Raw genomic sequence first — 285,849 nt, 5'->3', positions numbered from 1 at the left:
CCATAAATCAGAAAATACTACCAACAGCCAGAAAAGGTCAGTTTTTAGGTCCATTAACCATATTTTTTAGGAATAAGACACAGTCATGTGTAGAAGAAAGTTTTTCAGAGGACTCTTTGCATTCCTGTGAAAAACTAAGTGTACCCCTGCTGCTTCCATAGAATTAAGAGGAAATTCTATGGCGTTATATTCAGCAAGTGTGAGTAAAAGTGATGTCCCAGAAAATCCATCCCTACACCAGACTATGCTATATCTCAGACCTTATAGGCCTCATTTAGTATGCTCCATGTTTATGTCATTATAATTAGAGAATAAATTAGAAAAACATGAAACAAGTATGACTTGTTCAGAAGGTCTGCCAGGTGAACATCTCTTGTCTCTAAAAAGAATGTGGCAGTACAGCTTAGGTTTACAAAGTTGACTTCTGAACAATGCCCTTTGAAGAGATGAGACAAAAGTTGAGATTTTTGACCATAATGCACTGCTCCACATTTGATACAAACGCCTTATACCTACTGTCAAGCATGGCGGTGGTGGGGTGATGATTTGGGCTTTTTTTTACAGACACCTTGCAGATAGACCATGTTGGCCACAGTTAAAACTTTCCTGAAACCAAATCATGCAACAGGACAAGCACAGCAACAAATCTACAACAAAAATGACTGAAAAAGAAAAAAATAAAGGTGATGCAATGTGCAGGCCAAAATCTAGATATCTGCTTTACTGAAATGCAGAACTGTAGGAAAACTTTGCAAAAATTAATGCTTGCAAACATCACTGAATTGATGAAATGTTCTAAAGCTAAGTGGGCAAAAATACATCCACAGCGACGTAAGAGACTGATAAAGGCTTACAGAAAATGACTACTTCAAGTTTTTGTTTTTGAAATGTGGTCCTACAAGCTATTATGCCATTTTTAAACACTGGCCTGTGAAGATGTATAAATGTATAATTACACATTTTTAAATTAATTTTGTAACTTTTTTTTTTTTTACATTCATTTACATTTTATGTACGGTTTTTACTAAGCTAACTACCTTTAATTTAGTAAACTCCCACCGTAAGGGTGTGTTCTAACTGATGAAACTGTGTCGTACTCAGGCTCGGACATCTGGTTGCTGCCTTTTATAAGTTTTATTGCACAAGCATAAACTAACACCAGTACAGTAACCGTGCCTTTACAGAAGCCAGGTAATCAACAGCTCGGCTTCATCAGTCATAACAGCAATATCAATGAAAAGAAGATCCGGCAGGTAGGCTCTATGAGCGGCCGTTAACACGTACCATCCCAGACTTAGATAAATCACTCCATCTTAAATAAATTTGTCATTTAAAGCAAATATGGGTCTGGCTGATAATAAATCACAACAAACAAATTGGCATGTTAGTAATATGGGAAAAAACCACACATTTTATGTCCACATTGTATTTCCAACTGTCTGAAACAAGCCACGTACCATTTGTCAAGTTTGGTCTACAAACAATCATCTTATACAGTTTGCCTCTAATGGATGGCATAAAGCACCTACAAGTTATATATGAATAGCTGCTTTTTACACGGCCTCAAATCCTCACTGATGAATTTGTATTAAAAATTCCACACTGCTGACTACATATGATGTTCTCATATTTCCTCAGACTCACAGTGCCCTTAAAAATATGCCATTATGTCAACATAATTAGGGGTCACGAGTTAACATTTACATCACCCACTATGCAGAATTTTGCGAGGATTAAATGCAGTCGTGTTCTTTTGTCAGCTGTCACAGCCTGTTTAAGAAACTATTCACTGCTCCTTTTTGGAAATGGCTTGCTTTATAGTTGAAAAGGTCATTCAATGAAAATTAGATTTGTGCTTCACGTTGCGTGGGTAAAGGCATTGGTTACGTCGTCTCTGTGACAAAATGACTCGATGAAACAAACTTCATGTGGGATTGATGTGAAGTCGTTTTTCTTTAATGTGTACTCCTTTTGTCCTTGAGTTAGCACAGTAAATAATCAAATGTATCGCAACAAAAAGTGATGTAATCACCAGAGTGGTTAGCTTATGTCTTTTGTCATTAAAGTCACGTCCCTGCTCTTTAAAAATGTGTTCACATTACTTTGTCGGTTGGCTGTTTCTTAGAAGCTATTAGGAAATTCCACTGACACAGAAGTATTTTGTCAGTATGACTATCATACATTATGAACAATAGAGCTGAATCATTACTTACTTTTGATTTATATTATCAGGAGAGAATATTTATGATTTATTCGGTTAAATTGTATTTATAGAGTGCCAGTTATGTGAGTCTCATAAGACTTACAGGTCCCATACTCTGATTTACTTCTGAAAGTCTTATTTTTTCTCATCTAAGATACTTAAAAGAAATACATTTTAATCACAAAAATACTATTTTGCAATTAGAAAATGGAAAAGGGGTCTCTTTTATCATTACATCATGAGACATATGTCTCATGAGTATTATATATAAAATATTTACTATAAGAAGGAGTGGGACAGTCATTTCTTTTCCAAAATGTGTGACAAGAAATGTATCGTATCCAGGTGATGTGTATTTATCACACCTCTGTTCTAGGCTTTGTTCCAGGCTGTTGTCAGCTTGTTTAAAGGCAGCCAGTCGACCAACATTCTTTTTTTTTTTTTAATTGAGACTGATTGTTTTGAAGGATGCTTGCTTTTCCCAGAGATTTTTCTTTGCAGCTCACTGAGATGAGCTTTGAGTTACACCACAGGCAGCTGTCGTTTTACTGTATATTATGAGTAGTTAGTGTGTCTGTGTGCTCACTCGTTTTGTTTTGTTTTTTGTTTTTCAGAAATGTCTTGAAGCAATTTTATGCATTGTTGCTGTCTCACGACTGACAGTGTAGACTGCTAATAACAGTCTTTGTGCCCGTTATTTATGTGCAGTCCTAAATTTTTTAAGAATAAGTTTTGATATGCATGTTTTGAAGCTTGCGATGTTTGGTTGCTGTGGTTTGAGGAATATTTCTATTATCAGCAACTTTTTTATTCAAAAACTAGACTTGCACAAGGTCTAGGTCCTTTTTAGAAAACTACAAAAGAGGAGCATCAGATTTATTTCTTCCATATTTTCTTTTCCGTGGCTCCCTGTAAAAACAAGAACAACATTTGGGATTCTTTTGCTCAGACACAAAAGCCTGAATGATCACACTCCATACTATACCATCCCAATGCTCTCAGAATGCAAGCTGACCTGTGGTTCCTAAAATTCTTAAAGTACAATGGGAGGCAGAGCCTTCAGCTGTCGGCCTCTTCGTCTGTGAAACCAGCTCCGAGCATGGGCTTGAGACACACCGTGTGTCTCAAGACTTTTAAGAGGGGCTTAAAACCTTTCTTTTTGATCAAGCAGCATAACTAAAGAACAGTAAAGCGTAACAAGGGTAACTAAGGTCACTCCGCTTATGCTGCTATAGGCCCTAGCTGCTGTGGATACTTGATGCATCACATACTTCTCATCTTTTGTTCTCCTTGCATGTACAATGGCATGCAATAGTGGCATGCAATAATTTACTTTTCTTTTCCCTTCACCTCAACAATGAAGGCCATCTTCCTTAAGTCTGGTTGTGCTAAAGGTGTCTTAATTGTCCTCAAAGTAAAATAAAGTTCAGCTTCTCTTGAAAACATTAACATTATTATGTAATTGAACAGCATTTACTGGAGATGTGGAGGTAGTGTGAGAATCCTAAAGGACTCTTCTATGCATCTGAAGTAAATTATTTTTAATCATGCAGAAATATTACTTGGTTCCTTATTTGATTTAGTTTAATCACAAGTACTCTATATCATATGATGTTTCAGAAAAATAGTGGGCCGCATGTTAGCAGATGTTAGCACTTCACTGGCCCTGTTCATTTCCATCCATGGATGGTTGAATGATTGAGATAGAAAGAGGAAGAAATTCCAGGGAGGAAGGAGAGAAAAGGGCCGAGAGCAGGGGAAACAGAGCAAGGCAGAATAAAGGGGGTGATGTCGGCTGCAGAGAGAAATAAATAAACAAACAAACAAAACTTTGAAGAGACATCTGCTTAGCACTTGCTATAGTATTAGTAATTATGGAATTAATTGAACTTTGAAGTTATAAAACAAGATTCCTTTTCACAATAGGTATTTTTGTCACACGATGCATCCCTTCATGTTGAAACTATTGTGTTAGACCCCTATAGCTCTGTTCCTAAACAGGCCTCTGAGGATTTGATTACTTTGTGCATACTTCCACTTAAATGGAAAACCCAGATGTGTGCATGTTAGAAGACATTTACAGTTTTGATCAACTTTGTGAAGTTGAAATCCTTCTTTTATTCATTTTCTTAAACCAAGAAGAATAGATACAAACAACGAGGTCTGCTATGAGCTGACTTCCTTCCAGATTCTAACAAAGCTAAAAGTTTCCAATGTAGAATACATGAAACAAAATGATTCATTATTGAGATCTCTTTATTTTTTTCTGCCTAAAAGTGATTGGCCATTTTTGGATCATTGGTTTTCTGTGTATCTTTATAATGTTCTAGGGTCTTTACCTTACTATACAATGTGCCTTAAGATGACCATTGTTGCTGAGCAATTTTAAGAGTTAAAATTATATTTCAGACTGGCCAGAATCTTATGAACACAACCATGTCCTGCACAGAGCCCAGAGGACATTTTCAAGATTCAGCTACAGTGGAAAAATGTGTCAGCTCGAAGGAATGTGTTTCTGTGACAGCTTCCTTTACCAATCTTCATATCATAATTGCATCTGCACCGCTGAGCCCCTCTTCTTGAGTTGCTGCTTCGCTCAGCTACAGTCTTTGTCAACCTGACGCTTAAATCCATGTGCTGATGGTCATCTACTGCTTATCAATGCTCTATAACCTGTCGTGTGAAGTGGTATCTCTTCTAGGCCTCTAATTGTTGAGATTTTATATGCTTAAGTGAATAATTATCTATTCTTCTTTTCTCTGCTGCTACATATCAGGTGAATTTGAATTTCAGGCCCAAGATTTATTCATCCAACTTCATGAGATTGTGCCTTCCCAGTAATAGTTGGCCAAGAGTTGTCTATTATCACGGCACTGTGCTGAGTAGGTAGGAACGTCAGGCTAGATGCCAAATATTGTCTCCACTTTTTTTTTCTTTCTCAAAGCAGAAAGAAGTTGAGTTGGCTGACTGAACGAATGCTGAGCTATGGCTATGCAGAGATTTTAGAAAAAACTTAGTGAAGTTTGTAAATGTTGAATAACATTTCGAAGAATTTTTACTTGGGCTTTTAATCACTGTGATCAATATTCAAAATCGTTGTGTTTAGATGGATTATACAGAGTTTGTAAGCACACCATGTCCATAATATTTGGAAAGAGAAAGTTATTAATTAGTAAGACTGATTCAAACTGAAGGCTTCACAGATGGTACCATTAAGAGAATTTATTGCAGACTGCAGTAGTTGTTTCCTTTAAATCCGGAATTAAATAATTGTGACATGGGCATTTTATTTGGAATTAGGTATTTTATATCATGTCATGTTAAGGAAAATTAATTATTTTGAAGTCCATCTGAAAAAAACAATGAGTATTTTTTTAGCTGACTTGAGGGCAGGAGCAGGTAGGAAGGGGGTTGGGGTTAATGTCTGACTTCAGTGTCTGGCAATCATTTATTTAAGTGTATAGCATGAATTTTTGATGTCTTTTTTATGTGTCTAAGATATTTCCTGGAAACAAAATAGCTGATTGGCAATTAATCAAAATAGAGCAATCAAACTACATTTAAACAACCGTTAAACAAAATGCAAATGGCTGCATAATAGTTTCCCATTGTCAGTGCAGCATGTTCTATTGATTAATTGCAAGTACTTTGGGGGTGTAAACACATTATTTCCTCTTTTGTGTGGAACACTCCAAGATTTCATCAATATATTATTTAACCCACTAATGGTGTGCCTTGATCTTCCACATCTACTCTAGCTTCTCTCTTAGCCCTTGGTATTTCTCGAGCTTCCCGTGTTCTTGATGTTCCTTTCACTTAGTATAACTACATTTATCACTACACACTGCTTGTGCTTGTTCTCCACAACTATGTGTGGTTGGTTGGCCATCGTCAGTTTGTCTGTCTGGCTCTGGAGGTCCAACAGAATTTTAGCTTGGTCATTCTCAACAACCCTAGGGGGTGTATCCCATTTTGTGTCAGGGCTTCTTTGCACAGCCTGCACATGGGGTCTTGCCTGCAGATCTCAGCCTCTGTGGATCTGCCAGTGGTACATACCTTACAGGGGCCTGTCCTTCCACGTTCGTTTCTATTGTTGCTCTTCTTTTTTCTCTGGTTTCTGTTGCCCGAGGTATTCATTAAGCGCATGATCTGTTGGGGCCATCTTCCTGATTAACTCATGGATCTTTGTTGTTTCATCCTGGATAATGGTTCTGACACGCACTACTCCTTGGCCTCTTTCTTCCCACTTAGCATATAGTCCCAGGGTGCTGGGCTTGGTGTAAAACCTTTGTCTTGATTTCTATCCCCTTTTTTGGCCAGCTGTGGCTTCTATCTCTTTCCTTGACCAGCTGATTATCTCAGCAGGGTATCTGACGACTAGTAGGGCGTAGGTGTTGATTCCCATTTAGCTGATTCCTCAGGACTTGCCTCACTCTCCACAAGTATTTGATGATCATGGCTTTCCTAGCAGCCTCTTTCAGATTCTCAGGTACTTATCACTGTCCTAATGTCAGCAATGTTGCATTATGGTTAGGCAATCCCATAAGTTCTGACTACCTTCCTCTCTCATTGTTACCATGTGACAACACTTCTTTAGTCCGAATTACATTGCGATGTCTTTGCTGTAGCTCCTATATAGATCGAAACAGTGTCTCGTTCACTCCTGGCATCCAATTTGATTTCATCCACATAGAGGAGGTAGCTAACGATTGGTCCATTCTGCTGTACCTGTGGCCAGTCTAGTTAATGAGACCTCCTTAGCCAGCATAAGGAGGTTCAGGCTTATGCCGAACAGCAGTGAGGACAGATCTCCTTGGTAGATCTTACGCTTGATGGCGAGTAAAGTTATTGGCTTGAAGTTGGCCTTTAGTGTTGTTCATCACATGGTCATCAAATTTCTGATGAAGGCTCTTAGGGTCCTGTTTATCTTGTACAGTTGTAGGCATTAGAGAATCCATGTGTGACTCATAGGCTTCCCTGTAGTCAATTCAGACAGGGAACACTGGTCAGTCTGGGCTTACAGTCACAAGCAAATCTATCAATAGCTGGTGTTTTGCCTTGTGAATTTCCTGCCTGGGCTCCACTCTTGTATTGAGCCATATTCCTGTTCATAGCCGCTATGATCCCCGACAAGAGCTTCCACGTGGTGCTGAGGCAGGTTTTTGGCTGGTAGTTGGGTGAGACTGGTCCCTTCTGGGTATCTATAGGAAGCAGGATTGTTCATCCTTCACTTAACCATTCTGACTGCACTCATTAGCAGCTTGTTCAAATTGTACTGCCAAGCGATCGTGGAATGCAGTTAGCTTGTTTAGCCAGTAGGCGTGAATTATGTCAGGTACTGGTGCTGTGCAACACTTCATACTGGAGACTCTCATACAAATGTCCAGAGAGACGTAAAATAACCTTTAAAACGATTTGTCCTAGAAAATATCCTTTAAGCTTCTCTTTTTTTTTCTTTCATTCTTTTTCTTCTTTTTTTTTTTTACACACAAAAGTGAATAAAACAAAATGAAATTGTGCTTTTGGGATAAGAGCACCCTTGGCTCTAATTAAAATGAGAGTTATATTCTGTGCAGACACCATCTTCAGTGTCACTATTTTCAGCCTTGTGTGCTCTCCTATTGCTAAATGGGATGTGACAGTGTTATATGACTGTACCTACATATGAAAATTTCACAGCAGACTTAGGGATTGTGCTCCAGCTCTGTTGAGTCGAATTCATTTTTCGTGAGTACTGTGAAATCAGATATAGAAATGGTATACCTGGTTAACCTGATGGGGACAGAAACTGGACTAAAGCAACCAAAGCTGCCCATTGTAGAGGCATTAAAGAGGCACATTATGTTTGAAATATATCACAACACACTTTATTTTTATGGGGCTGACCTCACACTAGTCATATTTTAATTTAAAAATTACGGAACTAATTTTACAGTCATGTTGATTCCAAAATCAAACAATGTAGGTGGCATGTGCTTCACATACAGATTTTTCTCAGCAAAATTTGGTAGATGTGCATAAATGTATGATTGTAAAAATCCACAGTAAAGATGATAAACACATAAAGAATGTGTTGCTTCCCTGGTTCTTATGTCATAGTTAATATATAACTTTCAGATTTTGTAGGGGGATAAAACTTTGATCTGAGTAGATGGAAAGAACTTTTTTCCATAAATGCATAATCAGCCAACATGATCCCATAACCAGCAGATTAGTCATAATGAAAATATTTGTCAGTAAAGTAACCTGCTGTGTACACACAAGATAGGGATAGTGTAATGCATGCAGTATCCACAAATGTTAACCTTGGAAAGACCAGCAACACGATGAATGCAACAAAAGCACCTAAAAACAGATGAATATAGTCTGACTGAATGTAAATCAAACTTAAAGAGCGATGAAAACTCACAGACATGTATCATTGTATAATATTTGTATAAAAACATATAATAAACAGAAGAAGGTTCCACAGTTTAGAGAAATAATGTCACGTTAAGAGTTGAATATTGATTTGGAACTATCAATCTGCACTATGATCTCTCTCTCCCTGTCTTCTGCCTCCGTTCATATATGGCTCATCTGCACGTTGTGCAGTCAAGTGTAACATCTCACATCTCTGCAGTTCTGCTCCCTCTGTCTGATTATGATCTAGTGCTATGTTGTGATGAGCAGAGCAGTGCTTAGATTTCAAGTTGATGACATGCTGGAGGGCTTACACAGTAGCTGTTCAGCATTTTCCCTGTAGCAATGCCTCTTTTATCTGAGGAGAAGCAGCACAAATTCATTTGGGCTATTGTTGAACAGTGGTTTTGACATATCGTCACTGATGAATGGGAAAACTGAAGCACTACAAAGGGGTGTAAGGTCATAATTTGCAACCATGTGACCCTTTTCTTTTCCAATTTGAATTCTAAATATACTGAAAAAACCCCGTAACATTACCCATTTTTAGGAACACATTCTATATACAATAGGATATGTTTGACCAACCTGCAAGTTAGATAGATTTGATTAAAATGTGTTGTCAGTTTTATTCATAAACACCGAGGCTGTTTGACTTTTGTCATTTCTTTCATTCTCTAGTTGGTGTTTTAACTACCCCTCCTCATTTATTATTGATCTTGTCTCTTAAACTGTACTCGCTGTATTTTTTTTTTTTTTGCACCATTAATCAGGCTTATTTTATACCCAGTTGATTTCATGGCATTATGTTGCTCTTGATGTCAAAAGTCTGGCAGATATTTCCCCTGCAACAATATTTACTGTTATCTAAAGGTCGCCCTGTTGTGTAGAGCTGTCAACTATTCAAAATTTTAAAGAACTGAATTCTGCTGCCAGTTTAATAGTGACTACTTTACGATGACGACTGCTTAGCTGAAAAAAGGTGGCTTTGCATTTATTTATGCAGTATTTACAGTCACTTGCTCATAGCATCTTCTTGACTTTGGCTCCTCAGGATTGAATCTAATCCGAGTCACATTATTTGTAGCTGTGTCTCCATTCTCTGTAAAACTAGGCACTATCTCAACAAATAAAAATGACAACAAAATCACTTACATCATGTCTTTCACATTAGAAGAATACTGGTTCAGTTCACTGACAATCCATCCATTTTATCTCACTAATAAATGCTCTGTAAGTAGTTATATGGATGATTTTAGAACTTGAGGATGTATAATATCCTCCAAAGTCATGGAAATGTGGCCTGTGTGTGTTTGTGCGCATGCGTGTGTATGCGAGTGTGTGTGTATGTGTAGGTGTGTATCTACAGATCTCAAAGGAAGCAAACAGATGAAGGCAGTAAGGATTTCAGAGCTCTGGATAATTGGAGGCTTTGTCCCTAAAGGTGAACCTGACATGTATGTGACATTTTTGGATGGACCACAGCAGCACCCTAAGCGGAAAGGCATCACAGGGCCACTGCTGTCTCCAAAGGCACAGGAAAGGCCATTATGGCTAAGTAACTAGCTCTCGCAGTTTCAAATAAACAGACAAACTGCCCAAGGAGAGTTGAAATGAATGATTTTTATGCCCAAACAACATTTTCCTTCTAGGTTTTTTTTAAATAATTTGAAGGTCTGTGCTTCAGGGTATCTACCTGCATATCAGAGGTCTCTTTATTCCAAGGTATCAAAAATATCTTGAAATGAAGAGATGGGTGCAGTTAGATCCACATTCATTGTAGTATTAGTGTTTCTTAATTGTGGCCTTGAATGAAAGTTCACCTAATGCATTAAATATTAGACCTTAAGAGGGTGTGAAATCAGAGAACCACATTATTAGAGGTAAGTGCATTATCATGCACTCAGAACATTAACATTTCCCTGCTTGATGAAATATTTGATTTCCTAATGAGATTATTAGTAATAATCAGCAGTGAGGTGCTCATTATATTCAGAAGAGAGTGCCCTGCATTAGCTTTTTACTAAAGTCCCTCTTCTGGTATTGATTAAACTTCAAAAAACTCATCTTCTTTCCTCAAAATCACATATTTGAGTTTTTTTATTTTTATATAAGGTGTAAATGGAATCGCAGATTATTTGCAAATTTGGAATTTTGGCCCGCCCAGCTCTGTCTCTATCAGACCATCTGCTTTTTTTAAAAAACTCCCCATTTTTACACCCCTCTCCCCCGTTTAACTAATCACCAAATGCAAAAATAAATGACGGCAGTTTGTCTGAGCTACAGTCTTTCCATTCCATTAGATAGATATATATATATATATATATATATATATATATATATATATATATATATATATATATATATATATATATATATATATATATATATAAAAACACCCAGCACGCCCCTGCGGGCGGTTTATCCTTCAAGCTCGGGTCCTCTACCAGAGGCCTGGGAGCTTGAGGGTCCTGCGCAGTATCTTAGCTGTTCCCAGGACTGCGCTCTTCTGGACAGAGATCTCCGATGTTGTTCCCGGGATCTGCTGGAGCCACTCGCCTAGCTTGGGAGTCACCGCACCTAGTGCTCCGATTACCACGGGGACCACCGTTACCTTCACCCTCCACATCCTCTCGAGCTCTTCTCTGAGCCCTTGGTATTTCTCCAGCTTCTCGTGTTCCTTCTTCCTGATATTGCTGTCATTCGGAACCGCTACATCGATCACTACAGCCGTCTGCTTCTGTTTGTCTACCACCACTATGTCCGGTTGGTTAGCCACCACCATTTTGTCCGTCTGTATCTGGAAGTCCCACAGGATCTTAGCTCGGTCATTCTCCACCACCCTTGGGGGCATCTCCCATTTTGACCTCGGGACTTCCAGATTACTCCTCCTTGAATCGCTACCTTATCGTGGTGGAGGGGTTTGTGTGTCACAGGGATCCGAGGGGCTATGTTGTCTGGGGGCTTTTGCCCCCTGGTAGGGTCTCCCATGGCAAATTGGCCCTGGGTGAGGGACCAGACAAAGAGCGATTCATAAGACCCTTATGAAAAGGAAACCGAGGGAACAGTTTACCCTGCCCGGGATAGGGTTACCGGGGCCTCGCCCTGGAGCTAGGCCCGGGGAGGGTGCCCGAGGGCGAGCGTCTGGTGGCCGGGCCTTAGTCCATGGGGCCCGGCCGGGCACAGCCCGAAGAGGAGACATGGGCCCATCCTCCCGCAGGCCCACCACCCGCAGGAGGCGCCATAGGGGTCGGGTGCATTGTGTGCCGGGTGGCGGCCAGGAGCGGAGGCCCTGGCGGACTGACCCCCGGCTGCCAAGACTGGCAATAGGGACATGGAATGTCACCTCTCTGGTGGGGAAGGAGCCTGAGTTAGTGCGTGAGGTTGAGAGGTACCGGCTAGATATAGTCGGGCTCACCTCTACACATGGCTTGGGCTCTGGAACCAGTCTCCTGAAGAGGGGCTGGACTCTGTCTCAGTCTGGAGTTGCCCTTGGTGAGAGGCGGCGGGCTGGGGTGGGTATCCTAATATCCCCTCGGCTTGCTGCCGGTACGTTGGGGTTTTTCCCGGTGGACGAGAGGGTTTGTTCCCTGCGCCTTAGGGTCGGGGAACGGGTCCTGACTGTCATCTGCACCTATGCGCCGAGTGGCAGTTCAGAGTACCCAGCCTTCTTAGAGTCCCTGGGGGGGGGGTGCTGGAGGGTGCTCCACCTGGAGACTCTGTTGCCCTGCTGGGAGACTTCAATGCTCACGTGGGTAACGACAGCGAGACCTGGAGGGGCGTGATTGGGAGGAACGGCCTCCCTGATCTGAACCCGAGCGGTGCTCTGTTATTGGACTTCTGTGCTAATCACAGTTTGGCCATAACGAACACCCTGTTCGAACATAAGAGTGTCCATAAGTGCACGTGGCACCAGGACGCTCTAGGCCGTAGGTCGATGATCGATTTTGTAATCGTATCAGCAGACCTGCGACCATATGTTCTGGACACTCGGGTAAAGAGAGGGGCTGAGCTGTCAACTGATCACCACCTGGTGGTGAGTTGGATCAGGTGGCAGGGGAAGACGCTGGACAGACCTGGTGCACCTAAACGCGTAGTGAGGGTGTGCTGGGAACGTCTAGCAGAGGCCCCAGTCGCGAGATCTTCAACGCACACCTCCGGCAGAGCTTCAACAGCATTCAGAGGGAGACTGGGGACATTGAGTCCGAATGGACCATGTTCAGCGTCTCCATTGCCGAAGCTGCTGCATTGAGCTGCGGCCGCAAGGTGGTTGGTGCCTGCCGTGGTGGTAATCCCCGAACCAAATGGTGGACACCAGAGGTGAAGGGAGCCACTAGGCTGAAGAAGGAGTCCTATCGGGCTTGGTTAGCCTGTGGGACTCCGGAGGCAGCCGACAGGTATGGACAGGCCAAGCGGAATGCGGCTCGGGCAGTGGCTGAAGCAAAAACTCGGGTGTGGGAGGAGTTCGGAGAGGCGATGGAAAAAGACTTTTGGACTGCCTCGAAGAGATTCTGGCAAACCGTCAGACGTCTCAGGAGGGGAAAGCGGTGCTCTACCTGCACTGTGTATAGTGCTGGTGGAGCGCTGCTGACGTCGACTGAGAAAATTGTCAGGCGGTGGAAGGAATACTTCGAGGACCTCCTTAATCCCACTGACACGTCTTCCGAGGAGGAAGCAGAGTCTGGGGATGAGGGGAATGACCCGCCAATTTCCGGGGGCGAGGTCACTGAGGCAGTTAAACAACTCCTTGGTGGCAGAGCCCCTGGTGTTGATGAGATCCGCCCCGAGTTCCTGAAGGCTCTGGACGTTGTAGGGCTGTCCTGGTTGACACGCCTCTGCAATGTTGCGTGGAGATCAGGGGCAGTAGCTGTGGACTGGCAGACCGGGGTGGTGGTCCCCATCTTTAAGAAAGGGGACCGGAGGGTGTGTTCCAACTACAGGGGGATCACACTCCTCAGCCTCCCTGGGAAAGTCTATGCCAGGGTGCTGGAAAGGAGAGTTCGTCTGCTAGTCGAACCTCGGATACAGGAGGAACAATGCGGTTTTCGTCCTGGTCGCGGAACACTGGACCAGCTCTTTATCCTCTCCAGGATACTTGAAGGTGCATGGGAGTTTGCCCAACCAGTCTACATGTGTTTTGTGGACTTGGAGAAGGCATTCGACCGTGTCCCTCGGGGTGTCCTGTGGGAGGTGTTGCGGGAATATGGGGTGTCTGGCCCATTGCTACGGGCCATTCGATCCCTATACAACCATTGCAAGAGCTTGGTTCGCATTGCCGGCAATAAGTCGGACTCGTTCCCGGTGGGTGATGGGCTCCGCCAGGGCTGCCCTTTGTCTCCGGTTCTGTTCATAATTAATAATTTTTATGGACAGGATTTCTAGGCGCAGCCAAGTGGCGGAGGGCTTTCGCTTTGGTGGCCTCAGAATCTCTGATTTTTGCAGATGATGTGGTTCTGTTGGCTTCATCGGGTGAGGGCCTCCAGCTCGCACTGGAACGGTTCGCAGCCGAGTGTGAAGCAGCGGGAATGAGGATCAGCACCTCCAAATTTGAAGCCATCGTTCTCAGCCGGAAAAGGGTGGAGTGCCCACTCCGGGTCGGGGATGAGTTCCTGCCCCAAGTGGAGGAGTTCAAGTATCTCGGGGTCTTGTTCGCGAGTGATGGGAGAAGGGAGCCGGAGATCGACAGACGGATTGGGGCTGCAGCTGCAGTAATGCGGACGCTGCACCGGTCCGTCGTGGTGAAGAGGGAGCTGAGTGTAAAAGCGAAGCTCTCAATTTACTGGTCGATCTACGTCCCTACCCTCACCTATGGCCACGAGCTGTGGGTAGTGACCGAAAGAACGAGCGGCAGAAATGAGCTTCCTCCGAAGGGTGGCTGGCCTCTCCCTTAGAGATAGGGTGAGAAGTTCGGCCATCCGGGAGGGGCTCAGAGTAGAGCAGCTGCTGCTCCACATCGAAAGGAGCCAGCTGAGGTGGTTCGGGCATCTGACAAGGATGCCCCCTGGGCGCCTCCTGGGTGAGGTGTTCCAGGCATGTCCCACCGGGAGGAGGCCCCGGGGCAGACCCAGGACACGCTGGAGAGATTATATCTCTCGGCTGGCCTGGGAACGCCTTGGTATTCCCCCGGATAAGCTGGAGGAGGTGGCTGGGGAGAGGGAGGTCTGGGCCTCTTTGCTTAGGCTGCTGCCCCCGCGACCCGGCCCCGGACAAAGCGGATGAGGATGGATGGATGGACTTCCAGATTATACTCGGCACAGATGTTCCTGTACACTATGCCGGCCACTTGGTTATGGCGTTCCATGTATGCCTTGCCTGCTAGCATCTTGCACCCTGCTGTTATGTGCTGGATTGTCTCTGGGGCATCTTTACACAGCCTGCACCTGGGGTCTTGCCTGGTGTGATAGACCCCAGCCTCTATGGATCTTGTGCTCAGAGCTTGTTCTTGTGCTGCCATGATTAGTGCCTCTGTGCTGTCTTTCAGTCCAGCTTTGTCCAGCCACTGGTAGGATTTCTGGATATCAGCCACCTCCTCTATCTGCCGGTGGTACATACCGTGCAGGGGCCTGTCCTTCCATGATGGTTCCTCGTCTCCCTCCTCTTTCTTGGGTTTCTGCTGCCTGAGGTATTCACTGAGCACTCGGTCAGTTGGGGCCATCTTCCCAGTGTATTCTTGGATGTTCGTTGTCTCATCCTGGACTGTGGTGCTGACACTCACCAGTCCCCGGCCCCCTCCCTTCCGCTTAGCGTACAGCCTCGGGGTGCTGGACTTGGGGTGAAACCCTCCATGCATGGTAGGAGCTTTCTTGTCTTTATGTCAGTGGCTTCTATCTCTTCCTTTGGCCAGCCCATTACCCCAGCAGGGTACCTGATCACGGGCAGAGCGTACGTGTTGATGGCCCGGATCTTGTTCTTACCATTCAGCTGACTCCTCAGGACTTGCCTGACCCTCTGCAGGTACTTGGTGGTTGCAGCTTTTCTAGCGGCCTCTTCATGGTTCCCATTCGCCAGCGGGATCCCCAGGTACTTGTAACTGTCCTCTATGTCTGCAATGTTGCCTTCTGGTAGTTCAATCCCCTCAGTTCTGACTACCTTCCCTCTCTTTGTTACCATCCAACTACACTTCTCCAGTCCGAACGACATTCCAATGTCATTGCTGTATAGCCTGGTAGTGTGGATCAGTGAATCGATGTCTCGTTCACTCTTGGCATACAGCTTGATGTCATCCATGTACAGGAGGTGGCTGACAACTGCTCCGTTCCGTAGTCGGTATCCGTAGCCAGCCTTGTTAATGATCTCACTGAGGGGGTTCAGGCCTATGCAGAACAGCAGTGGGGACAGAGCATCTCCTTGGTAGATCCCGCACTTGATGGTGACTTGTGCTATGGGCTTGGAGTTGGCCTCTAGTGTTGTACGCCACATCCCCATTGAGTTCCTGATGAAGGCTCTCAGGGTCCCATTGATCTTGTACAATTCTAGGCATTCCAGTATCCAGCTGTGGGGCATTGAGTCATAGGCCTTCTTGTAATCAATCCAGGCAGTGCACAGGTTGGTCAGTCTGGTCTTGCAGTCTCGGCTGACTGTTCTGTCTACCAGTAGCTGGTGTTTTGCGCCTCTGGTATTCTTGCCAATTCCTTTCTGTGTCCCGCTCATGTATTGACCCATGTGCCTGTTCATCTTAGCCGATATGATGCCTGACAGGAGCTTCCATGTAGTACTGAGGCAGGTTATTGGTCGGTAGTTGGAGGGGGCGGTCCCTTCTTGGGGTCCTTGGGGATCAGGACCGTCCGACCTTCGGTTAGCCATTCCGGGTGTCTCTCATTAACTAGCAGCTGGTTCATTTGTTCTGCCAGACGCTCGTGGAGTGCAGTCAGCTTCTTTAGCCAGTAGGCGTGAACCATGTCGGGCCCTGGTGCTGTCCAACTCTTCATACTGGAGACCCTTTCTTGGATATCTGCCACTGTGATGGTTACTGGACCCTGTTCAGGGAGGTCGCTGTGGTCTGCCCTCAGATCCACTAGCCACTGAGCATTGCCGTTATGGGTTGCGTCCTTCTCCCATATGCTCTTCCAGTATTGCTCCGTCTCCAGCCTTGGTGGTGCTGTTCTCTTGCCACTGAGAGTACACCTTTGCTGGTTCTGTGGAGAACAGCTGGTTTATTCTCCTGCCTTCTATCTCTCTGGTGTACCTCCTCAAGCGGCTGGCCAAGGCTGTGAGACACACACACACACACACACACACACACACACACACACACACACACACACACACACACACACACACACACATATATATATATATATATATATGTATATATATATGTGTGTGTGTGTAGATACAGTGTCAGAAATCAGGGCATACAATACATACAATACAATACATTCACGATCAGTACCTTGAATAAATTTCAGGGAATTTTCTACATAACAAGAAATAATTGTATTTACAATTCAACATTTTTCTTCTTTTTGCTTTCTGAACTGATTTTATTCAAACATTGCCTGGCACATACAGGCTTCTTAAGGTATTTGTGTCTCTGAATTAATCATTTCAATGTGTTTTATAAAGCTTCCGGTCACCAGTGCAGCTTTTTGACACTGGTTTCATGCGGTTCGTGACTTTCCACACTTTGTGTTTGTGTGACTGGCCTTGGATTAAGGACCCCTCTGAGAGCACAACACTTATTTCTAAGAATGTCCCCAGACAGCAGGTTTAATCACACTGGCCTTCATCCAAGTTGCATGTGTTTCCAGAGGCTCAACTGACATCATATCCCCTTGGTTTAGTGTCCGTGTTCTTTACAGTATGGTTATATTACTTTGTCTGGTTGATTACCAGTCTTGCAGAAGTGCCTGTTAAATGTGGATCTTGAAGAATGTCAGTAGTGTTTGTGCAGGACTTTTCAGACTCCAGGTGAGATTAATAAGATGATGCAAAATCAGTAGGTAAAGATCTGGCCCAACGAATTTCCTGTCATCATTAGTTGTTTACATCTCATTGCACTTCGGCATGCTTTGCAGGTATCCCAGCGAGCGAGGATGTAATTTGTCATTTCTAGCTCCAATTTTTTTTATCTTATTGAAAGTCTTTGGGATCTTGAGCACAAATCACAATATCTGGAATCCTTGTCTCACAAAGCAGTACCTCATATTTGAGAGGTGATATTTCACAAAAATTGGAATAATAGTCCAAAGTTATCAGATCTGAGCAGTTATGTGCTATTTTAGCCCATGGCCTCTTTGCAATCTTGACAGCAAGCAGTGTCACATTTTTGAAATAAATGTCTGTGTGTGTTACATTCGTTCCTTGCCAATAGGTGCATTCACCATCGCTCAGATGTGAAGAATATATACGTTGAAGGATGTCTTCCAGGAATGTGTCGGGGATAACAGATCTTCCTCCCCTGAAAACAAATCTATCCCGAGAGCTCAGTTCAAGCTAGAAAGAACAATTACGCATTGATTCTGCAGGTATGTCTTTGTTGCTCTGGGCTTCTTTTGTTAAAGGTGTCCATAAGTGTCTGCAGCTCTAAAAGTACCTAGTACACATTAACTGTGTCTATTTCTTTCTAACCTTTGTGACTGTCTGGTAAATATGCTCTGCTTAATCTCTTAACCCATGGAACATAAGTGATATCTAATTTCTGCAATCTCAGAATCCCTTTGCAGCCTTTTTCAAATAGTTGACAATTTTAAGTGTCTTTTGCACATCAATAGTTTTGCAGTAGCTATACCAGTGGAATTTTCTTCCACCTCAGAGACTATGGCTGGCACTTTTTATTCTCTCATTTTGACGTAAATATGCACATATTTCTACAATAAATCAGAAGAAACCAGGTAATACATTTGTCATTTATTCACACTCTTTGTGATTTATGTCCCTCCTTTACCAGGAGCCTAATTTATTGTTGTTGTGCACACAGAAAAGATGCAAAGGCCACTTCCCACACAAAAGTTGGGATTTAATAAAGAAACTTGACAGGAGAAGGTGCAAAACTGTGACAAAGCTCTGCCAACACAGATGGTGAGGTGGATAATTTAAACCAGACTATACAGATCAAATTTATCTCTATATATATATTCACATTTAATTATATATAATAATATATTATTATAGGCTTAATGATAATTAAACATATAATAGAATATTTAGAAGCTTTTATTCACTAAAATCTGAAATCCAGTTCTGCTCAGCATTTCATCACTGCTGCCACCATCACATTCTCTGCTGCCTGAAGCACAGATGAAAGGGCTGGGCTGTATGTTACTGACTCACAGCTGAAATATTAAAATTGTATCAAGATTCAGCACAGTGTGACTTACTTTTCCCTGATTGTAAAAGTAAAGAAAGCACATTAGGAAGGATACAATAATCATCCCGAACAATATTTTGGGCATTATATTAAAGAGTAATACACAAATAGTTTTCATAAACCTCTAATATCTCCAAGAATCATGGTTTAAATGCAGCTGTATTGTCAGGCATGCAGAACAAGCAGACTTCTACTCACAATCTGCCTTCTCCAGTCTCTTTATTTTCTTTAAGTAGTCTTCAGGAATAGTTTTCCAGACATCTTGAAGAATTTTCAAAGCTCTTCTCTGGATGTTGGCTGCCTTTTATTCAATTTTCTGTCAAAATGATCCCACACCGCTTCAGTAATATTAATGCGTAATGCTAATGCATGAAGTCATGCAGGCCTCTGAAAACCCATGCATGACTGATGGTGTTCCACTGAGATTTTATCTGTCCAGACATACCTTCACTGCATTGTCATTGCATCCAAATCTCTAAGTACTTTTTTGCTATGATAATTCCCTCAATTTTGACAAGATGCCCAACATTACTGATCCTAAACCACAACCGAGCCTTCACTGTGTTTAATAGAAGGCCTCTCTCTCAATCTCCTCTATGCATACTGATAATCATTTGAAAGAAAAACATTCTAATTTGTCTTTATCACTCCATCAGATCTGTTGCCACTGATTTCCAGTGCATTGCTTTTCTCGCAAACATGTGGCTAAAGCAACGATTTGAAATGGGTTCTTTGCCAAGTTTTCTGTCACTGTGTTGTTATGACACAGCACTGGTTCATCCCTTGTTAGGTGCCTCTTTTATACTTCGAATGATTCATAGGTCAGTGTTAAATGGCTTAACAAAGAAAGAAAGACTGTTCTTAAAATAGTCACAAATGAGTGATGAAGAAAAAGATCGTCAGAATTCCTGCTGAGAAGAAAAAAGAAAGAAAAGGGAAAATCTAAAGAAACGAGAGGTGGCTCAAGACTTCTGCACATTACATTTTAAAGAACCACTGACCATCAGACTCACGTCTGTTCATCAACATTCATGAAGTGCTTTGTATTGAACGCTTACAGTTGAATGTGTGTGTTTAAAGGGCAAAGTCTGAGGCTGAGCCACACATACTCATTTGGATTTAAAAGGGAACATTGCCCGCAGGTGCGCATATGCACCCCTACTTTATAAGTATGGATCCTATGCACTGTTTTCTAAATGAGGCCTGTGCAGGTGATAAGGCCAACCAGGTGAGGCCAAGGAGGTGTAAGGTCAGTGATTGAGCGCTTTTCATGACTTTTGCTGCCTCGCATCCTCTTTCCTCGCATGACCCAGAAATCGTTCCCCCTCCGGCATCATGGACGCTCTTCCAATCCCATAAACGTGCTCGAGCAGACAAGTTGCAAGAGGAGAGGAGGCTTCTGGAGTAGCTTATGTGAGGAAGCACCCATGTATCTAATGTACAACACATAAACAACTCAATATATATGACACGGCTTAATGGTTTATAGTGTTTTGAATAGGAAGGCACAGAAAGTATAAGCGAATGCAGTTCAATGGTGGCATGCATTATAATCCCATTTTATTTATTATAGTAGATACATTGCGTGTTTAATATTTTGGAAAATGTATTAATCACAGCATCACAACAAGCAGCAGTTATATTTTTTATTTTGTGTTCTTTTTTATACAATTAACACACTCAGAATTAACAAGAATTAAATTAATGCTCTAAATAATCAGAACATTTAACAGTGATCTATACATAAAACTGAAGACAATCCAGGGATTTCTCCTTTTGTCTTTTTAATGGATCCCTCACATCCTCACAGGGAGCAGCTAAGACATGAGGAAGAGACATGAGTGTGGGAAGTGAGGAGACATGTCAGCATAATGAAAAGCACCCATTGTATAGAAGGAGAAGGGATGTGGCAGCTTGCTGTGAGGTTGCAGCATTTTTTTTCCTCTTTTCTCTTGAAGTTTAATTTAGTTTGGTTAACTTAACTTCTTCTTTTTTCTTTTCTTTTCTTTCTTTTTGTCATTTGATTATAATGGCATTGTTTTCGCACACCTACTCTTATGTAAATAAGGGTGATGGCACAGCACCTGTTAACAGGATAACCTTACAAAATTTGTTTGACCTTATTTCATGTTTTACTAGTAAGGCAGAAAATATTTTCAGGACTTTCCTCCAGTTCCTCCAAGACTTTTGTTTTCCAGTATCTGTCTAATACTCTGGATTGTGATATTACTAAATAATATAGCTTCATTTTTTTTATTTTGCTGTCAGTTGATGCTACGGTTATTAAAGTCTTTGACTGGCAAATCTCAAAGTAGGAAGAAGGGACTACAATGACATGGTGACAGCTTCTTTGTAGTAGTGATTATACTGTTTCTTACTGCTAGCAATGTTTTGCTGTTCTTGTTTCTTTGTTGCTGTTTTTTTGAGAAAACAGAAGCACATATCTCACGCGTCTTAATTTCACACTGTGCAAAACCCCACCGTAACAAACAATAACATCATCATATCAATAATCAGTAACTCAGCTAGTGTTCTAATTAAGAAATTGTTAACATAAAGACATGAAAATGGTAAGGCATTGCACATTTCCACTGCAGAACTGTCATCATAATCAGAGTACAACTGTATAATTTTAAACTGAATGTTTATTTTCATAACCATTTACAAAAAAAGAGAAATACTTAAAATTTTATGGTAAAACTAAAGCTAACAATGTGTCACCACGGCATAAATTAATAAAAGATGTCCTCCCTAGTCTTCACAGTAAGTTTTAGCTTACCACTGAGGTGTCCAGCCTGCTTCTCTATTTTTTGACTCTCCCTCCTTTAATTGTATTGTTTTCAAGCAGCTGTTTTTTTGGCAACAAAGCTTAAAAACCCCCCACTGCACAGCGCTTACTCAGCACCAAGAAGCAGACAGATGCAGGCGGTGATGAGCTGGTGAACATGGTGGAGCATTTAGCAGCTAAAGAGACCGAGATTTCCCTGGGGAAACAGTGGAGACCAAAAACATAGCGTAAGAGAGAGAGAGAGAAGATTATATTCACCTAGCTGTAGAACTGTAAATGAATAAGTGCTGCTCTGAAACTGGATGTGTAAATGAGAAGTTGTTAATAAGTCTACTCACTACCGTGAGTGGTTTAAACAAACAAAACACAAACAAACAAGCCGAGATTATTGTTGCATTGGTTTTAGATCGCTTAGTGCAACGCGGCTTTAAATGCATAGTACCTGTTAACAAGGCAATTTACAAAGCTGTCCAAGGGATGTAAAAAGGCATTAGGACAACATACAGACCATAAAAAGGTGTTGACCAAGACATCATGTAAAATATCAATTTACATGTATTGTTAGATGTCTGATAATCATTATCTTCATGTAGCACTTTGGCATTTTCTGTCAAGAAGTAGAGACAGTGTGAATATAGCTCCATTTTCCATCATCCAACATCCATTTTCTTCTGATATATTCAATACAGAATTATGAATTACTCTCATCCCCACCTACGGTCAGATTAGACTTGCCATTTAATCTAATTGGTGTTTCTAAATTGGACTGTAAAAGCAAGAGAGAGAACTGAAAAATGCAAACTCAGGCCCCAGGTGGGATTTTAACCCAGGACCTTCTTGCTGTGAAGCATTGTTTTGGAAATGAAACATGAACATGAACTGGAAGAAATTTGCTGCAGACATTTTTAGTGTGTTATCTTCTGTAACTTTCAAAGAAGTGACTTTGTGGTAAAAATTGATATTTCCCTCCAAGTGCACTAAAAGCTCAATGAAAGAAATCCTCCAAGTGGCAAAATATTGTGAGGGCATTAAAGCAATTTAGAGTTGGTGACATTTTTGACAAATAAGCAAGCTTTGCAAAGACATTCTGGCAACATAAACCAATGAATAATTAAATCTTATAGGCAGCTGTAATAAAGTGAGGGTTTTTTTTTTGTGTGTGCTAAAGCATCTCATTCCTGTTAGCTGAAGCCACTGAGAACTAGAAAATAATTAGAAAGCAATATATGGTTCTACCTGTCTATTTAGTCACGTCCCTTTTATTCTTCTCATTACCTTAATGATCTATGTGTGAAGATGTTGGTAAAGTTGGGGCTGTATGCTATAGAAGGTGGCGAGCGAAACATTTGTCACTTCAACTGTTTAAATCAATCTATCTATCTATCTATCTATCTATCTATCTATCTATCTATCTATCTATCTATCTATCTATCTATCTATCTATCTATCTATCTATCTATCTATCTATCTAGGCTACTTGACAGTTTGAACAACAACAGGATAATTTGAAGTACTATGGAAATGTTTACAGTAGCAAACTGCTGGAGTGATGCAGGGCAGACTTATGATGCACTTTAGTATCACCTGCTGTTATTGCTATACTACATTTATACTGAATGGATGTTGGAAATCAGCCATGATAGCTCATGAAACATCTGCCTATATATTGCAGAAGGCTGTTAGAGAAATCCACAAAGACCAGTAAACCTCAGAGCAAGCAGCACAGTTTTTTGTGACGTATGTCTAAATGAGTCATTTCCCTCTACTGCACTGCTACAGATCCCAGGTTTCCTATCCATCCATCAATCCATCCATCCATTTTCTTAATCGCTTTTCCGATTTAGTCTGTCTCAACTGTCATATGGCAAAAGGCATGGTAGGTCCTAAGCAGGTGTCCAGTCCGTCACAGATCATAAGGTTTCTCACCAGCCAAATCCCCCTTCAACACAGTCAAATAACAGATTTGAATAGTACTTGCATATGTGCACTGATAAAAATGTTGGTGACGAGAATCTTTTTTTTCCATTCCTTATCTACTGATAATATATAAACAGTGAATTTCCATTTTTAAGTATGAAAATTTGGCAGTCAATAATCTTGGTAGCAAAGAGTCTTGTGAAACTGTAATAGATATACTGCTGAGTATTTCCTTTGTCATGAGTGCAAATTTATCACACTGTCTTTCTGCTCTCAACGGCATATCTTGCCTGGCAGTTCCAGCTTTCTAAAAGAGCCAGGCACAATCTAGAATTTTTGGGGGTTAGGGATAAACCATTAATTCAATGAATTTGGTCCATTAGCTTCCTGCTTCCTGCCAAACCTTTAATAAAATACCCAGGGACTCGTAGTCAGAAGTTGCTGTTAACTTTCCAAGGCAGCCTTGCCCTATTTAAAAGCGAGATTTTTTATTTTAATTTCAAGCTTAGTAGGCTGTTCCTCAAGTTGTTTCGTTTAAGAGAGGATCACTGTTGGGCCGTTTGACAGATGTTTTCAGTCCAAAAAAAACCTGTCATGTCAAGGTGATTCCATATTCCCCACCATCTGTTGTTGAAGTCACTGGGAAAAAACAATTCAGGGCTTTTAATTCTTAATGCATCCTATCTAACTACAAACCTCGATTCAAGTACCTGGCTATGCAAGCTGTTGAACTCTATAGTAAACATTGCATTTCCTGTTTATTTTGCAATTTGTATTACTACTTGCTTTGAGTATGTCTAACGTCACACCTGGAAAGACTGTTTGGCAGCGGCCGTGTGAAGAGAGGAAAGGAGGACTCAAATGCAGCACTTACTCAGATGTGAAGGCGATTTATTGATAATACCAAACATAAAGTGGAGATGGCAAAACAGAACTAAGGATGAACTAAACTGGGCGAAACTACACAAAGGAGTGGCAAACCTGAACATGAAGGGAGAACAGCAGGGAGAGCACGCAGGGGATTTCACAGGGTATGAACACAGACGATGCGACGAGGAGCAGAGGAAAACACACACTATAAGTACACAGAGAGACACTGGGAAATCACACACAGGTGGGGGAAACAGCTGGACCTGATTAACCTGACGAGACAGGGGAACACTAACACCAGGGACCAATAGAGGGAGCACAAACCCAGAACCCAGTATCTAAAATCCCAAACACAAACCATCCCAAAACAGCCACGAATAATAATGAAAGTAATAACAATAAAGAACAGCCACAGAAACACACCACCAGATCCGGGCGGGCGGCAGGGGGCCCAGGACGGAGGGACCGGGCCATGACCAAAGATGGAGGCCCCAGAGTCCCAAAAAAAGGTACACAAAACTCACAGGGGAGCAGAGTCCGAAACACAGTTCAGGTGGCCGGCCTGGGGCCCGATAACACAGGAGGCCAGGATGGGACAGTTCAGGAGGCCGGCCACGAAGAAGGCCGTGGTGGCGCGCAAAAGGTCCAGGAGGCCGGCCGTGCAGAAGGCAACGGCGATCCGGGGGCCGGCCGTGCGGAAGGCAACGGCGGCCACGCAGGCGAAGAGGGTCCGGGGGCCGGCCGTGCGGAAGGCAACGGCGGCCACTCAGGCGATGGCGGTCCGGGGGTCGGCCGTGCGGAAGGCAACGGCGGCCAGTCAGGCGACGGCGCCCGGCCAGTAGCCTAGCCAGCGGTCTAGAAAACGGCCGTTTAGCTCCAGACCCAAACGAGGCCGGGCCAGGCGAGGCTGAAGGCACGGAAGCCAGGGCTGCAGCAGGCGAAGATGATGAAGACGCTGCTGCAGGCGATGATGCGGAAGACGCTGCTGCAGGCGATGATGCGGGCACGAAGGCTGGACCAGACGAGGATGCGGGCACGAAGGCTGGACCAGACGAGGGTGAAGCTGGGCCGGGCGAGGATAAAGCAGAAGCTGAAGCCGGGCCGGGCGAGGATGAAGCAGAAGCTGAAGCCGGACCGGGCGAGGCTGAAGCAGAAGCTGAAGCCAGACCAGGCGAGGCTGAAGCTGACGCTGAAACCGGACCAGGCAAGGCTGAAGCTGACGCTGAAACTGGACCAGGCGAGGCTGACGCTGGAGCTGAAGCGGGGCCAGGTGAGGATGAAGCTGGACCAGGCGAAGCTGACGCTGAAGCTGAAGCTGGGCCAGGTGAGGATGAAGCTGGACCAGGCGAGGCTGAAGCTGAGGATGAAGCTGGACCAGGCGAGGCTGAAGCTGAGGATGAAGCTGGACCAGGCGAAGCTGAAGCCGGGCCAGGCGAGGATGAAGCCGGACCAGGCGAGGCTGAAGCTGAAGCCGGGCCAGGCGAGGATGAAGCCGGGCCAGGCGAGGATGCGTCCTCAGGCTGAGGTGTGGCCGTAGCAGGCGGTAGCACTGCCGGTGGTGGTACTGCAGGAGGCGGCACTGCAGCCACAGGTGGAGAAGCAGCCACAGGTGGAGAAGCAGCCACAGGAGGCCGGACGGGCTCCTCGGGCCCCCCAGCCGACGTGGCAGTCGGTGTGGCATGAGGCTGGACGGGCTTCTCGGGCCCCCAGCAGGCGAAGCAGGAGGCTGGACGGGCTCCTCGGGCCCCCCAGCAGGCGAAGCAGGAGGCCGGACGGGCTCCTCGGGCCCCCCAGCGAGCGAAGCAGGAGGCTGGACGGGCTCCTCGGGCCCCCCAGCGAAAACAGCCGCAGAACCAGCGGGCACCGGGGACCCCGGCACACACAAAACAAAACCAGTAGGCACGTGGGCCTCTGGCACACATGAAACAAAACCAGTAGGCACGTGGGCCTCTGGCACACATGAAACAAAACCAGCAGGCACGTGGGCCTCTGGCACACATGAAACAAAACCAGTAGGCACGTGGGCCTCTGGCACACATGAAACAAAACCAGCAGGCACGTGGGCCTCTGGCACACATGAAACAAAACCAGTAGGCACGTGGGCCTCTGGCACACATGAAACAAAACCAGTAGGCACGTGGGCCTCTGACAGCCCGGTGCAGTTCACAGCTGGCATCTTGGCCTCCAGGGGTCCAGAGTAAGCTGAGGGCAGTAACCCAGCCTCTGGGGAAGCCCCGGAGTGAGCAACAGTCTCTAATGTTGCCAGCTTTGAGGAACAGGTCCGTTGTGAAACAGTTTGTCTCCCTGCTCAGAAACAGTGGTGGAAAAGCAGTGTGAAAATTGTGACTCAGCCATTAACTGAACTATGGGTTGCGGCGATGCTAGCGGTGGTGGTGACTGAGTGGCTAACTGGAGCGGTGGCGGAACAGGTAATTGTGTCCGTAGGGAGGCTAACGGTTGAGCTGCAGACCTGGAAGCTTGTGGCTGGACACAGAACTGAGCCGGAGAATGGCGATACAGTCCTGGCTCGGAGGGAGCGGCAGAGACAGAGTCTGTCGGTTTTCCAGAGGGTTTGTACACGCCCACTTGGGAAGGATCCGTTACCACGAAAGTAGGTAAGCGACCCGTACAGTCTCCCATCCCGCTCTGAATAGCCCCAGAAAACAAAGTCCAGGAATCTGGGGAAGCCAATGCCTCCCGCTCACTCACCGCATCGGGCTGCTCGAAAGTGAATGCAGACGGGGGGTGAAGTCCAAGGTCCAAAAGGAGAAACTCCCGCTCCCACGAACAAAGCGAGCCCAGAAGCCATGGGAGACCGGTCACCAGACGCTGTAGCCGCCTCTCTATAGCGCGCTGGAACGTGCCACCCGGGTTTTCCAGCCACAGGTCGATGAGCTCCTGTGTGGCATCGATGATATTCTCCCGTAGCTCCCTGGACGGATTAAGCGCTGCTGGGTCCATCTTGTGGTCGCGTCGTACTGTCACGGTCCGGGGCAGCGGCCGTGTGAAGAGTGGAAAGGAGGACTCAAATGCAGCACTTACTCAGATGTGAAGGCGATTTATTGATAATACCAAACATAAAGTGGAGATGGCAAAACAGAACTAAGGATGAACTAAACTGGGCGAAACTACACAAAGGAGTGGCAAACCTGAACATGAAGGGAGAACAGCAGGGAGAGCACGCAGGGAATTTCACAGGGTATGAACACAGACGACGCGACGAGGAGCAGAGGAAAACACACACTATAAGTACACAGAGAGACACTGGGAAATCACACACAGGTGGGGGAAACAGCTGGACCTGATTAACCTGACGAGACAGGGGAACACTAACACCAGGGACCAATAGAGGGAGCACAAACCCAGAACCCAGTATCTAAAATCCCAAACACAAACCATCCCAAAACAGCCACGAATAATAATGAAAGTAATAACAATAAAGAACATAAACACAAAGTCACTGAGTCATGGCCACAGGACCATGACACCAAAGGAATAAATAGTTGGGGACAGACTGAAACAATATTAGAGGTCAATAATTAACTCCCAGTTCTGTAGGGTAACCATATATGTATCATGATTTGCTGTGTGACAGGCAGGAGAAAGGACCAAAATGCAGGACTCGAACATGTAAACGTAACTTAAAACGGCAACTTTATTGCTGAAACTTGTGAAAAACTGGAAACTAAGAATTAACGCTAGGAAATTAGCAAAGTTGGAAACGAAAACTACTAGGATACAGGGAGCACAGAGACAACACACAGCATGGAGAGGGTACGACGTGGCAAAAAGTGTGGGGAAGACTGGGGACTAAAATACACAGGAAGGATCATGAGAGGATGGGGAACTGGAGGAACCCAGCTGGGACTAATCAGACATAATGAGACAAGGGAAAGCAAAACTAGATACACTGATGTTGGACAAAGACTAACAAAATAAAACAGGAAACACACAGACCGAAACTCAGACTCAGGACGCCTAAGCTTAACACAGTAACTGGGGAGACATTGGGAACATAGCGACACGGGTGACTAGACATGAAACATGGGATACAGGAAAAGCATAGAGTAAACATGAGAACAGAGACTAAACACAGGCTAAGATAACTACTAAGGGAGGAAGGACTACAATCACTAAAGAAAACCAAAACTATGAACAACAATAATCAAATAATATAATCAAGTCTGAAATAGACCCAGTACCGTGACAATATGTTGTTAAGGGTGTCACTATATAAAATTTTGTTACATGTTATGATTTTTGTGACCAAAAAAAACTAACACCTTTAGATCATTTAAAACAGAGGTAAAAATATTTGGTTTTTTATGTGTTTTGTCTGTTTTTTGGCAAATCAAATACAATCGAAACACAATACAATAAGTCGAGAGACCATGTTGATGTACAAAAACAGAAATCATACAAAGAGTAACGTGTAACATTGTATGACTGTGTAATGTTCAAGTACTATGGCCATTATCAGTAGTGACATATATCTACACCCCTAGGGCTGAGCTTTATCAGTGCTAAGAGTCAAGGTTACCTACACTACAAGTGCAAAAGTACAGGGCTTATTGACAAACCTGTCTAAACTGAACAGAACTTTTTTTTTTGCATTGAGTTGTTGATGACATACAAAAAAAAAAGATAGTAGATGGAAGCAAACCTTTGTTTGATGGCAAAAAATTATAAAGAAATAAAATCACGGACGGAGAGACAGCCAGAGGCAGACAGATGATTATGAACTATTCATAAAGTTGGTGGAATCTACAAGTTTATCTTACAGGTGGGTGTCACTGACTTCAGTCCTCCAACTGCACAAAAAAATATACATAACGACAATGAATATCATTATTAATTTGTAGCAACCGGACAATGATCAAAGTCATATTTTGAAAAAGCTTTCACTCCTTAAGAAGAATAACTTTCTTCTTATACATGTGTGAGAAAATCAGTTTGCCGGTTTGATTACTAATCTGTTATTGATCAGTTCTTTTGTATGGCACTTGTATTTTTCAGGTTTGCAAAGCCTGCCCACTATCCTTCTTGGCTTGAACAATTCCTATATGTTTATTTGTTTTTATCAAAATGGGCTTTTTCAGCAATGCCCTACAAAAATTTTAAAGTATGGAAGTAAGGTAATACCATGATCCCCAAGCATACTATATAAAAAAATGTGTTTTTGTCTCAGTGCTAAAAATCTGGTAGTGTCAGTTATGTAAACATATATAAGCAAGTAGCTCTCACTAAATCATTCCTTATCAGAAGCTCGTGGTCCTCGCAGTACTGAATGCTAAACTGTCAGTCTTTGTGTTGTTTTCTTTAATAGCTCTGATTTTCTCTCATAATCCAGATAAATGTAGGTTAGGTAGCATGCAGGCTTATGCTACAAAGATGCGCTCCAGCTTCCCTGTGATCTTGAACATTTACATATTTACATTATGAAACATCCTTTACATTTATTAACACCCTGCAATGCTGCTCACTATTCATGATGAGGAATGACTGTTGGGTTTAGGATTATATGTGATACCATTTTGTAGAGCGCTACAGACTTTTTTAGACACATATTTCACTAGCTGAGATTTTGAGTGAAGCCATTTTTGACTCACAGGGATTGATCAATAACCCTATCATATCCTGGCAGCGCCGTTAAAGCAATAAAACCAAAATTGCCCAGTACCAGAGTAGTGTTTTTGATCTTGTTTGGGAACCACAACTTGCAATCCTGTAACAGTTTTAAACTCATTGTTCATGCCACACACACACACACACACACACACACACACACACACACACACACACACACACACACACACACACACACACACGTTACTTAGTTAGTTTGAAAACTCCAGAGATGTTTTTGCAAGACAGTCTCCTCAGTGTCTACAGTTCAGTATCATAGCAACAAAAAGCAGGTATGCATCTACCTGCACTGTAATAACTCTTGATTTTGTTAAACCTTTTACACAGGGAACTGGAATGTCAAATGATATATGTGTGCACAAACAAACATCTCTTAAAAGATATACATAGTATTTACATGTAAAGAACTGTTTCTCCTTTTATTAAGTGTTATCATTTATATCATTCTCCAATTGTTCAATTATAAAGCCTGCTTGAGGGCATTTTAGTTCCATTAAAAATGGTTTGCTCCCTAACGGACCTTGCTCTGTTGCTCTGAGATGGGCCACTCATATTACGAATTGTGCCACACATCACCATGTGCCAAAGGGGAAGTGAGGGATTGGTCTGCAACCGTGAGTCTGAGAAAAAAAGATGTTCAACATGAGCAAACCTGAAAACCTAATAACACCATTTTATTCCTTTTGGCACATCTATATTTGTGTAACCCAGTAATCTCGGCACTGATGTGTGAAAGCACTAGCTGACTGGCTCAGTTTAACAGGCTTCGCAGTAGGCATATTGGGTGTGGGTCAGATGCCTGCAGGCTGCTAATGATTAATGAATTCTATCACTGTGATTTTGGGAATATGGTCACACAGACAGAGGCAGTCTGTCAACTCCAGCCTGGTCGACTTGCTGCAAAATTAACTTAAAATGTTCTTTGAGTGTCCCGTTTGGGAAGAACTTACATGACAAAAGAAAAAAGATCTGCACTGTTGTTGAACTGATCAACAGCCCTCATTGCTAATTGTTTAGATAAAAATACACATAAGTAGATAAATGTCAGGTTCCCAATATTAAATAATGAAAGCTTAAATCCACAATCATTACTGGCCTATATGTTGTCCAATGATAATTCAACAAATATGTTCCTCCCTAAACAAAAAGAAACCTCCACAGTACCCGGGCACTTTACAGTCATTGATTTGAACTCCTCTGTATACCAAAGTATTCCTCAGCAGCTATTGACTTGACTTAAGTCACACTAGTGAAGCCCATCAACCTTGGATACACTTTGGAAAAACATATTTGCACGTACAGGGCTGTGGATCTTGGACTGGAAGCTCATTATAAAAGAATTACTTGCTGAGCAGCAAGAATGTTAGGAGTAATTAGTGCCAGACAAAGTTATATATGTGATCAGGTTGAATTCAAAAGTTTAAGACCACCTGAAAAATGGCAGAAAATACAAAAATTTTGAGCAGGTGTAAAACAGCCTATTTCAGTTTAAGCGTTGTTTTAAGTAAACTGCATGCTCAAAATAATGTTTTGTCTCACTCCCATATATAGATAGATATATATGATTCATGTTATGCACAAGATATCTCATGGTTTAATTGCTTAACAGAAAGGCAGGTTTTGTCATAATGACATAATTTCCACAGTGTGAAGAAGAAATAAATTGAATTGTAAACACATTTGTTACATAGAGACCAAAACAGGATTATTTCAGTCTCATTGAGCAACCACTGATTTAACTAAAAATGTGTTTGGAAATCGAAAAAACTTTAAAATATCAGTGCCCTACAGAAATGTCAAACACAGTTATAAGGCCACCTTCTACCGCAGTTGAATTTTAATTAGATTTTGATCTGTACACACACACACACAAAGATTAACATGGCAACAATCCAATAATTTTTAACATTTTTTTCTGTTATGAATCCTGATACACATTGATTCCTGTTATTACTATAATACTATAATTTTACAGTGTTTATCTTCAAATAAGCATTAAAACACAACTGAATAGAGAACATGTCCCCTGTCACCCTGAACTGCTAGTTTCTTATCTGAGCATTGAAAAACATGTCACTGTTCACTTCTAGCTTTTTTGACATTGCATTGACTATATACCATGTTATTTTCTATAGCACATACCCCATGAATGATTAGATGAAACAACAATGACCAATATGTCTCATATTTCAACATTACTTATTAAAAATATCCTGCTCATATTAAATGCCGAGTTCAAAAGAAAACACTTAAACCATTCTTTAGCGATGAATGAAATATGGGCATCTTACCAACCTGACACTAAATGGCAAAAATGAATGCCACATTATGACTCTATGCATCAAGAGGACAGTCAGTTAATGAGTAGAAAGCATATTTAATAAAGTGAACGGAAGATAAACAAAGGCACATCAGTGGGCTCTGTAGTGCCATAAGTAGCATGCACTCATATATCAGTTTATTTATGTATTTATTTATCTTGTGTGGGAAAGTGCTTCAGCCGTGTTTATGTCAGTAAATACAGAAAACAAAACATACTGCTTAAAAAATGTTGCTCCTATGCCAAAATATTATGCTTTAAAACCAGAAAGAGGTGTGAAACGAAAGTAACCGGAGTCGGCCATTCCTATGTCATAACAGATTAGTCCACATGCAGCCCAACCTCCTCAAACTCCCACACACACTCTGCTTCTCTCAGATCAAATTTTTATTCCTTGGTGTCTTATATGCCACAGATTTTTGCTTGGGGACTTCTTGGCTTTTAAGCAAACGCAAAGCTGTGGAAAAACCTCAACCTTAAAAAATGTGCATTTTAAAATATTCAGTCTTCCTGAAAAAAAATATATAATAATTTGACCTGGTTAATGCTGCTTTGGCATGGGTTTTGTTTCTTTCACCAATAAAGAAGAGCGTTATATATTCACCTCTGTATTAAAACGAAATGCCTTTGGCTGAGATGGGATTCCATCCAAAGCTGTCACACTGCATTCACAGGCTGATGGCAAAGTCTCAAATTATATTATCTATATGGTAATGTAGATGCCATTTTAAGCACACTGGGTGCTTAGATGAAGTAAGAGCATATTTGAGTGGAGAATATAATAAAGTGCATTGACCACAAAAAGCAACCGCACTCTAAGTACATCTTAAACATTCAACAGCCTACCTTTGTTATTTTGTGTAAGGTAAAATGAACAATACATTCTAAATACACTCTTAGTAGACAGTTAAAGGACTGTGAACTAGCATAATTAAATACACATACAGTACTGTGTAACAGCCTTGAGGCACCCCTCATTTCCTTATATTTTGCTTGCAAGGAGCCAGACTTTCTTCTTTATCTTTAAAACTGATGTTGGGCAACATTCCTCTGGGCCTTTTCTTTCTTTGGACATTCTTTTGGCTGCTTTTTCCAGTTTTTCTTAGGACACTTGAAAAATTCTAACAGTTAACACAGTTTGACATGCAAAAATAGTATTTTTTGCACCAACAAGGTAATTTCCAAAGAGTATTAGCTGGAAATTGAATATATCATATCTCAGCATGGTGTGTGGTGGGTCATTAAAACATTTTAGCATACTAGTGAAGTATAGGATGAAATAAGTGTCAGGGCCAACAACAATCTACAGCAGACAAACCTTAGCTGAAGGTCATTTGCTTAAGAAATAGGAAAAGATCCAGAAATGACACAAGACCTGAATGATGCGTGTGGCTCTTCAGTTGATCCGTCTGGTGTTTGGGGATGCCTCATCAGAAATGATCCCAGTGGAAGGGTGGCTGCCAAAAGACCATTCTTAATGATTGAAAACAAGGAGAAAAGACTGGGGTATGCCAAATTATACAAAAAAACTCGACTGAAAATCAGTGCCAGCAGATTTTAGAAAATAAGAATCACATTTTTTTTTGCTTCAAATCATCATCAAGATAAAACAGCATAACAGTGTGTGACTACAGCCATCTGTAAAACATGGTGGAGGCTATGTCACAGTTTGGTTTGGGGCGTCATTTCAGACAGTGGTGTTAGGATCTTGTCAGAACTGATGGAGTTATCAATTCAGAAAGTACCATCAGTACATATCATCATTTTGATTTTGTCTGGAAAGCATTTGATTACCTGAGAAGAAAAACATACAGTTGAACACTTAGAGTCATGTATTGGCCTCCTCAGAGCCCGGACCTCAACATTATTGAGGGAGTGTGAGATCATTTTGACAGAAAATAAAACAAAAGGCAGTCAATATTCAAAGGATTGTTACGATTGTAAAAACGGTTTTTTCCTTGTGTAATTCCACGTGTCTTTGCACATTTCAACAAACTGATACATCTATGTTCAAATTTCCTGATAAAATACAAAGACATGAGGGTTAGCTCAAGACTTTTTCACAGTACAGAATTTGGCACATTTTTGGTAGGCTGCGCAGAAACCATACTATTACTTTATTTATAAACATCTCAGAAGTTGCAAAAGTTTCCAGACAAATAGTTGAATTCCTGATGTTGTTTATCAGGATGCATGCTCTGTGGTTCCAAAGCAGCTTGGGATTCCAGCTGTGCAGCCAACCCCTGTATACAATATTAACCAATGAGATATCTTTGTGCTATTAAGTCAGCCTGTGTGAGGGATGTAAATTCTCCTCAGATAACCTTTGCTTCAGATTTGTTGTAAAGAGACATCATTTTATCGTGTGCAGAGTAAATTGTCTCTGCTCAGTTTTAATTGATCAGTAATTTATTTGTCCAATTATGTTGGCTAGACCTGTGGTCGCTAAACATTTATCAAGCAAAAGGTACAATATGGTCAATAATGCAGTCAGCTCATTGTGCTCGCAATATTTTAACAATATCTTGCCATCAATATGTGGCTACACATTATTTTGGAAATAATCTCTATATCAAATTATTTGAAATAGATATTTTGTTACTAGCCAATGCTCTTCTCGTCAACACATACACACTTTTTCATGGTTTTGTGGGTTTTGTGTATTTGAGTGTAGGGTTGTTGTTAAATATATTAGGGTTTCTGATTGGATTTTTTCGCCTTGTGCTTGAAGTTTTGGATTCTGATTCAATTACTTTTTTCCTAATGGCTTTCCAAGTAATAAGTTGTTACTTTTTGAGACTGCATTTTGGTTTATGTTTCCATTGTTGTTCTAGTATACTGAGTTTTGCATTTATTATGATTGGACCACTGTGAGCAACATCAGATGTGAGCACTGCATCGCATCTATCCAAGTTACATGGTTTATCAAAAGAATCAAATTACAGCATTTAAATTTCTGTTAGAATACTTTTAGTTAAGTAAAAAGTAAAAATGACAAATCTGTGTAGGTCATTATTGGAAGTCTAAATATTTAATTTTAACTATGGCAAAACATGAATTACCAACCAAACCAAGCCAACTATAAACTCCAGTTTTGAAACTTGTATTATGAGTATGAGCCAGTGTGCGAAGCTCTGGCTTTGCACTACTGTGGTCTGGGAGAGAGTCCTGTAACACTTTTCTGCAAAATACAGTATATAATGACATGATTATTTGCATCTCTACTACTCAAACTAGTGACAGTATTTAATGATCAATGAAAATTGTAAATAAATGACACTCGATGAGCATAAATCGGATTAAGAACTTACATTTCACCTTATTTTTCACTCCTAATCGGCCACACTATTTTGCTAGCTAAAACACCGGTTGCGGCGAATAAGGATGCTGTCATAGCCTGTCAATGACGTCGATTAGCTGCATTAATACATATGCGAATCGCATCATTGGCTGGAGCAGCCAGTCGCCGGTCACTCACTGACTCACATTGCAAAATAGCACATAATGAATTGTTATGTGTTTATTTTATTTTCAATTCAGGTTGGATTTTTTTTTTTTTACGCAGCGCAGACTTTCTGTGTGTGGAGAACATGTCAGTTGTGTGCAATTGTGCACGCGTGCAGCTTACAGGGAACAGTGGTAATAGTTTTTAGCTATGGTCACTCCCCAGCTGTCTAGTTCCCTATCAGCCCTCAGCGTGTGCGTAGTTTTCTCTTTCCTTTATCCTTTGTCCAGCTTTTACTAAGTTCCAGTGAACGTTTTGCTTTGTTCTGTGTATCCATGTGTTCTTCCACCTGTCTCGTTCCCACGTGACTTGCTGTGATTTTCGGACGAGTTATCCAGAACATTTGGCAGGTAATGACTATGTCATGGCTCATTGTAACTGTATACATAAATTAGACACAAGGCTGAATGGACATTAGTATTACTATTAAATGATACAGGAATGACAAATTAAAGATCCCTTATAACCATGACTTGATTTTAGGTTTATTTTAAATGCAGTTTGTTTTTAGGAGGCTCATAACCACCCGTCAGGTTTAACTCCCTTCTTACCTGTCAAATTTAAAATGTTTTGTCAGTGACTGTGTACATTTTTCCTTTTTTATTCAGTGTGAAGTGGCTTTACTTTTCTCCCCTTAGGTTATTTTGTTGAATATGTTATTAATCTTAATCTCCTCTCCTACAAGCAATGGGGACATTTTTTTTTCTTTTACATAACTGCAGCCTTCATCGATGAGCACAACACTTCTCCAGAAACAGGGTTTCATAACGCTAAACTTTTACATCGGGTTGGTTGAGAATGATTAGATTTTAATCTAGAGTTTACTTCAGATATGGATGACTTATTAAGATTATAAAATAAATACACATAAGTTGCACATTACTGATGATAAACTGACATTCAGTCATGCAGTTTTTAGAGTCCAGAGCCCTGTTATAGAAAGTGAGTTCATCAAACTTGATGCTGATTTTAAACTCTGAATGGAATAACAGAGACACACTGGGTTTTTTGATTTAGAAAGGCTGATCAGAGTTGGTTCAGTCAGCTCTGAGTACATTCACCCAGAGTTATGTGTGAACGAATGGAGCTCCAATATCTTGATTGACCATTGCAAGAGGTAAATGAAAAGCAGAGATGGCATTTTAATCCAGTGGACCAAGGAACATGTGTGTGACAGTATGTATGCCGTGATGTTCAGATGCCAAAAGAAAAAAAGAATAAGAATAATTTAGGTGATTTAGATCCAAACTTTACATTTTCAGAGTTAGTCTGAGTCAGAGTTAGCTGAAGAAAACCTGAGAGACACCAGGTTAGGGTCACATTCTGTTAAGATAACTGACTCTGAGTTTCCCCTCATCCGAGGGATAACAAACTCTGAGATTTCACTAGACCTGTTTTCCAGAGTACAGCACATTCTTATACCACGACCACACAAAGTACCAATTCAATACCAGTATTAAATTAATTAGCTGTATTCATCACCGTGAGGAGGAAATGACTGTTGTTTAGTGTGTGAGGTCACATCAGGCTTGACTTAAACACTGGCTTCAAATAGTAAACTAATAACTTTTTATTAAAAAAGATTTTCTTGTTGTTTTGCTGTCATTGAGAGTTGCTAGGCTCCCTCTTCTCTTCCTCTGCTCTCTGTTTCACCCTGTTTTTTTTCCCTATTTATATCCCTCCCCACACACCAGGAGCACAGCAGATGATCGACAGCTGAAGTGTAGATTATGTTAGTTGAGATGATGGAGGAGCAACTTATTATGTTGCTGCAGGTGCAATGAAAGCTTCCCAGCATGTGATAAACCTAAAATTCAAAAGTGAGAGAGTAACAGAGAAGCAGCAATGAGCGAGAGAGATAGCAGACCGTTTTCCCATCATTCTCAGCTAGCTTGGTCCTCTATTTGCACTTGTGTTGCGATAATTTAACAAACAATTGCAAGCAAGCAAGCAGAACTTTTTGACATAATAAGCACGATATATATACCTCCACTTTGTTGACCCTTTTCTGTTTGCTCTCTTCTTGCTATATTAGCTTTGCTTCTATCAAGTGTACGAGTGCCCCGCTGACAGTTTATAGAATAAGCATAGAATAACATTGACTATATCCACCTGCTGCAGCTATTTCAGTCAGTACTGGAAAAACTTTGTGTAGTGAACTGGATTGGTGCATCCCTAATACTGTTTTCTTTAAATCATTCATTCACAGTTTACTCAGCCATATCATCCATTTTTCTCTGCTTCTCCACAATTTGTGAGTCGATTTTAAGTTTCAGTGATTACTTGGTCCAGCAATGTCTGCCTGTTTACTACTTGTCTCTTTATAAGCCACAGTGGAGTTGTAATTCTATAAAGTCGGGCCTGCAAGTTTCTCTTGCTTGAAATTGAGGTATAAATAAAATTCTGTCCTTTAAACGCTCTTTCAAACCAGCTACTGGACAGCTTCCAGTAGCTGTCATGTTCCTAGTGCAGCTGCAATAGACTGTGAAAGTGGAATAAAATCTTCATCAATCATAGTAGATGGCCAATTTTGGTGTCAGCCCATCAGAAATGAAGAAAATGGGCTCCATCACAGACACACTATTTTAAACTGGTGTTGAACAGTGAGGTTTTTTTTTTTTTTGGGGGGGGGGGGGGGGGGGGGGGGTTCTGCTGAGATCAAGAGGAATTCAACAAAGCTATTGTATCTTGGGATGCTTTGTGCGTCCTTGAAATTCCTTTCTGCTTTTATGAGTATTGCTGCCTTATAGCGAACAGGTATTGCTGAGTTTCGTGAAGCAAGTCAAATGCTTATTATCTGTTGCACAGATGCAGCATAAAAATATATGTTCATTTTTTATCTCATAACAAGCTTTTAAAGCACTGTAACGTTCCCATTAATGATATGCACTGCTGTGCGAATGGCAACGATTATCAACAAGAATTATCATCTTAAATATGCGCCTTCAGGAAATGCTGCACTTTTATTTCAAGCGTAATCCCTCCTTACAGAAGTGGTAATGGAAGGAGAAGTTATTGAGATGCTTTCTTATTAAGTATTTTAATCCCGACTGCCCTGGAACTGCTGCAGTGACATGCATAGATGTCATAAAAGGAAAGCACTGCCACTACAGGGAACAAGCAGGGCTGATGGTTGTGTTGCCAAAGCCTCATTTTAACCTTAGTCTTCTTTATCCTCATCAGCATTACAAAGGCAAAGCGTAATCTGTATTTTTTAACCATGAAAGTTAGAGTTCAGTTTGTTACCACTCTCAGTTCTTCAGAAAGTATCACTCTACTCAGTAACCTTTAGCACCTTTGTCTGAACTTTTTCCATCTGCCTGGATATCATTATGATCATAAATGAATAAAGCACATACCCTCTTTAAATTTTTGAAGATGCATCACATGAGTGGAATTTTTATTTCATGTCATTATCAATTTAAACCACTGTATTTTTTTACTAACCCCTCCACAAGCAAACAAAAGATGCTCGTGGACTTTGAAGTGGTTGTCATTTTGATCAGATCGGACAAAACTTGATGTTTTCAGGTTTTGAGTTTTTTATTGTTCTGTCAAACTGACACTCATATAAATTTCTGTTTTGGGCATCTGTTGTGATGACTATCAATCATCAAAAATTGCTCATGACTGCTTATGCAAAGAAAAAAATATGACCGGCTTAACATTTAGAATTGCGACTTTTGATCAAAGTAAACTTCTTCAGTGCGCTTCGTGTAGCTGTGCATCGTATGACTTGGAACTTTGCCGCATAGTCATGCTAACAGTAAACCTTAGCATGAAGTTCAAAAAGGCAAAAGTCTGCTTGAAGAGAGTGAGCTGGGATGACAGAAATTTAATAGGGTATCCCATTTTAAACATGATCTTGCTGTGGCATGCCTTTTAATTAGCAGTGCACAATTACATATTCTATTATCTAAAAGTGCTCTACTGTGTGCCTCCTACAGAGACTCTGTAAAGATTGTTTGTAGCATAGGATATAACTCATTTGAATTCATTCATAGTACATGAGGATAAAATAAACACTCCATAGTATAAAATGTTCTTTATTTTAATAGAATTTCCATCTGTCCATCTGTTCAGTCAAGTATATTAAGAGTTAATGAACACATTATCTTCAGAGCAGACGTCAACTGTGAACGTAATTAGACAATGTAAAATCCTTATGAGGCATAAAGCTCCATTTTGTACCAAAATACTGAATATTGTTCAGCTGCATGCTGGAAAATGGGTACTTAAGGCAACAAATTAATAATGCCACCGCTTTTCATATCTAAGGTGACAATAAAATCTCAGGACTTGGATCAAATGTTCATGACTCTTAAGCTGCCAAATATGTAAACCAATAAACTTTTTAACATTTGATGATAAATTGTTATTAGAGTAATGTGAAGACAGTCGTCAAATACCCTTCTTTTTCAGTTTAGTTAAATTAAAAACTGGTTATTTAATCTGCTCTTTAGATTTTAATATGTTCAAAACCCAGCCATCAAAAGCATTCATATTGTGCCATAGCGTAATGTACAAGGAAGAATAAAATACAGGAAAAAATATGTATACCGCAACAAGTCAATACATTTAATGACAAACTTCCTTTTATTGGCTGAAAGGAGCACAAACTGTGGCTTATTTTTCTTATTCAGTGTGTTAACATGCACACTTCTAATTTGACCATCACCTGGTAAAGGAAACACACCAGGTATTGAAACTTTCTGACACAGTAAAAATGAGCCAGTTCACAAAAATGACTTGTCTGTGACAATTCATTGCGACGCAGCCTAGCATTTGAAGTGTTTAGACGTGGCTTCTAAAAGGAAAAACATAGCAGAGAACACAGGGAAAACTTCAAAACACAAATTAATGATTTTGGAAAATAGTTAAAAGGCCACAGCTCACTGACACACAGCAGGTGGTGAAGAACACTTACTTCCTCTGTCTCTAACCTGCCAACTGATTCTTAATGATGTTTAAATTTCACAGAAACAGGATATAAAAATGTGCTTTCTGGTAAAACTACAACGTCTTTGTCCTGATATGACCTTCTGATTTTTTTAATACTTACTGTGTGTAAAAATGACTTGCTTCTTTATCTGTCAAATTTAGCTGTGTTAACTATTCTCACTTTCTTCTGTTTTTTCTGGATCTCTAAAATTAAAAATATCCACGTCTTACTTGTCAGCTGCTAGTGATGGGACAAAAGGAAGCAGCTTTCAACTTTGCCCTGTAAGAAGGAGAACCTGGGCTCTAATAATGGGTTACTGTGCTTTGTTTATCCATGAAAGCAGAAATCAACAAACAGGAGCAAGATGCTAACAACAAGTCCTTTTTCTGCTGATAGAAGGACCTGCAGGCTAATCTCCCAATCCTTCCAGATAGTAATCCCTCTATCTTGTAAACTGTAGTCCATGTGCTTTGTTTAAAATATTGCCTCAATTTTGTTAGACACACAAAATTAATGAGTGCATGTTAACATACTGATTGCGTATTGCCAATACAAATTTACAGAAATTAGAATATTTCAAATTCAACACGTTTTTTGTTTTGAAAGATTCAGTCCCTGAAGTAAAAAAAAAGAAAAAAGTCTAGGGTATATAGTCAAGATGCGTTTCTGCTGTGCAATTTCTATCGCTCATAAAGAGAGTACATATTTGAAGCAAGTATAGTATGCATCTCGACTGCAGTTTGTAAGCTTACATGATGTCCTTTTGAGGTTCACATGATTTTCATGTTGAACTGCACCGGTGCCTCAGTTGGGCTGGCCTCCTCTGTTTCCTCTTTACGTGGCACATATTCAGCCTCTATACTTGACTTTGTATTGTCTTTCCCTCTACTCCAGAGGAACAATATTACAAGACAGAAGAGGACCACTCCAAGGAAAGAGATAAATCCCATGGTGGTTGCAATAATAAGTGTCTTTACATCAAATGGAAATGGAACTGTGGCCCGGGTCACATTAGCACCTTCATCACTAGGCTGGTTGGAAATGAAGGCAAATGTCTTGTTTGGTTGGTGGGGCCAATTCGGGGAGTAGCTATGCACAAAAAGGTGAGCAGCTTTGGTGTCGTTGCCTGCCGCATTGCTTGCAATGCACGTGTAAGTGCCATTGTCCTGGATTTGGGCGTAACGCACCTCCAAAGTACCGTCATTAGAGACAGAAAGTCTTGACCTCATCGTTTTGGTAGTGATGTATTCCTTTTTCGGGGACAGCCACATTATCACAGGAACTGGATCACCCTCGGCCTGGCAAGCAAAATTAACTGTAGTTCCTTCGTCTACGTGGCTTTCTTGAACCTTGTAATCCTCGATCTTTGATTTTTTGCAGTTGAAGTAGTCAGGAGGGAGTATGTCTGGAAAATCCTTAAACTCTTTTCCTTGCACAACCTCTGGTGAAGCACACATGGGCTGTTGCCTGTTGAAGTTTAGCCTCCATCGCCGACGGAAGACCCAGAGCAAACGACAGTCGCAGGCCAGTGGGTTGTCATACAATGCCAGTGTCTCCAGGTTTCCAACTGAGTGAAAAACAGACTCCTCCAGAGTGCTCAAGGCATTGCTGGATACATTGAGTACACGGAGGTGGTTGAGGCCTTTGAAGGAGTAGGGCTCAATGGCAACTAATTTTCCACCAGCCAAATGAAAAGCCTGGAGCTTCTGTAGATTGAACAGCTGGTTCCCTTCCACAGTGCGAATGGGATTGAAAGACAGATTGAGAAAACGAAGATATCTCAGGTGACTGATAGCTTGGTAGGGGATGACGGTAAGATTACAATTTGTGATGGATAGTGAAGTGAGATTGAGTCCGAACAAGCATTTTGGGGTCATGGTATCCAGAGAAGGCATGTGAGATATCTCCAGTACTCTTAGTCGATATAGCCTCTTAAAGGAGTAATCCCTTATGACAGTGACGTTGAGATAGCGTAATCGAAGTGACAACAGGTTATGCAAATGGCTAAGGGCATCAGTGGGCACTGAGGCCAGATTGTATCCCTCAATATTGAGACTTTCAAGGTTGCTGAGTCCGTGAAATGATCGGGGTGAGATAAAAACCAGGTCATTGTCACCAACTTCCAAAGCCCTCAGGTTGTACAACTCCTGGAACATATAATCGAGCAGAATGACAATTTTGTTCTCACTTATATCCAGCTGGGTGAGGTTGTTCAGGCCTGTGAACACCCCAAGCTGAATAAGCTTTAGCTCATTGTTGCGCAAACCGAGCGTCCGAAGGTTCATGAGGTTGCCAAAAGCCCCAGGCTCAATAGAAGAAATTGCGTTTTCGTTAAGTTGCAGTTCCTCCAGCTGAGGATAATTAATGAACTCCTCAGGCCCCAGGGTCTTCAGGCGGTTCTTGCTGAGGTCTAACAGCTTTGTTTCAGTGGGGATGCCCTCAGGAAGACTTGCTAGTCTCCGTCGATGGCACACGACTGAACGCTCCTGAGCGTTGCAGTCACATCTGGAAGGGCAACCAGTGGTGGAGCCAGAAAGGACGGTGCCCAGCATCAGGAACAGGATGGGCTGCCAGCACGCCACCAAGTAGCTGTGCCCTCCTGCCTCTCCAAACACCATCCTACTGCTTACCTGTAGAAACATGGGAGGGGGGGGGGATGGATTTTAGGAATTAAAAGGTATGTGTATTTGCATAAGTTTACATTTGTCTTATAGTAATGATCAACTTTTCATTAAAAATAAAGAAAGCACAGTAACACTGAAATGTTTTCCTATATAGAAAAGGAAGTGTTGAAATCCCATTCACACTATGTGGGGCATATTTTGTCTCCTTTTTGCAAAGTCAGTGGAAATCACAGTTTCACTTGTATGATTTTATCTGCACAGCTTCACAAAGATATAAGCCGCCTACCCCCTTTTCCTTGCGTATAATTTCATTATAGTGACTTTCCTCACAAGTAATGGAATTATCCAATCAATAAAAGGGCTTGGTCACACAGTGTAACAATCCTGCTGTGCTTCTGTCTTCAGAGTGCGCCGAAGACAATTACTGCAAATATTAGTGACACGTTGTCTCTCCACATAGACACATTTTTTTTTAAATCAGACAAAAATGCTGTGGTACATCTTTAAATGGCTCCCCCAAACATCCCATGCTGTTGCTAAGCTGTTGACCTTGAAGTGATATAAAACAGAGATTGCTGCCAAGTGGTGATAGATAGAGAGAGGAGGATTGTCAGAGGACTTTAAACCCTTATTTGATTTTGACTCAGGGGCACTTTAACTCTACTTCTCACATCAATCACACAATTTAAGTCACAGCTCTATCTGTGGGATACAATCTTCAAAGAGCCTCATTCAAAGTGATTTTGTCATTTCATTTCATTGGTGGCCTCACCTCTGTTTTGGTTGATAATTAATCCCTTATATTTGAATGGGGAAGAAAAAGCATCTAAGTGCCTAAAGTAGTAGTATACTCTAATACATTTGAAGTAGGAAATAAAATTTCACATGATTATCAAATGATTAAAGAGAAATATCTTTGTGAGGTTTTTTCCTTCTCAAAAGTATGATAGTTCATTATGAGAGGTTAATAGTCTGTGTCTTAATATTCATCATGTTGTCATAAGATGTGGAAGATGAATAACCGTTCCAGATCCTGTTCTTACCACAGAACAATGTAATATGAAAATGCTTCAGATTTTCTGTGCAGTGAATTTTGGGACCTGCCCGACTAGCTTAACAGGCAGTAACAGTTTAAAAAAAAAAAAAAAATTCAACTTTTTATTGAAGCTCTTTTTTCAGCGTAGCAATACAAATTGCACCTCTTATTTAATTAAAATCATGGATCTGAGGCGGCTTGGATTGTGGTCTGAGTAGTTCCAATGGGAAAATAATTGCAGCCTCCATTTTCACTTCCTCCAGAATTGTTCATTCTGCTGGCTGCTTATGTCAGACGCTATGGGCGCCAGTCCAGCATGTATGGGGATTTGTAAAAAAAGAAAGAAAAAAAAGAGGGAAAAAACATGCTGTCAGAAATAGAGGTCATCCAATTATCAGATCTGATATTCATATTTTTTTCCCACTATTATGCTGTTAAAAAACTATTCTTGATAAAGTGAATTCGTTTAAAGTGGCTTTCGTGCAGTCGCCTCTTTCTGCAGTCACCACTCTGTGTTCTGTTTGATTGGTTACGAATCCCAAATAATAGCCTTTCACTACAGATGGCTAAGGGCAAAGAGCACAGACTAGAGCGAGTGAAGGTAGGCTTCACAAATGTACGTAGCCATCAAGTATAGCGATGCAGATGTCAGGTATAGCAGTGCATTCTCATCTCAGGGCATCAAATACTGTTATTTTGATCACTGATATGACAAAGATATGCACGATGTTATCTGTGCTTTTAGACTTGAGTTGTTGCAGTATTGAATGAAGAGTGGTATTATTTTTGTGTGTTTTTTTCTAGGTGGTATCTAAAACAAACTGAACAAGAAGCACAACACACTGGAATTCTGTTATTTTTGTGGGCTACACAAGCAGATAATGGAATATTATATGCTATGCTTATGCTAGCTGCTACGCTAGCACAAGATATCCCTTAGATAAACATGCTTTTCTAGAATTATTAGCCAAAAACAGTGCAACAATTAGTTTAAAACAGCGGTTCCCAACCCCCGGGCCACAGACCTGTAAATGGTAAATGGCCTGTATTTGTATAGCGCTTTACTAGTCCCAAAGCTCCATACACAACCAGTCATCCACCCATTCACACACTGGTGATGGCAAGCTACATTGTAGCCACAGCCACCCTGGGGCGCACTGACAGAGGCGAAGCTGCCAGACACTGGCGTCACCGGGCCCTCTGACCACCACCAGTAGGCAACGGATGAAGTGTCTTGCCCAAGGACACAACGACCGAGACTGTCCAAGCCGGGGCTCGAACCAGCAACCTTACGATTACAAGCGAACTCCCAACTCTTGAGCCACGATCGCCCGGCTCCATGAGTCGTTTGGTACCGGGCCATGAGAGTTAAGGCTCGGGTGTGAAAGTTATGGTTGTCAGGGTTTTTATCAGTTTTTATCTTTTATCGTCAACTCAGTTTCCCTTGGTCTCTTCCCATGTGTTATGAATAAATCTTCCTTATTTTGGTACCAGTACTGATTTTATTTTGTTGTATTTATCTGCGACACCTTAAAGGCTGGTCCGTGAAAATATTGTCAGACATAAACCAGCCCGTAGGGCAAAAACGGTTGGGGACCGCTGTTTTAAAACATGGTGGTTAATGAGCAATACAAGCGTCAGAACAGTAAATGATCAAGAAGAAAAACAAATGTTTCCACTAGATAAGAAGAGATAAGCCTTCTATACTGGAAGTCTCACGTTTCTTCTGCCATAGTTTAGTCATTTAGGAAGAGACACGGAACAAATCAATTAACATAACCGCTTCCATTACATGTTCCATCATGTGAATTTTGCAAGCTTTAAACATACATGATCATTCACAGCTAAAATCGCTGATAAACTGACTAAATATTTGAAGAAAACATAGAAAAGCACAGACAAAAGGACATAAGGAGTGGCAATTTGCTGAAAGTGACACTTCTTCAGGTTAGCACAGCATGCACATATCCAGCTGAAGTAATCATTATTAGTCTCGTTTCTGCTATAAAGTCAAAATGAATTAATTTGGGCTTTCTGTTATTCAACATTTTGACAAGACTGTAATATTTTGCAGCAAAAACATCAGTTATTAGTCTTAATTACTAAAAACTGATATTGGTAACAGCTGTAAGTAATAAATAAATAAATGAAATGAAAATAGGTTAATCTCTAGACAGAATGGACACTTATTACTTGCATTTACAAATTGACTGCACGTAGCCTCTTACAAAACGTTGGCAAAATATGTTCTAATATGGACAAGCTACAGTGCACTGCATTTAAACCCCCAAATCCCATTTATAATGTAAGCACATGTTTAACTTTGATCCACTGTGTCAATTTCTAAACCTCAGATTGTAGTGAAATATTATCAAGACATAACGCGATTATCTGTTTGGCTCCAAATATGAGTTTAATCTTGTCGAGAATATGAATGAAGATGAGGTATGCCGATGTCGCTGCTGATCGAAAACAAGCAAGCTTGAATGCAGCCGTGTTTTTTTTTCTTACTTTTTAACCAGAGTATCATGCATAATTTATGATTCAGCGTGTAGTAAGGGCAAGGGTACTATCTGTGTAATCTGGCCTTACAGTCCATATCTACTCACTGTATCACCACCTCGTTTTGACCTTGAGCTGGAACTCTGGAAACAAAAGCTGGGAAATAAACTCTCATCTGCAATCCTTGTTTGTAGTTTATAGTCTTTACATGTTAGCGTGAGCTTTAAAAAAATGCTCTCTCCTTTGAGAGAATTTTATCGCTTGATCTACTATTTCACATAGTCTTTGTCGTGATCCTGATTATTTCCATTCTTTTTTTGAAAGCACTGTGTAGGAGGAGAATATGAGTGGACAAGCCTTTTCTCTTCTGCCCTTTTATGACTGCTTGCATTTTTCTCTGCGGACCCCTCACCCTGTCACAGTCTTCTCTCAAAAGCATGTCTGGGCTCACCATTAGTCTCTTGTTGCCTTGAATCGCTGCATCTCCTCTCTTGTGGTGCTGTGTGGTTTGATATAGGGAAAACTGAGAGAAATGTGTGCACTGCTAATGGGTCACTGAATGTCTCCAAGTAGCATACAGACAAATGACCTATATGCATCAGTGCATACATGCCCTTTAGCTGTTTTTAGTTATTGTTAAGTACCTATTGTGTGGCATAATGTTAGAAGGTCTGTTGTAGTATTTACATTGAAAGGATGCTTCAGTGTTTTAAATAGAACGGTTATTAAACCTGTTCTACTTTTTTTCTTCTTTAGAGGTGGGTAAAATACTGTCAGTTGTAGCATCAATGTATTTGGCTAGATTTGCTAGTTTGTTTCCATGTTTCTAATCCTTAAGTATATAAGCTTGGGTCTTCAACGAGAGCTTGAGGATCCTGTGGAGTGTCTTTGCTGTTCCTAGGACTGCACTCTTCTGGAGCTGCATCTATCACTACAGCCTTCTTCCTCTGCTTGTTCAGCACTACTATGTCCGGTCAGTTTGTCTCTATTTGGAAGTCCCACAAACTCTTAGCTCGATCATGCTCAACCACCCTAGGAGGCCTAGGACTTCCAGGGCATACTCGGCACAGATCTTCCTGTATACTATGCCAACCACTTGGTCATGGTGTTCCATCTATGCCCGGCCTGCTAGCACCTTAAACCCTGCTGTTTTATGCTGGATAGTCTCAGGATCATTTTTGCACAGCCTACACCTGAGATTAGGTTGGTGTGGTAGACCACAGCCGCTATCGTTCTTGTGCCTAGAGCTTGTTTCTGTGCTTCCATGATGCTTCTGTCCCAGTATCACGGCAAACTATGTAATGGACATGCCAGTCCACCATGTCCATTTCACAGTTTGCCTCTTAAAAATGTGAAACGGACACGAATGCAGAATATGATATCGGGGGAGATAATATATTTACAGCCACAAAGACAGTACATTCCAGTGTCCTTAATCGCCAGAAACGATTAAGCTGGTTGGCTAATATGTATATACATGTAAATGTGTTAGTAATGTCTGTTCAAACGCTATCCCAAAATATCTTATGTTGGCTTGAAATAAAATATCTCCCTCAGTTGTTACTTCAGCTTACTGCAACTTCTGCATTTGTGTACATTTCACATTTTAGAGAGACATTTTGCCATATTGGGATGCATAATCGGTGCCTCTCTGATGTCTTTCATTTTAACTTTGGTATTATTAATAATAATGATAATAATAATGGATTGCATTTATATAGTGCTTTTCGGGGCCCTCAAAGCGCTTTACAATTCCACTATTCAGTCACTCTCACATTCACACACTGGTGGAGGCTACAGTTGTAGCCACAGCTGCCCTGGGGCAGACTGACAGTGTTATTGGTAGGATTTTTAACAACAGCCACTTCTTCTATCTGCCACTGGTACATGCTGTGTAGGGGCCTCTCCTTGCATGATGGTTCCTCTTTTTGCTTCTCTTCTTTCTCAGGTTTCTGCTGCCTGAGATACTAAGCACATGATCAGTTGTTGCCATCTTACTGATGTACTCATGGATTTTTGTCGTTTCATCCTGGATAGTGGCTCTGAGTGTGTGTGTCTGTGTATGTATATTCTCAACAAAATATCTCTAACTAACCTGGATGCAGGTTTGGTGGTGGTTAGCTATCTCTAGCTCGCTGCTATCTTAACTTATCCATAAGGATACGCTTATAAGAAAGATCTGTTTGCAGTCTTGGACTGCTCGAGTTTCTTTCTTTTTTTTCTGCCATCTTGAATCACCAGCTTGAGTTTGTAGACTATATTCCTTAATATAATAGATGATTTTGCTTTTTGCACTTATTGATGCACCTGCATTATGGACACGGATGACGTGTCTATATTTTCAACATAGCAGAGAAGTGCTGTTTATTGATCCATTTTTGTAGAAGTGTTTGAAACTGTGATTAAATTAGAGTTAATGTCCTCTTCTGTGAAAGTTTGATATACTTTTATTCAAACCATACTCATGTAAAACTGTATTTAGTTAAGCCAAATAAAGACTTTTGTTTATTTTAAAATTAAACATAATTTATCTTGTTCAGCTCTCATTTTTCAGTGCGTGTTCTTAACAGTGTTTTACTGTTGGGTGACCTGTAGCTTTGATTCTGCTTATTACTGCTGTGAACAATCTGCTTATTAGCATCCTTTTTATATATAACTTGTTTAGTGGCAAACATATCCCAAACAACTTTTGCTATTCTGCAATTGTTTAAAGAACAGCAAGAATAAAAGGAAAAAGCTACAGCTCAGAAGCAATAAAATAAACACATAGGATTAAGAAATAAAGATTGCCTCCACTGGCGCGTTTGTGTTCAACTGACAATAAATTGAAAGCAAACATTTAGACACCAAAAATCAAATAAATAAGATAAGCTTATGGGCTACGTGGAAGTGAAGTGTTTGTGGGAGATAAAAGCAGACATGTCTTTTAGACTATCCAGAGACGTATTTTACGATTGTGAACTTCTGCACACGGCCATAAACAACCAGAAGAGTCTGTTCAGTGACAGGTTGCTTCTCCCCAAGACAAGAACTAACAGACTTAAAAACTCCTTTGTCCCACACGCCATCAGACTGTTTAACTCCTCTCTGGAGGGGAGAGGGAGGGGAAACAGGAGGACAAAGGAGGGGGGAACAACTAAGCTGTAGTGCCTCTGCACCTCACTGTACAATACCTTGTGCAATACTTTTTGTAAATAGTCAACAGTGCAATAGACTCAATACTTGAAATGTGCAATTCACTTGTATTTTTATTTTTTATTCCTATTTATTCTATTTATCCCCTTTGTATATTTTATTTATATTTGTCTCTGTATTTATATATGTGTGTGTGTGTGTGTGTGTGTGTGTGTGTGTGTGTGTGTGTGTGTGTGTGTGTGTGTGTGTGTGTGTGTGTGTGTGTATATATATATATATATAACAGTTCTGTAACTGTAACTTTGGTCGTTGCTGTGCTTTTTTTGGAAGTCGAATTTCCCAGAGGAACCCACCCGAGGGATTAATAAAGTTCTATCTTATCTTATCTCTCTTATCTTATCTTCACCTGCAGTTCAGTTTGTGATACCTTCTGTGTTCTGTTGCATACTTTAATTATCGAGACCAAAGGTTCTTCTGTCATTAATTGAATAACAAAATCAAAATGAATTACAATTAATTGTAATTAATCAGTTTACACATAGCCCAAAGTTCAGTGATTCATGATTAGCATGGGAATGTTTAAATGGAAGCATACGCTGATAGCACTGAGCCTGACATGATATTCATTGACCAGCAATAATATTAGAAGAAATACTTGCTGGGTGAGCATAAACATCTCAAAAGTATTTTAGAGTAAATGTTGCCAAATAATCAGCATCCTCCAGAAGGAGTCAGATACGAGATATCCTGTGAAAACAAATCCCCCACAGAAAGTCAAAGGTAACACTCCCTGCAAACCTAAAAAGAAACTGCATAGCCTGATTATCCACCATGCCAGGAAAAAATGCTTAAAGAACGACAAAATAGTTCAGTGCATGGGAACTACCCTTGTTGACATGCAGAAACACACCTAGGTCAGCAAACTCGAGCTTTCTATATTTGACAGAAGTGTACTCTCGGTCTCAGATTTTCATGCAGAAAGGCATTTTTGCCTCGGAAGTTGCTTCAATGAAGACGTTCACCCCTGTGCTAAATTTTGGTAAAAGACTGTCCCAGGAGGAGTTTAGGTAATTAAAGTGATCACTGAGCATGACATCAAAATGCACAAAACTTTTCCAGGCAATGGTTCATGCAAAAAGTAAAGTGTATTTAGAGTATGTATTAACCTGAGCCAATTTTATGTCTTTGTAATGCACAGTAAATCACCCACGGCTTGCTAAACCCGAGACAAAAAGTCCTTGCAGTGATACTTTAAAGTTCCAAAGGGACCTACACTCCAGATCTACCCCATAATCCATCATAACAAGTAATAAGAACTCAAACAACTGCAAAATCCATGACAGTAACACCTGGAACTTTTTCTCAGCCAACTGGTTTCGTGGAGTACTTTCGTGGAATTTTGGATATTCTGGGTCCTTGATACTAGTCTAAAACCTAAATGTGTTTCTCCAGCAAATTCGAGCAGGGACTGACACTTAAGCATTCATGACGAATACCGTAATTTTCAGTTTGGCAGGTGACACTATAGATTAATGGCCTTAAAGATGGCAAGGGACATAAAGCGATCACAGCAGCATGTTCTCTACCGGCAACTGTGCCTAATAGAACAGAAAATAACGATGTCTAGGCTTTCCATCCAACTCTGTCTATTGTGGGGTACCTTTACTACACTCTGACCAACACAGAATTTATCCAGACCGTGGCTTGTAGTGGTGGTCGCAAGCCAATAAATATATATTTAATACATGCGCACTTCTAAATCCTGTTTGTGTCATCACTTGGCTCAAATCAGACATAGTATGAGAGCCTAAAACTAAAAGCAAACATTTACCTTTCCATTTGCAGCACAATAAACCAATAATTCATGCAGTCTTTTAACAGTGCTCACTTTGATGCGTGGTGCTTTTGATCATGTATGCTTTACTGCTTCAAGGGATGCCCCTTGAAGCACCTCATCAGGACCACCACTATGCTCAAAGGCACCCCAAGGGTTATGGCCAGCAGCAAGTTTGCATAAATTGCATTGTTGCAAATGTTCATCCACTACACTGCAGGTCTGGAAGTAATCATCTATAAGGCCTCTGTCATCTCCTGTGTGGTCAGTGGACGAGACTAACCTTATCACTTTTGATCTTAGTGAACCCTATTCAGTGGACCCTTTCTTTATGCTAAACACCCACGGATAAAGACTATTTTGTCTACTGGTACCAGTATTTTCTTGATAATGAATCAAGTCAGGTAATTTTTATATAAAACCACTTTCGGCTTAATGCCGATTTGAACCCATGAAATTACATGAATTGAGCCCCCCACACACCACATTTTGACACATCACAGTGTAACAAGCACTAATGATTAGAGTTCAGTTCTGTTTATTTTCATTTAGGAGCTACTGTTTGGAGTCCAGGCTTGGAGGTATGTGCAAAAAGGGAAATCTAAAGCGCTCAGTTCTGAACCTCCACCTACATGTCACACCCTGAAGAAGACTCCTGCTGAAACATGTGGGTGTCAGTCATGCTTGAATAAAAGCTTTTTTTCATGCTTTTATTCAAGCATGACTTTTATTTGAGGTATGTGTGAATAAAAGCTTAAATTTTACTGTCTTGGTTTCTGTTAACCTCAAGGTTTGCATTAATCTGACTGATATTGCAACAGTGGTGTCAGACTTTGCTTTTAAATATTACCATTAGACATTTCCCAAAATGTTAAACTCCTACACTAGAGTGTGTACAAGAAGGGAGCAGGGCTGTTTATAGGAAAACTAAAAATAACTGGGTCATGATCGGTTATGGAAAAAATGACTTGGCTGAAACACATGATATAGATTTAGAATTTCATTTGAAATAGCTGATTAAAGACATAAAACATGAGATCGGGATGGCAATCATAAATACACAGAATTGTAATCAACTGTTATTGTACACCCTAGTCTCACAGCAGTTTGTGAGTTCCTTTAATCTATTGATTTTCCTACATTATATTGTGTCCTTAAAAATGATTTTTCATGAGTCCACCGTCATGCAGTGTGTACTGATTACAAGACAAGAAAAAATATGGATTTGCATGCTGAAGGCTGATGATAGAGGAGCAAGTTTTCTTGACTTTAGACAATCCAAGTTCAAATCAAACATTTCACATGTTGTTAGTGTTAGACATCAAAAATTACCATTTGGTTAGTTTTAGAATAAAATAGGGCTTAAAATACAGCAATTGTCACATTTTGTAAAACTTTGTATTTTTGGTTGGCATGTTGACTCATGATGCTGTGTTGATGGTCCTGTCGCGAAATGTTTCCTTTTGAAATGGATTGTTTACAAAATCATGCACACCAAAAAACGTAACAGCTCATTTCTCCATGTCCATGAGAACAGGCGGAAATGTAATATATTAACTTCCAACACTGCAATTGCTAGAGGGGTTGATTTGAATTTTGCTTTGTTGGAAAAACAAAACAAAACAAAACAAAAAAACTGTTTTGCAGAATTGCTAGTTTACGGTCAGTTATAAATACAGCTGCTGTCTGAAGCAGCCATTGGATTCAGAAAGTAGACTTGAAAACAAAAAGTCATAGCTCAAGAGCCTTCAAGTACTTTGGTGTTCCTATGAGTAATGTGAGCCAATACCACATTGCCCAAGGCTGACCCATGGTTACTTACTCATTCTGTATGCATCTGGATTCTTTACTTCTAAATGGTCCATTACGTACCTTCATTCTGGAGTTGGCTTGCCCTTTTTTAATAAGTGTCTTTGGGTACCTATATGTCTGACTGGCTTTACCTAGCACTCTACTCTCCAAATGATACTCTGGTCAGGTACCTTAAAATCAGTGTGTGGGAACTTCTGTGCTAGAAGCTTTAGAGCTGTGAACAGCTGCCTACAGCTTTATGGGCAGGCCAGTGAGAGCCAGAGGGACACAGGCAGACAGGCTGATGAACCAATACAATTAACTGAAAGAGAATGAAAGCTGCATACAGCGCTGTTCGTTCTCATTTTACAGTGTCATTTGATTTTGTGCTAATATGGAAAATGTCATTTAAGAGAGATTTAATTTGCTACTTAAAGACATTTTCCTTATATTTTTTATCACATTATTTTAATTGCTAATTTCATTTTTGGTCTCACAACTGATTATTTAATAACGTTAAGAGCTAATCACATCTTGTTTGACTTTTTCTGGCTTAATAGCAAAATCAGCGAGATCCACAGCGAAGGCTGACTTTAAAAAAAGATCCTTTCCAGGAAAGAAATCTACAATATACTTAACCTATTACATGGTATTGCCATGCAGATGGGTTTCTTGGTTCAGCGGCAGTCTAACAGTAGTACTACAAAAGAGGTTCTTTCTTCATTAACACCCATTCATCCTGAAAGTCAAGTAGCATGAGCTCGAAATTACACAAACCTTTATCCCCTACCCACCATTTGGGAATATAAGATGTTTGGGATGAAACTGAAAAGAAAGGGCTAGGTGCCATGCTAAAGGCATTTTACAGCAGACAAGCCTCTTATAGGCCATCATAGAAGGCACAATGAGAGATTTTGAGAGATTTTCTCACAAAATCACTTGGGCAAGTGGATACAGTACAAATATGAAGTTAGAGTGCCTTAAGATTCCAGAGGCTTATCTGTTCACTGCCCTAGTCCTTACAATTCTAAGATTACAGAAATATAGATCAGTAATCCACTGTCCTGTTTACAATGTAGGAAAAAAGACAACTGATTTTCTCTGTGATCAATTCCATTAATTCCGACTTCATATCGTTGTAAGCCATGTTATACTTGGGCTTGAGGCTGCCAATATGCAAGAAGATGAAACAACCTCCATTCTCCATCCTACTGGCCCCTGACTGGCTCATATTTTGCATAAAGCTGTTATTATCAAATTTAAATGAAGAAGGCTGCTGCAGAGCAGCAGAACTGTGACCTTCTGAATATCTTTGTAGAACGCAAATTTGACTATCCTGTGAGAGATCTGCCTTTGTCTGTCACCTCTCCATCCAGCAGACACTGTATAAACACGTAGTCTGACAGTCTTCACCCCAATCACTTCTGCAATTTCGTTTTCAGTGTAGCTGATGGTGCTCATTATGCAGCAGCATCTTCATTCACCACGGATCTTGCTTTAGAAAATGTTTTAATAGTAACACCCTAGATGTTTTCTGGCTGTTTTCTGGGACATCACAAATGAACTGTTATGTGGAGGAGTGCCCTGATTTTAGCTGTAGTGAAACAGGCTTTCGTTTGAACCCAGTATCAAAGATCAGAAAGAAATGAGGCATCAGTGACCATACAGAGGCTTTAAATAAAAATGTAACCATTCACGAAGTGTGAGGCCATTTGTGGCATTCACTTAATCATAATGGTCCCTTTTGAATGTGCTTGCAAATATAGCTTAATTGTAACTTTATCCTACATATGTTTTCTCAGCTTCTTTAGTATTTTATTTGAAATGGGGAAAACTGTAAATTCACTACACAACAAACAGCTTAGCTTTGATGATCTGCTCTTGATCTTACTGTCAGAAAAATAGCTGTTTTCAGGATTATATACACATGACTACATCGCAGATTATTAAACATGTGATAACGTGGAACAAAGCAGTGTGAAAAAGCAGAGTCTCTTTGATTGTGCTTATTGGGTTATATTTTGTTTGGAATGGAGCAGATTGTAGCATGTGTGCTGCTCTTGTCTTTATTAAGGCAATTTTAGGGGTTGTAAGGGTAGCCAGTACTGCCCAATCTAATATATCAGTAGCTGCCTGGGAAGGAGAAATAGTCGGAAAAGAAGAAAATATGCTCATTACACATGTATTTGTTGTGGATCGCAAACAAACATAAGATATCTCTCCCTTGAAGCTGTGTACTTGTATGAGATCATAATTTTAAGGAGGTGCTGCAGATCAGTAACATGTTCCCCTGAAAACATTTATACATATTACCAATAAAATATGCCAACTTGTAGGTCTAAATGATTATTTTGGCTTGTTTGCCTCTGACTTCACTGCAACCAAAGTGCCTTTGTTGGCTAAAACTAATCAAAACCGTGGTCCCTGGAGTCAAGGTGTTGGATTCCACCATCTACTCTATCCACCCTTCTGCATGACCAGTGTGGTAGTGCTTCATTCACGCACTAAAACATCGCCCCTGAAAGGAATCCGGCCAGCTATTTTGCCAGAAGTAAATCAGATAATGCTGGAGAATTTTAGAAGCATTGTTTCTTGGTAGCACTTTATTGTGTTTTTATTGAGATGTCACCATAAAGCAAGTTTAGAGTCCTCTTTGTGCATGCATCATGTTTTAATTATAACAATTCTGTGCATGTATTGATACACAGAGTAACATTGCAAGTTTGAGAAGAAGATCCAAAAATTCTATCCACATTTTTTGATCTCATACCAATAATTTTAAATATCTACTGAATGTACCCTGCTCAGTAAGTCCAAGTTCCCTGTGGCTGTGATAGAGCGACGAGCATCTCAGAGCCTATGTGTCTTTTCACCTATTAAGTCATATGCATGCATACGTCTGTCAGGTACTCTGTCGCTGCCTTTAACGCTCAGAGACAGGAATGTAGTTTACAGTTAATATGAACAACTAAATGAAATGACTGATCTGATCAATACAACCTGTTAATGGCAGCTACACTGTAAACAATGCTTAAAATAGTTACTGATTTGAGGATTGGTGTCACATTATTATCCCTTGCAACCATCAAATCCTTATTATTTAGTTACAAAGAGGTTTGCCTGCAGTCGTATTGTTTTCTTAGTCACGTCATAGTCCTTCCATTTTCACCATCCTAGTAAATAAAAGCTTTTTTTTCACTTAGTAAGGAAACTGTCTGGAAATGTCTTTCTGGTGCCTTATCTTTTTAGACTCCTAAAGCGAAGGAAGCAGCTAATTGTTTTCTGCTTTAACTGTTGCTTTGGATGCTTAGCTAGCATCTAATATGAAATGAACCACACATTATTTCAGTGCGACTGGCTTCCACTGGTTTGTCGTGTTACCATTTTTTTATGGCTGAAATATTGAGTCTCTCATTAAAGCCTGGGCCATTACTCAGATGGTTTGAATAGCAAGTCTGACACACGCAGGTGCCTACAGAGTTAACAGTTACAGCTGTTTCATATCTGGGCTTCACAATTTAGGCACTGAGGTATTACAAAAAAGTTCTGAAATGTGCAAATTTGTCAATCACTGTTAATTTCACTGGAATCCAGGACAATACTAAAGTGTTGCTATACAGATAGAATGTAAACGTATATGATACGCAATCTGTGTATTTCACAGCACAGTCACACAGAGTTACATACTCTGGCAAACAAAACAAGCTGATACTGACAATATGTGGCGTGGATTGCTGAATAACTGTGTGAACAATAGCAGTGACAGATTCAATCACCCAGCTGTTCACCAGCTATAATCAGACATCTCAGTCCTAAACGTGCCTCGCTTATTTCACTTCATCAAATTAGGCTTGAATACTTTGAAGCTGCGGATGTGCACACAGTGACAAGCATAAATATCAACCCCCACCCCCAACCTCAAAAGTAGAGAGTCAAATCAGCCACTCTAACCTGATTACAGGGACCCAATTAAAAGCTTTGTCTAGCTCATAAAATGTTGACGTGAAGAGCAGGGCCTATCAGCCCATCACTCAGAGATTGTCGGGGGTCTGTGGCTTGGAGAGGTTGTTAGCACTGTTGAGAACAGAGAGGAAGAGTCCCCCCCCCCCCCCCCCCCATACCATTGCTGTCTGCCTGCTGAAGCGTTGCAGCCATGATTACGAAGATGCAAATATAACAGGCAATAAAAATTAAAACTGAGCGATCGTTCATTTGACCTGCATAAATAATCAAACAAAGTCACCCCCCCCCCCCCCACACACACACACACACACACACACACACATATCCCACGCCCACCCTCTCCATCAACACTGCCCGCCATCCATCTGCTGAATGTAACCTGTGGCAAATCAAGCACCTGCATAGGATCCCTCTTTTGCCACTGGAAATGGCCAACAGCAAACTGCTGCCGAGAATGTGTAAGTGTCAGTCTGGATGAGTTTATTGGCATTTGAAGGAACACGAATGCAAATGAGCAGACTAGGAAGCAGCAAGAAACCAACCTGGCAGAGCACAACACACACTCTATTGCTCAGATTCACACCTTTATTTGGGCTCTAAAGAGCCAGGAAGCCAGGATATATGAGTTGGATTTGGGGTTTTGTTTTTTTATGGATCCATCCAAACTCTCAGAGTATAATGTGTTCAGTGTGCACTACACATTCATATACACACACCATGGGAGATATCTGAGCTTCATATTGAACAGTGAGATGTTATAAGCACACACCATATGTGTGTGTGTTCCCTCAGTACAAACCCAGATTGAACAGAAAAACAGCAAAATGAAATCCATCTGAATGACAAAGCACAAATAACAATTGGAGTTCTCCTAAGAGTAAAATTCTTATTCTTTATATCCCCCGCCACATTTGCATATGATACACAGTTTTATTCTTGACATTAATTTGCTCCCTGGCGATCCTCTGGCCCCACCACTGCACCATAATAAATCTGATCCAATGACTCAGTGCTCAAAGCCCACCATAGAGACAGAGTACTTACCAGGACTGTCATGCAGAGAATTCTAATTCAGGCAGCTCCATGTTGCCAAGGAAATTCAAAATGCCTCCAAAAGCATGGAGACAGGGATGCAGGATTCAAGACAGGCTAGATTCAAATGGCAAAGAGGGATATATGCCGAGATGTGAATCCCTTGTCTGAGGGGCATTTGAGAAAATGCCTCCGTCCTCTCCAGATGCGCTAAATCCGGCAGCACTGATAGGCTGACATGTAAACACACAGGCAGCTCTGCTGGCTCACACACGCTCACATACATGCTGCACCTAGCAGAGACAGAGAGGAAGAGGGAGGGGCAGCTGATGAGAGAGGTGGAAGGAGGAGCTGCAGTGCTCTGGGAGAATGAGAGGCTCAGAGCACAGGCAGCGAGGGGAGTTGAAAAGAAATGGAGAGAAATGTTCTCTGATCGCACTGGCAGCATCTCCTTTTGATTTTTGTTTACCGTACTTTTCCTATTTATGGAACGATCGGAATGATCTGGTTAACTGAATTACAGGGTGGTGCGTGAGAGGCAGAAATTCAGAGTAGTAGTGACAGAAGAGGAGGCTGGAGAGGGAGAAGTGTTAATATATATATTTAAAAATATGGATGAAAATAAGGGGGGAAAGGAAGGCTTTGGTTATGAAGGGGAGGAGGGGGAAAATACAGGGACATAGGAGTTCATTTTTAGCAGTATATGCAAATCTCTCCTGTAATGACAGGCAACTTAAGACTTTTGAGGATAGGGATGGATAAGTTTCTGTTTTCAGGATTCCTTGCCAAAGTCGAGGATTATTGCCACCCACAATGCAAAGTGAGGTAATCATCAGACAAACTCACCTTTGCTGTGAGCACTGAGAGTTGGGGGTAAGAAGCAGCGGCTTAACGGTGCTAATGGGTATATGGAGCTGGCACACACATGCTGGCAGTGCCAAGGAGGCTCCACAGTCAGGGAGTGTTTACGGGAGATTAGAAGGCTCAGGATTTAGTGGAGTGGTGGTGGACATGAAGGGCTCCTACTGAATGAACCGTGTGACAAATGCTGTAAGTGTTAGAAAAGGAGACTTATGATTTATTGTATACATTGATTCTGTATGAAAAGGATATAGTTTCCATTCAAATACTTGAATTTTCTGTTCGGGTCAGGCTGGAGCCCATCCTAGCTGTCACTGTACATCCTGAACAGGTCGCAAGTGCTAACACAGAGATTCGCACTCACATTCACACCTATGGCCGATTTAGAACAACCAGTTAACCCTAACATGTTTTTGGACTGTGGGAAGCAGGCAAATTACCCAAGAGAGCCCACGCACACACAAGGACACCACCCTAGCCAGCCGGTGGATTCAAAACAGAGCCTCAACCTCCCTTTTGCTTTAAATCTGTTAGACAAACAGCAGTACACGGAGCTGTAGACAGCCAACGGTGGTACATCTCGGCCGTACAATAAAGCATACGGAAGGGAGAGAGAATTATTTAGACAGTTGGAAAAGGCGACGCACTCCGCACCAATACAACATAAAATAAATTTATGGCTCATTTTGCCAACTAGCAGCTAATCTAAAAGAAATGACTTATGTCCCACATAAGAAATAAAACCAAATGAAAGGTGGTGCTGAAGAAATTTGGATGACATCTGGGATAAGAGCCACCAGACATGGAGGGAGGGTGAATGAATTTCATTTTTTTTTTTTATAGTTTGATCAGTGTGACATCCACTATGGCCACTTAAAAAAAGATTGGACAGCTGATTGATGACATCTGCATTTCTATTCAATGCTGCTATGAATTCTTGTCTCCTAGCAGAAGAACTGTGTTGCTCACAGTCTATAATTAGTGAGAGACAGTAGTGTTCCTGAGACAATAAAATAATTGTGTGTGTGTGTATATATATATATATATATATATATATACAGAGAGAGAGAGATGTGTGTGTGGAGGATTCTGCTACACAAATTAATATCTGTATAAATGCAATATCCTTCTAAAGGGGTGCAGGACACAAAGTTACTGTATAAGCTACTTGGCTGTAGTACCGTCTGTTGGCAGCACATTAATTTCATAGGAAAAAATGTTGCCATTGCTTTCCTTTAGCTTGCAGTTGCATTAGTGTCTGTCTGTGGTGTTGCCTGGCAGACTGGCCGGTTCCCTAAGGAGGGTAGGGATAAACCAGTGGCCATTTGCTTAAACCCCACCCTTAATACTGCTACATCTTTCAAGCTTTACCTTAAGTTACCTTAAGTTAACAGTGATAACTGTGGCAGATTGCACAGTTGAAACTAATATTTTTGCAGAGAAAAAAATGGGTTCTTTATTTCAAATGGAGGACAATAACTGTCAGGATGTTTAGTGCCTTGATGGTAGACTTGATTTGCTACAGTCGGCTAGCTGTTTAATTTAATAGGGTCTTTAGCTAACTGAATTTGTTAACCCAGTAAAATTGGGGTGTTGACATGGTTGGATGTCTGTATGCACAATGCTGTGCTAAAAGACTGAGGCCAAAGCTGCAGGTTCCTGGCAAAAAGTCAACATCCATGAACATAACAGCAGCTTGGAAGCCTGGATACCTTGTGAACAGTATTCTTTCACTTTCAGTGTTACTAAAGAAACAGCTTTTTCTGCACTATGAGGACCAACCAGTGTTGCCATAGTACACTTTTGTTCTGGTGCTTTTATTTTTGGTAAACCTGAAAAAAGACCACCTTTCAAGCTGTTTCTACAAGAAGCACCGTTTGCTATGTGTGTAAGTACAGGTCTGCTATGCCTTTGGTTGCCGATTGGACAGATGCTGTTTTAGGATAACCCTTCAGCGAGCAGTGAGTCCAAAGATTAGCTTTTAAACCGGTGTGATGATCGGGATTTTCTTTCCCACACTGTTTTGCGATTTTCACTTTTGTAATGAGTGTCACTGACCTTCTTTTCTTTAGGTGTTCTTCTAGGTGTTAGATGATCTACAGTTCACATTTTGGCCAAAATACCAACAGTAGTGCAGGACTCTGTCTCTGAGGGCTTGTTGCAAAGTGATGAGCTGATGCTTTTTAACCCTGCATATTTAATTCACAAACTGTGTGAATACTGCGTAGAAACACAAAACCGCTGTGCTGTAAGCTTGTAAACACATGCACCAAGGCTTTGTGGGCTCTGGGGTTTATGCATGAGCATGTTAAATAGTTGACTTTACCATAAAAGCTACAGCGGCAATAAGAAAATGATATAATGTGTTTTTGCAAATAAGGGAATCACTGAATAAAACTATGAAATCTGTGCTTTCATGCTACTATATTTGCATAAACATGCTCTTAGAGAGACTATTGTCAGTTTGTTAATAAAATACTTATGAGAGACATTATTCTTGAGTTGCATTTAAAACTAGTTCCACACATCTGCAGCAATTTGTTGTCAATTTGTTTGTAACACTATGCTACGTGTGAAGACGAGTACTTGTCAGTACATTACACATGCATGATCGGTTGAATGGGTAAATCTACAAAACACGGTGAAAATACAACCTGGAAGGCTCTTTCTACTTCTCATCCAATTACAAGTTAACTGCCTCCTCTTGAGCCATACCACAAAGCCTTAAAAAAATCTGGGATTATTGTTAATGTTTCATTTAAGAGGAGTAGCTAAGTTTCATTGCATCAACACTTAGGTGGCGGAACATTTTGGGAATCCGGGCTGCTATTTGCATTGATATTAATATCACAAAGTCTCTTTTTTTTAGCAGCCATAAAAGAGGAATATCTTGTTAACACATTTCAACATGAAGAAGGAGGGGATTTCTTTTTTCCAATTTCATCCTGTAAGAGCTGAAGTAGTTTATAAATTTATAGCAATCACTGGAAATAGGTCAATGTGACATAACTTAGTCTACATTTTTATTACATCTCCAGTCAACGACATAATGCAATAAAAAATAACTGTCGGTTGGTGTTAAAAGTGTTTGAGGGTAGTTTTCTCCAATTAGACTTATTAGTGAGGATTTAATGCCAAATCATGACGACTGTGCGGATGCATTTTTAGACCTACGTAACGAGGTCTCCAAATGCATGCAGCAGTTTGCCCCTAAGTTTCCCTCTGCTGGAAAACTATCACATCCTAACGAGGGACCAAGTTATTCAGAGAGCGTGAGTGGTCAGCTGTGAAGAGACTTCTGCTGCTAGCAATCAGCGCCGCATATGTGGAGGCCTGAACGCCTTAAGAGTCACACTGACTCATTTATGTCATGTTCAGTCATGATGATTAGAAAGCGGTAGGCCATGAGTTAAACGCTGAGCCTCAGTGAACAAGAAGTTAAATGTGAGGCCTGAGAGAAGAAACAGGCATCCTCTGTTTGCAGCTTTAAAGCTGTGTTTTTATATATATATATATATATATATATATATATCTGTGTGTGTGTGTGTGTGTGTGTGTGTGTGTGTGTGTGTGTGTGTGTGTGTGTGTGTGCGCGCACAAATTAATATACAAGAAGCATCCAATAGAAACAGCAGGAGGGATATTTACTTCTAATATTGACTGAAGTGACTGAGTCTGAAAACATCAAAGACTTTCTCCCAAGCTTTAATGAGAGCCAGTCAGAGTTTGGCATATTTAGCTTCCCCATCCTCATCATCGTGACCATTAAAAGCCTTCAACCGTTTGCCAAAAAAAATCTGGGGTAATTCTTAACTCATTATTAACCTTTGATAAGCTAATTGACTGTATCGTTAGCGAGGTGATATTTTATCCTGTTGACGTAAACGTCTATCATTCTTACCCTACAGAAAACGTTAGAAGCGAGTGGACACGGTGCCAGCACTTGCTAAGTGGTCAGGTGCATGACTGAGAATGAATGCTACTCTTGTTTCATGTTTGATGGTGTGTAAATAAGCAGCTCTGCACCATTACCACATCAATCATGTCAGTTTTGTAATGCAGAGCTTTTTAGTCATCAACAAAATCTTTCAGCATAAGTTAGATGTGGCAAAACACTTATTTTTAAAGTGATACCAATATTCTTTTAAAGGGCAGTTTAGAATATGGATTAATTACATGTCTTTAATTACTTTTAATAATTACTTACCTTTATTTACTTACTTACCTACTTTTAATTCTTGGAATTAAAGTCACCGTTATCTTTAAACACATGCCATAAGAAATTACAGAAGAGGAAACCTGACACTTTTTGTGAGAATCTTGTTGTTTTAGGTTATTCCTCATCATCACATTCATGTTTATTTTCTACAAAACTGGAATAGTGACATGCTGAAATCAGCAGCTGATAGCGATGATGCTAGTGGACATAAATTTGAAAGTCACATTTTCCCAGCAGAACAAGTCAGGTTGCTAAGTAAATGCTGGTGAATAAAATGTCGTTAACAGACATGTGCCAACATATGAGTGCAGAGCTGCAGAGTAGGAGTAGGACTAACTGTTCAATCAGTGCATAAACGCTCATTGCAGAACACAAATCTGACCTGCTTACAACACCAGTGCAGCTCCTCTCATTGTGGTTCATTAATAGTATCAAAGCACAGATAAAAAAAACCACAAGGACAACCCCTCGAAGGAATGTCAGTCTACAAGTAAAGCAAATGTTAAACAGCAGAAGATATTATGCTCAATTATTCATTTTTTGACAGATGGTGACTAAGAATGTGTGAAGAATGGCAACGATGCACCACTATAAAAGGAAGACGGATGATTGGCAGTCACATATGCATGAAGTAAGGAGGCTAATGTTTCCCAGTGTTCAATTAAGCGTTTCTCAAGACAGTCAAATACAAAGTGACAATCAATAAAGAGTCCGCTTTATCACTTAAGGTTTGCGCGCATTAAACATTCTGTTGTCTTTATAAGATCAGCAGAACATTTTTTAGCTCTGACAGTTTGTCTGCATAGATGGATGCATTTTGAACTCAGTGGATGTGACACATTTCTGTTTGATGAGGGTTGTCACAGCGTTGCCACAAAGGCCATGAGAGTAAATTTGTCATTAGCTTGCATTTTTGATCGGGGAACATATATACTGAGGACTAATGATCAGAATAAATAGCTGGGTGGGGATTGTGAAAGCATCACGGCAGAGAGCGTCCAGGTTAAAGCATCCAAGTAACACAGCTGATGTGAATCTTCCCACAGGAACAATATTTCCCATTATCCTTCTGCTTTTTCTTTATGGTTTATCAAATCATTATGATAAAGTGCAAACCATTATCATAGCAAAATCCACAGTGACTCACTAAACAAGGTACTGTAAATCACACAGGCCACAGCTTGATTTAATTTATAGCAGCCTCTCATTAAGTTAGTGGTACAATCAATGAGTCATCTACAAGGACTAAAATGAAAACCAAAAGACATTTGTCTTTTTATATAACGACATATATAACGACCCACATCCCAAAACATATTGCTCTTAATATGTTAATATGATTGGCATGAATGGTTTGTGTACACAAGTAATATCCATAATCATGGGAGATAAGCAGGGTTTCTTTTTCAGGTATGATTAGCTGAGAAAATTGTTTTCAACTAACATTAGCTGTGAAAACAACTGAGTATATATTTAAAAATTACAATGCCAGTGCCTTTATAAATCAAGGGGATCCTACTGAGAGAAGTAATGAGCTGCTTCACCTTATGAAAGAGCACCACATTGTGGATCACAGCAGTAATGACAATTACAGAACAGCTTTTTCTAATTTTGTGTCTCATTTATGTTTTCTTGTGCATGTAGATGCTTGTTTCTATGAATAAGTCCGTTTATCTGCAGCTGTCTCCAACCTAAAACCGAGACCCTTACTGTCCACCATTCATTATTGTTTGTATTTACATGAATACAACGCTGAAAGTACTTAGCATACGCATTAATAACAAGATATTCAGAGGGCGTTACTCACACATTTTATCCAGCAATGACTTTGTCATTGTTAGTCCTATCATTTGAAACAATCATACCAGCTGCACAGCCGGAGACAAAAACAAAAGCTGCTGATATAATAACAGCTAAGAAATGTATGCCAGGACACGTGCACTTTTGTTCAGTGAATAACCCTCAGAACAGCAAAAACAGGCCAAATTCCTCTGGCATGGTGCTGACTACAGTGGGATCATGTCTAAGAACAGCCTATGTGTGTGCTGCATGAGCATGACATATCTGCTGAAGATTTGTTTTTTTTTGTTTTTCATTTTCTACAGCGAGGCAGTACGAAGAAAGAAGAGCACCTGTCCTTGGAATTAGAGAGAATGCCAGTGAGCACAGGCGTGATTGTGTGTCTGCAACTGTGTAAGCAGTGAACTGAGTCTTCCATCCATGCTTGACAGTCATGCACCATTTCCTGTGACCTTGCTTAACATGAAAGAAAATGTACAGCTTCAGCGTATTTCTCTAGTATTAGTTTTCTCTAGTAAAATTATGCTCTCAGTTCACTATTTTTTCTATTTTTTCAAGTGGGTTCTATGTTTAAATGCAAGATGCAAGCTGGGACAACATATACTGACAAGCATAACTGAGTTGCTGGGATAGCGTACAGGAACATCTGTGTGGAATATGGGTTAGAACTCCCTAAGTCCCAATGGAAGACACCATTGAAAGTAGTTCAGCAGGAGAATTAAGATCCTGTGGGACCTCAAGACAAGCAGCTGGCTAACCAGCTAACAGTTGTTGACAAGGATAAGAAAAGGGCACGTCAGATAGATGTGATAATGCCAGTGCCCTGAGGGAAGAAGTACCTCTGTAGAGTGAAGGAACAACAGGAACAGATGTGAAAAAATAATATCTTTATATGAGAGACAAAACTAAAAGGAACATTATGGAATTTAACCCCAAAACTGGGAGAAGGACCTTAGAGGACTTCAGGTACAATGTGTGAGGTCACTGTCCAGGAGAGGGCAGATATATTAATAGAAACTTGACAAAATATATATATATCCATCCATTCGCTTCCGCTTATCCTTTTCAGGGTCGCGGGGGGCGCTGGAGCCTATCCCAGCTGTCATAGGGCGAGAGGCGGGGTACACCCTGGACAGGTCGCCAGTCTGTCGCAGGGCTAACACACAGGGACAGACAACCATTGACACTCACATTCACTCAGGCATTCATTGTATACTGAATAAATAACACGGCTTAAAAGCAATAGCTGATTTTAACATGTTAATGAGCGTGTATATTTATTTTAATGTGTTTTGCTCACAGAAACATTATTAAACACATAATTTGTATTGATTTGGCACAGTCTTCTTCACTGTTTGCTGTGCATACAAATTTGTTGCGCTGACATGGGACTCTCCAGAGAGCGGATGCTGTTTTATCTTCTCACACAGAGTCAGATGATGAGATGTTTGTAGTGTGTGAAGCTATGTGTCGGTGTCTACGCGAGATAGAGGAGATGAGGTGCTGCAGCGGCACAGTGTTTTTTTGTGATTAGATAAACTGTGGAAAGATCAACAGAAATACATTGGTGATTGGGAATGCCACCTTCTGTATGGTAAATGCTCAGTTTGTCATTTTTACAGGTAAGGTTAGGAATTTTTGCAGGGGAACTGAGGCCTTAATCTAAACATCTTTAAGTGTGCAGTATCAGTTCTCAAAGCATCTTGGCTACCATCTAGTTGTTTTCCTTCGAATACGCTCCAAATCATGTCCAAAATCAACAATGTCAACAGCAGTTGCTTTGTGATAACACATGAAATAACTATGGAGCAGTTAGTGTAATATTCACACTTCAAATTCATACGCGTGGGCGACCGTGGTTCAGGGGGTTGGGAAGCTCATCTTGTAACCGGAAGGTTGCCGGTTTGATCCCCAGCTCTGTCTGTCTTGGTGATTGTGTCCTTGGGCAAAACACTTCACCTACCGCCTACTGGTGATGGCCAGAGGGGCCGATGGTGCGATATGGCAGCCTCGCTTCTGTCAGTCTGCCCCACGTCAGCTGTGGCTACAACTGTTGCTTGCCTCCACCAGTGAGTGAATGAATAGTGGAATTGTAAAGTGCTTTGAGGGTCTCGAAAACTGCTATACAATATATTATTATTTAAAAAACACTTTATTTATCCCCAAAGGGCAATTATTAATTAATTTCATTATATCTAGTTTCATCAAGCAGCTGAGGACAATTGAAATTGCATACTACGTGTATTTTGTGCATGTGTATGTTCATGGTGCATTGAACACTGTGTCATGTTAGCCATGTGTTGCCCAGATGCCAGCTGATTCACTGTGCACGCTGCCGTTTAAATATTGCAAGATTTATGTACACATTACTGGGGATTGGATGACACTGCTGAAAAGCTTGCCAAAGAAGTGAAAGCCTGCTTCTAAGCTAACTGCATACTGTTGCACACTGGTGTACACTGTTTCAATTCAGAAAACAGAGAAAAATGCTGCTCATTGTTTTCAGGTTTGAAGGTGCCCCTACGCTCTGAGCCGGGAAACCATTTGAATGCTGAGTGAATCAACAAGCTAACTTAGGTGGTGTAAGGTTACAGTCAAAAAGTCACTAAAAAATTCCCCCCAACAACTTTGTTATTTCTTTTTCTAATCATTTTCTTTGACATCAGTGGAAAGCATCAAGGTCAAGATATGAAGGAGACTTCATAAAGCTTTAGGAAAAGAAAACTGCTGTGCTCAGAGTATCCATCTGCACAAACTACGCTGCTGGGTAACATTAGCTACTGTTGTCATAGTACAACTCCCCCCAAAGATGGACTATGAAAGTTTACCTTGTTGTTCCATATTTTCATGTCTTCATGTTCTATAAATTTCTACAAACTGGTGAATCACAACACTTCATTACAGAGGTTGTAAAAAACAAAAAGATTACTAGTCACAACGTAAAAATAAATGCTGTCCACTCATATATGTCAGAAACAATACTCACTCAGTGTGATATGAAGATATCCCCACACTATGACACGCCCAGCACCAGCCTTAACAGCTGACACATGGCAGGATGGATCCATGCTTTCATGTTGTTTATGCCAAATTCTGACCCTACCATCTGAATATCGCAGCAGAGGTCGAGTCTTATAAGATCAGATGACGTTTTATTGTCCAATTTTGGTGAGCCCGTGTGAACTCTAATCCTTCCTATCAGCTTGAAGCAGTCTGGCCATTCTCCTCTGGCCTCTGGCATCAACAGGGCATTTTTTTTCCCGCAAACTGTCGCTCCCTGAATATTTTCTTCTTTTTTTTTTCAGACCATTCTCTGCAAGCCCTAGAAATGGCCATGTGGGAAAATCCCAGTAGATCAGCAGTGTCTGAAATACTTAGACCAGCCCACCGGGCACAAAAAACATGCCACATTCAAAGTCACTTAAATCACCTTTTTTCTAAACTGACCTTCAGCAAGTAAGTCCATGCCTTCATGCCTTAATGCAGCGGTCCCCAACCCCCGGGCCTCGGACCGGTACCAGTCCGTGAGTCGTTTGGTACCGGGCCGGGAGAGTTGAGGCTCAGGTGTGAAATGTATAGTTTTCAAGGTTTTTATCGGTTTTCAGCGTTATTTTGTTATCGTTTTTATCGTTAACTCGGTTTTCCTGGGTCTTTTCACGTGTGTTATGAATAAATCTTCTTTTTTTCGGTACCGGTACTAGTTTTATTTTGTTGTATTTATCCGCGACACCTTAAAGGCCGGTCCGTGAAAATATTGTCGGGCATAAACCGGTCCGTGGCGCAAAAAAGGTTGGGGACCGCTGCCTTAATGCACTAAGTTGCTGCCATGCAATTGGATGATTAGATATTTGTTTTCATGAGCAGTTGAAGTGGTGTACACCAGCGGTCTCCAACCTTTTTTGCGCCACAGACCGGTTTATGCCCGACAATATTTTCACGGACCGGCCTTTAAGGTGTCGCGGATAAATACAACAAAATAAAACTAGTATCGGTACCGAAAATAAGAAGATTTATTCATAACACACGTAAAAAGACCCAGGAAAACCGAGTTAACGATAAAAACGATAACAAAATAACGCTGAAAACCGATAAAAACCCTGAAAACCATACATTTCACACCTGAGCCTCAACTCTCGCGGCCCGGTACCAAACGACTCACGGACCGAGGCCCGGGGGTTGGGGACTGCTGGTGTACACAATAAAATGTCCATTTTGTGCTGCTGTGTTAAATGACTTTTGTTAGCTCTTAAGGAAATGTGGTAATCTTTCAAACTTAGCAATGAACTTTTTAAACGTTTTTATTTCTGAAACCTTTGCATAGTGTCCAGAAACTGCAAGTACAAGTATCAAATTAATATGCAATTCTGCTTGGTATGCGGTCACGTTTTGTTAGGTAGTCTTAAAACAACTTGGAAAAACTGCCATAGCTTTTGTCTTCTATTGTTTCTGTTTTCATGTAATCCTAAACTGACTTAAGGACCTCTGCCATCTATGTAAGGACTTCTTTTTCTTCTTTTGAAGAAATAGTAGTTTTGTATGACACAGCTACCATCTTCACTTACTTGGCAAACAGTCTACATACCTAAAAGCCATCTCCAATTAAATTCCTCAGGCTCTTTAAACTGGGAGGCCCAGTGGTGCAGTGGTCAGGACCCATTCTTTCATAGCAGGAAGGTTCAGAGTTTGAGTCTGCCAATCAGCAGGGTCCTTCCTATTTGCATTTCTGCCTCCCTCTGACACTACTCCAGTCTTCATGTCCACTAATCTGCCACCACCAACTAAAACAGAATAAACTCTTCACTCAACCTGCATCCACATACAGTGGGGCAAAAAAGTATTTAGTCAGCCACCAACTGTGCAAGTTTTCCCACTTAAAAAGATGAGAGAGGCCTTTCATTATAGGTATACCTCAACTATGAGAGACAAAAAGAGAAAAAACAAAATCCAGAAAATCAAACTGTCTGATTTTTAACCCCTTCACGCATAGTGTGCTATTCAAAGGGTCTTTTCTTGTATTTGTGTCAGTGTTGATGGTATACTTGCACATAAACCAATACATTGGACACTGATGTGTCACTCGATTGTCATGCTGAAAGACCCAGCCACGTTTAATCTTCAATGCCCTTGCTGATGGAAGGTTTTCACTCAAAATCTCACGATACATGGCCCCATTCATTCTTTCCTTTCCACGGATCGGTCATCCTGGTCCCTTTGCAGAAAAACAGCCCCAAAGCATGATGTTTTCACCCCCATGCTTCACAGTAGGTATGGCATTCTTTCCCCTCCAAACACGACAAGAAGAGTTTTTATCAAAAAGTTCTATTTTGTTTTCATCTGATCATATGATATTCTCCCAATATTCTTCTGGATCATCCAAATGCTCTCTAGCAAACTTGAGATGGGCCTGGACATGTACTGGCTTAAGCAGGAGGACACGTCTAGCACTGCAGGACTTGAGTCCCTGGCGGCGTAGTGTGTTACTAATGGCAGCCTTTGTTACTTTGGTCCCAGCTCTCTGCAGGTCATTCACTAGGCCCCTCCATGTTGTTCTGGGGTTTTTGCTCACCGTTCTCATGATCATTTTGACCCCACAGGGTGAGATCTTGCATAGAGCCTGAATTTGAGGGAGATTATCAGTGGTCTTGTATGTCTTCCATTTTCTAATAATTTCTCCCACCTTGATTTCTTCACACCAAGGTGCTTACCTATTGCAGATTCAGTCTTCCCAGCTTGGTTGAGGTTGTGGACAGGTGTCTTTTATAGTGATGAGTTCAAACAGTAGAGCCAGAAATCTTGCTTGTTTGTAGGTTACCAAATACTTATTTTCCACCATAATTTGCAAATAAATTCTTTAAAAATCAGACAATGTCATTTTCTGGACGTTTTTCTTCTCATTCTGTCCCTCATCACTGAGGCATATCTATGATGAAAATTATAGGCCTCTCTCATCTTTTTAAGTGGGAGAACTTGCACAATAGGTGGTTGCCTAAATACTTTTTTGCCCCACTGTAACATGGTCTCCTTTGCCTTTACATCTGAAGTATCCAAACACAGGGACTTTAACAGAGACTTCACTGCTTCACTTGCTTGTAAAAGATAGGAAGCCATGAACAGCACTAGCACCATATGGTGAGCATGATCTTTAAAAAATAATCCTTTCATTGTTTGCCTATTATGTGAACATTCAGAGCAATCTGTGACCTCAAGCTTTGCATTGGTCTCGCGGAGTAGAACCAGCCCATTTACCATTTAGCTTTTGTTGCCTGTGACATCAGCAATAGCATATCATTTGTGTGTGGAAAATGCTATTCAAAAATAAATAGATAGCTAGATGAAATAATATCGTCAAAAACTGCAAATTGCCACCATTAAAAACCTGTATTACTTGGCATTCAGCGAGGTCACCTATTCATTGAATGTCAAGAACACTATTGATAGTCTTGACATGATACTGTATGAGTATCACTGGCAAGGTCTGCACTCAAGAGACACCTTTGTGGATGTAATTACAGCAAGGTAACAACAGAAAGGTCAGATTAGAATTTAGCTGATCTAAACTATCTAAAAGCGCCTGACACTGGTCAGGTACTAATTCATTTTATTGTTTTCAGATTCTCTGTTTTGTTTCTTAATGTTGGACTTACCTTTTGTTTTGTTGATTTGGTGCCATACAAATAAAAGTGAAATTAACTGAATTAAATATAAACCCAGGGAAGGCAGAGCATGGAGGCTGGGAATAGGCAACTTAGTCTCTGTGTCTTCCACCCTCACCTCCATCAGAACGTGCACTATGTTTCCGTTATTTGTTTCTAGTAGTTAGTTTTCTAAATTAAAGTACTAGAGGAAACCTGCATCTAAGTGAGTGGCTTTTCATGGTCTCCTTACTCTCTTGTTTGTTTTCGCTGAGGCTCCCATTTCCTGTGTTTCTATTGGTTATTTATAAGCAGAGATGGGCGTTACTGTAATCCGATTACCTTTTTTAAGTAACGAGTAAAGTAAAAAAAGGTAATTAGATTACTGTTACTTTCCCCTAAGCACGCTGTGTTACTGCGTTACTAAAACCGTGATTTTTTTTGCGAGAGTGTCCCATGACAGTGATTTACAGTTTTTCTCCATTGGTTTGGCTCATTTCTTGAAACAGAAATTACATTCTCAAAATAACATGGACAAACCTCCAAACCTCTTGGCAAATGTTCATAACAGAATGGCATTTCTCATTCATTTTATCAAATGGCAAATGCCTTAGTACATGTCTCAATTGTCTCAGTGCATCTTTGCAAATGATTAAGTACACGTAGCCTACAGTTATACAGTTAGCCCACATTTAGCACATTTTCCAAATGAATAGATCTTGTAGACCTAAACTGATTAGTTGATTCTCAGTCTAATGATCATTCCCTCCAAAACATGTCAGCATGATTTCATTGTATAAGTACTCGCACAACTGTCTGTTCAATTGTCAAAATTGGTCAAGAACATAATACCATGAATACCATATATGAATTTCTTTGAATATTTGATAAATTGATGACAGTCGTTGACAGTCAGGTGAAACTAGACTAACGAAGGGGTAGTGTCACACACAGGTGTGTTCCATGATTGTGTGCTGCCAAACACAGATATATAGAGCTTGACCAGAGCCAGTCAGATCTCTGAACATGGATAGACAAGGCCAAGCAAACGGACAAGGGGAAGTTCCTCCTCAAGGAAGAGGAGGAAGAAGAAGAAGAAGAGGAGGACTGAGAATGCGTGGTGGAGGAATAGGGGGAAGAGGCCGCAAATAATGCCATCACATTGAGACAGATCCGCGATGCCATCCTTCAGGACAATCATATATTCCAGAATATAAACACATTAAGCATCTCCACAATAAACCGCGTTTTGAAGAAGCATCAGATGACAATGAAACAAATCTACAGGGTACCATTTGAGAGGAACTCTGACAGAGTGAAGGAGCTGCGCTACCAGTATGTAAATGTAAGTCAGTTACTGGTTGTCTCTCATTATAACCTTACCTGTAATCACAGTAAGCAGCAGTTCACTTATTTGGTTTCAATACCTCCTTTACCTGATTTCAGAATCAGTATTTGCTTCATCTGACTTCAACAATTTCAACAGAAAACTGCAGTTTACTGTATGATACAATTCTCATTATAATCCTTATTTTATTGTCTCCCAATCAAATCTATCTAATACTGTAGGTTTTACTGTAAAATCTCAGTAAGTCATCAGTATTTCCCACTCCCCTTTCTATCAAATAGGCCTATTATAGTTTAGAACCACTGGAGTAGTGGCCTGTAGTATATTGAACCTGTGGGGGAGAACATGTAATTGTCTAACTGTAGTATATGACTCTTCTGTATGACTGATTTTATGGTCTTTACTCTATTTTAGAGAATAATGTCATTGGAAGGACATGAGACCCCTCACATCCTGGTGTTCGTGGATGAAGCTGGCTTCAACCTGGTCAAGGGCCGAAGACGTGGCCGTAATATTATTGGCCACCTGGCCACAGTGGATGTCCCAGGTTTTTTTACATATGTATGAAACTTTCTTTGCCTGTGAATAAAAAATGGTTATAATTTCCTTGGTAGTGTGAGTGCAATCTGTGATGTCAAACCTTGGAGGCTACTCTTTTCTGTTGTATATTGTTGGTCCTCTGCCATAGTGACAAAACATCTAAACATTTTGTATGGCAGCACTCACACAATGCCAAGGGGACGATGCATTTTGGGGGCACTGACTATTCAGATTAGAAAGAAATGTCGTTTTGACACGAGTGAACTGTTTTAGGAGAGATATGAGCTTTTGCAGGTGGATCATGTTGTTGTGATCAACCATCCAGGTTTATTTTGACAAAAGCATCACGAATGATGGGAATGTCCGATCTGTGTCCAGAAATGAGCCAAAGCTATTGAGAAGGATCTTTGCCATTTTGGAGACACTGACTGTTTAAATGCGAAAGGGATTTAGATTGAAGCCTGAGTGAACAGTTTTGGAAGAGATATGAGCTTTTGCAGGTGAGCTATAGTGTTGTGCTAAGCTGTAAGAGTGTTTTGCCAAATGATCTTAGAGTTTTGAGAATGTAATTTCTGTTTCAAGAAATGAGCCAAACCAATGGAGAAAAACTGTAAGCGAGTGCGACGTTGGCAACAGCTGTGTGCAGATCAACAACGGATAATATAACGAGTGAGAGTATGAGCGCACAGTGTTTAACGCGTGGAAGTACTGAACTTACTTTGAGTTTGATTTCATAAAAAGTGACAAAAACATTAGCATCCACTGTTCACTGCGTGGGAAGAAAACTTCTTTTTACAGCAAAAAAACCCCCTAAACTTTCAAGCAAGCACCGACACGCTGCCACGGGAATGTGAAACTCCCAGATCCTTCCACTGACCGCTATGACAAACCTGCACCAGGGCAAACCCCCGCCTGCCCCACTCCTGCTATACAGGTGAAAATAGAGCAACAGGACCACTGAGTCTTTAATTTTATTGATTTTCTGCTGTTTTATGTGCATTTATTTGAAAGAGTGAGTGTAAACACAAAAAAATATTTTATTTTATGTGCAGGAATGTGCAGAAAATAGGTTTAAATGTTAAACAAATTTCTTCTAGTCAGAGAAGGTTGAATATAATTTAATGTTTGTTTCATGCATAAAGTTAAAAGATTAAAACTAATAAAGCTAGTTTCAAAAAAGACTTTTTCATTTGATTACATTTTATATGATGGATTATGTAGAAAAAAGTGAATTGGGCTGAAAGAGCTATTGCTTTATTACCTATTCAGGTTGTAAATCATTTTTTTAAAAAGTAACTAAGTAACTAATTACTTATGAAAATAAGTAATCAGTAAAGTAACATGATTACTTTTTGGGGGAAGAAATCAGTAATTAGTTACTGATTACTTTTTTCAAGTAACTTGACCAACACTGTTTAGAAGTAATCATATTTTCACTGTCAAAACCTTGTTGATTGGCAGAAGTTGTGGCAGCAATTTTTTAGCAGTTAATGCAAAAAGAGCTGAAAGTCTACACTTCATATCACACAGCACAGTCACATCTTGTCTGATTTCAAATCCACTGTAGTGCCGAACAGAGGCAAAATTACATAAATATCTTTTGTCTTTCACCCTCCAAATGGCCATTGTCATTTTCAAAATACAGGCATGTGCTGGTTTTCGTCATTGCAGCAGTGGAAAAGGTGGTATTATCCACAAGATACATGTTGTATATAATATGGTGTGTAAGTCAAGCCCTGTTACTGAATTGTAGCATGTGCTATATATGGACTGTAAGAGCTCCATACTGTTGCTTCATATCTTTTTCAAAATATTTGTAGTTTAAACTGGATGGTTTTGGTTGCTGCAGTGACAGGATATGGTGTGTCCAGTTTAGGTCAGCATGTTATTGCTGCAGTTTTGCTCTCAGGCTCTATGCTGATAATGTGATTGAAATCTATGAATATTTTTCACTTAAAACTACAAATGACCACCTAATGGAGGTGCTAGAGGAAAACCTATGGCATCTGCAAAATGCTCCTTATCTGGTTAGTAGCTTCTTATCACACTGCAGTGTTGACAAAAGTACACTCTGCTAAGCTAAAATAAATAAATAAATAATGTTAAATACATAAATGAGAATGTACAGTGAGTTGGTGGCTACACTTGTGACAAATCTTTTCCACCAAAACAGAGCCAGTAGATTATAGTATGGCAGTGTAAGTGTTCAAGGCATTTCACATATTGACTTAGTTTTACCACTGTACCATCAGGGAGACATCTAATCTATTCAAATGAATTATGCAGCACGATAACAACTAAAAAACATACAGCCAGAATCTTAAGGAACTACAGTGACAAGAAGAACAAGGCGTCCTGCAACAGATGGCATGGATAGTTGCTGATCTCAGTATCATGGACATGAGAAGACAGAAGATGTTGAGGCAGTCTGTTAGGTTTTGTATTGTTGATTGTCATTTATGCTTAGAAATATTTAACCATAGATGCTTAGAGGTGTATAATCAATTGTGTAGTGATAAGTTGTGTGATCTTTAACAGGCTACAGAGGCTTGGTGTGCATTCCACACCTACATCCTGGGAGCATGAGAGAGGTCATACCTTCTCTTATTGTTTTATGGTAGGATTAACGTAGTTACGTCTGTTTTAGTCTAAGTGCTTTTTGTGTATAAATGAACTGCTGGACTTCCTTACTGTGTTATCTAGGATGAGGGGGGGGTCTACCCTCTTCCTGACCAAGGATGTTTGCTTGTGTGCTTTTATGACCCTTTGATCAGCAGTACCCCACACACACACACACACACACATACACACACACACACAGGCAAGGTACTCTTTGTGTGTATGTAGACGTCACATGTTAATGAACCTATGCATATTCATGTAACCTCAATAAAAGGACAGTGGTACGGGAGAACGGACGAGAGCAACTGGGGTCAAGCGAAGGGACGGCGCTCTGTCCGGTTTCTCCCGTGCACGAGTAACATGAAGAACTTTGCCTATTTGTGTCTTGCTTAGCAGTGTAATTATATTGTCTTCAACGTTCCAGCGGATGGGTTCAAGCTACAAACCTATCATTAATTGGTCCTTCGATGCCGGAGCCCTGGAATCGCATTCACCGAGGGGAGGAGAGGCACGCTGAAAGACTGACGTCAGCCAGGAAGTTCCTGTGGATTCGCGGTCTGTCTTTTCTCCTCGATGAATGACGGTCGGCGGGATTCAGGCTGATATTACACTCTAAGCAACGCCAAGTAAGTTTAAAGAGGCCGACTCTATAACCGTGTGGTTGTGCAGTCTCCGCCACTGTGTGAGGCGTTGAGAAGTTCGCTACTTTGTGGAGCGATACCCGGGTTCCTTGCTACTTTGTGGAGCAAGAGGTTCCTCGCTACTTTGTGTGGCGAGAGGTGAGTTCTCCGCCACTTTGTGGGGCGTTGAGAGGTTCCGCGGGGTCCAGACTGTGCTGGACGATAGGCCTATTTTGTGTTGTTTTTGTTGTCGTCGTCGTCGTTGTTGTTGTTGTGTGGGTGTGTGCGGAGCAGAACATGTGGTCTGTGACACCGACTGTTGTTGTTATCATGGGTTTCTAAGCAACCAAGAGTGAGTCGGAGGGAGACAGACGTTTGTGCTGGACTTTGCTCCTGGCAGCACAAAGTATTTATGTAAAAAAGAGAAAGAGCGACGGCTCCACAGCTGCGCGGGTTCACGCGAGCGCGGTCACGCGGGTTTCACGCGGACCTGAGCCGTGCGGTTAATCGCAGGCTTATAAATGGAAGAGATTCAAATGTTAGAAGTTTTCAGAAAACACACCAGCCTTGAAGAGCGTGTGGAGAAGGCCAGCCCACATCAGCAGCACTTGAGATATGCTCTGGTGGATGGCTTTCCCCCCACCCCTTGCTGACACAAAATGTTAACTCTTTAGCTTGTGTGCCAGACCATAGACGTAATTGAGGTGGATAGTTGTTAAAAGTCATCTACATTACGCTTGTGGTTGCTCAAATTCAGTACAATGACATGTAAGGTGAAGTGATATAGATAAATATTTAAACTAATGAAGTGCATAGAGGCACTTGACCTGTGTGGAAGACTGTCGTCTTATTATGAACCATTGTTGAGATGTAGAGCACACCTGTGAAAACAACTAATATGCTGAACCCTGTATGAAACATCTAAAAGTACATGATGGAGAAGCTGTGTTGAATATGAAAGTGTAAGACTTTGCCGCTGTGGGCAGAGCAACTACTGTGTGATGTTGCGTTGCGGTTTTTTTTTTTTTCTTCTGAGCTGATGAGCAAGCTACACATTATCAGATCAAGAGCTGTCTGAGAACTACTCAAAGAGAGGGAAACAGAGCTATGAGTGTGCAGCGTTCCCGTGAGCAGTTTTCCTGCACCTTGACTCGTGTGTGTGTGTAGCATCAGCATCATGTTTTTGTTTATTTGTTTTGTTGGGTTAATAATAATTAAATAAACTGGTGATCATATTTATGGATCACCATGGCACATATCATCAGTCATGTGATTTATTTACACAGATCACAAAATGAGTGTGAATGTGTCTGACATCACAGTGTTTTTGTGCACTGTGCAAAAGTAATTGCCTCTGATTGTGAGTGACAGCGGTGATTTTGCAGGTCACCAGCTATTGTAAATAAAAAATTAAAAAAAAGAGTGAATAAGAGGGAGAATTTATATTGTAGGAAAAAAAATAATCATAGGAAAAAGGTTTTGTGTTGATCAACCAAAAAAAACAACTATAATTTCATTTTCTGCTTTTAAGAAAGGACTGTTCACAAAAACACACACAGAGAGAGAGAGAGAGATGTGTGTTGATTAAGCAGTGATGATAATAATGAACATGTCTTAGTTTGTCACTTTCAGGTGAAAAGCAGACCTGAATCAATTTTCCACATGCAGCGGTCGGAAGAAAGTCATAGTTTAACATCATTGGAAACATGCAGGCCAAGTTTCTGGCTGACTTATTTACAGCGCCATGTGTCTCTCAACCTCACAAGCAAGTGCTCACTCCTCCCTGAAGAATGCAGCTCCAAAGAGCAATAACATGGCAGATAAAGACAGCAGCAAGTCCTGAGCAAAGAGTCCCAGCAAAGCAGCAGCAATGTGGACAAACAGCATCAAAGAAGAAGAGCAAACCCATCATCCTGACTGATCGGATGAATGGCACTGTGTCTACAACAAGCTGAAACTTCACTGTGCATGTTAAGAAAACGTTTGAGGAGAACTGAACAGTTGGAGTTTGACATTTGCCACCTGTGGAGTAAAATGGCAAGAAGAGACAGTGGAACACAGGACAAAGCTGAAGGAGAACTGCCGGCTGTGGACTGTTAAAGTGGGAGAGGACAACAGAGTGAGATGACAATAGAGTGAGAGTGGTGAGAACACAAATTTTGTTATTTAATGTGGGAAATTAAAATTTGGGGTAAAAAAAAAAAACCTGGGAAAAGAAAACTGACTGCTTAAGTTGGAAAATTGAGACGGAGTCTGAAACATTGCGAAAATAGAAACATATACAAAATCACACACACACAAGCAGAACATGCATTAACCCTACTAACAATTCCAAACACAAAATGACTCATGAAGACTCATAGCACATTAGTTAAGAAATGATTAAATAATAGCAGAGAAGTGTGTAGGAAAGGCAGCTTTAAGAACATGCTCTGCTGGAGATGCAGCTCCACAGACATGCATTAAACCTGCCTAATAACACAAACACATGTAATGAAAATTAGCTTGTTATCTTTCATCAGTGTTAAATTAGTGTCAATTTAGCAGACACTTGTTATTAAATACTGAATGTATCCAATGCAAAAAATTGACTCTCTGGGTTGCAGGACAACAGTTTAACCTTTGATCCTGGGTTGACCACCAACCAGTGATCAGACAATAAATTTAGTTGTTAATATAGTAAATTGGGAGAAGCTTCCTGCTTGATTAATGCAGCACAAGTGATTTACTGTATGAGGGAAATTGTCTTTTGTGATACTATTTTGAACATGCTTTTCTGTCGTCCTGTCAACTTAGTGGGTTAATAGCTGATATGCAAATTAGTTGATCGGTTTTAGATTAATGAAAGGTGACTGAATTCTAGCACGAGTGAATGAGATGTGTTGGAGTTGTTGTGTGTTGAGTGGAGACTCTAAAACACTGAGTTTCCTGCTTTGATGTGCGAGTGAATCCTGTATTTAGATACACAACTCTGAATACGTCAGAACAGACTGTTTTGTGAAGTGCATGACAGCATGTCACATGTTTTATGATGAAGGGAAAAGGAAAATTGAATAAAATAGATCTGTGACCTAAATGAGTGAAGAGCACAGACCTGGGGATTAAACTCATAGCTAATAAGGCATTAAGGTTATGTTGTTTTGTGCAGCTGATGGTTGATTTGGAGTGAATCTAGCTGATGATTTTTCTTTTGTTGTGAAGTTGAGCCTGCCGATTAGTATGATGGTATGATAAACCATGCTAATGGTATGATTTACCCTCCTGAGATGAGGAGCTTGTGTCATGACTTAACAAGGCCTTTTTATTTTGATACTTTCACAGTGCACTGAAAGTTTTGTTTGATAATCTCTGTTCTTTAAGCAGATCTGCACGTCGGGAATTAAAAGCGCTACACGTCGTCGAGAAAATTGTGCCAAGTGAGTTCTCCACATTTAAATGGACTCTGGAGAAAGCCACTTATTGGGACAATATTAAATGACAGTCCCAGTCCAAAAGGATTCAGCGATGTAATCCAAACTAAAGTTCTTCTTTTTCTTTTGAAATGACGTCATTTTGCTGAGAGTGGAAACTAAATGCGACGATAGGTTCCACTATCAGCAAAGAAAGAAAGAATGAATGCATGAATGAGTGAGTGAAAGGAAAACAAACTGACTGACTGGTAAAAGCTGACAAAAGTTGACAAGACTTTACTGATGTAACACGACTGTGTGAAGTTGACCCCCGCTTGGCAGGGGTGCAGATGAGTCTGTGTGTGCTTCCCTTTACAGAAGCAGAAAGATGACAGCAACACTCGAGGTTGCGTGATGATTTAACATTTTAAATGCCATTTTCTGTGTCTGTGAATTTACTATGTGTGTGTCATTCACTAGCTTGTGTGCTCACAGAGATAACTGTGACAAAGTATGCATACGCCTGCGCAAGCGCTAACATTTGCATTTTCATTTTTATAGCATTACGGTTCTTCATGTGTTTGATCATGTGATTTATAGGAATACTGGCTAATGTTTCTCTACTACATGATTTCTGGGTTTATGTGTGAAGAAAACTGTAGTTACAGGCTATATGTTGATGGAGAAATTAATATAGTTTGAGACATACTGTGATGAGACCAGTGTTACTGTTTCCACAGCGAGTGTTAACTTTATGGTGTTTTATGGCACCTCTGGAATGTGGATGGCCGACGCCTGCCCACCAGGATAGTCAATGTGTATTGCTAATGTTTGTTTTTCTGAGACTGCATTTAGAAGATTCAGCTGAAGCGGACAAGTGACATGAGTAAAACAAATAAGAGATTACGGTATTTATGGAATAGTTTATTATGGGCTCATTTGCTGGCCACTTTTGAACCCATAATAATAATATATGAGTGGAGTGACTTTGCTTAAGAGCAGTCACCGATTACATTAATGTTGCCTGAGTACATGGGATGATCCATGTCTGAGGCGTCTTATGAAAATAATTGTAGTTTACTGATTTGAGAAAACCTGCACATGACACTTGTCTTGCTGATGTTGAATGCTTCTTGTTCTTATGATACAATTGTTTACAGGTATGAAGTTTGATTTTACTTCCAGATTTTGCTTTCCAGGCCATGATGGTGTGTATGCAGGCTCCTGGGAGAGCCAGGTGTTAAGCAAACTTAATATGCAACACACGCTAACATCTTTTATTGCAGGGTTACGGAGCTACTCCGGAGGAGGTGCCCTGATGTTGCCTGGGACATGATCTAGCTAATCTTTTTCTTTAAGACAGGGATCCAGGTTTGGTGAGTTGACGCATGGGAATGTCCATGCGTCAAGAGGTGGAGTGCAAGGATTAACATTAAACAATGTTTACTATTATTGTTGCAGTGATTTGTGTGATTAGCCGTTTATTTACAAGTATTAAACCTATGCAAGTGGTGCATCCATGTTCAGATGAGGCTTTGATGGCCTATAAGTGAAGTTCACTGAACTAAAGAATGTGGTTTGATGATTGTTGACATGCTCTCCACATAGAAGTCTTTCTGAAATACAGGTGCAGCAGTGAGAAGCGAGAAACATTCCAGGCATAGCACAGGCAGTGGTTGAGGTCAAAGGTCAAGCTGGTTGGGGCCCATCATGAGATCAGACCTTGGAGCCACAGCAAGGACCATGAAACTGCCTGCAAAATAGAGGAGAGGATCGTCCACAAGATGGGAGCTGAGGCCAGGAGAGAGGCTTCAGGAGGATCAGAGATCATCTTCAGCACAGCAGACATCACACAGAGAGCTGTGCTACTGAGCTTCCAGGAGATTTTAAATAAAATGAAAGATTCAATATTGACGCTGAGGAAGACAACTAAGGTGTACGACGTGCTCTGCCTTAAACCTTCAGCAGCGTTGGAACATGAAAACTCGTGGGATGAGGGGAGCGTGCCAAGCTCCATCGACAGCGCAGAAGGAGTTCGAGGATGACATCATGATTCTGTGAAAGCACAGGAACCAGAAGCTATGGTGGTGATGACAGCAGTTTCCTATGTGCATACGATGACACTCTGAAGGCTGCTGGGATCATAACAGCAGTAAGACAACGGAACCCTGCACCCTTTCCACAGAGGTGTTTCTCTGCAGAGCGTGGACAATTAAGGAGTCATAAATATCCCCCTCACAGGACGAAGGCTTGAATGAGGTGATGGGGGTTGGTGGAGGCCATAAAACTAGAGTGCTGAGAGGTCTGCAGCTTTGGAAATAGCTGAGACCCATGTTGACAAACAACAACGCTAACTGGTAGGTTTGAATGTTTATTCTACATACATTTGGACTCTGGTCCTATGGACAATGAAACAACTGGAAGAGACATTATGACGCCCTGCAGAACTCAAACCACTCTGCAGAGAGACATGTGATTTGCACACCCGGAGGAAGCATCACCAAGCTGAGATGTTTTTGAAAATGTTACTTTCTTAGTTTCACTATTAAATTAACAATTTCTTTGGTTGCTCGTAAGATGCAGTTTGCCATGAGATGAGCTCAATGAATGGGATAACTGCTAATACATTTATTAAACTGTGTAACTTTTACAGTAATTTAGGGTGATTTGACATATGCTGTGTATAAAAATGTTTGCATTGAAACTGTCTGACATGAGGTATTCATAACTGGGAACTTTTCAAGCATAAAGGTCAAAAAGGGGGGAATGTTAGGTTTTGTATTGTTGATTGTCATTTATGCTTAGAAATATTTAACCATAGATGCTTAGAGGTGTATAATCAATTGTGTAGTGATAAGTTGTGTGATCTTTAACAGGCTACAGAGGCTTGGTGTGCATTCCACACCTACATCCTGGGAGCATGAGAGAGGTCATACCTTCTCTTATTGTTTTATGGTAGGATTAACGTAGTTACGTCTGTTTTAGTCTAAGTGCTTACTGTGTTATCTAGGATGAGGGGGGGTCTACCCTCTTCCTGACCAAGGATGTTTGCTTGTGTGCTTTTATGACCCTTTGATCAGCAGTACCACACACACACACACACACATACACACACACACACAGGCAAGGTACTCTTTGTGTGTATGTAGACGTCACATGTTAATGAACCTATGCATATTCATGTAACCTCAATAAAAGGACAGTGGTACGGGAGAACGGACGAGAGCAACTGGGGTCAAGCGAAGGGACGGCGCTCTGTCCGGTTTCTCCCGTGCACGAGTAACATGAAGAACTTTGCCTATTTGTGTCTTGCTTAGCAGTGTAATTATATTGTCTTCAACGTTCCAGCGGATGGGTTCAAGCTACAAACCTATCACAGTCTAAATCAGCAAAGAAACTGTGGTAAGTTCCCCAAGAAGCCTGAAAAATCCTGTCTGCCAAAAACATTGTACATTCATTTTTTAATTTTTCTTTTTATGTTTATCATATTTTGTATTAAATTAATTGATCAATTCAAGCTAATTATTAGAGGTTTTTTACTCCTCCTGAGAAACAGCCTATCGGACACACAAATCACAAAGATTTTTTTCCTCGGTTCTCAGGAGGATATTTCTTCGTACTACCTAAAATACAAAGTACTGTGCTCAAATGACTATAGTCTTTGTCTTAGAAAGCACGCTGCTTAATCATGTAGTAGTAAGAAAAGGCACCTCAAATGCCCTGCAAGGTGTGACTGCTGATCCATGAGCTAAACCAAGATTTAACAAAGCTGAGTGCGTTGATGAAGTAGGACAGGACTGCTGACTTCTTTTCTGTCTACTTAGTTGGAACAAAGGGCTTTTGTAATGCTTCATCACTCTTGAAAAAGGCATGGTTGAGGTAGAGCTGCAAGCCACCATCAGTATCTTACACCAACTGAATTATGTGACAACTGCTTTGGGATACTTGCTCTAAGTATTCCTCCCCCCACATCAGAAAATGGGCCCGTGATTCCTCAGGAGAACCATGGTAGGCAACTGCATGCTTTCTGAACAATTCAGCTATGTGGGACCCTGGAGGGCCAAGCCCAGATTTAGTCAGACCTGCCATAGCCACACAGCAGTAGGTTGTCAAGACAGTCAGATAACAGTCAGAATTATGTTGGTGTGTCCTTTCCTTTTCTTTAATGAGAAATCCAAGCTTCTCGCCTGTGGCAACAAACCTTGTCATACAGAGTCGATTATATAAATATAATACTCAAAATAACCAAAAAAACATGTGAATTTGGTTTACATGCCATTCTAGTACCGAAGCATGACGATTGGTGTGGCAAATGAATTGTGCTGCTGCAATTGTTTGTGTTTTTCTCCTTCATTTATTCATTATGTGAATATGTTTTTAATCCCTCTGTTGTATTTTCACTATTTGCCTCGTAAGACCCATAAATAAGTGTAGTTCCTGTGTAATTAAATACACACACACACACACACACACACACATATATATATATATATATATATACATATATATATATATATATATATATATATATATATATATATATATATATATATATATATATATATATATATATATGTATATATATATATATGTAGATAGATAGATAGATAGATAGATAGATAGATAGATAGATAGATAGATAGATAGATAGATAGATAGATAGATCTGTAAAGCACTTTTAATTTTTACCAGAAAAGGTTGAAAACAGCTGAAGTAAAGAAATGATATTAAGTGTGTTATTAAACGCAGTACTTGGCATCATTTTTTCAGTCTGGACAAACATACAGATAGACACTGTAAAATCTATTTCTCATGCATCCCGAGAAGCTGCTGGTCATTTAGCATCCATCACCAAAGAGAATGATATATTAGGCTGCAAGACACATAGAAGCACAACTCAGGCTGTCGAAATACTTATTCAGGAGAGAGCCTTCATGTTCCCAGTGGTTTTGGTTTCTTTCAGTTTGTCTTTGAAGAAAGCTCCCAGTAGACACACTCGGCGCTCCCCCCGTGCTACCATCAACAACAGAATCTGACAAAAACAATCACAAGTTAAAATCACCTCAGCATATTAACTCGGTTCTGCTGGTTATAACTGTTGGCTCCCATCGGCGGAGTCTTTTATCTTCCCTACTGGCGGCGCAGCTGCACTTTGTCAGTCTTTATCATTTTGTCAAGTGGTGCAGCTGCTTCAGAGATGCACCGATAAACCTGCATGTTTATGTCCTCCCGGCTAGTGCTGCGGTTGACTGACTGGAGGCCTGTGTTTATGTTGCAGCCCGAGCTCTTCCTGCGGTTATTTATGTGAATCCTTTATTAGCTGTGCGTCCCCCTGTGGTACCTTTTCTTCCCGCAGACAACAGCCGTTGGGTCACATTTTTTGACCCTTTCTTTTCTCATTTGCCCATTTCATTGCTCATTATGTATGCATGGGCTTTAAACAGGCCGTTCAAGTGTAATCCCAATGATTCCTCCTGTCCATGTTGCTCCATGACTGTGGTCCGAAATTGCATCTAATCAGTTTGTGTTTAAGCAAATGAGACCATTTATGTATATGTGTATATATATATATATATATATATATATATATATATATATATATATATATATATATATATATAGATAGATAGATAGATAGATAGATAGATAGATAGATAGATAGATAGATAGATAGATAGATATAGATTGTAATTTGCAAATAATTAGACTACAAAATAAGCATTTAAAACAAACTTGAATTTATTATTGAATATGGCTGACATAACAACAAAATGGTGTTAATAGGGCACTCTGCAGCATTTTGTATATCCAGGTCAGGCAGCAGCTGTGTAACAGAAGCAACTGCATGAAATCTTAAAGATGCCTCACAGTATTTTAATAAATAAATGAATAAATAAACAAGAATGCACAAACAATAAGAGCAATATTAATAAAGTAAATAGCACGGTTGATATTGTTACCATTTTTATTTAAATTTGTACAGTTTCACCCTCATTTTTTGTAGTGGTAGTTGAATACTCTTTCTAAGGTACAAGTCCAGGCATTATTTGCAGTTAAAGCTTCGACCTGAAGGTGGCAGTAAAAATCCACCAGTAAATTCAAAAAGCCGCTTGCCTCTGAATTATGAGCATCGTTAATCCTTCCGCTCCAGACAGCTCAGTTTGTATTCCTGTACTTCACTGTGCCCTCCTCTCCAGAGTAGTGTATTACGAACACCCACCCATGTGATGGCACAGTGGAGTGAAGATATCACCGCAATTACTCAGAAGGAATGTGAAGTTTTGTTATTATTTTATTTTATTTTATTGTTTTTATTTTTTTACAGCAAGAGCTCTACCAAGAGGGACATTTCATTTCATCACAAACTAGGTGTTCAAATCAATATCATATGCATTCACAAATCCAATCTCGCACAATTCTCTGTGTATCCAATTTATATTTTGGAGTGTGACAGATGGGATTTCCCCCCCCCCCCCCCCCTATTTTCAATTTGAAATTGAAAATGCTGTCATTATGTGCAAACTGAAAGGTTTTTATCTACATGAAATATGGGGGAATAAACACAATCTGGGCGATGCTTTTTTATTAATGGAAAAATTGTGATGAGTTTTGGAGATTAACACTCATCAAGAATGTGAGATGATCAGTAGTTTTTGTAAACTTTGCACAAAAAATAATGACTATACCACACTTCCAAGAGTCTATTGTTAAATCAGATGACACATTACAATCATTTCAAACCAATGGTGTTCATGAAGACTAATTCTACACAGTCCTTTATAGCCCAATATTTGTCTTGTCTAGACTTCTTGTAAAGGTCAGAGTCTATTCCACTGAGAATGAGAGATAGTAAAATGGTAGACAAATAAATCAGTCCCAGAAATGTTCATGTAATGCTAAAAAACCAATCAAAATAAAACTCACACAGTACACCTCTGATAATGCTACACAACTGAGAAATCGATACATTTATAGAGCTGCATATATATACAATACAACTTTATTTGTATAGCACGTATAGCACGTTTAACAGACCAGCGGTACACCAAAGTGATATATATATATATATATCCATCCATCCATTCACTTCCGCTTATCCTTTTCAGGGTCGCGGGGGGCGCTGGAGCCTATCCCAGCTGTCATAGGGCGAGGGGCGGGGTACACCCTGGACAGGTCGCCAGTCTGTCGCAAGGCTAACACACAGGGACAAACAACCGTTCGCACTCACATTCATTTGCACATTCACACCTAGTGACAATTTGGGTTATCCAATTAACCTATCCCCACAAGCTGCATGTCTTTGGACGGTGGGAGGAAGCCGGAGTACCCGGAGAGAACCCACGCAAACACGGGGAGAACATGCAAACTCCACACAGAAAGACCCTGGCCTGATGTTGGAATTGAACTCAGGACCTTCTTGCTGTGCGGCAACAGTGCTAACCAACCACATATATATATATATATATATATATATATATATATATATATATACTCCTAAGACCAAAAGGCTTTGGACAAAGTGAGTACTGTTTTAGTTGAAACATGCAAATTGTATATCTCTCATCTCAGTCTCTTTCATTCCATCTTATGACAACATTCCTGCATGCAAGTAAAATGTTCTTTTTATTTCTTCTCGTAGTCTTTCCTTCAGCGCTAACTTTACTTCCATCTATTATTATTATAAAGTTTTGCCCACACTATACCAAGTACTGAAAATTAAATGCATGTAATGTGCTGATGTTAGTGTTCTGCTGCTGCTCAAAGTAGTATTATCAGCTAAAGCTCTAAAATGTAAAGTATAATCAGTACTTAATTATACTTGATTATACTTAATTAACTTAATAATAGTCTTCGCACAATGATCACATGGGTGAATAATTTAAAGGAAATTCTTTTAGCCATTTTCCCCCTCTCCCTTCACTCTGAGGATGCGGGGTAAGCAGCTCTCTGGCTAACAACCTCGCAGAATCGCAATAAACCAAGGCACAATCCCCCCCACAAATGCTCCTCTCCAGTGGCAGCATCACCATGGTTTAAGGCCAAGGCTCTGCTCTGGGAGGTCTTGCTGGAACAAAACAAAGCACCGGAGCAAACAAAGCTGGACTACAATAACTAAGGTTCTCCTTATTGGCTTGAATTGTGCATGATTTTAAAATATCCTGTCCTTTGTCAGTACAGTAATACAAATCCGTGGCTGCATTGTTACTAAACATGAATGTCCTACTGTCTTACTGCTTAAAGTGGGTGTCCTGGCATCTTGCTACAGTGTCATGTTGGTGTCCTGCCAGTTTACCAGCTTTAAATGTGGGTGGCTGTTCTGGCGCCTTGCTGTTGATGGTGGGTGTCTTGCTACTGACTTCAGTTTTTATACTTTTGTAGCCTGTTTTGTGTCCTGTATAGACAGTTTGTCTCTCTTTAGCTGTCCTGCAGCTATTAGCACAAATGCTGTGAGACTGTTGCCTCGAAGACTATTTTCCCCTCAGTGACAACATCCTAAAGTTGGAGAAATAATACACAGAGCTCAGACATTTTTCTCCCATCACCAGGCTTCTTTATCCAGTTACCTTCACACCCAGTGACCATAATTCCCTAGTGGTTCATATGTCTAAAGAGAACCAGTCTGAACCCACATGCTTCTTTATAATACACTAAATGTTACCGTAGGTTATTCCAAGAACCTTCATACTGACTGAAATATTCAAAACAAAGATGCACGGGCTACCTTATTGCATCAGAAATTTTGTAGGGGCATGCCAACCTGAGTCATAGGGAAAACTATGATTCAGGTTGGCATGTTTGGTATCTCAGCCTTGGCATCTTTGACTGGCTTAAACAATATCTTCAAAATATTGTGAGATTTCCTGAAAAATAAGATATTTATTGGTTAATACTCTGTGTTTGTTTGTTTTGCAGAGGGGAGTCTTAGTGCGTTAAGAACCTGATTCGTCTCTTGCTTGGCATTCATTACCTTTTCTACCTGATTCATTTCCTTTTCATACTCATTGTGCATTTTTACTTTTCTCCTCAGCAGCAGCCATTTAAATGAATTGAGATATTCCTTAAAAAGGCCGAAAAAATGTTGACATAATTGTTGTGGTTGTTGCATCGTGTTACGTCTGGTTGTGCCAGCAGATTTTTTTCGTCTCCTTCTTTCCCGCCTGATATCAGACTTATTACACTCTGATTCAATCTATAATCTGACATTGTCTTGACTTGATTTCCGCAGGAGAGGGGATTTGATTTCTTTTAAACAATCACTGTAGACCAACGTATCCGCCTCGTTCCAATGTCAATTTAAGCCTTGCCAACATACTGGTTTTGTCTTTGTTTTAGGAGAATGAAAAAGTAAACTATGCTGTCTTCTTTTTTTTCTTTTGTTATCTCTCTTGGTGCACAGCTTGACAACAGTGTTAGTCCTGCCCATGGCTCCAATTGGCTAATCTTTAGTGCTAGAGCAGTCACTGAGCCATTTGCTTTTTAAACTGACAAACAGCTGTTTCGTGTCACATGCCAGACAAATCAGTCAACTCACTGGAGTGGCTAGATTCAGAGGTCTACATCCAGTCTACTCTGACTATAAGCTGTCGACGAGCTGTTCTTACAGTGGCAGTCAACTGATTTTGAAATGTTGGTCCGCTATACAAATGGCCTGTGAAGCATGGCTCTCTGAAAGTCTCTGAAGAAATCACTGCAGAATTTCCTGGAAAACAGAGACATTTTTTTATTCTTGCTTCTTAGCACGAAGCAAAAAACGCTGAGGCAGACAGGTGGAGAAAAACTTCAAAAACTTAAAGCAAGCTGAAACTTGCAGGAGCATTTAGAAACCAAATGGCTACACTGGGCTTGTTTCGTTTGTCATTTTACCCGAATGTAAAAACAGCAAGAACTACAAAGAGTCTCAAGGCTCTCTGCAGCATTTTCTAAGGCACGGTAATCAGTTACAACATGTTATTCTTCCTTATACTTCAGTCTTCAGATCCAACACACAGCGGGAACTTCTCTGATCCTCCTCTTGGATTTTGATGTTAAGGGTTAATAGAGCGCTGCTCTATTTGTTTGTTTGTTTGTTTGTTTGGGTGCTTTTTGTACTGTAACATACAGGAAGCTGTATTACCTTTTGTTTATTAGTAGTATAACCAACAATGGCTGTTTGGCTTTACTGAGATTAAGGCTGTGTATTCCGCTATCTCCATTCATTTGTTGTTAACATGTGCTGACAAACTAAACGTTTCAGACAAGATGTTCAGAGCTTATTTCAGCACCAGTTCTGTGAAAGCACATTTCCATACTCCTGCACTGAGAGAGAGAACCAACTGACAGGGAACTGCCTTAAGCTTCAGCTTTGCTGCCAGACTCCTCTCTCTCTTTTTGTTTTCTCTTTCCTTTTCCACACAAAATGTTGAATGGCACTGTAGATGTTGAGGATGGAAATTTATGCAAGGGAATGCTGATTTTTTTGCTCTCTCCTCGTTGCAAACTCTCTGTAAACATACATAATGGACTATGGAGATTGCAGTACTTGCTAACTTGTATTTTTGAGGTTAATATTCATGTGTGGGGAGAGAAGAAGAGCAACGAGGCACTCCTTCAGAAAGTAAACAGTCTTCAGTAAAAGCAACAGCACTGCTGACAGACCATTATTTTAGCCAGTTTAGAAGAGGGATATCTTGATTTACTGAAGCAACTGTCAGTCAATATCGCCGCCCTTGGATATGTTATAGCAAGACAAGTGGAAATGCTGCCTGCTGGGACTGCTGTAGCCTGAAGGTAAAGAATAAGGCTTGTGACCAGAAGGCAAAAGGATGGGGTTTCTGGATGGGGGAAATGTGGACCCCTAAAAAAGCTATTATAATGTGCAATCCCTGAAGAACCAATATTAACATTAAATGCTCTTTAGCAAGGAGCTTAACCCATTTGCCCATTCAGCTGGTTAGTCTAACAGAATCTGTTGCATTTTTCAACAATTTGCTCAGAATTCAGCTAAATAGGACGTAGTCCCAAGGCTCAGTGGTGTGGGTAGATAAGGTCTTCCTGTACTTTATGTTTAATTTGAAGATCTAAACTCACACACATGTCTGCCGCTCAAAGTGCTTTTATTTTAAAAAGACAAAACAAAACCTAGAACACTTTGCATTTGTGGCTGAATTTTCTCCTAAGTATAGTCTTACTCTATTTCCAACTATAACTCCTTTAACTTTTAGCCAAATCACAGAAAACGTTTGAGCATTCATTCTTTCGTCTAGGAAGGTCTAAAAAGTTTCACAGAGTGATACACAAACCTAAAGCACACATTGATTTTTGAGCAATTAGTAGTTCAAAGATTCCAGTTTTCATCATTATTTCAACAGTGACCTCAGTGGGATTAAGAGGCGGAGGTATATTAACATTTACTTTTACTTTGTAGCCAGAATTTTTAAATTTGCTTGTGTAAGATTTGTGTTGCAATATTGCTCTCTGAGTGTTTATGACTGGAATTTTGCACGTAGGCAATATTACAAGATTGGAGAAAGTGCAAGATGAAAAATATACACTTATAATAATATATTGCATGGCTTACAGAGCTCCACAGTAACCTTTTTAATTATTTAGTTCAGGCAACATAGTCAGCTGGAATCCCCGGGATTCCAAGCAGCACAGGTTGTAGGAAAAACACTCGAAATTGGTTGGCGTCAGGAGTGATTTTGTGTTTTGCAAATATAAAGAAATCATTGTGGCAACATAAAAAGACTTTTTTTGTACCGTACAAATTGCTTTTAGGACTAACAACATAACAACAAACTGCATTTTCTGATGTCATCATGGCTGTTTAGGTGTTATATAAACAATCTATCGGTTTCCAAAAATGTATTTTCATCCAAGCAGAATTCCTACAAAAACAAACAAAAACACTAAACAGTTCTTGGCTCCAACTGAATCAAAGCATCCTATTTAGGCTAAATTCAAAATTCAAATGAAGCATTTGGAAACAAAATACACAAATCAATTGATGTGACATTCAGGCTTAGCTATGGGAATTATCTAAACGTAATCTTGCATAATATCAACAATTCATGCTCATTTTATGGTAATTATTCTTCATTATGATAAGATGCTCAACAGGTTGGCTCAGAGCAGCGGGACTGCAAGTTTCAGGCTGATGTGACACATGATTGAGACAGATTATGGAGGTCCAACGAGATGCTCTCCACAGTAACCATGGCAAGCTGCGGTCTAGCAGACTCATTACAACTGGTCACTATGGGTTTCCATGCATGAACTTATAATTACGCCAAATAAATGGCTGGAAATCTTTCAGTATGGAAAATGAGCTAGTACTAGGGCACAATAGACTTCAAACTCTATTAAACCTGTAATGGAAATCATTTATCATGCCTATGGTGTGTGACCCCCACCTTTTGTATGGACTGCTTAATATTCTACCTGTATTACATGGCTCGGAATCTGACTTTGAACATCCTCTCAGTGCTCAACATTTTGTTCTTGAGCTGCTCTAACTTTCACAAGGTTAACTTGAAGCATCAAAGTGATCTGCAAGGCAAGTGAGACTGGGGTGGGAAGATGATTTAATTACAGCACATTTCTATCTTTTCCTATCCTAGTGCAGGTCTGACCTAGGGCTCAGGTGTGGTTAATTTAAATAATCAAGCCTACATGCCATACTGGACAACATCTGCTTTAACTTTGAACTATTATATTGTAAGGTCTACATTATCTTGTATTCCAACAGTGAATAAACTTTATTTCTATTTCAGCTTCTTCTGCTAACAAAGTTTTGTTGTTTTTTTATTTGGTTATTTTAAAAGTTGTTATAAAATTATGTACAACACAGAGGATTGCGATAACTTTGCTACGTTAGATACTGAGCCTGCAATCGTACCATACCAGCTGACAAAAGCCCAGATCAGTTGATGGCTACGGAATCAACTGGCAAAACAAATGTAAGACATACATATTACTACTTGTCTGCAAACACTCTAAAACTACGACTCATGTCCAAAACTGTGAAAAGGAGAACACAAACCAGAACCCAAGAACATTCTCTTTCAAAGTAAACAATGCACCTTTTAAACTCTGTTGGGTGGAGTCGTAAGGGGCAACTTTTACTTTGAAAGCATAAAATGTAAAAGCAGGAAATATTTCCTGTTTTCACTTTTTACTATTACTTTGCTAATAGTTAGCCAGTGTTTGCAGACAAGCTAGCATCTTCCATGCAAACGTCAGGCGAGTGTAGCAATGTCCTAGTGACCAGAGAAATATGGGAGGTCCCACTGCAGAGCTATGAGGCCCAGTACAAATTACTGCATACTGAAATCACATTCTTCTTCTGATTATAGTGGTTATGACTGAAATAGAGTTACTGTGAAAAGTGGGATAAATAAATGAGGTGTGTGTGTGTGTGTGTGTGTGTGTTGGGTTTTAACATAATTTCTCCTTTACTGCAATGAACTGTTTCTGAACTATTAAAGTTACTCAGACACCCCCCCCCCCCCCCCCCCCTGGCATTTCCAAGATTTGTATTTTATCTCTACATAGGTTTTACATTCTTTTCTATAAAGTTTGTTTTCTATCAACATTTCATTGAAATTACACATACTATAATAAAGCAAAAAAAAAAAAAAAGACCTGGTATCTTTTCGTCAGAGTTTATTATTTCAGTTTATTCAGGTCTTCATTTTCCGTTTTTGCTCACTAAAATTTGGTACCAGACCTTGATTTCTGCTTGAAGTGCAGAGCTTCAGTAATAATTGCACTATAAATCTGTTCATGCCTTCACTAAACTGTGACTTTGCTGTTACTTGCAGCCACGACCTGGCATTGCTAAATGTTTCCACTAAATGTTTTGGCTCGTACCTCCACCTATCTATCACAATGCAAGGAAGTAAAGAGAGGTGTACTGTTGCAGGAACAACCAACACCAAACAATGCGAAAAAAAGAAAAAAGAAAGCCTTTCGCCAATAGCTATAGCTGCACTGGCGCTGACATCATATCACTCCCACATCTCCCTCTCTTGATTTCAGCCCCACCCGCTCCTTTCCATTACCAAGTCGGTCCGTGTCCCCGTGTTATTTAAAGCCGGAGATCCTCCCTCTCGCCGAGCCACTGTGTTGCATCTGTCTGCCTCGCCGCTTGTGTGTCTGGGTGCGTGTGTGGATGAGAGTGCGCTAAAAAACCCAGGCAGCCAGTGGGAGAGCTAGAGAGCGAGGGAGAGAGGCACGGGGGAAAGGCAAAAATCATCCAAGAAGGGAGAAGGAACGGGAGTGTGAGACAGCTATGAAATTCATCCAAGCTATTTGCTTACTGCTTCTCTGTCCAGCTCTGAGCCTCAATACCAGGTAAGAGATAAACAAGAAAACATTTCTTTTCTTTTTTCTTTTTTCTCCTGTCAGTTTCATCCTGCCGGAGACTCTGAAACAAAAGGGGTGTCTTGGTTCAAAGCATGGTATTCTGGAGGTCTGCTCAGTCCTGCCAAATACTGAAGCGTTAATTCGTCCCGGCAGTGGCTCTGTGTGTGCTAAGAATGTTAGAAACTGAGAGACTTAAAGGAGGAAGGAAGAGCTTAGCTGTTGAACTGGGCTATTATTTTTTTTAGTTCTGAAGCAGGCTGAGACACAGTTGTCCTTTTGTGGAGGTAATTCACTGGATTTGCCTCCTCCGCTTTCCCCTGAATAGTGGCGACATTGCTTTTTTTTTTTTTTTTTTTTTTTGAGGACTTTTGCTGCCTGGTCTGGGAGGGAGCAAGTTGAAGTCAGGGGAACTGAGAGAAAGGACAAGGCGACTTGTGTTGCAGTGCCTTAGAAAGAGCAGGTGTGTGCGCGTTTCCTTTCGCTTATCTGCAATATTTAAAAAAAGCTCAAGGAACAGTGATAGACAAGAAGGATGGACAAATGAAGAGAGCGATGTGTAGAGAAGGAGAGTTTTGATGATTAATTAAATCATTGATAAAATCATCCTTCTTCTCTGCCACTGCCTGACACCACTGCCTTAATGAGAGCCGTGAGAGGGGAAATTCAGGGCTTTGACTTTACCATAGAGACATCACACCAGGAAGGCATGCATTATAAAACTTGCCTTTTCCGCCTTTTCTTTTCTCCATCCCATCTTTTAGTGGTGAGTGAGTGGAATGCAGTTTCTGGGGAAAACATCCACGGGGAGAATGATGTCTTTGAACTCAGTGTTTTTTGCTGTTGATTTGAACCAAATGGACACATGTCTGTGCATTTGTTAGTGACATGCTAAACACCATCAGGGCTAGCAATTATTTATTTTGCCTCAAGGGTTACAACAGAGGAGAATTTGTAGAGAAAGTCAAGGTTACTGCACACATCCAACATATTTGTCAATAGCAGAGAGGTAGCACTGATGATGTATGAGTCATATAACTAGGGGCTATATTGATGTATTAACCTCTAGCATTTAGCAGTCAGCAATCCAAGTACTCACGCATTTTTTATTTAATTATTTATGTTCGTTTAGCACACCTACAATTAGATGTTTCCTTTAAGTCATATATACAAGTAATCTTCTGGTAACAACTTTTTAATCATTTATCAGTTTTTTTTAAGGGTTTTTTGAGTTCGCAGACTCATTTAGCCATTTTCTAAGCTCTGAAACTAATAGTGCTTTTGTTTGACTTTGATTAATTAAAATATACGCTGTCTCCCAAGATTTATTTTTAAACCGTGTATACCATTATTAGTCTTAGAGGTAATCTTTGAACACTAATTGGAGAGCAGGGCATTACAGTGGTAATTTGGCAGGTCAGCACAGATTGTATGTTACGTCTTGAGGGGGAAAGTCATGAAAAGTAATTACCAGAACACACAGATGTAATCAGTGTTTTATAAGACGGTTTGTTTCCAGACTTAGCATTAAAAAAAAAAAAGTAATTGGATTGGAAGGCTGCGCTTGGTTAAGAGCGGAGGGCTGGTCGAGAAATAAGGTCAATTGTGACCTTCTGAACTTCAGGTCATGTTAAAAAAAAAGGGAGAAAAAATGTTCACACCTGAATAGATTTGCAAAGCCACGTCTGCCTGCTTTGCCTTCAGGAAGCAACATATCTGACTAGCTAATCTTATAATGCCGGAATTGAAAAAAAACAACAACCCCAAAACAATCATTTCGGCGAATTCAAATAATAAACTCCTACATTATTTTTCTTTTTCTGGAGCCCCAGTTTTCTTTAAATTGATCTTTTTATTCTCTGTGGTAATTATTCAGATTCAGTAAAAAAAATTGCATGCTTGTTTTTTTCAGGCTCAGATTTCCATGATCGCCAATGAACTTTTTGGCTCGTAGTGAAAGATGCTTCTATTATTTTGTCTAACAATAACGTGGTGACACTTTTGCTCAGGACTGTGAGTCTACAGATGGCCATGGTTTTAAATGTTAATGAAAAGGACAGCATAAAGGCACCTCTACAGGGATCCTTGGATGGATTCAATTAAAGGTCTCCACTGAGCAGGTTTAGTTCTCCTGCTGTGGTTGATATGCTTAAAGGTAGACATGTCAGATATACGGCTATGCATTTCAATAGCCAGCTGTGTATTGTTCTACTAAACTGTGTATTAATCTAGCGTCCCTCTACAGTGATCCTGCTGTGGTAATGACTGTTACATTTTTTTTATTGTTGTTGTCATATTTATTTGTTTTCCGAACTTGTTTGAAGTGGTACAGACGTTTAGATTTTTTGAACCTCTTCTGTGCCTGTTGTGTTTCTGTTTTCATTCAAATTCTTAAAATTTCCTTTTGCTCCTTTCTTATTGTTTTAATAAAGCCACATGCCACATGCCAAACCTGGGAATGACGTTGGTGCCGCGGGTGGCTTTTTGTTGTTTGATCCAGCTGGTACTCCAAACAATAGCTGATTGCTTCTTCAAGCAGCTGTCACATTTTTGCTGTTATCCTGGAGGTCATGGGTCCAAACATTGCTTATCATTTGTGACATCCTCATTTTTTCTTATAATAGTGTGGCACTGAAGAGACTGACTGCGAGGTGTATCTGCACCAGTAAAATGAATTGTGACTGTGACTGTCTAGTCTGTGTATTGCTCTGGCTGGCTTTGCTTGATTCATTTCATCAGTGGTGCGTAAGAGAATCCATTTCATATGTTAACTGCAGCCTCTATCCTGCGACCTGATAGAGTCACCTAAAGAAGTGAGAATTAATAAAATAGGAACTGTGTCAAGTTTTCATGCGTGATGGCTGCATTTCGATGTGCCTTTGGTCTGCTTAAAGGTGCTGCGGGGAGGTTTTAAAAGACAAAACATCCTTAACAAACAATGGCAATAAATAAATAAATGAATAAATAAATAAAGAAGAAAACTTTGAAACTTCAAGGCTGTTATAAAGACCCTTCTTCCAGATGAGCATAGAGGAATATGGCACAAGCCTTCATAACTTTCTGTCAGACAGACTTTATAATATGTGGGTAATGGTTCTTTTTAACCTAATCAAATAGTTTTGTTGGCTAAACCAAAGAAAACTCTAACTGAAAGTCATTAAAGCCACAAGGGAACTATGGAGTAAGCTTTGCCACCAGATACCACTACAACCATGTTTATTTCTGTTTTACTGTCTTAAAATCTAAGACTTTTAATAGGCTTACTAACTAAAAGTACGTATAAGAATTCTGTTAACATTTTAATGTCATCTCTGTAAAAACTGTAAAACTCAAAATGCTGTTTCCAGTTCTCGGTTATTTAAGTCCTTTATAAAGAATTATGGTGTTTTAATGAATTGAGCGGGTTACTCGGGCCACATAATAGTGGTGCAGGGCCATGTGTCATTGCAAAAATCAATTGGTACTTAGGCACAACACAAGGTTGCATTGACATCAGTCCCATGAGATATGACTTTCCACTTCTGGGTCAGCACTGGGGGCTACTACAGTAAGCTTGTCTCCTCTGCATTTGGCTTTTTTTTTTTTTTGCTCTATACAGATCAAACAGCTCCACCTTTTTAAACTTTCACATATTCCCTTTCAGAGCATTTCTTGAAACATATTTGACTCATTTCTTTGACACTGTCTTTGATGTCTCTTACCTTAGCAGACTCCTCTTGGAAACAGGGATATCTGGTGGGATCTCCACAATATCAAATATTTATGAGTATTTTGGACTGCAGTTGAGTACAACAGTGTTGCTTTATATATTAATAGCTAGTAATAGAGATGTTACCGGTCACATTGCAAATTATTATTTTAAATTGAGACTGCCCTTAACGTTATATAAGGTCAGACATGAAAAGGAGGGTCATTCCTACATCTGATAAAAATACAAACAAACCAAAAAACAAAGGAAAATCATCAGATTGCTGTTTTTGGTGATTTTGCCTTTAATAATAAGCTTTTTTTTTCTTTTTGAAACTGTGTTCATGTCCATTAGTGACATTTTAAAGTGGACCTCTTTTGTTTTTCGGTATTTCCTGCTGCTACAATGGCCGTAGTTTCAAATCAGGGTCAGCATTTATACAAAAAAGGCTGACAAATCAAAAGATTTAGATCTTTGTGGTGTCAGAGAGTGCGGATATTATTAATATTGTCATCTCAGGCACACAGTTTAAGCTTTGAGCATAGCGGCCCCATCCATCTGCTGTTAAATCCTTCTGTTTGTGAAGGGTAGCTATAGCACAGTATGAGATAACCCAGGATTAGTTTGAACTTTGACCCACACAAATGTGCTTTAGTCGAGTCCAAGAACAAAAATATAGAGCAGAAAATGAGCATTAATAGGTCAATTTGAAGGCAGGAAACGGCAGGTAGGAACTTTTTTGGTTTTTTTTCTCTTTTCTCTTCTCCACGCTCTTCCATATTTAGTTTTGAGAATCAATCTTCTTTCAGGGAAATGGAAATAAATATCACAAAATACAAATTAATGTGCTTATTTTACAGCATTTCTTTTGAAATTTAATGTCTCTCATTTCCTGTTCACTTAGCTTATGTTCCATATTTAAACATGACATTTTATTCATGTTTAAATATGGAAGTAATCAATTGGGGAACTTCATTGAGACATCTGTTAGGTTAATTAAAAATATGTCTTGCCTCAAGCATCAAAACTTTGTGCTCTGTCTTAATTTACGTAGGTCCTTGTGGAAATGGTTCAGTACATCTGCATTTTCACATCACAGAGAGCGTTTTCTCTTATAAAGCAACATCTCAACGTGCAACTGTTTTCTCATCCAGTTGAGTAGAAAGAGTGCAGAAATGTGCTCGCAGATGCTGCCTTCGCCTCACGTGTGCGGAGCTGAAAAATTGCAGCAAACCTTTATTTCCATCAAATCAATATTTTGTTACAAATGATAAACATATTCAAACAAGATGTACAGCAGTGGAGAGAAACTCCACATGACATTTCATTGTGCAAGTGCTCACAGTTTGATTTATTTTCAGCTTTGCATTTCTAAATTTTATGGATAAAACAAGCCGCATACAGAGTGAAGCTGCTCATAAACATCGTCTGGCACATGGGGAGAGTGAGAATTAACTAGTCAAGCATGGAGCTGATGTGGAATTAGATCTAACTGTTGAGGAGGATACGATGGTAATATAAAGCTATACATTGATGGGACTTCAGTTGGTTGGCGGGGATAATGACAAAATGGAAACAATTCACCCTGAACATCGTTTACCATTTGAGTGATAAAAGGGCAGCTGTTTTTAAAAATAAGGTTCTGTTAATTAAGTGTGTGACGCAGAGCTTACCTATGTTCGTTCTTAAAGGCTTAGCTGTGTGGCCATTTTTCTCAATCGGTATTAAGAGCGAGATCGTTAGCTAAATGAACTGGTCCTTTTGTTTGTACTGAAAGACATTTGGGTATGCTGGCGTGTTTGGACTGACATGCTTTTTGCAAACATTTAGGAATTTTGTAATGTGGCAAAATGTGTAGGAAAGAGACCGAAAGCACACCAACTCTGATCTGTGTAATTACAATAAGGTAGCAACGTCTGAGTGACTTTTCAATGTACAGCAGTACACAGCTGTATCATGATTCGGCCAAGGCAGCATGACACATTTGCATAGATGAAAATTACTTGGAGAAAAAATAAGCATGATTTCCTATTTTCACATTTTGCCATAGCATCAAACAGCATCTATAGCAGAGGCATGATTATAGATATGACTTTCAGGGACTCCTCAAGATGAGACAAAATGATATTTGTGCAGCTCAGTAATGTCCTCCACAAATCAGACTGTGAATGATAATTGAAATTCAAAGGACATGGCGTAATGGTCACACCATGGCAACCACACTGGCCACATGACAGTAATGAAGTGGGCTACAATAAACAGAACCTTGGGTGGCTCCTACAAATGAGAAAGTAATTAAAAGGACCACGATTGGTGCTGGGTGAAGAGTAGACAGGCATTCTATATTCAAGGCCACATTTCAGGTACTATGTTCTCTAAAAGATATCTGCAATGACAGCAGTGTTTATTCTTCAAACACTTCAAAAGATTTGTCATGTAACGGCACATTATCCCATGTGCCATATGACAACCTGGATATTTGCTTGATGTAACAAAACAAAGATTTTGGAAATATGGTGGACGAAAAGATTAAAAATTCTACCAAGATAGTGTCATTCTTTTTCAACAAAAACACTGCTGAAATTTTAAAAGAACTTTGGGATCAAATAAATATTGAGAAAAATGTGAGCTTGACTGGTGCAGCGGTGCCCGACCTTCTGTTATCTCGATCTTAAAAGCTTTACCACAATTATCATTCTCCTTAAATAACAAATGTGGCCTGGCATTATCAGGTAAAATGCTTGTTGCATGACTGCATTTAGCACTGACGGATGACTGCACTTCAAATGAATTGCAAATGCTAATTATCTAAAATTGCCCAGTAAACGAAAATAGACTTAATACCATTTCTTCAGTGTTTTCAGTGTGGCGTTAGTGTTCTGCCTTTGCAGTGTTGGATTCAGTGTTGGGGGATATTATTGTTCCTGAATTCAATGATCACAATTATGGTTGCTAATTAGCAATTATGCCACTTGAGTTCGTCAAGTTCCTAATTTATCTGTAAAAGGGCAGAACACAAAAGAAATCAACAAACAAGCCCTTTTATTTGTGCTTGCATAACTGTCAACTGATCTCCATTTGTTTGGGAGAAAAGACAACAATGGCACAGAGTAGTCTACAAGTTTGAAGCAGTGCAGACATGCACATTTCTTTCAGTTTGTTGCATGAAAGGAGATGAATGTGACTGTAAAGTGTAAAGATGTTCGTGTTTCTCCTATTAGGACAGGAATTTTGTCTGATATGTGGAATGCATAGAGTTTAAGGCTGTGTCGTTAACTGGCAAACAGTAAAGCATTTCCACTTTTCTCAAGGATCTGAAATGAATAATTTTTTTTACAGGATATCAGAAATAGAATTAGGAATATAAGTAGGAAAATCCTAAAGCTTTGGAATCGTAGTACTGCTGAATTGACACTAAAATTAACACTAATGAAAGTACCGTTTGTCTTAACCCTGAAAGCTATAAGCATGGTTATGCAAAACCATAAGCAAAATACACATCAAGTAACTATGTACTACAGTTAGAAAGTATCTTGAAAGTAGAAATAAAAACAGCTTCCTACTGTGACTGGAAACAAGCAACTGCAACAGAGAGCAGAGACAGAAAACCAAAAAAAAGATGCTAAAATGTTCTGTGGAACTAAGAGTCAAGTGATAATTTTCTGTGACTCCACCGCCATGTGCAACATCTTTCAGATAAAAAGCTGTGCTTTCCTGTGTTGTTGTTAATGCTATGTCTTGAACTGTGGTGAACACCCTCTCTGCTGTAATGTTAGGGAAAGTCATTATTATCCATAACATGGTATGGGCACAGGTCCCATCCGGTCATTAAGTCTGACGTCACTAGCCGTGTCTGGGCCTAAACTCCGCTGCAGGTCCATATAGCACCTGTATAAAAAAGCCCAAAGCCAACTGTACTTCCTCAGGAGGCTGAGGTCTTTTAACATCTGCAGGAAGCTCCAGAGGATGTTTTACCAGTCAGTGGTTGCTGGAGTACTTTTCTATGCTGTGGTGTGCTGGGGGAGCAGCACAGCAAAGAGGGACTCATCCAGGCTGGAGAAACTGATCAGGAGGGCTAGCTCTGTGGTCGGCATGAAGCTGGACACTCTGGTGACAGTGGCAGAGAAAAGGACATTAAAGAAACTGATGGACATTATGGACAATGCTGGGCATCCTCTGCACACGGCCATTAACAACCAGAAGAGTCTGTTCAGTGACAGGTTGCTTCTCCCAAAGACAAGAACTAACAGACTTAAAAACTCCTTTGTCCCACACGCCATCAGACTGTTTAACTCCTCTCTGGAGGGGAGAGGGAGGGGAAACAGGAGGACAAAGGAGGGGGGAACAACTAAGCTGTAGTGCCTCTTCACCTCACTGTGCAATACCTTTTGTGCAATACTTTTGTAAATAGTCAACAGTGCAATAGACTCAATACTTGAAATGTGCAATTCACTTGTATTTTATTTTTTATTCCTATTTATTCTATTTATCCCCTTCGTATATTTTATTTATATTGTCTCTGTATTTATATATGTGTGTGTGTGTGTGTGTGTGTGTGTGTGTGTGTGTATATATATATATATATATATATATATATATATATATATATATATACATATATATAATATTCTGTAACTCTGTAACTTCTGTCGGTGCTGTGCTTTTTGGAAATCGAATTTCCCAGAGGAACCCACCCGAGGGATTAATAAAGTTCTATCTAATCTAATCTAATCTAATCTAATATATCAAACGATCACTATGGCATTACTAAGAGTTGAAAAACTGTCTAAAGTCTTTCATCTTTAATAAAATGATCAGCGTTCTGCTGTACCAGGTGTAACAATTGAGTTTAACATCCAGGCATCCATGAAAACGGAATTTATGACATTTAACGGAGTTAGAAGTTAGCAGGAAGTTAGCTCGCTAGCTTCCATCTAAATACAATATAGCATATCCTGACTGTGGGGTTTTGGAAACAAATTACAATGTACAGCTCTGTTATCACTTCCAACATAAATGAAGACAGAAAACTAAACAGCAGTGATGTTTGTAGGGTTACTGAAGTTTGGCTAGCTGTAGCTAATGATGTGCTACGTGACCGCTAGCGACACAGCTATAGCATAATATAAACAAGCTAACTTTTTTTCCACTCGATAAAAGTTAGCGTGAGTGTTCTCGGTGGTCAGGAACAAATGTAATCGCATGGCAGGATGCTGCAAAAGGACCAAACTTCAGCCAGGAGAACAACTGAGATAATCCATCCACAATACGAGGTTAGTCATTCATATACTGCTGCATGGGCTGGGCTGTAGTTACATCCTATGATTTTAAAAACTGAGCTTAAATAAATGATTAGCGGTAATAAAAGCCGAGGGAGGTCAACAGTGATCACTGACTGTTTTAGGAGCTTTTTGAGATCAAATAGAAGAAAATATAAAACATTAAACATGTTAACAACACAAAAGCCATATTAAACGCAGACTACTTTAGGCCCGGAAATAGGATTCGTCACGTCATCACTTAACGACCGGATAAAATGGAGCAGAACATTTCACTTATGCTTTTCCACCACCAGAGCTGGTTGAAGTTTTATAAAGTACTGCTCTGCCCAATATTTGTCAGAGCTGGAAAGTGTGATGCTGTTGTGTATTTGATGGGGTATGATGAATTCTCTTGAACTACAGATGAACTACAAGGATACTGGAAAATCCGCTATTACACAATAGGCTATTTTCACAATTTATTTAATTGAGGAGTATTGCAAATAAGCTCATTATTACTGTGTGAATTGTTTTTAGCTATTATGTAGTTCCCTGCTTCTTAGGAACTGAATTCAACATCATTTTGTTCTTTCTGTATCTGCCATTGAGTACTGGAAACATACAGTAGTGTACACTGGATGCTAACTGCAGTGAAACTCTGCAAAGCCGAGGAGAGCTGACTGTAAGTGCACCCTCTCACTGTCTTCTTGCATTCATGGTGTAATTTGAAATAATCTTATTGCAGGTTTGCATTATAGCTGCTGGGAGCCATACCTTTGATGTGAATCTTCATCGTTGTGTCAGCACAGATATTAGTCACTCTTGTAATTGACAGGCATTTAATTGCACACTCCCTGTAAACATGATGGCTGTTCTCTCAGTGACGAGTCATTAGTGGGCAGCCTGCTTTTTTTTTTTTTTACAGTGAGGTGCAAGATGTATAACCATAATAAACAAAAGCTGCATATAAAACACCCGTGTTGTTTCAGCTGGTTGTTGCCGGGCAGCCAGGAGTCAATTCTCTCTTCAGCTAAGGAAGAATGCATGCATATAGTTATTTGCTCACGTATGTGAACTGAGATTCAGGGACTTTCATGTATTAGCTGTCAGTCACAACATTAAACATAGTGTATATATTTCCCTTGCTATATGTGATTTTGAGCTGTTTGACATCTGTGCCACTCGAGTCTGCATTTATTTATACCAGGTTGGGCTGCAACTAGTAACATTTGTAATTTTTTAGATAATATTTTGTAGTGATTAATGTATTTAATAATGTGTTAATCCATTACAATTATTTACTTATTCATTGGATTTTTTTTTAAAGGATTCGGTGCAGCCCTTTTACATTTTCCCAGTGGATTGATGTTTGATATCAAAATATCTCGTTTTGTCTGACCAGTGGTCCAAAATCCAGAGTTGAGCTGAGAATCGCACAACTTTTTTGTATTGGAATTACTGGAACCAGAGCATGAATGGCAATGTTATTTTAATTAGCTTTTGAAAACAAATTTGATTGCTATAACGCTTGGCTCGATAAGTGTTATTAACTGAAAATCTAAAGTCCGGAACGTCTAGGTAATGACTGGATTAAATCCCGATTCTATGGCCCAAGTGTTAAATTGTTATTCTTATTTTTTCTGTGTCTCATTTTTCATTTTCCACACGTATTTCTGGTTGTAAGACCCCATTAGCAAAAGCATTACTTACAAAAGTAATGCTTAGCACAGCTGCTGTACACACTGTTTTAAACAGATTTTTCAAGGCTTGGCTCTGCATGACATCAGAAAGAGTGGACAACCTTACTTAATACAGCCATCTCAGAAGCCACACCCACCTTCTGTCCAACTCTTCTCTCTGCGAGGGGCAGTTGGCTTAAAGGGAGAGGAGCTGAGGAGGATAAATAAAAATAACTTTGAATCATAAATCATGCAGAGCTACTGTAGTAGAGTAAAAAGGTACAAATGTGAGGTGAAAAGGAACATAATAGCACCTCTTCAAACATAAAACAGAAATGCCATTCGAACCGAGAGAGATGAAAATCCAACCAGCTATATGAATTCTGTTTTGGTTTCCATCTCTCCTAAGGTTATGCTTTTATTTATTCCTGGAGAGGAGTTACTAAGCAGATCGGGTCTTTTCAGTAACACCATGTTTCACATTCATATGGCGATACTCTTTTACACCAGGGTGCTGCCCCTCACAGATCACATGTTCTTCCACTGAAGCGGTTTAGTGCTTGATCTGGACTACCGCTGCGGTAGTTTTCAGGGGATCGGGGGTTTCGCGTTCATCTTGCCCACTCTGATTTCTCAGCCTTTCTTGGGATTCAGCTCTTAGTCACAGAGTACTTGTCTAATCATTAAGCTGCCACCAGTAATCTACCATAATAACGTTTCCCTTGTTTCATTCTTTTCCACCGTTAAATGGGCCATAATTGGTTCACTAAGAAATGTGCTCAGAGGCATTATTCACAGAATATTAGAGAGACCGGAGGATGGAGGTATTGGTTTTGGCGTGAACAAAAGGCACAGATCATAAATAATACAGGTTGACACAAAGTGCTTAGATCATGTAAAAGATACACACAGAGAGTTCAGTGGTTTGGCCTTTTTATCAATATATTTATTGTGTTATATCATTTGTCTGCGCTCTAGTTGTGCGGCTGCCTATTGAGACGGCTCTATTTTGTCAAAGCTGTCATTAATCTCTGTTTTTCTCTTCTTTCATTCGTTATTAAAACTTGTTCTGATTTATCTAAGACATGGTATTTGAAGTATCTGTCATTCAAGCCTTGTGTTTTATATTTTTCACCCTTGTTTAGCAAGTGGTGCCTTAAAATATGCTTATTATTTATTTATTTATCTGAGCAATAACCACCTAAGGCAGTGAAGTAAAGGGTAATGTTGGTGCATAACCGCGGCCTCCAAATTAGAATTAGTCTGTTGGCAAGTTTAAAGTAGAGTTACTTGATGCTAACAACAAAACTTGCCTGGAGACTTGAAGCCTTATGAATACATGCAAATGTACAAAGGCCTTGATTATAATAAGCGGTAAATAAACAAATGGAGACGTGAGATGGAATCTATTCCAGCTGAAGTTCTAGGCACAATAACAGGGACACCTGTTCAAAAAAATGCAGCCCAGTCAGACAGCTGTGCTGTGAATCTAGGGTCACAGCAGTCTCCAGACTGCTTTTTTTCCTTTTTTTTAAGAACAGAAGAGAAACAACACCTGCCATGTTACACCATTTGAAAAAAGACAAAAATACATTTTAAGCAAAGACTTGTGAAATTACTAAAAAGGTTACTAAAAGGTTAAGCTTTTGTGGTATTCTTTATCTCTTTAGAAAGATACTGTGTAAAAAAAATGCATTTTTTCCTTGTAAATGACAGTACATATGTGTGACAGTGTACTTTTTTTTCACGTGTTCTTGCTTTGTCACTTCGTTTCCCTGTCCATTTCCAGATGAAAGTTTTCTTTTTTGTTAAGCCAGTTAACTGACCTGACTCACTCAACCATAAAAAAGTACCTAATTCAAGGAATGAACCACTGTTATGTCTACACGTAGCAAACAAATTAGCAGTGAATGAATTTATATTTTCAGGCACTTTATTGCCAACAGCACATGGCTTGTTCATGTTTCCTTAGTTGGATTTTTGAAAAATGCCAAAGATAACAGGGAAGTTTGATAGCCACAAAATAGTAAACAAGGTGATTTTAATCAGCTAATACATAAAAACCTGACATATGTTGGTATGACTTGTAGTTTGTTTGTAGTTTGTTACTTTGTAGGTTGAGAAACATGAGGAACCTAGAGAACTATAGGTCAAAAGAATACATCACTGGCCTAAAAAGAACCATCAAAAGCAAATTATCATCGTCCAAAAGTCATGTTCTTCAGAAAAAAAGACCAGTCACTTGACGTAAGTTGATTATTCTACTGTTCACCAAAGCTTCATCAGAAATGGTCTCCATGTAAGGGTGGCCGTGAAGAAGCAGACAACGTGGTTGAGGCTCTGTCATAGCATTGTAGCAAGTTTTATTAAGCATCTTGTCAAAACTGATGTCATTATAAATCCAGATATGACTTTGATCCATCAAACAAAGCCATACCATACAGGATGTTGAGAGATATCTACCACCCACAGGAGACACGATAGACAAGCATTCATGTCTGTCTTCATAGATTTACAGTATTTTACTTGGGTTTTTGGTCCTGGTTGCGGCAGATGGCCCCGCCCCTCCCTGAGCCTGGTTCTGCCGGAGGTTTCTTCCTGTTAAAAGGAAGTTTTTCCTTCCCACTATCCTGAAAGTGCTTGCTCATAGGGGGTCATATGATTGTTGGGTTTTTCTCTGTATGTCATACTGTAAGGTCTACCTTACAATATAAAGCTCCTTGAGGCGACTGTTGTTGTGATTTGGCGCTGTACAAATAAAACTGAATTGAATTGGTTAGTTCAGTGTCAAATGGCTAATAATTTTTTTTCCTCAGGTTGTAGTTAATTATATATTCTTATATAAAAAACAATTAACAGTACATTCTCCCAAATTTAATAAACTTTCATCTTCTGAAGCAGGGATTTTAATGAATAAATTAAATTAAATCCAGCTATTTTAAGACAGTAATTCAAACAACCTGTAAATCTATGAAACTGTAGACTTTTAAGTTATAGATAATTGTGACTCAGTATTAACAGTATGACAGCGTTTTATTGGTTAACTTTATTCTTATATTCTGCTGTAAATATCTGTACATCAAACAAGTGAATGAACCAGACCTGGCACATACAATGTTGTGCTCAGTGTAATGTGAACACAACATTGTGTCAAAGGTAGAGATTTGCTTTCTTCGAGGGGATTCGTGTCCCTTCCCCCTACTGTGGAATTATTGCTGAGCAGGCTGTTTCACGCAAACACAGAGTCAGCTCTTGGGTTAGTCTCTGCTGGATCCAGTTTGGTTTCTAAAGTGTTGCAGACCCTTTCGCACCCTTTCGGGACCGTTGTCCCAAACAAATGTGAATTTAATTTGGTGCAGTACAGGGAAGTCAGTGTAAGCCTTTGTGTAGGTATCATGCCGTTGAGTAATTGAAGTCTGATCAGCATTGAACGGAGGGATTGGATGAGTGTCTGAGCTGGCAGAATTCACTCCACAGCTGTCAGTGGTCTCGGGTGTACAGTAATTCAACACAGCATCTCTGATGTGAGAGTTTCCCGCTTGATTATTGGACTATCTCTAATATACAAAGCAACTACAATATCGGCATAGGGACTCTTTGTGTGCTATGTGCTTGCGTGAGGCACATCAAGAAAAACAATCTCTGACAGAGACGTACTGTCTACATTCAAGGACAAACACCACAAACTCCTGTTCAGAATTGAAAATAATTTTTAAAGATATCACATAAAACTGCCAAACGAGTCCTGTGTTTTTCATTTCCTGTCTTTTATTAACCCGTCTGTATTTGTTCTGTGCTCTCTGCCGGATATACTGTACATCACAGCCAAGCTCCCATGTACCATTTTTCAAGAAACATAATATCTGCTTCTTTTGGTGAAGGCTACATAAATCTGAATCCTTTATCAGCCGCCAACACACCTCCTTGAAGACACCGGGGCGGATTCTGTTATTTTTATCTAATCATTTCCCGAGCATATTCTGGTGTCAGGATCCATCTTGGCTGACAAGTGCTGGTTCCATTTGTGTCCCCTATCGCCCTGTTTTTCCAGTGTTTTGCCATGACACCTGACTGATAAGTGTGTTGTTCAGTGTGTATGTAGAAGGGGTGGGTTGCGGCAGTGACACGTAGCATTTAGCACCCAGAAGCTGTTCAGTAGTGCCCACGGTGGCAGTTTATCTCATAAATGTTTTTGTTTTATTTTTTGATTGAGGATTTTATGCCCGCAGACTTCAGCGTGTGATGGCACTTTGGAGACTCGCGTTTATTCACAGCAAAAGAAAAATGGTGTCTTGAGGAAATGTGAAGTGTCGGGGATGTCATTAATCCAGAGGCTTGGGTCAAAAGGATCTACGGTTTTACAGGAATTTGTGGCCACTGTGAAACTAATGCCCAGTTTTAATGAAGTCTATATTTTCTCGTGGAATTTCTTTTTTATTGTGGATTTATATCATTAAATTAGAAATGCACTGCTTTTGATAGATTGTTGATTCTCCAAACATGTTACTTCTCTCCTTTACGAACATGGCATTGCAAAAATTAAAGTCGTAACCATCGAGCGGCACACCTAGCCATAATTTCTAATCCAGAAAAAGTCATAGGATAGATCCTCCAGTATTAAGAGGGCATTGTCACTTTCCAATCAATTTCTAGTGTCAGATTTACTATTTGGCAACAAATGGAAACCCAGTCATGCAGCTCACTCTTTTTCTGATTTCATCTCTCTGATAAGTCCGTCTGCTTCTTTTGCTATCTTTATTTTTCCTCCAACAGGACGGCAAACTAGCGAAGAGCAAAGAGGAAGTCCAGGTTATGGGATATGGCCTTTCTTCCTTTGTGTGTGGATGTATGCACATTGAACCTCACCATCGGGCACAGAGAGGGCAGTGAGAGGGTGTTATGTTGCTGAAGTCCACCACTCCCATTTGCCTGTCTGTCAGATGTCTTGCTTGGCTGAGCTCCACACGGTGATGGTGTTGACAAAATGACAGGAGGGGGGCACACTCCAGTGAATGTCAATTTAGCTCTAAAGCACCGTTTCCCCAGGAGCACTGAAGCTCCCACACACCAAAAAAAGGAAAAAAAAGAAGATGACTGTAGTATAAAAAAGGCAAGCTCCAGAGAATTGGTTATTTACATAAGAACATACAGGGTCACATACACGCATAAACAACATACAGCCGCACAGTCCTTACTCTTTCTCGGAGCTTTTCCTGGCATTGCTTACTGTCCTGACTTGACTGGTGGGATTAGAGATGCATTCTAATGTGTCTCTAATCTTATAATCTCTCTAATAGGGGCACAGTTTCACAGCAGCCCTTTAATATATAAACACAGATTGAGTTGGGGGACCGTGGAGGTTACAGGGGACATTTTGTACAGATCTGAATCTGTAAGCTTGACATTAGAATTCACACAAGTATTTCTGTTTGTAACTGCATTAGGCATCTGGAGATGCATTTACAAAATTCACCTCAGATGTTAAATAAGTTATACCAAGCAAACTCCCCTGGCATGTTTAGCAAATTAGCATTTGATGACAGGTGTTTGGCTTAACACTGATTTAATGAGCTTTATGAAAGTCCCTGGAGGATGAATGTGGGGTTTTGGGATTACTTACTTCCAGGATACTGTTAAAGACAGGCAAATGGAAAATCTCTTTTCCAAATCCATTATAAATGTTTCCATGCCCTTATCTGCACAAATCCCACCAGGAACGCATCACAACATATCCCTACCACTTCCACCGGTGTGCAACTCAAGCAGATGCTTTTTATTATACAGCTGTGGATCTCACAATATGTGCACCAAAACATTAAGTGCCTTTAAACAGTAAATTGATTGTCACAGTGGTGTTCTTTGTCCCGATGGGACGCTTAGATAGAAAAGCATAGACAAGGTCATTCACACGACAGCAGTCTCCAAAGCAGCCCGGACGCTTTAAATGTTATCTTGCAAGTTTGGAAGTTGGCTTTTGTCCATAACTTTCACTCACCTTCTGTGCTAATTATTTATTATTGCAATTACAGTCATAAGAGCTTTTTTTTTGGCTTCATTTCTGTAGGCCAGGCTAATCAGCGTCTGTAAGCACCCCACTATGAAACAATGTAGTGCACACAGTGGGTTCAGATGGCTATTATTACTTTGATGCTATTTGAAATAATGTATGACACAAAAACCAAAGTATACTTCATGTTACTCTCTCTCTCTCTCTCTCTCTCTCTCTCTCTCTCTCTATATATATATATATATATATATATATATATATATATATATATATTTTTTTTTTTTTTTTTTTTTTTTTTTTTTTTTTTTTAAATGATTCCTCATTAAAAAAATAACCACATAATACAGTGCAGGAAAAAAACATTGTGTAGCAAGGTCTTAGGTACAGCTAAAACCTCAGCTGAACCTATACAATCTACAATGTTAAATCTATATACAGTTAAAAAATCTATTTAAACACAGCATATTTTCTTAGGGGCAATAGACAAACAAAATTCTTTTCATTTGGCAAAGCTGCAACACAGTTGTTAGGTAACTTTAATTTATGGATATGTCAGTATTAAAAATGTGTTGCTACCCGTCATCACATTTAAGCATTACACAAACTGTAATTCACATATGAATATGCATGCAATTTTATAGGATAAAGCTGTGAATTTTGAATCTTGAAGACATGGCGCTGTTAATGTTTGACTGTTAGACTTAAAGTTTAAATTACCAAATCCCTAGAGCAGCTCATAAGCTTTCACTCTCTGATGAGAGTGAGGATGAGAGCATTTTTCTTTATCTTGCCTGCTGAGTGGCAACCTGAAATAGTCGTCTTTAAACAAAGCGAGTTACATCAAGTGTGTAGGGCGTTGCATTATTTTTAGTATGCGCACAAAGTTTTAAAGCCCCTAATTAAATGCATCGTAGTCACGTTTGCTGGGATGTAGTGACGCGGCTGTGCATGTGTGTTTGTGAGTCCATTTGTGAGTGTCTGCACTTAGTGCAAATCTGCACAACAAAGCACATTGAGTCTGCCCACCTGCAGGCATTGCGAATAATTTTCTCTGTTGCTAGAAGTGTTTTAATGTGTTCACTTTCATGAGCACATTATGCATACTGGTGGTGTGAATCCCAAACTGCCAAAAGAGGCTGCTGCTGATTTTCCAAATAAACAAAGAGATGCAGATGTTGTTGCAAGGCATCTAGATCAGGATTAGACGATGAATAGATTTATTGTTCAATTAGAACTGCAGCGATTTATTTTTCCCTTACTAATCTCTCTGCAAAAAGTGTTGAAAAAAACAAGTGTTAATATTTTATGATTTTCACACACTGCTATGATTGTAATTTGAACATACAGTGGGGCAAAAAAGTATTTAGTCAGCCACCGATTGTGCGAGTTCCCCCACTTAAAATGATGACAGAGGTCAGTAATTTGCACCAGAGGTACACTTCAACTGTGAGAGACAGAATGTGAAAAAAAAATCCATGAATTCACATGGTAGGATTTGTAAAGAATTTATTCATAAATCAGGGTGGAAAATAAGTATTTGGTCACCTCAAACAAGGAAAATCTCTGGCTCTCACAGACCTGTAACGTCTTCTGTAAGAAGCTTTTCTGTCCCCCACTCGTTACCTGTATGAATGGCACCTGTTTGAACTCATCATCTGTATAAAAGACACCTGTCCACAGCCTCAAACAGTCAGACTCCAAACTCCGCCATGGCCAAGACCAAAGAGCTTTCGAAGGACACCAGGAAAAGTATTGTAGACCTGCACCAGACTGGGAAGAGTGAATCTACAATAGGCAAGCAGCTTGGTGTGAAAAAATCAACTGTGGGAGCAATCATCAGAAAATGGAAGACATACAAGACCACTGATAATCTCCCTCGATCTGGGGCTCCACGCAAGATCTCATCCCGTGGGGTCAAAATGATCATGAGAACGGTGAGCAAAGATCCCAGAACCACACGGGGGGACCTGGTGAATGACCTGCAGAGAGCTGGGACCAAAGTAACAAAGGTCACCATCAGTAACACACTACAACGGCAGGGAATCAAATCCCGCAGTGCCAGACGTGTTCCGCTGCTGAAGCCAGTGCATGTCCAGGCCCGTCTGAAGTTTGCCAGAGAGCACATGGATGATACAGCAGAGGATTGGGAGAATGTCATGTGGTCAGATGAAACCAAAGTAGAACTTTTTGGTATAAACTCAACTCGTCGTGTTTGGAGGAAGACGAATACTGAGTTGCATCCCAAGAACACCATACCTACTGTGAAGCATGGGGGTGGAAACATCATGCTATGGCTCTGTTTTTCTGCCAAGGGGACAGGACGACTGATCCGTGTTAAGGATAGAATGAATGGGGCCATGTATCATGAGATTTTGAGCCAAAACCTCCTTCCATCAGTGAGAACTTTGAAGATGAAACGGGGCTGGGTCTTCCAACATGACAGTGATCCAAAACACACCGCCCGGGCAACAAAGGAGTGGCTCCGTAAGAAGCATTTGAAAGTCCTGGAGTGGCCTAGCCAGTCTCCAGACCTCAACCCCATAGAAAATCTGTGGCGGGAGTTGAAAGTCCGTGTTGCTCGGCGACAGCCCCAAAACATCACTGCTCTCGAGAAGATCTGCATGGAGGAATGGGCCAAAATACCAGCTACTGTGTGTGCAAACCTGGTAAAGACCTATAGTAAACGTTTGACCTCTGTTATTGCCAGCAAAGGTTATGTTACAAAGTATTGAGTTGTATTTTTGTTATTGACCAAATACTTATTTTCCACCCTGATTTACGAATAAATTCTTTACAAATCCTACCATGTGGATTCATGGATTTTTTTTTTTCACATTCTGTCTCTCACAGTTGAAGTGTACCTCTGGTGCAAATTACTGACCTCTGTCATCATTTTAGGTGGGGGAACTTGCACAATCGGTGGCTGACTAAATACTTTTTTGCCCCACTGTAAAGGCAAGGCTTACAAAACCCATTTCTTTGGGACTCCAACAAACCATGATGAGAGCCATTTTTCACAAATGGTGAAAACTTGGAACAGTGGGGAACATTTTCAAGATTGGCTAGCCAACCACATTACCTTAAGAGGGCATCAACGATTCATCCAGTAGGTCACAAAACTACTGCTACTCTACTGCTTTGAGTACGCTGGTAGAGGATAAAAGTGCTATATAAGAACCAGTCCATACCATTTAAAGAACTGCCGACCTCACTTGTCTTAATTAAGGTCAGAGTTCCTTAGTCAACAATAAGAAAGAGACTGGGCTAAAATGGCATTCATGGGAGAGTTCCAAGAGTTTCCAGGAGAAAACTACTGCTGACCAAAAAAGAACACAAGGATTCGATTTACAATTGTCAATAAAATCCCAATGATCCCCCAGACTTTTGAGGAGAATATTCTGTTGATTGGTAAGATGAAAATGTTACTTTATAAAGGTATAAAGGTTTGAGTCTGTTATGTTTGGTGTAGAGCGGACACATGCATACCAACAGTCAAACATGGTGGTGGTGTAACGGTCTTAGGTAGATCTGGATAGCTGTTTTTGAAATCCTCATTTAACAACTGCATTTTGTATTCTTTCAGTTTGTCTCTGACTGATATTAAAATGTATTCTTAAACATTTAGATGTAACCAATAAACAAAAAACTAAGGAAGATGGCAAATTCTTTTTTATGCCACGGTACATGGTGGAGGATATTCTGCTTTTCTTTATTATTATTTTCATTAACTATTGTAGTAGCAATAGGAGTATATTTACATGTACAGCTAGTATAGCTATGTGGCTAGTATCGGCACGCTGTACATAGTTGTGTGGCAGTTCTAAAACTAGCGTTGTACATGTACATGTACATGTAGCTCTGTTTATAAAGTTTGGGCCTCCACTTCCCCTATGTATTTGCAATTTGCGCTTTCCTTTTTTCTGAAAATGTGCATGTTTGACTTATGTATGTACCACTGGTATACATTTTACAGTTAATGATGATCTAATTTTAAAGTAATTGGGCATTTTTTACAGTTGACATTAGCCCATGACATCAGACTATAAAGGATCATTTTTACAGGTCAGGTTTCGTGTAATTGAAAAACACACAAAAATATCAACCAGTGATCATAAATAGTATTCCAGGCTGTTTGCTAAATCTGAGTCTTATAATTGTCTTTCTTGCGTCATGGAGTCTATAGAATGTTTGCATTTTCTAATTCCTAGATGGCCTAACTTGTGTGTGCTTGCATTAATTCAGCTATACACTGAGATGCAGCAGTAAGCACATAAACCAACTCTTTAAAGAGCCCTGCCATTTTTCCTCCTTGTTTGTCCAGCATGCATTTATTATCCCTCCTCCAATCCATGAACACAAAGAAGCAGTGAAATGAACTTGCTTAAAAGCTTTGTATGTAAAAATGGTGTTTATGTAGAAAAGGCAGCTCAACAAATTCCCAGGAGCACAAGATCATTGTTAATCCAGTTAGGTTGGAAGTAATATTTTATTAGTAGACCTATCCTATAGTAGTAGTCCTCTAGGAGCAAAGGGGTCTATTTAGTAATGCACCCAAGCACTACACAAAGGAACCTGTTGTCAACATAGGTTGGAAGGTGCTGAATTAATGTATGTATGGTACATTATATATTACAGACAATTTTAAAGACTGCGGTGGAACAGTCAGCGATATGACACTCCAATATGCTTCCTTATTTTTAGACTGCTAATTACAGAAACATACACAAAGAATATTTTAATGAATTCATTTTAATGGTTGCAAGAGCTTAATTTTTCCTACACTGAAAAGGCTCAGTGTGAGGCTTTTCAAGCCTCTACAGAAGATGGATTTACAGTTGTATACTTCAGTACCTTTAAGTTATAAACGAAAAAATGAAGTGTGAGGATTTTAAGCATCTTGAATGACTCAAGGACACTTACATATGAAGAGTTGTTCCCGTTCTTGCAGTCAATGCCCACAGCAGGTGACACTACAGACCCTTTGTCTGAATTGAAGCTGATAAGGAGAAGACTGACAAGGTCATGTTCAGCGGGGACAATTTTTAACTCCCACAGGTGACCAGTGTTCGTGTCTTTTTAAACCTCTCCAGTTTCCAGCTTGACACTTCCCTTGACATTCTCCTCCACATTACAGTATGTGTAAGATCCTGCAGATGGTCTCTGTCTTTTTCTAACGGTTTTAATGGGATTGTTGCCTATGATACTGCACGCTGTAAGTCCTGGGCAACAAAGAAAATAAAACATATCAAAACATATAGCGCATATATCAAAACACTTGGCTATCTTCATGGTTTCTCATTTAGCCTGTGAATATCATCAAACTTTAAAAAGAAAATGCTGGAAAGTTCCAAGATGTTATGGTCGATTGGTAAATTCACTTTAGTTATCTCCAAGAGACAACTGTTTGAGCAGCAAACAAATACGTTCTCTGCTCTTCTTCCCATGTCACCTTATAGCGGTATGTAGCTAGACAGCCAACGGGACAAATTATTTTTTCTCTTTGCTAGTTTTTGTTAATGGAGTCTAAAAAGTGAAATAGGATATAGGACCAAACCAAATACAGTATGTCTCAGCTGTTTCTGTAGATTACGGCATGATGTGTTGCTGTTTTACTGATTTCTTAATTACTTAATTAGTCTGGCAGGAATCAGGATTGGGTGAGTTTCCCAAGAAAATGTGGTTAGTCACAGTTAATTCATAATTTCATGGTGTATGCATTTTGTAGTTTTATGCATGATTTTTGTCTAATATTAAAATTTGGTTGATGACCTAAAACATTAAAATATGACAAATATGCAAAAATCTAAGAAGGGGAAACTTTTCCACAGCACTATATTTCTCATATCACATTTTGCTTTCGTTTTAACCACAGTTTCATAGCACACATGATAGTTACATCAGATCCTCTGTATTAATTAATGGATATAAGCTCACCTAGCTTGCAGTGGTAATATATTTTGACAGGAGCTGGAATATATACTTTTGGCAAAGGCAGTTATGTTTCTACTGCAGAATTATAGCTGGGTTTCCTACTGCAGAAATACACATTTAGCATTCCAGTCACAGCCCTCCTGTTGGCCAACAGTTGAGACAGAGCGATACCTTAAGCAAGAAGTGCAGTAATTGTTGTTGAAGAGTGGCTACCTTAACACTCCAGTGTAGGTGACTCTGTAAAGAACTGTTAACTGGGAGATTGCAAATTTTGAAGTGAAAGGACCGTCATAATGCTCTTGACGATATGTGTATATTGGTTTTAGATTGTGGAATTAATTAAAGTGAGGGGGATGGAAAGCCTGTCATGCAGTCTTATGAGGATTCACATCAACGGACTGCTCAAGATGTGCTACTGCTCCTGCTCTTTTATCAATAAAGACTAACACAAAGCAGAAAGATGGAAATATTAACATCTTCAAAGACTTTTTCTGCACAGAAAGCTCATTTATTTTCAAAAAACGTTTGATTTTTCCAGTTGTACGTGCAGCAGATTGTTTTATTTTGCTGTTTGTGACATGGTAGTCAACAGTCAAACATATAAAAGCATAGAGCTTTTATATGTTTGAGCAATAGAGCTATAAAAATACATGCAAGGACAAAAAAATAACATCAAAAACACATATCGCATTTATAAGCAAATTTACATGCCAAGACGTTAATAAAGCCATCTGGCATGAATTTTATTACTTTATTTCTGAATACATTGGTTATATCACTGCCCTTCACAATTTTATAATTTATTCTAGAGAAGAGTCTCTCCATTAATGATTTTTTTTTTGTCATAGACTGTTACAGAATGTTTTATTAGTCTTGTGTTATTTGACAGTAATACAGTTTCATATAGATCATCATATTTTGTCACCACATATCCAAGTTGATGCTTTGAGTGTTTGAGTGACAGTATACACACTGGAAGCCTCAGCACATGCCTTTTTTCCCCAGCACCACTATCAGCTATTTCACCCCACAATTAGTCGCTGCGCCACTGCTTTATTGTATTCTGTTGTTTTTATCTTATTTTGAATTGTCAACTGCAGCCAGTGACAGTATTCCATTTAAAGAAGCATAATTAAAACATCTAGAGCTTTATGAATTATTTTTTTTCTGCAAAACGTTGCACAGAGATGAAATTTGATCGCTCAAAAGATCAGCTTAGGACAAAAAGACAGTTTGAGGGAATGCAAATGATAAGAGCTGAACTGCTGGACTATGAAAAATATTTAAACAAGGAGAGGGAAATAAATGAAAGAACAGGGCGAGTTTAAGCCTATCAAAGATTTATCTGGCAAAAAGCAAAAGAATGTGTAAAGAAGCTGAATGAGTAGTGAGAAGACAGACGAAGGAGATTTTTGGAGAGTTCTGAGGAGACACCCACCCACACACACACACACACACACACACACATTTATATATATATATACACACAGCCCATCAGTGCATTGACAAATATAAACTATCTTGTAACTCCACATAAGTAGGGACAAATAACTTATATAAACAATATGCAGTAACTATGAGAGCCCAGTCTAATGAAAGATGGATGGAGGTAAAGTGTTTCTAAAATGCATAACACACCATGGCTAACTTACATAACTATGAAGACACCAGTAATGCTGGTGTAACATATACTGTCAATCAAATAAATTATTTACAAGGAAAGCAATTAAAAATATGCTAAACCACATTCTGCATGGATTACAATTATCATGTCTCCATAGTGTGGCTCTGGGTGTTCAACTTGCCTGCCTGCAGTCTAGACTTGTCATCCACTGAAAATATCAGACAGCGTATAAAAAACTTTGAAAAAAGGAAGCCATGAACTTTTTAACATTTGAACATCCACATGAGCAATATTTTCCCTTCAAAAGCCAGTCAGTAATTGGGCCCTCCAGTTTCCAAACACTTACAAAAAGATAACAGGTGATGCAACACAGTGATAAACCTACCACTGTCTCGAGTTTTTGAAACATGTTGCTGCCTTTAAATTCAAAAGCAATTTTGGTTTAGCTTTAAAAGCAGCGGCCTTTGCCAGATTTGGTGTGATTCATTTCTAGAAATTCTGAACAATCTGAGAGTTAAAATGCCAACTAGGTCATCCTGGAGTACAACACAGGATTTGAATTATGGCAGCGATTACTTATAACACACAGCAGCAGAAATGGAGGTGAAAAAATAATCCTGACAGTCATAAAGGGTCAGAGCTGGAGCCATAAGGGCCAACAATATGCTGTATTCAATACTGTATTGAAATGGCCAGTTGAAGGGTGTGGACATGCTTTATCTGTGCAGGTAGCTTCATCTCATCTTGCTGCAACTATAGCACTGTATTTATCTTTGGAGGGAAGAAGACTAAACCAAAGCCTGTTATTGAATTTCTATTATTAAATCTTCATTGGGGCATAAAAACTCACTGCATGCAAGGGGGTTGTATTGAACTTCATTGAACAATCCATTGTGCTTCATGTGAGACTATGGAATTGCTCCTAATTGACTTTTTCATGGGGGCCATGTAAACACCAGAGCAACTTTTGCTCCACAGCATGCAGGCAGAAAATATCATGTTTAGTGAATGTTGTGCTCTGTACTTACATTTGATCAGTGGTTCTAATGCAATTATACCCCAATCAATAAAAGAAGATAGAATTGACAGTGTATCTCATCCCATAAGATCTCCAAATCCAGATGTTAAAGCTGTGTCTTATGAAGGCAGGCCACGATAATTTAAATACAGTGTGCTTACATTTATACAGCTAGGTAGATAGGTCTATCTAGGTAAGAAGAGCCAAGGCTAACAATTAAATGTCCACATATCAAAAAGTAAGACATATGTGAAGCTTCCAGGGATGCGGAAGGATTTCTTTTGAGTCATTTTTTAGCCCACTAGGGCCTGGACTCTTCAGAGGATATCAAGGACTGCAGGACAGTGCCTGGCACTGCTAGTAAATGATGGAATAATCTGTAAACACAGCAGCCAATACTCTGGTCTGATGAGTATTTACCTACAGGGGGTATGCTCATCCCTTCCGTTTTATCTCAGCAAGCACATATGGTGCCTTGTTGCAGGCGCCTCCAACATGAATGTCTGTTTTCCAGAGGATGCCTGCAGTATATGATACAGTTTTTATGCACTTGTTGTACCAGTATTTAGTGTCAGACAAAAAAGTCCCCTTGTTACAATTGTGGAGGTTTCTGCTACTACTCTGGTCAAGGTGTCTCATGCTGTGATACTTGCCATGTGTGTGTTCCAGTCCCAATGACATAAACAGTATGTTCTCAATAAACAACATTTTAAAGCTTCAGCACCAATAGCTACCATCTGTCTTGTCCTTCAGACAGCAAGGTCCTGTTGCACCTACGTGAACCACTCCACTTCATTCACTTAAGTATTCTTTTACCCTTACATCTAATCTGACAGCCATTCCTAAGGGTAAAATTGATTGCAGTGACCCCAGGGAAGTAAAGGGGTACATATTTATGTTGCAATAGACAGCTGTCCTTAAGAATTATGTAATGAAAAGCCACTGAGACAGGCATCCAGACTGAATAGCGGGGCCACCAGGGGCTTTGAACTGCCTGCGTCATCATGATCGTCAGTTCAAAAAATGTACATTCGCTTTGGATTAGTTTATCAGCTCGACCTCGTTGTCCACCCCAATGATTTAAATATGCCCTCAATCAATCATATTTACATAATGAGTTTTAAAATGCCAAAGGCTTGTCAAAGACAGCTCTTCCAAAATGTGTTCCTGGAGACATCAGAGGTGAAGGGTGACACAAATATTCAGCATGTCATATACAGCAATTATAGCCGTATTTAATATTTATGTGGCTATACGGTATGTAGCTGTATAATATAAAGGATACACAATATAGTCTTTGCTTTTCTTTTAAAATGAATTATTTAAAGAGGCAAGGACTAGCACAACTACTAGAGGTCATAGTGGCACATGGATAAAAGGAAAGCCATGATAAGACATAAGCCAAACTAATAATCAATAATATATAATATATATGTGTATAAATTCAAGTAGCATCTGTTTGAATCTATTTCAAGAAAACATTTTTATCTCAAAATGTGCTTTGCTGCAAAATGAGGGTGAATGATACAATCTGTTACAGTTTATTTAAAAAACAATCTCAGATAATGTGACATTTTAGCAGATGGAAAGCAGTTGTGAATTTTATATGAAAAAAAAAGAGTTCAACTTTTGAGGACAAATTTTTCCAATATTTGTGTGGCATTTGCTCTCTAATTCAGAATGCCGCAGGGCTGGGAAAAAGAAAAGGTCACACATAAGCTGAGAAAATGATCTGTTTAAAAGCATGCTAAATCCAGGAATTTCTATGATTTTTCTTCTTGTTTTTTAGTCCAGTCCACAGTTATTAATACTGGTTTCAATGTTATTGGTACCTAGAAAAACTCATTTTCATTATAAGGGCTGAAGTTGAATATCAGACTACCTGCTGAGTTGATTGACCTCAGAGCAGTAACCACTTAAAATTGTCTTGCAACAACATGACAAGAAACATTTCTTTGTGCAGTTTCACATACATACCTGACACAGAGAGGTCAGGCAATCTGTCCCTGGCAAGCTGTATTACCAAGATAAATTAAATATGGCTTTGAAGTTAATATTAAAGGCTTAAAGCATTAAATTGGCAAAGCAGCTGGTAAAACACGGTACTTTAATCGAATAAATGTAAAATATAAAAAATGTGAAAAATTTATACCTACTTGTTTTTTTACTCTTGATTTTCAAGTTTCCATCTGATAAAAGTAAGTGCATGTCCCAAATGTTACTGTTTCACACACATTTGAGGATATATACTCATCACCATGACAACTCAACTTTCCACTTCTTCGCAGTACAATGACTAATTGTCACACAATAAAGCATTACTTGTGAGACAGAGATGTGTGCCTTGAGAGTCTGTTATGTCACTGCAAAACATTTATATATATATTTATATTTCAGTGTTTTCTCAACACTAGGGTGACAGGAGTATCATAAGGCATACTCCAGGCATTGTATTAATCAACTGTTTTCTACTCTGAGGAGTAATGATGAACTAAATCTAGCCATTCCTCTGGGGTTTTTAGTGTTTGAGATCACGTTGGAGACAGGGTCAAATTGTGATGTCTTTTATGAATTGTTGGTAATAGCCTGATGATATATAATTTAGAGGAGATAAAGTATGCAAGACAGCAACAGTCTGTTGAGTCTGTTTTGTCTATGTTCTCACTGCAAGTGGCTGCTTTCAAATAATACATTTTTGTTGTTGTTTTAGCATCGATATAATTTATGGAAACTTCCTTCCCAAGTCTCCATATTGATACTAATGTGGGTTACAATGACAGCTGGCTTTAGTTTGAGCAGAGGATGCATTAGGGAGAAGTGGATACCAGATTAGTGGATGGGACATTATTCATTTGAATGCTCCCAGAAAACACAGTGACGTCTTTTTCAAAAGACTGTGGAAAAAAGGCTGTTTTGGGCCACTATTAGGGCTGGGCGATATGACCCAAAATTCATATCTCGATATTTTTTAGCTGGATGGCGATATAAGATATATATCTCGATATTTTTTTTAAGCCATAAAGTAAGAACAAAAAGAGTTCTTAGTCAAAGCTGTGTCCCAGATGTCACACAGGCACTTTTATTAACATACAGCACAGATGTACATGAAAAATTACTCAAAATTAAATTATGAGCATTCATTAAATAATAATGCTCCATAAATAAAAGAAAACAAGGTTGTTTTTGTGCTAAACAAAGAGCTCACAATTGTGCAGTCAAAATGTAAACTAAAAGACGCTGAGCGTAATAACAAAGACTTCATGAAATCCGCTTCATAACCACGTCTCTTACAGGTGCCATTTATGGTCCTTATACACACACAATACGGTAATATTACGTTGATGCACAGTACGTATCACTCCGCGAAGCTCCTCGGTAGCCGTAATGCGCCGACAATCTATCAAGCGGTGCAGCTCCGTAGCTTACCAAAGTCGTACTCAAACATTTTTGACAGATTGCTGAACGCCGTGTACCACATAAAATCGGTTCGCGGCCACCAAGCACAACCAGAATTCATACATAAGGCACGCTATGAACTTTTGAGAGAATGAAAGGATTTTAGGTTAGCGCTGTTAGCTCGTTAGCGCGGTTAGCTCGTTAGCATGTTTAGCTCGTTAGCACGTTGACGCCGTCCAGCCCCACGCATGGGGCGATGCGCAGTAACTCGTTAACGGAGATTTGCCGTGTCCGTCTTGTCGCTGCCTGCACGTGAAGCGATGGGGTAGGAGGGGGAGTTGTCTTCAGTGAAGGCGAGGCGGAGTAACGTTGCGTAGAGACAAAAGTGGACGAAAGAGAGGCAAACTTGCGGCTCCACAACTATAATTATAACGTAACATAGACTATATCGATATAAAGGATATTGTCACATCTTATATCTCGTATAAAAATATATCGATATGTTTTAAAAACTCGATATATCGCCCAGCTCTAGCCACTATGCAGCAAAACTTTTACCAACACCATATGGTCACTGAAAACCACAACACAGCTGAGAATGGTTCCTTGGGGCTCAGTCAGATCAGTCAGGGACACTGAAACTTATTTAAATTTATTTACTGTTTATTTATTGGGATTAAAAACAGGTTCAGCTTTAGTGAGTGTAATACAGAAAGAGTAAAGAGTGAACCCATAAATGAGGCAAAAACATTCAGCTGGATGGATTTACGTCTGTGCAGAACACATGATTCTAGTAAAACAGGATTCTTCTTTTGGCAGCTCCCTTTAGGGGTTGCCACATGGAACCCAATATCAAAAAAAGTAAAGCTTATAATAGACAAACTGGTCCACCGTGTCCATTTCACACTTTGCCTCTCTACGTGAAACCATTGACTGTTTTCTACAGTCAATACGTGAAACGTACAGGGATACAGAAGTTGCAGTAAGCTGCAGTAACAGCAGAGGGAGATATTCTATTTCAAGTCAACATGAAAATAATGACGGGAAAACGTTAAACAGACATTATTAATACATTTACATGTAAATACATGTGAGCCGCCTAGCCTAATCATTTCCGATGACTAAAGATCGTGGAATGTACTTCATACGTTTTTTGCGCACTACTGACTTCGCGGCTTTAAATATATGTGTATCTCCCCCTGCTGGTAATGCAACTTCTGCATCCTTGTCCATTTCACTTTTTGGAGAGGCAAAGAGTGAAATGGACACGGTGGACTGGCATGTCTATTACACATATCTTCCTCCACCTCACCCTATCCCTAGCATCCTTTTCTGTCACAACAGCCTTCTGCATATCTGCCTTCACTACATCCATGAATCTGTGGTCTTCCTCTGTCCAAACCATCTCAGCCTTGCTTCTCCAACTTTGTCTCCAATGCATTCAACTTGAGCTGTCCCTGTGATATATTCATTTCTAATCTTGTCCATCATGGTCACTACCAATAACAACCTTAACATCCTTAACTCTGCCACCTGCTGTCTTCCAGTCAGTGCCACTGTATCCAAACCATACATCATAGCAGGTCTCACAACCATCTTATAAACCTTCCCTTTCACACTTACTACTATCCTTCTGTCACAAATCCCCCCGACACTTGTCATCTATTCCTGCATTCTCTTCTTCACCTAGTGTGTGCACTTTCTGTTGCGTTGGATAGTTGACCCTATTCGCTTAAACTCATCCCACTTTATTATCTCTGCTACTTCCATCTTCACCATCACCCTTCTTTCTCTCTCTCGTTTACACACATGTATTCTGATTTACTTTAACTGACTTTCATTTCTCTTCTCCCCAGCGCAACCTCTCTGGGCCCACTTTCACCTCCTCTTTGCTTTCACTGCAGATCACAATGTCATCTGCAAACATTTTGTTATTATTACATTTTAATGAATTATTCAACTTTGAGCTCCTTGCCCCCCTTTTTTTAGATAGATAGATAGATAGATAGATAGATAGATAGATAGATAGATAGATAGATAGATAGATCTGACTAGATGTGTATATATAAAAATCTAGAAAATATGGGAAACTCAAAGGGAATTTTAAGCAAAATGTAGCAGTTGCCATAAACACTTTTGGCTCTTACAGTTCTGAAACATTTATAAACTCCAGAGCACAGAATATTTTGACATACTAACTATTTAAGTCCTACAGTATTTCTGGTGTGTTTCCCCCCACATCACATGTCTGCAGTAAACCTATCAAGTGCCTTCAGAATTAGACTCTTCATTTTTTAATGATGGATGATGACAAACTGTGAATGAAGCATAGCTGATTTGCACTGTCAACTGAGAAAGTGGGACTCAAAGACACTGACAGGCTGTCAGTGAACACCAAACCCTCAGGCAGATAGATTTTTACTTCCATTCTCAGGCTGCCTCACTGTCATGTAGCACCCTGCTGTCTATGACTTGCCCCTCTCTAACATACATTGCAGGTATGGCCATCCTGCTTCACGGTAAGCTTCAGTGAAAAACGATCTACATTTGGTGTACAGTAATCAAATATTAAATAAATATTATACTAAACATAATTAAATAATTGATTGTATATGTATTATTGCCATAAACACCTGTTTTAGATATCTTATGAAATTCACATGGATGCTCTTTCTTCTACTCAGCAAGACAATACCCTGCAGGTGGCTGTCTCATTACGATGATGGCAGCTCAGAGAACTTTACACGCTATGCACCTGTCTTTTGGTCATGTTCCACCCACATTCTTGCCACACTGGCATATTCTGTTTTGTTTTGTTGACTTTTCAAAATCCTGGTTTGGTTGCTTTACAAGTCAAGCTAAGATACATAGATAGATGGATATAAATGGTCTTTTATTAAACATGGTAGTCCTATTTCCAGTGTCAGTATTAAATAATGGAACTGTAAAATATGTCTTGAACATATCTCAGGCTGACAGCAGCTGACTTCTAAGTTAAGTGTCTCAAATCAATCTGTACTTACAATTCTCGTGGAGATGCGAGAATCGTACGTAATCGGCATCAGTGGGGAACAACAGCTGCTCCAGGTAAAGCCATGATTTGTTTCATCGCCATTTTTTCTATCACTCTTTTCAGTCTCTAAATATGGCATGACTGGTTTTGTAAAAAAAAAAAAAAAAAAAGTGTCCAAAATTCTTTCTTAGGCTTCACTAAATGTTTTTCAAGGGTAAAGCAATTAATATTGCAAATGTTCATTTTATCATGCCAGGCTCACATTTACTGCCAACAGATCAGTAATTGTGCAGAAGCTTGGGATGTTTAACGTGACTGGAACAATATGAATCCTATCGAGCATATTTCTTTTTCTTTTAATTTGCCCTCGCACTACGGGGAGACTGGATTTGTTTGGCATCTTGCTAAGAAGAAGAAAAGAGCAATGGCAAAAATGTGCAAAATGTTTTTATTCCTAAGAGTACAGTTTCCTTTGTAGGAAACTGACCAAAGCTAAACCTTCACTGGGAAATTATTATACAAGACGAAGAAAATGGTTTATTCATGTCGTTACTGTAGCATCATTTAAAATCTACAACTTGAATATTGCGCAGATATATACACATGTGTGTGTGTGGGTGTGTGTATGTGTGTGCCTGCATTTTGTATTCAGTATGTACTACCCTTTGCACCAAGTTTTAATATTACATCGCACACGCAGTCATTTTCACATAATGTATTGGCTAAACAAAGGTGTTGCTAATGGCATTAGAGCAGGTTCTTTTCTGTTTGGTACACAGCCTTAACTAGTGTCATTAGTGTAATTGTATTTACCTACTGTTTTATGTTAAAATGCCAGCTATTAGCTGCTTAATGTAGATGAAAAAATTACAGCAATAATGTGTAGAAAATCTGTCCTAAAATGTAGGAGCTGGAATAGACATAGAACCTGGCATTATTTATGTATTGTGCTGTTTGATTGAGGTTAGCATATGTGCTTACACCTCACAGTGATTTGCTTCCATCTGTGTAACAAAATACAACAACAACTTTGTTGCTCACTTCAATGCCCCGCAACTACTGCAGTGCATGTATTATGTAGTGCTGACAAATGATAATGATAATAAAGGCATTAAAAAAGTTGCTTAAAATGTAGAGAGAAAAGCTAAATCTAGTACCAAGCTGGCAACAATGAGGTGAAATAATGTATAAAGATTAGAGATGTGAGGGAGAAGGATTCCAGGTGCCCAAGCTGATATGGCATACCCATTTCCACTCATATACAAATATTGTTTATATCCCCAAATTAAAAACCGAACACTTACCTAACAAACAAATATCAAAAACAGTCAATATTTGAGTCCAGCTCTAGTATATCCCTCTCAATATATTTATCCGTCTGCTTGTCCCTGCCCTTTACTGATGCGTGAGTATTTATCTGCTCCCTATTTGTATCCTCAGAGGTTTGCTTTGTCCTAATTGGAAAGCTGAGTTAATTATCCCCTAGCCCGTACTTGGCACATCATCTAGACCTCCCCAGAGAGACTGTTAGGTTTGGCTCATAATCCTGAGAGAGAGAAAGAGAGAGAGAGACAGAGTGAGAGAAGGGGAAAAAAACACTGGATTGAATAAAGGGGACGTGGGAGCATTCCGACCTGATTTGGCCCACGATTGATTGATATGGATTGGGGATGGAGAAATCAAAAGAATCCATCATAATTTCCAGCTGTCAGCATTCGCTTGTTTTCATAGAACTAACTAGAAGGATTCCAGTTTGCAGTTTTTCATTTTGCTTCACCTCTATTAACACCAGAAACACGAGGTTCTGGTGTTATTAGAGTTAAGTCTATTAACAGTTAAGTCACACAATGTCGCAAGATAAGAAGAAATGAACAAAACACTGAAATTAGAAATGGATCATAACCATCTGTGCCACCATAGATGATCTGTTCACAGGACAAAGAAACATGTATTTAATAACCTGATTGTTGGGGTTTTCTTGTATTATTGTAGAGTCTTTACCTTACAATACAAAGCGCCATGAGGTGACTGTTGTTGGTATTGGGATGGGTTGACAGGTTATTTGTATAAATTATGATGTTTGCATTTTCTTAAACTTCAGAAAACTGTGCATGACTGAGTTGACTGAAGAATGTATAGAGCATTGTAGTATGTTAATTCTATGCTTGTGGTAACATATCGATTCAAGTGATGCTTTTAGAATATTAAATGGATATGGATGGTCCTTTTTTTGGATCATAGGGTGGTAGAAAATGATAGGTGGAACTAGTGGAACTCATTGCCTGATTGATAGTATGTGTGAGATGTCTAACAGCCAGGACTCCCTAATGGTTGAATCTTGATTAATGTATATGTATGTGCAAATGTTTACATGAACACTGTTCTCTGTCCTGTGCACAGAACAAAGCGTTGTAATTTAATTAAAAAAAAAAAAAAAAAGGTAAGCAGGACAGTGTTCGGAGGTTATACTATATCTATTTACAAAGATTTATTTTCCCTCTGTGGACCTGTGATTGACTCAAGTGTGCAGTATTTGTTGTTTAAAAAGCCAGTAACAAAATTCTAATACTTGTCCACTATTGCTTTATAAAAAGTCACAACGTAACAAGGTATATAACAAGGTGTAATGGCAAATCGCCCATAGCCATTTAGTATTTGCATTCTATTGTGTTTGTTTTTACGTTGATTCAGGGTTTAAAAACACAAAAAACAGGTCATATATGTATATATATAGGTCATGTATATATATACCTATATATATATATATAGGTATGTGTGTGTGTGTGTGTGTGTCTCTGTGTGGAGAGAGAGAGAGCGAGAGACATAAAATTTGACATTATACATTTTATATTAAAATCATAAATGCTTTGGGGCAACAACAGCCCAAAGGCTTGTTTGATTTGCCAAGGCTGCATTGCTTGGTAATGCTACTCCCTTCTTAGTCCTTTGCAATCTGTGTGCCATTACTCTGCTCCACTGCTAAAAATGAATGACATCCAAAAGTCATTTTAAAAGATGAATGATATCCCAGACTTATTATAATTTAATGGAGTTTCAAGATTCTTTCTTCTTACGATTAAACACGAGTTGAATTCAATTTTTATTTCCATAGCACTCTGAATAGAAAGTCAAGAGCCAGAGAAGTGGTTTAAAAATGCTGGCTTGGGTTATAAATGCTTTTTTTTGTTTACAAATGCTGCCAGTTTATTATTTCTATTTTTGCATCACAGTTATTTATCTTTGTCAGAATATGTCCAATATTCTCAGTGAAAACAAATGCGTGCTAAAATCTCTTAGATCAGTATTATTTCATTTAAATTAAATCCTAAAATTGGTTTAAGTCAAGTGCTGCCGGGTCAAAATTAGCACAAGGTCCAGTCATGAATCACCTGTATTGGGTGTCACCATGTTTATTCTGTTCATACCCACTGTTTTCTGCATTTTTCCCTAGTAGCACCTGAATATAACTGCAAGTAGACAAAGAGCAAATCAGGGCTCGCAAAATCGCTAGTCCAACATCCCGGGGCTAGCGATTTTTCCAGTCGGGCTACCAAAATCTATCTCTGCCCTGCCCCTCGGGCTATTGTAGGAAGGAAAAATATATGTCAATGCTTTTGCATTCTTTCGGAAATGTCGCTGGGTAATTATGTCATTGGCATCGGTGAGCCACTGTCAATATGTGACATATTGAAATCGCGTTTGAATTTGCGCTTGTTTTTTGCTTTCACTTTGCAATCATGCGAACTGTGTATAGAGAGCGACAGCACTGATTGGTGAGTGATGATAATTTGCACACCAATTCCTCTGACATCGTCTTATCAATCGTTAGCTTACTATGCAAACATGACAAGTGAAATCTCCCGCAGCAAGCTTAAACATATGAGAGGTTGATCGCGCAGAGAATCGCTGACCGTTATGTGTGTGTGTGTAAAAGCAGCAGGATATATATTTTAGTTCTGCTGAGCCAAATAAGACAGGTCAGGGTGAAGAAGTGACAGCCAAAGAAAAGCTTACCACAAAATGGAAAAGTTATGACAAATCAGACTATAAGGCAAAAAGAAAGTGCAGCTTTATGGTTTCTTGGACAAAAGAATTTCTGTGGCTGCAATATGACGAGCTATATAACTGGGGCTGCACATAAGTGGTCCGCAGGTGCGCATTCGCTGTCAAAATAAAATAAAAAAAACGCGCACAAGATATGAAGTTGCAACGCGTGTTTGCATACATAAGATTTTCTGGAGGAGGACAGACATTTGTTTAGAACTCTTAAAGATGTCGAAGAAGCTCCTTTAAGCAATTACTTTGGTGTTGCTCCACCTCCAAACAATTGTCAGAATGAGTCCGAACCACAAAAGAAGCACGTATTCTCGGAAAAGTGGTTGCAGGAGGTGAGCTGGCTTCAAACAAATGATGAACGCACAGAGATGTGGTGCGGAATGTGCCGTGAAAATCCCACTCTAGCGGACAAAACAGTGCCTTTTAAATGGACGCAAACGCACGTTGCAACTTCTTATCTGGTGCGCGTCTTTTATTTTGACAGCAAATGCGCACATGCGAACCACTTATGTGCACCCGTGTAAATAACATAATGTTCTGCGGGGTGTGTTGTTGGTTTTCCCTCGATTTCTGAGTCGACAAGCGCCTTTGTTACTGGGACCAGTCATTTTAAGAAAGGCCCCATTAGAACCCATGAGAAATGCAAGAAATGCATTATTGCTCAGTCTGCAATATCTTTCCCAGAACAAACACCGATTGCAAATAACATACTCAAAATAAACCTGAAAAATCTGTTTAGAACAGCGTACTATGTTGCAAAGAGTGAACTACCACTGGCACAATTTAGCAGTCTTTGCAAACTTCAAAAAGCAAATGTAAGTAAGTAAAACTTTATTTATATAGCACCTTTCAAGATAAAAATCACAAAGTGCTTCACAGAAGCTAAAACCTAAAAATAAAAATCAACTAAAAGCAAGTTTAAAAAGATGGGTTTTTAGCTGTTTTTTAAAAGTGACCACTGAGTCCACAGATCTCAGGCTCAAAGGGAGAGAGTTCCACAATCTGGGGGCCACAGTTCCAAAAGCTTTGTCGCCTTTTGTTTTCAGCCTCGTGTGCTGGACAGCAAGCAAGCCCTGGTCACATGACCTCAGGGACCTGCTGGGAATGGCCTAGCAGGTCCCTAGATCTTGGTTCCACTTGTCTCTTACCCGTGACTTCAGTGGAAATTTCAAATTCAGGATCTGACACAGACTGATTCAAGTCCTACACAGTTCTTACAAGTTCATAGAAATTTCTGTTCAATTAGAACCAAGTATTTGAGTTGATGATTGTAATTTTTATACAATGTTGTAATTTGTTTTTCAACAATTTTTTGATTAATGTTTTGTTTCCTTTACAATATTATACTTTAAAGGAAACAAAACATCAATCAAAAAATTGCTCTCTGTTTTATTCGGGCTACTTACATTTATTTTGGGCTACCAAAAACTGAAGAGTCCCTGCCCGAAGGGCTACCAGGGATCTTGAAATTTTGAGACCCCTGCAAATGATACGTTTTCCTTAAAAAAGTTCTTCTCTTTTCTTAGGAACTGGAACCAGGATCAATTAGACAGTTGTTATGATATCTGTAAATGTTACGGAAATGTGTTTCACTGGTTTCTTTATTATATTGTTCAGTGTAGTGCGATACAGTGGCGTTCAGTAACAATTACAGGAAGGCAAGCAGAGACTATGGGATCCCTTTAAAAAAAACAAAAAACAAATAAATGACTAAATAAAGTTTACTTTAGTCTTTAACAACCCAAACTGGACCAGATTAAAAGACTCTCGCTGCACTCTTTCTCTGCATTTTCACCTTCCGGGATCTTGAACAAAAAATTGTATTAATACTAAAGTTATCTAAATATTTACTGGTAGCTAACATTGACAAGTGGTTAAGAATTCTTTTAGAACAATTTAGAACTGTAGCAATGAAATACTAAGAAAACAAAGCACTCTATATATAACTATTATTATTGGCAAATTCTTAATGAAGTATCAAAAAAAGTAATTTATTCAGTAGAAAAAAATGTTCCCCATCAGTGTTATATGGATCAGTATTATTTCTGCAAATGGGTTGGTTGGGCTGTTTTGAAAAATCACAGTTAAAGCAAAAAGCTTTTATTAAAATAGACATGGCAGGAGTTCCCATCTCCTCATATACTGAACGAGTTATTAAAATTTTCTTACATCACACATGTTAGTCGAGGTGGATAAACTTGGACAATTCACTGGTAATAATGATAAATGAGAGTGTTTGTTTACCTGCTAATGCTAGCTCTACACTAAGTGTAGCTCATAGCTGAAATCACAGCAGTGAGAGTGGAACCAGTGTCAGGATGCCTTAGCATGCTAATATCCCATCAAATGTTGATGTACAATGCAAATGAGCAAATAACTAAATGGCCTCTCAAACTGACAAACTCCAACTACTGGACATAACCATGACAAAACCTAAAAAACCTACTCCATGCAGATTTAACCGGCTTAGCTATCAAGCTCATTAATTATACTTCAGGCCTCAAGAGCAGACTGCACTCACAAGATGACAGTAATGTAAAGGATCGATGCAAACAGGCAACGGACAAGCTTCAGTACACAACATTGTTTGAAATGAAAGGAGAGCCATTACTTAATGTTGGTATGTTTTAAAAATAATGTCTATGTTTAAATTTCACTAGACAAGCAGGTCTTGCCTTGCTTTCCCTGAGAGAATGGCACTGGTGTGACGTTTCTTGCTTTATAAAAGAAAAGTAGATTGATTCTTTCCCACAATTCAAAGCAGTGTACCCTCATGCAGCCTCAACTTCAGTGAACTGAGGATCATGTGGATTGTGTCTTCAGCTGAATAGAATCCGGGTGTTTTTTGCTTAAAAATAATGAATAAATAAAAAATTAACAATCAAAATAGTTACGCGTAATCATTGAATGCATAATTAACAGTTAAGACTGTGCTTTTAAGACCTAATTCTGTGTTTGTTATAGATATGCAAATAAACTTCAGTGACAATATGTGACTAATATAAGATGGGAATGAACAAAGTAAAGCACAGAAATATCAAGGACTGCAATGTGAACACTTTCTACCCAGAGAGGAAATTTGGGCCCCAGTACATGAAATACTGTGACTTCAAAGACTAACTTGCTGGTGGAGAAAGAGGAAAAAATTTGAACTTGGATGAACAGAAAAATAGTAACTGTATAGTTGAACTATAAAAATGAAAACCTGTTGGTCAGCAAATACACATATTGGCCTTCAGGTTTGAAATCATTGCCCCTTTGCTGTCTTTTCCGGCATTGAGTTACTACACACTGTGGATAACTGTGATCAGATGCTCAGCACTGCTCAAAATGTGTATTGAGTATAGTGTGTTGACTATCTCCCAGACTCCAATGAAATCACATGCTTCAGCCTAGTTAAGAACTCTGGAGTGACGATCTCTTAATAGAGGAGTTCTGTTCAAGGAGCTGGAGAGATGCAGCAAAGGAGATACTCGATAGAGTGACTGTGTTGGAAAACAGATGAGAAAGACAAGATACCTTGAATGTGATCAAAATACCAACTCACTGGCCCAGTCCCCTGGTCATAGGCCGATTTGAGTGAAAATTGGAACCTTGTAAGCTGACTGGTGAATCGAGAGAGGTCTTGAATGAGCACTGCCTCACATCTGTAACTCATGCACATTCACCATGTTATCATGCATGGGGATAGAGCCTGCTATGAATACCAAGTCCGATCCAATACACACCTAAATGCTCACCTAGGAGTGCATTACTGAGGTGAAACGTTCACTGTCCTGACCTAACCAATCCCTAAAATCAATCTGCCACATGAGGTAAAGGATTTTCCACAGGGGATAATGTCACTAAAGCTGCTGCTATCTACCCTCTGTGGAAGAATACAGTCTATTTGATCAGTCTTTTGTTAGTTGCAATATTGTTTTGTTTTGTGTTTTAATTTTCTTGGTGTGGTTAATGTGCTTGTAATTTAATTATTAGGATTATTTATTGAAACATTGGCTTAAAAAAACCAAACAACCCCCTCCAACATGACCAGCCATAATGGCTTGAGTTCAACATTACAAGATTGAAATGTCTTTGTTTATAAGCCAACTCTTTCCTGCAGTGTTTTATTTTTAACCTTTCATAACCAACCCATTACAATTTAGTAATTAATTATGGCACATGCACACTACTTAAATTGGGAAGTTGTTTACTTTTCAAGCAGTCCTAATTTCTTTTGTTGTAACAGCATCAAAAGCGGGAAATTTATTTTAATACTTTATTTTGTGCCAAGTCAACGTTAACTCATAAAACCATGTTCCCACTGTCAAAGATAAAAAAAACATCCACAAGAGAGAGATTAACCTTGCCTCTTGCTCTTCTAAATATATCCCTGAAAATCTCCCTGAAAAATATAATGCAGTAACTAAATGCAATGTTTATAGCAGTATTAAAACTATAACATTGAAAACACAGGAATTTGCATACTTATTGTAAAGAAAGTTACTTTTATGTATCAGACTTTACTTGCGAAGGGCACTTGGTATATGACTACCAAAGTAATTTTGTCATTTTTTTAAAAGAAAGTTCCAAACTATGCTTTATGTTGATAAATGATGGTATCAGGGAACTGTTAAGACCAGAGGTATCATCCGTTGCTTACTAATTATGCTTATCTTCCACTATACATTAAATGAATATTGCTGGTACATGCCTATGCTACTGTGTTGTTTGGTCTGTAATTTTAGTCATTGCTAAGCTGTACCCATCAGACCATTTTGGTAGCTCAGTTCCTGATTGTCTGGGAGTTTTCCAGCAAATATTAATTGGAGATAAAGCATCTGAATGTCAGGACCGGGACCACACCTCCAAACACGCTCCTTCCAGTTCTCATCTATATAGGTTCCCTCAGTTCTACAAGCTGTTAGTTCTCGTTTACGTGCCCCACTCTCCCTCGCCTTTTCAATTCTTTCACTTCTTCACTTCTATTTAGTACATGGGGATCTGCCAGGCCCAGGAGCCGCTGCCTGTCCCATTCGAGGCCTTTCCCAAACTGCAGCTCAATTCATGTCTAAGCCGTTCACCTTTATAAAATGCTGTCAAACCTAAAATGAGGACGTGCGCCCAGCGAGTGAATGAGGCTTGTCTTCGTAATACCATGAGTGACCAACACTTACCACACAGATATGACTCAATGCAAATGAATGTACATAGAAGTTTCTCCCCATTCCTTGAATTGAATATGCCAGTGTAGAGAGCTACCCTGATCCATCATCATCGTTGTCAAAGAAGAGAAAACAGAAGAACGATGTTCCTGTCTGTTGGCTTTATTGTAAATTACAGCTTAGTTTTTTGTTTTTTCTATTGGGCACATTAATTAAGCCATCTGGCCCCAGATGGGTTAATTAATGGTTGTAAAATACTGATGGTATTGGTTTGTAGCGAACACACAGGGAGATAAAAAGGCCAATCAGACTCTTGAGTATATTGCCCAGCCATAGTGAAAATATCCAAAATATCTGTCTCTATCATATTTTGAAATATTTCTAGTAACTGGGGTTTTCAAGCAAACACGTTGACCACGTTACCTGTGTGGAAGTCATTAGTATTAATTATCTTCCTCTCCAGAGGGTTATAGTTGGACAAATTACAGTACAATGTGAGTATCTTGAACATGAACTGGAGGGACTACATGGAGTGGCATCTGATTATTGCTTTGTTGTGTATTTGCCACAAAGTAGGTCTAGTTATATTTGCAGAGTGGGAAGCACTGGACTGTACAAAGTGACTAGCAAACATTTTTACAATAGTTTACTGTCAAAATTTTATCTTCCCAATAGTTCATCCAGTCAAGGTTGCATTTGTGAATTTCATATTGTGATTAAAAGACAACATCTTGTTAAATTAGTCTGGTGACTAAATTGCTGTTTGGTCCACTCAACACATGGTATGTCCAGGTTGTTAAATTTTACACCAGGCTATCTTTCTTTATATCTCACCATAATGCTTTACATCTGTTTGACAAATTGTGATTAAGTTACATGGATGTAACATAAATTTCAGGGCAGCAACATGACTGCAGTTTATGACAGGATGAACGAGATTGATAGTGCTTGCTGGAAAAGGGATTTGATACAGTATATACCAGTTGATTTGATTAATCAATGCCATGAGCTGCAGTAAGTACAGCTAAACCTTCTTAATTTGTGCTTGTAAAGAACTCTGTTGAATCTGCATATAAAATGAGAAAAGTAGAGAACCAGTTGTTAGCAAGAAAATGACTTTCCAAAGTCCATTTTTAGGTTCAGTGCATGCATTGCTCGGAGATTATTAGCTAGAACATTCACAAAGCCTTGAGGATTCTTCTGATGTATAACATATAAAGCAAACAGTGATGTGCTAGCCAATTAATTAAATTATACTTAACATAATGCCACAATTTAACAGGTTGCCCACAAATCCTAAGCCCCTCTCTTCTGACCTAATTTCATTTCGAACCCTGGCAAACATTCCCTGATTAGATTTCTTTATTGATTCTTCGGCAGTCGTGAAGGTCAGGCTATCACTTGACTCACAGACTGACCTTCAGAGGAACTCAGACTCAGACAGTTGTCTAATTTCATTTGACTGGGAGCATTTTCAAGGATTGATGTTTCATGTTACTAGATATATACGTAAGAAAAGAAATACATAGTTTAGAAACCTGCAATGCATAATAAAAAAAGGATGACTTTACACAGAGAGCCTTGTCCTGAGGACTACCACTATTATAAACAACTGTAATGTATTCTGTCTGTTTCAGTATTTAACGTACAGTCTACATCAGTTTAAAAAGCTGTGCAATGTAAATCGGTTTGAACAACAGAAACTCAAAGCTCAGTTATGCCTGGTATTTCTATATCAGTGGTTCTTAACCTTGTTGGAGGTACCGAACCCCACCATCTTCATATGCGCATTCACTGAACCCCTCTTTAGTGAAAAATAAAATGTGATTTTTTTACTGGTGCACAAAACGAGCCATGCATGTCATGGCGGAGGCTCTGCCGAACCCCTGAGACCGACTCACCGAACCCCTAGGGTTCGATCGAACCCAGGTTAAGAACCACTGTTCTATATGAAGCCAATATGCTAGCACCCCCAGTCATAAAAGTTTGAATCTGCATTGCAGTAATTTATGGACATACACACAGAAAAGTGTGTATGTCCAACACTGATGGAAAACATGCAGTTCAGAAACCACGCCAGTGCAATTCAGGGAAGTTTGTGAAAATAACTGGAAAAGTGAAATAACTGGAGAGTCAGAGTTGGTGTGCATAGTCTTCTAAACTTTGAGGCAAGTAACTGAAAAGAGCACCAATGGGGGACATTTTATAAGAAATAAGTATTAATTTAGGCTTTTTGGCTGTTGCCATCTTGGATGCTTTGAAAACAAAGTTGGTCACAGAGGGTAGTGCTGGTTACAGTAGATCAGCTAACTCTAGAGCTGACATGTTACCCAGAATGCTCGTATTCTGTGTGTGAGGGATGATTGAGTCAGTCATCAAAATAGCCATGATAGTAAAAAGAAAAGAATATGCCTAACAAAATTTGTCTCCTTCACTTCACTCTAACTGGTCTTGGCAGATGGCTGCTCCTTCCTGAGCCTGGTTCTGCCTGTGGTTTCTTTCTCTTTAAAGGGAATTTTCCTTCCCACTGTCGCCAAGTGCTTCCCATAGAGATCATCAGATTTTTTTTCTCTCAATTATTGTAGAGTCTCGTAGGGTTACTTTTCTGTTATACTTGATTTCCTTAGAACTATAATTCACATTCCTATTAGTTGTCTGTGAAGACTGAGAACCTACAACTAATATTCGCATTCATGCATTTCTCACATTCCTCCTCTGACATTTTTTGTTACACACTGACAAATGTAAGAATCTAGGTAATTGTCTTTTTCATCAAGTAGTAGGCATAAAAAAACTGTTGAAGCTTCTCCGATAATCGAAGGAATGTCTGTCATTATTTCAAGGTTGATGGCAAAAGTCCTTGACGGATTTGGGGATGTTAAAAAAATGGAACAAAAAGAAATACTTCATAAGTACACCTGACATTTTTGAAACAAAAGCCTTCAATTTGTACCTAATACCATAATCGTAAGAGCTCATTGTGGATTTCCAGCAGTGTTGGTTTATTGACCTTTTCCAAAAGTTTCCCTCAAATTTAATTTGTTGAAATGTGGCAACACTGTGAGCCTTCAGTGTGTCAGTGGCATAAAAATACAATTTGCACTTTGTGCTCAGAGTTGGAGCCTCATTTAGTTAATGAATATGCGTTAGGACTAACAAATGTGTGCATTTGTTTTATTAAAATATTAGAAGTGTGTTCAGAAACTGACTTCTTGGCATCTCCGAGGTTATAGCATCACAAAATAATTCACAGAAGATGGGTTTACACTAATATGCTGCAGTCATAGATCATAACAAAATGAACATGTAATACCTTTACTCTGCATTTTGGCTCTACGTCAGCTGTCAAGTAATTGTGTTAGTGCTTGTTTCAGGAGTGCATGCTCACATGGTCCGTAAGTAGATCAGGTTAAAGGCAGCTTTACAGTTTTAGCAGGCAGGTACAACTCAGTAACAGCAGCAGAAAACAAAGGTATGGAGGTAAAAAGTCTTAGGGCCAAATAGAACGGAAGGATCTTAAAACATCTTAGACGGATTTACAAAGGCCATTCTATTTATATTAATGAGTAATGAGCTAATGTAAAGTAGGCATCCCATCCTGTTCTGACACTGGGATTGTTACTCTGCAGAATGTCACTCGGAGTCTCTGCTTACCTCCACTGAGTGTTGTCTTGCTCTCTCCTATGGCCCATACTGGATTTTAATGCTACCAGTTTCACGGTGTGGCTTTTCTCCAGGTTATTGACAGCAACTCTTGAGTGTTTTGGACATCTGGCAATTAAAATGAATGGCCACAGTGAAAGTTAATGTTGCTTAACTTTTACTGCCCCACAGCTCCTGACCCACACTGAGCTCAGTTCTCTCTCAGTGTTTTAGAAAAGTTCAGTTTGGGCCCATATAGCCTATAAAGGCTGTTATTTTGAATAGTGGAATTGTAAAGCGCTTTGAGGGTCTCGAAAAGCGCTATATAAATGCAATCCATTATTATTATCATTATTATTATTTTGGTCCAAGAGTTCAACTAATGTGGCTGTAATCTTATTTATTTCCTTTAAGTAAGTATTTTGATATTTTAAGTAGACCAAAAAAATCTAAAGATGAGAGTATTTAAAAAGGGATGAAACAGGTTTACCAGGTTGTTTACACCATTTTATCTCTACATGAGGCAGCTCTTACCATCAGTGTTAGTTTGAATCTAAACTTGAATGGACAGACAATTCTAAAGGGGAAGGGCTTTATGACAGGTAAAGCAGTTCAAGTGTTCTAAATATTAAATACATAATAAATATACCACACACTTAAACTGCTTTGGTTATAATTTGGCATATATATATATATTTTATTTTGCTGTTGACACCATCCACTGCAGTACATTAAAAAGCTTCCGTGTCAATACTCCAGTCTGACTCTCCAAACTGGGAGTGATCTGCTATTACACTCTGTGAATAAGTACCTCATACAACCCCACTTAAAAGAACCTGAACTGAACTATCCCTTTAAAGGTAAGAATTGACCAATAGATGTGCGGGCATGGTTGGTGTGTGTGTGTGTGTGTGTGTGTGTGTGTGTGTGTGTGTGTGTGTGTGTTTTTAAAGCCTACAGTCTTATCTCATGAGTGGTTTTTGATGAAATTGAACAGATACATAACTCAGTGCCTCTCTTCATGAGTGCCCCACGATGTCTCATCTCAGGGTGAAAGCTTCCGTTTTAAATCAGCTGTGAGAACAAGCGTGCACTATGTCTCTTTTCCTGATGTAGCCATCTGCTCTCTCACGATACCGTGAATGTTCTGAAACTACCTGAAGGCCATTGGCTCAAATGGAAAAAAAGGGTATCAGCAGCCCACACACACACTGTTACAGAACTGGAAAATCAATATATGCTGCATTCTAGATATGCCATGGAATCTTCTTTGCCACACTACGGGTGATATTTTTTACAGAAATCCTCCTGCTTTTCAAGAATAATGCCAGTGTCATGCTTAGTTACTGACCACTGAAAACCAATCTACACTACTTCATGCAATTTTTATTTCTAGCAAACACTATCAATGCATGTCTAATGATTTCTCTGATAGATAACCATCGTAGACACATCTTAATTCCCTAGGGAATAATTCAAAATGCTTGCGTTATTCTCTGACTTGACATGAAAAAGCCCACCATCTCTGAGAAGGATTGGCACACCTCATATTTTTTTTATATTTTCTCATGGTTTCCAGAAAAGTATGAGAACTGCTTTTATAATTGCTCGGCTTTACAGCAGCACAACGGGGAATATACTTTAACATTTGCGACAACTATTACATGACATCTGGTACAGAGGTTCATAATAAAAAAAAAAAAACCCTTATCCTTTTAATATCTCTCTGCAGCATGTGGTCAAAGTCACTTTTTTTCTGTTCATCACAAAAAATCTGCTGAAGTATTCATTTTCTTATCAGCCCCACTCGTAATTTGCTCCATTCTAATCAGCCAGTGCTAGTGTTCAAACATGCTGAACTACTGTGAGTACTGTTACAGGAATTAGCCCAAAGGATCAGTGGTGCTTGTGTGGCTGTGGATTCTTAGTCTTGTTTCAATACTTTAATTATTTGGATGTAGTTTATGTTGACTGAAAAGTAGAAATCAAGACTCAACTTGCAGTCTTGACTCTTTTTGACTAAGCATCTGCTAAGCATCATCACCTTTGAGACCGGAGAACATATTTCATGAGTCTTGCAATAGATCCTTGCTAGATTAAATTTACAAGCAGAAAAAGAAATATAGAAACATAAAGTTTCTTTCTTTTTAACTGCAGGAGATTATCTAACTTTAAAGTCTTCGAAGTTGTTGGAATGATACAAAAAAAATGACTGACTGAAAATGACTTCTTCTCCGAGCAAGAAAATGAGCTCTAATATACAACTACAGTCCACGCAGACACAAGCAGGAATACAAAGGAAAGGCACCAATTTGATTCTGCAAATCTTTAAAAAAAATAGAACAAAAACAGCATTATTCTTTAACCCTACTCTGTAATAAGAACAGTAATGAGAGCAGAAAAAAGGCTTCCTTCCTACCATGAGTGATTTATTTTTTTACCCGTCAGAATTATGCAAATTGAAAACAGCATATGCAGAACAGCATGTCTCGGGTTTAAAGACATCAGGTAATCAGCCAAAGCAATAGCTGCAAGCCCCCTTTTTACCCTCGTTTCTTAGAATTCACAAAATCCCGGCCTCTGTCACCTTTGTCATAAACACGTCCCGTCGCTCTGTTTGTTTCCTGGTTCTCATTTATTTATTTTTAACTTTCACTCTGTTACATATTCTCCTGTGAGGTAAAACAATAGCTGATTAAGCTTTCAGTTAACTGAATAGTTGACTAATTACTCAAACATGGTAATATTTTGCGATGTAAAAGTAAATTGGTTTTGTGTTGCTGGTTTGGGTGATTGAGATGTTTAGATATTTCTTCCAGCTATTTTTTTCTTTTGAAAATAATTTAAAATAAAATGTCTTTCAGTCTGCCACTCTTGCCTTCACTAGCTGACATTCAGAGTTTAGCAGTGTACTGAGTACTGTTGTACTCTGTCACTCTTAATATCATCTTATTCATCATCAAGTTATTTGAGAACAGCAATGCCACACCTCTGAACCAGACCAGAGCCATGCTGTATGTGGGACTTGGCTTCAGAGAGCAGGCCCAGGCGTACATCTCTGACTGCCTACCTGTCACCTGTAGTTCTCTTTATCCAGATGGATAAAAGCATACTCCCTCTGGCCACTTCTTGCCTTCTTGCTTCCTTTTCTTTCTGTCTTTACACCTGGTACTTGTCTCTTTCTGTGGGGGAGTCACTAACATGATGTGTTGGCATTGTAAAACTAGAGCAATATTTTTTTTTTGTAGCATTTGAAATAAATATTTCCCTTTTTTGTATTATCTTACATTGAAAATGAATAGCCATCTTTGTTTGTTTGGACTTGTATCGTACGACACATAAATATACAATATTGAGCACGCTGTTGGACAGCATTCAAGCATAAGTAATGACAGTTATTATATTGCCTAGTTTCATTTTCAACATTTTATTTTATTGTAGGCAGAGCAGAATTCGACTCCAAAGCTTTTGTGATCTGAATATAACATTTTTTATTCAAGTGTTGTATAAATCTAAAAAAAGACAACTCTTTTCATGCTTTCAGGGATAACAGTGTTTACTGAGATTCATAAAACTGGCAGGTAACTGATACTAATCTAGATTCCACTTGTCTTTTTTTAAGAGCAACTGACAGTTAGTCTACTGCTGTTTTGCAGAGAGTTTAAGAACCTACAAAAAAAGTGTATCAGGTTATTTAAATCAACTCCTAAGTAGCAGGAAATGCCTAATCCTGGCCATGAGTTAAATAATAAGTTGGTAGGCAAACTAGCAAGGGTGAAACAAGTAATTCCACTGTAGAAAGTTAAATCTGCCATGTTTAATTTCCCTACGTCTTACAAGATACAAATCGAAAGATAAACATCTGAAGTCTTAACCTGGGGGAAAAATGAAAATAAAAAAATCAGAAAAACAATTACTTATGGTCTAATAATAGTCTCTTTTTTCATGACTACACTGCAGTCTTCATTAGTCAGTGGGATTTGCACAGTAATGTTGATGGCTCAGCTAATAACAGGTACTTTGGCAGGAACGCATAAGGAAATAAGGAAGACACCTCAGATTTCTGTAACACCAAAAGTTAATCCCCCCCGCCACTCAAAAAAAAAAAAAAAAAGACAGTGCTGTTTGCTTTATAACAGTTAAATGGGGAAACATAAAAGCCAATCATGTCAGACTAATTAAAATATAGCTGAGGTTCACAACTGTTTTAACTGTGTAGTCGCAGACTCACCTACTCTTTATTGCAGTAAAGTAAATTGACTTACCGCAGTGTTTCCATAATGTGAATAGCATGATTTAAAGTGTGATTAGAAATGCAGATTGTGTCTACAGTGTGGACTGAATAAATAAAAAAAACGATGTCTTAATGTTTTCTATGATAAGCTAATAATGTGATTAAATAATGATTTGGCTTTGGCTGTCTCTGAGGTTTGGGATTACTTCCCTGTATCACCCAGTGAAACAGCTATGGATCATTTCCTACTGAGGACTTGAGTCAACATATGTACAATATTTGGCTTGTTCTTGTGTGGCTTGGTGTATGCGCAAGTCTGAAAACAGAAGATTAAAAATGACACAAACACACCTACTTAAATAAGATAAGCTTCATACTTGTCGGGGGGTAAAGCCAAGATTACAATTTTGTTAAATTATTAATCAATACTTCTTTTAAAAAACAAACAATTTCTTAAATCCCAGTGACATTGCTCATAGTATTTAACAGCGGATGGTTAAACCTGTACTTTTGATTGAATTCCCACCTTTCTTTAGCGAATGACGAATGATCCCTGCTGAGTTACGGACATGTGCAGACCACAGACCTACTCTAAAGATGGTTGGTCAACAGCAACATGGCAGGGGTATCTACTTGATTAATGCAACACTGGTTATGCTTTCAACCTCTCACACAGAGGTAGAGGTATTCAATCATGATTGACATTTTTATTTTTTCCCCCTGTTGTCTGCTATTACATTAAGAGGCAGACCCAGTGTGCAGCAATTGTGATATTAATACTTTTTTCTACAGGGAAAAGTCATCCAACAAGGCCAAAGGACAGAGTATTATGGTTCCAGTAAAATTCTGCTTTGAGATTTATTTTTAGTAATAAAAGAAAATGTATTCAGTAGCTGCAACTGGAGAATCCAGCAAAGAAAAGGCTGGGCTTGGGTCTATATGCATACCATTTGTCAGTTCCCTTGAGGTTACAAATGGGCAGGACTACGTGGTCTAGACCTCATTGTAGTCTATTAATATAATAAATGAACAGAGTTCCATGTGTGTTGTTTATCATAAACTTTCCAGTGGGCAAAAGAGCCCGAATTCTAGCTGAGCAAACCTTTCTAGACTTCTTAGTATATTTATAACAACTACAGATGCTTTTGCCAATGAATCCCCCAAAAGGTATTTGTCCCTGCATTGATACGTTTTATCTGTATTAGAATCCTGCCAATATGTTGGTCGGCATTACTCATTTTCCGACAGAACATTTGACTTTTGGCGGTGTAGTTGCTCGTCATCAACTACCTTGAATTTTCTTTTCTTTTTTTTTTCTGCCTGTCCCAGAATTATTGTCTAAAGGCAAAGAAAGATGCCCAATGGATTTACTTTACCAAATGGACCATCCCAGCCTTGCCGTAATGGTCTATTTGTTTCACCTTTTATTGTTTATTTTATTTTCACTTGCTAAATACGGGACAGACTTGACTGGGGAAAAGAAAGGGAAGAAAGAAAGAGGGAAAGAAAAACAGCGGGGAAGAGGGAAGGAGATAAAGGGCAAAAAACAAAAACCAACAAAATAAGCAGACAAAAAAATACATATATCAATCACCTGGATCACCTGTTGAGAAAGAAAAAAGAGAAAACAAGCAGAAGAAAATAAAGAGCAACATAATAAACAACATCATGATGATCTATGGGAATATAACAGTAAATACTACATATTAAACATTGTGCAGCACACAAGATTGACAGCGTACAGTGTGCTTTGAGGTAGGAGCCAAAAAAGGTGTAGTTTGTGTGTGTGAGCACACATGTGTACACCTACTAGGGGTGGGCGATAGAAACGATATACGATAGAAACGACATAAATTTGGCCAACGATAGAGATTTCGACTATATCGCTCTATCGCAATAGCGCATGTTGATGATGTCATCAAGCTGCGCCTGTTTTGGTCGAAAGCATCGCAGCGGCTAAAACCATTATCATCTGCAAATTATGCCGGGCGACAGTCATAGCAAGGAGATGAAGCACTTTTGAAATATGGGGAAAGCAAAAAACTGCGCTTCCTCCACTTCCGTAACATTGATTCATCAATGTTGAATTCTTTCGCAGCTGTTCTATTCCCATGTTGATTGTTGAAAAGTGCGCATGCGCCAACCAGCGTGCAGCCTGTTACAGTCGCTCCTGCTTTTCTCTTAGTTTAGCTCTTTTTTCTTACGTATTCTTTTTTTTCTCTGACTTGTATTTTCCTCCGTTTTCTATCTCTTACTCAATCATGTGGATTGAGAGAGTTTTTGTTCTTCTGGTGGCCGTGGAACTGTTACTTTTATCATGGAACGGGACCGCGGCACATCTCCTACACGCACGGACTGTTTACTCCAGAGATCAACTGATCGCCCTGATGCCGGCCGGCTCGCTGGCCAGGCCCGCAGAAGTGCCCGCAGAAGTACCAGCTGAAATTTGGAGGAAAACACATCGGGGATGCAGAGGTCAAGGACAGAAGAGAAGAAAAAAGGTGACGGTGAGACAGCGGAGGCTCGAAGCGAGGAGGAGGTTTAAACCGTGTCTGCCGTCTATCGTGATGGGAAATGTGCGATTGTTGGCAAGTAAAATCGACGAGCTCTCAGCACTGGTACGGAGTCAGAGGGAATACCGAGAGTGTAGCCTGATGTGTTTCACCGAATCATGGCTGCACCAGGTCATTCCCGATGAGAATGCTTCCGTGGAAGGCTTCCACACTGTTCGGGTGGACAGGGACAGCATCGCTAGCGGTAAGCGTAAAGGAGGTGGGCTTGCTGTTTTAGTTAACAACCGGTGGTGTAACCCTGCCAACATAACAATCAAAGAAAGGATTTGTTGCCCGGACACTGAACTGTGTGCTGTTGGACTCAGGCCGTATTATTTACCCAGGGAATTCTCTCACGTCATCTTGGTGGCTGTTTATGTTCCCCCCTCTGCTAACCCCACAGCTGCATGTGACACTATCCACTCTGCCATAGCTCGGCTACAGACTCAGCACCCGAGTGCCTTTATTGTGATCTCGGGTGACTTCAACCATGTATCACTGGACAATACACTACCAACATTCAAACAATATGTGGACTGTCCCACCAGGGGAGAGAAAACTTTAGACTTACTGTATGCTAACGTCAAGGATGCATACAGCTCCTCCTCCCTTCCCCCACTGGGTAGGTCAGATCATAACCTGATTCACCTCACCCCCCGCTATGTGCCATTTGTGAGGAGGGAACCTGTGACCACCAGGACTGTTAGGAGGTGGTCAGAGGAGGCAATAGCGGAACTACAGGGCTGTTTCGAGGTGACCGACTGGGAAACACTCTGTGAGCCTCACGCCGAGGACATCAATGGGCTTACTGAGTGTATCACAGACTACATAACTTTCTGCACCGACTCCATTGTTCCAGCTCAGACTGTTCATTGTTACCCAAATAACAAGCCGTAGGTGACTAAGGACATCAAAGCCCTCCTCAACAACAAGAAGAGGGCTTTCAGAGGGGGCAACAAAGAGGAGGTGAGGAAGGTCCAGGTGTTACTAAAGGACAAGATCAGAGAGGCTAAGGACAATTACAGGAGGAAGCTGGAGTGGAAACTCCAGCAGAACAGCATGAGAGAGGTGTGGAGGGGCATGAAGACCATCACTGGATTCAGGCCAACCAACAGCAGGGGAGCTGAGGGAGGTGAGAATAGAGCCGACGAGTTGAATCTGTTTTTCAATAGATTCGACACCACAGTGTCTGCTCCCACCCCCACAACCTCACCTGCAGTCAGCCTGGAATCCAGAGCCACACCACTGTGCCAGCCTCTCTCTTCACATGTTGCCTCCTGTGAGATTCCTGACACCCCTCCCCCACCCATCACCTTCACTCAATACCAGGTTGAGATGCAAATGAGGAGACTTCACTCAGGCAAGTCTGCTGGACCAGACGGAGTGAGTCCCCTTGTCCTCAAGGCCTGTGCCCCCCAGCTGTGTGGAGTCTTTCATAAACTGTTTATGCTGAGTCTGAGTCTGCAGAGGGTCCCGGTGATGTGGAAGACATCATGCCTCGTCCCTGTACCAAAGACGCCTCGTCCCAGTGGCCCCCAGGATTACAGGCCCGTGGCACTGACCTCCCACATCATGAAGACCCTGGAAAGGCTCATCCTGGACCAGCTGCGACCCATAGTAAGACCACATCTGGATCCCCTTCAGTTCGCTTATCAGCCTCGTCTCGGAACAGAGGACGCCATCATCTACCTGCTCAATCGTGTCTACACCCATCTGGACCAGCCGGCGAGCACTGTGAGGGTCATGTTTTTTGACTTTTCCAGTGCTTTCAACACCATCAGGCCGACCCTCCTGGGTGATAAGTTAGCAGCGATGCAGGTGGATGCTTCTCTGGTGTCCTGGATTGTTGATTACCTGACAGGAAGACCACAATATGTACGTCTCCCACAGTGTGTGTCTGACAAGGTGATTAGCAACACAGGGGCACCACAGGGGACTGTCCTCTCCCCCTTCCTCTTCACCCTCTACACCACAGACTTCAGCCACTGCACAGAGACCTGCCATCTTCAGAAGTTTTCTGATGACTCTGCGGTGGTTGGATGCATCAGCAGGGATGATGAGACAGAGTACCGGGCTGTGGTCGACTCCTTTGTCACGTGGTGTGAGCAGAATCATCTGCAGCTCAACGTGGCAAAGACCAAGGAACTGATCGTGGACTTCAGGAAGACCAGGAAACACTTGACCCCTGTTTCAATCCAGGGGGTCAGTGTTGACATTGTGGAGGACTATAAATACCTTGGAGTACACATTGACAATAAACTGGACTGGGCTAAAAACACCACAGCACTTTACAGGAAGGGCCAGAGTCGTCTCTATTTTTTGAGGCGACTGAGGTCCTTCAACATCTGCCAGAAAATGCTGAGGATTTTCTATGAGTCTGTGGTGGCCAGTGCGATCCTCTATGCTGTTGCATGCTGGGGGAGCAGGCTGAGGGTCGCAGATGCCAACAGACTTAATAAACTGATCCGTAAGGCCAGCAATGTTGTGGGGATGGAGCTGGACTCCCTCAAGGTGGTGTCGGAGAGGCGGATGCTGTCCAAGATAAAGACAATGTTGGATAACACCTCCCACCCACTCCATGACATGTTGGTCAGTCACAGGAGCTCGTTCAGTGAGAGACTGAGATTACCGAAAAGCACCACTGAACGACACAGGAAATCATTCCTGCCTGTGGCCATCTCCCTGTACAACGCATCCACTTAACACACTGTTTGCTGCTACAACTACACATGTTTCTTGTCCAAATATTTATTTATAAGTGACTTATGTATGTATGTATGTATATATATGTATATATTGTACTATTCTTAGTTAGCGTATTGTCTGTCTTGTCTTAATGTTGGTTTAAAATGGAGCACTGTAACAAAAAATAATTTCCCCCAGGGATCAATAAAGTATTCTGATTCTGATTCTGATGTTGTTGCAGTATATTAATAACTAACCTCGTATTGTGGATGGATTATCTCAGTTGTTCTCCTGACTGAAGTTTGGCCCATGTATAGCATCCTGCTATGCGATTGCATTTGTCCCTAACCACCAGAATCCCTCACGTTAACTTTTATCGAGTGGAAAAAACGTTCATCCTCCAGCTTCACTGTGCTAATGTTATGCTAACATAGCTGTGTCGCTAGCAATCACGTAGCACAACATTATATACCAGGTAGTCCAACTTCAGTAACCCTACAAACGCCACTGCTGTTTAGTTTTCTGTCTTCATTTATGTTGGAAGTGGTAGCAGAGCTGAACGTTTTAATTAGTTTCAAAAATCTCTCAGTCAGAACATGGTATGAAATGTTTAGGTGTAAACTAGCGAGCTAACTTCCTGTTAACTTCTAACTCCGTTAAATTTAATAAATTCTGTTTTCATGGATGCATGGATGTAAAACTTAATTGTTACACCCAATAAAGCAGCAACGCTGATGATTTAATTAAAGATGAAAGAATTTAGACCGTGTTCGTTTGACTTTGGGACCTGAAGTGGACGGAGTTTTGGACCCAGATTACTCCACGAAGCTCCTCACTATGGCAGCCGTAATACTCTGACAATCCATCAAGCAGTGCAGCTTACCAAAGTTGTACTAAAACATTTTTTAACTGATTTCTGCACGCCAAAATCGGTTTGAGGTCAGTAAGCACAACCAGAATTCATACATAAGGCACACTCTCGATTTTTTTAAGAAAATTAAAGGATTTTAAGTGTGCCTTATAGTGTGGAAAATACGTTATACAGACGAAAAGAATATATCGTGATATATATCGTTACCGCACATGCTTCAAATTATATCGCGATATGAATTTTAGGCCATATCGCCCAACCCTAACACCTACCTTGAATTTTATTACAAAATCAAAAGAACGTGGCAACAAATTGCTTGTAACTTGTTGAATAAATTTGTCTTAAAGACAAACACAGTGTTTGTGTGTGTATGTTGGATGTGAAAGATGGTCAAACACAAGGTTATACATGTTACTATTGTAATGCATGAGCAAGATCCACCTGGCACACCACATTAGGTAATCTAATAGACTTCATGTCTTATAGTGGAGGTTTCCTTCCCCAGACAGTCTCATAGGGCCCAGTCATTTTGGTTTGTTTCTTATTAGAGCAGGCTGCTACATTGTTGGCATGTCTTGTATTTAATTAATATTAAATTATATGAACACCTGTGCTAGCATTCATTACTCTTCTACTTCTTTCAGCTTGCTCCCTTTAGGGGTCGCCACAAGAGATCATCTGCTTCATCTCACCCTATCCCATGCATCCTCCTCTGTAACACCAACCCTCTGCATGTCCTCCTTCACTAAATCCATTAATCTTCTTTGTGGTCTTCCTCTTTTCCTCCTACCTGGCAGCTCCATATTTAACTAATATAGCCACTATATGTCCTCTGTGCATGCCCAGACCGTCTCAACCTTTCTTTTCTGCTTTTGTTTCAAAACCATCAACCTGAGCTGTCCCTCTGATGTACTCATTTGTAATCCTGTTCATTCTGATTACTTCCAAGAAAATCCTTAGCATCTTGTCCTAGCATTCATTAGCCATCAGGCAGTGAGTGTTGCAAATTATATGAAATGTCGTACCATGGTTTGAATTAGTCACTGTGCAACTGTCTGAAAAAGGTATCGTCTTTGGCACTCTAGCGGTGTAAAAAGAGTTGTTTGAGTTTGAGCCTTTATTTTGTTGCTTTTCTGCTCATTAATTTTTTAGGTTTCACTGTCAGCTGTTAACTAGTCTGTGGACTGAATACTATAAAGTCATGCAAATTACATGCTGAACAACAAAAAGTACTTACTTCAGCAAACACAGATGACATAACCTTTCATCTGGGGAGGCTGTCCATCTGCGTTTACAAGATCTATTTTAAACGACAAAAAACCCACGTTTGCTCTAAAAAAGTCCTCTTCTCAAAGAACCGCCGTGTGCTGGCATGCATTGTAAACCGTCTTTTGGGAAAGCATTTGATGCATCAATAACTTGGATGAATAATATGTCAGTGTGTATGTCGGTAACTGGTATTTGAATGGCATAATGTCTGTGTTACGGTGTGATGCAGAGGCAAAATAACTAAAACTGAATGCACTCAAAAACACAGAGAAGCATTGACTTCAAAATCGGGCTGTCTACTGACCCTCTCATGAAGCTCTTGTGAGTGTGACTAAAATAACCCTGACCAATAACTTCCAATAACATGAAAGGGTTTTTTTGCCATAGTAACAGAGGCAGTTTAAGCCATCTATTTTTACAAGCTGAATGCCAAAACACCCTCACATCCACTATTACCACTGATGGTGGTTTATCTTTATTTATTTTTCTTTTGCTGTGATTTTAAAGAGTCGGGACCTTCCAATCAGCTAAGTGTCCAAAATGGTATTTGTTGGTAAATAATATCAATCTGATTTGAAAGTTAAAAACTGTGCTTAATGGCCATGCCGGTGTTAGCGATCACATTTGCTCTGTTGTACGTGTATCCTGCATTTGTGGTGTAGAGTGGTTCCCATAGTGCATTAATGCTGCAGTGTGGTTTTTGAGCACAAAACGAGTTTGTATTCATCAATACTTCTATGAATACTAATACCACTGACTACTACTATACAACAAAATGATGAGGATTTGTTGCAAAGACCATAGCTTGGCTGCTGTTGAACTCAGTGTGGACTCTGCTGTGTGTGGCAACTCTTATCTCATCAGCCTCATCTGATATGTTGTTACGTCCTTCCCGTGAGCCTTCCTTATGTCCCAAATTTCCCCTCCCCTCCTGATTAGCGTTAACCATAGACCTGCAAAGAAGCACACACTCTTATATACAGTACTCTCAAGACTAGAGCTTGATTATAATGCAGAGATTTAATATGATGTTTGACACTGCATAGTGTTCCTTTTTTGATTTGCAAGTTTTCTGTTTTTATTTTTGCTTTAGGGGATTTTTCACTACTACTGGCTGAACCTGACAATGTAATTTTTAACAGGAATTAATCATGAATGCTGTTTTGTTCTGTCTTTCTATTTGCCACCCTCCGCTGAGGCTCCGTTACAAATTGTAGCACTGGTGAGCTGGCAACATACTGCTCTCATTCTTTGGAGAGACGTCAATAGGCTTACTGCAAAAATGAAAACAGTTTGTGCAGTTTGAAAAATGTCTTCAAATTTTGAGAAAGTGGAATATCCCCAATACGGTTTTCTAGAGAATTTCTTTATTTTTCATATATCTGCTTATCAGTAAATTGTAATTATCACTGGTGGCTGTCACATCTCAAGCTTGTCAAGCAGAGGGCACAAAGAGTAATTTGCTTCATTGGCTGTCAATTTGTTATGTGAATAACACTTTAAAGACTCAAGCTTGATGGGTACTGGATTACTAAGAGTTGTTTACATGACATTATTCAATTTTATATCAATCAATCAACCAATCTTTATTTATAAAGCACTTTTCATACAAAGATGTAGCACAAAGTGCTTTACATGGTTAAAAGCAGCCCACCCCACCCCGCCCTCCAAATCACTCCCCACACTCTCATTAACATAAACGATCATGGATACATACCCCCCACGCACGCACAGACACACACGCACACTTAAAGAGTAAAATTATAATTCCAGAAGTGACTCCGTCTTCCTCCCACAGTCCAAAGACATTTAGTTAGTGGGGATAGGTTAATTGAAAACACTAAATTGCCCATAGGTGTGAATGTGGGAGTGAATGTGAGCGCAAATGGTTGTCTTTATCTATGTGTTAGCCCTGCGACAGACTGGTAACCTGTCCAGGGTGTCCAGCCCTGCCCACGCCTCTCGCCCTGAGACAGCTGGAATAGGCTCCAGCGCCCACCGCAACCCTGAAAAGGAATGGATGGATGGATCTAAAAAAATTGAAAACAAATCTTGCTTTCTGTTTTCCAAACTGAGCTTCAATATTAAATATATTAGCTGGTAAGCTACTGTGTCACTGCTGTGTATTTTAAGCTTTCACATACCATTTCGCATATTTTGTCCCCAATCTAAGAAGGTCGTGATAAATTTCCAACACCGAGTGAAAATGTTTGCACTGTTGCTTTGAGCTTAGAAGGTTAGGGATATGTTGTTGCATCATAACGACAGCAGAGAGTGACTGACAGTCTGAGACAGGAACTGATTTTTTTGTTTTTTGGATAAATAAATGAATCTTGCTTCTGGCCCCCCACCCCCACTCCAGTTGCCCTTGGTTTCCACAAATATGATTTGACTCTTGCATGTCTAGCTGCATGCATGTAAAAGCTGCAAAAGCTCTCGTGCGGGATTTATTTTGGGCGCGTTGCACTGTCTCGGTAATCCAGTGTAGTGATATTGGAAGATATGTCTTTTAACTATGTAGATGTTTCCAGGCTGACAAAATATTACACAACCAAGCCTGTAGGCATATGAGCATAAAATTTTGGCAGCGTGGAGAGAGCGAGTGGGAAACACTTACTGATAACTCTTACAAAATGTCCATCTGTCAATTAAATAGAGGACATTAATTAGGAAGACAAGCTTGATGAATTGAATTAATAAAACACTCCAAACTGTTGTCATGCAACAAACAATAAAAGTGGTTAATTGATGCCTTGCGTGTGGATTTTCAGGGTTCTCTTTCGTGATGGATGTGTGCTGATATAATCAAAACATGCATAAAAGGATATAACGTGATCTATGGAGGAGACTTTTTTGTGAGCTAGCTATAACCTCGGCTGACAGGAACTAAAAGCTTTTATTTTCCTTATGAAATATTTAATTCCTATAGCCTGTTTGAAATTGTTTGCTCAGTTCTTTGCTTTCCATAGTGCCCACAGCAGCTGAGGTATAGTGTATTGTGTGTTACAAATGCAGCCTGATTCATGGCTAACTTAAAAGTAGTCGCGTGTCTATGAAGCAAAAGAGAAATCGATTTCTCTGCACATACTGTAGGAGATTCACCAGGGCTACTTTTATGAAGAGGTGAGAAAAGAAAAGGCCGTCAGTGACACTGGTTACCATAATGAGAGCTTTGTTGGCGTTTAATAGTGAAAAGCTGGTGGGAATAACAAATCTATGCTTAATTACTCAGCAAATCAACAACAACAACAAACCTGCTGGAATTTGTGTGATGTGCTTGTCTTGCCAAAGGGGAATATGCCATTATGTATATTTTAATCCTTCCATTACGGCTTTTTGCATCAGCCAGCCTTTTATTCTTCACACCTATTTCTCAGGATTGATTCATCAGCACACAATGCTTCATTTGCACATCTGCCCACTCCGAAGCCCCTTGAAATGCTATTCAAAATATTTAATCAAAACCCAACCAACAGAAAATTAGGAGAAAAGGGCTGGTGAACTGAAGCTAACACTTTGTGGCTTATCTTTAATCTTAAAGGTCATAAATGAACCAAGGAGCCAAAGCAACAAGAATAAGAGATTCCCTTGACTTTGACACTCACATAAAGAGACATAAGCGCCGAGAGGGAGGGAAGGAGGGAGTGTTGAGCCTAAGCCTGCTCTCCCTGCTCTGCCTTTGTGAGGAAGTGTAGACACTGTGAGAAGCTTACAGCTTGAGCCATGTTGAGAGAAGAATGCAAAATTCAGAGCGACAAAAAAGGCATTTTGACCCCTAACGTAGCATGAGCTTGAGCCATTATCTTTCTTACTTCATCACAGGCATCAGCTTATGATCCCGTTCTTCTCAGTCTCACAGCAGAATCTACCCAAATGTTAATGGTCTTGGCTGCCTAGTAGTTGCAAATGGGAGAGAGAGAGTATTGTCACTGGCTCTGCCACTATCTAAAGCTGGGGCAAGCCTTTGCCCCAGCTTTAAGCAGGGCAAACGACTCCTAGGGGAAAGTAAAACTGCACATGTTGAATAAAAGGCTCACGGCATATTCAAATATCATGCTTGTATTAAGTAAATTCAGTTCAGCAGTACAAAAGGAGATTATACTGACGAGTTTGGTCACATTGAATTTGTAGAGCAGGTTTGTATTAATCTGATATCTGTAGATGAAAACATACAGTAATGACCTTTAAGGAATATAAACCCATACACTGCAGCACAGTAACACAGTCTGGTGTTTCCATGTGGACACTGGGCATGCTGAAACTGTCTAAAATATTCATAAGATTGACTTTACAATGAATACAATTAGTTTTAAAAGGTTTTTTTGTTTTCTTTTTTGCAGATGGCAAAAAATACGATTGAATGCATTGAATGAATTACTCTTTTTTCTCTATTTTGTTTGTTGTAGATTAGAAAATCCAACTGTTTCTGATGTGTCGTGTTTATTATAATTAGTTGTATTGTGACAGTTGCTGATTATGTTCTGTTTTAATCAAATATATACAATTGTTTCTTCTAAACAGCACTTGTCTCCAGTCATATAATATACACAACACCCAAGCTAAACTAAATGGTGTCTCTCGCTCTCTGATTAAAGATTATACAACAAAATTAATTAATGAACCTCATACATCCATCAATATAAACAGTATATCGTTTGTTTTATAGGAAGTCATCAATATTCATTATCATTATTAAGTTTTTTGTTTTTTTTTTTGGTTTTTGACATGGCAATGAGACAGTGGTAAAAAAAAGACACGTAATTCTCAGATAAGTGACTGTCTCACTGCTATCCTTTTAACGTGACTCATTTCAACAAAGTCTGGCCGCTGATCTATTTTTGGCCCTGTTCAAATTGAAAAATGCAGATGAGGCATCATTAAAGACTTGTCTGTGATGAAATTGTCTCTCGTGCCCAGTGTGTAATTCTTCCTCCATTTGTCCAATTTGAGAGGAAAAATGGCCCTCATCAAGCAAACGTCAAATTTATTGCTATTCACGGTAGAACCACATTGCCTCGGTCTCTGAAGTAAGATGACAGTTTAAATCAGTACTGTGGTGATAAAAGTGCTGCCACAAATTCATTGTTTCTGTATGACGACCACCATACGATCATTGTTTGTTATGTCGTACTTCACAGTTGTTGTTGTTTTTGCTTTTTTTGCCACTATGATGAATGAAACTCTGATTTTTTTTCCTTTTTTCCCCCTCTTGCTGTTTTGTGCCTATCCCTGCTCCATTTGCGCCAGTGGGTTATTTTGATTTTAGTGAAAAAGTGGTCCTGCAGGAAGTCCAATGGGGTAAAGTTGTCCAAAAAAACCAAACTATAAAGAGGAAAATTGCCATAAAACTATAAAGTGGAGAGCAGTTCTATGACTAAACATAAATTACTCAACCATTGAAAATGAACTCTGTTTCACTTTCACTTCCTTTGCACTAAGAGCTTGTCGAGAATGCAGTGTCTCTCGTCATATTCAGTTTTTATGAATGTTCACTGAGCTGAAGCCACACCGGCATCTGCATATGAAAGTCTTACGCAAGTTTTCAAAGCATTCTCCCACATACCTCGCAAATAAAGAGGCATATCAATGTCAAAATAAATGTATATATTGTTTTGTATATAAATGTATATAAAACAACCTCAAGAAACAAAATGCGTTGTGAACCTGAGTAGAAGACATTGTCTGTTGGCTACATCACACAGTTGCTAATGGTGTTCTCATTTTCTTTTCTTAACTTCAAGTGCGACGGATTAGCTACTGCCAATCCATGCTCAGTTAATTAATGTCATTGAAAAGGATGGATAAGCTCTGAACAAGTCACTGACAGCACAGAGTGTTTGAACAGACTTGCCTTGCTTAACGTTTGTTATTTTTGGCATGTGACAGATTAGGAAAAATATTTTGGAAAATATTTTATATTTAATTACCAACCACAACAGCACGGCTGCTGTTATTTTCAGCTCGTCTGTCTCACATCTTGCTGTGTGCATCTAATCATGGCAAAATGTAGTCGTCGAGTCACCTATTGTTTCTCTGTGCATAAAATTGGTGAAGAAGATAATGTGATACTGTGCAACACTGATGTAGAAATACAAACAAAAAGGCTTGAATACAGTGGTAGAAGGTAGAAAAACTTTAAAGAACACATTAATTGATGAATTCTATTTCATTGAAAAAAAAAGTTTGGTAGCTGTAATTATACCTCCTGTTTGCACTCTTTAAGAAAACGTTAAAAAAAGCTAAATTTAGTCAACAAACATTTATTTAAAGCGATCTCAATTGGGAAGTTCAATTGGCTATCGTCTAACGTTATGTCTTTTAGTATGAAATTCTTTCTTTGTGTTTCCCTTGACGATGCAGCCCTGTTGAGCTGCAGCAGGGAATTCCTACTTAAAAGGCATTAACTTTGATAGATATCTGCTTGATTAAACTAATTGGATGGCTCAGCCCTCGTATTAGCCTCAGATCATTTTTTTTGTACAGAACAAGAACTATGCCTGGCATAGATTTAAAATGTGCGAACCTTTTCTTTAAGCAAGTCCAATATCCTCAAAAAAAAAAGTCTCAACCTTTAACAGTGGAGGTAGAGGCGAGTTGCTTCTGAAGGCAGTGAACTGTTTTGTGTTATTAAGCTGAAGGGAAACTTACAACTACTAATAACAGTTTTGGTTTTATTCAACCCCCTTTAATCCCTTATTATTTTTCCAGCAGCAAATTAACAGCTTCACTTTCAGTAACCATCTCAGTGAACAGTCAGATATTCTAACAGTCATTCTAACAGTGAAAGCCTCAAGAGCTACAGGTGAAATGGCCAGTCTGTAGAAAACTAAAGTAAGCAGTGTTTTAATACAGAGTGTGGGCTTTTCAGACTCGCTGCACTCTAGTTGAAGTGATAAGCACTTAAAGGTCACAGGCAAGTTTTCATCATATCTGTCCATTATTTGTTCATCTAGGTCCTTAGTTGATGAAACATGACAAAAGACACAAAGAAGATGTTGTGGCTGTGTCTGTTGTTAAAAAGCTTAGCTTAATCAGAAACGTAATACTAAAACATTTCTGACGGTTACCCATTCAAACCATGTCTGCATGCTGCTTTTTGAGAATTCACAAGAAACCTAGACTTGCAAAAAAGGTCGGACTGGGCCAGATTAATGGCCTCAGACCTTTTTGCCATTTCTGCATAAGTGCCCTTTAAAAGATCATTTTTATTGCATTTCTACTCTATTATACAGTTTACAGGGAAGAGAGACAAAACTATAAGAGACAGAGAGAGCATGATGTGCAACAAAGGTTCCAGACAGGATTTAAATTGAAGATCTTATTACTGGGAAACGGATCTGCAAGGCGGTCGAGAAATGACCTCAATGTAATTTGACCCCAGCCATTTTTTGCACAACATTGCCAAGATCACTGTTTATTTAAATGAATGTGAATTTTCCATTTTGCCTGTTATCATTTTGAATTTTTTTATTATTATTTTATCTTTTGTATGTATAACTCTAAACTGACTTAAAGTCAGTGGAGTTTTTAAGAATTTGTATTGTAGAATTTATTGAATATGTCAATTTGTAGATATTTGTGTTATACCCCTTAGATTAACTGATGAATTCCAGTGAATTCCAATGTCATTTTCAAATGTAATCTGGGAAAAACATGAAAAAATATGAAAATCGTACCATTCCAAATCCTAAAATCACTAACAGCTCTTTGAGGCTGAATACAGCGTCTTTAGATGTCTTCTCATACGAATTGATGTCCTCCATATTAAATTAAAAATTATTGGAAAATAGAAGGATAAATATCCTATAAAAACATTAAATTAGAATAATAATTTTAAAGGTTAGAGACATAAATCAAGTAGAAAAATGACAGCATCAGTTCTACCCTGTTATAAATGACAACACACACACACACACAGAATAGTCACTTGTTAATATCCCTAAAATATTAATAAATCAACCTTCCAACAAGCTGCTTTAAAAAAAAAGAGAAAACGAGGCCATCAGGATGGAGCTTTAACAAAATTAACTAAAAAACAATCTTAGTTTGGTTTCTTGTAAACGTCTAAGCCACTTTTTTCTTATTCCCCAAAAACATTATTTTGATACTCTATTGTTTTTTGATTATTTCATTACATGTGTTTAAAAAATTAGGCAAGAATGAAAAAAACTGACTTGGTCAGAGCTCTGTGATACAAAAAAGTGCCATTCAGTTAAATTTGATTCTTTCATGCTTTTTAGATAATCAAAAACATAAATTTAAAGCAAATGTAAATAATGAATAGCGCACATTTGAGGTAAACCATAACAGGCATGAAGAAATTTTGATACCATAACTCTTGCTTTCACACTTTGCAATACACACCTGTTTGACAGCATGTTAATACAAAAATATAATTATCCAATCACATGGCAGCAACCTAAAGCTTTTAGGCATATAGGCAAGACGTCCTGCTTAAGTTCAAACTGAGCGTCAGAATGGGGAAGAAAAATCATTTAAGTGACAGTGAATGTTGCATGGTTGTTGGTGCCAGACAGGCTGATCTGAGTATTTCAGAAGCTGCTGATCTACAGGGATTTTCCCACACAACCATCTCTCGGGTTTGTAGAAAACGATCCTAAAAAGAGAAAATTTCCAATGAACGTCAGTGCTGCTCTGCATGAAAATGCCTTGTTGATGCCAGATGATAAAAGGCAATGGCCAAACTGCTTTAAGCTAATTGGAAGGTAAAAGTAACTGAAATAACCACTTGCTACAACCAATGTATGTAGAAAGGCATCTCTTAACTCGCAGCACGGCAAAACCTTGAAGCAGATGGGCTATGGCAGCAGACGGCCACACTGGGTGCCGCTCCCGTCAGCTAAGAGCAGCAGGCTACAGTTTGCACACATTCACCAAAACTGGATGGAGGAAGACTGAAGAAGCATTGCCTGATCTGTTGAGTCTTGATTTATGATATGAGATTTGTTTGTTAGGATCAAAATTTGGTGTAGTCAACATCAACAAGAAAGCATGCATCCGTGATGCCTTGCATATAGTTCAGGCTGCCGGTGGTGTAATGTTGTATTAGCACATTTTGGGGCCCTTTGTATCACAGCCCACTTGGGTATTGTTGATGCCAGTGTCCATCCCTTTCTAACCACAGTATATGAGTTCTCTTCCTGTTACCAGTAGGGTAACAAACCATATCACAAAGCTCGTTTCTTGAAAATGACAATGACTTCACTGCATTCACATGGTCTGAACACTCATCAGATGTCCAGTTCAAAGTTTTCGGATGTGATGGAATAACAGATTTGTCGCATGGAACTTGCTGATGCTATCATTTCAGTGTGGACCCTGAGCAATGTTTCCAGCACCTTGTTGAGTCTATGGGATAAAGAATTATTGCAGTTCTGAAGACAAAAAAAGTCCAACCCAGTACGTGCAACGTGTACCTAATAAGTGGTGAGTATATTAAATAATTTCACAGACCAGTCTCCAATAACCAAATGCTTCACAGCCATTTAATTGAATATGACCAAAGTTTTTCTCATGCAGAGGACTACAGAGTGATGCTTTAATGACTGAGTTGGTGTTCTGTTTCCATACAGGCTTTAGTTGTTTTTTGGTTTTGCATATAGACACATCATCCTTCACCTACATATAATTGGTGTTGCTTACCTATCCATAAACATGGCAATGAGCAGGAGCAGATGGGAAAGAAGACAGGTATCAAACATGGATTTTAACATTACAAGTTTGGAATACCACACAGTTCCTTTAGAAAGAAAAACACTGGCTAATACTAAGTGTTTAGGAGACTATTTCATGAAATCATATACAATATATGGGTTAGAGTGTTTTAATCTCATCCAGGAAAGAAGTGTGACCATAATCTTTCCATTTAGAAGGAAGTCTGTATAATCCTGTTTCATGCTCAATTAAATGCAGCTGATGCCCATATCTTACCTCACTGTTATGCAAATGGACACTAAAACTGCATTTTCATCAGCATTTAAGCTGCAAGATATGACTATTTTTATGCCATTAATATTCATAGACATGTACCCCTATTGCAGAAGATTTGAGAAATGAATGATGAACCCATTTCAAAGTGTCCCTTGGCTTAAGGTAAAGTGGCTTCCCCTAGCAAAAATAATCAAATAGTTTGCTCTTTCAGACAAGCTTTCTGAGAAAAACTCCCTTTGCGGTTTACCAAGTGAAAAAGATACTGAGCCAGCAGAGTACAATATAAAGAGCTGGCTGCTGTTTCAATGCAGAAATGTTCTGTGAGACAGGGTCAAGCTGAAAGAGAATCGAGCACATTAAGCATGTTAACAGATGGCAAAGCTTGAGAGGCCAGGTAGCAAGAGCGCAGCAACAAACCATTTGATTGACTGTTTCACTGAAATAGCACAATAAATAGAAGCTGAGTTGTGCCAAGAGGAAGGCAGGCAGAAATGTGTTTTGTTTAACCACCGGATTTGGATTTGAAAGTATGCTGTACCTACCTCACTGTTTCTGCCTAAAAAAGAAGTAGTTCTACACAAAGGGCCAGTTTAACAAAATGAAAATGGAGTGTATGCCAATCCCCAAATAATGCTGATGAGTGTGCTCAGTTTACACGTAATTTACAAAAGTTGCACTGTTTTCCAAATGCAGTTCATTTCAATATGAAATGCCCAATTTGCCAAAAGCCATGCCATTTGGTTTAATGCTTACTAACAGGATAGACACAACTTGTTAATTGTAATCAAAAAGCATATAAACATAGGTAACATGTACGTTAAATGTAGGCTGTTTAATATGGCCTATGTTCATTTAAACATATGAACATAGGTCACGTGTACGTTAAATGTAGGCTACGTTTAATATGGCCTATGTTCATTTAAACATATGAACATAGGTCACGTGTACGTTAAATGTAGGCTACGTTTAATGTGGCAGTCTGGCAGATAGAGTCCTTATAATGGAAACAGGTTTTCGTAGTTGACAAGCAATGATGTAGACCTGTGAGCCATACAACAATAATTTGACATTGTGTTCTGTCGAGTTTTTATATCAGGAGAATTTACATCCCTTCAAGGGATAAAATAAACTAGAAATGCCTGATTGGTAAAAGTTTATTTCCATACTCGTTGATTTGTGGTGCTAGCAATACCACCAAGTAATACCACCCTTAATTAGCTTAATATTTCTTTCTTTTTTTTAACTGTAATAAAACATTATCAAGGAAAAATGTTGATTAATCTAAAGGTATTGATCCGAATAAAAACGTTTCAAACAATCAAAATAATTCAAAACATCCAGTTTAAAAATGGGCTCCTATGTGTTTGATGTAACTAAAGGCCTCATTATTTTTATTTAGGGTCCCAAGTCAACCTTGTTTTCCTTCTACTCTCCAGCCATTTCACTGAATTGCGTTGTACAAGCTGTGAAATTCCTGACATAACATGTTGAAAACAACCCTACCACTAAACCTGAAGACTTCCAAGTTTTCTTGTCGCTAATATTGCGTGACTCATTTTGGTCCTCTTCAATGAGCAAATTTATACTTAGGTGGTTTAGTAATTTGTACTTTTTTTTATCGCATCACTTCATCTGGCATTCCAAGGAACACGAGTGGAAAAATGTCCCGCTCAGTAATAACTGCCACCATATCAAGTTCCAGATGTAAGACTTGCTTTTCTTCGGCATATAATAACGACGTGTTAGTGAACGGGGCCCAAAGTGGCCATTCAGTAATGTTTCATTAAATATTTGCAAGTAATTTCCAGAAAGAAATGAGACATTCCAAATGCACTTCTAAATATGAAGGGAAATTTCACAGGGGGATTCACATAAACAAAAAAACATGAAACTATTTTAATTTGTATTATTTATTTGAATTTAATTATGCATGACCCAAATCACATGTTTTTTCTTTATTCTTTAAATATTCAAATATTCTTTTGAATATTTAGGTCTCTTTAAACCTCTGTAATCATTTTCTGGATGCCATATAAAATAACATTAAGTAGCTCTGTCATATGCTGTTTGAAGTATGTTCACAAATGATTTAGTTAAAAACCAAACCGTTAGTGGATGATCGGCCGTGATGTGGTACGTTCTTATTCCTGCTCTTGCTGCTCATAAAATAATTAATTTAGAAAAGCCTAATTTTCTTCTGTGCTCATGCTACTGTAAATAGCCCTGCTCCAGTATTCAGCTTTTAGCACCCAACACTCAGTACTCATATTTATTAGAGAAGGCAATGGCAGCACTGTCTTATGAAGAAACTTATCAAAAAGTGGTAACTGAATAATTTTCAAAACGGGGAGTGTAGAGGGAAACATATTTTTAAATGCTCTTCCTGTCGGTCTTAAGGAAGACCACAGATGGCCATATTCATTCTTATCAACCTAGGGTGAAGACCTCTATTAACCTTGGTTCATTTCAGTCTTTTTTAATATTGGTGATGTTTGTAGGCATGATAGATAATTTTCCTTTCAATAGAGCATAATGTGGCACAGTTCATGAAAAGCAAAGTAAATGGGTTGCAGATTAGGGTTGAATTCTATACTTAATATGCTAATAAGTGTAATTATAATTTTGATAAGAAATTCATGGAGATCAAGGAGAGAATCTCTGCCTTGACTTAATATATCACCCAGTTTATGTGTCTCACTGTTAGCTTCTCACTTTTTGTGGAATTTGGCTGAAGACAGATTCAGATCAGATCTTTTTCATTGTGCATTACAGCAATGCATGCATGACATGAAAAGCGTGATTCTTGAAGGTGGAGGACATCTGTGTCCGATGTTTATGTTGTTAAAGCCTACTGTCATCTGTCATCTTACTCATTAGACAGAACCCTGTCCTGGTCACCACTTTATTCAAAGTGTGTGGTTGTTATGACTTTTTGCATGCATGCATACTTACACTCTTCAAACTGCCAAGAGCCCTGTTAAAGAGAAACAGTGTGTACTTATCACCAGGCAGTAAAACTGAAACATTTCAAAGGAACAACGGAATGGGTTGTCAACATGATGTTTTTTCAACTCAACTTAGATTATTTAAACAAACTGGGCAAGCTACTATTAATATCTGCAACCAATTAACAGTTAGTTTACTGTAAAATACATAGCTTAACTTCACATATTATAAGAAATAATTGAAATAAATACTGTAATACTTTTCCAAAAAGCTGGGAAATTAAATGTGAGGGAATAACACTGTTGCCACCATGACTCTAGGTAAAAGCTTGTCTGACTGTTGTAATTAAATCAATGCATTTATGAAACAAACTATTCTCTTGTTTACAACAACACTTTGATATGAAACCCTGAACCAGAGTCGACATAGCACCCCCCCCTTTGAGTGCCTGCAAAGTACGTACAAAAGACTGTGCATCAAAGACACTGCAAACTCTGGGAAACTCTGTCATCATCCTCGCCATCACCTGAAATATGCTCGATCCCATAACATATTACTATGAGAGACAGTTTCCCAAGCCTTTGGGCTGTTTTCAAAGAACACACACACACACACACATATGTATATATATATATATGTATATATATATAATTTTGTATAATTTTGTATTGTTCGATACATATGCGTACCGAACCGAAAGCACTGTATCGAACGGTTCAATATCGATACGAATATCGTTGCACCCCTAATATATATATATATATATTAGGGGTGCAACGATACGAATATCGTATCTGAATCTGTCTTCAGCCAAATTACGAATATCGTTGCACCCCTAATATATATATATATATTAGGGGTGCAACGATACGAATATCGTATCTGAATCTGTCTTCAGCCAAATTACGAATATCGTTGCACCCCTAATATATATATATATATTAGGGGTGCAACGATATTCGTATCGATATTGAACCGTTCGATACAGTGCTTTCGGTTCGGTACGCATATGTATCGAACAATACAAAATTTGTAATTTATTTTATCAACTTTCAGCGCTCCGCCTGGGGTCGACAGTGCAGCCTAGGCGGAGTAGTCGAACGCAGATTCACTGAGCGCTCAACACAGACAGCATCGTCAGAAGGAAGAGCGCAGGGCAAGCTAGCGAGACAGAAGTTAAGCTCTCCTTACAACATGGACCTCCCCCACTCTCATTCAGATCTGGCGTTTGGAATTATTTTGGTTTTCATGTGACGTATGACCCTGAAGGTAAGCGAGTCATGGACTAAAGTAAAACAGTATGTTGGATGTGCCATGCAATGCTCAATTACATGGGTGGGAACTAGTTAGCGCAGTTAGCTCGTTAACGTGTTGGCCATCTAGCCCCATGCACGGGGCGATCGGCGGTAGCTCGTTAACGGAGATTTGCCGTGTTGTGGCGTTAAGGTCATTTCAACGAGATTAACCTGAAAGCACTAGTGGGAACACAACGAATATGACTGCACATTTACGCCGACATCATCCTAGTGCAAAGACAAGTGGAAGCAGAAAAAAAACAAGCAAGCATGCTACTAGCTTTAGCCGAGTCATTTAGACAGCTGTTTAATATGCTGCTGAGAATATAGCCCAGAAGAAGCGGATAGTATAGCTTTTATTTTGGAAAGAGACATGGGGTGTCTGGCCCATTGCTACGGGCCATTCGATCCCTATACAACCGTTGCAAGAGCTTGGTTCGCATTGCCGGCAATAAGTCGGACTCGTTCCTGGTGGGTGATGGGCTCCGCCAGGGCTGCCCTTTGTCTCCGGTTCTGTTCATAATTTTTATGGACAGGATTTCTAGGCGCAGCCAAGTGGCGGAGGGCTTTCGCTTTGGTGGTCTCAGAATCTCATCTCTGATTTTTGCAGATGATGTGGTTCTGTTGGCTTCATCGGGTGAGGGCCTCCAGCTCGCACTGGAACGGTTCGCAGCCGAGTGTGAAGCAGCGGGAATGAGGATCAGCACCTCCAAATCTGAGGCCATGGTTCTCAGCCGGAAAAGGATGGAGTGCCCACTCCGGGTCTGGGATGAGTTCCTGCCCCAAGTGGAGGAGTTCAAGTATCTCGGGGTCTTGTTCGCGAGTGATGGGAGAAGGGAGCCGGAGATCGACAGACGGATTGGGGCTGCAGCTGCAGTAATGCGGACGCTGCACCGGTCCGTCGTGGTGAAGAGGGAGCTGAGTGTAAAAGCGAAGCTCTCAATTTACCGGTCGATCTACGTCCCTACCCTCACCTATGGCCACGAGCTGTGGGTAGTGACCGAAAGAACGAGATCGCGGATACAAGCGGCACCGAAGGGTGGCTGGCCTCTCCCTTAGAGATAGGGTGAGAAGTTCGGCCATCCGGGAGGGGCTCAGAGTAGAGCACCTGCTGCTCCACATCGAAAGGAGCCAGCTGAGGTGGTTCAGGCATCTGACAAGGATGCCCCCTGGGCACCTCCTTGGTGAGGTGTTCCAGGCATGTCCCACCGGGAGGAGGCCCCGGGGCAGACCCAGGACACGCTGGAGAGATTATATCTCTCGGCTGGCCTGGGAACGCCTTGGTGTTCCCCCGGATAAGCTGGAGGAGGTGGCTGGGGAGAGGGAGGTCTGGGCCTCTTTGCTTAGGCTGCTGCCCCCGCGACCCGGCCCCGGACAAAGCGGATGAAGATGGATGGATGGATGGATGGACATTTCTCTGTAATAAACTCTCTTTTCCAAAGATGAGTGATTCCTCAATCAGATACAGGGCTTGCAATATCGCTAGCCCAACGTCCCGGGGCTAGCGATTTTTTCAGTCGGGGTACCAAAATCTATCTCTGCCCTGCCCGTCGGGCTATTGTAGGAAGGAAAAATATATGTCAATGCTTTTGCATTCTTTCGGAAATGTAGCTGGGTTATTATGTCATTGGCATTGGTGAGCCACTGTCAATATGTGACATATTGAAATCGCGTTTGAATTTGCGCTTGTTTTTTTGCTTTCACTTTGCAATCGCGCGAACTGTGTATAGAGAGCGACAGCACTGATCTGTGAGTGATGATAATTTGTGCACCAATTCCTCTGACATCGTCTTATCAATCGTTAGCTTACTGAGCAAACATGACAAGTGAAATCTCCCGCAGCTTAAACATGTGAGAGGTTGATCGCGCAGAGAATCGCTGAGCTTATGTGAGTGCGTGTGTAAAAGCAGCAAGATTTATATTTGACTACGATGACCTGGATGACTGAGAACCTTCACAAACAGATATATATTTTAGTTCTGCTGAGCCAAATAAGACAGGTCAGGGTGAAGAAGTGACAGCCAAAGAAAAGCTTACCACAAAACGGAAAAGTTATGACAAATCAGATTATAAGGCAAAAAGAAAGTGCAGCTTTATGGTTTCATGGACAAAAGAATTTCTGTGGCTGCAATATGACGAGCTAAATAACCAGGGCTGCACATAAGTGGTCCGCAGGTGCGCATTCGCTGTCAAAATAAAAAACACGCACAAGGGTTAGGGTTAAATTTAAAAACTGTACTTTTGAGTTAAAATATATATTTATAATTTTAATAAATGACAAATTAAAAAGGCATGAACATTTTTTTTGTATCGAAAAAATATCGAACCGTGACACCAAAGTATCGAACCGAACCGTGAATTTTGTGTATTGTTGCACCCCTAATAATGTAGGTTTTTTTTGCCCACAGGAGGCAAACTTTTAACTCTTTGTACATTGTTTAATGTACGTGTGATCTGGCTGCACTTTTTTCTTGCTTTTGTATATTTTGTCATTCCTTCATTACACTTCCCATTCGTCGGGGACTGAAGCAATAATATGAGTAAAGCACTATAATGCAGTTTGTACCTCCAACTGCCTAATCACTTACTGTCTGGTGTATTAGTATCTTATGCTGCTTAGCACTGATATTAGTTGAATAGTAAAGTGATATCTAAATGTCTTATACTATGGCTAAATATGAAAAACCAGTGAATTATTTCCTAAGACGGTTTATAAGAAATCACTAAATGTAAACTTAGGCTGAACAGGTAATTGAGAATTCTATGTCAAATTATTTGTTGAGGTCATTCAAAAAAACAACAAAAAAAACACAGCTTGTAGCTGTGTAGAAAAATCACAGTCCTGCAACTTGAGAGTGGGTGGTTCTTTGCCTCGGGATGATCTGTGCAAAACTAGCAACAACATCAGAAACAACATACCCAAACAAATATCCACCAGAGACAGTGGTGCATTCCTGAGCTCATAAACTGTGCATTTAATATGATTTGTAAGACAGAGGAGGAATGAAAATGCAGAACTCACAGTGGTAGTTAGGTTTTTAGGAAAGGCAGGAGGTTATGACATCGCAGGGGCGACGTTTTCCAGGGTGGCGAGGATGTGGGAGTTTCGGATAATGGCTCAATTCCAAAACAGTAAAGCAAAATGTGTGCAGCAGAATATTTTCTTTTGAAAGTGAGTGGATAGCTGTAAATAGGCCAGTATACATTTTTTTCTATAACACCCGGTGATCACATTTGAAGGCAGCAGATGTAAAGGTTAAAATTTTAAAAAACAACAACATAGGATCCCCATACTTTAATAATTGGAGCTGAAAATGCTTTTTTTGTTTCCCACTTTTAACCTTCTGCACTTTGAATGCTGTCTTTTTTTTACAGACCTACAGATTTCTCAATTTTATATGGAATTTGCCACATTTACTAATTTACTTGTGATGTGATTTTTAGATATTTATACACCGTGCCCTCAAAAACTCCATAAATTAAAAAACAAATACACTGCTGTTTTTTGTAGTGCAGTGCATTACATCAAATTCTGTTTGTGCAAAAGTTTTTATAAAGGATATCTTTTTAATGAAATGATAAAAGGAAATTAATAAACAATAATCACAGTACTTTGCATATGGATAGTTATCTTTTTTTCGTATTGCCATGTTATGTGCTCTAGTTTTCTATGATTGTGCTTAGTGTTAGGTTGCAGGTCATGGATCATAGAATAAACCCAAGCAAAACAAACTCATTGCCATTCAGCTTTATTGTGTGATTCAGTGAAGATCAACAAGGTTGTCTAGTGAGTCATCTCGCTTGTTTTTAACTCTCTGCTCTTAAGTTGTGAGACAAGACTTACTTCACTCCATCCATTCATTCTTTTCTGCTTATCCTTATCAGGGTTGCAGGATCCTATCCCATCTACCATAGGGTACACAATGGACAGTCTGCTGTAGGGATAACACAGGGATAGGGACAAGCCTTCACACCTATGGGCAATTTAGTATGACTAATTAATGTAACCTCACTAATTGCATGTGTTTGGACTGTGGGAGAAAGCAAGAGTACTCAAGAAACAATGGGTGAAGGGGAGTCCGCACAGAAAGGCCCAAGCCAGATGGTGGAGTCAAACACTGGACCTTCTTGCTTTGAGGCAACGATGCTAACCGCAGCGCTACTATGTCGCGGTCAACTTACTTCCCTGACTAACTTCTCTCTGCACATGTATATTTGCTTTGTATTTCATAATGTTAGTCCAAAGTTTGGCCAATAGGTTTGCTTGTAAATTTTAACATGGTGCAGATTTTTCACCACAACAACAGAACACTAATACTTTGGACGTACCCAAAGAGCAAGCTTCTGCAAGTTCAGTCAAGGCCTCTGTAACTGTCAGTCTGCCTGCAGTCAAACAATAGATTCAGTCTCGCCTATAGTCCAAATTGAGAATCCATCCGCCAGCGGGTTTCTCATCCAGATCAGAGTGGTGCACCAGCAGGGTAGTTAACCAGTAATCAAGTCACATCCGTCATCCAATTCCAAATTCTCCACCTCACACGCCCCCCTCCCTCCCTCCCTGCTGGCTGGCTTAACTCGTCCTCTTGTGTTTTCCCTGAGTGACACTTGGAAGTTGGGAAGAGGCTTCACTGATTGCCCTTGATGTGAATCAGATGCATCTGTCTGCTTGTTGCCAGTTCTCAACTTCTTAGCTATCGGTCAGATGAGAGGAAACAAGACTAATAGAGAGAGGCCTATCTTTCAGATAAATGCTATTTTTCACTAGTGTGGTGATTACATTTAAAACAAAAACTGGATTTATGCAAGTGTCATAAGATAAGATCTTACAATTTATTAAGGCTATGTGGCATTTATATGTAAATAAATACCATTGTTAATATTAATTATTTATTTTTGTTTTTTAGTTGTGCTTCGAGAACACATAGAGGTGTTCTGTTAACCAACAAATAAGATTTTATCTCCTCCTCCTATGGCTGAACCTCGACACTAATCATTTAAAATATATGCTGATCAAATTCTTGGTGAACAGGTTTTTTTTTTTTTTTTTACTATTTCTTGGCCAATATTCTACTGAAAGCCTGAGTGTTTCAGTTGTCAGATCAATTCAGGATTATAGTGGTAGTGTTAATATCCTGAGGTTGCCTCTGTTGCACAAACAACATGTTCCTTGTACCACTCTCTGACAAGGCTGGAAACAAAGCTGGATTAGACATTGTCATATAACGTCTCTGAGGGAAAAGGTGAGGCTCTCCCACATGTACGAAATTGCTTTATCATAAGCAAGAGCAGTAGGCACTGATGTCTGGCAGCGTATGGCTTTAAAGTAAACAAAAAAGTCCGAGCTCAATCCAGCTTGATTATAACACAACAATTAGTGAGGCTGGAATCACAGTGTTGTAGAGCTTTGAAAAACAAGAATGGGTGGAATTGCATTAGATACACTCAAATTCGAGATTTAATTGTATCTGGCAACCACAAGAGGTTCCTGGGATGCTTTAAAAGCAATGATTTGCGCGATCGAATTCTGTAGATTAGAGGTTGTTCTATAGGAAGACAAAATGTGTCACATCAAGATCATATGATCATAAGATCAGACACCACAGTGTCTGCTCCCACCCCCACAACCTCACCTGCAGTCAGCCTGGAATCCAGAGCCACACCACTGTGCCAGCCTCTCTCTTCACATGTTGCCTCCTGTGAGATTCCTGACACCCCTCCCCCACCCATCACCTTCACTCAATACCAGGTTGAGATGCAAATGAGGAGACTTCACTCAGGCAAGTCTGCTGGACCAGACGGAGTGACTCCCCTTGTCCTCAAGACCTGTGCCCCCCAGCTGTGTGGAGTCTTTCATAAACTGTTTATGCTGAGTCTGAGTCTGCAGAGGGTCCCGGTGATGTGGAAGACATCATGCCTCGTCCCTGTACCAAAGACGCCTCGTCCCAGTGGCCCCCAGGATTACAGGCCCGTGGCACTGACCTCCCACATCATGAAGACCCTGGAAAGGCTCATCCTGGACCAGCTGCGACCCATAGTAAGACCACATCTGGATCCCCTTCAGTTCGCTTATCAGCCTCGTCTCGGAACAGAGGACGCCATCATCTACCTGCTCAATCGTGTCTACACCCATCTGGACCAGCCGGCGAGCACTGTGAGGGTCATGTTTTTTGACTTTTCCAGTGCTTTCAACACCATCAGGCCGACCCTCCTGGGTGATAAGTTAGCAGCGATGCAGGTGGATGCTTCTCTGGTGTCCTGGATTGTTGATTACCTGACAGGAAGACCACAATATGTACGTCTCCCACAGTGTGTGTCTGACAAGGTGATTAGCAACACAGGGGCACCACAGGGGACTGTCCTCTCCCCCTTCCTCTTCACCCTCTACACCACAGACTTCAGCCACTGCACAGAGACCTGCCATCTTCAGAAGTTTTCTGATGACTCTGCGGTGGTTGGATGCATCAGCAGGGATGATGAGACAGAGTACCGGGCTGTGGTCGACTCCTTTGTCACGTGGTGTGAGCAGAATCATCTGCAGCTCAACGTGGCAAAGACCAAGGAACTGATCGTGGACTTCAGGAAGACCAGGAAACACTTGACCCCTGTTTCAATCCAGGGGGTCAGTGTTGACATTGTGGAGGACTATAAATACCTTGGAGTACACATTGACAATAAACTGGACTGGGCTAAAAACACCACAGCACTTTACAGGAAGGGCCAGAGTCGTCTCTATTTTTTGAGGCGACTGAGGTCCTTCAACATCTGCCAGAAAATGCTGAGGATTTTCTATGAGTCTGTGGTGGCCAGTGCGATCCTCTATGCTGTTGCATGCTGGGGGAGCAGGCTGAGGGTCGCAGATGCCAACAGACTTAATAAACTGATCCGTAAGGCCAGCAATGTTGTGGGGATGGAGCTGGACTCCCTCAAGGTGGTGTCGGAGAGGCGGATGCTGTCCAAGATAAAGACAATGTTGGATAACACCTCCCACCCACTCCATGACATGTTGGTCAGTCACAGGAGCTCGTTCAGTGAGAGACTGAGATTACCGAAAAGCACCACTGAACGACACAGGAAATCATTCCTGCCTGTGGCCATCTCCCTGTACAACGCATTCACTTAACACACTGTTTGCTGCTACAACTACACATGTTTCTTTTCCAAATATTTATTTATAAGTGACTTATGTATGTATGTATGTATGTATGTATATATATGTATATATTGTACTATTCTTAGTTAGCGTATTGTCTGTCTTGTCTTAATGTTGGTTTAAAATGGAGCACTGTAACAAAAAATAATTTCCCCCAGGGATCAATAAAGTATTCTGATTCTGATTCTGATATAGTAAGCTGAAGAAACACAAAGTAATGGAACTTTGGCAGATACACATTGTGTAAAACACAAGAGGAATGTTCACAAAACAAACAGGGGTGTCGATATGCACTTAGTCAGAAAATGAGCTTGACTTTGACTTGGTTAATTTGGAAGCAAATGCAGCTTTACCAGGCATGGAGCTGGTCTGATTGAGAGGATATCATGTCACTGTGAAAATGATTCGGATTGTAGGTGACAATGGAAAGAGCACAGTGGATTGTCTGATGAGCTCAGCCCAAGCAGAAAATAGAGAAATGCACTGAGGATTTACAGGATTTAGTTCTCCTTTGCATTTCACTGAAGGTATATTCTACTAATTTGAAAAATAAACATTATACACTGTGCGAAACAAACAGAAAAACTTCTACATATCTAGAAACGGTATTGTTTCTAAGTGCATGTAGACATGTCGAGGGAAAGTAACTGCCATATGCATGAAAATGCCTGCCAGTAATCATTGAATTATTCATCTAATATGCTAAATATTTCTATTTCAATGCCTTAGAGCTTCCCACCGGTGAGAAATTGCATAACTTAGGTAATGAGCAAATTAGAAGAAATCACCTTTCAAGGATGAGATCTTGGAGACATATATATATGCTGGATAGTTTACATGATTGACCAGAGGTTGGCAGTTGAGATATGTGTTTATTTTTATGGTATCATAGCTAAAAATAAATAAATAAGAAAAAATATAATGACTTTTATATGTTTATGATGATGTTTATAGATGCACTGCAAGATTATCATGCATCAATAAAATTTTATAAACATCACCTGCAATTTGACAGGAATCTTCTAGATGAGTGATGTTTATTTGTGGCATTAATAATGCTAGTAACCAGTTACTAGCATTATTAACTGTAGTCATCTTGTAAAGTATCTATTAACTAATATGTGATTGTGAATTATGAACAACAGTTCTTAGAGTGTTATCAAGTTCTTCAGCTTGATGGCCACACAGAGCAGAAAGCTGCACAATTATGTAATTTTTTCGAATGTTTAGATGATGTAAAGTACAAGAAAGAGAGAGTGAGAATATCTGCATTTATTACTCATGTGTAAAATTGGTTTACACTATTTTAATTTCATCTGTCGAAATGATATAATACTTACATGCAAATTGCTCTTTACTTAATTGTTTTGTAACAGATTCATCCAAGCTTTATTATTCAATGGTACTTGCTTTGAAAATCATTGTTTAAAAGTGATTATTTTGTGTTATGTGATTTGATTGACTCTTTGTTTTTCTTTTTTATTCAGATCACTATTGGCTTACTGCTCTGCTTTTTATCAAGTGCTGCATCATTGTTCCAAACTATTTGGAGTAATCACCTTTTAAACTTCAAACTAAACATGATGTCTGAATTTCATCTTAAAAGCTCATAAACAATGCATGCTTGTGGTATTGTAAAAAGGGATGAACATTATTTAGATTGTCAAAAAAGTGAATTGTGCATTAAATATTATATCCTAATATAGCCATCCATCATCTTACCATTCGTTCATCCAGGCATCTATTGCTGTTTATGATCAAATATTAGTGGGGATTGTTAAGTAATAGCTATATGCCACTGATATCCTGATAACATAAATAATTCTAGGCCGGCATTGATTTTCATACCAGGTAAATAATAATAAACTGTAGAGAACTCTTAAAAAGGTCTATACCCACACCTAAATATTTCAGTTCATCTGTTTTGTAAAATCCTCTAAGTGCTAATTCAGTTTACATGTTCTTTTATGACTTTTTGTGTTGCGTTTAGTGAAATGTCAAATGCATATAGAATCTTCATGTCCTGAAATGTTGAGATGATTGAGGTCTCTGAATTGTTTTGACCTTTCCTGACAAAGCAAAAATTGACTTCCTCACAAATTGTTTCACTTTATCCCCCAACTAAACAGTTAACGAAGATGGTAGTGTCAGGCATCCCTGACATGCATGCAATTAATATTCCCTGCTGTCTGCATTGTTTATACAACAGCTGGTAAACATGACTGACTTTTGTTGCAGATGTTGGATGGTGGTCATGCTCTGCTAGAGGAATATATTAATTCGCTGACAGGCCCTGGGCTCTCCCTGCTATTAAAACTATTTATTTACCCCCTTCTAATGGCATAATTAATCCAGCCTGAAATTGGTAGTACCACATAAACCACTGTCTGCCCATAATCTGCATGACGGCAAATGAACTCCTTTTATGCTAGCTATTGGCTTCTGTGGTGGCTTCCTTGTAAAATATTAAATGTTTGGTCCTGCAGTCAGAGGCATAGCATGGTGTTTTAGCATGCTGGCATACCTGTCTGCTTTTGGTGTGTAGTTTTATTTTCTAGTCCAAGAACTGGAAGAAATGGTCACGGATGAATATGGACTTTGTTTTTTTTAATCAGATAGTTATGTATTGTAAAAACATTGACGTAAAAACTGACAGTTTTTATACATCCTTATGTTTTTATGATATCATACTGTTCAAATTTAGCCCTCTAAGTGCTGTTAGCTAATCTTAGTTTTCTATACCGAAAAAGAAAAACATGGCAACTTAGGTCTTTCTCCAAAGTGCTTTTAATTCATCCACACAGAAATTAATCAAGTATTGAACATTTTTTTGCAGTGTACTCATGCACATTCAGTAATTATGAAGGCTTGCTGACAAATAAGGCCTTTGCAAATAAGCCAACTTATCATATCAAGATTGCTGTCACAATTGATGGGTAATTATGTTTTCTGTCTGGGTGCTATATCACATCCCTCTGACACATCAATTGACAGGCCAGGTTGCAGGGGACACTAAATAATACCTGGGGAGAAATATACCATGAGGCTTCCCAGCAGCAATTTGGGAGTAAACTTCAAGGCAAAACAGAGTTTAAGAAACCTTTTGGCTAGATGTTTATTTTGATCATCGAATTATCTGCATAGTTGACAGGTGAACTGAAAGACTGACAGAGACCCAATTCAGCTGTGAGTGGGTGTTGAAACATCTGGTAGTAAAGAAACATCCAAAGACACTAAGCCCAGAGGGATCCTTTAATTTGTCCTTGTCTGAACCAGTGACTCCCTCACAGATTTTCCATAAATAACTGAATTCCTGTTGGGGAGGGAGAGACCTGCTTACACACAGAGGTTTTAATTTATTTATTTATCATATTTTGTGTATTTATTCATATATCTTCCATGAATGCTGCTAATCTCTAACCAGACAGTGGTAGAAAATATCCTCTACATCATTGTATTGAGTTTTACTGATCTCATTTTTTTTTACATGAAAAAAATTCTTTTAAATTCTTTTAAGCTGTTTATAATTCCACAGTTCATCCACTTCTGAGCAATACACAATATTAAAATAAGTTCAAATAAGGTAACGACAATGGACAGATGCTTGTCACACAACACAGTATAGCCGGCAATACTGTCCAGTATTACATTCAAATCTTAGCACTATGAATACTTGATATAGATTACTCATTAATTATATACAGTACAGATTTGAGTCATTCTTTATTTATTTATATTTTTCTTACAAGGACTACATTTCTTTACAATTTCTGTGTTTTTAAGTAGTCTCGGGCTTTAGGCTTTCAAAGTTTTTCCTTAGACATTGGCTGCTTTTTCACTAACTTTTTCAGCTTAGCCTTTGATTTTTTTCTTTTATATCCAGAGGAATGTTTCTGTAAATCATTTAAGCATAAAAAGGCACCTAACTCAAGGGATGAAACAGTTTTGTTTCCACACACAACAGACAACTTAGTAGAAAACCAATTATAAAGTGTGACTTGAGGCACTTGAAAAATGAAAAATATTCATAGTCCATCTCCTATTAACAGTGGACCATGAGCTCCTGTACTATATCTCTCTATGAGTGCACAACGCAACCTTGGATACCTTTATTGAGCCATTGCTTGGATGTTGACTCTAATGTTCAGTGTTGTCTCCCTTAGCCTCTGCAGTTCCATTTCATACTGCAGGGTCTGCCTCATATAACTCAGAGACCTGCTGTGACTCCAAGGGCAAAGAAATATTTGTCCTCAATAATCAGATCCTATAAGAGATGCCTCCCTCGCAATCTCAGGAGTTTGATGAGTATCATAAAGGCAGTCAAATACTGATTTCAATCTGCAGATGCCTGGGAAGAAAGATTTCATTATCTCAAACACCATGGCTTTATGACCACGTGCTTGGTGGTGCCATTTCTGACCATAAGCCTTTTTTTGTCAAGCATTTGTCAGGCATTCTGGTTGTCATTATCGTCATTAACGTCACTGAATTGCAAAAAAGGGCGATCTTTGTTTCACAGAACCCAGCTAGAACACTGAACTCTTGGGAGGTCATGGTACACTCATGCAGCTGTTACCATTTGTTTTCTCTAATGAGCAGTTTATAGTAGATTGGGAAGAAAAATAATCAGACTTCATCTCAGTAGCTTGTAATATACATGTTTCTGCGTCAATGGGCCTCAAATTATGGGTCTTATTCATTTCACAGCTACCCAAGGGTCTATTCCATTGGGTAATGAATATTATGGCAGACAGGGAGGGCTCGCTCACCCCATCTTCCTCTTGTTGCTTGAACCTGTAATAAATTTCCTGCCATTGCCATATGGTACCAAGTCATGTGTGGGATTCAATATGCCATGTTATTTATTTATTTCCCAGGTGTTGCTTTTCTGTTAGTGATTTATGTGTTATTGTGTGTGATCTCCGTCTGGGATCTATGACATGGGTTGTGGAGGGTTTTTTGGAAGACGGCCCGAGTTGAAACACAGCCATGGGTACAGAATATTGTAGCAGTCGAGTGATGCTAGGACAGTCAGGAATAGGGAATGGTCAGCAACATTTTGTAGTAGTGATTCATGTAAAGAGAGAAGGGCAAGTGAGAAGATTTGTGGCTACCCAGCAAGTATTTAGCAACAAATATCTATGTTAAGTTCATATGCTTGTGCTGTCCTTCAGCATTTCTGATAATGTGAGGAAGTGAGCAGAGAAAGTTCTTTTGGTCTTTTCAGTTGTGCCATGGAAAAAATAAATATATTTTTTAACAGTGTTAGGGTTGTTTCTTTTCTTCTCCATATGATGGTTCAGATATTTAACTTGGTTTTATTTCTTAGTAACCCTATCTCATGAAATGCATCAAGAAAAAAAAATGCCATCCAAACTTTTTTTTTTCCATCTCTCTTCCTTTTTCATTTTTTTCATGTTGTTGGAATAAAGTTGATCTTTGACCCAAAATTTGTCAGAAATTCTTAAATTGTACTGTATCACAAAAACAGTGCAGATATACAGATTGGGATCATTAATACCAATAAATCAAGCATGCTGTGCGCATTACTGCCTCATACATTATCTTTGAGCCTCAGCTCTAATATTATGGTGACACATTATGTCAATGTGATTACAAATCACTCATTTCTCTCAGGGTCCAAGGAACCATTACTGCTGCTACTGCTGCATAACTTGACTCTAACTGGTACGCATGGAGAAGTGTTTGAGACAGCCCACGCTGTAGAAATGCTAAGTCAAGAGAAATAGATGTTAGGGCTATGAGGGGGTCCCTGGGAGATTTTGCTCCACAAAAGTGGAAAAAACATGTTAAAGTATATATGTGTATGTAATGTGTCTGTGTGTGTGTTTTTTTTTACAGCACCTATCCAAAGTCCAGAGGTACGGTGGATGGGCTATTTTGTGACGGCTATTTTAAACCATCCCAATTAAATTCAAGAGGTCATCACAGTAATCAAATTTGCAGGCTTTAGGGGAAATTAGAACCTCTGGGCTATTTTATTTGCAGGGTAACTACATTCAGATATGCTTAATTTCAAACACCTCCCAGAAGAGTTGTCTCCTTGAGTCAGTAAACAAGGATGTTAGATTAAATGAAAAATAGATTTTCCGTTATTAGATTGTTTTCCAACAGTGAAAGTGCACGTGTAGTAAATTGGAAGTCTTTTAACTCAATTAAGGGAGCAAGATGGAAATTATGTTGTTATCTTTAGCTGCCAAAAGCCAAATATAACACATCATATTTTAGTCAAGTCCTGGGCTATTGCTGATTTTGTATCTGCTCACCATGGCCCCCTAATCACTTTTTTGTGCCCTGATCTTTAGTAGATCTCTCAGTGGGGATTATAGTGTGTCATTAAGAATGAAAAATAATATCTTTATTAGGGCTATAGTTCATGCAAACATGCTGTGAAATATTATTTGCCTCTCTGGAAGCTCAGTAACAAATGACAAGAACGCCTCTGCACTGCCGTTCAATAGAGTTTGGAAAAGGGAAACACAGGATTTGACAAATGTGCCCTGCAGAATTTGTTCCTTAATAATTGGTTGGACTACATGAATATTTAAATGGAAATGCAAGGTTATACCTCTGGTCAAAAGACCTATCTCTGTAAAATGAGCCTTCACTAAATTGGTTGATTGAAAGGAATAGATTTTTTCCCCCATCTTTCTGTCATAGACTGTGCCGAGTAGATATTAGGTTTCTCTCTTTTTGCTCTACCCTTTAGCTTTAACGATGGTGCTCTTAATCTGGTTGAAACACCTCGTTCTCCTAAGGGTGCCAATAAAGAGTGGATTTTTTTAGCTAGTGGCAAACACTTAATAGTGAAATTTCATTCCTTCATTCTCTCAACAGACAAAGTTACGATGGGCTGGAAAAGAAGCTAAAGGAAGTCTTCACTGAACGAAGCAGCATTCTGCACCAGCTCTCCAAGACTTCAAAGGAACTGGACAGCATAAAAGGCAACCTTCAGGTTGAACTTTTACTGTTTCTCTTTTTTTCTTTGCAATGTTTGAAAGTTTATTCGGCTGTGAATTTTGCTCAGTTCAGTCATTTTCTAATCCCTGTTTTCAGCCGTTTGAAGGCTGGATTCATGAGTCCTTGCACACATTTTTAGTGAATTTGCAGTAAACCTGTTGTTAAATATTAAGGTAAAAATGTTTTTAAGTTCAACAAGCCCACCCATTGTTACATACGTGATTTGTTAGTGTTTCTACAGCTGCTGAACAATGTAAATGTAGAGCGCAGACTGGGTAAGTCATTTTTTGGCATGAATAAAAATCCAGGGCTTAGAAGTAGACGACCAGAAATCCAACATTATCGGGAAATTTCAACATAAGGATGGATTCAGCATGGTCCCATTCTCTTCTCAGGACCTTTAGCTGTCACTGATAATCTCCTCAAATTACATTTACTAAAACTTTAAGTACAGTAATTTTTTTTATTAGCGTTGATATCACTGCAGTGACACTGTGTAGGTTAAATGTTCGATCAGATGTTCATACAGGAAAAAATCCACAGGCTACTTCAATTTATAGTAGCAAAGAACAAAAGGATTCAAATTTCTTACATGTTGTCACAACTTAAATATGAAACTTTGACCTATGCTTTGTAGTTGTGAGAACTCACTTCTACCTATCCAGTAAAGACTAAAAGCTACACAATATGGTAAAACTGCTCACTCATTTACAGGCAATAAATTGGTCTGACAACTAATTAAAATCTATCTATCTATTTATCTAGATAGAGATGTGTGCGTGTGTGTGTGTGTGTGTGTGTGTGTGTGTGTGTGTGTGTGTGTGTGTGTGTGTGTGTGTGTGTGTGTGTGTGTGTGTGTGTGTAAAGTTTAGAGGATGCTTGCCCTAATTAAATTTTGGCTTGAAAACAAGGTTGGGAAATATATATCACACCTCCTGCAGTGAGGGTGGTTTGCATGAAGTAAGAAAGTTTCTTTTTTTAAATTAGCTCATAAGACAACTTTGAGTGACTATGAGGATTATTTGGTTTGTCGCAAAGACGGGTATCAGTTGGTTCTGCCAAATAACAGTCTTGAACATTTCACGTACCTTATTATCCTGGACAGTAGATGTTATAATGCTGTGAGAACACAATTACCACAGTGCTGGATGCTGTAAAGCACTTCTTACCAGTCAGTTTAGGTCAACTTCATTATGGCTTCTGGCAGTAACAAGAAAAAAGTCAGTTATAAATTCAGATATTTTAATCACTTGGTATTTTTCAGTCGCATCAGGATATGCAGTCCAACAAAACATGCCTCCCACTTGGATGCTTAGGTCTTGGGAGCCAGATGCCCATCTTTTTCTATCCAGCACTTATAAAGTTGCTGTCTGAGTGATACTTCGTCTGTGCAGCAGCGTTTTGCCGCTTTAGGCCAATTTGTTGTCTACTGGAATAGTCAGAAAATCAATAATCAAACGAATTATATGGCCAGTTTTCCATCAGTGATGTGTGTTTGCAAGAGATGTCCCATGTGTCTGGAAAAAGCTCATGTAGTCTGTCTACAACTATTCCCTGGGGCAGGCTTTGATGTCTACTCACTCCAGGCTAGCTAGTTTGGCATCAATCTTCGCCGTGGGCCCTGTGCCAGCGTGCTGGGCAGGGCAGAGGTTGTGTTGGATTCCAATTTCTGTGTAGTGGAAGAAATCTATTCTTCAAGGGGGAAAACATCATCAACATTTAAAAGAGATCAAGTCAACAAGATAAAACATTTAATGTTTCTGGAAAGAAATGATGGCCCATGTGAAGTGTTTTGAAACATAATGAGCTGCTCTCTAGGTGCATTTCGGTAACCCTAATAATTAAACCTATTGTGATTGGGACTTTAGTCTTTGCTGCAGCTCCAGGGACATTAAGAAGCAGTTAACTGTGGGCTTTAAGTAGCTGCTTTGTTGTTTAAACTTAATGTCGTGACCACATAACTTGAGAGGATTTGCACATTTAACGCAATGTAAGCCCATTTTGTAGCTGCCACACTAACGTCTTTCAGTGATTTTTATTGTTGTTTGTGTTATAGAGTCGATTACTGAATACTAACTATTCTTTTTCTCCACAAATAAAAACATTTTTTAGAATGGTTGCTCTTACGGGACCTGAGTCATCAATGTGCTCTTGGAGTAATTTTGGTCGACTGACCATTTATCATTTAAAAAACAGCATTTTGTGACTACATGGGCTATTGCTGTCTAATATTAAAATCATTTTAATGACCTGAAACTCCAAGTCTGACAAAACTGTAAAAAATAAACACAGAAAACTAGGAAATTAGAAAGGCACTGCATATACTCACCAGCCACTTCATGTGTTACGGCCAGTCTCTCTTTTGCCTTCAGAACTGTCTTAATTCTCTGTGGCATCGATTCAACAAGGTGCTGGAAACATTCCTCGTCCATGATGCAAATTTCCTGTTCAAAGTGTCCTCTATTGGACTGAGATCTGGTGCCTGTGGAGCCCATGTCAGTACAGTAAACTGATCATGTGAAAGAATCCAGTTTGAGATGATTTGAGCTTTGTGACATGCTGTGTTAATCTGCTAGAAGCAGCCATCAGAAAATGGGAACACTGTAGTCAGTAAGGGATGGACATGGTCAACAACAATGCTCATGTGGTTTGTAGTGTGAAACGATGCTCAAACGCCCAAAGTGTGCAAAGAAACCCCATTAAACCACTAGCAGCAGCATGGGTGGTTGGATGGAGCCATGTTTTCATGCTGGAATGTTGCAGCAGAAATCTAGATTTCTCAGAAAAAGCAACATTTTTCCATTTTTCTTCCATTGTTCAGTTTTGGGTCCCTGTTCGCAGCTGGCAGGAGTGGTACCCGATGTGGTGTCTGCTGTAGCCCATTTGCTTTAAAGTAATCCACCCGAGAGAGATCGGTATTAGACATATAATTCAAACAGTTAAAAACAGTGTTACTGTGCTGTATCTTTTATTAAATATTGGCCATACCTGTGAAACCATACTGTAAATACATGGCTTCCATGACAGGTCCATAGAGCTTTGTAATATTTATTTTATGATGTTTTCAGTTGTTGTGAGAGATCGCTTCTTTATAAATTGTCTATAATAAGGTTATTTCATTTATCTATCAAACTATCAGCTTAAAGAAGTGGCCATTCTCCTCTGACTTCTGGCATCAACAAAACATTTTCATCCAGATAACTGCCGCTAACTGGATATTTGCTCTTTTTTGGACGATTTGCTGTAAACCCTAGAGTTGGTTCTGTGGAAAATTCCAGTAGATCACCAGCTTTGGATACTCAGACCAACCCATGTGGATTTAATAGCAATGCCACATTCACTGACACTCAGTTTGAATTTAAGCAGGTCATCCTGAACATGTCTGCATGCCTTTAAAGTACCTTTAACAAGCAGTTCATCAGGTGTATCTAAGTAGCTGATGAGTGTTTGTTATTATATAATTACAATAAAGCAAACACATGTTGCCATTTGATTTTGAATACAACAAAACAGGAAGTCAAAATAAATAGAAAACAAACCAAATTTGAAGAATTTAAATCTGTCCATTCAGCTCGTGACTCTTTGACAAATCATACAAATGACTGAAATGCCACTCAGATATACTAAATGTGCAGCTTTATTACACCATTAGTTTATTTACTTGAGTGCAGATACATTGCCTCTTGTAAGCAGATGCTGTTCCCTCTTTTTTTTTCTTTATTTCTCTTCATAGATTAACATGAAATGGGAGTCGGGCGCTGGGGAGGAGCTTGTTTCAGGCATTATGGAAATGTAGCGTTAATTGCCATAGATTTCACCTTCAAGCACAAGCAAAGATAAACTATCTCTCCCTTGGAGTCCACATTTTCTTACAAGTCTGTACATTTCTGTTCTGTTCATAACAAATAAAAATATCTTGGAGGGCTTGTAGGGCAATCAGAGACCTGACTAATTCATAATTACCCATCAGGCAGGTGCTGAGGCACCAGTAGAACCCAATCTGTGCTTCTGCATGTACCCTCATTAGGACATTCATCAGCAGACTGTTGAAAGCCATATAATTTGGGAGGAGGGATAGGGGTGTCTGAACATTTTACATCTGCTGCATCGTTTTCTAACAGACACCTCAGAAAACCTGATAAGATTCTGTAATGTGTAATGTCACAGCAAACAGTAAACGCATACAGTAAATGCTTACACGTGCTTTTTTATACTGTATATTTGTTTCCATTTTCTGTTGATGGTGATATGAAGTAATTTTCCTTCAGAAGTTTTTTATGTACAACAACAAATTGTGCCGTTCCTGGAAAAACACAGTGTCTCTGTTCTCTTTCAGTCGCTGAAAAATGATGACACAGTAGCCAAGAAAGATGTGCAGAGGATTTTGGAGCTGAGCCACAAACAGAGGTAAAGTGGGGCATCATGCATGACTTAGACATGAGCTACCAACAGTGCTGTGCAGTTCACTAAACTGCCATCAAAAATTAGGTTAGAAATTAATAACCATCAGTAAAAAATGCATAATGATAAATAAAATCATGCGCTGTCTCCTGTTATGCTGTGGTTGAGAACCTCTCGTGAATGTCTTGTATTGAGCTGGTATTCAGATTAACAAGATAATAACAGGTTCTTGTTTATTATTTATTTTTATTTGTTTTCAAGTGTATTTGAAAATATAGGAGAAGCTTTTGATGAAGATATAAGATAAAAAGGGTGGTAAGGATCCATTGGTTATTCATAGCTCACAGATACATTCCTAATGTTCTTGCTGCAAAAGCATATCCACGATTACACCACGTTTCAGTCTTAATCATCTAGTGACATCCTCAGATTCTGTTACATGTAGTTGTGCAAACCAAACTTTACAGTTCTGAGAAAACTGACAACCAATTTGCTTTTCAATCCTGGACTTGGAGTGAACTTCAACAACTGAGATTTGTTTTGTTCATGAATTTCAACCACAAAGAGTTTAAATAGCTTTCATTTGGATTTGTTTGTGTGACTAGTTGCTCTTCCTTAGCAACAGCACCCACAAAAGCTTATGAGTATAGTAATCATCTGAGCCACCCGCCATGCCAACATGACATGCCAGCACATTTTCTCTGCTGAAATAAGAGTAATAACATTAAGAATAAGAAATACTTTATTTATCCCAAAGCTTGTGAAATTGCTGTGTTTCAGCTGCCAGCACATGAAAAACAACATAGCTCAATAAACACAACACCACAGAACAAAATAGCTTGGAAAAGAAAAAAATATATATTAGACAAGGAGCTCGATTAAATAGATAACACACCAGGGTAAAAATAAATAAATAAATCTAAATATCATACAGTCAGGGTCTTAAATCTAAAATGAATATATACGAATATCTGGTATTAATTGGTAAAGAGTTTCTGTATCTGTCCTTGTGGCTTCTGAGCTCAGGTGTGTCCAGTTTGATGCGCAGTGGATGGTGTAGAACCATTAATTCACACCCAGTTATTTGGATGACTTCTACATGAGCTGATGATAGAAACCAACAGCAACAGCAGCAATGACGATAAGCCCTGGGAAATTCAAATGCATTCCAACAGCTAGTTGTACAATATTCAGTCCACCGAACTGTCTGAAATCAAAAAACACTTCAATCACATAGTGGTCCAAGAGGCGAGAGGAATGCAAACTGGTGGTTGTTGCATAGACCTGTAGAGTCTTTTGGTGATGCGATTCTTTCACGTTAAGTTTTGCAGTGTCTTTACACACTGCATAATATTTACTGGTGAATATAATTGATAAGAAAAACAGAATTCTCTCATTTGAACAAAACACTGCTTGTATTGTCATATGAAGATTTAAAAAATGGTGTCTGCATAATCACATCATGTCCATCAGGTATCTAATGGATATAAATAATGACAAGTAATGACTTGCTCATTGTTATTGAGGATGGTACTTTTCAGGTGTTGGCCAGTGTGTCTCCAGTACACACAGGAGCAGGTAGATAATTCATAATTCCATCGCAAACCTGTCTTGTGTATTTAAAATTGATATGCCTGTTTTCATTTTGCGAAAAAGCAAGCATCTGTGATTTAGACCTTTTTTTTTAGTGAGCTGAAAAAGTGTTTAGCTTAAGTGCTTTACCAGTTAGGACTGTCTGATTAATGTTGTGTGTAATGAGACTGCTAATGATTTGGAGTCATTCATGGCCTTCATCCTCCCTGAAATGTCAGCCTGACTGAAGTCCAGCTGTGTGTGTGTGTAGTATCTGGATAGCCAATCAATAGCCTATCAGAAGTCCATGGCAGCTCTCACATGTCATCAAGCTAAAAAACTATAAAGCAGTAGCTTGGCTCAGTGTTGCCTACCTAGCATTTGTGAGCCACAACTTTTTCAATGTGTTATTAATCCACCTTTAGAGTTCCAGTGTCTGCCAAGTGTGATTACCAGCTGGCTCCATTATCGTGAGTGCAGACAGGTGATTCATTGCAGGTCATTTACTTTTGTCAAGTCTTAACAGAAATTTGATTGGCTCCTGAAAATAATTTTGATCCAAAGAGCAATGCAAAAAAAAAGGTTATTGGAAAAAATGTAACAGTTTTTAAATAGCAATTAAAATAGCTTAACTTACTTTCATCCCTTTTTGTATTTACTTATTACAGACTCTTCAAGCCTGTGTCACATTGACTGTCTCTCTTTTGGCAGTTTAGACAGTTTTGATATATTATGTACAAACTCTTCCAAGTATTGGAAGCAGGAGATGTGAATATAAATGGAAAACCAAAGCAGGGGTGGTTGGTTGGTCACTGTGAAGAAAAATGTTTTTTAGGTTGAACTTATGCCAAGAGACAAGACCACTGGCATATAAAGTATAACAGTATATGACTGCTGAGCAGTGACATCCTTTCCACTCTGAGTGTTGCTGTACTGCCTTGAAAGATAATGTCCCCTAACTACACTACTGGGTGACTGTGACATACGTCATATACTTCAGCCATGCTTGGAAACAGTAAATAGGCTGTTACTTATAATTTTAACTGGGCTACCTTGTGATGTGATACAAGCGTTTTTGGTACCACTGACCCACATCCCCTGCCTCCTTGATTTATAATTCCCTGTTATCTGTGCTCAGGAGCACCAAACTATACTGAATTACAAATTACAGTCGAATGCATAAAAATTTAATTTTATGTTAAACACATAATTCATTCTGCATTAGTCATCACACCACATGAACCATATCAAAATTCAGGGAATTTTAATACACTGCAAGAAGCAATATAGCAGTGCAGTGCATTGCAGCAAACTTGGTCTTCTTGTATCTCGTCTTTCTCCTTGAACCTAACAGCCATCTCTTGCTGTTGGCTTCATGGGAGTGTTTGCTAAACTCTACATTTATAGATCATATACACAGAAAATTAAATTGACTGTAGTCAGGCCTTTTAAATTCAAACAAAATCATTAAATGATAATACATGTGAAATTGTTTAGGATCGAAGAAAGATGTGTGGCTGCTATGAACCAAAGTGTGAACCGGTTAACAAATGCCAACATCGTTTCCACCCTAATTGCAGTTACATGGCCCATTATTGCATCATCCATTAACAAATTAAGCTAATTATGTTTTTATCTTTTAAAAATATGTTTGTAAACAAAATATTTCCTTTTGATTCAAATTAATGAATTTGTTCATATCCTGCTCATAGATTCATAATAAAAATCATCCAACTGATCACAGATGACAGCAGATGTAAGCTGGTGACAAAGACATTAGTAAAATTTACTTCTGTCCAAAAAAATTGCTTTTAAGAGTGATATATCTAAGAAGGCCATTCTGTGGTAGAGCAGTCAAGACATCTGAAAATGTGAAGAGGAAGTACTAACAGAGTGTTTCTCACTTCCCTTTCACTTGACAGAGAGGAGATGAAGTCCCTCCAGGCAGCCTTGCAGAAGCAGCTGGATGAGGCAAATGAGAAAGCGGAGAAGCAGCAGGCCACGGTAAGACAGAGCTGACCTGACCATCAACATCCGGTCTTGTCTAACCAGCATTGTCACCTGTCACACGGGGCCTTCACTGATCCACACTCATTACCCAGCAGCAAGCTCCCGCCTCTATCCTTCACCATATAATTGAAACTTTCAGAGTGAACAAAAGCTTTGTGTCAGCTATTATTTTGTTTGAACAGAAGTCCAGAGTCCAAAGGTGGCAAGTTTACTATTTTATCATTTAAAAAAATAAGTAAGCCAAGGTCTAAAATTATTATCGTCAGCTGATTATCTAAATTGGAAGTGATTGGTTTTCTGTTAATTACTAAATAAACAAATCATTTTCAGCATCATGTTAGATAACAACATATGCAGATGATACTCTGCTTTAATTGCCAATGTTACAGAAGATGCAAAATATGCCTATTTTAGTTCAAAACACAACAAAAGCATGTTTAATTTTGTGATTATTTAAAATATACATGCAAACCATGGAAGCATGCAACATGTGTTACAAGATACGTGAAAATTAATTACATTTTAATGATAAAGAGGTTTTTGGTGTCAGTGGAAAACATCATTTCTGTTAACTCCAGTTTTAATAAAATCACAATATTTTAATTACTGAACCAATTAAAAGAAATGCACCTCTAAGGAGTTCAAATAATGTTTCTTTGCTACCAAACAATATGAGAAGCAATGAGTATTTACACCTTTAAATTATTACACAGTGGAGAATTCTATATTTAGTTTCAGCAGCTTTACTGCATTTGGTATCAGGTAAGGTTGAAAGCAGCCTTAATTTAAGACAAACTTTAATTTCTTCATCATGATGAGTATAAGTACTCATTTTAATGTGCTTGCTCTGAGAGGCTTTTTGTAGAATTCAGATTAAAAAATGTATTTTGGCATCGGCGGTGATGCTGCATTAATACACTGTATTGGCCCACATTTCTACTCTCATACTGTTCTGAGAAACCCTCTCTTGTTCCTCCACTTACTCCTTATCAACAAATCAGCATAAATCCTGTCTAGCTGCACTGACAGCTACAGTACTGGAATGCTTCTAGGACTTTCAATATATGCTAATGAAAATCTGGCCTGTAACAGTGCAGGCTTCTTATGCACAGTCACAGCGTTTAATGGGCACCGTGACATTACAATCGACAATCAAATCATGGACTCTCAGCGAGATAAACAAAAGTACAGTAACATTTCCAATGACGTGTGTGCCATTTTCCTTTGCCTGGTGACAAATCCCAGTTTCTAGTTTTTGTGGTTTGACATTTACATTCTGAAAAATGATATGTATCCCACTTTCTAAGATTTAAGATTCAAAATAGCACCTCAGCAGGATGTAAAAGCTACACATGTTCAACAAAACAATGAAATAATCTATTTCATTTCTAGTAGAAAACATGGCTTCTAAAAGTTCCTAGTGAAAAATAAAAGCATAAGGAGAAGCATATACCTTGCAAAATCACAAAAAAACACACATTACAAAGTTGCTAAATATTTGTTGACAGATATGGGTAATTACATTCAAGCCAATCTCAACATCAGACAGTATTTTGCCATAAGCAGAGAGATATCAGATATATCTTATGAAATATTTTAGCTACAAATATTACAATGACTAATTATTATTAATTGTTATTATTGTTATTAATATTTGGTTACATTTGAAATACTATTTCATATGTATATATGTATGTATATATGTATTTATAGATAGATAGATAGATAGATAGATAGATAGATAGATAGAAATATAACCGACTTGTACTCCCTTATCCTAATACCTAAGCACTGTAGAAGTTGTTTTTCTTTTCTTTTTTTTAAACTTTTTTTAACCATTCCTGGGGGCATTGGTGGTGACTGCAAGCCTCAGACATGAACCTTGATGTTATCATGCCCTGTTAGGGGATGTGAGTCAACTGGTGAGGCTTATTTTACTGTTCCCCAGGGTATGTACCTGACATGAGGGCACCAGACCCATGAATCTTTTCGTCTTTGTCCTCAGGACTATGTTGATGACCTCTTTCAAGGACGCATTTTGCTAAAACCTTTTTCTTTAGAGTTGAAAACTCAAAGACAAAACCGTAACCTATCTATCTTACACACTGAATTCATTCGCTTAGATATATAGTAGCCCATGGCAGCAGTTTGCTGGTTGGTTTTTCAACCTCTGTATGGCTACAAGTCCGTACAACCACACACACAAACACACATGCCACAGGCACACTCTAATTTTAACTGAAAAATGAAAGACATACCAAGCTCTTGATGATCACTTGTTATGCCTAATTCTGCAAGGCACAAGAAGAATGTAATATGTTTTTTTTTGTCAAAGTTTAAAGGTCTTCAGGCCTTTGTGGTTGACTAAAAAGCTAAAAAAAAGAGAGAGAGAGAGAGAGAGAATTTGTGATTTTAAATGTAACTACTAACTTATAGCGCCCCTCTGCTACTGTCATTTTATATCTAATTGCATCAGTTTATGGTAAGGTACGATGTTTATGTTGACTTTACATATAGTTTAACTGGAGGCTAAGTCGATTTTTTAATGCTCGCACTGGAATATTCAGAAACAGTCAGTGTGCTGTTGCATAGAAGCATGGATGACGTGTGAAAAATAATTTTATTCAGAGGCATAATTAGTCAACCAGAATGTTCTTTCCTTCTCTGTTCTGTGTATGTATGTCTTTTTTCTAAGTCTTCTCAGGGACAGTGACAATGATTGAATATTGATGTTATCATGGTCAGGTTGGAGATGTGAGTCACCTGCTGTGGTCTAGTTTACAGTTCCCCAGGATGTCTTGGTAGAAAGTGGAAAAAAAACGTTGGCTTGCATTTATTTGATTTTAAAAAATGTAGAAAATACATTTATTTTTTTTATATTTCATTCGAAATGAAGCATATGAGACCTATTTTTCAAGATTTATAGGATGTTGTCAGTAGAAACAAATAGGCTTTGGCTTTTATTCACATACAGAATTGCATCTGTTGAATGAAATTAATTACACATACACTAGGCAAACTCATCATCCATAACGGTCATTAAATATGTTCACTGATGGAAAAAAGCACACATGCATACAGCTGGACTTTCTATGTGATCATCTTTTTATCTTTTTTTTGTCTTCCCTGTTTTCAGATTAAATTTCTTAAAGTGGAGATGGAGAAAAAAACCAAAATCATCAAGGATTTACAGCAAGAGGTGAGTCATCAAAATATTATCTAAAGCTGAATAGATCACACTACACATTCATAAGGTATATACAGACAGAAAAAAATATAAGGGAAAAATTGCATTGTCTCTACACAGTTATCTATAAAAAATGCTATAAAATGTAGCATTTAAACAAATATAATGATATCATTGTTGGTGTATATTATTTTTCCATTTTAAATCTCAAATTAGTGAGGCTTGACAGTGCTATCGTTCGCAATGTCGAATTAAAAATCTCCTGCTAAGTGCCTGTGATTGCTTTGACCATGGTTTACATAATTACATTATTGTTTTACATAATTTTCTTCCTTGCCAAACCATTCAGTAACCCTTGTAGACAACTCTCAAGATATAAATACTTACCCTGGCTGACTATGGTCACTCATAACAATATAAAAGTTGTCTATTGGAGGGAAAATGAGATCATCCCAGCAAATTTTCTCCCACAGTGGCTCACCACAGGGGTGCGCAATTAAGATTGTCCTTTATTTTCTTACACATCTGTAGGTAACTTGAATGTTTTCTAATTAAATGATCAAGATCCCACCTTTCTGTCGGTGTTTTAATCAAACACAGACAGAAAGGTGGGATCTTGATTTTCTTGATTATCTGTGTTTGCCAAAAGCCATTAGATTATCCCCAGGGACTCAGAGGAAAGCGTGTTTGTCTCAAAGGTGGACAAACACTGGCACTGGGGTAAACGTTTTCATTTCAACGAGTACTTTGAAATACAGTTTTATAAAATAAATGTTTTTGATCATGTTTGCAATCATGATTGCCATGTCTTCCACTCTTTGAGAATCTGGGCTCTCTTCCTCTGCAACTTCTGTGATGGATTTCTCTCTGCAGGGTTGTTCAACATCTGTGCAAAGTAGTGCCTCTAAAAAGAAGTTCTTTCTCTTTGATTCTGAGGCTCTGACACAACATCTAACACTTACTGCTGATGCCTTAGACAGCTTAAAAAAAGGTTCAGCTTGCAAATACCATTTTAGCCGTACTGAAAATATATGACTCTACGATATCTGCAATTTGGTTTGTTTTCTATATGAATAAAAAAACAATCAAATAATATATTCCAATAGAAAGAATCAGAACAACATGGCAACATCAGTAAAAGCTGCCTTTAGGGGTGTTTAGACCCCTAGACAGTTCTAATATTTTGTTTTTTGCTTATCAGCAATGTGACATGAAAGAAAAATGAAACATCTGTAGACTTTGCTGTGACAAATAAAATGAAATTGGATCCTACCATCCACTTAACTGATTTTACTGTGTTTTATAGCTTTATAGCGTTGTGACAATGGGATATTATACCAATTTTGTATGGATTCTGAATTCTCTTATATTGCAGATTTGACTGCAATATTTTCAAATGCAAATTAGAAAGAATCGGCTACGGGATTGATTTACTCATCAAGTAATTTTTACTTACTATAGTTTATACTAGTTTATACTACTACTACTAATAATAATAATAAATTAGCTAATAAACTACTAAACATGAGCATATGTGTATGAAAAAATATGTTTTGGAGCAAATAAGAGTTTCTTTTAATAGTTGGACAGATTACATAGGCAACTCTTAGTTTGCTGCCTATGATCACAAAGCCACGAAGTGCTTTTGAACGGCAAGAAAGCTATTTAAATACATCATAGGATCATGGGAAATGATCAAGAGATACTGGAAATTATATCACCATATTGCTCACTATTGCACTGAGGAAAGTGATTTTTGCCAGATGTTCAAATTAATTTGAGACCATTTTTACTGAGCTTTGCTTCAGTAACATGATCAAGTGCTTCAGATGAAGAATCAAACAGTCACATAATCATATCAGTTTACTGAGATCAATCTGTTTTAAGAAGAACCTTTCACGTTATCTTGCCCTTGACCTCCCTAGTGGTACTAAAATTGCTGCATCTTCACAGTGTGCAATTTTATAGAGATAGTAGAGGTTGATCTTAAATTGTGTGTAAACCCGTACCGATTGCCTTTAATTGTTCTCTGTGGAATTTTTGACCTCTAACATCATGGAGCAATGTTTTTTTTTTTCACAATTCACAAGTGACCTAATATCTAATTTTACCAGTTTACGATATTTCACACAGTTCCACAGATCTATACTGGAGTAAATGTACTTGGATACTCTGATGCACCATTATTCTTTGTAAAATTAACTTTATCACCTACTGAGTACATTTAGAAACAAAGGACCACTGAGAAATGGCGTTGTTCTGTGATTTTATCACAACTGCCCAAAAATTGGTGCACCAAACTCAAAAAAACATGGACTGTAATGGCTGCCAAAAGAGCTTCAAGAAAGTATTGAGCAAAGGCTGTGAATACTTAAAGTTATTCTCTTATAGGTATAAGACTGTTATAATTTTGTTTTTTTGTCAAGGTGTTTTTGTTTCACTTACAGGGTATTGTCTTTGGAATTTTGTGGTGGGAAATTTAATCCATTTTGGAAAAACATCACATGGCAAAATATGGAACAAGCGACATGCCATGAATACTTTCCAGATGCATTGTATATTGCAATGGTGTACTGTAGTACACACACATGCAGGACATTTAGACTTTCACAGTGGTGATTATTCTTCTTATTATTGTTAGAGAAATTATTACATTAAAAAACTATGTTTGGGAGTTTTTAGATTTTTATGAGTGGAAGATGAGTGAGTCAAAGACAGATGTGCACTTTTTCCCTTTTTGTGGCTAATGAGGGAAGCACTTCAGACTGTACTAGTCTGCCACTGCGACCCTAACACAATCTCTGCCCAGCCCACTGATGTGCAGAAACAAGTGTGACTGGGTCATTAAGCACATTTCAACCCTCCTGAATTGTCAGTATGGTACAGTCATTATAGTAAGGTATAAAAATAACGCTGCCTTGGGCTACTGTTAAATGCTACTTTTTTAGCCTCCTTAACTCTCTTGGGGGTAATCAGAGATAAATTTAGAAGCACTTCTATAATCAATCAAGTGATTTTCACAGCAAGAGCTTCCACGTGTCAGCAGATCAGTTTAACCTGGTAAATAACCCATAAAGACGGCCATGATTTGACTTTGTAATGAACAATTACAAATGCTTTTGCTCTTAAACAACATCTTGATTTGGGAGTACAATAAAAGCACACAGACAAAGAACCATGACTTAACAAATGCTGGTCACGATCATTGCAGCTTATGTGTAATTTAAAGGCTTTACGCATTTTAATCCCTGACTACTGCTATATCGCATTACTATCTGCATACATTGTACACACCAAAGAGCTGGCAAAAAGCTTTGCCAAATGTAGGACGTGAATAAGAGTTTGAGAATTTAACTGCACTTTGTGGTAGAATTTCCAGAGAAATGCTTCTTCACACCAGTTATTTACTCAGATTTTCACTGCAATCAGCTGAACGAGGCAAAGAGCAGCAGAACAGATGACATGATTGTTTTCTAGGCCCTCCATTTCCATTTCACAGAGTGCTTCATTGTTGGCGTTTTTAGGTTTTAATGTTGTATTTCTGATTTACATTTCTTGGAAAATAGTCAAGAAGGTTAATAACTTTCATAGTCACATATGGAATGGGCTAGGGCTGCTCAATTAATCGAATTTTAATCACGATTACGATCTGGAATTTCAACGATCATTAAAAATGACTGAGCCGATTATTAGCCCCTCCCACCTTAAAGGCCGGTCCGTGAAAATATTGTCGGGCATAAACCGTCCGTGGCGCAAAAAAGGTTGGAGACCGCTGATTAAGAGGACCCGAGGGAAGCTCGGAAAGCTAAGCAGAAGTTATTTGGAGAGTGACTGCCGCTGGTTGAAAAGAGAGTTTAAAAAAAAAAAAAACTTCAGTGGTGTTGCACACTATTTTATATTATTTTTTTAAAGTCATTGTTAACCCTTTAGAGCCGGTCAGAGCAGCACGCTCCGTGTTGTGTAACTATTTTTAAATCCCTGTAGAACCTGAACCGTGTAAGCTAGCGCAATAATTTGTTTTGCATATGAAACCGGAGGAGTTGTACTTACATCTGATGCCATCAGCTTGTCCTCGGTCACGGTTTCCTTCCACATATAGCTTTGCAAAAATTGCATAAAAAGCGCTTGCAGGAACAAAAACATAATATTCAAGAAACACGCTTTGCCGATCCATCAGCTGTTCGTAACACTTCCCAAGACTTTGTGGACTGGTGCCAGCTGAACTACCTCCAGATCAACGCCAGTAAAACCAAGGAACTGGTGGTAGACTTCCGCAGGCACAAGCATTCTCCACTGCAACCACTGAACATCCAAGGTATGGACATTGAGGCTGTGGACAGCTACAGGTACCTTGGTGTTCATCTGAACAACAGACTGGACTGGACTCATAACTCAGACGCCCTCTACAGGAAAGGGCAGAGCAGGCTGTACCTGCTGCGGAGACTCAGGTCATTTGGAGTGGAGGGCCCACTCCTGAAGACCTTCTATGACTCTGTGGTGGCTTCTGCTATCTTTTATGGTGTGGTCTGCTGGGGCGGCAGCATCTCTGCTGGGGACAGGAAGAGACTGAACAGGGTGATCCGAAGGGCCAGCTCTGTTCTAGGATGCCCTCTGGACCCAGTGGAGGTGGTGAGTGACAGGAGAACGGCGGCTAAGCTGTCATCCCTGATGGACAACATCTCCCACCCCATGCAGCAGACTGTGACAGCACTGAGCAGCTCCTTCAGTGGGAGACTGCGGCACCCACGGTGTGGGACGGAGAGATTTCGCAGGTCTTTCCTCCCCACTGCTGTCAGACTCCATAATAAAGACTTTAACTGATCAAGCACACACATCCATACATATGCAATAATACTAAGTGCAATAATCCTTTCTGTCATTGTTGTATTTTTACTCAGTTGTATATAGTATTTGTATTTGTATTCTATTTTTATCTTATTGTATATTTATTTTATTTTATTCTACTGTATATAGTATTTTATTTTATTCTATTCTGTACAGTTGTGTACTGTATTTATTCTTATTGTATTCTAATTTTTGCCTCATAACTTTTGCACTGTCCACTTCCTGATGTGACAAAACAAATTTCCCACGTGTGGGACTAATAAAGGTTATCTTATCTTATCTTATCTTCCCACAGTGAAATGATGCACATGCTGTTTTCTTTGCAAATTTGCATCATAGGATTGTTTTTTGTTTTTCCTGCAGTATATAAAAACTGTATCTCCAAAATAAAACTATGAAGACACTCAAAATAAATTTCCTGTTGTTGTAAACTATTTTTTGCAACTTTATTGTATTTAAAGTTTTGAGGGATAAGCCTCTTAAATTTCTCCAAGTAGAAATATATGTAAACAAAACAAAAGCGATTTTCAATTTTTTTTGTAGTTTATTGCACTTTTTTGCAATTTATGTAATTACTATGGACTTAATGCATACATATTATTAAAATATGGGCTATAACAGTTGTATTGATGTATAGCAACTTGAAATGCTCCCACAAATGGCACTACAGCATGTAAAAAAAATAATATAAGCTCTGGTGGACTTGGTTCTATAGTAGGTCTTAAAGGGTTAAATAAATATCGTCAAATAATCGTGATCTCAATTTCAGTGAAAATAATCGTGATTATCATTTTTGCCATAATCGAGCAGCCCTAGAATGGGCCATGTGTATGCTACAGAGATCTGCGGACTTCTATAACATCTGTGATATACACCAAAATATATGTTCGCATCTATTACATAGTCTCAAGTTACATAAAAATAATTTGCGGAAATGCGAATGTCAAACATTTTAAATCATTACAATTTTACCTCAGCAGTTGTACCTGGATATAGAACTGTTTTAAGTATAAATGAGCCAGAACAAAGAGTAGGAGAAACAGGCTAGACAATGCATGAAAATTCAATGAAATAAGATGTTACAAAACAGTTGCTCTTGCACATTTTATATGCACACCATAAAACCATAGGGTTTACACTCGGATAAAATTCAGTCTGGCATACCAAGTTTTTCTTCTTACTTTGCAAAGCATGTAGAGTGGCAGGTGGGATGGTTTGGTGTAAATTTGTTGCAAACCCAATAACCACTGTTTCACAGTATCTATTTCAATCTATTCAATATGCATTAATAGTGGCTATTCCACCAGTGCCGTTCTAAAACTGAAAATATGACTAATTACTGGGATAATGTATAAATAAAAACATAATTTAAATGTGTATATGAACAATACTTGAACAACCAATAAATAAAACATCAAAGCTATGTAATGTAAATGAGAAGTAACTAGTTAAAGGCTACAGTTCTCAATAATGCTGAATTGATTCATTTTCTGCTGAGAGGTGTTTGTAATACATTATCCATCCCATTTGTATCGTTATTGATTACGTAAATATTAGAAACATGACCAAAGTTGTGACCTAAGATTTGTGATATAGCACATTATCCTGTCGGAGTCACCCATGAAAAAATGAATACATTGTGGTTATAAAAGGATGTACATGGTCAGCAACACCAAGTAGGCTGTGGCATTTACTGTATATGATGCTCAATGGGTACTGAAGACCTAGAAGAGCAAAATATCCCTTCTACAGTCATACCACCAATAGCAGCCTGGATTGTTGATACTAGGCAATATGGGGTCATGTTTTTATATTGTTTAGCCAAATTCTGACACTCCCACCCACATGTTGCAGCAGAAACTAGCAAGACAACATTTTCCCAGTTTTCTGTAGTTGAATTTGTTTGAGCCTGTACGAATTACAGCATCCGTTTCCTGTCCTTAGCTGACAGGAGTGGAACCTGTTGTGGTACAATCAGAGATGCTCTTTTGCGTACCTTGGTTCTAACGAATGGTTATTTCAATTACTGTTTGCTTCTTATGAGCTCAAAACAGACTGGTCATTTTCCTCTAGCATCAACAAGGCATTGTAGCCCAGAGAGCTGCCACTCATTGGACCATTCTCTGTAAAGCCTAGGGTTGGTTGTGGAGGAAAATCCAAGTAGATGTGCAGTTTGTGAGAGACTAATAACAATGCCACATTTAAAATTGCTCAAATCACCTTTCTTCCACATTCTCATGCTCAGTTTGAACTTCAGCAAATTGTCTGAATGTCATACACTGATTTGCTGACATGTGATCAGCTGATTAGTTGTGTTAACAAGCACTTGAACAAGCATACCTAATGAACTGTCTGGTGTGAGTACTATTTTACACCAATTTTCTGCATTCTGAGGCCAAAGTATATAAAAATTCCTAACAAAGCTGAAGGGAACATCTGTAAATCCATTTATATCCTTTGTTTACAACAGTATTGGGTTTTAAAATCTGTTTTATGTTGCATATCACTGTGAATTGTGTTGTGGTGTCAGAGGGGAAGCTTTATGGCTGCAATTCACTGTGAAGTCATTATCAATGATTTGCTTTCAGAGCTTATTATGACTATTTTGAGGGAGAGTGATTTGCAGGCTGACTTGGATCCTGCTGGGATTCATCAGGTTCTCACAGAGCATTGTAATAGACAGCCACACATTCAGCTCCTTGCCGCTGATGCTGATATTTTTCTCTAGTTTAAAATGGCTTCCTGACATTGTCTTCTTCCTTTCATGTCTTCCCGATGTAATTTCACCAGCTAAATGGCAGAAGAAAAAAATAATGCATCGGGGCATTTACTGGATCTCTCTATGATAGCCTTAAAAAAAAAAAAGGAGTAACAAGAAACTGAAGTAGGCGGATAAGGGAAACTGCATCATTATGTGTTGAGGAGGACAAAGACAAAGCAGATGAAACTGCAGAACTAACAGAGGTTTTATACTGTGCTCTAGCAAAACATGCCGTTTTTTCTTTCTCTTTAGATTGATGGCACAAACTCACTTCTTCCTCGTCAGCAGAAAGTGATAGTGAATTCATCAGAAGTTACTATTATCATGCTTTCAAGTGAGTCAAGTGAATATAAAGTAAATTAAGAACATTCTTAAGCAACCTTGCTTGTATTGATGAGGCTTCATCAGAGTTAATTTCACACATGTGATCACTTACATACATTAAGAAGAAGAAGTCCATAAAAATCAACGATTTCATATATTATCTACTTAAAAAATGAATATTCAAACCCCATAGGAGGAAAAATAATTACTGTGTTGTGACTTGACATAACACATTCTGTTTACTTTCTCCCCCCAGCATAGATATATCACAGTAATGATACAAGCAAGACACATCTAGTTTTGTTTATTTATATATAAACATATGACGATAAATGTCATATTTTCCATAGGCACAGTGCATGTAGATACATCATTTATTGTTCAAACCACAAAGTAACAACTGTCATATTTTAGTCAGACTTTTCTATGATAGTCCAGATGTCGTGACCTTTTTAGATGCAAATTACTCAAAACACATAAATTGGTCACCGTGGGAGAGCAGATGTTACTCTTTGGATCCCTACAAAAGAGTTTAAAAGTCGTGCAAACTAGGAAATAACGATGACAATTACAAAATGAAAGCAGCAAAAACAACATACTGTATGAGTAATCAGCAGCCATTGATGACATTTCTAAGAGTTGATATAAGACCACCCACACAATTAGCACATATTGAGGAACAAACTCACAGTTTTAGTTGCCTGTTGCCTTTAAGATGAATCAAATAAATAAGGCTTTAAATTTGAAAATGTATTTTTGATTACGGGTTCAAACTTCAGCAAAATATAAAGACAAAAATAAACACAGGCAGATGAAGTTAATCGTTTCAGTGCCAGGCCTGTTTCTTGTTTCTCTTTCACATAATCATTTTGAATTTCCCTCACTTTTCATGCAGAGATTAAGTGCTTTTATGTTATGATGCCATGCCCATTTCACACAATGTCCACTACCAAAACAGCTCTGACCTTGGTACTCTCCACTCGAAGCATTGATTCTTCCTCCACTGAGATCAGAGGAAAACCCAGGAGGCTTGTCATTGAATCTCTGGTTTTGCCATAAACTACACACACAGTTCAGTTCATTGGACAGCCTGGAGTTCAATAGAATGTGGCTCAGGGTGAGCAGGTGGGTTAACAGACTGTCGCTTCCTCTCAGTTGGTGTCTAAAGCATTCAGGAAAAATAAGCCAAATAGATGTTAGAGTTTATATAACTGTTCCTGGCATAAGAGTAAATAAATTCCAGAAAAAAAAATTAAATGTAAAATTAAATACTATTAAGGTTTATAATGATTTCTTGTAAGAATGCGTATCAAGATATGATTTTAGCAGTGCTGTCCAGCCCTAAGTGCATCACAAGCCAGTGTCTGCAGTGGTACTGCCTCTTTAGGTTAACATCATCAGTTTGTTTTGATAAGGCTTTCTGCAGAGAGCAAAAATTATCTGGCATGGGTTTGCCTGTTTATTTATTTCACCTTTGGTAGGATCATGGAAAATTAATTAATAAAAATATTAATATTAATAAATTCAACTGCATCCTGTGTTAAGCAGGGTATGTTTTGAGATGTGTATGTATAAGGCAAGAAAAATGAGACAAGGTATTCAAATAAAGGCCAAGAATGAAAGTATATGGGATTTTGATGCAATCAGCAGTATTGACAATCAGAGATGGGCAGTAACGCGTTACTTGTAACGCGTTACTGTAATCTGATTACTTTTTTCAAGTAACGAGTAAAGTAAGGGATTACTATTGCAAAATCGGTAATTAGATTACCGTTACTTTCCCGTAGGAACGCTGCGTTACTGCGTTACTAAAACCGTGATTTTTTTTGCGAGAATGTCTCATGACAGTGACGTAAGCAAGTGCGACGTTGGTGACAGCAGCTGTGTGCAGATCAACAATGGATAATATATCGAGTGCGGGAGAGAGTATGAGCGTGCAGCGTTTAAAGTGTGGAAGTACTGACCTTACTTTGAGTTTGATTCCATAAAAAGTGACAAAAACATTAGCGTCCATCGTGCGTGGGAAGAAAACTTCTTTTTACAGCGAAAAAAACCCCTAAACTTCCAAGCAAGCACCGAGTAGCTACGACGTGATGGGAAACTCACAGAGACACTTGCGTGGATTCTTCAACTGACCGCAGCACACCTACACCAGGGTAACCCTCCGCCTACCCTGCTCCTGCTTTACAGGTGAAAATAGAGCAAAAGGACCGCTGAGTCTTTGACTTTATTTATTTTCTGCTGTGTTTTACTTGCATCTGTTTGAAAGAGTGAGTGAAAACACAAAAAATATTTTATTTTATGTGCTGGAATGTGTAGAAAATAGGTTTAAATGTTAAACTAATTTATTCAAGTCAGAGAATGTTGCATATAATTAAATGTTTTGCTTGATGCATAAAGTTAAAAGATTAAAACTGATAAAACAAGTTAAAAAAAGAGACTTTTCCATTTGATTACATTTTGTATGATGGATTATGTAGAAAAAGTAGAATTGGGCTGAAAGATCTATCACTTTATCACCTCTTCAGGTTGTAAATCGTGTTTTTAAAAAGTAACTAAGTAACTAAGTAACTAAGTAATTAATTACTTTTGAAAATAAGTAATCAGTAAAGTAACGGGATTACTTTTGGGGGGGAGTAATCAGTAATTAATTACTGATTACTTTTTTCAAGTAACTTGACCAACACTGTTGACAATACTTGCAGTGGTATTTTTGTGGACAATGTAGGCTGCACATGGTACACATATAGCAGAGGCTGCTATGCTAAAGATGCTTTCTTTCACTGTCGTTGTTGTTGTTTATTATCAGTCATATGCATTCGATGATGTCAGAATGAGTAACATTATGAAATATATGACACTCACTCTCCTAATACTTTGTTGTTGTTGTTGTTTATTTAGAAACTGATAACTAACACCTGGAGAAACTGCAAAGACAGTGAAGTCTTATTTAGCGCCTGTGCGAAGGCTGTCTTCCGTAGACAGCGTATTTGTACATCAACACAATGAACTAATCTAGCTGAGTCTGTGAGGAGAAAAACACTATTTAGAAAATATGCAAATCATGAGGTACAGTAATTCTGCATTGCTTGTCTGTAATGAAATCTGGAGTGGCAGGTAAACCAGAAAATACAGTGTGTGGGTTTAGTGTCTCATGCTAACACGAGGGCGTGTTCCATCTGGGACCCAGAGGGCGGTTTGTATTAAATCTGCATTTCTTCCCAACACTGCTGAAGTGCTGTAATATGCAAAAAGACAAATTGCAGTTACCGTCTGTGAAATAGCCAGTACAGCAATTCTGTTTTATTTACAGGTTATATGTATTACTTTCAGAATCTCAATATATTATTTCTTATAGCCTGAGATTGTGCAATTAGTTTGAAAGCATGGCCTGGAAATCACAAGTGTGTAATCTATTACAGGACTGCATAGAAGAGGGTTATTCTGCTCATAATGAATTGTGTATGTCCAAACTATCTCCACATTTAGAAGCACTGATTGTTCCAAAATGTAGAGTGATGTGAACACTCAGGATCAGTACCCAAAATGTCCTAAAACCTAAATATGAAGGATACACAGATGGAAAGCACTCAGTTTCCATATAGTTATACAGTGTAATTTAAGAACAGTGTAACTAAAAGTAAATATCAGGATATTTGAAACGTTCCACGTTTTGTGATTGCGTGAGTAATTAACATTTAGTCAGAAACATTGCATTGTATTTTTAAAGAAAACAATTCCTAAGTGCAGACTGTTTGAGCTGTGCATGTCTGTAGCCACTCCAGGTAGTTACTCAAATGAAAGCAGACGAATCTGCTTATCTTATGTTTTTACAAGCAATGAATTATGTTTGGGGTTTTTTTTTTTAACTCGCTGGTGAGTGCAATTCATTGCATTGCTCATTACATTATTTACTCTGTAACACAGCATCTGGTGCTTTGTCACATGATTATCAGTTAACAGTATAAACTTGTAGGCTATGAACTACAAGGACAGTACTTGTATGTAAACCTTTGTGGTAAAATACTGATGTATTATAATAGATATAATAGATACTGTGCATTAATGTGAACATTATGTGTGTAAAATATAGATTGAAAAATAGCTTCCTGGCCTAAAACATTTACATTACTAATGTATGTATGTAAAATAATTAACTATGTGATCATGTTGCGTATGCTTGTTGGACACTTGAAAAACTATAATGTTTAAAGATTATTCAGGTAAAAAAAATCCAAATACATAACAATAGGATCCTATCCAGACCAGGAGATCATGCATTGGGTAAAAAGTATTTATTTCCTCATTTTTCCTTCATCATCTCTATTTTAAAAACAAGTAAACAAAAGTGGATTTTGTGAATAATTTTTGAGAGCAATTACACCCCAAAGTTAGACACTGCCGTAGCAGCTGATTTAGTGGCAACTGTGATATCTCTAAGCTAAAATATATATGTTTGCATTACATAAGTCATCAGAAAACTGATGGGAATGAATGAATCATTGCAACTCTCTGCTCCACAGAGGAAGCAGAGTAACAATCAGCCACAAAGTTACCCTTGCCATCAAAGTGTTACTTCTGGCTGAGCTTTGCGTCAGCTTGAAGTGAAAAATCATACTTCCTCGTTTGGAGTGTGTGGGATGTATGTCTGGGTAACTCAACCACCTGCCGGCATCTCCTGCATTTATGCATAAGCCTTAGACGTTCTGTTACAAGTGCGATCATATTTGTGTCACTCTCCACATTGTTTTGCACTTAATACAAAAATTTTGCTACGTGTGGCTTCGTGGACACTGGCACGAAACTCAGATGAAAGAAACTTGTTCAAGAGAGGCTGCAAGTGTGCACAGGGCTGGTGCCATGCTGTCACTTAGCAGCGTTGCTTTATTCCTCATACCCCGTCATGGATATTGATTTCTGGCCCTCGGCTTCCAGACAAGTGACCGGTTTTCTGTGGTATTCAGCTGTGACACTATAAAGTGGATGGTCTATTTTTTATTTATTTATTTTTTACAGAAATACATCCAAGTACTTCACGACTGATGAAGGCTGTGACTGCAGATATTTATTTGAGATGTTCAGAAAATTACTTTTTTTCTCCCTTATTTTATTGTAGCTAGAGGCTGTTTTAACAAACACTGTGACTTCACACGACTTTCAATTTCAAAATGTCTTGACACCATGGGACAGTGTCAAGACATCAGAGAATAGTGAAAACATAGAGGCTTATTCTGAAGGAAAATATTGAAAAGGAGTTTAAATATTTCTATATCATTATTTTTGAAAAGAAGCTGGTCTCCAGGAGGCCTTGTAGTTTTAATTTTAGCTACATTTCTTTACTGAACAGTAAAAAGATTGTGATCATACATATATACAAAAGAACTCCCCCGATCAGACGGTGTGTTCTTCAAGCTCGGGTCCTCTACCAGAGGCCTGGGAGCTTGAAGGTCCTCCACAGTACCCGCTGTTCCTTGGACTGCAATCTGAGATCTCGGAGATCTGCAAGAGCCACTCACCTAGCATGGGGATTACTGCCCCGAGTGCTCCGATTACCATGGGGACCACTGTTACCTTCACCCTCCACATCTTCTTGAGTTCTTCTCTCAACCCTTGGTACTTCCCCAGCTTCTCATGTTTTTTCTTCCTGATGTTACTGTAATTCAGTATAAATCTACATCTATCCCTATAGCCGTCTTCCTCTGCTTGACTACCATCACTATGTCCGGTTGGTTAGCCACCACCAGTTCATCGCATCTTTCTTCAACTCCGATATTTGGCGGTGCTTTCCACTGTACTCAACATGGAAACGTTTTGCCTTGCTTTGCCATCAAAGCATCCCTTAATTAAGCGGTGTAAATTTACCACCTTAATGACCAATGTGTGTGAATTAAAGTTAAGTTCTTGGTAGAACTTACAGTACAGAGGCATTAATCAATATTTTGCAGGAATACACATACTTAAATCAAAATGTTTGCTTTTTTTTCTAAATAAGGAGATAATTATTTTTGATAAGGCTCACATGTATCTATTGACTGGAGTGTATCATCCAACACATGAGAATAGATATTATGCCCATGTCTGTCTGTCAGAATAAACAACTGTAATCACATATCCAATTTATCCATTACTTTTTATTTCTGTTTATATCAGGCAATTTCAGGAACAGAAGAGTATTTTTTCAGTCACTATTCATGTTCCTCGCAGAGAGAGTAAACACTATTGAAGAAACGAGAAAAAAATTGGATAGAAAACGGGCGGGGATGGTCCGAACCAGCGTTTGCTGGCATTTACTTGCCTCAGTGTGCATGTTTATTTACTTGTAGTGTTTTGTTCCTGCTGCTCTAATGTTGCCTTTTATTTTTACCAGTTCTAGCTTATTTAAGAAAAAAATCTGATGGTCTGACATTAACTAAGGGGATAGGCTGTGTTAAATCTCAAAAGGGCCTTCTTTGGGGAAAAAAACCCAAACAAAATATTATTTTCCTGGGTTTTTTTTTTATGAAAATCTCTTTGTACCTGTTTTGCTCACTGCTCTCAATCTAGTGTATAGTCTCCTCTTATTCCCCATATTTAAACTTTCCTTATATGCATGTTGATAATTTAAACTGTATGCGTGCAACACAGTGTAATAACAAACAAATACCTGTCATACTAAACAGTTCTAGCTGATGATAGTTGTAGGCAGCAAACTGACAACTTCTCAAGATTTTGTTGAGTCTGTTCTTGAGGACTCCTTTATTTATCCTTGCAGGTGTTTAATGTAACTCATAAACAAGTTCTCAGTGTGATTTACAATCACACTGACTACAGCTACAGAAAAGTCACATCTTTAGCAATGTAATACAAAAGTACAGTGAATTTGTTTACTCTCCATGCGGTGCACAATGGCAGCCTCATAGCCAAACGCAAACTGGCAGGAGTCAGGGAAGTTTTCTACCACTGTAAAATGTCACTTCATACATCATTACATCTAGCCGTTAATCTTCATGCAGTGTCATATGCTCACTTTTTTTCTCTGATTGGATCCAATTAAACACAGTACCTCATTTTCACCTCACTGACAGCCTTATTGCTAAAAATCTGTTGTTATCCAAAAGTCCTAAATGTTCCCTAGTGTCATAACAATTCAGTATACAAAGTTTGGCATATGACAATATTACATGGCAAGCGAACTGTGAATGAACTGCGTGTCATTTCTTGGAACAAGTAGTTAACACTTTTAACCATTTCAGAAATATTTTTCCTACACTTACATACTAAAGGTAGTGTCTTACCCAAGCAAAATCCAATAGATAACGTAGGATTATGGCTAACCCAATTGACAATTGACCTAATTCACTTTCACTAACCCTAGCTGGGTGGGTTTAATTGCCTTGCCATAATCCTTGTGTCATCATGTGTTTGTGTAGCCAGTTAAGGTTATATTGATCTTGAATATTATTAGCATAGGTGTTGGAATCATTCAATATGTGTTCTTTTCTTATATTTTGTTATTGAGAGTTTTAAACTTTAAAGAGAAAAAAAAAAAAGTTGAGCCCGGCTGTTGAGCCATTTGTGTTTACAGTGCTCACTCTGCACAGACTACAAATCCATCCATCCATGCATCCATCCATCCATCCATCCATCCTCTTCCACTTATCCAGCTCAGAGCTGCCAGAGGCTGGAGCCTATCCCAGCTACTCTCCCTCCAGAGCTAATAATTTAATTGATGATGGGTAATGTCACATAAAGTAAACTTAGATCACTTAGAACTGTTTCTGCCAGAATGCTTTTGGACTGTTGTGCCTTTTCAGCTTTAAGCTGATCAGCTTGGAAGTTACATCCATTTGTCTGGTCATTATTCATATCTTAGAGCTGAGGTACTTGAATTCATCTCTAATCACTTTCTACATTACAGATGGCTAACTATCTTAAATCCCAATCTAATTCATCAGATTGCTCGAGTCATTTTTGATTCCGCTTGAAAAAAATACAAGGAATGACAGTGAATCAAATGACAAGAACGTATTAGTGTTCAGGGAGGAACTGCAGCTTTATTATTATGCCAGTGGTAATTCAGGCCACATCACATGGAATATTTCAGCTCTTTTTTGAAACACCAAGCCTTCCCAATTTCCCCGAGAGGATCAATAGAGTTCATCTTATCTCCTTTCTTCGAATAGCCTGAAGCCTTGTCAGGCATCGTACGGCACGTCTCAACAGCTATTTGATGAGAAATGCAGAGAGGCAATATCTATAAAGAAGCACTGAAATGAAGCTTGTGTTCAGCTCAGATGAATATATGGACAATATTCGCATCAACGTAAATTAAATCTTATCTAATCTAAAATGATTGATAACTCATAAACACAAGCTTTAAGTATTTATAATTTTTTCTTGTAGTTTGCTTCTGCCCTTGTTTTCTATTTCTTGACCTCTTGTGGGGGGTCACCACTTGTGTCCACCAAGTTAATTAAAATGGCAGACAGCTACGGGGAAAACAAAATCCCTTGACTGCCCTGTTCTTAATGCACAGATTATGTATTGCATGCTTATGATTGTACAGCAAAACAATAGGCCAGTGACAAGAAAGCAGTCTGTTCGCTTATGCATAATACCCCCTCAAGAGTCCTTAAGGATCTGCCAAGACAAGTTCAACTCAAGCTGTCAAGCATGCCGGTATAAGATATCAGGGGGCTATGTTATATTTAATAGCTTATCAGCAGCAAATATTTGCTTTGCTAATGCCTGTAATTTATAATGGATGTTTTGACAGCAACACGGCTTCCTGTGCAGGCCCCACCTTAATTTTCTTCCATTGTGAGTTTTTCTTTTCATAGATTACTGCTCTGTACTGACAGTGATTGGAATTGGCTACATTATGTGTGGAATCCGTTCATTAATATATGACAGAGGCTGTCAAATAAACTGAAGTTTTCATTTTATAATATGCATGCATTCTTTAACTTACAAGAAGCTGAAATCCAGGAAGAAAAATTACAGTTGTTGAGAAAAAGACAACATATTGTAGAATGTGGCAAAACATACAGTTGAAAAGTTGCAAAAAAATGTCTTTGTCTGTCTTTGTGTCGTGCGTTAATTATGGACTTTAACCAACTGGTGTTTATAGGCCTTTTATATATAATTACAACCTTACAATAAAAATATACAATTTTATCAGTTTGTTTTTGTTTATTATTTTGAAAGAAAAAAAAACAACAAGAAATCATCATTGAATTTTATGCTATGGGAGCCAACCAAAGGCAGGGGGAACCAATAATAACTTTGCTTATCAAAGGACTTTGTTGTTCACTTAATCAGAAAGCTTTAAATGATCTATAATTAAAGTAGTGGACTTCAAAAAAAGTATAATTCCTTAAGATGTACAATAGCAAGTTCCTTAACTTCAAATCCAAATGTTCATATGTTCTCTTAAGATAATAGGAGACAGGTGACTTTACAGGAAGGTCAACACAACAACAAGGTTGCGATTATTTTGTCCAGCCAAGTAAGTGTAAGTGCTAACATTAAACATAATACATATAGTTATTATTTATAAAGTGTAGCAGTTGTTATTCTTAAAACTTCATGACAACATTTAAGTGAGATTAGGTATATTTAAGAAAACCGTATTCTGGTGATGTCGCCACCAGAATAGGGTTGTGGGTCACTTTTTGAGTGGAGCTTGTTTATTCATCATGTGCTCCACCTTCTTACAAAGACAGCTTAATCTGTAATTATAGATGGCCATTAGTGTGTCAAATTTGCTCTACAAGGGTCTGATATCCACTTATGAGGACATTATACTACCACTGTTCTATCAAAATTTTAAACGAATATCCTCATTTGTGGCTCTCATTTTTCTTAGAAACAAAAATTGGGTAAAAAAAAATCTGGTAATTCTTTGTTTTTACATTCATTGGGCCCCAATATGCCCAAATATCAAAGAGAAATTAAAAATGCATGCTGTGGAAGAGTTTGGGTCTCAGGAGGTTAATGGATGTCCGTCTCTTCATCTTAGTGACTGACTATCTGCAGTATCTAGGGCATACCTCACATCTTGTTGAAATAAGCTCCAGCTGCCATGGAGGTTCATGGTAGCTGGTACAGGATAGAGTGTGCATAACTAATAGTTGGACAGAGTCAGTGAATGCATTTTTGTTTTCTACAGGCACGGTAATCAACATAAATAATGAAGGCATATTTTCATGACATGTAACCTGTTAAAACACTGATGCCACAGAATCATCTTGTCCTTTTGGGTTGTTTTTGCCATTAACAATGAATCTTATTGACCTTTTAAGCTGAAATGTGTTATGACAACAGCGCCGCACTTGTAAGTGGTGTCAAGCAATGTGCACGCCACGGCCAGTTTGAAATAAAAATGTCAGCCCTAAATGCAATGCACTTTTCCTAGTTTATTTAAACTTTGCAGGGCTGGGTGGAATGCACCGCTTGGAAGTGTTTGATACATAAATATGAAATATGCCAGTTTATTATGCACACTGCATTCACACTCCATAGTGTCAATTTGGGAACAACTCGACTGAGATGAAATACAAAATGTGTTTCCGGAAGACTTGGTTTCTGATGCTTCGCACTGAGGCTAAAAGGATGCTGCACTGATGGCTGTTGAGTAGTATGAAAGTTGACCTAGATGGACAGTAAATATCAGCACTTAGTGCCCGTGAGCATATCAGCACTTTATAATGTGCGAAAATAACTTTGACTTGAATAATGGGAATTTATTTTATGTGTGTGTTTGTGTGCTAAAGTCCTTTAGGTTGCTGTGATAGCCTATACTACTGTATGCATTGCATTTTATCACTGACTATACAATTATTTGCAATAATAAAGCACTAAACTTGACAGCAAATTCTGAAACATAATGTGCTCGTTTAGTCAAGGAGCAATACACTTATTCGGATGCTGTTGCATTTTTCTAAATTAAAATATTAACAACATGAACATGTAAAAAAAAACTGACTTTATTTTTAGGCCTGCAGATTGACAATACTGCGGGAATAACACGTTATGCCATGTGCAGCATGGTGCATTTCATTTCGTCTAATGCACTGTGACATACAGTATAAGCTCCAGAGAATCTTATTTTCTCTCTGAGTGTGTCCTGGGGCTTAACTACGTCACATTTTATAATGGCTGCCAGTTCTACATGTCCTCAAAAGGTGGTCCTTCTGTAGTGGTGAAAGGAGGTGCCACTGTGTGGAAATGATATTCGGTCAGCTTTGCTTCACCGAGTCACAAAACAACTCATTACCTCAGCTAAGAGTGCATCTTATGTCTGCACTGGAGTGTGTAGCACATTGTGCAGGTGTGGGTGTTAAAAATAAATAAAAAATAAATAAAAGGAAAGTCCAGAATGTACTGCATGTTCAATTTCAAACTGAATACAGCACCATGTTAGGGAATTATTTTATCCAATATTATTTATGTAAAAAAAAAAAAAGTGAGGTACACAGTGATCTGTAGTTTGACTGTGAAAATATTGGGCCAGATAATTATTGATGCCCTGCGTATGTGATTTTTAGTAATATTTAAGGCCTAGCATATCATAGTTGATGCATGACATGACACATTTTCAAGAAACACATTAAAAAAAAAATTAAAATACTTGGATGTCACAACATTTTTGTCAGAAGGTTCTAAAAGCAGTTTGAATTTTTGGGCAATTTTATGGTTCAGACTTTAAAGCTTTAAGTTGCAGATTAAAGTTTTATTGGTGATACATGTGTCCCACCTGCAGGAACTGAACTTCATGACAATAGATGCATTCACATAATTATATGTAATGTCAAAGGGCAATTTCTGCTTGGGGCTGACATTAGACTAATTTGACACTGATATTTCTTCAGGTAGAAGCAATATTTAGAATCTACATGCTGACAGCTCTGTGTGTTTCTATATGGGCACCGGACACTAAATGGTTATAATACATACGTATGTTTACCCCAAAGGTCACTTTTTAAACCCATAACTTACTTACTTGCAAATCTGACTGCTGGTTAACATCCCCAGTCGGTGTTATATAGAAGTTTCCATCCAAACAAATTCCACAATGATGTTCTCATTAGAACGATACATTTACTCGACTCTCGACACTTTTGAACATTTTATGGTGCTGCAGTGAGATCAACAAAACAATGCCCACAGCTCTGTTGGTACTAAAGAAATGAGAAAAAATAACCACACACTTCTATAACTATGTTTTACAATGTTATATATATTTTTGCTTTTATTCCTGGCACTGTGGTAAGTTACAGCCTTTCACAGTAATTTCCATTATGGTTCACTTTAATAATTATCTCGGGGTAAAGTCATTTTTTCATGGTTATTTTTTGGTCTTTCCAATTTTAGCATGTCTACCCATGTTTTGTTTTTGGTTTTTTGGTTTTTGGCTTGTTTGTATTATACTCTTGAATTTTCACCAGCTGATCGTGCTGGCAGTTCTGAGTCCAGAGGGAACACAGTGAGCCTATTTTGATGTGTTTCATCGAGACTCACTTTCCAAAACCACAGTGTGACTGTATAGCTTCAGGACAGGGATTGCAAACAGGGACGTTAATCTGAGAGGTAAGAAGAAATGTGGTTGTGATAGATGTGACTGAAAAGTGGTGTAATCCCAGGCATGTCAGAAAAAGGGTGCTGTGGCCGTGTAGTGGGCTGCTAGCTGCTAAATGTGTCCATACTTGCAGAAGAAATTTTCTTCCATCGTTCTTTTTGCTGTTTGGATTCCCTTTTAATTCAGTTTGGATCGGCGCACTGTTTGGATTACTCAGTCAACTGATGCAGAGGTCAAGTGAATGTTATGAGTGGCACTGGATCAGAAATGGATCTGGACAGTCTAACATCCTTTTTTGTCTTCCTTCCAACAAGGACTGATACAGACAGTCTTACCTGTGTCATTCAAAAATATCCATATTCACTTATTTTTACACTTTTTCTTATGTCTTAATTTATTGTGCTCCTTATTTTGTGTATTTATTTACATTTCTAATATAGTATTTATTCTTTTAAGCTGTGTTAGCTTGGCTGCTCTAACCTTTGAAATAAATAAAGTATATATCATTTTATATAAGAGGGCAAAACAGTCCTGTGAAAAGCTAAGTACACTCCATGATTCAGTACCTTACAGAACCATCCTTAGCAGCAATAACTTAATTTATCAGTAGTTAGCGATAACTTTAAGTAATCATTATTTGTACAACTTCATTATTCTGTCTCATTATTGTGGAAGAAATTTGGACGACTCTTCTTCTTGCCACAACATTTCATTTACATGTCAAGGTCTTACTTTGACTGGGTCATTACAACACTTTGATTCTTTTTTTTCACCCATTCTGTTGTCGATTTGCTGCTGTGATTAGGATCTTTGTTCTGTTGCATGACCCACTCTACGCCAAGCTTTAGCTGTCAGATACATGTCCTCACATTCATGTGGTCAATTCATGGAGTTCGTGGTCAACTCAATGAGGTGACATCTGAATATTTCAAGGCTTTGTGGTCCGCTCACTTGATTATTCAAATTCAAATTCAAATTCAAATTTTATTTGTCACGTACACAGTCATACACAGTACAATATGTAGTGAAATGCTTGGACAACTGCTCGTGACCTAAAGAAAACAAAAAAGGAAAGGCTATGAATAAGATAGGAAATAAATATGAAAAATTAAAAAGGGTAAATTTAACTAGGAAGGAATAAAATATAAATTAAGGTTAAAAATGAAATAACTGTACAACACAAATTAGAATGAAGGGTAAATTTAACTGGGAAGAATAAGATAAAATATATAAATTAAAGTTGAAAATAAAATAACTGTACAACAAAATACACAATACACAATATAGAACTATATAAGAATGTATGAAGAAATCTAAATATAAATAAATATATACACAATAACAGCAGCTGTACAAGTATTAACCGGAAATGAAGAATATAGTGACCAGTGTTGTGCAAAAACAAAGTCCAGAAAGTCCAGTGTGTGTGTAAGAACCATATGTGTGGGTCAGTACTGTGTGGTGGTGTGATTGAGAGACCGTATCGCCTGCGGGAAGAAGCTCCTCCTCAGTCTCTCTGTGTTGGTCTTCAGGGAGCGGAATCGCTTTCCTGACCTCAACAGAGAGAACAGTCTGTTGTTGGGATGGCTGAGGTCCTTCACGATCTTCCTGGCCTTGGTCCAGCACCGCCTGCTGTAGATTGAGTGCAGGTCAGGGAGCTCAGAGCGGATGGTGCGCTCAGCTGACCGCACAACCCTCTGTAGAGCTCGTCTGTCCTGCATGGTGCTGTTCCCGAACCAGGTTAAGATGTTTCCCGCCAGGATGCTCTCTATGGTGCACGAGTAAAAGTTCCTGAGCACCTTGGAGGGCAGTTGGAAGTCTCTCAAGCGTCTGAGGTGGTAGAGACGCTGTCGGGCCTTTTTCACCACGGTGTTGATGTGACAGGACCATGACAGGTCCTGCATGATGTGAACTCCGAGGTATTTGAAGCTGTCCACTCTCTCCACTGGGCACTCGTTGATGACGGGGGTCTGGTAGTTCCTCTCCTGCTTAGTGCTGAAGTCCACTATCAGCTCCTTTGTCTTACTGACGTTTAGAAGGAGGTTGTTCCTCTGGCACCAGTTCTCCAGATTCCTAATCTCCTTCATGTAGGCCGTCTCGTTGTTATCAGAGATCAGGCCCACCACGACGGTGTCGTCAGCAAACTTGATGATGGTGGTGGAGCTGGTAGTGGCCACACAGTCATATGTGTACAAAGAGTACAGCAGGGGGCTCAGAACACACCCCTGGGGGGCTCCAGTGCTGAGAGTGGTGGAGGCTGAGACATGTCCGCCCATCCTTACTGCCTGTGGTCTGCCAGTTAGGAAGTTGGAGATCCACTGACACATAGATGAGCTGAGTCCCAGATGCTCCAGCTTGGTGGTGAGTGTGGAGGGAATTATGGTGTTAAATGCAGAGCTGTAGTCTATGAAGAGCATTTTAACATAATTCCCCCTTCTAGTGTCCAAGTGAGTGAGTGATGTGTGGAGGAGATGAGAGATGGCATCGTCTGTGGAACGATTTGGACGGCAAGCGAACTGTAGTGGGTCCAGTGTGTCTGGTAGTGAAGAAATGATGAAGTCTCTGACCAGGCGTTCAAAGCACTTCATCACTACTGAGGTGAGGGCTACAGGGCGATAGTCATTGAGAGAAGCAGGGTGGGGTTTCTTCGGGACAGGAACAATGATGGACTCTTTGAAGCATGTGGGGATCACCGACTGAGATAAAGAGATGTTGAATATCTCAGTGAACACAGGAGCTAGCTGGTATGCGCAGTCTCTGAGGATACGACCTGGGATGCCGTCTGGTCCTGCTGCTTTCCTGGTGTTCACTCTCTTGAAGGCTCTCCTTACTTCATGCTCGGAGATGACGAGCACGTTTCCGGTGCTGGCAGTATCTTCCTGTCTGCAGCCGTTAGCGCCGCTAACACTAGCATTGTTGGAGACCTTAGCTGCAGCCTCGAAGCGAGCATAGAAAGTGTTCAGCTCGTCTGCCAGAGTCACGGCCGCGTTCGTCATACCGGTTGTTGGTGCTTTATAGTCCGTTATTGTCCTTAGTCCCCGCCACAGGCTCCTAGAGTCACTCTGTTGGAGTTGTGACTCTAGTTTCCTCCCGTAGCGCTGCTTCGCCTCTTTCACCGCCCTCCGCACGTTATATGACGCGGCTTTGTACGGGTCCATGTCCCCCGTCATGAGTCCCGTGTTGTAGGCAGCGGTGCGGGATCTCAGAGCGTCGCGGATGGTTTTATCCACCCACGGCTTCTGGTTGGGAAACGTTGTGATAGTCTTTGTCTCCACGGTATCATCCGCTAGTTTCCCGATGAATCCCACAACCGCTTCCGTAAACACGTTGACGTCATCGTCGGAGCTGTTTCTGAACATGCCCCAGTCTGCGTCATCGAGTGCGTCCTGTAACGCGGCCACCGATTGATCCGTCCAGCGCGCGACCTTCCTCTGAACCGGAACTTCCTGTTTCAGCCTTTGTTTGTATTTTGGCATGAGGAAGATGGCGGCGTGATCAGATTTGCCAAACGGGGGGCGGGATTGTGCCTTGTAGCCATCCTTGACCGTAGTGTAGCAGTGGTCCAGTGTCCTTTCACCCCTGGTGGGGCAGGTGATGTGTTGATAAAAGTTCGGCGCTGCGCGTTTGAGGTTGGCGCTATTAAAGTCCCCCGTCACAATAAGCGCAGCGTCCCGGTGTTGTGTCTGGTGCTGTGTGAGTGCCTCATGCAGCTCGCATAAGGCGGTGACCGTGTCCGCTTGTGGTGGAATATAAACGGCACTTACAATGACCGATGTAAATTCCCGAGGTAGATAAAAAGGACGACACATGATGGACAGTAGTTCCAGATTTGGTGTGCAGGAGTGTGTGAGAGGAACAACGTTCGCACTGTTGCACCAGTTGTTGTTCACCATTAAACACACGCCACCTCCCCTTGACTTCCCCGAGTCCCGTGTCCTGTCCATGCGGTGAACCGAGAAGAACTCGGCCGGCTGGATGGCGTGGTCCGGCACCGCTGGGTTCAGCCATGTCTCGGTGAAGCAGAGGAGATTGCAGTCCCGAATGTCTCTCTGGAACTTTATCCTGGCCCTGAGGTCGTCAAGCTTGTTCTCCAGTGACTGGACGTTGGCGAGCAGGATGCTAGGCAGAGGTGTGCGGTGTGCACGAGCTCTCAGCCTGTTCCTGACGCCAGCTCGCTTCCCTCTAGGCCGCCGCCGCTTCCCTTTGTTCTCCCTCGAGATCTCACTCGGCCAGCTCGGATCCGGAGTTAAAAACTTCGAATTGTGAGTACATTGTATACCAATAGAAACAAGAGTGTCACTGTCATACCTAATGTACCCAATGGTGATGATTTTGCCGATTTAGAAACGCTGAAAACTAACTTAAAAAACAAAGACAAAGAAAAAGTGGTCGGAGCAGTCGTGACGGCAGCCGACCTCACCGGCGCCATCTTAACTATTCTCTCTTTTAGCTAGTTATTTAAATGCTGCATTATTGCACAGAAGTTAATGGTAAAAATGTAACCACTGGAAAATAAATCCCCAAAACAAGCTGAAGCTGGAGTCTTCCCTTTCTACAAACCAATTGCTTGTATACACTTATAAATATAACTCTTATAAATATACTGGGTTTACCAAGTAGCTTTTCGCAGTACATTTTGCAGACAGTCTGGTTTTTAATCACATTAGAGACAGTCTAAACTTTCTCCTATCTGCAGATGCTGGACGACTGGGTCATCTGGAAAACTTGATGGTTACTTTGGGTTAAGCATTAAGCTGGTTTAGGACCGATCTTATTACCAGATCAGTGCCAATTAAAAAAGAGAAATTCCCTTCTTATCAAATGCTGTTATTACTTTCCAGCCATATTCCTGTCTGTCTTTACATCTCCCCTGACTGTGTCAGTGCAGACTTCCTTTTAAACATATTGTAAGGATTTTTCTGACTAAAGTGAAACTCTCCATTCGGAAAGGTCTCAAAGGTCATTGAGAGTGGAATTTCTCGAAAGAATATAATGATTAAGGCCCTAAGGCTTGAGTGGAGACTCTCTCCTCTAATTTTATAATTTTGCGAGAATAGACAGGCTCTGCATACATAGCATTCCTACTCCTCCTCAATACTTACGGCAAAGGAGCTGTGTTAACCTTGTTTGAATATATGATCAGGCATGAAGACTTTATAAATGTGTATGATCAGTATGAATACGCCCTCTGAGAGAAAAAAAAGCCGGCATCGGCACTGGATGACAACACTCTCAACAAAAGTCATAGTTTTGTTCTCCTTATTTCAAAGCTGGCTGCAATAAATGTTTCTGTATAAAGAATCTGATTCTCTTGAAATCTCCTTGCTCAAGTATGTTGTAAAAAAATTCCCAGAACACCTATAGAAGTATAGTGTATACATAAATACATCTATAGTTTTATTCAGATTCAGTTCACAGAAAAAGCTCTTGGGTACAGCAAACCACAAACCTTATGGGTTTTACTATAAATGTTTTTTAATTGCTATTTGGATTCAACCATGTTTTGTAAATGAAGAAATTGAATTTGCAAGACAAGACAAAGCACATTGCATAATTTCTGCTGCCCTTGCACTTTGCAGAAGTTGTCCAATTAAGCGTTATGTTTTTTTCCTTTCTTTTCTTTAAATTTACATTTAATTGAATGTACGTTTGTTAATAATCTATAGATTTGGTTTTAATACATCAAACCTAAGTTGATGTTACAGGTGTTGTGTGTTTGGACAGAATCATTCACTTGTCTCCAGATTTAGATGTTAACTGGCGCCAACAGCTCATGACCCAAACTTTAGCATCTCTCCACCCACTACCATTCAAATGATTTTAAGACTTTACTGATCATGCTTAAAGTTCAGTGGGGGTCTTGCCCTGAGCTACGTTTTTGACCTTTAAGAGGCCTGCGAGCCAGAGTGCGCTCTCAGATCGTCAGACAGGCCACTCCTGACTGCTTTTAAGTCTGAAATCAAGAGGCAACCAAGCACTTGCTGCAAGGGCTCCTATATAGTCAATTGCCCAGCTGGAGAAACTGATGCCCACTGAGTCAATAGTGCTTTTTATACAGCACCAAAAATGCTAAAGCAACATGCAGTGCAGGCTACAGGGCAGATGCAAATGTCATTACCTCTTTTGTGTTTTCTTTTTTTCAGAACAAGAGCTTGAAAAACAAGCTGCTCTCGGGGAACAAACTTTGTGATGCCTATGCTGAGGAGGTAAGAATTTTCAATTAGTGCATTCTGTTTCACCTCGTGCATAGTTAATATTCAGGTCCAGCTATTTAATTGTCTATTGTTCATGAAAAGAGTGCAGTTTGTAACATAATGCAGACATAGTGCGAGCAAGTAGTCTTAACAAAGCATAAACAGTGCTATAACTGAGAAATGCAATGTGATTGCTTTTAATTCAATGCAAAGTATTAAGATATTAATATATATTAGAAAAAAATACATGTTTGTTTGTTTGTTTGTGTTTTATCTATGGCTTAGCTTATCATTTAGTTCATTAGTTGCTGCTGTAATAAGAAAACTCTTGATGCGACCTGTGTGTGGTGAAAGATTTATAAAGGTCCAGTTAAAGGTTAGAAATGATCCATTTTTGTCTCCCTCTCGCTGTCTCTCCCACTCCCTCACATAAACATACCCAGACACACACGCAAGCGCGTGCAAGCACAAAATCTTTGTTTTGGCAGTCCAGTGAATCTCAGAACAACTTGTCTCTAAGTGCAAGCTTTTTGATGGCTGTGCAGTGCAATCTGAGAAACTCAGGTTGTGGTGAGAGTAGCTTTGAGTGCATTTGGTCTGTGTCATTTTTGCTGTCACTTTTCCTCTTCTTCAGCTCTGCTTTCAGTTTTTTTTTTTTACAGTCAGCAGTGTCCATCAGGTCCACATCCATAGTGAGCCCTTGAGCTGAGCTTTGAACTGTCACTTTTGCCTTCCTGATGGCCAGTGCACACGCTGTAATCTAGCCATGCAGGATCTTACAAGGCAGCGAATCCTACAGGCATCCTGTTGACATGCTCGAGTCAGTGCAGCTGGTATTGTGTAATTATGGGGTTCATAGTTATGCAGTTGTAGAGCTGGTGATTCCATGCTTTTCCTATAGTCAGGCTACAGTATGTAGGATGACTTAAGATTTTTACTACCTTAGTGCACTGACATGACAGCTTGACTCTGTGTGGGGATGGAGGCTTTCTTGAGAAAGAGACCCTAGGCTAAACCTCCCTAAAAGCAGCATGAGACTTGTTTGATCAGTGCTGTAGATGATTTTATGAAGCTTTTTGAGTGACAGAGCAATTTCAGGTAAAAATGGCAGGGCAGCTATCCACCCTGGAAGGTATGAGTATGGAAACTGAGAAGAATTAGTCTACCAAATTTAGAATCTCTACCCTTAAAAAACGTAATTACTTTTTCTACATAAATGTTTCTAATCTTAATGTTTCTATTTCACAAGGGAAGCAGCTGTCTGTATAATAGGTCAAAGCTCCATAGCACTGCAATATGCTTCCTCCAAACTTGTATCAATCTGTCCAACATTGCTTAAATTCAGCAAACACTGAACATTAACACCTTCTTGAAAATTGTGTTTTATTTGCAAGGCTGTCAGATTGAATAGTGAGTATACTTGATAACAGAGTGGATTTAGTCAAACAAATGTTAGAACAGTATAGCTTAGCAGGAAGCACTTGCCTTTCCCATGCCTCAGTTCTGTCACCACAACTGTGTTATTATTTTTTGACCGACTGAATGAAGTCACTTGAGAGTGTGAATTATTAAATTCTGATCCTGCAATGTGGTTAACACAGAATAAGCCGACACAGCTTAACAGAGTTGTTTGGGGGGACAGAACACATATGTCTTGAACACCATCAGCCGTAACCGACTAAAAGATCATACTGCACAATGTTACGTGCTGAAGAGCTTTTCATTGACCTCGAAGTCAGCCCCAAAACTAAGGTTATTCTCAAGTCCCTAGTGAGATGTAGAAAATTGATGTTTAACATTACAGGTGCTTTTCCTTCTACAAATCTTCCAGCTAAAGATCCCTGACATTTCACCATTTAAGCTGATCCAAGCCATCATCACATATTCAAACTCTGAGTTGTTTGATGGCACATTTGACTATGCAGCCTGTCTGATTATAACACTTCAGGGAAGTGTTGGACAGAGTACAAATGCAATGAAGAGATACTGATTGAAGTTGTGGGTCACTCGCTATACTGAGCCAGAATTTTCATGCAACACCAAAGGCAGTCATCAAAATGGTGATAAATTATGTGCTTGTAGTTAATATACCATAATATCCCATCCTCAATCCTTTTTAATTCCAAGTTCCAGTCTCTGCCAGCTGGATTTTTTTTCTGAAGATCTGTTATCAAGGCTGGGAGGCTTTGAGATCTTTAGGGAACAAATCGCTACTAGACTTTTCTTGACCACAGGTAGATGGAGGTCATTGTCTTCAATTCCTTTGGGAGACTTTAAATGGAGGAGTAAATCAGAGAGAAGAACATTGTTCCATGTGCCTTCTTCCAGAAAGTTATTTATGTTTAAAGGGTTATAGAGTGAGCCTGCAATCACACTGTAATGATTGTGAAGTGAAAGAAAGTGATAGACTCTAAAGCTACAAAACAAATTGCCACAGGTAATTGCGAACAACATCATTAAAAGTTTTTTTTTCTAGTGGCAAGAAAGTTACGCCTCCTCAAACATAATGTATCTTTAGAGAGTTTAGATTCTGATATACAGTGCAGGGCAATATTCTTGAGCCATTACTTAAGGCTCTTATGACCATATTTTCCTAGAAAAATGGGAAATAGGAACATCAGTTGATTAAGATGCGTGAGCAGGGATACATGGTAATACAGTACATTTGACAAAAACTGAGTTTTGAAGATTCTACTGTCAAAGACAATATTTGATGTAATCACCTTTATCCCTCAACAGTCTGACTTTATGTAGTCTTCAGAAAGAGTTCTCCAGATTTCTTGAAGGACATTTAAATCCCTTCTTTGGATGTTGTCTGCCTTTTGTTCTGTTCTCTGTCAAAATGGCCCTACGCTGCTTTAGTTATGTTGAGGGCCAGGCTCTGCGGGAGGCCAATCCATGACTGATAGTGGTTAATTGTGTGTTTTTCTATCCAAGTATGCCTTTATTGCATTGGTGGCTTTCTTGGGATCATTGTCACGCTGAAAAATTAAGCTGCTCCCAATAGATGGTACTGCATGCTGGATCAAAACCCAATGGTTTTTGGGGTCATAATTTATATTTGACAAGGTCCCCAACACCACTAACCAAAACACAGTCCCAAATCTTGAGAGAGTCTTCATCCTGTTTCATAAATGGCTTTAGACACTCACTGCTATGCTTCTCATTTATCCTCCTTTATGCATATTGACAATGATTCATCACTCTATAAGATTAGTTGCCATTGATTTTCTGTCCAGTTCTTATGTGATCTGGCAAATCTCAGCCTTTCCTCCCTGTTTTTCTTCCTTATGAATGGCTTCTTGTCAGCCACTCTTTCACTGAGGCAACGTCTGATTAGGCTTCAATGAACAGTACATGGACCAACTGAAGGGCCAGATACATCTCTCATGTCCTGTGTCAAGTCTTTGAAGCATTTTTCTGTATTTCTTAAGCACATGACTTTTAGATACTGAACGTCTGCCGTAGATCAGTTTTTAAGCTTCCCGCATCTTCCTTTGACCAGTTTCCTCAGATTTTTTTGAAGGTTCAGTGCATATCATGCAAAGATACGTTTACCAAGTTTTCAGCTGATAGCTCTAGGAATTTACCTTGTTAGTGTAAAAGTACTGATTCATGTATTCAATACTATGTTGTCTTTGGTCTTAATGTGACTTTCTTACTAGGCTGCTAGTAACAAAGTGTCTAAAGCTTGAAGTGTCTTTTTTGCTTGAATGGGTTCATGGGTTCGTAGGTCAGTGTTAAGTGGCTTAACAAACAACAGATACATTCTTCAAAAAATGGTCAGCTACAAGGACTTGTCCAAAGAAGAACTTTGAAAGACCTTCAAAAAGGATGAAGGACTATTGACAAAGACCACTTCAATTAAACTGATGTGTGGTTCAAGACTTTTGAATAATACTGAATGTTTGGTTTTTTTTCTATAGAGAATCATTATTCTATTATTGATTATTTGTAATAATTATTGCCTTTTACAGTGTTTTATGCAAAACATGAATCTGAATACCCACCCAAAACATCAAAACATTCAATAAACACTGAACAACATTATGTAATTTGTCTCTAGAAATGATGGTTTTATCTTCAAAGACCTTTTTAGTTATGTCACAGTCTGGCGAGGGCAGACTGTATGAATTGAGAAAAGGACCCAAAACGCAGACTCCAAGGAACAGGGAACAGAACTTGAAATGTTAACAAAAGGCGAGCCGTTTAATATGGCTGGTAGAAAAGGTACAAACAAAGGGCAAGGCAAACTGAAGCAAAATTAACACAAACCTAAACTGGGGAATCTAAACAAACAATAAGAAAAACCTAGACAAGAAACTTGGAGGCATGGCATGGCATCGGAAACATGGCATGGACAACAGACAACCTGACAGTCACACACTGAAAATAGAGGACTTAAATACACAGCAGGTGATTAAGGGAAGTGGAGACACATGAGGAAACAGCTGACTAGGATAAACATAATGATGCACAGGCAAGAGTAAAACTAACCGCATGAGCACAGAACAAAAGACCCCTTTTCAAAATAAAACAGGAAACATGCAGACTTAGACACGACAACCAGAACTTGACAATGTAAGACACAGACATGAAACGCATGAAGAGCAGGGGAGATTTAACATGGTTGGAAACACGAGGGGAAAATAATAACTAGAAACACTTAGGCATAATAATACAAACTTGATAACATAAGACACTCAGCATGAAACACGAAGGGTGAGGGGAAGCTTAAATACAGGGGAAGAAAACACAAGGAGTCTAATAACCAAATGAACTTAGATAACCTAATGAACAAAATAAACTCAAACTTAAAACGCTGGGTCAAAAGACCCAGGACCATGACAAGTTAAGTTTTTTTCTTTTTTTCAAAGCACTGAGTCAGAGATTTTTTTTTTCTCATTTTCTTTCCTTGCTGTGATAGCTTGTGATAGCATCTTTGAATCTTAAATCAATTCTTTGAAGCAATGTCCAAGAAGCGAGATTAGGCCTTTTTTCAGCTGGTCTCAGATAAACTTTCTAGGAACAAATTCCATTTGTTTTCACATGATACATTTTGGGATTTTGTGTGAGCAAGTAGGAGCATGACTTTTTGTGTGATTTTTGTTCTCATCTTGAGAACTGGGAGTCTTGGGAATTACTGTATTGTATATTGGAATACATTTCATTTGGTGTGGTAATCGTTTTTACAAAGCTGATTTAACTTGTACATATTTTTTTGTGAGGCTGATCGTCCACCTCGCATAGCAAGAGCTACAGTATGCTCTTAATCCATGTGCTGCTGTGAAAACCACTGAGCCAAAAAGACTTCAAATTACATGTTAACAGCACCACAGGGGTTTTAGTGAGATGCATGATCTTGCATGCATATGTACATGATCCTTCCCTACTGTAAATTTTGTGATTTTGTACTTATATATTCGTCAACAAGCTAAGTATTATATTAAGAAAGGAAAGAAAGGAATGAGAAAAGAGAAAAGAAAAAAATATCTATTTAAAAAAACACTCCATTGGCCACTCTTTTACCTTCAGAACTGTTTTAATTATTTGTGGCATAAATTCAGCAATTGGTCCATGACTGACAGCAGCACAAAGTTCCTGCAGAGTTATTGACTCCACATCCATGTCATGAATTTGTGTCATGGTTATGTTGCTGGAATTAGCCATCAGAAGATGGCTAAGAAGATAAAGGGATATAACTGGTCAGCAGCAATATTTAGGTAGGTTGTAGCATCTTCTGTAGTTCAAGTTTGGTGAGCCCTTGTGAATTATTAGCCGTACCTTCTTGTTCTTAGCTGACATGAGTTTCACCCAGTGTGGTCTTCTGCTGCCATAGCCTACCTTCTTCAGAGTTTGATGTGTTGTGCATTCAGAAATGCTCTTCTTCATATGTTGGTTATAATGAGTCATAACTAGAGTTCTTGTTATTTTTCTTTCAGCTTAAAAGCAATTTTGTCATTTTCCTCTGACGTCTTAAATATGAGAGCTGTTGCTCTCAGTAGACTCTCTGTAAAACCCTAGAGATGGCTGTGTGGGAAAATGCCAGTACATCAGCAGTTTCTAAAAAAAAATATTCCAGACCAATAAGACCAGTCTATCTGGCCACACCATGGCCAGATAGACATTGTCACTTACAGTAAATCACTTTTCTACATTCCCATTCTCAGTTTGAACATCATTACATCTTCTTTACCATGTCTGTAGGTGCCTTAATCAACTGAATTACTGTCATGTGATTCAGTGATTGGATATTTGCTTTACCAAATATCTAATCAGTAGTTAAACAAATGTACCTAACAAAGTGGTCAGCCATGTATTTTCTGCTGTTAGTGTAAAAGGAAAGCCCTTGATTTAGAACAAAATACTTTTCGTTTTTCTTGACTAAAGACTTGTATCGAATCTTGAGTTGAGAAGACGTGTGTGGTTTACGGCTAAAACTAATACTTCTTTTTGGCATTTTGAGTTGTGGCATAACATGAAAACCTAGCAGTACCGAGTGGTGAGGCTAGTGCCAGGTTTACATTTTTGTAAGGAAAATTAGTAATAATTCATCAAAGCAGTAGCTTATTAATCCTCTGATCAGAGAATGATTGATGGACTTTTTCAGCTTTAGCTTTGGGGAACATACTTTTCTCAACAAATATAGGCTTTTTTTTCTTAATTTTTTGGATTTTGGAATTGTGGTTTTGAGGCTTCCTGCACTGTATTAGATAATATTGCCATCATATGCATTTCTTAAATATTGAGGCGACACCAGGCTTTATATTTAATATTATTCTCCTATGAAATAACAAATATAATTGTCAGAGTATGTGAGAGTGCTGCCAAGTCAGTTGATCAGTTAATCCAAACTCATTTCTTCCATCTGGGCACAAGGAGCAGACAACTCCATTCAATATTATGAGGGTTAATAGGGCTAATAAGACTCTTGGCTGTGTTACTCAATTTGCCTGAGCTTCATTAAAAAACAGTTCATTGATGTGTTATCATTTGCACTAAATTGATTTAGAATAGTTTCAGGAAATCTGACTTTACTGTATTTAATTGTAAGCTAATCACATTTAAAATCCTTCTTCTCACATACAACATCTTGAATAATCAGCTCCTAATTTTAAAGACTTCGTAGTTCTATATCACCCAACACAGCACTTTGACCTCAGACTGCATGCTTACTTGTGGTTTGTAGAATATGTAAAAGTGGAACAAACTCCCAGTTTGGATTTGGGAGACAGACATCCTCTCTTCTTTTAATATTAATCCTAAAACGATACTTTTTGATAAAGCTTATAGTTGGAGCTGGATCAGGTGACCATGTACCAACACTAGACTTCCACAGTATGTCACCCACAAACAGTCACAGCTGATGACTTCCTTTCCCTGCGCCTGGTTCTGTCAGAGGTTTCCTCATGTTAAAAGGGCATTTTTCCTCCCCACTGTCACCAAGTACCTGTTCACAGGGGACTGTGTGAGCTTTGCCTTACAATATAAAGTGCCTTGAGATGACTTTTGTTGTGATTTTGCACTATATACAGTGGGGCAAAAAAGTATTTAGTCAGCCACCGATTGTGCAAGTTCCCCCACCTAAAATGATGACAGAGGTCAGTAATTTGCACCAGAGGTACACTTCAACTGTGAGAGACAGAATGTGAAAAAAAAATCCATGAATCCACATGGTAGGATTTGTAAAGAATTTATTCGTAAATCAGGGTGGAAAATAAGTATTTGGTCAATAACAAAAATACAACTCAATACTTTGTAACATAACCTTTGCTGGCAATAACAGAGGTCAAACGTTTACTATAGGTCTTTACCAGGTTTGCACACACAGTAGCTGGTATTTTGGCCCATTCCTCCATGCAGATCTTCTCGAGAGCAGTGATATTTTGGGGCTGTCGCCGAGCAACACGGACTTTCAACTCCTGCCACAGATTTTCTATGGGGTTGAGGTCTGGAGACTGGCTAGGCCACTCCAGGACTTTCAAATGCTTCTTACGGAGCCACTCCTTTGTTGCCCGGGCGGTGTGTTTTGGATCATTGTCATGTTGGAAGACCCAGCCCCGTTTCATCTTCAAAGTTCTCACTGATGGAAGGAGGTTTTGGCTCAAAATCTCATGATACATGGCCCCATTCATTCTGTCCTTAACACGGATCAGTCGTCCTGTCCCCTTGGCAGAAAAACAGCTCCATAGCATGATGTTTCCACCCCCATGCTTCACAGTAGGTATGGTGTTCTTGGGATGCAACTCAGTATTCGTCTTCCTCCAAACACGACGAGTTGAGTTTATACCAAAAAGTTCTACTTTGGTTTCATCTGACCACATGACATTCTCCCAATCCTCTGCTGTATCATCCATGTGCTCTCTGGCAAACTTCAGACGGGCCTGGACATGCACTGGCTTCAGCAGCGGAACACGTCTGGCACTGCGGGATTTGATTCCCTGCCGTTGTAGTGTGTTACTGATGGTGACCTTTGTTACTTTGGTCCCAGCTCTCTGCAGGTCATTCACCAGGTCCCCCCGTGTGGTTCTGGGATCTTTGCTCACCGTTCTCATGATCATTTTGACCCCACGGGATGAGATCTTGCGTGGAGCCCCAGATCGAGGGAGATTATCAGTGGTCTTGTATGTCTTCCATTTTCTGATGATTGCTCCCACAGTTGATTTTTTCACACCAAGCTGCTTGCCTATTGTAGATTCACTCTTCCCAGTCTGGTGCAGGTCTACAATACTTTTCCTGGTGTCCTTCGAAAGCTCTTTGGTCTTGGCCATGGCGGAGTTTGGAGTCTGACTGTTTGAGGCTGTGGACAGGTGTCTTTTATACAGATGATGAGTTCAAACAGGTGCCATTCATACAGGTAACGAGTGGGGGACAGAAAAGCTTCTTACAGAAGACGTTACAGGTCTGTGAGAGCCAGAGATTTTCCTTGTTTGAGGTGACCAAATACTTATTTTCCACCCTAATTTATGAATAAATTCTTTACAAATCCTACCATGTGAATTCATGGATTTTTTTTTCACATTCTGTCTCTCACAGTTGAAGTGTACCTCTGGTGCAAATTACTGACCTCTGTCATCATTTTAAGTGGGGGAACTCGCACAATCGGTGGCTGACTAAATACTTTTTTGCCCCACTGTAAATAAACCTTTATGGTATTAAATTGAATTTAATAAGATTTTTTTTTATTGTTGATTTTCAAAAACACTGAAAATACAATCATTAAATTCTCATTATTGTCATGGTGTGTCATATAACAGTGGGTTAACTTCACCAATACCAAAAAGCTTCAGTTGTCTGTTATATATAGCTAGAAATGTATTTATTTATTTATTTGCTTTTTATCCATTTCATTGGAAAAATGTCATGCAACCTTCCCACAAACAGACAGTAATATCTTCAGGGGAAACATCTGATAGCTTACGAAACTTGAGTCAGTGTCAAGGTTAAGACCATTCGGTAAAGGAGTCTGACACGTAACATTAGAGATGTGATTTAATCCATTGCACATCTTTTCCTCACCAGAACGAATTTGTCACCTTTTTCCCATTCTGTCAAATTTATGGTGTCATTATTTGGATGACGGATGTTGTTACACTTCCATATTTCCGCCCTGTTATCATTCGAATTACCTTTCATTGTTACATTTGGATTAATGGAAGCACTGAGTAACCCAAACCTCACATATGCAGATAAGATATAATATGCTGGATTTGGGAGGATTTCCTGTAATGAAGGATTTCAAGGTGAATGGCCTCATGTAATTAATTCTACGGGGCTTTGTGAATAGAGCAGTGTGCCATCGTCATCTTCTGTGTTTTGTGGCAGTTAATGAGCTAGGAAACATATCAGAGTCTTTCCCAATGAAGCATCCCTTATTTTAATAAATGCTTTTTGCTTCCATCCATTATTAGACTTTGGTTGTGTGTGTGTGAGAGAGGGAGTTGTGGAGTTGTTCTAATAACATGTGTGCAAATCCGACATGAGCAAAACTAAAAGTCCATGCAGGCCATTCCTACATTATTTAAGGTTGATGTTACCATGTTTGTGTGATAGCCATTTATCAGTATCACTGTTTTAAACTTTTGTGTAATCAGGTATGAACTGTGCTTTGGCCAGAACCATTTACCTTATATGCACATCAACAGCTGTGTCACTCATATACGTCTCATCATGTACATCCTTGTTGTTGCTCCTTGTTTCCATCTCTAAGTCTTAAAATATTAGTTTTTCATTCTAACCTCTCAATGAGCACTGAAGCTGTGATTTATGAAGTTAAATTCCATATAATATTAGAATTCCTCCTTACCAAATCAGAAATGAAAGCAGATTTGTTTGGCTTCTTTGATAAAACCTCGTTTGGGGAGATGGGTGTTTTTAGCTTCGGTGATATATCCTACGATACAACTGATTTGTGTAAAGGGAGCATCCAAGAGCAGAATCTTGAAATAAAAAAATAAATTTTTATCTCTATATCTACACTGAATAAATCAGATTACCTTGACTGGAAGGATTGAAGTGACATGTTTGCTTCAGACTGTACGACTCTGGCTCGGAGCCAGTCTCCGTTCTGCTCCAGCTAGCATGCTTCAGCCATACACACTGTACAAATAGGACAATCTGTTTCAGTGCAAAAGGAGACAAATCTGTGACGCTGCTGTGTTCCTGCTGCAACTGCACTTACAATGTATGATGATGATGATGCCGGAACACTTTATCTGTCATATGTTGGTGTCGTTTCACCTTTTTTGTGCCTCAGGTCTCAGTCACACACGCCTAGAGATTGATTAGGAATTCCTGGTTAGTAAGCCCTTGGCAACTTCTTGTCGCTAGAGTGGTGAGTGGCTTCTTGGGGGTTGTTACTGGGTCAGAAAAGTAGCCTGCACAAAAAACCTTCTTGTGATTGCTTAAGTTGTTTGTAGGTTGTTGTGGTTCCCCATAGTTTGTATGGTTGACGCTGATTTCTCTGCGAACATTCACTAGATGCAAACCACAAATGGTGATTGTTCACCTTCAAAGTAAAAGCTGTGTGTTGACATCAGCATACTGACATGCATACAAACACATTTTCTCATTTGCCCGATAAGGCAAAAAAGAGAAAAAGAAAAAAAGACATTATTTATAGCTGCACTAAGTATTTTATATTAATGACAGATTAAATGACTTTGTATAATGAGAAAAATGTTCCTCGTACTAATAAATCCATGGAACATTATCACTATGCTCTGCTGCTCCCTTCACAAGAAATCCATGGATTCCTAAAAAATCTGAAAAGTTAAATGATTTCTGTAAAGTTTGAGCTCTTAAAGAAACCAATTGCTTCCTCAAAACTATCCATCAAAAGGTAAATATACTAAAGACAAGGCAAATGAGACTGAGCTGCACTTTTCTTAGTGGATGGTTTTGAGTAGCTCTGTGTTGGTTGGTTGCATCTTGTTATTGGAGGAAAAGAACATAAATATGATGACTTCACTTCACTATATTTAAACTGTGAACAAGCAGAAGAGATTAAAATAAATTGATTCAAATAAAATTTAAATTTCATCCATGTTATTGGGTCTTTTGTACCCTTATTTTTATTTGTATATAATACCTCATAAAAGTATCCAATGGATTATACAACTATCGATAAGAGACAATGTTATTGGTTTACTTTTAAATTGAAGTTAGCCACTTTATTATCAAGTGGATCAAAAGTACTTTGCCTTCCATCCATTTTTGATTAAGTGCTTTGGTTGCTTTACTAAAATGGCTGAATGCGAAAATATGTGTTTTCATTTGGGATCGAGCCAAAATTTGCCAAAGAATAAAGCAAAGTAGAGGAAAAAGAAATGAACATAACAGTCATGAGGTCAAGGTACAAGCTAGAATAGCTAGAATGGGAATTTATTAATCAAGTTTAATATTTTTTGGACAAATGTTGGGTGACAGAAACAAGCAAAAACTCAAACTGTATACAAGCCAACCCTGAGAAATAACACATAAAGGAAAGCTCCATATAAGAAAGCCCAGTAAATTTGAAAGAAAACACTGACTGGAGTTTACTAATATGCATATCAACAATTCACAGTGTTTGTTGGTAATTACACTTGGACAGCTGTAACAAAATTACATGCATTTTTTTGGTAACTCATCTCTGTTCACAAAAAAATAGACAGTTAAAGGAGGACATCTCCTCACTGTGAATGGAGGAAGCATAGTCATCCGTACAGGGTTCATTTGCTGTCTCTTGCTCACAGTGGCTTGAATTTGTGCAGAGCGCAGTGAAATCATAAAATTATCAAAGCATACTGGAGCAAAACATACTGCCTGGGGGTCTGCAGGATCTGTCTCAGTTGCAGGTCATTGCTACAACATCCAGCCATCCATCCATTTTCGACCACTTATCTTTGTATGGTTCATTGCGGCAGCAGTCTAAGCAGAGCTGCTCAGGCCTCCCTCTCCCCAGTCACTACCTCCAGCTCTATTGGGTGGGTGTGAGGGTATCGAGGCCAGCTGCCAGCTGAGAGATGTAATCTGTTGTCCTGGGCCTGCCCTGGGGTCTTCTCTCAGTTGGACATGACCATAACAGCTGAACTGGTTTTACTCAAAGCGGAGGAGCAACAGCTCTACTCCAACTCAAAATGACCCTATCCCTAAGGGGTATCCCAGAATCCCATGGTACCAGCTGATTTTTGCTGCATGGGTCTTATTTGTTCTTTAAGCCATATCCCACAGATCATGGCCATAGGTGAAGATAGCAGTGTAGATGAACCAGTAAATCGACAACTTCACCTTCAGGCTCAGGTCTCTAGTCCCCACAATAGTGTAGGGTCTGCTTCAATGCCTACACAGGACCAATCTACTTGTCAATCTCTAGCGCAGTTCTACCCCCACCTGAAAACAAGCCCTCGAGATACTCCTACACGTGAGAAATCAAGTCATCCCCGACCTGAAGCACACAAACCATACTATTCCAGGTAAAAAACATGGCTTTTCTAACATTATAATAAATAAGTATTTGGCATTTCTAAAGTGGCCTCCCACTAGTCCAAATCTTAACATTTATGGAGGCGACTGAACACACAGTTTGGACAAAGTTAACCTTAACTGATGATTTGGGGTATAAACTGCTTGCTGGGAAATCTGCTTTTCAAAATATTGAATAGTTATTGTATAACTGAAAATGCTGTTACACTGAGAATCAAACAAATGTGTGGTTTTCTTTCATTAAATAGTGAATGATGGGCTCCAGCTGCTCTTCTGAGTTTTGGCTTTATTTCAAGGTCATTGTTGTCAAGCACATAACTTCCCGCATTCACCAGGGCTCTATATGCCATCAAGGCAGGTAATGGAAATATATTTTGAAAAGTCTCTTTCAGTTACATCAGAGCTCTGTCCCATTACTGTGGCTTACAGGATTCCTTACTTAGTAGCCAAGGTAACTAGCCTGCTAACTGTAAAGCTTAACAATGTTTCAAAGGCTTTTCAATGTTTCAGTGTCCCTAAAAATAGGCTGAGAATTGGACCACAGGAGACACTCACATAGTTTATTTGGACTAAAAGAAAATTGAAAAAAAAATGCTTTGGCAATTCATAGAGTGCAGTGCATTCAAATATTTGCATTTATGAGTTAATACTCCACAGCATATGATTCTGTGGCCTTTTAAAGTGAATCATTCTATTACCGGTGAGTATCTCAAAAAGCTCCACTTAACCGATGCAAATAAAATTAATTTGCTAGCATTTTATTTAATGACCCGGTTCACAGGGGGGAGAAAAATACAGGCTGAATAATTTCAAATCACATACGTCTGTGAGACACAGTTGTAAAATTTGCTCTGTGTTTATTTAACCTAACATCTTGTTTTCATGTGGAGCCCAAGGATGCAGTTTTTGAATCCAGTTACACAAAACAGTGAGAGGTGTCCTGGGACATGGAGTCACCCTGGGGAGGAAAAAAAATAAGATGAAGAATCTGATATATAAAGGCAAAGGTGTTTGTACACAAAACCCTGTGAAGTGAATTTCTCCCTCGGCATTGTGTTCAGTGTGCTTTAGTAAAAGAAAATTAGACCTCATGTCACATTTCACCTGTCTGTGCCAAGGAAATGTAGAGATAAATAAGGCTGAGACACAAATATACAAAGAAAAGCTCTCAGGATCTGGAATATTAAAGCTTGGTTAATTAAAATGAATTATTAACCTAATAATCTTTATGTTTAAAACTTCAATTCCTTAGGATTCAAGTTGAAGCAATTCTGTTTGCATAGCATGCTGTATTGGTTCCGATCACAAAAGGCTTTACAATACCTGTGCTCTGAAAACATCATTCAGCCTCGTTGAGGACTCTCAGAGTAACGCTCTGTTCTATCCCGTGTGGAGGCTTTCAGTGTTCACACTCACATCATGAGCAGCTTTGAGGATGGCCATGTATCAAGCTATCTGGGGTACAGTCTCTGTGCTCAAGGTGCCCACTGATGTGGAGCAGCAGAGTGAATGTCAGGCAGCGCTGGTCACTGTGCATGTTTGGGGGTGGCAGTGAAGAAGTGCTCTGTTTGTGTGAGTGGCTTAACTGAAGGCGGGCGAGACGCTGTCACAACCGAGGAACCTGCACGTGTGTGGCGATGGTGGCAGTAATGTGTGTAGTGGGAGTGAGAATTCAGGTTTAGACAGTGGGCAAGAATCCAGTGCATGACGGCATCATTGTGTGGACTATACAGTTCAGTGAAGGGTAGATTTGATATTTTCTCCCTCTCAGTAGGGCCTTCCTTTAAGCCAGAGCTTTGCCTAGGGAATGCTCACAAAGGAGTCTTCTGCTGCAGCTGGCAGAATCCTGCTACGTGATCTAAAACCAATTTCGCTATTTGAATAAGCTAACACTTATTTCCTTATCTTCCTCTTGCAGTCCAAAAAAATCCAGGCTCAACTGAAAGAACTGCGGTACGGGAAAAAGGATTTAATTTTTAAGGTAAGCTCAAACTGAAGGTGGGTGGCTTTATAGTAGCTCCAGACCAGGGGTAAACAGGTGCTTCATACCGCCTTCAAAGGATGATCCCATCACAGAAGGGGCTCTAATTAATTCAGGCTGCAATTATAAACTTCCATCCAGCCAAAGCAGCACACGGCAAAGTCAATCCGGCAGCTCTTAGTGAACATACCAAATTTCGTCCTCTGTTTCCACCTCTGCAAGATTCACCCCATCCTCTTTAATCTTCTGTGGTATGTGGATAAATGGTTTGGACAGCAGTGGATGAAGTTGATACAGAATTATGCATTAGATCATATAAGGGAACCTTCAAGACAAAATTACAGATGACACCATGTATTTCTACATTTCAGGGGTAACACCCATTTCAGGGAATCAGATATGTGCCTCTTCCTCACGTACTTCCTCTGCAAGCACAATAAAAACAGTGGCAGTGTTGCGTATTATTGCCCACCCGTACATACTCCATTGCCCTGTGAATTGCGAGGACTAAACGTTCTGGGATCTGAGCGCTCACATAATATTTATTGGCATTTACTGGTACAAGGACTGACCTTTCAGGCCTTGTTTGTGGTGTTAAAATGTCAGTTGACATTTTTGCCACAATGCCCTGTAATGCCATTTCTTATGTGTATGTTTTGATGCTTTGAACACATCACTGCTAAAGCTACGTTAGACATAAATGAATAAAAAAAGGACTCTGTCCTCGAGGATAGAATTTTATGCTTCTAGCCCTACACTTGAATATATTGTCCCTGGATGTCCTGTTCTTTGTTCTATTTCTAGTCTCTGAATGATTGATGCATCGACTTGTTTGCTTGGTGTCACTGCTCGTAAATCGTTGTCTCTAAATTGCATCAGTCAGTCATCCAAAACAAAAAAAAACTAAAACGTTATTGCTCAATGTCACCAAACATTTCAAGTGGATCTTTAAAACATTACGGTCTGTAGTGATTTGCAGCATTAGACAGATAAGGCTAATTTGATCATTCTCTTTATCTTGTAAAAACAGTCATCTTTCGAAGATGACAGAAATGGCTGCTTTTTTTCTCTGGTGGAAAGGTCAGGGAGAAATGCATCACGTCCAATCCCTCTGGCTATTCCTGAAAAACTCATCTGTATTCCCCATGTGCTGTGATCAAAAGCCCAGCAGGGGCCAAAGGAGGGGGAAGTGGAGGAGAGTCACTCAAGATACAGAAATGTCATCAGCATCACAGGGGGGATGTCAGTCAAGGCACCTTGACCAGGAGGCAATTGAATTGGTTATGACAGCTGTTGTACCCTATCAAAGTGCCTTTTGCAACACAATGTCTTGGTTTAAAAAAAAAAGAAACAAAGAAAACAAATTTGCAAGGTTAGATACAGCAGAATCCCCAAAACTTACATTTATGAAAGCTTAAGAATACCTTTTTTTGTTAATTAGTTAGTTAGTTAGTTAGTTAGTTTCTTGTTTTTCATAGTAAAATACAAGAAAATGCAAATTGATTAAATGCTACAGCATGTTTCCTAGAGTAACCTAGAGTACCAGGAAAAAAAGCCAGCATTTTTAGTGCAACTCTTGTCTCAGGTATAAGCTGTACAGTTTCCCTCGCTTTTCATAAACATGTTACTAAAAAAAGTATTAAAAGAAAAGAGAGCGACTTCCCTGCATTTCCCTACGAGACAGTATTTGTGGCAGAGGAGCCATATTCAAGCTTTCACAGTGTACTCTTTATTGCGACACTAAAATTACCCCCAGAGCTGTTTCTTTTTAAGCTTAGAAAAAACAGATGTCGTCACACGCCTCATCTAGCCCAGTGGACAGCACCCCACTGACCCCACACCTCTATAATGGACTCAGCACAGAAATATGAAGCCCTAGACTTGGGGGCACTAACCCTGAAAGTCAGCATTTCTGGGTCAGTGCCGTTGCGCCAGCAGAGCTCAAAGGACTATCCACTGATGATGCTCTTTGTAATGGATGTAATGGCCTTTACTATAAAGCTGTGCACATAGGATTTAGAGCTTTTAGACAACAAACTAATATTGAGCCTCATTTAAAAAAATTTACTTGTGAGCAAAATGTGTGATTCCAGTGTGTATTAATGAATATCTTAATTTGCCACAAAGAGATTTTATGAGGCTTTTACAAAGCTTTGTGACCATGAACTGTGCCTGATTACCTTAAGACTCCATCTGACTAAAACTCCCACTACATGAACTTCTAAAGGTGAGATCTGACTCTCTGGCTTCAGTGAAAACCCATAGGACTGATTGTTGCTCTGTCCTTGGGAGTCACTATACGACTCATCTGTCAGAAAGGATTTAAACACAGTTCCTACCGCCCCATTGAGTGGTAGAACTGACAGACATGTTCATCATTAAAATAACCACTTTGCTGGTAGAAACTGACATGAAAATGAGATGAAATCAGTGAACATGCCAAGCCTCCCAGCTTTTTCAGGACACTCATCGAGGCACCACACACCACAAGTTGATAAAGCTTACCAAAAGCTATCAATCAGTCACATCACCACTCACTAAAATTTAATACACTTGAGAGGGATTGTAGTTGCTGTTTGTTGGGTTACCTGGCCTTGGATATTTTAGAATATAAGCCTTTGTAGTTTATCATTTCCGGAGGCAAGTAAAGACATCCGATAAAAGTTTATGGCTTAAAGTCCATCACCAAGGCCGGTTTTACACAGGCTGCATGCAAATGATCCCAGCACGGCTTTCTTTTTTTTCTTGTGGATGAGTTTATCAATAATAGAAGACTTCTCAGAAGAAGCTCTGTTGATCATCATAAGGAGTTACATTGGTTCATTTACTAAAACCAGCCCTTCTGTGTGTGCTGTTCAGTCCTAGGATTAACGTCTAAGAAAAACTTCCTTTTTAAAGTTTGATGGTTTTAAAGGGTCTGTTTTTATAAATGACAACATTAAAATATTCTTCTATCCAAGAAGCAGATCTAATCCTTTTCAGTGCTGCTGTGAATTAACTCATGTTTATATGGTTTCATATGACTTCTAGGGTGTGCATAAAATGCTTTAAAAAGACTAGAGGTTTTGTTTTCACAAAAACTTAACCAAGATTTTGTCAGATTAATTAATTAATTATCACTGGTTAGTAAGGTTACTGAGATCCCTATTGTTAAGGTGAATTGTTTGTCATTTTTATGTATACCATTTGTACATAGTTTTAAGGGATTATTTCTGTCCTCCCCTCCCCAGATCCTTAAGATTCTGGGAGGGGGGCGGTAGTGTTTTTTATCACAGGAACACCCTTGTGAAGGTCTGTTTGATGTGGGGAACAACACCTATGATCAGTTTTAATAATCGCGAGGAGTCCTCTGAGTACTGTCCAATCCACATGTTGTTCAGTGCTCGAGCATTGTGTCCACTGTATCTGATATCTTTATGTTTCATAAAGACTCATTATGAGACTCATTGTTTTTCAGCTCCAGTCAACACAAAATACTCTACAATGACAAACACAGCAACAGACTTTTTAGCGTTTTATTAAATCTAAAGGACAGTTGTATCCTTTTCAGTTCAGATCCTTCACTTTCACTTAGTGCCTGGCTAAAACACTTCTGGCATTTTTAAGAGTGAATCCTATACTTGTATTTTCAGGTCTTCAGAATTACTTTATGCCGTTCTACATTAATCTTTCCCTTTATGACTAGTCTCCTGGTCCATATTGTGGAAAAACATCCCTACGGTGTGGTGTTGCTGACACTGCGATGACTGTTGGGATAATAATAATAATGAAGTGATGCTCACACAAGCTTTTTGGAACTGTGGCCATCTGACTAAAGGATTTCACCTTTAGTGTTGGAGACTTTTTAAGGGCTTTATAGGAAACTCCTCATGGGCTGTGATACAGGGAGGATTGGCTTCCTACCATCCATAAAAAAGAACAAATATTTCCACAAAAGGATTGCTGGGATGCCTATCACATTGACAGTGATTCCTGGTTGGTCACCTGATGAAGGCCCTTTGCCACAAAAAACTGTGTATAGCTGAGGAGCAATACCAATGTTAGTAAACAATTCACTCAATCTCATGGCTCAGTTTTTCACTCTGACATACATAATGAGTTTTGAAACTTTATATAGTTATATCCCATTAATTCAGTGAGGCACAGGTGGACTCAGATCAAGCATCCCGTGGATCATTGTTAGGAAAGTGTGCAAAACAGTCCAAAAACAATAATCTTTGCTTTGTCATTGTGGAGTTTTGGTTTGTAGGTTAATATGGAAAACATTAAGTATATACATTCCAAGGTCAATTTAGGATAAAATAAAATGTAAAACTTAAATTGAATGCAAATTGATTGAATTAGATGTGTGTGCATGTATCTGTGTGTGTGTGTCAGGTTTTATAACACATATTTTAAAAAGTAAGAACAAAAGTGATGATCTGCAAAATAACAAAGAGGAGCTTCAATCCCTTGTGCTATAGATTTTTGCTATCGATATTGCTGAAGATATGAGGTGGAGCTGGAGAAATGCTTTACTTGCACAGTACAAAGAGAGAGGTTCAGCTGATTCAAAACTCGTGTGTTTCTGCAGGGGCAGCAGCTAATGGACTTGGAACACAAGTTAACTGTGGCCAAGGAAGAACTGGAGAAGACTGCGCTGGATAAGGTGAATAACACAGGGGACGGGGTGTCGCCGATGAGCGATGATGAGCGAATGAATAAATTATGTGAAGTAATATTAGTCTGCATAAAGACCTTTTTTAAAGAGTGGATATCTAATGATGAAAGTAAGTGCAGAAGTTTAATAGCATGGTTGTCATAGCAATTTTCCCATCACAGTGTTGAGCTTCAACACATTGAACACATGCACCAGATTTATTTTGTGGGGGCATTATTATTATTATGGATGTGCTAAGTTGAATGAGTGAAAATTGCACGGGGAGAAAAGAGCTGATAAAGGTGATATTAACATCAGTTAAGCCTGTCTATTAGTATTGATGAAAAGCAAATTATTTTTAAATACACATTACTTCATATTGCTCTATTGACTTCTTAATCTTTACGTCTTGCCTAACGATGCCTTCTAGCTTTTCTGAAATCACTTTAAAGGATGTGAGCAAAATGGCTCTAATGCTTAAGTAAATTTCTCATGTGGATGCAAGGCAGTGTGAGTGATTCAGAAACCGTCTTGTTTGTGTGTAATCTTGTTTGGGGACAGGAGTCTCAGATGAAGGCGTTGAAGGACACAGTTCACATCTGCTTCTCAGCCGTCCTGCACAACCAGCCCAGCAGCAGTCACAGATTTCCCACCTCCCCCACCCACTTGTTCAGATACTCATCGCTCATCAACAGCTCTAGAGTCACCTTTCAACAGCCACATGCCAAGGTAATTCAGAATTCATTGCAGAGCTCCTTTATTTTATTTAATGTTTTTCAAAAAGATGAACTAGATATTGTAAAATACAACTTAAGAAATAAACATCTAAAAATTAAAACAATACTACAGCATTGAGTTGTCCAGCTAAGTTAATACCATCTATTAAAGTTGCAGATGGGCTATACTGATAATGTTTGCTGCCTAACTCCAACATTAACCTTGTGTTTTATTATTAGCCATAGTCACTAGCTGCTACTTTAATGATAACTTAACAGATGGCTAATAGTATTTAAATGGCTAACGTCAATGTGTGCACTGGTCAAGATTTATTATAACTGTTTAATACTTAAGTGATGCAAATCTTCTCAAAATTCTTCATTAACACCGGGATGTCAGTCGTTAAGATGCTTTGCCAGATTTGTTGTGCTACTCTTCATTTGTTCAGCTGATAGTGAGGGGAGGGGCGGTGTGCAGGCACCTGCAGTGTGTCATGTAGAAGAGGTGAAGATTGCACCGTTGCTGTCATACTGTTACAAATTAGTATCCTACCCTTTAACAATTTTTAATATCAATTGTGTGTGAGTATCAAATTTCTTGAAAATCCTACTCTGTATATATGCTAGTTCCAAGTTCAACAAGTTCCTTCACGTTTGCAGATCTTTTCCCCTACTATTATCCATTACCATTATTATCATTATTACCATTATTATCCATCCTCATTGCTGGAATGATTAATAGTGCCAACTTTCAGTATCCTACTTTTAATTTTTACTAGTGCATGTTTACTTTTCTTGATTTTAAACTCCCTCAAAAAACATTAAAACAGTCAAGAACACTATTACACTAAGAAACACTAATACCTAATTATGGGAAGTCATTTATAAGAAATCTATATGAAAAATTACTGCATTTAATTGCTTGCATTTTACATCGTCTGGTGAGGAAACTTGCACTTACAAAAACATTATTATTATTCTTTTCATATTTTCTTTTTTTTTTCCTGATTTTGATGCTAATCAACCCTGATCTTTGTCAGTTGTTGTTTTATGTTTTGATATGAATTCAGTCCTGACAGAAGTTATAAAATCAAACTGCTAGATCAACTATCTGTGCTACTCTGAGACTTTCAAAACAGATTTTAGTACAACATGGTCTTGAAAGTATATTTTAAGCTTCCACTTTTGCTATTATAATTCAACCAGAATCACAGTCTTCTAATGAGGTAATGGTGCTAGTAGTTTTTACACCTATAATCAAAAGAAATCAGAGCAACAACATTTGTAACATGGAGCCATGTTCTAATCATGGCTGATTGCATTGTTGGAACGATTTTGTCCCAAGGCAGCTTCATTCACAGTAGTCTTGAATGAATAATTCAGGCTGAATACAAAATGTAATTCTACGGCCCTTTCATGTTACCAGAAGCATGACCAATGGGCCTTTTTCACAGCTGACATTTTGACTTGCCATATCAGGAAAGTCGCAGGTGTAATTAATACCATTAACAATGGCTGTGCTCCATTTAAGTACATCACCAGACTGTGTCAGAGAGACAGTATGCAAAATAATAGTGCCCTGCAACATGCCAAGTAAAGGAAAGTGCAATTGTTGTTTGGGTTTGGGGTTTTTTCAGTCTTATTAGTTACATCAGTTGTTGCATGGGTTTCCTGTAGATATACACTGGGGGATATAATTATTTGATCCTCTGCAGAATTTGTAAGTTTGCTCACTTTCGAGGAATTGAACAGTCCCTATTCTTATGGTAGTTTTGTTTTAATAAAGAGAGAGAGATTATCAATCAGAAATCCAAGAAATAAAAACACTTCCCATAAAAGTTGCAAATTACAAATTTGCACTTCAGTGAGTAAAATAAGTATTTGATCCCCCACAACTCAGTCAGAATTCTGTCTCCCACAGATTGGCTATGTGCCCATCTGGCCTGCACAAGGCTAGAATGGGCTACCAGACCATCAGCAGAAGCTTGATAATAAGAGGACAACTGCTGGTGTGATTATTTAGAAATGGAATAAATTTAAAATGCCCTTTGTCTGAACGTCTCTGCAAGATCTTGCCTCATGGGGTGAAGATGATCGTGAGGAAGGTAGTGGGTCAGCTCAAAACTACATGCGAGGAGCTTGTTAACGATCTGAAGGCAGATAGTCCCTCACTACGCCATGATGAATTGAAATCTTGCAGTGCCAGCAAGGTCCCCTGTTCAAGAAGGCAAGTCTGAAGTTTGCCAGTGAACATCTAAATGATTCAGAGAAGGCTTGGGAGAAAGTGCTGTGGTCAAATGAAACCACAGTCAAGCTCTTTTGTATCCCACTGTGTTTGGAGGAGCAAAAAAAGACGCACGTTTAGGTTATGGAGTGGCCTAGTCAGTCACCAGACTGCCATCTTATAGAAAAACAGGGGATCAAATCAGTATTTTCCCCACTGTGATATGTTGATTTACAGTACAGTCCATGTAGTGTATCTGTATGTAATGAAAATGGCTTAGACTTTGTCTTACAGTATGCAATCAGTTTGATTGTCAGTCCGAACACAAATATTACCGTTTCTTCAGAAAAGTAGGATAAAAATGAGATAAGTTTGCTTTGCAGAGCCAAAAGTAAAGTGGAAAGAAAGTTGGATTTGGGATATGCTTCTGTAATGGTGCAGTATAATTTTCCCTCTGACTTTCCAGATAAGATAAAGCCGGCTGCAGTTTTTTGCCTCTTCCCTTTGTGTAAACACTTTCAAATTGAAATTCATTTCACACAGGAACTTAGTGACATCATGGAATATAACTCTGTGCCAAAATATTCACCTCACTGCACATCAGAGCACGCATAATGCACTGTCTGCAATATGAATTTAAGAGTTAGGCGATTATTACCTTCTTTTCAAGTGGCTATTTGTCAATCTGATGCCCCGAGTATCACTCTCTAGAGAGAAATAGCACAGGAAATAATTACTACCAAATATAACAGTTGGGCAAACACACTTCCAGAGGTTGTTCAGAATAATAACATGTCTAAATCAAGCGGCAGTCTAAATAGTTATGTCAGTCTTTGTATTCTGTTCTATAGATTTTGAAGAGAAACACTACTATTTTAGGGCTTTACGGGAGTTTTTTGGATGTTGGACTTGTTCTATATGAAAATTATTAACTCAATGTGACACAGTCTTTGTTTGGAGCCTCTTAAAGTCAGGGTCACAGCAGACTCAACTAAGGGCTCAGGATTTAATCCTTTTTAGGAGTAAAACAAGGTGACTTCCAAGAGGATTCATTCTACAAGTAAGATTATGCTTTCGGTGAGGATATTGTGTCTTGTTTTCCTACTGAACCACATTTTAAGACTAATGACAAGTGTCAAAGTGCAGTTGTATTTTGTTCTTTAAACATTCCTACAAGTATTTTTGTGGCTCTGTGCACAAGAAAAAAACCCCAAAAGATATATAAATCACATACAGCTGAATATACAGATTGCTTTTATTTCTTGAAAATATACTTTTTTATTACCCATAGCTGTTTTACCCCCTATCAAGCAGTCATGTCAACTTCAATCAGAGATTGTGCTAGTTCTGATTTCTGAAAAGCAGTCGCTGCAGTCACTTTGAAATCATCAAGTCGGCCACAGCGCTGCTGTGTCTTATCTGCCATGATACTGGTGAGCAATTCTGGCTTTAAGAGGCTTTTCTCTCCTCAAAGCAGTCACAATTTACTCTGTGTCTCTATCGTGGGTGCCTAAGAGATTTGACATGCCACTTAGAGGATTTTTTTTTTAATCATGCTTGAGTAATACCATCCACGCCAGTGCCATTGCAGTACCTTTGCTGTGGCATCATATAAAACAAGATTCTATAATTGACACTTCCTGTTTACACCCTCCTTGGTCAAAACAAAAGGATCTCATCTGACTATGCATTCGCCCATATCTGCCTTTCAAACATACAGCCCAGTACATTCAAGTACAGGAGCAAAATCAGCATCATACAAAAGAAAAGACAAGTACAGGAATTTCAAGAAAGGTGTGGGTTGATTTTTTTATGCTAATGAAGTTTTTACTTCCCCCTTCATTACCATAGAAATAGCAGCACTTCACTTGTGAGCAGTTGCTGGCTTCATTATCTCCTGTTGCTGTTGTACACTTGACGGGCTGTCTGATAAATCTCAGCGTGCCCTCACAGTGAAAATTACTGGGGTGCTCCATCTGTCCACCCCGCCTGTATATGTAGAGGTGGGTCAGATCCCATTTAATTCAATGCCAAATTTAACTCATATTACGCAATAAGAAAAAAAACACATACAGTAGCACTTACAGGGCATAAAAGAGCCAAATGTTCCACAGCTGAGGAGACAAATGTCGAGAACTTAGCACTAAGAATAATTTAGTATTCCTCATTGTTGTATCTAACAGCATGAAATCACTTGGTTAGTGTAATTGTTATTTATTTTACCCTAGGTTCTTTTGTAGTTTTGAGGCATGTATAAGATTGTCTTATTGTAGCTTAGAAGTGCAATACATAAAATAACTTATTCTAGAAGGGATCCCTGCTGTTTTGCAGCTGTTTCAAGTCTTTCATTTCCTCAACTTTTAATCTTTTAATCCATGTAAAGCAGAAACATGTGTCACTCCAAGAGACAATCTGTTATTAAACAACCAACCAAATTTGAATGTTTGGGCGATTGTGGCTCAAGAGTTGGGAGTTCGCCTTGTAATCGGAAGGTTGCCGGTTCGAGCCCTGGCTTGGTCGTTGTGTCCTTGGGCAAGACACTTCACCCGTTGCCTACTGGTGGTGGTCAGAGGGCCCGGTGGCGCCAGTGTCCGACTCAAACAAAACTTTGTAAAACTTCCTGGGGATGGTCACATTTACATGCTGGTGCTCATTACCAATGAGGTTCTTTGCAATATCAATCCAGCTCTGCTCTAAATAAGAAGAATACATTAAAATAAAATAATAAAAACATTAAAAAGACCTGCTACACTATCAAGGTATAGGCATTAGTTACTATAGGCATATCCTACAGGAAACCAAGTGCTAATGCACTTGAGTATTTAAACAGGTTTCTGTTATGGGACGGGTCATTCTAGGGATGCCTGGCAATTGTGTGATTCTGACCCACTCAGAAAGAAAACAAGTCTAATGAAAAGCAACTTAATTGTGTCAGGGCCAACTCATTAGTATGATAAGTTTAAAAACAGTTCCTTACAGCAGAGTACACTGACAGCATAATGGTGTACTGTTGATTAATTTAGGAATGTCTACAAAATAGATCTGTCCTAAATACCTTAAATAGTGTATCTTTGGGCGACCGTGGCTCAGGGGGTTGGGAATCGCATCTGTAACCGGAAGGTCGCCGGTTCGATCCCTGGGCTCTCTGTCCTGGTCGTTGTGTCCCTGGGCAAGACACTTTACCCTACTTGCCTACTGGTGTTGGCCAGAGGGGCCGATGGTGCGATATGGCAGCCTCGCTTCTGTCAGTCTGCCCCAGGACAGCTGTGGCTACAACCGTAGCTTGGCTCCACCAGTGAATGAATAGTGGTATTGTAAAGCGCTTTGGGTGCCTTGAAAAGCACTATATAAATCCAATCTATTATTATTATTATTATTGTTAATTAAAGAAATGTGAATAGTTCTGAAAAATACACTATAGAGTATGCTGAATGCTATGGATGACCAAGGACAGTATAACTTTGCATTATGTGAAAAATTACAAAAAATAGCAACAAAGAGATCACATATATTCAAATGCTTGAATTTCATCAGCACATTTATACTAAAATCTGCTTTGTGTTGTGAAACCTAAAGTGCTTAAGTGCAGGGATGTTTGTTCAAGCACTCTGTGACACCACTTTGAGTGTCACGCTCATAGTTTGAGTTACCGTAATGGGCCTTAAGCTCTGTTAGACACCACAGATAAGACTCTCTCAGACCCTGCCTGACACACACACACACACACACACACACACAAAGCTCTTCTTGCTGGTGAAAGATTCATTAGTGTGAGGATGCAAAGATCAGCAGGATTGAAGTGGAAGTTGCTTCATATTTAACAGTCTTGGGGAGAGAGCCAAGTCTTGTGGTCTGATAGTATGCAATTTTCATCAAAGTAATGGGAGATGATGTCTTAGATGCTCAGAGTACTGGGCTGGAGGAAAATCAGGCATTTCATTGCCCTACTTTAAGCGCTTACTATTTACTTTTATGATTGTTTCCTTGTCTATAAAAATTATACAGGATATCCATCTCTCCCAGGCAAAGACTAGACAGTAGCGAGCTGACAATCCAAAAACTGCGATAGAATCAAATTTGTGTTCTACAAAAGGAAAAAAAAGACCCAAACAATGTTGCCAAAAACCCACTTAGGTAAGTTAATCTCAATAATAGTTGCAAATAATCACAACTCAGCATATTTGTTTGTGTTCTTTAACAGTCACTGTTCAGCTTTCTTTTCACCTTTTGCTTAATTTCACTCCATGTTTGGTTAAAGGCAGGCTCACAGTGAGCACCACTGAAACCTTTATCACAACAAGCTTTATTAATAATTCAATAATTATATTTCTATGTATATCCAGATGCCTTCAGAATGATATAACTCATGTATGTCCGTGGCGTTATAACAGAATACGTTACAAAATTAATCAATTCAAATTGGTAATAAGAAATAATTTGTTAATTAGTATCTATTTGTTGTAGAACTGTTTGCTAGCATCAAATTAACATGCTATGAAAGTTTAACAACTTATCAAATAATATGATATGTAGTATTGTAATATTATAAATGGTGGTTATTATGAAGTGTTACTTGGAAAACTGCTGCTTTTAAGCACTAAGGCTCTGCTGAAAAGTCAGGGGCCTTATGGAGAGACAAACAGATGGTAAGAATGGAAAGTGTGGCTGGTTCTGACGGATGCTGTCAAAAGTTGGGGAATTGTGTATGAAATGTTCACCCAAATGTGGTCACTTCCACAAGTAATGTCAGTTCTCCTGAACCTGCCTAAAAAGATGTTGCTTCAGCTGACACAATAAGAATGGCGTTTGACATTGACAGGTTAAGATTGCTTATGTTCATCTTGCAACTGTCTTGCTTTACGCTCTCAAGAGACCACGTTTGACCCAGTTAAAGTGTACTTGTCTTGTGCAGAAGACTAGCTGCAGAAGACAGTCAGACTTTGGGAGAAAGATCTGGTATAACAAGCCTAATTAATATTTCAACCCTTGGTCCCTACCAGACAAAATGGCATGATGAGTGAAAAGATGGTGTCTGGATCTACACGAGTGTAGATCCTAAGCTTTTATTCAAGGGGTGAAAGAAATTATTATAAAGTGATAAACTGGAATCATTGTTAAACACTGCCTGAAGTCTGGATCTCCTGAACATGACCAAAGAATGGATTTCCTCATTTGTGATGCTTTGCCCTGCCTTTAGTGCAGCCGTCTTCAGTTGCTGTTTGTTTTTTTCTCCACCAAATAAAATCAATGCAGCTGCTTCTGTGATCCATGGTCACTGGAATCCATGCAGTTCATCCATGGTCATATCCTCATATAAGGATCCCAAATGCCACATTTCCTTCAATTCCAGAACTTTTATCTCCATAATTATTGAAGAAATAATGGAATCCTCTGCAACTGTCCATTAAGCTTTTGAGTGTCAAATTATATTTTGTCCCATGAAAAGTGGGGATGTACAGGGATGTATAGGGAGTACAGCCATTTGTGCTGTACTCTCAAATTACAGCTAAGAATCTACACTTGTGTTTTAACAAATTATCTATCTGTTTAGTTACTCCTTTAACCACAACCACTTCTTATAATTTTTTCTAAGTGCCTCTTACTTAAAGCAAGTATGTAAAATTTTTAAATGTTCACCAGATCAGTCATATTATCCAAAAACAGGCTATAAATCACATTTGAAATGACATCAGGAGTTTAGTGAGATAATGAGGAACATTAATATTTTTATAGTCTAGGTTTTTGCTTTTTCCTGAGAAGTCATTTCCCATAAGACCATACCATTATTTGTCAGTATTTGAATGAATTCCTCTGTTCAATAGCAAAATGATGACTGTCATGTAACTCTCCAGAAACCCGTATCAATTTTTATTTACTTTTATTTTACTTTTTTGCTTGTTTTTGTGTGTTTTTGCCTTTTGGACTCAAGCACTACTGATTTTAAAGTGCATCAACCTTGAAAAAGTCATGTTTTCTATGCAGACATCATTTCAGGTGGTAGCGATATGGATTGCTCTACTACCTCCAGAGAAAACCTTTTCATCTCTGACTGTCCGTCTTCTTTTCCTTCCTCTATCTCAGAATTGCTTTGGCTCTGTTTGCAGTGGGTCACTTCACTGAAACATCATTGTTGATCATGTGCAGGTCTCATAGTATTAAATCCCAAATCTACCTTCTGAACTGCAACTACTTCTCACTCTGAGGTGGTCTGTGTATTTCTGTACAGACATCAGTGGTATTCTTGTTTGAAGGTCCAACATCTGAGACCTCAGAAAGATTGGTAAAAGCTGTGTATTTATTTATTTATTTAGTGTCATAACATATTCTGATCCTAACAATACTATGCAAGTATGATGGTATCCAGTTACTGTACATATGAACACTTAAAAACTTAAATTACACAGTGCATCAGATTTATTATCTATTTTAATCTAAATAGAACTCTAACTTACAAAATGAACAACCATGCAATATTAAATATGACCTACGTTTTGGAAAAATGAGAAACTTTTGTTTGTTTTATCCTGTAATAAATTAAATTGAACATAAATACACAAATAAAATATATGTTTAAATATGAAATAAACATATATGCATTAGAACTACTAGGTTTTGAAGAATTTCAAGAACCTATTTGCTCATGTGTTTTTAACCCCAAGTTTATATTTCTGTTTTCCTCTGCAGGATATCTCCAAAGTTCAGAGAATTGTCACTGCCAGTAAATCACCCATGAACGTCAGTGTCATAAGGAGAGAGAATGGTGGAGCCAAAGAGTGCCAGATGGAAAAGGTGAGCCTTTAGAGTAATTAAAATACAGTGGCCTCTCTAATCTGACTTTCAATTGTTCACTAAATTCATACTCAAGTCCCTCATCAAAAGTCAAAGAACTCGCTTTTGCTCCAATTGTCCTTAGTGGGTTCATGAATTACAAAATCTTATAGAAGGTCTGCAACAAGTTTCAACTAAATGATGCATCTTTAGTTAGGAGTTTTGGTGTAGCTCAGCAGTAATTTGGTTTAATGAAATTAGACATTACTAAAGGAACACCATGTGCTGCATGAAGACTAATAACACAGTTTTACATTGCTTTGGAGATTGAAGGTGACCTATTATGTTTTTCTTTGTTATCGGTGCTACATGCTTAACTCACTTGACTCTTTATAGCTCCATCCCTTCAGTCTAGATTACCTTTTTTATCCAGTCCAAATGAGATCCCAATATCCTCGTAGATCTTAGTGACATGGATCAGTGAGTCGATCCATGTCACAGGGATGACTCACTGCTGATGTCATCCCTGTACAGGATGTAGCTGATGACTGATGATCACTCCACTTCTACTTTTAGCAATATGCTGGGTTAGGGGATTGAAGCCAATGCAGAACAGTAGTGTTAACAGTGCATCACTTTGGTGTATTCCACTCTTGATTATGACTTCTGTGATTGCCAGTGGTCTTCCACAGCCCCGCTGAGTTCCTGTTGAACATCAGTAGTGTACTACTAGTGTTGCCTTGTGCCAAGCAATATCGATGTGTGGCGTATTGAGTCATAGGCTTTCTAAGCTATGCTCATTTGTTGACTAAAATGACTTCTCGGTTTGGTTCCTGTGATGGTTTAGAAGAGCTTTCATGTTGTGGAGAATCAGGTAATTGTAAGTTAGATGGCCCTTGTACCTTTGTGGGGATCCTTCATGATCAATGCTGTTTTGCCCTGTACTAACCAGCCCAGATGGGTACATGCTGTTATCAGCCCACTTATTGCCTTTATCCCTCAGTCACGGAGGTTTAGCTATGAGCACAGACGTCTGATCCACCTTCAGTTCAAACCTTCAATTCATAACAGGGAGTTTGTTTTGAGAAAGTTTGGTTCAATGCGTGCAAGGGAGCTAAAACAACTTGTTTCAGGCAGTGGATGAACTGAGCTAGTGCGGCAAGGCCCAGTAAAAAATCAATAAGGATTATTTTTATCTGTGAATCGTGCAAATCTTCTTGAATAGAGTCCCATATAAATGTGCATTTGTAAATGAGCATAAGAAGTCCATTTTAATGAGTTGAATAAACTGGCAGTATTGATTTGGTGCTTTTCTTTTTGTTTGTCATTTTAAACTGGATATTCATACTGAACTATGGGTCAATCAAAATGCAATTCTGAAATCATGATTTGGGCTGTAAGACATGTCTGTACATCGGTTTAAGTAAATTTAAGCAAAATAATGAATACAAAAATACCTTAAAGATTAATTGAGAAAGAAAATGTTTTTTGTTACATCCTTGAAACTCACTAACAAGGTAGTGCGTTCATTTGACCTGTTATTGCATGGGAAAGTACTGTAGTTGCAGTGATCACAAAATTTGCACATTCACACTTCAAAGAGCTCTTCACTCAGAGCCTCATTGACACTTTGACAGCAGTTATTGAGGAAGGAGAGCGTGGAGCAGTCACTGACCTCTCCTGTTCAGATTTTTTTCATGAAGGACTTTGGTACCTCAGACAAGAGACTTGCTTCTCCAAGGTCCGGGCAACTGTGAGCAGTCAGCTATGAGGGAGGCTCCAAAAGACTGCTTCCAACAATGTCAAAATCAAGAGGCTCCGAAGAAGCAGAGGAAGTAAACAGAGCCTGTAAGGATTTTTGACAAGTGGCTATCAAGAACTATTACAGGCATAAGTTGATAGACTACAGGAGACAGGGGAATAGTGAGGAGTGCTGCCCTGGAAGGAAATTGCACTGTGTGGAAACTGTGTCAAAGAGATTGTTCCTTAATGAAATTGTGCCAAAAACAATGTTCACTGGCGTCTCATAATTGATTATATAATTTTGGCAGGGGCGTGAAAAGGGAGAAACATGCTGATACAGATAAGAGGAGACATATTTGAAACAGAGACTCGTGTTTGCCCATGATCATTGCTGCTTTTCCCCCTTGTCCTTTTCTCTCTGTGGGCGGGGAGGAAATGAAGAAAGACAATTTGTATGAGCATGTGTAGCTTGCAGTGTGTCCCTGGTTTGAAAATGAAATGTGATGGCCTTGCTATACTTTAACAAATTACCTATGTTTTATAGACAGGATTGACATTCAGCTAATACAAAAAGTACTGCTGTCAGCGCTAATCTTGTTAAAATGACGTTAACTCCATAACTGCATTGATGCGGCAAATCTCCGTTAGCGAGTTAGCGTGGATCGTGCATGAGTGGGGCTGCAGGGCGTCATCGTGTTTACGAGCTAATCACGCTAACACGTTGACGCCATGCACCCCCATGCACGGGGAGCGCATTAATGCAGTTATGGCGTTAACGTCATTTTAACAAAATTAATGCTGGCAGCGCTAACAAAAACATCTCAGTTGGTGTAAATAATTACTATTTTAGTACTTATTATAGATTACAACAATCATTCATTTTCAACAATCAGCAGCTTCAAATAACTGCTTTCTCTTTTTTAACAACCAAGCTCTTTATATTTTGAATAATAAAATGTTAATTGACTAATAAATAAATACTTTTAAACATTTAAAGTGCACATATAAGGCTACGTTTCTTTCATAATGAGAATAAGATAAGCAGCTTACTCTGCTTACTCTGTGGTTGTTGAAGTCAGTGATTCCTTGAAGCTTATTTGTAAAAATAAGAGGTTTATGAATTTGACTGATGTGAGTTTATTTATCTGTTTTCACTGAATACATAAAGCTGGGACACTGTACACTGCTACATCAGCTTATCACCCTATGTAATACAATATATCTGTCTGGCAAAGAGGTATATTTTTTTCATCATCATTTTAGTTACTGTAATGAAAAAATAAAGTTAGGCTGACTGGGTAAATAAAGTATTCCTCATCTCATCATCATCTCATATTGTCCTCATATTGTTCTCCTAGACTGGGAGTGACTGCTTCCAGAATCAGACGGAGGAATCAGCTCCAGAAAGCAGAAAGCTACCAGAGCAACAGCAGGTGTGTGTCACGGGATTTATATGAAAATATGAATTTATATGCTGACATATTTTTCATTAGTACAGTGAAGTTTTATGTTAGTTTATTTTATTGGTTTATCCATTTAAAAGTTAATTCATTCAATTTCAGTCCTAATGCCATTTTCTATATATCGAAGGCATACGTGTTTAAAATTTGGTCAAAGACCAGTCAAGTCTTTTGCAAAATAACACAATTCTTAATATTTTGCCCTTGTGCACCATCACAGTGGTGTAGAGCAGCGGTCCCCAACCTTTTTGTGCCACGGACCGGTTTATGCCCGACAATATTTTCATGGACCGGCCTTTAAGGTGTCGCGGATAAATACAACAAAATAAAACTAGTACTGGTACCAAAAAAAGAAGATTTATTCATAACACACGTGAAAAGACCCAGGAAAACCAAGTTAACGATAAAAACGATAACAAAATAACGCTTTCACACCTGAGCCTCAACTCTCGCGGCCCGGTACCAAACGAGTCACGGACCGGTACCGGTCCGAGGCCCGGGGGTTGGGGACCGCTGGTGTAGAGAGCCCTATCACCCTCACCCTAAAAGCCAAGATGTGTTTGAAGTGCAAAAATTCAGCTTTAACAAAAGTACTGTATTAACTACAGTCATCTTTTTTTATCTAGAGTCTACCATTTTCAGAGGGTATTGTTCAATTATGTCCAAATATTAATGAATCTGACTGTATACAATGCACTTTCATTTCACAATGCCTCTGTCAGTGCGCCCCAGGGTGGCTGTGGCTACAATGTGGCTTGCCATCACCAGTGTGTGAATGTGTGTGTGAATGGGTGGATGACTGGATTTGTAAAGCGCTTTGGGGTCCTTAGGGACTAGTAAAGCGCTATATAAATACAGGCCATTTACCATTTTACTAGCAAGTGAAATACATATATGATATAATTACATAGTTTATGACAAGATAGTGTAGCAGCTTTTACCCTGTCATAGCTTTTTGACAATAATTTTTGGATTATCCTGCAGTGTAATCAAACAGATGGCATGACAAGCCATTTTCAAACGACAATATGGAAAGAAAGGCAACACAGATGTAGCTGACACATTGTGACGACATCCTTCCTGACAACTACTAACTAAACAAACTGATTTAGCTCTGTATATAATGAAGTACATCCCAAAGACATCAAATGAAACACAGTTGATGATTCATCAAGACACAAGCGAGACACACAACATCTACATCACATTCCTAAAAAAGTGGAGAAAAAAAGCAACCAATCCATAAAAATCTATTATTCAGTGTGCCAATGTCACCTACAGTATGTGATATTCAATGTCCTGTCAAAGTCCATGCTTAACTGCCTCCCTCATCCTATTATTGAATTGAGTCACACCTGTTTGGTGGTGGCAGATGGTACAGCAAAACAATGCATCTCATTTCAATGCAGTGCAATACTGTGTAACTGAGCAACTGTCTTGCATTCCAAGTGGCAGCAATCCATTTTTAGACACGCAGAGTATTTGCAAACAAATACAAGAATATTGCAAAGGAGACAAATGGGCTTATTTGACTTCTCAGGTTTATTTTGTGCCAGAGAGATAATCTGTGAAAGTTTAACAAGTGTTTTCTTGTGTAGCAACGCTTTGGACTATGTCCCTGATTTATAGCATTATGAGATGTAATGCTATTTCGATTTCGATTTAATGTAGTGAACTTAATCTAGGATGTTACTTGTTAGGGGAGTCAGAAGAATTCCCCAAGGCAAAAAAATGTAACTGCAAAAAGAAATCCTTGTTAGGGCACAAAGTACATTTTTAATCCTAGTATTGTTTTCTTTGAAAAAGAAGAAATGCAGGAAAACAGTAGCAAGGTTTTCAGCCATCACCATCAGGTCGGTCTAATGACATTGTAAGACGTAATGGTTATATAGTTATGATCCTTCTTAGATCACTAATTGCGAAATTTTCATATTGTGTTGCAGTACCAAATGTACAATAGACTGTTTTCCTTCTGTCAGTTTTTATCCCTCTTGCACAGCACTTGCCATACATGGTGTAGTAAACAGTTTGATTAGTAGTAATTTGCATTCCAGTCTCAGTGGATCAATCTGCATTTAGGTGCTCCGTATTTCTGTCACTTCTCCACCTTCATTACGCGTTTTCATGTTCGATTTGTGGCAACTGAGAACCCAAGTGTCATTTCTCCTTATGTTCAGATGTTTTTGAAAGAAAAAGTATTTACAGTCTTGTACCTGTTGTGTTTGGTACAACGCCGCAGTAGTTATGAAAAAGAAAAACAAGGAAACACTTTAGGTGAGCTATATTGCACAATCCTTATCTATAGGGCGATAGTGGCTCAAAGTATTGGCAGGTCGTCTTGTAACCGGAAGGTTGCCGGTTCAAGCCCCGGCTCGGACAGTCTCTGTCTCTGGCAAGACACTTCACCTACCACCTACTGGTGATGGCCAGAGCGGCCAATGGCGCGATATGCCAGCTGTAGCTACCTCCACCAGTGTATGAATGTGAGAGTGAATGAATTGTAAATTGTGTATAAATGCAATCTATTATTATTATTGACTTAGCCTCCTCTGGCAGACTGATGTGGCCTCGTCATGCACAGAGTGACAGAGCAATATTTAAAAAAAATTGCAAAAGTGTGCCATTTAAACTTAATACAATGTATCTAAATTTCAGATTATGTTTAAACACATCAATAACTTCATTGAAAAAAAAAGTTGGTTCATTTTCTTTTTCTTTTCTGTGTTCCTATAGGTCAAACATATAACTTCATACCATTTTAGCACATGTTGACATTCTTAAGCAACAGAGCATATTTCAGAAGTACCACAGCATGAGTAATGTTTGTGTCTGACATTCCTGAATTCATTAAAAATGTGCAAGTGGAAGCACGCCAGCTGGAATATAAAAATCACAAAGGGTGATAAGGAAATGATAAAAATCAAGTAAGGCAGCTATGCAGTCATTCAAATAAACAGCTACTGTTTATGATTCAAAGTGAGGAAAACATTAGCAAAAATATGTTTTAGGCTTCCAAAGAATTCCTTCTGCTTTCACCTAGTTTGCTAATAATGATGTTATTCAATCAGTGGTATGTGTTTAGTGGTGTGTTTTAAAGTATTATATAGCTACTGATTTTTCTGTTGGATGTATCTGTAGGCAAAAATAAATATCCATCCATCCATCCATCCATTCGCTTCCGCTTATCCTTTTCAGGGTCGCGGGGGGCGCTGGAGCCTATCCCAGCTGTCATAGGGCGAGAGGCGGGGTACAAGACAAAAATAAATAAATAAATAAAAATCTCACAATCTCCATGCAATGTAAATATATTGTCGTATGGTTGTTTATTATTAAGTACAGAGTCAGGATGAATCAGAATAAATTCAAAAAGGTGGAAACATTATTTCAGATTTTTTTTCTGTCCGTCAGCCATATTGTTGGCCACATTGGCTTTAAAGCAAAACTATGAATGTCTGCTTGTAGGGTGACATTCATAGTTCTGCTACTGACAAAGCTCTTGAAAGTTTTTCCAAAAATCGACCGTCAACTAAAACTACTGGATGTTCTTAAGAGAGTTCTTGGTGGTGAAAAATAAGATATACACAGTAAAAAATCCCAATCTTGACATCAAAGTGGGTGGAAAGAAATCACAAGAGTGCATTAAGTGAGGAATCATGTCTGCAGATGAACAGATGAAAGGAAGCATGATTGATTCTCATCCACTGGATCAGATATATGATTCTTTCAAAAGTGCTTTGAATCAAAGTTTGAGAAAAAAAAAACTAAAATATTTATCTATCTGTCTATGAATACAATATGATAATTATGAAGAAGCATTTTTATGCATGCTATAAGTCTGTCAAAGCACCTCCAAAATGATTGGTTTGATGGCCAATTCTTGCATGCAGACAACCTGTTTCCACAAAAGCTCAGAGATCCATGCTAGCCACTGTACTATAGACAAAATGCCAGCTTACAGGCTCTTCTTGAAATGGTTTTTGCATAGTTCAGAGTTGGGCATTGGGTCATTGTCTTGTTGTAGCGGGAAATTGGTTGCAATCAAGTGGTGCTAACAGGGTATGACATGACATTGCAAAATGGAGTGGTAGCTTTTCTTGTTCAAGATCCCATTATCCCATCTCTTTGCTGGTAATCAATCTTGCAATTTATCACCAGCAGAGCAACACATTTCTCCACCATTCTTGACAGATGTCAAGCACACCTCCAGCATTTTTTCATTTCCTACTCTCAATCTTCTATTTGACCCAAACACCTTAAGCTTAGTCCATAACACTTTACCTCCTGCCCACTCTCTATGTTTTCCCCATCCTAATCTTCTCCTTTTATTAGCCATTCTCAGATATGGCATTTTCTATCCTAAGAGACTGAACATGACTGGCTGAGGACGTGTGTTCTATTTTACAGCTAGAAGTCATCTGACAAAATTAATACACATAAGTCAAAATAATATCACAATGAGAAAATTAGAGACAAGAGAATGTTTTTCTTCTTTTTTTTTTCACACAATACACAGATTTAGACTAAATAACAGCATGCAAATATAATACAGTTCTGTTTAGTGTTTACTGCCACTAAACAGAATAGAACAGAACAATGCCTGTGGATGGAGAGCAAGAACAAAGCAGTATGCCCAGTTGTTTATCAAAAAAAGTTGCTAGATTTAACACTTAAAAAAAGTTGTCAAAGGATTCCTCAAGTCTAGGAACAAAGTCACTGAGTTGTCAAAAACTATGTGAACTGAAGCATGCTAATCACTCCTGTGAGTCAGGGGAACGTAAGATACCAAGCTGAGGTGCTTTTCATGTCCACATAAAAAAAAAAAACCCTCTTTATCCCAAATTTAAAAACACTATGGAAACAAATACTTTGATATTCGTGTCTAAAATTGGCCAAACCCACTTTAAACAAGCATTAAAATATATGGTGATGGAACAAAAGAGTTTATTCTGATATTAGCATAGAACCCGAGCGTATATCATGGGTTCAGTTGAGTTGTGATTTGTATAACTGTGTCACTGTTACACAGTAAGTTGTACAATTGATTAATTCTTAATGTACTCTGCAGAGTTTTGACCTTCAGTTTTTCAGTGTAGCTGTGTTTCATGTGAGTAGCCTCTCTGTTTTGCAAGTAAAGACGATAAAGCCCGAGTACAAGTAAGCAGGCCTTGCGATCCAAATGTCGGAGACGATTCAGCCCTAATCTGCATATCAACAGTGGGAGCTGTTAATCAATCAATCAAACAATCCAGGATAAAAAGATACCAAAAAACCTACAAAAATTTGGGATTTTTTAGTAAAGGTTCCCAGTACCTATATGCAGGTTTAAACTGCAGGATACACTTTGAAGTTCTTTTGTTCACAAAAAAAGCATAAATATATGCCTTTTTGTGTGTGTGTGTGTGTGTGTGTGTGTGTGTGTGTGTGTGTGTGTGTGTGTGTGTGTGTGTGTGTGTGTGTGTGTGTGTGTGTGTGTGTTTGAATTTGCTGGTGCAACTTTACAAAAAAGCTACCCAAATGCACTTTTTAGTGACTATGTAGCTGTGGATGTGACAACCAGCAATTACACTATGGTGAATTATTATGTTTGGGGAGGACGGGCTGATGCAGGCCAGTAGCTATCAGTCTTTCAAAGGCAACTGATGCAACTGTGGTAGCATATAAATAGGACAGATGCTAGACAGCATAAGGACTAGGACAAGTAGAGAGAAGCACTTTGAATATAGGAGCATAGCAGCAGTCATCATATGAAAGACTTGCCGTGTTTTACTGTTTAAATTTTCTTTGTATTTCATATAGATTTAGGAGGTATTTTCTGCTAAGATTACAAACCACCATATGCCTACTATTGAACACCATTGTGTCAGTCTTGCCTCATTATTATTCTTTATCTTCTGAACCTAACAGGAAAAGAGCCAAGTGCAGAGTGGAAAATTCAACACAAAGCCCACACACGACAATGACGAGGCAGAGGGAGGCAGCAGCAAAAAGACAAAGCCCCATAAATACAACTGAGAGGACGGCATATCAACGGGAGCACAGATCTACTGCATTGCCTGAAGGATCTTTCTAAGAGCACATACTCGCACACTTCTACAAAACGCATGCACACACACACAGACACACACTCACTTTTTCGACACACATGCACACATGCGCATATCAGCATCGTTAGCAAGAGCTGAGACACTGGAATTGTCAACAAATTTCAAACTGTCATCTAAAAAAACCTCCATAGTAAAATGGCATGCGTTTAGAAATTTTTTTCAAAGGTAGCAATGGCACTGGTAACTTGTTTCATGATCGTTCATTTGTTGTTTACTTATCTGAGTTTTGTTCCGAGTGAGGACACTGCTTTCTAAATGTGTGATCTTTCTAGAAAATCCCTTTGCACTGGTGAGGTCTGACACTGTATCCTGTGATAAGTATATCAATTGACAAATAAAAAAGTACTCCTACCACTACTATTACTACTACTACTACTACCCAACTTAGAATATTGTTTGTCACTCATTGTAGCAAGGTTAATTTACTCCTCCACATTTTGAAATATAGAGGCTCAAGTTGGCTGGCCAACTGTTCAACATTTAATATTTCAGCACTCTTTCTGCCTTTAACACTCCAGAGGCAAAGAGCCAAAGACTCACAATGGGTCGTCTCCCTGAGAATGTGCCATGCACTGAGTAGTAACTCCTAGCTACATGTATCTGTGTTATCTGACCTTTCTGTGTCCTTTCAATAAACTGTAATTTTCAGTAAATGTGTGAAGAATAAATGGTTATTTGTGGGAAAGAAATTAGTGAGTATGTTTGTGATTAACGGCAGAAAATATTTCGTATTGCAAAGAAAGTTCCGGTTTCACGCCCTGTGAATATGAACTGCTCGAGGTCGTGGGAGACATCGGTTGATATATTTAATTGGTTATCGAAACAGTGTATGTACCTTTTGGATTATAAGCATCTAATAATAAATATGAACATATTTATATCAAAAAAACGCACTTGAGGTTTTCTTCAAAGAAATCCTACAGCTTTATTACTCATAGCCAAAAAAAGGTTGTTTTTTTAAAGTAACTTTGCCATGGACAGTTATGTCTCAAGCACAAATGTGGCTGGGTAAAAATGGATTTAAATTCAATAAAGCTGTGCTTATGTTAAGCCTTAGTGATTTCACTTTCAATATAAAGCAGAAAATAGGGGAGGGGAAACAAGAAAATGAAAACAACTGAAAGTTCTCATGAGGTTCATGAAAACAGCCAGAGTTACACAAAGAAGCTTGTAAACAAAGAGGAATAGTAGAATTAAGACGTGTAATATATATTTTATAAAAGCCACCGCCAACATCCCACTGTCTCATCAGTCATGGGATGCAGTGTCATTTTACAGTATCGACTATGGTATATCGCTGTCAGCATTTCAAAAGCTTCCACATGTTAAGCATCACTCTCAAATGCTCATACTATATTGTTAACTATAAAAGCACATCTGTGGCTCCTTTAAGAGCTTTGGAAGCTCACAACTGTGTTAAGCAGCTTTATGGTCACAGCATCCCCTTCATGTGATACTTGGCTATCATCACCGAATACAACAGTGACCGTGCTGGAAAATGTTAGCCGACAGGTGGAGAATGCTATTTTAAGACGCACAATCCATCTTTTCTGTAAGTTTGACAACTTTTCCCAGGTCGACTCTGTGTCTTGCTGAGAAGAGAAGAAAAGAAAAGGACCACTGCCAGGATTTGGAGACCCAGGGTGCATCCTGCTAATGGTGACATTACACCTCGGAGCCAACTGTTTCCAGAACATTGGAAAGAAGAACTATGGTAAAGTTTTCCTATCAGACAGACAAGCCTGAGGTTTGATCAAAGTGGCATTGGAGTGTCTCTATGTCATATTCTTTTTACTGCCTCCTATTCACTGCTGATAATGATGTATTTTTCAAGGACAGAGAGTCAGATTTCATTCGTTGCTGACCTAGACAGGGAACCTATTCTTACATCCAGCCAAAGAGGACTGTTCAATGTGAATACAAAGTATTGACTGCTGTAAAGTTAATACAAATTTACTTTACTGGGTAGAGATGTTGTAAGAGATTATGAAATAAAGGTAATGGAATCCCACACAGTGTTAGCATTAAGCTTTGTCCTTGAGTTCGCTACATTCTTTCTAGTTAACAAAGCTTTATACAATTAAAAAACACATCGCTGTAAGACAAGTCTGTTAAAATATAACTCTTTACAATCTTTGATTTTCTAGGCTATAGATGCCAACCTAGAAATTCTTTTTAAAAGCACCAGTGTTGGTGTTAACAAATGAAACTCTGAGACCATAATGCAGGTTGCAGGTCCAGCCTGTCTGTGGAACTTGTTTTTCCTCCGTTTGTTGAAAATGTGCAGATACCATTTGCCTGCTGGCTTTTGTTTACACGTCCCCAATCATTGGAACAAATGACGCTGCAGCAGGCCTATTGTTGAACCTGCAATAACAGTGGTCACTCCATATTTTGCTGTTTAAAAAAATACACCATTTTCAAAATAAGCTGCCAGCATATTTAAACTACATGGACTATTGATTTGGGTCTATGGGGACCCCTACAGTAATTCATTTGACCCAATATAAAACAGCTTAAATAAACACACAGTCAAGCAGCCCTGAGACATCATTTCTCCAGTGTGTCCAGGGTAATACTCGTGGACTTCTTCCCGGTAGGTCTGAAACACCTCTCCAAGGAGGTGCTTGTGAGGCATCCTGGTGAGACACCTGGACCACCTCAAATGGATCGTTTGATCTTGGAGGTATCCTTCCCAAAATACCAGTGTTCTCACCCTGTTTTTAAGGCTTAGTCTAGTCACTACTGAGAGGAAGCTTATTGCAGCTGCTTCTATCTGCAGTGTCATTCTTTCTGTCACTACTCAGAGCTTGTGACTATAAGTGACAGTAGGAACAAAGATCGACCTGTAAGACTGACAGGTTCACATTCACACTCAGCTGATGCTGTGTTAATCCATCTGTCAATCTTCTATTCGACTCTCCACTCACTTGTGAACAATATTCCAGAATACTTGAACTCCTCCACTTGGGGTACGAGTTAATTCCCGATCTGGAGTGGGCACTTCATTTTCTGAGACCCAGAGCCTCAGACTCAGAGGTGCTGATTCTCATCCCAACCATTTTACAGCTGGCTGCTAATTGATCCATTGCTGTAGGACAGGGAACCTAGAAATTCTGCCCATAAATATTATAAACAGACTCACTGACAAAGGGGAACATGGTGGAGATCAGCACACACTAGGAATGAATCTGACTTATTGCTGACAGTTCAAACTAAGTTCTCACTATACTGTGGTTCTACAAGGATTGGAAATAATGTGTAATGTTTCTTCTTTAAAAAATAGGACCTAACTATTGGGCAAACACTGAGTAAATAAATAGTTCCATATTCACCAGGTTTTTTTCAGGTCCTCTTGCTCCCATGTTCTCTTATAAGTTGCTTATAAAAGATGGGTGTAGCTGCTGCAATGTGAACCCTGTTTTCTCAACATTAGCATTTTCTACACTATTATACTGTTTTTTGCGTGCAGAATATTTTGGCAACTGATTGGAGGATACATACTAGCATGGCAAGTACACTTTTTATTCTATATTTTTTGGATAGTGCATCCAAAGTCTGTATGGGTGCATTACACAAATGCCAATACACTTCTTCCATGTCAGCAAATAATCACAGATTATTGATCACTGGACCTAAGAGCTGGGAAACTTGGAAACTAGGAGCTATGAGAAAACTAGGAGTAGCGAGGAAACCAAGGTGTACACACGGCAATGTGGACAATGCGAGAATGAGCAGAAAGAGGCTGTATCTCAATTCAGCGTCTGCAGCCTTAAAGGCCGCATTTTAAGGCCGATTACGTCACAGCGACGCGAAGAAGGCTGTCCCAATTCGAAGGCTGCTCAAAATGCGGCCCTCAAATGCGTCCTTCATTTCCCTGAATTTCAAGGACGTGGCGGTGTAGACTTCGTGGCCCAACATATCCCAGAATGCATAGCGCGGCGGTGGGTGTGGATAATTTTGCCAGAGAAAAAAACGGCGGATGAGGGGCGTCCGAAGAGTAAACTTTAAGTAAGTACTGAACATTATGTCACTTATTTATGTGCAAATGTTTAATAATGAAGAACATTAAAACATTACTGTTGCCACATGTCGGCAAAGTTATGTGACATTAGTGACGTTTGTACTAACTTGGTTTTAAAGCCTTTACTTTAAAATATACGCCGTTCAATAGCTGACCTTAATCTTACAGAAAATGATCAAAGCTCATGTAGAAACAACCAAACAAATGAACAAAAGATTTTCTCCTTCATTTCTGTCAAACAAAGCTGTATGACACGTTTCCAGCTGTTAGTATCATGGTTGCTAGGCAACCTGGGCAGCGCAACGGAGGCTAGACCGTCCCATTTCACAAGCCTCGCACTTCCGGCCTTAGCGGTCTTTAAGTACGCGGCCCTTGAGGATCGTTGAGGCTGCGTACTTTAAGGCTGCAGACCCTGAATTGGGATACAACCAGAGACTGAGGACTCGAGGATGGGAAACAGGAGGGAACACAGCTGAAACTAATCAAACAGGGAGGAAGCAAAACTGAACACACTGAACACAGGATGAAAGACTGTCAAAATAAAACGGGAAAGACAAAAAGATGCAGACTAAGACACAAGGGCTTGACACTGGGACCAGGGGAGAAACAGATGTGGAAACATAGCCGACTAGGGAAGAAAGACACGGACACAGGGGTTAAACACACATGAAGACAAGACTGACTAAATGTGGAATGTGGACACAGAGGAAGCAAGGAAACAGAACCATGAATAACACTAAATCTAAGAATATTTAAAAAACAAGAAAACACATAAACATTGGGTCACCCACCCAGGACCATGACAGATACAGTGTGTGACAATGAATAAAAATCTGACTTGTTTGTTCACAAGAAAACTTTCAGTTGGACCTTCAAGGGCATTTTCAGTTGAACATTCAATCCTGTACAAACAAAATAAAAGGGTTTTGTTATGGCTCTAAACTCTCTCTTTTTAAATCAATAACTTCTCTTAATAAACTGATCCGTAAGGCCAGCAATGTTGTGGAGATGGAGCTGGACTCCCTCAAGGTGGTGTCGGAGAGGCGGATGCTGTCCAAGATAAAGACAATGTTGGATAACACCTCCCACCCACTCCATGACATGTTGGTCAGTCACAGGAGCACGTTCAGTGAGAGACTGAGATTACCGAAAAGCACCACTGAACGACACAGGAAATCATTCCTGCCTGTGGCCATCTCCCTGTACAACGCATCCACTTAACACACTGTTTGCTGCTACAACTACACATGTTTCTTTTCCAAATATTTATTTATAAGTGACTTATGTATGTATGTATGTATATATATGTATATATTGTACTATTCTTAGTTAGCGTATTGTCTGTCTTGTCTTAATGTTGGTTTAAAATGGAGCACTGTAACAAAAAATAATTTCCCCCAGGGATCAATAAAGTATTCTGATTCTGATTCTGATTCTGATTTGCAGCAGACGTGGTAAAATGTTCACTCCTCACAAAGCTGAGAGCAGCATTGCTTTCAAAAATTTCAAACACAGCATCATGTTATGCTGCATAATCACATTCCTGCAATGGTAGCTGCAGTATTTACTTATGTGTGCTGCAAAATATTATTAATAATAACAATGAAAATCTGTATTAGGGAAAGTGTCAAACAACAAATGTATCTGCTCTTTCACAAAAATGTTCATTTCTCTCTTGGTTGTTTATTTTTATATTTCATTTCAAATAAATAAATCTTCATAAGACGTTCCCAATCCCCCACCTTTTCTTTTGGTTCTGTACGTGCCAGCTTCATAATCATAATTGTGCAGATGCATGATAGTACAAGGAGCTTGCATTCAAGCAGTGAACATTTTAACTAAATAGCAATGACAATGCAAAGAAACAAGGCAAACACTGAACCATCCAAGTTCCTCACTCAAAATGCTCTTTAACAGCTTCCATAGGTGATGAATTCATTGACACTTTGGGAACTAAAGTGACAGATGTGTGACCAAACAAGAAAAAAAAAACATGTAACCAAAACTGGAGCACATAATTAACTTAATTTTTTCAGATAGTGACTTTATAGGTGATTTGCTACCTAACCAAATACCCAGGGTGGACAAAACATAATAGATTAAATAGATAGGTTTTCTTGTGCAATATGTTACTGATACAACGGTACTAAACCAATTTCCTTACCAACTGGACTTCCCAGAGGCATTACTTGATGACTCCTTTTTTTCAGATGCATGGCAGTAATAGTGAGCAGAAGTTTGCCTCTAATAAAAAAGAAGAAACTCTGCAAACATGGTTGAAAAAGTCATGAAGAACCGCCTGATCAAAACTGGTCACATCCTGACGCACAAACTGAACTGAAACAGACATTTGTCAGCAGTACTTCAAAATGTAGTGGAGGTCCAGTGATACAAAAGAAGGGAATGTCAATCAGATTACTGAAATGAAGAAATTAAACCCACATGTCTTTGTCTGTCTTTTGTTTTGTTGATATCTGAGTAACTGACAGCTAATCTGGTTACTGAAAGGTTGTGAACACTCACACACCACCCAGTATCAGCAAAGCCTCTTTTTTGTTGTTCTTTTGACTAAATAAATAAAACTTTTGTGCTGTTTATCTTTTCTCTACTTGTAAATTCTGCTTCACTTGTTGCACGGTGCCCTTAACATGTGGGACTGTTGCAAACATCCCCACTCCTTTGATGTAACCATTAAAAAGCTGTGATGCGAGCAGTTCACTGTGTAGGCAGGAAGCTCACAGGGATGGAAAATCTGCCTCAGAGTGTGAGGTCTTTTTACCTTTTTATCCTTCACTAGCTTGAGAATATTTTTTATTTATTTCCATTTATTCATGTGATGAATTACAAACAGATATTCCTGATTTTTGGGGTATATATTCCCTCTAAGTTATGCATTGTAGATGACTACTATATCACAGAATCACTATTAATAGTTATACTGCATTATGGTGCACACATTATTCTTCTGTTATTCCCAGCAAATAAATGTTATATTGAATCTGTTAAATAATATCTAAGGGTGTGGATAACCTGTCTACCCTACTGAAGTCAAAGGAGTTAAGAGATGGCATTCTCATACAATTATAAATGGCTAACCAGGACCACGGATATGTTTTAACCCTCCTGCCTTCTTGGGACCTTTTTGTGCCACTGCTATGTGTTAAATGGCTGCCATTTCCACTGTGTTCAGTGGAATATAACCAAACTTGCCACAGGATAGTTTTTACCTGTCAATGTTAATATTCCAGTGTGAATTCCTTAAATCAGCCTAAAATGGCTGAGCAGCAGAAATCCCCACACCCATCACCCTGGGGACCATTTTCTGCCCATTGACTTCCATTATAAACGCTATTTTTCAACCCCAAATTATCATCATATGATTTTATTTTTTCTTCTTTTCTTGGATGTCAATGAAGACTCAGGGCCTTGAAGTTTTAATTTTTAAATTGCAAAAAAAATGCAAAAACAATAATGGCAGGTCAAAATGTATGTTGGTGCCAATCTTTGGTCCATCTAAAGGCCTACTTATAATGACAATCACATATTACTTCAACTGGTTTTTTGTGGAAATATTTAGTTTCGTTTTTTGGTTTTTGGGGCTTATAACACAGGGCGCTCATGTAATAACACTGGGATTTGAAGGGTTAAAACAACGAAAATATAATTAAAACTTTACATGAATATTTCAGGGAGAAGTAGTTTTACAAGGTTGGCTAATTTAAAGTGGAATAAAATATGGATATATGGTCTTTTTATGGCGTGGCTGAGAATGGTCCCTAGGGTGATGGGTGTGAGTTTTTTAAAGGATGGCAGGAGGGTTAAGACAGCAAAGGTCAGTTGTATTATGACAGTGAATAGCTCACATCTTAAGCTCAGAAACCTAATTAAACACTCCTTCTAATTATGTAGCCAGGAACCACATCTTAAAATTCTGCTGTTGGGGGTGATACCGCATTGAGACACATGCGAATGACAGCAAAAGCTTTATAGAGCGTGCACAAGTGTGTCAAGATTGCCCACTTCATCTCCTCTTTTCTCCACAGCTCTTAAAGCTCAGCTTGCTAATGTTCTGAGAGAGTAAATGATTTTAATGAGGTGCAGGGTAGTGATGGAAGAGCTGCTTTGCACACCCATCAATTCTAAGCATGGTGGAAAGCAACCCTGAGTCACAAAACTGATCCAGATCATTTATAAGCAGTTATTTTAAACTTGTTTTGAGTACCAGAATAAGCATCGAGTCCAAATGGGTAGATGTCTGTCACAGATTAGTTTTGACTTTTAATATTCTGCTATGAAACACCCATAAATACCAGGACTCCTACTTGGCAAACACCACCCACTTGGCAGCTAATTAGACTACAGCAGCAGGAAACTACTTCCAAATACAAATGTCTTGTACCTCCTTGTACCCCCAGGTGTTTAAAATGTGTTAATTTCCTCAATTTTACTCAATTTATCACCAGCTAACCAATTAGGAAATCCAATTACTGGCATATGAATTCTATGCAAACAGTGTCAGTGAATTAGAATATTGTGAGCATTGCTCATGAACAAAGTTTTACATAAAGCTTAACCATGAATTTAACAACCATTATTTTGTACAATATTTCATTGCTATGTAAACCTAAAAGCCTTTTTCTCCTCAGAATGTATGTTATAGTAGTTTAATGACAAAGATTCATCTGGGCTATACTATTGTAAGATCCAGCTTTTTGTTTATCCGTATTTCCATGTATGAGAAAAACGCTGATGCTTAGAAGGTGTTTTTTTTTTTTTAATTTATCTTCTTCCATTTCAGTCCATCTCTATTTTTCCAATATCAGCAGCTCCCAGGCTCTTGGACCTACTTTCTGGCTGAGTGTGAAACATTTCTTAAGACCAGTCTTTAACATTCAAGGGAGTGTAAAAACACACGCACACACACACACGCACGTACATATAAAACTGTTAAGGTCAGTTCTGTGATAGAAAGTAAGGCACACTGAAGTATTTATTTAACCATTTAATAAGTCCATAATTTCTAGTGTCTCAGATGCAGTTCCTGTTGTTTCTTCAGTTGCTTTCTATCACTCATTATGTATTGTGGATACTGAGGTGTGGCAGGGTGTGGCTTGGGCACGGCAGCAGGGGAGGATGAGACACATCGGAGCTCAATCAGCTCATCACACCTGCCACATTCAAAAGAGTGTGCAGGGACCTGGGGGCTGTTGTTGTTGTGTGTGGCTGTACCTGGAAAACTGTAGCCGACTGCTGTGAGAGAAGCAACCGGGAATAAATTGTGTTAAACGAGCGAACTATGAGGTTGGGTCCATGATTCCCGTTAGAGAGATCTACTGACTTACAGCCAGAATGAGATCAGTGAAGAATATATGGAATATCAAATGAAAATAGAATTACCAAGGTGTGTCATTTGTTTTTAATTACTAAAGCTTAAATTAGATAATTAATTATTCTCTAGTCAAATGCACTATAAAATAAAAATGTTTTTAACAACCCAAATGTGAACAATATTACTTCATTTGATTTAATTATTTATATTCACAATAAAAGTAGTCTCATGGTGCTATTGAAAACGAAAGAACCTACAATAGACAAAAGAAGTCCCATCTGTTGCTGGGTTGGGTGAGGCGGAAAGAGATGACAGAAATAAGGAACACAGAGAGGCTACCAGGAACAGACAGGTTAAAAAAGACAAATGGCATTAGAGAGGGAATGGTAAGTTAACAACATGCAATCGGATTGGGAGTGAAAGAGCAGAGTTGGAGATCCACCAGCAGCCTGACCGTAAAACGAGAGAGGATTTCGTCCCCTGATCCATAGCTGAGCTTTATCAAAAAGCTTTAAACTTAATATTTAGAGTAGAGAGGGTTTTTTTCCCCAACGTCATCCAATCCAAACTAGGGGCTAGAACCACAGCAAAGCCTGAGGGGCTGAGCTGTCAGTTTCTTTGTCTGTAAGGAGAAAGATTTGAAATTAAATTCTGGATTTAACAGTGAACCAACGAATAGAAGATAATATGGGAAAATATAATCTCTCTGTCTAGTCCATGTTAGGAAATATTTTGCTTCTTGTTCAGAAGAAAAAGGCTGGATATTTGTTCAATTAGGACATAATTAGGGATGGGTACCGGTTTATGTCAGAACCGGTGCCATGATGGCACCGGTTCTGACATAAACGGTAGTAACCAGACCGAAAAGCAGCGCACATTTCGGTGCTTTATTTCGGTGCTTTTTTCCTGAGCTGTGATACACTTCTAGCCATTCATTTTACGTTTCTGAGGATAGTAGGCGGGTCCAGGTACGTACGTTCTTTTAGAGCAGAGCTACAGATTAAAAATGCCCAAGGCAAAGCGGTCAAAAGTATGGCTGTACTTCACAGCAAAATATGCAAACAAGTCTGCAACAAGTGCTTTAAGCTGATACTGTGATACTGTCAAAGGAGGTAACACCTTGAATCCGATGAAACACCTGGTGACGCATAGGGTTTTTTTTTTAAAGCTGAGAAATGCGCCGTATTTGATAGCTTGCTGCGAGACCTCACACCGAGCACATCTACTGCGGGTGTGGTGCCTGTTATCAGACCCGGAGTTAGCAACATCCCCCAAAATCCCGAAGAATAGAGTCCTGGCCCCTAGCCCTGCCAGTGTAGCAGAAATGATGACGGATGATGATGGCAGCAGCAGCCGTTCTTCTCTGCGTGAGTAGCTTAATGTTGTTCGTGTGTAATTTACATTGAGTAGGCTAACCACGTTATTACATTAATGCATGTAAGGTGAACTAGCAAACATCATCATAGCTACATGCAGCTGTCTTCTTGTTTGATGGCAGATACTCCCTTCACCCTGGCCAAAAAGGCTAAAATGACCAAAGAAAAAGAGGGAAATAGCTAAACATGAGAGGTTTTTGGATAAAGTTTGTGGTTTCTTTCCATTGTTTACTCACTGCTTCCAGCCAAGAGTGATACCATTTATGCCCCATAGCTGCAGAAAAGGCTAACATTGTTATCTTTTTACAAAAAAACAGCTGAACATGAGAGGTTTTTGGACAAAGTTTGTGTTTTTTTTCCATTGTTTAAGCATTGCTTCCAGCCAAGACCATATATGCCCTATAGCTGCAGAAAAGGCTAACATTGTTATCTTTTTACAAAAAAAACAGCTGAACATGGGAGGTTTTTGGACCAATTTTGTGTTCTCCATTCTTTAAGCACCGGTTTGAGCACCGTTTGAGCACCGGCACCGTTTCAAAAGTACCGATTTAGCACCAGTATCAGATAAAACCTAAGCGATACCCATCCCTAGACATAATGTTCAAGAATGTCCCTTTAGGTTTGTCACAGCAGTACTTAAGGCCAAGGTACATCCATCCAAATGAAGTACCTGGTAAGACAGAGATTTACCTGAGATTAAGGAATGCATTCATACCAAAAAGTTGCTTCCAGCACAGAACTCTGTGGAACTCAACTTTTGTGTCTGAGAAAGTTTCCCATTTAGATGGCCTAATTGTAGTTTATCAGATAAAGACTATTTTGTCTTTGCTGCAAAATGTGATCCGCTCTTTGGTACATTAGCAGAAAAATCATCGACAATGATGATGGCATGGGACGGCAGCTCTGACCATGTCTGCTTTAATAAAACTGGAAAGTTGAGCCAGTGCAGACTCAGCAGCACTTTCAGATTAGCATCTATGAAAATTTCTAAAGGTAATAAGTTTAACCAGGAGTTTTGCCAATAATCCACTTTTTCATTCATATTTCAATTCTCCCTGTAGATATTGACAGTTAATCATGCTATATGTTGATCAAGCCTTTTAACTGAGCTTATTTTTTGTTATCAATAATAGTTATTTATAGTTATTAGTTATTAAAATTATTTAACTGTAGTAGTAATAATATTTTACAATTATTTAAACAGGAAGGGGTGCAGAAGGCAAAGATGTCCATGTAAAGTGCAGACCTTAGTTATTTCATCTGAACTGAGCACTACATCGTGTACGTTATGTGAGAATTCAGATAAAATTTACAATACAGTTTCTGTAAGGCAAAATAAATCATTATGTTGATTAATTATCAAGTTATTAGATCAATTATGACAAATATAAAATGTATACACATCCAAACAAACAAATGTTATTCATTTTATTACCATGAGAAGCACAAATTTGCAGGGGGGTGCAAGTAATGTACTAACAAATAATACAATGTAAGCATGGGTTTCATACATGGGATTCTCCGAAAACAGTGCAGCACTTCAGATAAAAGAAGGCTGAAGAAGAATCAGTAAGTGGTGTGAACTTTAATTTTTTAATCTTTAATTGCTAACTGCTTACGGACCTGATGAAACTGTATTGGGCTATTTTAGTCTGTGCAACTGGCAGTGAATTAACCAAAAAAAGTATTTAGTAGGGCACCTTTAGACTCAAAGTTAGATTCAGTCACTATGCAGAAGAGAGCTAAGAGATTAGCTAGCAGCAGAATACTGCTGTGCATTGCAAATAAAAAATTTAAATAAAAATAAAACAGGCAAACAAACATGCAATGCTCTATATATGAACTCTCTAGCTAGCACATGTAAGCAGGCACTGCCTGTCTTGGTGCCCTACACTGGGTTGAGAAAAAAATCAACAAGTCTCTCAAATATATTCAGCCTAATTTCTTTTAATTCATTATAATTTATACTCCCTCTGTTTTATTAGCACTTGCAATAATCATTCTATGGTCAAAAACACAGTATAAGCACATAAGACTCAACAATTCTACATTAACTTTTAAAATCCCTAATTTTACACTAAATTATTATTATATTAATATTATATTATATTGTATTATTATATTAAATAGAATTGATGTGGCCCAATTATAAAGTATAATGCAATGAAAAGGACAAAGAGTACAAAACTAAATAACAGTAACTAATTTCAAAAATTAATCTGACTGAAAAAAATGGACACATTGACACAGGTTTCAAGGAGAAGATCAACAGCCCAATGCCCCTTTGATTCCAAATGCTTTATAATCGCACCCAGTGTGAAAGCAAGATTGTTAAACACATTCCAGCCTTGGCAAATTCTTTAGCTACAGTGATGAGCACTTTGCAAATATCCTCTGTCACACAATAAAGAATCCTTTTCAAATGAGCTATGAAAAGGAAAATAAATAAGAAAGTAATTACCATTAAAAATATTAATACACAGAATGTCTCTGACTGTTCAGAGTACTCAGCTTTGATGGTGTTTTCTCTTAATTTATGTAAAATTCATTTATTAGAGCAGAATGTAGTGACTAAAGGACCATGTCCCTACTCAGACCTAAAGACTGAAAAAAACCTTCTTAGCTCACTAGTTGCCTAACATGTTAAGTGGTTTGGACAAGGCTGTAATCACAATATATACTAGGAGGAGAAGCATCTATGCAATTTCCACCAATTGTAGTATGTGTACCACAGTTCGGGGGGTAATTTATCAGACTGGTATTAGAGTATCTTGGCAGAAGCATTTGTTCAGCAGTAGGTGGTATTCTCAATATAATATATATTATACTATCTTTTTATTTATACCTAATCTGGATTAAAATGTGAGAAAATGTAAAGTTTGGATCAAATAACGGTGAGTTGTTGTTGGGAAACTTTTTTGTTGCTTCAAATCAATGAACGCTTTACTTTAGCCAGGAAAATGGAGGTTTAATGTCAAAGCATTCATTTTTGCGGGAACTATACCTTTGGAGATAAGTAATGTTTATCTAAAAAGCAAGTGCTGAAATAAGAAGTGGAAACAAAAGAAGGGATGAAGGTTAATGCAGTAAATAAATTCAATGAAATAAATAGTTGGTAAACTGAAGAAAACACAAATTTGGGCCACCATTAAGTTACATAGGTGATACAGATACACTGGTTTCATGTGTCAAATTCCAGGTGACATACATGAAACATGGCACATGAAACAAATGCAACGTGAGAACATAACATCACATTTGCAGGGGGATGATGAAATGAACATAAATACAAGAAAATCAAAAGATTATATATCATCTTATTATATATAATCTGATATATATTATATTATATATTAGATTTTATATATATATAAAACAAAATTCAGTTTTGCCCACCTGTTAAAGAGGAAAAAGTCTACATGCGGACACATAAATATTCTATACTTATTATAATGAGATGAGAAGCATCTCAAAAGATGGCTATTTCACTCATTATATCTCCTTGTTTCTATGTTATCCATTTTTTTTCAATGAGGAAATTGGGTTTCTTTTTGTCTTTGGCATCTCATAAAAAACTTTCCTTCATTTCCATTTCTGTGTACCTGTCCCAATCAGTGGAGTGAGTATTCACTTTTCAGTTCTATGTTACAGTATGTAACGCTGTAGACACTCGCAGTTTCTACAGGTGAGAAAGGCCACACTTGCGAAGCAATCATTAAAAGTAATCACAAGGAGGTTTTTGGTGCCACATGCTCTTCGCAACCATTTTCAACAAGCAATATCAAGCACCCTCCAGGAACCACTCGCCAGCCAGAAACCCTCGAGACTGGTGATGCTGTATCACCTTTAGTAGGCAGAGAACTCTCAAGCAATATGTATATGATGTCACATGAGAAGCCTCTCTAGGTTTAACTACTTTACATCTAACTGGCATCAATGGACAGAAAACCTCCATCCACTAACCATAGCCGACAAATAGCACAAACTACAAACTAGTGGAGACTTGCTTGGAAAGTAGAAAACAGGAGAGAAGTGCTTTGTATCATAAAAGGTACTTGAGTGGCCTTGGCCCACACCAGGACAACAAGGCAATTGTTCAGGGTCACTTGAAAGAGCCCTAACCACAATCTTTTTTTTTAAAAAAAAGGCTTTAAACCTGTGGGGATCTGAATTAGCCAATTGTAAAATCAAGTCTTTTCCTAACCCCTGATTTTTCGACAATTTTTAAAATGCAGATTTTAAGTTATGTATCTGAAAAAATTTATTAATTAAAAGATAATATAGAAGAAGAAAAATGCAGTTCTGTTCAAATATTGTGAGCCGTGCAGTTCCTGTTAATTTTTAGTTAATATTTTTATAATTTTTTTCAATCCAGTCATTGTAACCGACCATTTTTAGAGGGATGTTTTTATTTAGTGAGCCACTCAAAAGCAGTCTATAAATCATTCAAGCAGACAGTCATCAAACTCATCAAAGGGCTGAAATGTTGCGTCTACACATAACTGACAATTAAGCAAAGAACCAAATTAAAACTATATCTTTGTTACTAGCAAAAGTGTGTGATTAGTTACAATTTCTTTAGTTGAATCTCTGAAAAATGCTTCTAGTCACGGTGTGGCATGTGTCCCTAATTAGTTTGAGGAAACTGGAAAGGACAAAAGAAGACGTGGCAGACCTAAAACATTATCTACAGTTGATGAACAGTATTTAAAAAATCATGCATTTGGTAAATAAGAATATATATATATATATATCTATATCTATATCTATATCTATATCTATATATATATCTATATCTATATCTATATATATATATATATATATCTATATCTATATATATATATATAAAACACCCAGCACGTCCCTGCGGGCGGTTTATCCTTCAAGCTCGGGTCCTCTACCAGAGGCCTGGGAGCTTGAGGGTCCTGCGCAGTATCTTAGCTGTTCCCAGGACTGTGCTCTTCTGGACAGAGATCTCCGATGTTGTTCCCGGGATCTGCTGGAGCCACTCGCCTAGCTTGGGAGTCACCGCACCTAGTGCTCCGATTACCACGGGGACCACCGTTACCTTCAACCTCCACATCCTCTCGAGCTCTTCTCTGAGCCCTTGGTATTTCTCCAGCTTCTCGTGTTCCTCTTCCTGATATTGCTGTCATTCGGAACCGCTACATCGATCACTATGCCCGTCTTCTTCTGTTTGTCTACCACCACTATGTCCGGTTGGTTAGCCACCATCATTTTGTCCGTCTGTATCTGGAAGTCCCACAGGATCTTAGCTCGGTCATTCTCCACCACCCTTGGGGGCATCTCCCATTTTAACCTCGGGTCTTCCAGGTTATACTCGGCACAGATGTTCCTGTACACTATGCCGGCCACTTGGTTATGGCGTTCCATGTATGCCTTGCCTGCTAGCATCTTGCACCCTGCTGTTATGTGCTGGATTGTCTCTGGGGCATCTTTACACAGCCTGCACCTGGGGTCTTGCCTGGTGTGATAGACCCCAGCCTCTATGGATCTTGTACTCAGAGCTTGTTCTTGTGCTGCCATGATTAGTGCCTCTGTGCTGTCTTTCAGTCCAGCTTTGTCCAGCCACTGGTAGGATTTCTGGATATCAGCCACCTCCTCTATCTGCCGGTGGTACATACCGTGCAGGGGCCTGTCCTTCCATGATGGTTCCTCGTCTCCCTCCTCTTTCTTGGGTTTCTGCTGCCTGAGGTATTCACTGAGCACTCGGTCAGTTGGGGCCATCTTCCCAATGTATTCTTGGATGTTCCTTGTCTCATCCTGGACTGTGGTGCTGACACTCACCAGTCCCCGGCCCCCTTCCTTCCGCTTAGCGTACAGCCTCAGGGTGCTGGACTTGGGGTGAAACCCTCCATGCATGGTAAGGAGCTTTCTTGTCTTTATGTCAGTGGCTTCTATCTCCTCCTTTGGCCAGCCTATTACCCCAGCAGGGTACCTGATCACGGGCAGGGCGTACGTGTTGATGGCCCGGATCTTGTTCTTACCATTCAGCTGACTCCTCAGGACTTGCCTGACCCTCTGCAGGTACTTGGTGGTTGCAGCTTTTCTAGCGGCCTCTTCATGGTTCCCATTTGCCTGCGGGATCCCCAGGTACTTGTAACTGTCCTCTATGTCTGCAATGTTGCCTTCTGGTAGTTCCCCTCAGTTCTGACTACCTTCCCTCTCTTTGTTACCATCCAACTACACTTCTCCAGTCCGAACGACATTCCAATGTCATTGCTGTATAGCCTGGTTGTGTGGATCAGTGAATCGATGTCTCGTTCACTCTTGGCATACAGCTTGATGTCATCCATGTACAGTAGATGGCTGACAACTGCTCCGTTCCGTAGTCGGTATCCATAGCCAGCCTTGTTAATGATCTCACTGAGGGGGTTCAGGCCTATGCAGAACAGCAGTGGGGACAGAGCATCTCCTTGGTAGATCCCGCACTTGATGGTGACTTGTGTTATGGGCTTGGAGTTGGCCTCTAGTGTTGTACGCCACATCCCCATTGAGTTCCTGATGAAGGCTCTTAGGGTCCCATTGATCTTGTACAATTCTAGGCATTCCAGTATCCAGCTGTGGGGCATTGAGTCATAGGCCTTCTTGTAATCAATCCAGGCAGTGCACAGGTTGGTCAGTCTGGTCTTGCAGTCTCGGCTGACTGTTCTGTCTACCAGTAGCTGGTGTTTTGCGCCTCTGGTATTCTTGCCAATTCCTTTCTGTGTCCCGCTCATGTATTGACCCATGTGCCTGTTCATCTTAGCCGATATGATGCCTGACAGGAGCTTCCATGTAGTACTGAGGCAGATTATTGGTCAGTAGTTGGAGGGGACCGGTCCCTTCTTGGGGTCCTTGGGGATCAGGACCGTCCGGCCTTCGGTTAGCCATTCCGGGTGTCTCTCGTTAACTAGCAGCTGGTTCATTTGTGCTGCCAGGCGCTCGTGGAGTGCAGTCAGCTTCTTTAGCCAGTAGGCGTGAACCATGTCGGGCCCTGGTGCTGTCCAACTCTTCATACTGGAGACCCTTTCTTGGATATCTGCCACTGTGATGGTTACTGGACCCTGTTCAGGGAGGTCGCTGTGGTCTGCCCTCAGATCCACTAGCCAAGAGCATTGCCGTTATGGGTTGCGTCCTTCTCCCATATGCTCTTCCAGTATTGCTCCGTCTCCAGCCTTGGTGGTGCTGTTCTCTTATTATATATATATATATATATATATATATATATATATATATATATATATATATATATATATATATATATATATATTTTTTTTTTTTTTTTTAAATTTTTTTTTTTTAAATTTTTTTTTTTTTTAAAAAGCCTGATTTTCTGTTACTTTCCAACTCAGCAAAACTCATTTCAGTTAAAAAGATAATAAATAGCATTGCATCCACCCAAACCAAGTACCTGAATGTTACTCGATGCTGAACACAAACACTTTCATCTGTTCCACTGATTTGGACAATTAAATGGACATAAATATATGCGCCTGCTGTTCTGAGATCAGACATTGGCAAAGAGTAATATTTTTTTTACACTGATTATACAAAAGGAGCTCACAGGTCAGCACAGATGTCTTTTTTCTTTTCCTTCCTTTCTTTCTGAAGATCTTGCTGATGCTAATATGAGTGTTATACACCAACTGGACAAAAAAGCATTTAATCTGTGTTATAGATAAAACCTGGGAAAAGAAAAACATGTCACTGTCGCTGATAATGCATTAGATTTGGGAGTTTTATAGACTGCATACTTCACTGCAGAAGTATTCTAGGTTACTCTAGTCCATTGGGCATTAGACACCTCCAAAATGACTGTATAAAGAGTCTTTTAGAGACACGTTTTTTGTGCTTCATTGTGGAAAGTTACAGTTGTCATGCTTACAGACTTTGACAATGTGGCAAAAACGCACGTCAGGCAAATGTTGTCAATAAGGACTTTGTTTCCAAACTATGACAGTGAGGTAGAATGCACAATACAAGGATTCTAGCATACTTTTTATTGTTATTCATTCAAATGTTTTTTCCTGCCATGTCAAAACTGCAGCTGTGAGAAGGATTTTTGGTATAGTGGCATGTAATGTAATGTAATGTAAATTTAATGTAATTCAGATTAAAGAGCAAAGGTCTAAATTTAAAAGTCAAAAATAGTTACATTTGAAAAATAGAAACAGTTCATTTTTATTTGAGAAAATGGAAATCACTAGCAAATAATTTGACAGAAACACAGAGCATGGTCAAAGTTGTTATAGACAGTGTTTTGGAAAATGGGTGGTTGGTTACTAATACATATTCGGCTAACAAACAGCATAATTCCTTCCATCATCTGCTCTGGTGTGGTCTCCATGACTTCCTGCTTTTGTAAAGAGTGGTCTAGCTTTTTCCAGTAATGGTGCTTTTATTTTTGACAAAAACAAACAAACATATCATACGACTGATCCATAGAATACATGTGCCATAAAACTAGAGCAATGATTTTTTTTTTTTTTTTAAAGATTAAAAGGCTGTTTAAAGATATACTGGAAGCTAATTCTCTCTGAGATCATCACTGTCAGTAGCCCTGTTCACATTATTAAAGTTACTTGATTTAATTTTAATGTAAAACTATTGATTGTTGAGGCTTTTAGGCTATTGAACTCAAAGTCCTTTTCAATTTGTACAACCTGAAATGGTAAAGGAGAATTTATACCACTGAAAAACTGTAGAACCAAAGAATGACAATCTCATCTACTATACTTCCCTTAAATTCTGGGCCCAATCAAATATCGTCAGTAACTGGTGGTTAATGACATGGCTGACTGCCAGCAGCTTAAAGATGCTGTCGAAACTGAGGTCAGATGCATGTAGGCGGTGGAATTAGAGCTGCTTTGGATTTTGAAACGATAAAATCCAAGCCTCTGTGATCATGCAGCTGTGTTTTTCATACAAACTAATTGTGTTTTTCTGAACATTATTCCTTTGTTTTGTAAACTCAAGTAAATCATTTTTTAATGAAAACTGACATAAAACATGTTTGTTAATAACAATACTTATAAAAACAACAATAATAACAATGCTCAACAAGAGCTGCTGTTGCAAACGTGAAAAAAGGAAACTGGCTGACTGTAAAGGCCATAGAATATGAGTCAAATCATGTATCTATTGATGGGAGCACTGTTAACCCACAGGAAAACACTGCCACCTGGATTGAAATGTTTCAGAAGTGGCCAAAAAAGGTGCCCTCTCAGGATGTTTTGAATTTGAAGGCACAAGTGGACCCAAACTATGTAACCAAAATGCCATTCCACAGCATAACAGCACCACCACATCCTTTTGCTTAGTCTGCACATAAAAGTAGGTTTCTATGTTCACACAATATTGCTCTGCTGTGAATTTCATAAAGAAAACCTGAGTTTAGAGAAATGCAAAAATTGACATGTGACCTCATCTAAGTACTATAAAATGCTTTTTTCCCCTGTGGGAAAGCCAGTCAGTTTTAAGTTAATTAGATCATTAAATGGAAGGATGTCCATGTCACCTTCCTTTGAGGCTTTGTTAGATTATCGGATATGCATATCTATCTACCTATCTATCTATTTATATGTATACATATATCTTGTATCTTGGTCCCAGGTGTTCCCCAGGTAAGCGCATGCACCCGAACATCCATGTGATGTAAAAGAAAACACGACACAGCAGACCAGACCACCTTTTTCTGTTGCTCTGTGGTCCAGTTCTGATGCTGCATCAGTGAACTTTGGCTGTCTGTGACTCTGTTGCTGGTTTATCCTTCATTGGACCACATTTGATCACCACAGACCAGGATCATACAAGTTTGCATACCTGGTTTGGAATTCATCCAAACCAGCATACTTTTTCAGTAATTTTCTAATTGCACTGTCACAAATTTTTACATTTAACATGGTAATTGAGGCCTGTATACAGTACATAATAATTTTATTAGATGAGGTATGGCTATTGCCATCAGACAAGATCAAGATTAAATCTTAGAAACTTCCTGGTCAGAAGCTGCCATTTTATTTCCTTCTTGTAATAAGTCCCCACACAGGAAGCACACAGCCTTTCTGATATGAACAGAACTGTTTGGAATCATAGAAATATGTGGAGTAGTGACAAAGACAAAGTGTGTTCATCTCTGTGATAGTGAGCTTCACCTTATACTCTCATCATAACTTATCGCTTGTTAAGCCTATGGAGAAGAACGCTGAGTCTTAGTGTGCTTTTACAAGTTTGGGGTCATTGAAGGTGGAGGACTTCTCTCTGCCATAATCTTCCATATCTGATATTGAAGTAGACAACCGAAAGGATCCAAATGTCTGGTGACTTCCCTTAAAACCCCCAGGGTGATGGCTGAGCTTTTACAGGATGACATTAGAGTATAGGAGTGCACAGGAGAAGTCAAGCACTGCTGTGAGAGTGCAGTTTATAAAAAGGATCTCCACATTCTTTATAAGGAACCATGACTAGATAGGAAAAAAAGTTTTAAGCCTAATCATCTGTTCCTTCACTCACATTGACATTTCTTTGGACTTCATATCGGCAGTTCTAGTGAAAAGATCTCCATATCTTCTCAATTTGTTATTGAATTATGAGGAAACAGACCTTACTTGGCCAATCAATTGTCAAATTACTTTTGAGCTTTGAGATTGCTTGATTTAAAACACATTGTGATGTTTTAGAGAAATAAAAAAAACCAACTGAAATTAAATTGAACTAAATTTTCATTTACATAAATTTTTATCTCTTTTATTGTTTGGTGAACTAGTGTTGACTGTCCCGGTAATTGCCAACTATGATGGACTATTTTCCTCTTTGGGGAGGGCACTAATGAAACTTTCGTGCTTTGGCTGACTTCCAGAATTTGCAATACAAATACAGAAAATAAAAAAAGCAAATTAAAACAACAACAACAAGCAAGTTTATTATTGTAAGTTATTATTTTCTGATTGAATAATTACTAACAATTATTCTGTCAATTCAATTATGAAAGCAAGAACATAAGAATAATTAATAAAAGACATAAATGTTTTTAAATTTATTGTATATTCTGATAACCCACTGATTTGTTGATCACGACTCAAAGCAATATCACAACTATGACTTACTTAATTAATTGTATGCAAAAATGTCAATTTGAGCCTGCTGAGCCTCAACACCTCCCTTTGCAACTGGATCCTGGACTTTCTGACGGAGAGACCTCAGACAGTCCGGATCGGTAACAGCATCTCCAACACTGCCACACGGGAGACTGGAGCCCCTCAGGGCTGTGTGGTCAGCCCACTGCTGTTCACTCTGCTGACTCATGACTGTGCTGCAATGCACAGTTTGAACCACATCATCTAGTTCATGAAGAACGTGGACAAAAAAGAACACATAATTGTTGACTTCAGGAGAGCACAGAGAGATCACTGTCCACTTAATACTGATGGATCCTCTATGGAGGTCATCAAGAGCACCAAATTCCTTGGTGTTCACCTGGTGGAGAACCTCTCTTGGTCCCTCAACACCAGCTCTATAACTAAGAAGGCCCAACAGTGTCACTGCTTCCTGCGGAAGCTGAAAAAAGCCCGGCTCCCACCATCCATCATCACCACCTTCTACAGTGGGACTATCATGAGTGTCAGGAGCAGCTGCATCATTGTCTGGTATGGAAACTGCACTGTATTGGATCGTAGTACCCTACAACAGATAGTGAGAACAGCTGAGATGATCATTGGAGCTTCACTTCCCTCCATCACAGACACCTATCGCCACCAGCATTGTGGAGGACCCTACGCACCCCTCTCACACACTCTTCATCCTGCTGCCTTCTGGCAAGAGGTACCGGAGGATTCAGGCCCTCAATGCCAGACAGTTCCTTCCCCCAAACCATCCGACTCCTGAACACTCCGTGACTGGACTGACACACACATACACACACCTTCATAAACCAAGTAACTTTTTGCACATTGCTCAGCCTTTTGCACAACCCACTGTCATTGTTGCACTTCTCTATTGCGCTGTCTTGTGCCCGCACTGCTGTTGCACTGTCTTTGTTGGGGTTTTTTTTTGTGATTTCTGCAAATTGCACTTTATGTAGTCCTGTGTTGATTGTCTGTTATATGTCATATGTAGCACCATGGACGTTGTCTGTTTCACTGTGTACTGTACCACTGCACATGGTTGGACAATGAAGCCACTTGACTTGACTTGATTTCAAAGGCTTTATACATACAATTCACATCCTTTCAGTACATTGTTGCATATATTCTGAATTGCTTTTTTTTATTTTTTATTATTTGAATCAAGAATCTCCAAATAAAAGAGCAGTTATTGTGTTACTGCTATTCTGCTCCAAGCTGGTACCAAAACGACAAAGGCCATCTACTAAAATGTGCCTATCATGCATTAGTATTGTGAGAAACTCACTAGTTAGGCTGTGAGTGCTTGCTTTTTTTAATACCAGCAGCCACGTATTAATTTGCTGTTCTCAGGAGCTACACTGTAAAAAGTGTACTACTTAATTTAAGTAGTATAACATTTTCACACTTAAAAATATTGAGTCTATAACAAAACAGGAGTAATAAGTAAATCTAAGTAATAGTTTCAATTACATCTGAATGAACTATCTAAGCAGAAATACTTCACTAATTGAGTAAATGTAACTAAAAATACTATGTGAACCAGACTGAAGACTATATATATGGCTTAATATTAACATATTAAAATACACAAATCGTATGCTTTTTTAAAAACTGGAATTTCTAACAATGACACAGAAAATGCAAGAACAACTTTCTCCTTAGAAAGAACAACATTTAAGTAACTTTGTGTGAACTGTCTTAAAACTCTAAATTCAAAATAGACGATTCATACCTCACATGAACGATTGAAGAAAGAAAAAATGAATATCAATGCAAAACATAAATGTGCAGCCAGAAGAACATCAGATCACACAATCAGTCAGACAACACTTTGAGATGATTTGGTGAAATTAACCCATAGATTGTTCATGCTTTCATAAGAGCCTCACTAATAACTGAGGTTACGCTCTGTCTCGTCTGTGTTTATCAACATAACAGTCAACGAGGTCATTAAGCTGCTTTTTAGTCTTTGGGCCTTTGTTGACAACTTCTCAGGAGTGACTTCAACAAGTATCTTTTGAAATACTTCAAAAATGTATCTTGTTGAGTTTTGGGCTATTTCAGGTCCAAGGCATAAGTTAGTCCAAGCAAGTAGCAGCAGGCTCTGCTGAGATGGATGATCTGATATCCTCGTGTTGGTGTTGTTCCCAGACCATCATGAAAATGTTGTTCCAGGTTCAACATTGCAAGTGACCAATCACATTGTTGTGATGTTATTCTTTTGCGCGCCAAGCCATTTGTGCATTTATGAAATTCCAATGTTGCAAGGACAATATCAATTCTGCTTACTGTTTATTAAAGGGTTACGGTTAGGGTTAGGGTTAAGGTCAGGGTCCGTTGATCGGCGGACAGAGGCGGTTTCTCGCAGCTTATGTACAGTTTTTTGTTTTACGCCGGTTTTTCCCGAAGTCGCAAAAGTATGACGTCACAACATTCTGATTGGTCACTTGCAATGTTGATCCTGGAACAACATTTAGTATGATGATCTGGGAACAACACCAACATGAGGATATCAGATCGTGCCTGCTGGGATACCCAAAGTGGTCGAGTAGGATGGAGCCCTCAATGAGAATTCCCACATTCCCGACTTGTCCACTTTCATTACGCTCAAGGAACAGACCCATCGTCTCTGCTGCCTGCTCTTCTTCCACATTGATGCCTTGATAGCTTGAAGTTAACCCATATGGAAAAGAAATAGTAAAAACATATATGATTTACTCATGAAAGTGGCCACTTTCATGAGTAAATCATATATAAATCATATAAGGCTTACATGATTTACTCATGAAAGTGGCCACTTTCTCATTACTTTCATATATTTTTTTAGTAAGTATACAAAACATACAAGTTTCATTATATAATTTTTCAAGGGATCTTATATGTGTTTTCACTCTTGTATGCTTTTCATACAAGTTTCATACAAGACAGATAAAAACTTTATAAGATTTATATATATCTTTTCTATATGGGAAAATTCTGTAGACACAGTAAAAGGAAACATTATTATTGCAGGTAGGGTGTCACATATTGTCCATTCAGAGATGCTCTTCTGCATATCGTGGGGTTTTTTTTCAGTTACTGTTGTCTTCCTATTAGCTCAAAGCAGTCTGGATATTCACCTCTGACATTTCACCCAGAGGCTTTTGTGTAGCTGCCGTCATAGGCAACTCTCGCATTTAAGTTCATTTTATTAGATATGTAAGGTTGAAACAATTAGTAGTTGAAATATTAAGAAATAAATCAATAGTAATTCATGTTTTGTTCATTGGATTTATATGTTTAAATGTGTTATTTTTACTAATTGTGCAATTAGATAGGAACCTTTTCTATAGTTCCGTCTGTTGTTGCTAAGAGGGTATTTTTGGCTGGCACACTCAGCAAGCTAATTGAGACGAGCCACGAGGTTTGCACGTCCACAGTAAGATAGTAAATAGTAAGATAAATAAAAGAGTGCCTCTTTTGGACCTCCCCACGATGTAAGGATTAAAGTTTTATTCCCTTTGAGTGAGGCCAATGAGGTAAATGTTTTCTTTTGTTTATTTTCGTTGTATGTAAATATGCTAGTGTTGCGTGATATTCTAGTGCAATTACCGCAGTGTGAGGTGTAATGTGTATTTTATTGATTGTTTTGTTGGAATGTTTCGCCATATATAATGCTTAGGGGCTTTATTAAGAATATTCATTTAAGTTTGTATTTCTTTTTAGTTCTGATGGCATTGTATCGGCTGTGGTTGGACATCATTACATGTTAAGGCATGTCGAAGAATCCTCCTGTCCGAAATAAATGTCAGTTAAAACACAAGGAACAAGTTGAGCTTTATTACGACTCGAGGGGAGTAACAGTCAGAACTCAGCCTGCTTCGTGCTGGAGGAGAGAGAAGGAGAAAGAGGTCTGCCGCAGCGGAGCCGAGCGGGAGCGGAGCTGAGCCGAGCCGAGCCGACAGCGCGCCGGGTCACGTGATTAAGCTCGCGTCTCTCTCAAGCATCAAAGACTATTAAAAAAAAAAAAAAAAAAAAAAAAAAAAAAAAAAAATGACAAAGGATGAACTGAAGCTCTGCCATCACGTAATGTCGCATACTGCTGTTTCTGATGTCATTTAAAGAAAAAAAAAAAAAAAAAAAAAAAAAAAAAAAAAAAAAAAAGCATCAAAGACGCTCAAACACACACACAGACATCTCATAAAGCAACCAGAGTCCAGCGGTGCAGCTTGGTTAAGCTACAAAGAAGTAACATGTTTATACAAGTTAAATGTGGAGAGTAGATTTCTTTAGCTCATCTTAAAGGGACTCTGTCAAGCAATGAAAGTGAAGTGTGGTGGTTTGGAGTAAAAGTTTAAGCTCATGTTATTGTTGTTTATGCTAAGTAACTGTAATTAAGGTACGTTTAAGTTGATTATAAGGGTTTTCTTATTTTTAAGACTGCATTAGATATTTAAAGGTCACATTATAGTATTTTGTTTGACATTGAAGGTTATTTTCTGTTTTACTACAAGTGAAGAGCAATTTACTATTTTGGTTTAAGAGTTTGTGACATATGTTTAAGTTGACTCTTTAAAGTAAAGCAATTTAAGGTCCTAGGTGCTTCATAAGGTGACTATTCACGTATTTAAGTTGACCTAGGTGACTTGAGTGTAGTACAATACCTTTGACTGTCTGTGACATGGAGCAAGAAGGCTGTGACACTGAAGCTGTGGAGCAGCAAGAAGCTTTTGAAGAGCAAGAAAATTTGCCAGAACCATGCACAAGTAAAGCTACTAAAGAAGGAAGTTTGAGGAAAAGTCAAAGAGTTAAGAAGTTCACTGAAAGGGGCCAAGCACTACATGATGAAAAGGTGAACAAGCTTCAAGCTCGCTTCAAAGTCAGTTATGAAATGTGGAAAGTTGTTGCAAAACAAGGCAAAAAGGCACTTGAAGAACCTGTTAGTGCAAAACTTAAAGAGCTTATCGGCCGAGTTGAACATACCTCGGCAGAAGTGAAACAAGTTTATGATGAACTGCGCAATCATGAAACTCCTGATGCAGACACTCGCCGCAGAGTGGACACCTGTGATGCGGTTTCTCAAAAGATGATAAAGCTAGCTCAAGAAAAATTAGCAGCAGAAGAAGACGAAGAACTTTCTGAGAGATTGGTTCACTGGAGTGATATAGGATCAGCATTCAATTCTGCCGCCTCTCAAAGATCCAAAGGTTCGAATAGCAGGCAATCAAGAAGCTCAAGTAAGTTGTCTGTAAAGAGGCAAGAAGCAGCTGCAGAGCTTGCGGCTACTGAAGCAACTCTGAAGATTATGGAGGAATTGGAAAGTGAAAGAAAGGCACTTGAAATCCTTGAAGCAGAGAATGCTGAGAAACAGAAGGCCTTAGAGCAAAAGCGAAGAGAGCTTGAAAGGCTAGAAACAGTAAAGAGAATGAATGCTGCTAAAGCACGTTTGAAAGTGTACAATGAAGAAGGAAGTTCAGATGAAGAAATATCAGACCTTCTGCACGAAAGGAGCAAACGGAGAAATGTCACAGCTAAACCGATGAATCAGTTTGCACATTCGCAACTTAATGCAAATGCAGAGCCGTTTGATATGCCACAAGCCAACTTAAGGTCACAACCAAGAGAAAGCAAACAGGAAGATAATACCACAACATTGGCCCAAGCTCTAGCTGAGTCCATTCACATAAGTCGCCTACCAGTACCAGAACCTACAGTCTTCAACGGAGATCCTCTCAAGTACAAGGATTGGAAAATGTCGTTTCAAATGCTGATAGACAGAAAGAACATCCCAGTGAATGAAAAGATTTACTATCTTCACAAGTATGTTGGAGGACCGGCGAGAAAGGCTGTTGAGAGTTATTTTCTGTTGGGAACAGAGCGTGCTTATTACTCAGCATGGAACATTTTGGAGGAAAGATATGGAAGTTCATTTGTAATCACCAAAGCTTTCAGAGATAAGTTGACATCATGGCCAAGGATTGGGAACAAGGATAGCGTTGAACTTCGAGAATTTTCAGATTTTCTCAGAGGATGTGAAGCGGCCATGCTTCAGGTTAAAGGTCTTGAAGTTTTGAATGACTGCAATGAGAATCAGAGAATGCTAAGCAAGCTACCTGATTGGTTGTCAGCAAGATGGAATCGAAAGGTCATTGAAATTGAAGAACAAGATGGTTCTTTTCCAACATTTAGCCACTTTGTTGACTTCATTGCGAGAGAAGCCAAGATTGCGTGCAATCCAGTAACATCGCTTCATGCACTCAAAGCAGGTGACTCAGAGAAAATGAAATCTTTCAAGACAAGAAGTGTTGGAGCAAAGGTGCTAGTGAGTGCTGCAGAAGAGACGTCCAACACAAAAAAATGTGTGTTTTGTGAAAACTCAAATCATAGCATTCACACATGTAGGAAGTTTATGGACAAGGTCTTGAGTGAAAGAGTCAAGTTTGTGCAAACTAAGGGACTGTGCTTTGGATGTCTAGGCTTTGGACACCAATCAAAGAAATGTGAAAAGAGAAAGATGTGTGACACATGTAAAGGGAAACACCCGACATGTTTGCATGAGGAACGAGACAAGACCTCAAAGAAAAGGAAAGAAAAGGAAAGTGACAAGGAACCACAAATGAAAGAGATGGAAGGCAATAAAGAGAGTAGAGAAACCAAACCCAAGGAAGCACCAAGTGAAGCAATATTAGGGGTGTCAAATTATCGCGTTAATTGCGATTAATTAATTACAATGCTATTTAGCGCGTTATGTTTTTTAATCTCGTTAATCTAATTTTTAATCTCTTGACGTCATTGATTTTGTATGAGAGTTGCTATGTTATAAAATCCGTTTTTATGTGCTGGGCTCCTTGTGCTTGACTTGTTGGGGGTGGAGTCACGTCGTGAGGTCAAGGTGAGAAGTGGTGATTAGCTTACAGTGTGGATATGGAGGCGCATCTGAGAGTTGTTGGCCCAATGAACGGGAAATTTGTATTTCATAAACGCCCCGACGGCACCATTGACAAAGGTAAAGTGGTCTGCCTAGAGTGTAAGAAGGAGTTTGCTTACCACCGAAGCAGCTCAAGTTTGGCCTATCACCTCAACGCAAAGCACCCAGCCGCGAGTGCAGCAACAGCTAGCAGTGAAGACGTTAGCAATATAGCAAGCCAGAGCAAAGCTTTTCGCCAAACAAAACTAGAGAATACCCCTCGTATAAGCAAGTCTGCGACCGACAGGCTGACTAATGTTATTGCCAAGTGGATAGCGATGAACTGTAGGCCGATAAATATAGTAGAGGACGAAGGATTGACAGAGGTGTTGCAAATTGCGTCCAATGACCCGTCATACAAGCCGCCGTGCAGGACTACAGTAACGACCAAAATCAGCAAAATGTACGACGGCGAAAAGAAAAACAAACTTGAGATTTTGGCGGAGGATTCTCCCAACTGTGTTGCTATAACCGGAGATCACTGGACCTCAGCTGGCAACCACAGCTATTTTGGGGTGACTGGACACTTTATTGATAGTGAGTGGAACCTCAACTCATTTGCACTGACCGTCATGAGAACAGAAACCAGGCACTTTGCTGATAAATGCGCCGAACAGTTCCTCAAGGTAGCAAATGACTGGGGTATTGAAAACAAGATATCCACCATTGGCACAGACAGCGCAGCAAACATGCTGGCTGCTATGAGAGCACTTCCATATGAGCACATCGCCTGCAATGCTCACATTCTCCAGAGGACCATCACGGTATGTCTCGATAGCAGTGGTTTTGTCGGTGTACTGGCAAAGTGCCGCAAGATTGTTGGTCATTTTAAACAAAGCCCTGCGAGTACCACAGAACTTAACCAACAACAAGTAGCACTCGGAAAGAAGAGCGATCAACTTATACAGGATGTACCCACCAGGTGGAACTCGACTCTCGCAATGGTCTCACGCCTCCTATGTAACCGAGAGGCTGTCCAGGCTACGTTGGACCAACAGAACCACA

The 285,849-nt window shown here is 39.3% G+C and overlaps 3 protein-coding genes across 5 annotated transcripts in view; 2 read left to right on the top strand and 1 right to left on the bottom strand.

Annotated features, from left to right (window-relative positions):
* Positions 1 to 39,990: 39,990 nt before the first annotated feature.
* Positions 39,991 to 59,133, bottom strand: lingo1b (leucine rich repeat and Ig domain containing 1b). The gene is made up of 2 exons (XM_004558065.2): positions 58,832 to 59,133; positions 39,991 to 43,532 (listed from the first exon to the last, which is right to left on the bottom strand). The coding sequence occupies exons 1-2, from the start codon at positions 58,841 to 58,843 to the stop codon at positions 41,673 to 41,675; spliced, it is 1,872 nt and encodes a 623-aa protein (XP_004558122.1). The 5' UTR covers positions 58,844 to 59,133; the 3' UTR covers positions 39,991 to 41,672.
* Positions 59,134 to 94,896: 35,763 nt separating this feature from the next.
* Positions 94,897 to 256,932, top strand: luzp2 (leucine zipper protein 2). Of its 3 annotated transcripts, none has more exons than XM_004558087.4 (12): positions 94,898 to 95,184; positions 179,467 to 179,584; positions 183,926 to 183,996; positions 187,485 to 187,566; positions 190,709 to 190,771; positions 217,392 to 217,454; positions 232,327 to 232,389; positions 236,963 to 237,037; positions 237,590 to 237,757; positions 246,653 to 246,757; positions 249,838 to 249,912; positions 255,844 to 256,932. In XM_004558087.4, the coding sequence occupies exons 1-12, from the start codon at positions 95,123 to 95,125 to the stop codon at positions 255,949 to 255,951; spliced, it is 1,053 nt and encodes a 350-aa protein (XP_004558144.2). In that variant the 5' UTR covers positions 94,898 to 95,122; the 3' UTR covers positions 255,952 to 256,932. The 3 variants fall into 3 exon arrangements, with proteins under 3 accessions (XP_076741164.1, XP_004558144.2, XP_012776407.1); XM_012920953.2 differs by lacking the exon at positions 94,898 to 95,184 and adding an exon at positions 95,583 to 95,656; XM_076885049.1 differs by lacking the exon at positions 232,327 to 232,389 and having other exon boundaries at positions 94,897 to 95,184.
* A 27,869-nt stretch (positions 256,933 to 284,801) lies between these two features.
* The window catches only part of LOC112435198 (E3 SUMO-protein ligase ZBED1-like), a 2,133-nt gene continuing 1,085 nt past the window's right edge, over positions 284,802 to 285,849 (top strand). The window contains exon 1 of the mRNA XM_024803362.2: positions 284,802 to 285,849. This exon is cut by the window's right edge and continues 70 nt beyond it. Within this exon, the coding sequence (XP_024659130.2) occupies positions 284,802 to 285,849 (1,048 nt within the window).

The sequence above is a fragment of the Maylandia zebra genome, linkage group LG1 (genome assembly GCF_041146795.1).
Source record: "Maylandia zebra isolate NMK-2024a linkage group LG1, Mzebra_GT3a, whole genome shotgun sequence".
Taxonomy (NCBI): Eukaryota; Metazoa; Chordata; class Actinopteri; order Cichliformes; family Cichlidae; genus Maylandia; species Maylandia zebra.
The sequence above is the reverse complement of the archived record's forward strand: the minus strand, read 5'-3'. Positions and strand labels throughout refer to the sequence as shown.

Bases quoted from the DNA above. Each gene is read 5' to 3' on its own strand.
- luzp2 (XM_004558087.4), top strand. From the start codon at position 95,123: ATGAAATTCATCCAAGCTATTTGCTTACTGCTTCTCTGTCCAGCTCTG. The intron at 237,038-237,589 runs GTGAATAACACA...GTTTGGGGACAG, and splicing joins AGAAGACTGCGCTGGATAAG to GAGTCTCAGATGAAGGCGTT. The intron at 249,913-255,843 runs GTGTGTGTCACG...TGAACCTAACAG, and splicing joins AGCTACCAGAGCAACAGCAG to GAAAAGAGCCAAGTGCAGAG.